At 37.6% G+C, this 245,269-nt stretch overlaps 4 protein-coding genes across 7 annotated transcripts; 1 reads left to right on the top strand and 3 right to left on the bottom strand.

Moving 5' to 3' along the window:
* Positions 1 to 3,860: 3,860 nt before the first annotated feature.
* Positions 3,861 to 152,015, top strand: FMN1 (formin 1). Its single transcript, XM_055813279.1, has 17 exons — positions 3,861 to 5,872; positions 7,879 to 7,996; positions 29,987 to 30,048; positions 51,975 to 52,735; positions 56,866 to 57,016; positions 67,887 to 67,974; positions 77,815 to 77,876; positions 78,631 to 78,719; positions 83,435 to 83,564; positions 85,023 to 85,169; positions 88,702 to 88,761; positions 90,922 to 91,042; positions 105,062 to 105,154; positions 124,800 to 124,851; positions 128,020 to 128,169; positions 141,172 to 141,256; positions 142,330 to 152,015. The coding sequence occupies exons 1-17, from the start codon at positions 4,481 to 4,483 to the stop codon at positions 142,372 to 142,374; spliced, it is 3,606 nt and encodes a 1,201-aa protein (XP_055669254.1). The 5' UTR covers positions 3,861 to 4,480; the 3' UTR covers positions 142,375 to 152,015.
* A 12,948-nt stretch (positions 152,016 to 164,963) lies between these two features.
* On the bottom strand, positions 164,964 to 175,633 carry GREM1 (gremlin 1, DAN family BMP antagonist). Its single transcript, XM_055795747.1, has 2 exons — positions 175,443 to 175,633; positions 164,964 to 168,698 (listed from the first exon to the last, which is right to left on the bottom strand). The coding sequence occupies exon 2, from the start codon at positions 168,695 to 168,697 to the stop codon at positions 168,143 to 168,145; it is 555 nt and encodes a 184-aa protein (XP_055651722.1). The 5' UTR covers position 168,698; positions 175,443 to 175,633; the 3' UTR covers positions 164,964 to 168,142.
* A 17,093-nt stretch (positions 175,634 to 192,726) lies between these two features.
* Positions 192,727 to 221,872, bottom strand: SCG5 (secretogranin V). Of its 3 annotated transcripts, XM_055795739.1 has the most exons (7): positions 221,745 to 221,842; positions 221,173 to 221,267; positions 220,238 to 220,470; positions 205,258 to 205,407; positions 202,214 to 202,326; positions 196,635 to 196,688; positions 192,727 to 192,918 (listed from the first exon to the last, which is right to left on the bottom strand). In XM_055795739.1, exons 3-7 carry the CDS (start codon positions 220,449 to 220,451, stop codon positions 192,823 to 192,825), a joined length of 627 nt encoding a protein of 208 aa, XP_055651714.1. In that variant the 5' UTR covers positions 220,452 to 220,470; positions 221,173 to 221,267; positions 221,745 to 221,842; the 3' UTR covers positions 192,727 to 192,822. The 3 variants fall into 3 exon arrangements, with proteins under 3 accessions (XP_055651714.1, XP_055651700.1, XP_005234663.1); XM_055795725.1 differs by lacking the exon at positions 221,173 to 221,267 and having other exon boundaries at positions 221,745 to 221,872; XM_005234606.4 differs by lacking the exon at positions 221,745 to 221,842 and having other exon boundaries at positions 221,173 to 221,433.
* Positions 221,873 to 224,397: 2,525 nt separating this feature from the next.
* Positions 224,398 to 237,848, bottom strand: ARHGAP11A (Rho GTPase activating protein 11A). 2 transcript variants are annotated; one of them, XM_055795709.1, is made up of 12 exons: positions 237,583 to 237,848; positions 235,043 to 235,113; positions 234,618 to 234,714; positions 233,798 to 234,048; positions 233,094 to 233,254; positions 232,848 to 232,994; positions 231,029 to 231,103; positions 230,192 to 230,359; positions 228,801 to 228,936; positions 228,371 to 228,479; positions 227,452 to 227,599; positions 224,398 to 227,053 (listed from the first exon to the last, which is right to left on the bottom strand). In XM_055795709.1, the coding sequence occupies exons 1-12, from the start codon at positions 237,712 to 237,714 to the stop codon at positions 225,468 to 225,470; spliced, it is 3,081 nt and encodes a 1,026-aa protein (XP_055651684.1). In that variant the 5' UTR covers positions 237,715 to 237,848; the 3' UTR covers positions 224,398 to 225,467. The 2 variants fall into 2 exon arrangements, with proteins under 2 accessions (XP_055651684.1, XP_055651692.1); XM_055795717.1 differs by lacking the exon at positions 231,029 to 231,103 and having other exon boundaries at positions 237,583 to 237,845.
* Between the last annotated feature and the right edge of the window lie 7,421 nt (positions 237,849 to 245,269).

The following is a 245,269-nucleotide window of genomic DNA, read 5'->3' as shown; positions in this document are numbered from 1 at the left end:
CAGCCCCCTACGCCAAATGTATCTGGTGTCCATGTCCACTCGTGCTGTTAACATCATGTAATGCTTCATTTTGATAAGAATTATCATGTCTATGTTTCTGTTGCTACATCTAAATTTAATTACTTACATTTAAAGGGATTATGTTGGTGATACCCAGATCCTCAAACCTCAGGAAAATTGCTCATGTAATGGTCCATAGTGAGGTAACAAGGCTGAGAATAATGATGAAAATCCAGGATTTACAGGTTTTCTTCCATCTTCTCTGCCTTTTCTATTTTAAAGCATTTAAAGAGTTAAAATACTAATTGTAAAATGAAATAAACAGCAGGAGAGAGAGACAGGAGGGCAGGAGAATGTTAAGATCATTATCAGTCAGTACAGTAAGTGCTGGGCTGGGGACAGAGCAGAGGGCAGGACTGTGTCAGCTGAGCTTCAGATCAGTTCAAACAGCCTGAGCCACAACTACAGCCCACTGCTTCACTGGCTCTTCTGAAGCCTGACACAATTTGTGCGTATTTGATTCTATGATTATTTTCAAGAATTTATGCAAAAAAATTCTTGGTTTGAGGCTCTTCATGTTGAAAAAACAGTAGAAAGTTTGTTTTCTATACAGTTTAGCCACTTGACTGTTTGGCAGAATGTGTCATCATGCACTGTTCATGTTTCTCTATTTTGCTGTTACAGTGATCTAAAAAGGCAATCTGAATAGATACGGGGCCAGGAAGCCTCAAGCCCAGTGGTATGATTGTGATAGAAATTAGATTACTTTATTCTGGCTTATTCTGCGTTTTCTTCAAAGCTAGTTTTAAAAGCTACTTCAGGGAAGCTCTTAGACACCTCAAGAATAGAACTAGAGTGAGTTGTAGGTGTGACTTCTGTCTGTGATGAAATGTAGGTCAGAAAGGGTGTGGATTATCCAATTGCTTTAAACTGTAAGGAATGATTGTGCTTTTGTATAATTAGTGCATTGACTGCCCTGAAAGTTGCTATGACAGGTTTTAGGGGCTTCTCTGAGTCACCAGAGAGCTGTCAGTTTTATTAAGTAAATAGACTTGTAACCTTATCGTAACTGATTTTTCTAGAGATTGTTTCTACAAGTTGTTTCTTCCCTCAGATGCAGTATTACAGCCTGTTCAGGGCGACTTTCCTTATGAGATAGATCCACCCAGCATTAAAACATCTCTGCCAACAAATTGCCTCCATGTCATTTGCGCATCACAACGTGGTGATCTCCTTCTTGTGTAGAAATATTAAGAGCACATATTGATGTATGTATTTTACCCAGAAACTCTCTATTGAGTAGGTACCAATCATTATCAGTTATCCAGTCTCTCAACAGGGGACTGTGCACTGGGATGATTATCAGACTGTGAGAGACAAGTCCTTACAAAAGTGCTATATGAGGCTGAGGGTTTACAGACTGCATGGTGAATTTAAAAGACTGGCTGGCTTCCAGATTTTGGTCATTTCTGCAGAGGTAGATATAGAGACAAGTTCCTTTGTTCATCCTAGTGCTCAAAAAGCCTGAAAGTATCGTCTCGCTTCCTAGAGTTTTTTACTCTAGAGGTATATATAAGACAGCATCAGTTTCTGCAGGCTTGTGAGATTACCTCTGGTTTTAGAAGGTATATTTCTGCTTCTGGAGTTTAGAAGGTATATTTCAACTCTGGGTTTTCTAGCATCTCAATACATGGCATAACTATGGCCTGACACTCAAAAGTGCCATCCTTCTCACTACTAATTTCTTCATTGTCTTGTAAGTTTTTTGGGGGATGTTGTTTAGATGTAAAATACAGTTTTCCTGCTTTTAAGTCCACTTATAAACTAAACTTTTCCTACATACTAATAAAATCTGAACTAGATAGCGGCTATTTTCAGTAACCTGCCTATGTACAGTATTCATAGGACTGTTACAGCTTGGTGACCCTGGATTATTACAGAGAAGTTTTATTCCAAGAGTGGGTTGTCATTGATATAAACAGATAAATAAATATTTTTACGTAAGTGTGTTTAGTTTAAAAGGTACCATGAAGTTGTTCATATAGGTATATTTTTTGTTACTGACCAACAAAACTGTTCTTGAAAAGTACGATTTAATATTTATCCATCAGAAGTTAACTAAACCCCAGATAAATACGTGCATAAACAAATAAGAAAAGCATAACTGTATAAATTATAAGGACAATGAACAATTAGTCCTGTGGTCAAACATGAAAACAGTTGTAAATTTAAATATAGAAAACTGATTCAGTGTGGTCAATTCAGTGTGGTCAATTCAGTGTGGTCACTTTGCCCCAGTTTTTTTGTCATAGAATGAAATTTAGAATTGCTGTAGGTTTGCCTTCAAGAAATCTTATCATAGTGGAAATCGCTAGTGCTAAGGTCGCTGCCTTCCACTTGGTTTATTAACACTGGGATTATAAGAGTGTGTTGGCCCAGGGAGTAATAAAGGCTCTGTATCGCTTTCCTTATTTAGAGCTTCCTTTTGTGATAATAATCTGTATTAAACCTAGAAAATCAGGGGACCTGTCAGTCGTTTCTGCCCTTAGCACCTGGTGATTAAGCATAGTGGACAAGCAAGACCGGAGTTTGCTACAGGAAACAGCAAGGCAGTAAGGCAGGAGACATTGCTCGATGTTAGATCACAGATAAAGATGGGAATGATTCCAGGTTCCAGTTCCCTTGTCTATGGGCATACATGCAGCCCTGTAATTCAAAAGGTGTCTGTAAACTTCATCTAAGCCCTTGGTATTGCAATCTGATTTTCAGGAAACTTTCTTCCTACAGTAGATACCAATGACTTCTGTTGTAGACTTCACAATCTTTTATGATGTACTGAAAAGGTAAACATATGCTTTTTGTACCCTACATTTTTAAAGGTTAAGCCGGAAGTTAAATGTGCTGGGATACTTTGTGCTGCTCGTTGTCGGTAATACCCAGCTTTTCAGTAATTTGACACATGGTGTGGTGTGCCGCGAATTCCCTGTGAAGGTCGGCTTTCCCCATGTATGCTTGTTTAAGATTACTCACCGCAGGTAAATGGCTGACTGTAGAATGACCCTCGAACTCAGGTGCAAAAAACCCCCAGTATCTTTGACTTTCAAAGGTACCAATGTGGAAATTTGACTAAACAAACTTCTTATAGGCCAGGCAATAAGAAGGATATAAATTCCTGCAGATGCACAGTCTCTATAGTTCCAAAAATAAGAAAAGGAATAAAAGTGAAGACTTTTGATAGGAACCTGACCTAAATAAATGTTGCTGACTTTCTGAATATCAAAGGTGCTTGAGTATTTTGTACTTCCTTTATATGTTACGAAAAAAACCAATCATCCCTGACAGCTTCTGTTAATACTGAGTCATACAGTCTTGAAGATTTTCTCCACGGGCTTTTGCCAGCATTAACTAAAACAAATCTTGCACATACAGCATTACCGTGGCAATACCTATTGATGATAATTATCAAAGGATACACTCAGCAGAGATTGTTCTGGTTTGAAACAACCCAGGCTTGGTGCAGCCCAGACGGCCAGCGGCGGGGTGTGTGTGTGGGGCGGGGGGGGTGTCCCGGTGGGGGGGGTCGCGGGGAGGGGGGGGTCTAGGGGGGGTCTCGGGGGGGAGGGGGGACGGGCTGCGCTCCCCAGCGCCGGCCGCGCCCGGGGGCTGCGGTAAGTACCTGGGCGCCGCCCGCAGGAGCAGTTGTGCGGGGTTAGGGCACTGGTAATGCGAAACCAGGCCTGTTGGGTTTTGTGCGTGGCCCCGCAGGCTGAAATCTGCATTCCAGATGAAACCTGCAGCAAATCGGAAGAGAGCCTCGTTACTTTTTTTCGCCGTTCCACCCCCCTCCACCAACTCTCAAGGGCGCTCACCCGAGTCGGCTCGGGCCGGCCGGGAGCTGGGGGCGCGTCCCAGGCTGCGGGCGGTGGCACGGGAAGCTTCGGATTCGTCACTTAGGGAGCTGATACGTTTTGGTGGTTATGGATTTAGAAACGGCCTTTACCGAAGTGGAAGGACTGTGCGGAAGGGCCCGTCGGGAACGCTGTGCCCAGCCCCGCGGCGCGCGGGGACGAGGAAGTGGCCCCGGCCCGGCGCCAGGGCCCCGTAGCCGCTGGGTCGCGGCCGCCCCGGCCCCGGCCGTTGCCCGAAGTTCCGACCGAGATTAGCGCGCGGGCAGATCGGCCGTGACAAACAGCGCTTTGTGCACCGGAGAAAGTTACCGGCGCTGCTGCCAACTTTTTCATTTCTTCACAATTTTTGACGGTGGGTGTTTTTGCTGCTCCCGAGGTAGTTCGGGGGCCGGGCGGCCCCGGGGCGGCGGGCGGGGCCGGGGAGCCAGGCTCGGGCTGGCCGCCGCGGCGGGGCAGGAGCGCTGCCTGCTGCGGGGCCGGGGCGCCTCCCGCCTGCCTGCTGCACGTAGTAACTACTCGTCCGGCGGTGAGTAGCGCTGCTGGAAGCAAACCTGTTGTGTACTTCACGCGACATGGAAGAAGGAAATGCAGTGCCTGATTGTAGTGAGCTTTCAGACCTGGAGAACGCAGCAGAAAGCGAACCTGATCTTTTCACTGCGTCTTCTGCGAAAACACTTCTGGGATTTACAACTGAACTTGAATCTACGGCTTCCAAAGAAGCAACAGGGCTTAAAACATTTCAACCTTTGCACACCAATATAAATACTCATGCTAACACCCGGCATGAGAGGAATGATAATGATTGTAATGACGACTCAGAAAATCAGCACGGCATGAATAGTACCAGTGGCCAAGCTGACCCAATGTCTGGCAGGGAAACTGACCTGGATCTGGCGTTAGCAGAACAAAACAAATTACTACTTCACCGTTTAAGGTTTGTACAGACTTCTTTGTCTGAATCTGACAATGATGACAAGGATGCTATTCTCGTGCAAGGCACTTTGGTTCATACAACAAGTGATACAGAGTCGGACACAGAGAGTAAGGACCTAGATGCCAATGAAAACAATACAAGGGAATCTGGGCTAAATAATGCTGCTTTGTCTGCTGAGGCTTTGGACAATAACAATCAAAGTAAGGAAGAGTCAGAATCAGAAGGGCACAGCAACAGTGATGACACTGTGGATACAGATGACATTGAGTTACACCCACCAATTTCCAAGCGGCTCCCCAAAAAGCTGGGTGGTTTTCTGGAGCACGACTCCAATGGAAAAGACAAAATCTTAATGGATGAGCAGTTCAGTGGCTTGCTTGCTACAGGGGAATGCCCTCAAGAACTTCCAGATGAAGAACAAAGACCTTCAACTGATAATGTATCGCTCCAAAAAACAACACTGGCTGAAAAGACTTTCCAGCTGCCTGCTTTCTTTAGTGGACTACGTGTGAGGAAAAAGGGACTAACCACAGAGGATGGGGAAACTGTTACAGAAATTAAACCGAGGGAGAATGATTTAGCTCTGCTTAAATTACGACAGCCTGTTAAGAAATCCAGCATTACGTCAGGTTTGACCACTAAAAAAAAATCAGCTGAACCTAAAGCAAGCCCTACTTTCCTGGAACAGCTCTCGCACTTGTTAAACATAGATGTCTCCAAGAATGAAGATAGAGCTGAGGACTCTGGTGACGGATCTGGGGAGACCGAGGACAGTGATGAAGCTCAAGAGAACAAGGCCTCCAGCAAAACAGAACCACGATTTTCCTCTGAGGAAATAAAATCAAGCCCTGCTGAATCTGCACTCGATGTCTTTAAAGCTTTATTCACACGGCCTCCCAAAAAAGAAACAACTGCAGATCCTTCAGAGCTGGAAGCCATAAAGCGCAAAATGAGAACTGAAAAAGAGTTCTTAAAAGCTGTATTTGAAAGGTCAAAATCAAAACCTGGGGATGGATCATCAGACAAATCTGTAGGTTGAATTACTTTTTATTCCTAATATCTGGAAATAGGTGGAGAAAAAATAATTTCTTGTTTAAATATTATTGGTGGGGACTTTAGGTCGAAATGTCAGCATTGTCCTCTTCTTTTGGCAATCTCCAGTTTGGATTCCCAACTGAAGAAATCGTGAGGCTAATTTGTCAAAATTCTTGATCATCTGCAGAATTCAGTGAGAACTGATGATGGTCACAGCCTTACTGTTACAAGTAAGAACTAAAAAATCAGTTTCTGATTTTAAAAGACCACTACAAAACAGTTGCCCATGTGTTACATATGGCTTTAAATCAGTTTGGCGGTGCAAATATTTACTGTTGTATTATTTAATAGTTTCTCAATCTCACTCTTTTCTTTCATTTAGTTTTTTATGTTTAAAAGTAAAATTTCATTTTACCCTTAGGAATAATTCAATGATAAAACTGATATATGAATTTATGGATTATTTTCATCTTGATTTGTCCAAGACATATAATTTAAAGTAATTTTTTCTCCTATTTATGTGTGTAAGTCTGGCTTTGGAAATATTGATAAGCATTTAACCTTATCCGAGTATACCTTAGTGATTCCAATTAGACAAGTTATGGATTAATTAACCATTTGCAAGGTTAATATTCTTAGGCATATGGAGATTTACTTAGTATATTTTTAAGAAATTAAAATCTACGCTGTTTTCATAGAACCATAATGACAAATGAACTCTAATTAAATGAGCAGCCCTTGGGTTGGGGAAACCCCAACCCGAAATTCTTACAGCTACGTCTACGGCAGATATAATCAGTCCGGAAGATTGTTCTTATGAAGGGGGAATTATCTGAATGATGAAATTTGCAAGACTAGACCCTAAACGTGAAGCTACTTAAGTTAATTTGCTGTGTCAGTTGTACTCTGTTTCGAATTCTTATTCTTACATAAAATTTAAACTTTTTAAAAAAGTCTTGACTGACACCTGGGCAGACCGATAATACCGGTTTGTAGCAAATTACCTGTGGGGAGGAGAGAAGAGATACTCGTTGGCCATGGCATGTATGACAATTGCAGTCTGCGTGTGCCCTTCCCATTCCTGGCTTGATTCTTCCTGGTTACACCATTCCCTGCGCTGTGCTGGCATAAGCATTTGTGTGGCTCACAGCAAACCTATCTGGGAAGCTGTCATCACAGCAGCGAGGGAGGAAGAAGCACACGGGTCAGCAGGAGTGGCTTTATAAATGTCTGCTTAACGTCCGGTCTAGTGCAAATGTGCATTTTCTCAGGGCAAAGGCAGAGTTAGAAGGTCTGGACTTTCCTTTTTCCTTGCTCATCTGGGCCATTTATGGGGCCACTTTCATATAGGGTTTTGCTGTTGCTGCAGTTCTGTCTATGCAGTTACTCGTAGTAGCAAGTTGTCAATCAGATTACAGAAATGTTAGAGATATAAAAAAAACCCAAAATGTAACCCTCTAAAAGAATGCTTGTTTAGTGGGTTTTTTTTCCCCACATTTAAAGGGTTATTTTAGCATTCCAGTTGACAGTGCAGTTCCATTAACAGCCACTTTGATGTGGCAGTATTATGTGGTGTGTGGACTGAGCAAGCTGCTGGAGGTGGGGCAGGAATTTCATAAACTAGCTCTGCTTCCACAAAATTATATTGTCAAATGATGTCTTCGGTGAATTGCACTAATGTTTACTTGTAAGAGGAGCACAGATGGGTCTTTGCACTCTGGAGAAAAGATACAGGGGAAAAAACCCTAGTGTTCTTGACCACTGTGGTTCACCAAAGGATAGACAGCTTTCCACGTTGATGTGAACAGTTTCTACAAATCATTGTTATGTTGCATGCATTATGTCATCTTCCTCCTCAAAATTATTTTTTTACACTGATTTCTTTCTATCCCTTTCAGCCAGCCAAGCAATGTCTCAATCAGTAGAATGAGGCATGGTAGTTGCTGTTTTGGAATCAGTTGATAATGCAGACTTTAATTTTTTCTTGCGTAATTTTAACAGCCTGACCTGAGTCCCTCAGAGCAAGATGACAAGACTCCAGGGAGACTCCAGACTGTCTGGCCACCACCAAAAGCAAAGCACGAAGAAGTAAAAGTAGGATTAAAGTACACAGAAGCAGGTAAAACAAAGAGGTGAAGCATTTGCAGAAATTAGTTTCTGACATTTTTAATCTTGTTTAATACAGAAATGGTGATAAGTCACAGTATTTTCTTTTCTGGAAAAATAGATCTTATATTTTGGATACCTGCTACCTGTTAAGCATCTGATTTTTAAATGTAAATGGCTAAGTCTGTGTGGAAGTCTAAATGTTTGCCTGTACAAATTCATGAGGAAAGGAGTGGTTTTTTGCTAAATTAGGTTATTCATTTCCAATGGGATTCTGTTCAAATGAGCAACAGAATAGTGAACAAATGGAAACCTGAATGCCTTTTCAATTGCCTTAGAACGCGGGGGGGGGGGGGGGGGGGGGGGGGGGCAGTGACCTGCTGGACTCTAGTCTGGCTGCAGATGTTCTTCAGGTGGTGTCCAGAATAAAAGTAACAAATACCGTTATTACAACTTGTGTATAAACAGAGGAATACTCATACCTGCTGAGATCACTTTTATAGGTAGCCATGTGTGGTGGAATTACAAACCAAGCTTTTATACTACCTTGCTGTGAGAAATTGTAGAGGGTAGTGCTGTACGGTTCTTTCAAACTCCAGTGGATATCTGTTTGGCTTTGTATATAAGAAAGGATAAATAGGCGGGTCTACTGCTTTGTATTGCTTAGTGTATTACTCCTTTCTCCTTCTTTCCTTAGTTTTCTCTGCCTTAATCTTTTTTTTTTTTTAAAGTGGGCATGATACTGGAAGTGTAAAAGCTGCTGGAGGATTCAGAAAACTTGGTTTTGACAGGAACAACATGTTTCCAGTACAGACAGAATTGAATTTACAGCGCATCTGATCAGTCTGAGGTGTGGAGTCTATTACTAGTTGACCAGGACAGGTATTCAGTTGTTGAAAGGGAGTGCTACAGGCTCTTTCTGTTACTCTTAGATTGTTATTATAGGCTATATGCTTGCAGTGTTTAATTTTACTCAAATAAATATTTTTTTTCCTTATGACTGTAATCATCTGTGACAAAAGCATATGCTGAAATAAAGGAAAGGAAACTGAATTAAAAAAGCTCCAGATTCTACTACTTGTGAAGAAATTAGGTCATGTTTTCCTGAAATGTCAATAAGAAGGACAGACTGGCTTAGAGCCCATGTAAATTGTTGCTCTTTTGTTACTGTGATATTTTGTGTGGCAGTGTCATCAACATGCTGATGGTTAGTTTACTAAGTCAAATTTTTATACGGACCAGATTCTGCAGTTCATTAGTCACTCCAGTGTCTGGCAGAGGGAGGGATTTGAATGAAAGCAAACTGCTGGTGATTCAGCTAGGATGAGACGGAAGCGGCGCTTTTAAAGGAAATAGGCAAAGGATGTACTTGCAACATATGTTGAGACTGCAGTAGAGTTGCAGGTGTGCCTCAGTGATTAGCAGGTTTGTGTTTCTTTCAGCTGGTCACGGATACCCAGAAAGCAGTTGTGGCAGCAATGACACTGTGAGCATTGTAAGTTGCCGGGGATGGATTAGTTACATCTGCTTTTCTGAGTACTGGGGTGACTGTTTTAAAGCACTATATACAGGAATGAAGTTATGCAGTCTTCTGCAAGTGAAGGAAGGTACCTTTCATGTGTAGTGCTAATAGAATTTTTAAAAATTCAATGCCGGTCTTATTGCTGGGGGGGCAGGTTTGTGGTTTTTTAAATGAACATGGAAGTGGCAATACAGCATTACTTCTAAACTCAGTATCTTGTTGCTGACAGTGATTGGTACCTTCAAAATGCATGTGTATACTGGCATTTGCCTTCGTGCCCCTTCCCATCCAAAATTCACTCCCAGCCACTTGTACCATAGGAACTTAGTGTCCACAAATTGGACTTCTTAAAATTATGATGTAGAACAGGTTAATGATCACCACTAGACTGACTGGTCTCAGCCTGAAACCCTATTTCTTACCCCAGTGTCTTGCCCTGACAGCTAAGTCAGGATGAATGAAAAATCCTTGATTTCAGAATAGAGTTCAAAAATTATGTGGTGGGGATGCCTGTGAGTCCAGTCTTCCTCAGTGATGTTCCTGAATAGGTGATTATCTGTAACATAAAAAATGCTGAAGTGATTATGTTAGTATTTTAATTTCTGTGATTGAGTTTTATCTACCAAAACAATAGGAAGCTATATACAAAACAATAATAACAGGCTGAATAATTAGGTAAATATCCATTTAGCAGAGCTTTATTTTAGGTTTAAACAAAATACATCTGTCACAAATTGGTTACATCTAAGGATAAATATGTGGACATGTCTTTGTACTTCTAACAGGGTAGAAGTATATGTATTTATTTTATGAAGTAGCATAGATATTTCTTTTCATTTGTCATGAGAAATCAGTATTTAAAGTAACACTGCAAATTTGGAAGTTGGATTACTGTAATCTTTCTTACAATTCTGCACCAAGTCTTTGATTTACTTCCTTCATTACTATGCACAATGGCAACTATGACAGGAAGGTAGGGATATTGAGGGAGAGGATTCCTGGCTTTTTGATCTTTTCTCACCTCCTTGCCATGTTTTTTCTCATTGTTCGTGTTGCTTAGTGGAAGCAAGAAATTCAGGCTTAATTTGGCCTACGCAGCAGACATCACAGTGACTCATAGCAGCTTGGAGGAGTAGCTAACTCCCTCCTGAGGCTTGTAGTCTGGCTTGATGTGTGGGAAACCAACTGCAAAGCAAATGGACATAACAAGGAACACGTGTGTGGGGCTGACTAGGCCTGTTAGGATATTAGAAGTGAAAGAAGTTAGTGAACAAGTATAACTCTGCAATGGGGTTTTTTTCATGCCTTTGATAATGTCTTGCATAGTCATAGTGTGGTCACCCCCAGCACCTGAATCTTGAGTTGTAAATTTTGAATTAAAAGGATGATATAAAATATGCCAAAATATCATACGTTTTCTTAATCCTTTAATTCTTCTGTTTCCATAGAGCAAGTGACTGTGTTGTCAACTAGTGCTCTATAATTAGCACAAGCTGCTTACACGGTTGTCTAGAGAAACTGGAACTTTTTGAAGTGTGTCAGTCTAAAGTCTGAAGTCCAGAAAGTCTGTAGTACATTACACAATTTATATCGTGGAAGACTAGAAAAAGGGTATATTAATTTATAGTTATAGATTTATTCCATGGAAATCTTTCCTGTGTAATCAAAGACATTTCTGTGCATATTTCTCTGGTCCTAAAGTTCTGTTCTGTTTTCATTATAAAGTTTTGTTTCCTGCATAGATCTTGGAGAGATTTCTCCCATTTTTTAAACATGAAATCTGATGGAAAGGTAGATGTGCCAGCTGTTACATATGGTGAAAGTATCTAACCAGCTAGAGGAGACAAATCCATGTCTGTACTGAGTGAACTCATCTGTGATACTAGATCACATAGAATCCACATATAATGAATGTCTCAGCTGCTGCATGTGACTAGATCAGCACCTGCAGCCTCTCATGTCCAAGAAGACATGAGAGTTTAAACATGCTTTTTGCTGCTCATAAACCTACTTACGTTTGAAGAACAGTTTCCACATTAAGGTGGTATACATACACAGATCCTGTGTTTCCTATTAAAAATTAATTTTTAGCCTTTAGGATTAAAGTAGTTCTCTTGTATTAAAACAGAGTTTAGTCTTTTGCTAAAGCAAAACAAATAAAAAAAGATATGAGAGAGAAGTATTTGAAATTCCTGCTAGAGAAAATAAAAAAAAAAAAAACAAAAAACAAAAAAACAAAACCAAAACCCAAGTTCTAACATAAATAAATTTAGGGCTTTTTTTCATTATATGTTTTCTTGGTAATTCAAATTTCTTATTCAACATGAAAAATCCTGTTCTCATATAGCCTGTCTATTCATCATCCTTAAATCTGCAGTGAGGTAATGCTGTCTCTATGGTGCCACAATTTCTATAACAACAGACTGTGATGCTGTAAGCACAATGTTCAGGGTAAATAAGAAAATCAGAAGGTGACTGAGAAAGCTCTTATTAGAGAGTGTCTATGTAAGTGGTGAATGAAACACAAAATAATGGCAGATATTTATTGCAAAGTCTCAAATATATTAAAGCCTTAGTCCCCTATCCTCTGCGTTCCCAGCAAGAAAATGGGTTTATGGTCATGATGTAAATGCAGAGAACAACCAGCTTATGTGAGAGAAAGAGAAGCATAATGGTCTGAACAAAGAGATGAGGGATAAGAACATGATTTCTTATCTTTCTTTAACATAAACTTCCTTTGTGGCCTTGAACAATTTGTGTTTGTCTCCAAAAAAAGACATAATGCTTCATGTTGTTAGTACCCTGAAGGAAGCTGTTGTAACAGTGGCTGCTAACAGTTGGTTTCATGTTAAAATAAAAAAGTTGACTTTTTTTTTTTCCCATAATTTCAATTCATTTGATTTCAATGTGGTATTTGGGGTTTAGTTCTGGGATTCTATTATAAATGTTATTGTAATGAATTAGATAAAGCAGGACTACAGCAAACAGGATATTGCTCACTGGTTGAAGGTAGTGTTTCTGTGATTTAATGGTCACTGATCAATTTAATTTGACCTCAGAGTTCAGGTGGGCTGCATGAAGGTTTTTTAAATTATTTTATTACGTATTTTGCAGCATGACAAGCATATTTGGCCATGTTATGTCAGCGTTTCATATTCTGACAAATACACTAGCTCATTATTGAGAAACTGAGTTTCTTACTACAAGCCAGATTGTTGTAACCATATTATATTCCTCTAGAGTAACAATGACATTTTCTCCCCTTACTTGTGGCAACTAAAGCTATAATTTTATGGATTTTTAAAGTATTGGACATAGTGCTGCTTGGAAATCTCTGCTTTCTCAGACAAATGGGTTGTGCATGTGCTGATCAATGCAGCAGCCACTTTTCCAGATATCTTGCAGCCCTGTCTGCTAAGATTTACTTTGAAAATATTAAAAAAAAACCCAAACAACAACAACTCAAACCAAGTAACAAACATTTCCTTTGCTTTTCTCTCCCCACCTCAGCTGATACTGTCATTCATACTGTGACTCTTGAGACAGGAGGAAAAAGATAAGCACATGTTAATGCTGAAAATTTGTTGTGATACTTGTGTTCTGTTTCCAGCCCTTCTGCTACCTCCTGGAATGACTTCAGGAAAGTTGTGAGACTTTTCCAAGCTTTAGTTTACCCATCCGTAAAATTGGAATAAGAATCCTGACGTATTTGTCAAGCGTATTTCAATTCCTTTTCTGTTTGTAGGCCATTAGCATTAGCTAGAGATGCAGAATGGAAAAGAATACTGACTTCCTAAACTTAAATCTGAAAAAAAAAAAAAAAATAGCATTTAGAGTATGGTAACTGTGCCTAAGGTCATGTCATAACATGTTCATGCCTTCCTATACACTGAGGATTATATTATTATAAAATAAGGGGGCAGAAGAGTTGTGCTCCACTTCTTGAAGAATCCCTGCTTTATTTCCATTGTCCATAACTCTATAGAAATGTAGTCATTTTAGGAGACCTATTGTTTTTTAGTTTGGATAAATCTGTTGCAGTAGATGCCTGAATGTTTTGCAGTATACAAAGCCATATCTGGATGCATGCATCTGTGTAGCCATAGATACCGCTGTGCTGAACAATTCACATACAGAACAGCTTTGGTCAACTCAAAGTAGAAACTTGATTTTTAAACTACATTTTTCCTAGTGAGAAGGTTAATCTATTATCCAAATATAATGAAGGCAAGTTCTGTGAATTATTTCTTTTACTGTAGTTTTTAGTTTGAAATATCGGCACCACTATGGGTCCTACCAAAGTGATGTTGCAGAGGCCCAAAACAGTCACAGGGTTTTGTGAGATGATTCTTGTTACATAGTTGAAACACAGTGAAAAGGCAATTGTGTACAGCACAAGAAGAATGATTTTGTATTTTATTTCCATGGTTCTATTTCAAAATACATAAGGCCCTTTATACTACAGGAGTGCTTCTGAGTTTCATTGAGTTCACTTTCCTGTTCTCCAGCCGCACTGTTCATGTGATGTGAAGTTCTGTTTGGCCCAGCATTTGAACATGAGATATTTAGATAATAGTCTAAATGAAACCCTGACACTTTCTGAAAATTTGCACCTAGATTTAGAACTGCTTTTTGTGTTTCTTTTTAGTTAAATTTGATATCATCTCTGCCAAGTTTGCCCCCTCTGCTACAGCACAGACACATACTCTTACCTGTAAAAAACCCAACCCTACTGATTGTACATTTCTTAGTTTTGTATAATCCAAGTTTTAAGTTTGTCAACAGTTCTATTGAGAATTGCTGAGAATATATTGGGGGAGGTGGTGTGCCTGTGCGTATGGATATGTAGTAAGCCAACACTCAACCACATATCCGCCCACTTTTGAATAATTGTGTGCTTAGACTGCATGTATAGTATACATGCATTCTCAACGTATGCTTACTATATATAGTATACGGTGATTGCGAAGGTGTTATAGATTTAGAATAAGTCCTTTGTATTTTAAATTTGTGCTAGATGAAGTAGGTAGTCTGTAACTCAACAAAGAAATTCTGTAATAAATTTCTTCCTCATGTTTGCTAAAAAGGTGTTATTTGTTTACCGTGTTGCGTTGGTGAATGTGATTCTGTAATAGATTGGCTTTGTAAGTCTGAAGTAGGACATTTATTGAGAAAGAAGTCATGTTTAATGTCCCCAGCAGCAGTACATCTAACATTGCCTGCCTGGGTGAGTGAAAATGACAAGCAAAACTATTCATTTCTGCTATCAGGTAAATGAACTGTAGCTGTAACCTCTCACAGCGAACGAACAATCAAGTAGGTAAGGTACTCAGGTGACTGCTTCTGAATAGTGCTTTATACTGCTTTGCAGTCGGAAAGAGTAAGAACTATTTTCTTCATTTCTGTATCAGACAATCAAGGGGTTGCTGTTTTTTCCTTCAGGAGGCTGCTTTTCTGTGGGCCTTGTTATGTTGCTCTCAGGGAATCCAATGAGTATTGTGATGTTATTTAATTTTCTGTAGTAAGTTAACTCATATCTTCGGTGTTATCTCAGACAGTATTTAGATACTGCACTGATGGCTTGTTTAGGACTGTTTATTTTCCACATGTCCTTGTCCATCTGTTTCCTTTCCTCACATCTTCCGTATTTTCATTGTACCAGAATCTTTAAGGTGCTAAAACTTTAGGCCTGGGGGATTTTTCCTTCCCTTAAAAGTCTTAAATAATAAAAATTAAGTTGCAGTGAAGGATGTCTCTTCATTTTGCAGACTGGGGAACTGACATCCTTATATGTATTGAATTACAGGGCTGTAAAAGAGTTCAGATTCCATGGGAAGTAAAGAAAGGAGGACAGATAGGAGTAGGTGGAATGGGGTGAGGGAAGGAGGATTATAATTATGTGTCGAAACCACATTCAGTATTGTTTTAGCAAATCCCCTATCCCTAAAAAAGAGGCAATTCTAAGAATTTCTTTAAGTACAATCAATTTTAACTTCCTAGTTCTGAAAGGATGCGTAAGTACAAAACTTGTTCAAATTGGTGTTCAGAAAGTTTGGGGAAGTCTGTCTGTCAACTTTTTATAAACCTAAGCTTTGGGCTTCAACTGACCAGTCATCGTGTAAAAAATGCAATTTTCCCTCTTAAAATGTTGCATTCATGTAGTGTTTCAAATAAATGTCTGTATTTCTCCCAGTATTACATCTGGTGTAATACCCATACAAGTGTGAAAATTATGCTTTGTAAGTACCATTCCAAGACTGAACAAACAACATATTTTGGAAGTTGTTCATGACTATGTTTATTGGAAGAAAAGCCTGAACATTTGCTGCTTTTTAGGACTGTAGCCTGGAAAAAGCCTGGAAGGTTGCATCAATGCTTCTGTAAAAATACATAAACAAATAATAGAAAAGGTGGAACTGTGGTGAATGCCTTCCCTTCTGACGCCTGGTGGTTAGAGGGGAAACTACACGGGGAAGTAATGGAGGAGGAACTATGTAGTAAAAGGGAATACTGAAAATTGTGGGAGCAAGGTTACTAGGGAGGGAGGAAAGATTAAGAAACCTTCACTATTCTGAAATTTAATGAAACGGCTCAATTAAAAGTTAATTATTTCCTCTATGCTACACGGTGTGGTACATCTCAAGAGAAGGAGATTGCACTCAAGTTTCCCAGCTTTTGTTCTTTAATTGCTTTTAAATCGTATTAACATTATTTCCACATACTGAGTTTAATATGTAAGATTTTTTTAAAAAAATGAATGTTCTGATCAGAAGTGACTATATAGTTCATTTATCTTCAAAGCTTCTACCTTCTACTTAAATTTTGAGATCATGGCAGAGAAGATTCCTAAATTGCTTATGTAAAGTTTGAGGAGTAACACATCTGTTTGAAATGCAAGTTATGGAGATTTCTGTGGGAAAGGTTTTCATATAAGATTTTATTTAGAATTATTCAAGTAGGTAATTTGTTTTATTATCAAAGAAGAAAAGGTAGTTTTTGCACAGTACAGTTTTGAACACAATTAGCATAATACTGAATAATATTTGAGTATGTATAGTTGCTTTTTGCAACAGTTTTGGAGAATCAAAGCTGCCATTTGAAACACTGTGACCCACCGTATCCAGTATTCCCAAAGTTGTAGGTTAAATTTTCGGGTCACCAGGTTTACCAGTGAGAGCTTATATCTTTTCTTTAAGAAATGGTGTTTGAACAGTGAAGCTTGCTCAGATTTGCAAAGATTTACATGAGGATGTATTGTGTATTGCTGCTCTGTATTCAGATTAATTTCTGTGTGATTATACAACTGGACATACATTAAGCATTTGCATAAATTACATAGGTTGGCCAAAACATCCAGATTTTATTTGATGTTTGGTTTTCTATGCATTGAAGAAAAACATGCATGCTATAGTGTGTATTTTCTTTGCAAAACAATGAAGCATGCCTTATACTTTACTAATAGTAATATCTTACATTTCTATTTCTACCACCCGGTAGCATATGTCATACATTGGCCACTGTCATTGCACAGTCTATAATTTTATTTTTTTTTTTTAAGTGCATGTTTTAGAAATAACTTAAAAAGCAAGCGAAGGAATTCTTGAAAGTGTTCCCATGCCAGACTTCTGTCTTCTAATTGGATTGTGTGGAATGAATCTGTCAGAGAAGGCTCAGCTTTCTCACCTGCATTACTTTCCTTGCCTTACCAAGCAACGCAAAAAGACAGTATGAGTGAGCACCACTGTTATTTTGAATTTAAAGTCTTAAGGCATGAATAAAATAAGCAATTTAATCATTCTACAGTGTGTGGTACACAATTCTGTGTATGTATTGAGCCAAGAGCTTTATAGAGATATTTGCAAGTTTGTTTTCATGTAAGTGTTATTATATGTGACCTATGGTTAACTAAGGAATGTCCGTGGGATTTTTTTACATGGTAGAAATTTAAATGCTTACTATTTGATTTTGATTTGATTCGATGGACAGTGCTAATATCTAGGAACACTTAAAAATTAAGCAATGCATAAACACTTGATAATTTTTTGCAAGACAAAATTACATAAATGGAAGCTGAAAACACCGATTAAGGTATATGTTTGCAGTAATGAATAAAAAGCAGGGTGTCTGGCAGACTCCCTGCTAGGATGTGTATTTAATGCGTGTAAAAACATAAATTCCCTGTGTGACGCTTAAATACAATCTTACTTATGCTTTTGTCTCTAGCTCACCTAAAGCTTTGCAAGGAGGGACCACCAGGTGGGTGGAACAGTTGTAATGTTGTCCGTCTGTGTCTAGTCTTTGGTCTCTTCTACTACTGTAAAGGCAGTATTTACCTTTCCCTGATGGAATAAAAATGGTAAGGGCAGAGCCTGCAGTACCTACCACTATTTAGCACTAAAAACTTGAAAAAGACTACAAAAGTTCTTTAATATAGATGAGGCACTGTTTCCAGAATTCAAGCCCGTGATACTTCGGTTTCAGTGGCCACCATCCCACTGAGTGGAACTTAGGTTGATTTCTTTGACTTTCAGATCCATCCCACAATGTAGAGTGTGAAATCTTGCAAAGATTTGAAATCTGATTGGAATAACGTCACAATTGAGAACTGGTGTATTTCCTTCTCTTCTCCTTCTTCTTCCCCCCTCCCCCCCATTTCTTTTGTCTGTGAGCAAACTCCAGGTGAATGTAACCCATTTTAGAGACAATCTAATACACCTAATAATTGTGCTTGTTATAATATGGTAGTGCTTGTTTTAAAAATCTTTGAAGCAAAGACTTCAGTATAGTGAAAATGCTTTCTGAGTTGGTGGGCTACGGTCCACCATCGTGAGGTGTATCTTACCTAAAACTGAGGAAACAGCTGAATTTAAGCAAAAAGACAAGGTGAATTGTATTAATAAATGATCAGAAATATTGTAGCAGCATACTTTTACTGATTTGGATAAATATTGCCTATTAAAAATGGGAACTGAAGCTTTTTGTACAAGAACTAAGTTTACCCTGTTTACTCATTTAGTACTAGTCAGTTTGAAAGGTTTAAAGGGATGATAGCTTTTTATTTTTCCCTAACCTTGGTGTATTTGGACACACCCTGGTCTTTATTTAAAACGAGCATTTTTAACACTGCCAAAGAAATACAATAAAATCCCACTGAAACTGTGTGAGGGCTAATTAGATACTAACTGATAACACCATTAGCAGTGAATCAGTAGGGATGTCTTTTGAAGGAAAAGGAGCTTTAATTGTGCTTTGAGAAAGGGAGTGAATGATATTAACCTGATTTATAGAAGTTTATTTCAGATATAGCCCCTGCTGTGTCTTTCTGCATTTTCTAGCTAAGCTTTCTATCTCACCAAGAGCAGGACACGCACAGCCCTAGCCATTGTTTGATTTCAAATGGAGTTTAAGGAACTTACATAGTACAAACTCTTGTGGCCTGGAAACTCCTTTTAAGCAGCTCTTTCCAATTATTGAATTATTATTGATTTTGTGATAACCAGCTGACGCTGAGCTGGAATTAATTTTATTTTAAAAGAGGATTTTCTGATAGTATTGTTCTTTTTTCTACAATGAGATGTCACTTCTGCAGTTGCTTGTTGAAGTAACTGACATAACTGAATAAGGCATGTTTCAATGCATTTATATTTTTCCATGAATGTGGAAATGAGAGAAAACAACATCTTTTGGAGGATCCTTCTGTGGCAACTGAGATTGCAGGGTTTTTTTTTAGTATTTTAGGTGAACACTAGTTTCATTCCGGTGTCATGAAGGTGGTGAACCTGTGTACTTTTTATAAAGGTGCTACTTCTGTTGATATTGAATTTATATAATCCATAACATAAAGTACTCTGAAATTTTGGTCTGCCTTTTTTTCTAAAATAAATATTTGAATAAAAGCTTCCTAAAGACATTCTCAAATTATGAAATACCAACTCTCTAGTGATTAAAACACCCTTTCTGAAGAGGAAGATGTTGTTTCTGAGTCTTGCTTTTAGTGTAATGTTTTGCCTCAGTATCTCTAGCCTGTCTTCTTTATTTCTTAAGTTACGAAACTTTCATTATACTGTGTATGGATGATCATTATTTGTTTATTCATTAAGCAGTTTCCTGCTTTTCAAGATTTTTTTGAAAAGTTCTCATGCTTTTCAAGCAATTACAGTATAGCAATCTGCTGAGTTTAAACTTTTATTAAAATCTTTTTTTGTAGTTGAGTTCGGAATACTAGTTGTTGTTGAATATTCAATCCTGATTATTTTACAAGACTTGAAAACAACCCTGATGACCAGGATAAACTCTTAATGTATTATATCACTGAAGAACAAGGTCCTTAATTCTACCATGAAACACCATTTAGATGATGATGCAAGTGGACACCATATTAGAAGAAATACCTCCAAAAGACTTTGAAGGCCTGTCCTATTCCCTTTGAGGTTTCATAATAGAAGTTCATTCACGCTTGTTACAGCTGCTGAATACTACTTAGGAAATAAAGACAGTGTTCAGATATTTGCATTAATCAAAGTAGCTTATTTTGGAATTTGTTAGAACTTTCCTGCAAATGATCTTAGGGTAGGGAAGTTATGTTGTCTATATAAATGGTCATTAAGTGGACTTCTGAAAAGTCTGGTCTGACACACTCATCTCTCCCTGACAATTCCTTAGCATTTCCCATTTCCCTCACTCAAAGCAGGCCTGACCTTACAAGAGTGGTGGTGGTGTGGAGGTCCTAGAAACACTTAGGTATTAAGAATTACAGGCCACTCATGGTTTACTGCTTGCTTGGAGACTGGGCAAACGAGCAACATACTATGTTTACTGATCCCATAAAAATCTCTTACTTTTTCCTTCCTTTCCAATGTAACGAACAGTGTAAAAACATCTTAGAATTGTTTGTGGAACAGAAAAAGAAAATCCTACCACTCATCTCTACCCTAAAAGCTGGGGTTCTGAGGTGAAGGAATTCTGGCCTACGCATCTTCTTGGACACACTAAACAATATTTACTGGTCATATAGATACGCAGTTCAGATTTTGAAGGTCTTCTGAATTTGTAACTAAAAAGACTAGGGGTGTAATTATTTGGGAATTCTGTGTGTTTTAAAGAAGCCAGCTCAAACTGAACCTTCCATTCAGTACCTATAACACCTTGATATCAAAGCTCAACTTTCTCTGTAGAAACCATAGACCCAGTCAGTCCCACAGAAGTTATGGGTCTATTGCCTGGAGATCATGTTGATCCTAGAAGGTGCAGATAAATGCTAAAGCTGAACAGTTGGGGCAGTAAATATGGATGGACTCATTCATATTCAGATAAAGGCCTAGTAATACTAGAATATGCTCCTATTTTAGATACTTGGGGTTTCTGAATCTTAATGGTTGATTTGAGCAGTCTGTGTTGCACATTTTATTTGCAAGATTAGCTTTGAGGGACAAATTTTAGAAAACACAGTGCTGTAAAAATCAGTCTAATATATTGACTATGTCTTCGTTTCAGATTATTCTGTATTAAGTTTAAAATCTGTGGTTATAAAATGCAAAAACTATTAAAAAGTATATAGTTTTTATATAACTTACATCAGGATAAGCAGCCTTTATTGCCTTACCTTTTTTCCCCATCTGTAAGTTTTTGAATCTGTCAACTTCTTGGGTTCCAGGTACTTCCTTTTTTGAACTGCTGCTCAAAAGAACACAAATAAAATCTTCTGCTGTCACACCTGTACACCCCTAACATCCTTTAATGTATTTTAGACTCTTTGCTCTGGCAGATGTGATGTATAAATGCTTGTAGGCATTTTTCTACTGTTTCACAATATGTGATACTCTGTTGTTTTCACACAATTAATGTCTGTGATTCTATAACAAGTTCAGTTTCTGCTGCCTTTAGAGTATTTTAAAGCCCTTTGTTGACCTCTTGTCCATCTTAATTATTCACTCTTTTTTAATTGTTTGGCTTTGCTGCTTCAGCTTTTCCATCATGCTTCCACAATAATTCTCTAATCTGTTTATATACTATGTTTGATGCAATTACAGGACAGGGTTGCTTCCTCCTTGCAGTGGGTATTCAGTTAAAACACAATCTCCTACCCTTTTTGCAACCCTTTACTTTGTTGTAGGTTTTTATTCCATGCTTTTAATTGAAGCATTTAAAATACTGTAGTACCTTATGATAAAGAAAATGTTATTGAAAAATCTTTGCTTTTAGATCTAGATTTCTTTTCCTGATACACTGATAGCTTTTTTTGTCAATGTTATCTTTATATGATCCATATTGCCAACATACTTTAAAACCATGAAGCAAAACTGGAAATTAGCTGAGGAAGAATGTTATCAGATTTGCACTGGTTCTGTCCTTGCAGTGTTCACTGCTAAAATATTTGTTTAAAATCAGATAAAACACTAATTATAATTCATTTTTCCTGCAGTTGTGTGTAGGCAGAACCAAATATAGTATAACTGGAAATAAAGTTATGATACTTTCTAATATTGACTATGAATGGCAGAACGGGATCATGACATTAGGCTAGGTGATCGCTCCAGAAATCATGGTGGGTTTTTTCCCAAGCACCTTCTGAAAATATACAATTGAACAAGGAAATTTCAAATGTATATGTTACTATCAAATAAGATTTAACAAGCTAATCATTAGGGAAAAAATAAGACAAAAAACCCCTCCTGTATTAAAATAAAAAACTAGATGAAAAACTAATGATATAACAAGGTCACACCCAGAATAAAAGAACAGTATATCTATATCCATAAATTGGTGAATTTATAGTCTGACATCAGAAAAAAACCTGAAAAGGTTATTAATGGAGTACAAAACTGCCACCCAGTGGAAGTTGCTAATTTTACATTTTCTCAATCTCCTTCAGATTTTCAAGAAATCAGAGATCTATTTTTGTGTCACTGGAACGAATAATACATTAACTTATGGAAATTATTCCCATTTTTTTGATCATAATTATATTTATCTACAGTAGAGAATAATGTTTCAAACAAACAATACAAAATAGGAAAATTATGATTTTACAAGAGCACAGTTTTACAGTGCACAGGGAATATTGGAATGCATATATGCAGATAGATTTTAAAAGGTCCTTGTCTTTCTTGTACTGGAGAGCCCAGCACTGAACACAGCACTCCAGGTGTTACCTTACCAGTGCTGGGTAGAGGGGAAGGATCACCTCCTTCAAGCTGCTGGCAAGACTCCTAACAACCCAGGATGCTGTTGGCCACCTTTGAGCCAGCAATTTGTCCTTGCAGCATATTCAGCTAGGTGTCCCCCAGGTCCTTTCCTGAAAAGCTGCTCTCCAGCCGGTTGGCCCCCAGCACGTACTTGTGCCTGGGGTTGTTCCTCCTCAGGTGCAGGACTTTGCACTTCCCCTTGTTGAACATGAAGTTCCTGTCAGCCCATTTCTCCAGCCTGTTGAGGTCCTTCTGGAGGGCAGCAACACTCCAGCCACTCCTCCCAGTTTCGTGTTGTCAGCAAGCTTGCTGCAGGTGCAGACGCTCTGCCACTCTGCACATATTCATTAATGAACTGGAAAAGTGAGACATGAGAAGGGGAAGCTTGCAGCTGATATGAAGTTTGTAAGAATAGTGAAGGTAAGACCTGAATGCAAATTTAGCATTCTCTCATCAGTATGCAAATTTTTTTCATGAGAATTAGGGGAAAAAAAAGATGAAAAAAAAGTAAAAAAAAATAAATATCTAAGATTGAGGGACTATGCAGTAAAATGGCAAAGGAAGTCCAAAATACAGAACTATTAAGAGGTATGCTTGAGGAAAAAAATTCCTAAATCCATACAGAGAATAATTAACTCTGATCTGATCATTACTCTTTGAAAATGAGACCTTGATGTTAAAGTAGGTCTTTGGAAATGTCAGTTCAGTGCTCATTAGTGATCAAAAAGCAGCTGAAGTTTTAGGAAGTAGGAAAGAAATAGAAGATAAAATCTTCTAGATCATCATAATGCCACTATATTAATGTCCACATTTTGATTTTCATGGGAAACTGTAGTTTTGTCAGCTCAGAGAGAGTACAGTACAACTGTAAAAGGTTCAGGGAAAGATGGCAACTCTGATCAATGGTATGGAACATGTTCCTTATGAGGAAAGCCTATGTAGTCTAATATTCTTTCAACTGAAGAAAAATCAGTCCAGGGGACATATGATGGAGATCTCTAAAATCATAAGAAACAGCAAACGGCTAAATGGTGAACAGTTGTGCACTGTTTCTTCCAGCACAGGGACTGCAGGCATCAAATCAACTTAACAGGTGCAGATTCAAAATAAACAAAAGGGTCTTTACCTCATGTGCAATTAATTCTTGTCTGCTTGCAGGAGCTTTAAAATCAGCAATGCACATTCATTGAAGAGAAATCCATTTGCAAATTATTAAATATGCAAACAGCTCTTGTTTAGAAAGTTCCTGAATTGCAAATCAGGTTGCTGGAAGAGTGTACTGGAAAAGTACTACTACCTTTTTGCCAGTTTTTAAGTTTTTTACATCACTTGTTTTTTAGCCACTCAGACAGGATACTAGGCAAAATAGACTTTTTGCTTGTCTCAATACAGATACAATTTTGTTTACTATGAAACTGAATGATTTTTATTTTCTGTGTTGTGGCAGTTCTCAGTTTACCTCTTCAGGGGCCTATAGAAATACTAAAAAAAAATAGCCTTTGACTTGTGCCCCCAAACCTTAGTAAAATGGGAATATATGACATGAGTAATCCCCAAATAAGATGTTTTTCCTTAATTAACTGTAATTCAGAGTATCTTCTGGAAACTGAATCTTTTCAGTTTTCAAAAATTTTTAGAATCATGAAATGATGGAATTGTTTAGTTGGAAAAGACCTTTAGGGTCATCAAGTCCAACTGTTAACCTATTACTGACAAGTCCATCACTAAGTACCACATCTACACATCTCTTAAACACATTGACTCAACCACTTCCCTGGGCAGCCTGTTCCAATGCTTGGCAACACTTTTGGTGAAGAAATTTTTCCTAATATCTACACTAAACCTTCCCTGGTGCAATTTGAGGCCATTTCTTCTCATTGCTTGTTACCTGGGAAAAGAGACCGACCCCCACCTCACTACCACCTCATTTCAGGTAGCTGTAGAGTGATAAGGTCTCCCCTCAGCCTCCTTTTCTTCAGGCTAAACAACCCCAGTTCCCTCAGCTGCTCCTCATAAGATGACTTCTCCAGACCCTTTACCAGCCTCACTGCCCTTTGCTGGACAGTGTCCAACACCTCAATGTCTCCTGCAGTGAGGGGTCCAAAACTATACCCAGGATTCAAGGTGCAGCCTCACCAGTGCCCAGTACAGGAGGACAATCACTGCTCTTGTCCTGCTGGCCACATTGTTTTCAATAAAAGCCAGGAAGCCAAAAAGACCACCTGGGCACACTGCTGGCTCATGTTCAGCTGGCTGTCAACTAGCACCCCCATTCCCTTTTCCACCAGCTAGCTTTCCAGCTACTCTTTCCAAGCATTTTTCCATCATTCTGCTGCTTTAATGGTCTACAATGAGCTTATCTTCCAAAACTAGATATTTTCCTTTACTTACGTAGCTGTTTTTTCCCCCTATTATGGATTAGTGCAGCTTCACTGTAAAATCTGATCGAATTAATTACCCCCAGGTACCTTCATTGGGTAAAAACTATTCCCCTCAAAAGGTCTGGCTAGAACTCAAAACGTGTAAAAGTGATTTGATCTAGATGACAGGCACCTCTTTGTGCTGTTTCTATGTGAAGAGAGGATCCTTGCAGTTTAATGTTGGCATAAGTTGCACGTTGGATACAAAATATGTATGGCAAGTCCTAGAGGATGAAAGTGCAGAAAAGTGATAGTGGTGGTGAAGGGAAGGTTCATTTTGTCATGATAATGAGGTCCAAGTAGAGTTTTGCTCTAGCTGATAAACCCATATGATTAGCAAGACTGCGTTAGATACCACTCTTATCTACCAAGTATGGCAAAACATGGGAGTAAATGGAAATTTAAGTTTCACAGTAAGGATTTTTTTTTTACAGTTACTGATTTATTTTTCCAACAACACCATAGAAAGGGAAAACTTGCACTGTCATGTCACTTTATCTCTTTAGGTTTTATCAAGGCCTCTATCCAGCTTCCCATTTACTTTGCCAACTTTCGTGTTACTTTAAAAAAAGTATTTCAATTAAACGTATTCCATTAAACTAGTATTTTAAAATACATTGCTGACTGCCAGCAGATGTAACAAATATTTGTATTTATTTAAGACTTTATAATGTATATCTGCTTTATCTCAGTGTCTTAGAAAAAACATCGAGTTTTATGAAAGCTTTAGCTGCAGTGGATTATAATTATTGACTGAAGAAAGCATCAAGTTGCCGAAGTAAAAGAGTATGCCCGAATGGGCAACAAATTCCATCATTTCTGAAATTTTTCTTGGGAGGGAGTCCTCTCAAAACAAAGGGAAAAGTAGTAAATTAGTAGTAGTAAATGCAAATTAAGAATTAGAGCTGGCTGGAGCTGAATCTATGCAGTGAGACTGTTTACTTTTTTTGCTTCTTTGCCTTGTGTAAAGGACTAACATTTTTAATTTTCTCAGTAATGAAATCCTAATTTGCTTGCGGTCATTTTTCAGGATAGGAGCATTTGCTATCTAATTTGTTTCTGATTTTTTTGTTTGTTTCAAAAGCCCTTCAGAGTAGTATCTGCATTAGGGTTAGCTAACTTATTCATGCTCTTCAGCCATCGTCTTCCCAGGCTGTTTGGAGACCAGGCAAGTACAACAGGATGTTCACACAGTCAGCCTTCTGCTATCCAGTGTAATGAAAGACTTAAAACCGCCAAAAAGACAGCCCCCGTGACATCGCATAAACTAGAGGATGTGCTGGCATGGAATACAGTCACCTTGTGACACAAGATCAGGTTGCATATATAAATTAGGGTGTAACGAAGAGGGAGCCAGGCACTTTTCAGTGGTGGCCAGTGACAGGACCAGTGTGAGCACACATTGAAATGCAGAAGGGTCCAGCTAAGTGTCAGGAAACACTTTCTCACTGCCAGGGTGACTGAGCACTGGCACAGGTTGCCCAGAGAGGACGAGGAGGAGGATGGAGATTTGAGGAAGCATCCAAAAGCTGCCTGGACATGGCCCTAAGTAACCAGCTGTGGCTGGGGTTGGACCAGATGACCTCCAGAGATCCCTCCCAACCTCAGCTGTTCTGTGGTTCTGTGATTAGGAGCTTTGTTTCCGGGTGGGTCTCAAAGGTCCTTAAGGTATTGCAGCCCTAAGAAGCTGGAGGTCATACAGTTCAATTGCAACCTTATATCTTAGCTGGTTCTGAGGACTATACACGTATGTTTGTGTGCCTTAATTAGTAAGGCTGGGTGAGTTACAGTGATTATGTGATAATCAGGATGGCTACACACAGAGCTGTATCAGGTTTCTTGAATTCTAGCATAGTTAATTTGTAACCTAGACAAATCACTCATTGATAGTTTAGGGTTTATAGTATTTCTGGTTTGTTTCTGTAGTCTAGGTGAATCTATTTTTAAGTTAAATGGAATTTAAGAACTCAGTAGTTTATAAAGCCTGACCTATATTTTGTTTGCAATACCAGTTCCTTCCATTAACATGTCATTATTGTTTACTTTGCTGTTGTGATTTTACCATTCTAAGCAGCATCCCAACATCACTGCATAATTAAACTTTATTATTCTGTTGCCAATGTGTTCAGAAACTGATTTTTGGAATTACATGGATGTGATTATTCTTTCTAGTCAAATTCTTCATTGTTTTAATGATTCAGATTACTGTATCTGTGTGCAGGGTATTTTCTTGGGATGTTAACTATCCATGTAGAATTATACTAAATTATTGTGACTTCACAAAAAACATGAAAGGAATGAACACGAGTTACTTTATATTATACAAAACTGTAATTGTGATGTGATTTATTTTTTTTTATTTTGCTTAAGAATTTAAAAGGTACTTTGCCAGGTATCAGCTTCTATCCAATAGATAAGTTTCTTCTAGTTAAAAAAGAAATATAATGGTAGGAAGAAGCTTATGCTGTAGAACATCAGTTTATTGTATAGTAGACAAAATATCAATTTATAATAAACTTGCTTTTATGCAGTAGCAGTGTTTTAAGTAAATAATTAGGTTTATTAGTTCTTAAAACCTAGTACTTTCTAAGCATATTCTTAAGGAATAAGTAAACCATAAAATTGTTACTCTCTATTTTACCTCTGCTTTAGAACAGAGATTAAACAAAGAATCTCTAAAACTTTGGAGCTTTCAGCTAGGAGAACTAATGAAAAATGTGCCAACTTAAATAACTTAAAAAGACGGTGTCTTGAAAAAAAATTTTAACTTATTATGTTGTGTTAGGTTTCATCCATGGGTGTTCTTTCATTATTCTCTGCACAAATTTTGCAACAGAAGGTTGGGAATGGGTAGACAAAGTGAAAAATTTGGCTTTGGTGCCAGTGCGTATGTGAACTATGTCAGCATATGAGAACTATGACTGTCTTACCCAAACCCCAAAGAATGTTAAGCATTGAATAATCCCACGTAGAAAGTAAATCTTTTGTTAAGGTAGATCTGTATCCTTCTTTTAGCCAAACTAAGAACTGATTGTTAGCAGCATTTTCAAAGCCTGTTGTTTGCTTCAGTTGTTGTGTGACCTTAAATAGCTAAACTTCAAGTCAAGATGTTCATAAAGTTCATGCCCTGCAAACAGCCAGTGCTTAACCAGCTGAGGTGACAGAAGGGTCACAATTTTTTCTGGGGACCTGAGGCAGCTGTTTTGTTAAGTCCTGTTTAGGTGAATGAGTAAGCAGAGCCTGTGTCCAGGGGGAATATCAACGAGTCAAAGGAATTAACAGCAGAAAATTTAAAAGTCCATAGAACAAACTGGTTGTGATTCCAGCAGAGCAGTCAGGCAATTTTCCTGTACTGGAATGGTCTAAGTAGAGGCCCATTAGACAGGAAGGAAGAGTTTAGGTAGATACTGTTACTAGTTGGAATCACCGGAGTTTTTTATTTGTGGCTTGTAAAGTATCAATCCCTTTTCCTTTGGATTTTGTATATCTGTTCAGCTGCTTGCGTATAGCTTCACCTGCTTTTGAAGAAAATAACATTGCATTAAAAGCTTCCATGTCATACAGACGTTTCAGGGTGATGACCAGGTTATTTTTCCTTTCCTCTTTCTTCCACGTGCTCTCAAGAGAAAAAAGAAAAAAAGAATTAAAAAAAAAAAGAAAAAAGCACCTAAGGACTGGAATATTTTACTGATCTGGTGCTTTGGTTCATGCTTTGGCGTTCTGGTGCTGTTTTATTGATTATACTGTTTCAGGGACCATAGAAATCCCTTAGTGTTAGAGAACATTGATAGTAAAATTTGAAGTCTTTAGACTATTTTCAGTCCTTGTTTAAATTAGGGTTTGATTCCTTCTTTTAGTCAAGGAAGCAGAAGCCAAACCAAGGAACTAAGTGCTTTTGGATGACTTTTGGTTTGGAAGCAGATAGAAGTGGGGCTTTGATGGTCTAGGAATGAATTCCTGTTGCTTGTTGAGGAGGGCTGTAGCTTCTGGGCCAATGTCTTACAGAAGACAGGATTCTCTTAAATCATTACACAGCTGTAATGAAAGGTCTTCTCTTTTTTCATCTGGCCAAATGTAGCCATGGTGTGGATTGAGAGAAACCATAGTATGAGACCCAGGTTTTTTGAGGTCTATTTGGTAAATCTATACCTTGACATTACAGCCATCACTAAACCTGCGTAATCGATGCCCAACCTCCTCATTTTTTCATTGCTATTTTAAATTTCTCTGGCTTTAAGTCTCATGCTTTCAATTTTGTTATACCTTTGGATTTTGTTGTGTTCCTGCTAAACAGCAGAACTATATAGTACCCTGTGAAGGTATTTAAACCCTGTAATTAATCTTTATCTGATAGAATTAAGACAAAGAATGAATTCTTTCTATTTCATCCTGGTGGGTACTTCTCCAGGTCTCCATTTATACTTGTGATTGCTCTTTTATCCAATTTGCCTATGTATAGTGATTGTATGTTTACAGTTCAGTTTAAATCGTTGCATTTAATGCATGGTTTTTTTAGAATTCAGGTGGGTGTGTGTGCATGTCATAACATCCTGTCAGCTCTACATTTATCTGCAAAACTGGTTTCCTTTTGTTATTTCAGTCTGATGTATCTTCCTTCTGTTTTCCCCTCTCAGCATGGAAGACCTCTTTGCTTTATCCTCTGCTCTCAGAAACATCACAGAAAACCTGATCATGTGGTCTTAGAAAATAATGCTAATTAGTGTGTTCAGATTTTCTTTTCCATTGCAATGTAAAAGGCGTTATTTGAGAGCCTACGTCTGTATCCTGGACCCATTGGTATTGTATGAAATATACTATGCTGAAGATGGCACGTTGTTTTCTGACTCTAATGGAATGTACTTTTTTTATTTTTACAGAGTACCAAGCTGCCATTTTGCATTTAAAGAGGGAACATAAAGAAGAAATTGAAACATTAAAGGTATACTTTTGTAATGTTCTTTCTTTCCCTGACTCTAGTGCGTTTTACAGATTAAAGAAGTGCAAGCATATACTTTCCATCAAATGTTAAGAATTTTTTTTCCTAAAAGTAGTTTTCCATTCACTGCCAACTCAGTTAAAATTAATCTAGTTAAAACCCATATACATGTAGTCATATATGATGGCAAAAAGCAGTTTTGCATGTTTCCTCTTTGTAGTTTTGCTTATTGTTGTACTTTTAAATTCTTCCCTTTAACTCAGCAGTGCAGTACTTTTAAATTTGCTTATTATATTAAGGCACTGGCTTTTAACTACTCACTCTTTCTCAGTGAAATATACTTCTATAGTTTTTCTGTAGCTTTTTACAGAAGTTTTCTGTAATTTTAAATGGAAAAATAAGTGTGGAAATTCCATTTGTGAGAGTGAAATTTTATATTGAACACTCTTTATTGATGTCTGGTTTTGTAAGTGTAAACTTGACCAACCGTCTAATCATCAAAATCAGAAATAACAAAGTTTAATATTAGAACTCACTTTCCCTTGGCATGATAGACTGCTAAGCACAGTGGAATATTACAAGGAAGTGTTTTTATCATGAAAGCAGGAACTTAAATGGTAGCATAACTTTTAATTTGTTGAGCAGTCCTAGTTTAAGGAAAAATTAACAGCATCTTCATTTTCTCACCAGTTGTGATACATTCTTAACCATAGCTGCACTGTGTTGTAATACAGATCCGTATGCTAAGTCTTTAGTATAAAAGTCATCAAGTACAAAATGTTCCGTATTTTCTTTGTCATCATTAAAGCAAATAGAATGGAAAAAACAAATCTACTAACAAAGGGATTCTGATAATCCAGTATATTAATACATTGCCCATGTGATTAGGCAGATCACGTACAGCAATCATCAGACTAGTACAAGTACAGTATTTGTATTACACAAGAGTATTTATGTATTTGTGTCTGCACAAATGCATGGACATAATGGACATAAAACCTATGTATTTGAAAAAACTTAGCGAGGTCTTTGAGTAGACGGGTTGGAATGATGTTAGCAGCTTGTGGAGTGGACAGGATGGGCAGAGTGTCTGGTGTGTGCAGCATCTCTTAAAATTCAGCACAGGGAAATGCAAGCTAGCACTAAATACAACAGTAATGTACATTACTCTTACGAAGAATAGCATAACTCTCCCACACAAGAACAGTAGATGGATGCAAGGGGGATCTATTAATATTGAGAGGGTATTTCAGAGAATACATAGTCTCAGTGAGAGAGAACAATGTGTGTGTGCATCTCTAGCAACCCTGGAAACAGTAGAGGCAGAGGACACACAGGTACTGGCAAGCATCCATGAAAAATCACGCATCTCTCCGATCTAATTTTTCATTAAAAGAATGTTCGTCTTGCACATTTTTTTCCCATAAGAGTACATCTGAGATTAATTTATTTGCTGCTCATAACTTTGAATAATAGAAACATTCTGTTTTAAATCAGCTTAGTGCTTTTGTATGGATTATTTGGGTTTTCCTCAAATATCATCACTTCTTAATGATTAGTTGTGTTTGTATGTTATCTTGTTTAGTTGTAAGGAAATTGTGAATTTGTTTATTTCCAGAAAAGTGACATTGTGATGTAACTTTCAGCATCATAAAATCTCACCATTTTATATATGTATGTAAATATAATGAGAATGAGCTAAAATGCAAATATTTGTTGTCCGTGATTAGTAGACTTTTGCACTCTTAGCAGCAATGTCCTAAAGATCATGTTTTCTTATATTGCATGCATTTGGTGATTATTTTCATGTTTGTTACTGTTTTATCTTACACCCTGTAGTTCCAAAGGCAAACCACAAAAGGTGATATGAATATTTTGTAGGCCTTTCAGGTAATGGCAGTGAAGTGTAATGTCTGCATCATGGTGATTCAGAAAAATAACACCTGTGTTTATTGTATGCAAGGCATAATTCACACAAGATTTTTGGCTTTCCATTTTGGAGTTAAGTCACTGGAGACCTTGCAGTTCCGTTTGTAAGACTGATGATTCCTGAGATATAATGTGATTTTTCATTTTGTGATACTGAAGGACATAAAAACTTACTATACCAAAGGCCAGTTGAAACAAGTATCCTGTCTGCAGCAGTGACCAGCAGTGGGTGCTTAGAAAACACGTAAATAGAGTGTAAGAGCGATGCCTTCTTCCTGTGTGGTGCTTTTTGTTTTGATCTGGGTTTTGTTGGTTTTTTTTTTTTTTTGCAAGTCTGAGTGTCTTCATTATCTCTTTCTTGTTGCTTCTACTACCACTGCCTCTGTGCCCCTTCCTTAACAGTGTGCTCCTTGATTTTTGGACCTCAGCCCAGCCTGGTATGGAGTATCAGGTTCATAAAAGATGCATAGTGACTAAATTACTGAGAAATGTTGCCTTAGTGTACCATTCCCAGCAATTAGTGTTTTAAGGGTTTCCTGAAACAGAGTCTGCACACAGGTTATGGTATACAGTACTGATGAATAAATTATAGTATCACATACTTCCGTGACTTCTGAATGCTACACCATCTGAGTAGTGTTCCCATTCTTTTTCTGTGTGTCCTTGGCGATTAGTTCCTTGTACTAGAATGTGACCCATCATAGATGAATGCTTTTTGTTTGTACAGTTGTTTTGGAGCTTTTTATTTCTCTGGAATGTGTAGAATGCCATGTGAAAATTTCTATATCATAGAATCATAAAATCATAGAATGGTTTCAGAGAAGGGACCTTAAAGATCATCTATATGGAATATAAAGAGCATCTAAATGGAATGCATTAGAGAAGGCCACACTTCGTATACTCTCTATCTTTCTTGTGGCTTTTCAGTATTTGAAGAAAGGGAAAGATATATTTTAAGATGTAAAAAAAATTAATTACTACATACTGCTGTATGTATGGAACTTTGTTATAAAATTCCATATTGGAAAATACAGAGGAGTAAAATTGTGTCATGATACAATTTTGCATCTTTTTTTTTTTTGCATTTTATTCTTTAAGGATATAACAGAAAAATATGGTGGTAGGTATCTTGACTATTGGAAATGCTTGGGTTAAATGTGATTTTGTACTATGCACTGAAGGCACCTACAGACAGAAATTTCTCTGAACCAGCTCTTTTTCAAACTGATCCAAATCCCATATCTTATATTTATGGAGAAGGTTGATCATCATATCTTCTCTGTAAAAGATTAGGAGATCCTTCTTGTTATTCCTAAGATGCCTAGAAAAATCTTAGGGAGCCCTTAAAGGTATGTGTAGGGGAAAGTTCTCAAAAAATTATTAAACTGTTCTCTGAAGGTGAAATAAAGTAAGTTATCCACAGTCTGTCCTTTGAAACTGGTATATCATGGCTTATAAGTGAGAGATTTTTTACTCTTTAGCAACAGAAAGTGTCCTATACTTGTGTACTTTTACTTTTGGAAGTTATTTTTTTCCTTGACTATGTGAATGAAATTCCTAATGGATTTTTATTCTTCAAGATTTGTTATTACTGTGTTCATTTCCTATAAACTTCATATGGAATACCCTGAGTACCACCAGAGCTTTACCCTTAACACCAGTTTAAAAGGGTTGGTGCTGATTCAGCAGCGAACAGTTGAAGTTGCAGCAGATGTAGCAGTCTTGAAGGATGTAAAGCAGTCACTGCGTAGGGAGGGTAAATGCTGGTATTTTGTGTTTTGATATTGCCAGCTTTATGCAATCACAGTAACTTGAAGCTTTGTTCTGTTTTTTGATGTCACTTGAAATTAATTCCAGTCATGTAGCATGCATATTAATTAAGATTACAACATCTATTACACCAACTATTGATAAATCTATACCATATTATATTGCATAACCATTAGAATAACTCATAACATCTCTTAATGTGCTCATTAACGTACATAATTCAACTGAATCATCCACATGAATATAATCTTTAGAAAGGATAATATAGTAGAGAAATACTTTTTTTTTACCCATTCACCTTTAGGGTACATTTACTAGTTGCTGCGTTCAAAGCATTTCTTGAATTTTGCACCTGTTATTTACCAACAATTGAATTACATATTTTTAAGACATTAAACTTGTTTCTATTCTCCGTTGAATTTTTTGCTTTCCCTGCTCCTACCACTAGATGTCAGCGAAGTCTTTCAGAATAAGTTCCCAAGGCCTGTCACAGCTCGGTGTGGGTGCAAATTTCATGGTTCCCTCTGAACTGTGAGAATGTGTGTGGTGGTGACATCCTGCCTACTATTTGTGGATTTGGCATAGTCTTAGTTTTAGGTCAGAAATTAGCTTGCACATCGTGGGAGTAGAATTGAAGTTGCTCAATAGATAAGTAATTGCTGTCATCACCGTAGTAGTAGTAGTATTTTCCCTATGTAACCAAGTCTACAGTATCTAATAACCAACTAAGTAGATGACAACGACTTAACATTGAATCAAAATATTGTAAATAGACTAGTGACTTCCAAAAGGAAGGAATTAACTTGAAGGGAATATTCTGATTGCAGTGCTTAATGGCTAATCCAACACACAGCTGCACAGGGGTGCAATATACTTTTTTTTTTTCTTCTTTTTTCTGTAAGTTCGTTTGACAAAATGAGTAAAAAAGTTAAGCTTTTACCTTAATTTCTCCTTCTTTCCTTTAACACAAGGGTACCAAATATTCCTACATCTTCAGTTACGTGGAAGTTTAATATTGCTTTTGGAAGATGGAATCAAAGTCCTAAGCTGTTCAATGACTCTACCCTATGCATGGATCTTTCTCTCTAATATGGGTTATTAGGCTTCCACCAACTCACTACATCTTTTCCCAAATTGAGAATAATAATGTCTTTAACCATTAATCACAGGTTTTTCTAATCATATTAATATATATTATATGATGCACATTATATAATATACTCTGTAAGAAATAATAACAGATTTTGGTAACAATAAAATATAAACTATGGATCGGTTGTAAATGACACAATAATTATTATATGATAAAATAATATTTCTACATCTCTCAAAGTATTTAATTGCAAATTATAGAAGGAAATACCTGCAGTTGCATCTAACACAGTTATGAACATATTATTGAAACTTAAGAAATAATAAGTGGTAATGCAGTTTGTATGATATTATTAAAGAACAGGCTGGCCTCATTTAGAGAAGAATGTATCATGGGGTGTTCATAGTGACCTTTGTGGTCTCCTTAGTAATGTTTGCACTTTTGCATTTTCATGAAGGTTTCAAGACCTGAAATGTAGAAGTGGGTAGAAAGTAATTTCCTTTTGACAGAAGAACTTGCTTAACTTTCGAAACAATTTTATATCATAAGCTGAGATTAAAGACCAGTGCCCCAAAGTGCCACAGAAAAAGGTTGAAAGATGTGGGAGAAAAAAGAACATGAAAGGGAAAGTCGGAATTGTCTGATAATTTCAAAATGATTCATTTTTATTTTGTACTAAGACCAGAAAGGCATATCAAAATTTTCTGAGTTACTGAGTGAATTAATAAAACTTTACCTATGTGATGACCTTTTCATTCTTTTACAAATCTGTGTTTACATCTCTCGTGCTTCACAAGTCCTTCCCTGGACCTTTGCCTTTTCACTTTCCTTCCATTCATTTTCCATCATGGTCAGTGTGCTTCCATTTATGAATGCATCCATTGCTCTTTAATTATAATGTGGATAGCAAAAGGTATGGCTTCTCTGTGCTACATTTTGAAATTTTTAATTTAACTGTGAGAGGCAATGGTGGATAGTGTTGAAAGCTGCTGTATGCCAGAATACTTATCAAAAAAACTCTTTTATAGAAGTGGGAGATTTCATTTCTGTTTTAACAATTCAAAATGCCTTTTATTTATGTGTAAAAGTGAAATTTCATTTCAGCTTCAGAAAGAACATTAGAAATTATATGCTTTAACACCAAATCAAAACATTTTTAAATATTTCAATTTGTCTAAATCTCCTCTTTTATAGATAGTCTGCTACAACAAAGTGGAGTTTTGTTTAACAGATTCAATTGACCTGTCTGCTTTTAGGTAGGGATCTTTATCATTCCATTCTGGAAAAAAGAAATTTTAATTTTTGTTTTCCTTCAGTTTTGTGTGTGTATATGTGAATTTTTGCATAGGATAGGGATTTCACAATTTGTCAGAAGTCTCAACGTTTTGAAAACTACTATTAAAATACGGGAGCTAATGACAAATAGTGTTGAAAGCTTTGATATGCCATAGTACTTAACAAAACAACATTTAAGAACTGGATAATATGCAGACTTCTGGTAATAAAATTTGTCTTCAGGATGCTGAGATTGTTTTTAACCTTTACAAGATGAAATGCATCTGTAAGGTGGCTAGCTGCTTTGGTGTTCTTCACTGGATTTTCACGTCCCAGCTTACACAAATAGAAGAAAATCTATGTCATGTATGCTTTTGTCTGGGGAAGTGGAATTGCAGCTCAAAGGAGCAGCCAAGGTCAGCAAGGGTTTATTAGTCAATCTTTCCTAATGAGCTGTTCAGGTTTTTCAGCATTTCCATGTGGTGTTACTGATGAAGGTCTCCCAGCTTGTGGTTAATTATTGATACAACTCTTGCCTAACTTGAAATGTTTCACTCTTTTGTGCTGAGCTGCTGAATTTATGGTTTCACCACTGTGTGTGTACTGTGTGTCTTTATAAATCTTCTTCTAGGATACTCTGTCCTATGAAGGAGTTCTCCCTGTTCAGCATGGAACGTCTCTGCAGTGCAAGACAGTGAAAATATAAAGATTATGAAAAGCATAGATACTATGAGAAAGAGACTGAAATCCTATGAAAATAGTATTAAACTATCAATTTCAGTCTCCTAAGATTCCCAGACAACAGGAGCAAGATTATCTTCTAAGTATGTATGTCCTGAAATAGAAAAATCCCAGCAGGAGAAAATCACCCTGTAATGAAAAATTTGCACGGCCAGTGCTAGAGAAGGTGGCAGAGCAGACTGGGGAATGATAGCAAAGGACATGAGAAATAAAACAATAACTTCCTACAGGGTGCATAGAAGCACATAAAAAAAGCTAGCAAGAAGTACTTGAATCTCTTTGGAACTACTTGTTGACAATTGCATCTTCATTCAAGAACGGAAGCTTGGAACAGTTCTCCATGGTATATGTAGATATTCCCCAGTTCGGTGCTTAATGAAGTTTTAAAAACTTGCACTGTATAATGCAACTCTATAATAAAAATCTTGATGAAATTTTAAGTATCTCTGCTATGCTCTGATACTTACATTGAACAAAATCTCCCCCCCCCCCTTCTTCTCCTCCATTGACTTCATATTTTCCATATTTTTGATGCAATGGGTGTTTTGCATCTTTATGTTCCTTTAATCATATGTTTATGTTGCGATCGTTTTCTTATTAGATAGCTTGAATATCCAGGAAGACTTCTCTTATTGTGTTGGTTTTTTCACTGCAACTTGCTATGTCTTATATTGCCACTCTATTATTTTCATCGATACAATTTCACTGTAGGAACTTGGATTGTTTAAACTTCATGTCAGCTGCAGAATGCTGTTAATTCCACATGTTGATCCAAGAATTCTCCTGTTTATTTAAGAAGTTACCACAGACTCAGGAGAATAAAGTAGAACACATACTGTGAACGTGATGACGTTTTATTTTGACAGATTTGGAAGACCCCTGTAACATAGGAAACAATTGTCAACAAGAGAAATGAAGTGAAATGTGATCATAGGAGTGTAAAACCCACTAAAAATTAAGTAGTAACAATGTTATCTTACCATTTTGATTTTGAAAACATGTACCCCATGCCTCATTGTCGAAATCACCTGCTTTTTGAAATTTACTACACCAGATTTTGTTTGAATTTAATAATTGTAAGCCATTTCTCTGAATGGAATATGCAATTTTATGTTGTTTAAAAATTCTGGCTCTAATATTCCTGGGTTTTAGAACAGGGTCAAATTTGGCAAGGATGGGCATTTTGCTGCTAAAGTGAAAACATGTTAAAACTTTTGGAAAAAAAAATCTTTCTCATATTTAGTAAGGACGTCAGATTTTAGCAGCTTCTGACTTTGCAAATCCAATCTCCATTGTGCTTATTGCATCTTCTGGTGCTCACCAAATTTTTAATACGCCTTTTCCACAAAGCTGCCAAAGATAACGAAGCCACCAAAGTCGTTATAACACTGTGGCAAAACTAAGTTACACTGATTGATGGGTGCCTCAAGTTACTGTTGGTTAGGTGGGGATCACCCTTCCAAGGATGCTTTGAAACTGAAAGCTAGGAGTCTGTCTCCTGACACCTGTTTTGATGATGAGGCAACGTGAAAGATCTGGAAGCATATACAGAGATATGAGAGGTGGAGCTTTAGGCAGAAAATGGTGACTAGAGATGCTAGGATGAGACTGACAAGCTGGAAGGGTAAAGAAGCTGCCTGGAAGTTAAGACAGAAAATCGTAGGTGATAGATAAGAGAATTGGATCTGGGCATTACGATAAAGCCTTTGCTTGTAAGTGGACAGTTTCTCCCAGAATATGTATCCTAGAATGAATGCAGTCTATTCAGTGTTTGCTTTTATTTTTGTTGGTCTGTGCGTAATACCCTCCCTTGTTTGTTAATCAAAATGTGATCTAAATATAGTTTCATTATGGACTTTCTGGTGTTACAAGTTTTGATTTTCAGGATGTTTCATGCTTATAAGTTGCATTTCACAATATGTATTCAGATAGACATGTATTATTATTTGTATTTTATGCACAGAGACACATTACAGTTCAATTTTAACTTACCTTGCAACTATACATTGGATCCCAGAATCTCAAGATAGTTGCTTAGAAAATAAGTTGTATCATTGGGTACCACTTGAGAAACACTGACCCAAGTGACTTGTGGCTCATCTTGCAGGGACTTTCAGTTTGAGCGAGTATAGAATCTGCTTTTCCAGGTCAACATTATCATGCCTGTACTGTAATATTGCTGTGCCTCTTCGTGAGGTTCCATTCTTTGTTCATTATATACTTTTCAACTTCAGCACACATAATGCAGAAGTCTTAAAAGCTTGCAGCTTTTTGATAATACAGTTTTCAATTATTGTCTGGAATAACTCCCATCGTGTTCACTGAATGAGATACTGGCTCTGTCAGAGAAGTTGTTTCTGCATAGCTGTGCTACATGGAAACATGGAAGGAGAGGGAGAAAATGAGGGTTGCTCTGGCAACCACGCTTGTCCGTAATGGGAACATCTAGAATAATGTGATGATGCATAATTAGCATGTAGGATACATTACTTCAAAGTAGATATGCCTTTTACACATTTACAGAGTAACTGTTGTAACTGATGTTATACTTCTGCTTATCCAGGTAGAATCTCAGAAGTACATAAGCTGTATCTTAGCTAAGAGTACTGGCACCTTTATCTGCTAAGTGTAGCGTAAACATCTCTCCAATGTTAAAAAAGACCAATTTCAAACACACTGTTGGGTTTTCTTGTAAATGTTACATAATTGGTGAATATTTAAAGACTGTCTTCTGGTTTTACCGCTAAAGTTTATGATAGTATCTGCAGAATTGGAAGCTTCATAGTTAAACTAAGATAGAAGTCATGAGAGATTAACCTTGAGTGTGTAGGATCTCATATACTTTTGTCTTGACAAGGATATCTGCAGCTTGAATTTCCTCGTTAATCATTGTAATTGAGGCGAGTATTGTACTGTCAACATGAAAAGATCTTTTCTATAATGAAGTTGTGAGGAAAGGAGATATATTTTTTTCTTATAGAAAGTGTGTAATTTAATGAAAACTGTTGTTTTCTGAATGTGAAGCTGAATGTGAAATGAACCTCTGCATTCATTTCCTTTGCTGTAGAGAAAGAGGTAGGCTGTTTCACCAAGCAATCCGTTTGTTTTGACTTATTGAGGTCCCTCTAACATGTGAGAAATGTGTTAATTGTAAGCATCAGAAAATTACACTTTTAGGTGACTAAGTTCCTGAAAGAAAAATTGAACCTCTGGTGTTACTTTGATATCTGGTGTCAAAAAGGCCCTAGAAAATTAATTTCCCTCCATAGCTAGGAACTCAATGGCTTGCTACACCTCAAAATCTTCTAGTTGTTTTCATTGCACATGTGAACTCTCTATATATTGGTGGAGAGGCTAGTCACCTCCTCAGTGTAGATATTCTTAGAATTTCTAGACAAAAAAATATGTTAATACACAATGAACATCTTCAATTTCTGAAAGTGTAGTTACTTTATTTTTTTGTCATAGCAAACTCATAGCACTATTTGGTTGAATATTTCCTTCTGAAAAGTAGTATTCGTTACTGCCCATTATCCTTCTATAGATCTCTAATTTTATCCTTGGTTACTGTTTTCTATGTGCTATACTTACACTGCTTTTTGCTTTGACTTTTTCTTCAACCAGATCGTTGGTTGTGATTGGAATGTGATATATATCATTACTTTCCTATGTAGTTACAAAGCTCTGTTATAATGGCTTAATCTTGGAGTCTGGTTGCCAAAGAAATTAGTTCTTTATACTGTGAAGCAATGTTGACAGTAAACGCTCCTTTCCTCTCCACCCCCTCCCCAAAAGAAAAGGAAGAAAAGAGAAGAAAAACAAGGTTGCATTACAATTCTGGCAACATCAGCCACACTAATAAAATCAAATTCAATGTTGTTTTACGACTTTGAATTTATGTGACTGCACAGGATCAAAGGATTTGTATCCCACTGGACTGCAAGGTCTATAGTTCATGGCAAAAAAACTCATCAAAAAGAACATTTTAGTAGTAAGGCTTTTCATTTTAATCAGCCACAGTAATAAAAAAGCTGTTAGGTGTCCAAAAACATTCTCCCAAGATCAGAGACAACTTGCTCTCTACTACAATCAGTTTTCTTATTGGATCCATACTGCCTCTGTAGTTTTTGTCACTGAAACTTCACCTTCCAACTGGTTTTCAACCATTTTTTGCACTATTTTCACATTTTACATGCCAAATCATTATATGTATCAGTAAAAGTAATGATTCATGTAATTTCCCTGGCAAATGAGAAAAACTTCTTTAAAGTAAATTGTCATCAAAACAAGTGATTAACTAAAATAGATTTTTGAATACAGGTCTATATTTTTATCTATTGCATTTTAAAATATTTGAATAGCAATAATATTTTTTTCTCCTTGGATATAATCTTTTGAACACTACCGCAAAGCATAGTTATTCGTATTTTTTGTATCAATACAGATGTAGTAACCTAGGCTGTCCTAAAACTAAGGTAGTAGCTGCAAGTGAGTAACAAATAGGGAAGTAACCATGTTTTTTGTGATAGGAAGGGCTGTTGGTATCTGCATGTTAATTGTTCATGGTCTTAGTTCAATGAAACTTTGAAATGAAATTTTAACGTGTAAGTGTGGTTTCATTCTTTAATTACCTTGGTCTCAGAGAAGTTGCGTGCAATGTATCATTTACATTTATTAATGTGTTGCATGCTGAATTGCCTCATTCCATTCTGTAGAATTTAAATCTTTAAGAGTTTAACAGTATGTAGAGGTATTACCAATGAAATCATCCAAGAAAATACCAGTTTTCCTTGAAATTTAAAGGTCGGTCTCAATTTAGCTGGCTACCCCTTTTTTAGAAAATATGTAAGATTTATCTTTCCTAGCATAAGCCAACATATTTAGGAAAAATCAACATATGGTCACTTTCTGCAAGAATGACTCCCTTTCTGCATGGCTTTACATGTATTGGATGTTACATGGCCTCTTGTAGCTGCTGTACACAATTAATTTGCAGAATTCTAGTGGGTGTGGTATTCCTTCTCACTGCTACCTGAGATACATGCAGACTTATATTGGGTTTGGTCATTTGGATACTTTTATGGTTTTATTCTTTTTAAAAACAAACATTCAAATGAACAGAAACTTTAGTATTACATCTAGTAACATTAATTTTATGTTATAAAACATATAAAATTTCATAAAATGCTACATTATCTACTGTTAATATTTCTCTGTTAATAACCTGAAATTTACCCCTTTAAGCACGTTATTAACAGTTGGCATTATTAAGTGATATTTAGTCTAGTTTTTTAGAGGTGCTATCATTTATCTCAAGGGATGACATTGTTTAACAAATGTGCCTGTGGCAGGAAGTTCATGAATCCAAGGCATGAATAGTTTTCTGCTCCTCATATATATCAGATTCAAGAAGGATTTAGATTCCAGTGGGATTTCTCTGTGGGCACAGAAATGCCACAGTAGAGTACATAGCTTCCCAGGTGCTAAAGTTGACATAATAGGATCCATAAATGTGGAGTATGCTGTGGAGTACAATGAACATTATCAGAGATGTTTTTCTATATAGTGAATTCATAACGTTTGCAGGATTTTGATGATTACCAAAAAATTTCAAGGACACACATCAAGGGGTTCTATCTGGGTGTTTGATTAGAAGTTATGGAGAAGGGCAAGGGATTTACCCTTAAGAAGAAGGTTCATCTGAGTAAAGTTTCACATAGAAAAGCAAGGACTGGAGATGAGCTGTTGTGAGCTATGTCTTGTATAACAAAGTTCTCCAAGCAAGTTAATTTGTGTACTGTAAAATGGTTGGATGGTAGTTATTAACAGGGAAAGGGCTGAGGGGAGCATATGTATATGTGCAGAAAACAAAACCTAGATGAATGTAATTTTACAGAAACATTTACAGAGCAGACACAAGGCAATTGGGATGAGGAAAGCAGACTTTAAGGCAACCTGGAAATCACTCTGTGAAGAGCATGGAAAAGAGAACAAAATATTAAGACAGAATGAAAGGTCCACAAACAGCTGGAAGAGGAAACAATGAAGTGTAGAAGAAACCAGGACTGCACGCAGTCCATAATGCCAGGGGTGGTTTGTACCTTGTATGAAATAGTCCCTTGAAATATGTGGTCCTGGTCAGCAAACAGCTACAGGGTCCTTGTGTGTAGATCTGTTTTGCATGGCTGTTCATACCCTTTCTACAGTGACAAAAATGGAGGTGTGTTTGTTACCTTAAACTTACAGGGTCAGTGAAAGCTTCCCACTCCCACTATATTCCATTGTCAGCAGACTTAGTAAGTTCCAGTTCAGGATTTTTTTTTTTGATTTTTTTTTTTTTTTTTTACTTACAGTATGTCTATTTTTAAAACTTATAGTATGTATATATTTTTTTAAAAAAACCAGCTATTTCTTATTTATTGTCTTTGTAGAGCCACTAGACTCAGTGTGCACAAACGCACTGGCCAAAAGCATGCGCGTCTTTTGCTGGACATTTGTTGTTGGAAACAGGCACACAGGCTTTGCAATTGGAAGGGTGGTAGCCTGGCTGTCAGTGATTCTGGGTCCTGGAAAATGGTAAAGGGGAGGAAGAGAAGACAGAAAGCATCTATAAAGAATCAAATTGCTGAAGAATGAAATTTAACTTATAAGAATCTTTTTACAGTGCTATAATAAAAGTGAAGGGTGACAATAAGCCTATAATGATTACAGTAATTTCAGTGACACATTTCCGATGTAGTATACAGTTGAATATGCATAGAAGGTGAAATAGGAAAAACAGAGAAAACCAGCAGTGGGAATTGCTAGGAAATTAGTTCAGGGAGGAAAGCAAAGGAGTAATACAGCTGGCATACTATATAGAGGGAGGAGAGCGAAGAGTAAGTATAGATGTTAATAAATGTTCCTTAATTTTGTATGCATAACTAAATCTATAGAAAATAAAGATTCAAAATGTGCTATAAATGCAAACTAATTCTGAAGTGTCATGAAGAACATGTTACTGGCTACATCAAGAATAGTTCTGACTGAAACTGGGACAATGAATTGGAAGGCTATTAGAAACACAAGCATACAAGAAAATGGAAGAATATGTTAATTTAAATACTATAAAAATGGCATGCTTGATTTGAGTGTTTCTGCAGTAGAGAGAGTAGATATTATGTTAATACCTTCAGTTTCTCATTGATTTTCAGTATTCTGAGAAGTGCAGATTGTTTGTTTTGAAGTATTTCTAACAAAGAATAATAAACTACCAGAAATAACAACAGATGGAGTTCAAAACATAATGAATTTCTCAAAATATTTTTCCTTAGGTTGCCTTTAAATACCTACTTGCATTGCCTGTATTACTTTCTCATGTATTTGTTCAGCTGTTTGTTTACCTCCTTGTTTTTTTGAAGCTGATCTTGGTTAGATTGTGTTTCATCCAGACAGGACAAGGAAAAGGAGAAGGAAGTAGTAGTAAAAATTCTTTACCATCTATTTTATTTGTACTCATCTAGATTGGTGGCATAGGAAGGATAAATTAATGAGTGAATTCAAAATTCCAGGTTAATGTCATTGCTTTTTACTTTCTGTTAGGTAATACACACAACTTGTGAAGTTGTACTGACCGTTCTTTTTTACATTAGTCAGACCTTCAGACAGTATAAATACAAGTCTTATAAAGGCTAGACATGTTAACTGTGTCAAGCTTTCTGTATTCTGTTATACTTTCTGTAACAACTCCCTTAAGCTCACAGAAGTACGCTTTTTATAATGAAACAGAGCTTTTAACAACCTCATTTGTTGTGTGAGTATGCATTGTTTAAATATAGTAATCCATCTGTTACATATGGCGATAAAATACTAAGTAAGTAAGGAAGAAGTTATGGAAGATGCATTCTGAGCCATTCTAAATGTGCAACTGATATACTAAAATACTTAAATATTAAAAGCCTTCATATAGGATATACAACTTGATCATCTAGGTTTCATTTTCATAAGTAAAGGGTTTTACTACTCTATTTGAAATAGTAAAGCTATTAAAGATCTGCTTTGGTTTTTGGATGTTTCATGATATTTCATATCTCAAAATTCAATTTAATTACAGTGCAACTTAGCTATTGGAAGAATAATATCTTATTTTTTTTAAATGTGTAATCAACTAGCTACGTGCTTGGTTCCTATTTGTAGCTTTTACTTAAGTGTAGTAACCTGAGATTGAGGACCTCTTTATATATGTCCTTGTAGAAATGATAATTGTTCAAAGAATCACAAATCAATCCTTACGAGTAATTGTAGGTGTTGTTAAATCAGAAGTTGTATCTCCTAACACATCATACATGATATATATTTTCACAGTAAATATTTAAATTATCAAACTTGAAGTGAATTAGTGCTTAAAATGTTATGTGAATTTTAAGCCGTCTGTGGTCCTATATGCAACTAACCATGCATGTGATATTTAGAAAAAAAAAACAACTGTATGTTGCAGCGTTACTGGATATGTTTTAATGATGTGCTGTGCTACTAATTGTTAAATAACTAAATATCCAAAAATAGATAGAAAAACAATGACCTGTATACCCCCTATTGTCAGATTTCCTCCTAAATATTTCTGCTACATTTACTCTATAGATTAGAAAGATAATTGGGCCCTGTATACATAGCCTATGCAAATGTTTAGAGTTCTGGGAATGTTTTATAATGGTCAATCATTTAGCTTACTTTTTTACTATGAGGTGTAAGAATAATTCTTACTTTGTGCTCTTGAAAATGGTGGTGTACCCTATGCAACTTACTATATATGTTAGAGAGGAGTTCTCATTTTTATTCAAACTGGCACAGGCTTAATACTTTTTTCATTGAGAAATCCTTTCTCAAATCTCATTTGTTGTTAAAATTTAAAACAAATGTATGTTTTTTCAAAGACGGAGGTTTAACAAAAAAGGACTTCTTTTTTTTTCTTGTCAACACAATACAAGAATAAAAAGTGAGCTCTTCCAAAAACTGAAGATGAAATTACTTAGAATGAACAAAACCAAGAAGTCAGAAGCTGTGAAAAATTTAGGTTTCCTCTCTTTTCTATGCACAGGACTTTGATGGCCAAAATACTGTTACAGGGGAGAAAAAAAAAAAAAAAGCTGTAACATCTATAATTTGTTTAAATTTTTTTTTCCTTTCTCCTTTTCTTTTAAACTCCTTAGATACTTTGTGTCGCCTTTGTTCACTTTTTTTTTTTTTTAATTTTCATGGCTTGGCATAAGTAACTAATTAGATGTAACAATCAGTATATGAAGTTAGAGAAAGGAATAAAATGGAGCTCACTTTCTACTATGTTGTTTTTCTAGGCTAATTAGACTAAAAACTATTAAAAGTGTGTGTTTCTCAGTTAAAAGAAGAGGTCTGTCTCTGACATACATAGAAGAGCTTTGTTCATTAAAGACGTGCCATTTTTACACAGTTGCTTTTCAGAGTAGAATTGCACTGTAAACGCTAGTGAAAAAATATTTTTGCATTAACAGTGAAGCATTAACTTGCTAGTTTCAAAGCAAAAGTTCTGCATATTTCTTGCTTTAGAGTGTTTTAGAGAACTTTTTTTATGTCTCACAGTTCTCAGAAGTTTTTAAAACATTTATAGTGCAAATAAGTCTTGACTAATAAGCTAACAACTAATTTTTACAGGTAGATTGCTGTAGAGATTTATGATTTCCTCATATTCATACATACAAATTGTTCTAGAAATTTCATATCAGAGAAATTCGAAGTGATGGTTAGAAAGTCTTTGTCCCTATAAAATCAAATTATATAATTCACTAACACAACAACTATACTTGTTCATTGCATTTCATTGACTATACAGACTGTAATTGACTGTATTAAATGAGACTGTAATCCTGTCAGAGCAGAGGGGAAAGCTGCCGCGTTGGTATTGAGATGTGTCTGTGTCCATCCACGTTGTTTTTTCAAAGACATTTAGACAACCTTTAGGTTACATTCTGAACGAGAGGAATTAGTCTTTTTCTTTTCTGATTAATTACATGTTTTACCATCTGAGACTGTGACGGTTAATGGAAGTGTGGTACCCTGATTCAATTTTGGGGCTTTTTCTTCATTTGACCATATGCTTCCTATGTTCCTGAGTGCCACGGGACCAAGGCTGAGCTGTCTGCATTATTTCAGAAAATATACCTTGCCTTTTTTCTCTGTGTTGTGTCAAGTCACCTAGCAGGCACAAAAAGGCAGTGTAGTCATATGGCAGAGGGCTGGGTGTAAGAGGGAAAAAGAGGAAGACATTGGAAAGCCATACCAAAAGCTTCTTGTTTTCCGGGTTACTGTGCATCAGTATTTGGGATATTTGCATAGTCATCTTTGTATCGTGGCAATATCATGCATTTTAGTAACAGGGGTGATTTTTCTTTCTTTCTTTCTTTCTTTTTTTTTTTTAATAAGTGTTTTTTATTTCACCCAGTAAGAGTAGTGTTTCAGTGTTTTTACAAAGCAGGTAGTACAGGTCTTCTAAGCTTACATATAAATATTTGTGTTTAAAGGAACTGAGAATCAGCTGGGATCATTTGCTCCTGTGAGGTGATTTTGCTCAAGGAATATGTCCTGTTCAAGGACTCAGCCCATTCCAGTGGCAGGTATCAGACAAACACTGAGAAATGAAAGAAACTATTTTCTGTTTACAGCTGTACTGGTGAGCTTGAATTGCAAATAGGCATGGACCTTATTTAGTCAGAATCAGAGGTGCAGAAACTCTGAAAAAAAAATACTTTTGGAAGCAAAAAAAGACTTCTCAAGGAGAGGGATAGACCAAACCATCTCTTCAGCCTCCTCAAAATGGATATTATGTGGAAGCAGAGAGCCTATAGGAGAATGGAAGAACATGTACATCAGCCAGGAAGGCTAGTTTTAGAAGTCAGAAAAGCATAGGCTTAAAAAGACAGTTGACAACACTCAAGCTGAATTACATCTTCCAAAGCAAATTTAAGGGTACAGTAGAAGTATTCTTCAGAAACGGAAACAACTAAGGAATCAAGGGGGGGGCATTATCCAGTAAAGGTGAGGTGGAGATACAAGGCAATGCAGATTGAACCTAGAAAATTAATATCAAATGAGCTGCCCCAGATTTCAATAGCAGTGATCATGAACACAGGGGTGGCATTTTTCTTAAACTGAATGTACAGATGGCTTTTTGTAGCTGGATCTTTTTTGCATGTGACGTTTCTATTTATATACTGTAATACAGAGTTGTTGACTTGCGATCAGTTTGTGATCTATGTCCTTCACAGGTCCTTTTCCCCTAGAGTTGCTGTACTACTGATGGGTCCGTTCAGTGGTTCTCTTTTTTGAATTGTAGCATGTATTTTCAGACCGCTTCCATATCTGATAAAGCTATTAAGGATTCTGAATTTCTGAATTCTTAACAGGCTCTCCAGCATACTAGCACAGCATTGTTTGAATATTTAATATTGACATTGAATGCAAGAAAGACTGTACCAAGCTAAGGCAGTTTTTCAGTAGCATATTGCTGTGTGGATTAGGCTTAAGATACTGAGGATATGCTTCCTAATTTATGATTGAAATCTGATTTCAGGCTTTTAGATATTTTAGATATTAAGGCTTTTAGAGTACATTTGTTTATATGCTTACATTTTCTTTTGAGCTGGCAATATGAAGAGGAAATAGCAGTAAGGTTTTGTTGAAGTGTACTTGTCTCTAATCTGGCATTTGTAAAAGTAATCTGGGGAAAATATACCCCTGCTTTCATGGAAACCTAGGCAGCCACAAGTATCCATGTGTTTGTTGTTTTTTTTGGTGGGTTTGGGGGTTTTTTTTGAGGGGGGGAGGGGCAGGGGGGAAGAATAGGTAACAAAAACTGGATAATGTCACTCACTGACTGGCAAGAGCCATTGCTGTAGTGAGAAGCCAGAAATCCCCTACATGCCAAGGCCTGAGGGCTTAATTCCTGAAAGAGTCGATTAATGCTGCAAGAACGCAAAAAGGTAAAGGGAGCAGAAAAATGTGTTCCCTCTGCTAGTTTGTTGGGTGTTAAATCTACATATGCAATCCCGATTTCTTATATGAATGTTGTTGAGAAACAGGCAACCAGGCTTCTAAACAAGTCAGCAGAGTTGCAAATGCATTTTTCAAGTGGAAAAAAAGCTTATATAGATATATAAATATAGTTATATAATCATATAATATATTTATTACATATTGTTATAGCTAAAACATGCTGATGAACATCTCCCAAATTGTTATTCATAATGTATTGCTTTCCTTTTACACAGTAATTTATACAGACATTTTACTCTAATAGGTTTCTAAGTCATCTAACCTTCTTCAGGAATAAATCATGTTAATTCACGCTGCATAAGGTGGCTTTCTAAGCTTTAGTTTCCAGCCTTCTTCCCGTATCTTCTGTCCCTCCAGCATTCTTCCCACACATTCCCTGCCTCGGACATCTTGTATCATGCTGAAATTTTTTGTCTCATTTTGCATAAAATAGCTCTGACCAAACTATTATATTCCGATGATGGCCTTTGGTCATTGTTCATCTTAACAGCAGTTCCCAGAGACTCTAGGAGCCTGGTGCATGATGTGCTATGAAAACAGACTCAGTATATTGCCAATATTGATAGTAATAATTGCTGACATGGTTCAGTAACAACATACTGACATACTGAATAATTTGAACTCTAGCTATCCAGCTGAATAATTTGAACAGTATCTGTTCAAATCCCTGTAGATCTGAATTTAGCTAGCCATCATAAATATTTTGGATCAGTGTTGACAGATGCCTGAAAATAAAACTGTAAGCTTAGAGAGATACATACTGTACTAAAAAAAGATTTGGTTCCCATTTAGTTGAAAACAGTGTTTTAACTTGAGATGTAAAGTGATTAAAAAACTTGTTTTATTACTTACTGCTCTTTTGTATTGCAGTCAGTGGGATAAGCTTGCATCTTATCCAATTAAACATCGTCTTTGCCATTGATGACATGTTCAACACAGGTTATTCCCAATGTGTCATTTTTGCTAAGCCTGCTTTCCTTTTATGTGCTTAGTAATTTTAGCTTTAATTCTTGTTTATATTCAAAATTTTATTAGTTTTATTAACAGAAAATAATTTTGAAAATGTGAAAAAGTAAAAAAGAAAACAAAGAACAAAACAATCACCTCAAATATAATCTTGAGTTTAAACCACCAATTTTTATATTGTAAATTAAGGACTGAAGATCTGTAGTTGAAAAGGTACATGGTGCTAACACCGTTGCTTTCATGCCCAGTTAAATGTAATAAGTAGTTCTGTTAAATACTGTGCTTGTTTTACAGTGTGTTTTTAAGGTGACTTCAGATTTACTGCTGGGAAAATCTTTAGCATTCAAAGTAAATTGTTCTATCAGGGAGTTTTTGATGTCCAGTAGGGGCAAAATACTATGATAAACAAAATAGCTAAATTCCCTAAGGCAAACTTACTTCATTACTTCATTTATGGATCAGTATGCAGAGTTTAAAAAGAAAGGTGGTTGCTCTGGAGCAATTCAGATGGCAGAAAATCTTGTGATAGTTGAACTGAACTAATAATTAGGCTGAGCAACAACAAACTTTGATAGAGTAACGGTAGGAAAATAAACTCTAAGTAAAAATCTTCTATTTGTTGTATGTATTAGTCCTAGTTCTTCTATAAAACCAATAGAAATTGGGTGGTTTCCTGTTCAAATCTCAGTTTATTTATCTTTGCAAGGCTTTAAACTTGATTTCCCACCTTCACTTGCAAGTTAAGAAAAGGAGCATTTTGTGTGCAATATTTTCAGATTGTTTACTTTGGACTTTATCTTAACAAATTGATTAGAACGCAAGCTGATCATACTGCTGTAAGGAATAACATGTATTGTTTTCATATCTATTCAAGCTTCTTTGCACAATATAAAATTACAGTATATTACACTACTGTATTTACCATACTAAGCTACACATGCATGACTTGGATGCATATTAATTAATGCCGTAAGCTATTAACTCTGACCTAATACTCAAGTTGTAATGATAGGTAGGGTGTGCTATGTTGCCACTTCTGACCAACACTGTGTACCAGCACTGTGTGGGAATATTTTAAGTGTAAATTGCTGTGCTTGCAGGAATTTGGGAAAATCACAGCTCATTAGCTGCTTCTGTTGAAATGTTGGCTTTCCTTCGTACAGAGATCCTGAAAGAATCATGGAAAATGCTCTTTCAGGAAGCATTGCCTTGCAAAGAAACAAGGTAACACTGGTCAGCTGCCTGATAGGATCATGGCGTGACAGAAAATAGCTTGTAGGGACTTGAATCATCTGGAATAGCAGTATTGGACTGGATTATTTAAAGGAGATATTTCAGTGTCAAATGTTTTGTATGTCTCTGATATATGGTAAGAAAAATGTTGGGGTTTTTTCCATAATTACATATATTCTTGAGAGATTGTTATTTCCTTCCACCTCAGTTAAAGCCTTTTGATTATCTTTGTTCTAAGATTTATTTTCCTGAATCGTAGTTTAAAATAGATCTGGTAGAAATGTCATTTTTATCTAATAGTAAAGATAAATTTGAAGAAGAATTTATGTGTACCTCTGTGAATTTAATTGATGACAACACTTTTAATAGATTGATAAAGTCTTTTAATTTGTCTATTTAATGTTTTAGCTGGGAGGAATCTCAGCTACTGTTGTGTTTAATCTATATTTTAGTTCCTAACGTATTAGCTATATACATGGCATATTTATGAAATGGAATAGTCAGTAAAATCATGTCATTAAGTACAACGCCATTCCAAAGAGGTACCTTTTTTCCATAATGAACTATTAATTATTGTGTTCAGCATTTAAAAAACAGTAAGTCTGCTTAAAGACAAGGTACAAATTAGAATGTGCTAAATTGATGTTCTGTATATTTACTCATGAAATATGTTTTCTTGAAACACATGCTGCTTACATGACTTTAAAGATTAGTAATTGTCCAGTTACATAATAGCTTACAATAAAGCCATTTAGAACTGGGAAAGTGAAGTATTTCTGTCCTTGTTTAAAGTTAAAACGTGAAAATAAACTCTTCAGAAAATATTTGCACTAAGGGATTTTTTGTTGTTGTTCTGCAGTCTCAGTTTGAACTCAGGGTATTCCATATTCGTGGAGAACATGCTGTATCAACTGCTCAGCTTGAGGAAACCATTGCACATCTGAAGAATGAACTTGATAATAAATTAAACAGGAGAAATGAAAAAGCAAAGGATATTGGTGTTTCTACTGAAGATAACCCACCAAAGACATACCGAAATGTATGTATACAGACTGACAGAGAAACTTTCATAAAGCCTAGTGAAGAAGAAAACAGAGCTGTCAAAAATAACCAAATAATACCCAAAAAGCTTAATATTTCTTCTTTGTCACATAGTATTTCTGCCCAAAGTGAAAATAAGGACAATTACAATGTGCAGTCTTCAGAAAGTGTCTTATGTTGTCAACCAAAACAAATGCTGCCTCCGCCACCACCACCTCCTCCTCCTCCCCTTCCTGAATCTTCACTACCGGGTGTAGTTCCTCCACCACCACCTTTGCCAATGGGTCTGACCTCACTGACACCTCAGTTTGGATCTGGTCCACCATTGCCACCTCCACTTTCTGAAGGCTGTAGGAATTTTCAAGCGCTACCACCACCACCGCCGCTTCCAGGGTTGGGACCTCCTGTTGCTCCTCCACTGCCTGGACCTGGGTTACCTCCACCCCCTCCACCTCCTGGGCCTGGGTTCTTTTTTAATAGCACTTTATCTTCAAACCAAGGTCCTCGAAAACCTGCCATTGAACCTAGTCGTCCTATGAAGCCTTTGTATTGGACACGGATACAATTACAAGGTAGCAGGTAAAATATATTTAATTGAACTTAGTGTTGTTATTCATAGACCGTGATACATGGGTATGTATACTATTTAAGACTTAATAACAAAAAGTTAATGGTCTAGGAAAATGAGTGTAGATGCATGGAATTTACAAGTTTTAAGAAAAAAATCTAAAAAAATCTAAAAAAGATCATAAGAAATTATTTTAAAATATTAAATATAAATTACAACTATATGCATTATAAATGAATATTATTTTGCATTATAACAAAAAGAAATGTTGTTGTTTTTTTCCCAAAAATCCAAGTACTCCATAGACAACTATAGCAACATGGTGGTTCCTAGGTGTAGCCCTAAAGAGTAAAAAGGTAGCCAAGAGATTAGAAAGATTTATTTTAAAAAAATCTCAATTAGAATTGAATTGTTAAAATTTGTTCAGGTGAGAATGTAGAGTTTCATTTTTGCTTTCCCGTCACTTCAGGTGATACCATCTTCAGAGTACTATGTTCTGTCATCCTCTGTGATTCCAGCTCTAGAAACAGTTAAACTGGAACCTAACCTCTCTGTATAATTCTGTCAGAGCAGGAAAAGTAAAGCATATATAAAAATATATGCAGCTTAGGAACCTGTAGCATGAAGCATCCGTTATGGAGGAGTTTCAGTACTGATAGAGACCTCTATGGTGTAATAAAATAAATATAAAAAAAACTTAAAATTACTAATCTTACTGTGATTTAGTGCTGGGATAAACCGCTAAATACACTTGAGAGAGGATATGCCATCCAGAGGGACCCTGACAGGCTTGAGGAGTGGGCCCTCATGTGGAGTGCAAATCTCATGAAGTTCAACAAGGCCAAGTGCCAGGTCAAGCACCTGAGTTGAGGCAGACTAAGGTATGAATGGATTTAGAGCAGCCCTGCAGAGAAGAACTCGGGGATACCTGTGGATGAAAAATTGAACATGAGCTGGCAAAGTGAGCTTGAAGACCAAAATGGCAAGCATATCTTGGCCTGCGCTAAAAGAAGCATGGCCAGCAGGTTGAGGGAGGTGATTCTGCCCTTCTACTCTGCTCTTGTGAGACCTCACTTGGAATACTGCATCCACTTCTGGGGCTCCCAGTACAAGACAGACATGGACTCGTAGAGTGGGTCCAGAGGAGGGCCATGAAAATGATCAGAGGGCTGGAGCACCTTTTCTATGAAGAAAGACTGAGAGTTGGGGTTATTCAGCTTGGAGAAGAGGAGGCTTAGGGGGAACACCTTATTGTGGCCTTTCAGCGTATAAAGGGGGCTTATCAGACAGATGGAGAAACATTTTATTGACGCCTGTAGTGAAAGGACAAAGGGCATTGGATTTAAACTGAAAGGAGGTAGCTTTAGATTGCGTATATGGAAGAAACTTTTCAAGCAAGGCTGGTGAGACACTGGAACACGTTACCCAGAGAAGCTGTGGATGGCTCATCATTGAAAGTCTTCAAGATCAGGTTGGATGGGATTTTGAGCAACCTGATCAAGTGAAAGATGTCCCTGCTTATGGGGGGGGGGGGGGGGGGGGGGGGCGGGCAGGACTAGATGATCTTCAAATGTCCCTTCTGACCCAAACCATTCTGTGGTTCTATGAAAGTAATCTAATAGTATATACCATTGTGAATCTAAAGTTACTGTTAAACATATTGTTTTATTGATTTGCTTGTAAGGGATCATTTTCTGAACAGGCATAAATAAACAATTTTTGGACAGCCTTTTTGAAATGATAACATGACTTTTGTTTATGCAATCCATTTATTCAGCTGGCTGAACGAAAGTACTCCCTTTTACACTTTCTGGGCCAGCTTGTAACTTACTGACACAGCAGTACGTGGTTTCAGTGCCGCTCAGCTACTCTTTTGGACTTTGGCTGATTCTAATTTTGCTTCAGCTGTTTATTAATATGAGAAAGTGTTTCTTCGGGATGCTTAAGCAACACAGACTATTTCTAGTTTAACGAAGTTCCTAGAATCATGAAATAAAATTCAGGTCCTGTGTTATCCAAGTAATGAAATGACATGATTATTCAGGTCTTAACATTCACATCATTATTATCCGTGTTCAGAATTATTTTAGCGTTAAGTACAGTTACAAAGATGCTGAGTTAATTTTAAAAATTGTAATAAATTACATTATATAAGTTGGACTTGATGATCTCAAAGGTCTTTTCCAACCTAAATGATTCTATGATTCTATATATATGACCTATAGCCATAACGTAATATAGTATACTATATATTGCACACTATATATTATATACTGTGACTATATTATATATATTATGAATTATATTAAAGATTATTATATATTAGTTATTATGTTATAATAAGACACTATAAATTAATATAAGTTATTTACAATTACAATTATTCTTAATCTTTAAGTTATTTTTAGGGTTATATTTAAACACTTAAATATCTGCATTTAAATGTATTTAGATAGGATTTTTATTTTAGAATCTTTTGTCTGAATTTATTTTGATGAAAAAAATATTTTGGTATTATAAAGTATTGTGAAAAATCTTTTATATAAAATGTTTGACAGGAACAAACAGTTAATGAAATCTCAGTTCTGTTCTTTCAAGTATTCAGAATTAAAGGCTTTGAAGTATTTCGAAGAAGGAAGTTTGAGCATTTTGGTTTTACTTTCCCAAAATTACTAGTGAAAAATTGTTTCATAGTGAATAAATAGTTGGTCTATAAATAAACGTTATTGTAATTATTCCTGTTGATTCACTGAAATCAAAATGTTTGTTCTGAAATACTGCTTGTTCCTTTTCCTGAATGCAAGACTAGGTCTAAGTCATAGCTTTCTGGTCACCAGCTGTAGTGGTCCAGCATTTTCATGGCATGCACTAGAACTGGAAATTTCTCTAAGGGTCTGCTGTTCAAATCAGCAGTTCTCCAGGACTTCAAAGTTCTTGTTACAGAGCCAGAAAGAATCCTTCATACTTCAGTGTGGCCAATACTATGGCTAATATCAGGGAGAGTGAAGCTGTGGAACTGTAAGCATGTCCTATGACACAGAATAGGCTACATCAGTGGATGCTAATGGAAAATTTAGAGTTCCTTAAACGTTCATGATAGCAGATGCACAGTTGAATATAAATTAGAAAAAAAACCCAAATTAAAAAAATAATAATTTTAGATCCACTTAAATTGTTAGGTATTGCATTTTATTGTATATTACATCTAATAAAAGTCTATTTAGTGACATTGGCCATTTGTATTTTATAGGGGGTTTCATCACTTTTTTTTTTTTTTAATTGGAAATAATTTCACTGCCTTTTAGTGACATCTGCTGGAAGGAGTGAGCCAACTTGTGATGAACAGACAAGAAGAGCCCTTAAAAGTCGTGTCCCACATACTTTGCTGAAGTACTGAAATATTGAAGCAAAGCTCTTCTAGGATTGCAGTGGTGTGTTAGTAGCACTACATAGTATTTTCCCCAAATCCAGATAAAACTAGAGCATCGTGTAAACAGGTTCCAAAGTGTTCCAAAACTAAATCTGGTCTTAGAAGACAAAAAACCCAAGGAAAGATAATCCACATTTAAAATTTACAGTTGGTTGAATGGAGCAGAATACTGGTTAGTCTCCCAAAATACAGGCCACATAATTACTTCCTGAGAACTGCAACAAAAAATATGAGCACACAACATCTGCAGCTAACATGAAGCGAATCAAGTACTATACAAATGACCCCAAATGTTCTTAAAATGTGTTTGAATCACTCTTCGTTGATATTTTTTATTTTTATAGGTCTAAATAAATTACAGGGCCTTTCTCAAAAAAGCTGCTGCTAAAATACTCCCTATCCTAGTTAAAGTGCCAGAAATCTCTCGAGATGTAGTATTGTAGTATTTGGTGGTTGTACAATACAGATAATGCATTTTGACAATCTAGCAGGCATGAACAGAAAATAGCTAAACTTTTGGTACAGCCTTCTGCGAAACATTTTGACTCCTTACAAGAGCAAGGTTTAGGGAAGTAATGCTGTTTGTATAGCAGCAGTGCATGTTGCTTTGAGTTTTAAATCCAATATGCATTTTCATCTATTATGACTTGGTCTGTTATGGTTTTTCATAAATGTTTATCGTAAATTTTATTGTTACCTTTCCCTTTATAGGAAAACTGCTATACCAACATTATGGGAATCACTAGAAGAACCTGATATACTTGATACTACTGAGTTTGAATATTTATTCTCCAAAGACACTGCTCAGGAAAAAAGAAAACCATTATCAGAGACTTATGAAAAAAAAACCAAGGCCAAAAAGGTATTTATTGTTTCTTTTTATTTGCTTTTTTTTTGTGTCACCACTTAGTTTTACATTATAAGATAACTCACTTTTTATTTATTTTTGAATGAACAGATAATGGATGGGTTTGTAAATCTGATTTTAAAGCAAAATAGATGGATTGCCGATTCAACTCTTGCTTGAGAATGCAGGTTTATTCTTTACCTTGGAAGATTTCTTGCCTTTGAAAATTAAAGTTCCGCATCCCAGTGAGGTAGAAAAAATACTGTGTAGAAGAACTGAATGAAAGTTCTAATGCGTATCTAAAAGTGCCAATATTTCAGGCCATGTCTGCTCTTGAACTGATTTATAATTAAAGACTGTCATTAAGTTACTATAGCAAACCTCTCTTCCATTAATACTCATTTTATTGGAAAAATAAAGCATAAAGCAAGGTAAGACTGTTAGACATTTTAAATACGGAATGCCAAAAAGCTTTTTTCAGTACAGCTAAAGAGCTGTGTCAGGAAAGGAGAGGACAATCATGTCTTTAATGGCCAAAAGTTAATGCAGTAGCTATGTCATTACCATAGTGCAGATATTGTCTGCCTCAGACATGATCCGTTACAGAGAGAGCTTGTACTTGTCAATTACTGTGCACAGGTAGGACAAAGAAATTAAATTAGTAGTATTTGTTGCTGGAAAAGTTCTAGGCTGGATAATAATGGATACTCTTTTCCTAAAACAATGTGGTTATATATTAGAAAGCCACTTAAATGTATACTATATCGTAAATCCCTTTAAACTTACCTGCTTGGAACCACAAGAGGGCACTTTGCATGTAAGCTGTGTTATCTACATGCAGTTTTATAATACATATAATGTGAACTATACCTATATAGATACATATCAGTGCAGTCAGATCTTTCAAAACAGCTTTGATCGTAAACTTCCTGTATTGTCTCTTAGCACAGTAGTTAATGAGAAGTGTAAATAAGGCTAGAGAATTTATAAAATTCAAACTCATGTGATGCAAAATGTTAAAAATGAAAAAGGGGTCCAGGATGGGGGCATGCTGGCTTTTGTAAATACACCCTAAAGAAATTATTAATTGTTATAGTCCTTCAAATGTTAGATTAAAGTTGGAGATTAATATCTCTGTGAAAAACATTTTGACATATTTTACTTGAGAAATGCTTCAAGTGCATATGGCATGCAGTACTCAGCTGTATCTGTAAATTTATTTCTGATGCCCTCTTTCTACAATTTATTTTTATGTTTCACTAATTTACTCTTTCAGAAATAATTATTTAATAGGAAGTATAGGTTTCTAAAGAACTTTGAAGGAGAATGTAACCAGTGTAACTTGAATGAAAAAATAATATGTGCAAATAGTTACCTTTGTATTTCAAAATCTCAGCAATTCAGTGAATGTACCTATTTCTCCAGGTGTATGACAGCAAACCAGGCAGAGAATTAGGCCACTATTCTGAAAGATGAAATTGCATTATTCTCTTTCCTTGCTGCTTTGTGCTACAGCAGCACAAGTAATCTCTCTTGACCCAAAATCAAATTGGATAATGGTTGTTCTGTACAATATAGGAAATAATGGTATAATAACAAGTACTATTTCTTGTGAGAAATGAATGTATGTTCTTACAAAGATATCTTCTTTATTTATACCATTGTTTGAATTAATTTGTTTTGTTATTAAATATAAATTTTTTTGTCTAGGGATATATTTACTGAAATTAATGAAATCAATAAAGTACCGTTAAAGTACTGTGGGAAAATACCAAAATAAATCCCCTAAGAGATAAATTAAGAGTCATATCTATTTCTATGTCTTTACTTTGGTAAAACTCATGGGATTTTGATCATGGTGTTACAAACCATAGGAACTGTAGCGCTTTCTGTGAAAATTTCAAAAATTTTTGGTCAACTATATTAAACTTTCCCTCATTTGGTCAATTTAAGAATTAAAGATTAATCAGCTTTTAGAATTCAAATGAAATTTGAATTTAACTGAATATAGAAACATTTTCTTATTGTATATCCTGTCTTTCCACCTTTCTCTAAAATGACTCATAGTAGCAGCTGAATATTTTTACAGACAGTTGGTCCTCTTAGATGATCCTGTGTTTTTCTTCATCTCTCTGAAAGCCCAGATGTCTGCAGGCTGGCTCAAATGGATCAGCCTTGGTGGGATGCAAGTGATACAGTGGTAGAGAGGCATTTTATTAAGTTACAGGAGGGTTTATTAGTAGATAGTAACAGAAAGCTCTTGCAGGTCAATGTAAAACTATCAGTTCTGCTGACTTCATTTGTGCTTTCTCATGCTTCTTCTTGGCACTCAACTTTTCATGCCTTTTTTCTATCAATTACAGCTATCTACTAGGGTTTTAACAATCTTTTTCTTTGCTTTAGTACAGAAATGTGTGCTTGGTCTGGTCTTAAGAATGCTGCAAGTGTCATGGTGTATGGAATTGTATAGTCTGGTTAAAGATGCTTTCTCCAAACTTTAAGAAACACATACAAATTTTATGAGGTTCATCTTATGTTTTTTAGCTGATGCTGTGTCATTTTGTATTTCTTTGTAAATTCCTTTCTCATGTTCTGTAGAAAAGCCTTCCAAGGCAAGATATAGGTACAGTGATAGAATCTGGAGTAGTAGTTTGTGTTTGGAATAGGTAAGCTATTTTATTTAATAATACATGTTAGTGCTGACTTACTGCATTAAATCTCTTCTCCTCTGCACAAACTTTATCCTATTTCTTACCATCTTACACAAACTAAGTTCACCCTTCTTAGTATTTAGAGAAATGACAGACCAATAGGTGGTGCAGGATTGCTTATTAAAACATGATTGCTTAATACTTTTCTCCTCGAATGAGAATCACATCAGTGCCTCACAATCAAGTTCCTTATGCAGCTGGAAGTAAGATTCTATCTTTCAAATAAGAGGGGAATTATTTCTTATTTAACTGGATCTTCTTTATGAAACGAAGGAGACTTTAACAATTAGTGGTCTGTTGAATTATGATTTCTTTACCATCTATTTACATTTCTTTTGCAGTTCCAAATAAAATAATGTTATTCAATTTATTCTCAGAATTTTTATTTTTGTGAAACTAGTCAGAATAGTCTGTATGCTTAGTCTGTGAAATGACTGCTGTGGAAAGCATCACATTAAGCCTCTAGAAATTTCATTTTGTTCTGTTCTTACCCATTTGTCCACATAGTAGATGCATTATGGCAACGCAAATTAAAATATTCACTGTATGCTGTCCTGTTGCTTACAGCTGATAGACGTCTACCATTTTCAGCCAGAAATATCTAAATCTTTTCATACATAAATGGAATGGATGGTCTGTTTTCCAGTACCATTTGGCAAGTTATGCTCAGAAGGGAAATTTCTGAGTATATATTTATTTTTTTATATATATATTTATACTCATATATATAATGTACTTACAATAGAATATGTCGATTATAAAATATTTGTAATATAGACTATGTTTATACTCATACATACACTCAGTGTTGTAAAAGGAGACTACACTGAGGATTCTGTGGACATCTATGCTGGGTGTGGCTAGCTTGGTATTTTCACTTACGAGCTTGATAATGAAATATTACTCTTCAGCCTAGTTGTGAGAGGCTCCAAATGTACTGGAGTAGACACTTTAGAAAGCTTTCATGTGTCAAGAGAGATGGTCTGAAAGACAGGGATAAACAAAAAGCTAGTACAGTTAACCACAAGGTTAATACAGTTAAGGATATTCAGCTATCTAAAAATAAGATGGGGTACAACTGGCTGACCTAGGTAATTGTTTAGCAGACAGGATATTGGGGTTATAACAACTCAGAAGAACATGAACTGACAAATTGTGGTACTACTAAAAAGGGAAAACAGAATTCTGATAGATCAATAGAAGTATTACTTGCAAGACAACCTACTCAACCATGTCACAGTTAAGAACTGCATCTAGATTTAGGCACTATAACCCGTCATTAAAAATGTTTACTAACTGCAAAGAGTCAAGAAGAGTGAGAATGATGAAAAGTGTAAAAGCAGTTTCTGAGAAAGAATTGAATTATTATGACTGTGTAGTCTAGGAAAGAGAAGGTTGATTGGGACACACAGTAAGTGTCAAGTGCATGCAGCTGCTGCAAATTAAAAATATGAAAAGCTTTCTAAGAGGAAGGATAACAAAGGAATCGAGAAAATTTTGTGTTGGAAAATTGTGTTTCTGTATTGGGAGATCTTTAAGAAAATTTGTTTTGTATAATACACATACAGTTGATGCTTCTTTGAAGTGCAGAAATGCTTTGGATGACATTTTGAGTACCTTTCCAACATGATGATTCTGTTACTTAAAAGGCATAAAGTCCACTTTCTGTCCGTTGTCCTATGGATGGAAACAGCTGGCTATCCCTTTTTTCCAGAGTGGAACCACTTTAATGATTCCCAAATGCGTTGCTTTCGTGCCTGTCATAAAATGGCTTATTAATTTACACTAGTTTCTGGAGGCTGTCATCCTGACGTGAGGATGAAATTAACAGAATTTAAAATGCGGTCATTGAGAAATAAGGTATCCTAACAGGTATGTGGGGGAAAAAAGGAAGGGAAGTTAACCTTCCAGCAACAATGGCAATACAACTTCTTAAAGGACTACATAGAGGGTGATTTTATTGATTTTTAGGCATATATTAACTTAGTTTGGAAAAATGTACTACATTCACTTGATAGTAATACAATGTAAAAATAATATAGTTTAAATGAAGGTCAGATGTACCTTTTTGGTACACTTATGTATTCTTGATGTTTGTTATGGTAGTGCTTATCTGGACTTAGAAACTGCAAAGTGTGTGGCTGCTCATGCTTCTTCAATCATGCACTCCTTTGGAAAATTAGCAGCTTTGGAGGAATCTCTTCTTTTTTCCAACTCTACAACCTCTGAAATATTTTAGGAAACCCTTACTCATCTGCACTTATCTGCTCTGCATATGTGCAATCTTGTAAATAAAAGTTCTACAGTATTATGTAGCTAATGACATTTTTTGGATGTGTTATCTATGAAATGGGAAAAAGACTATTGCTTGTATCCTGACTTTCCCAGAAACTGTAGATGGGTAAGCAATGTACAGGAGTGGGATTTATTTCCTAGAATAGTCCTGAAGTAGTTTAATTGCAGCAGCGAAGTTGAAGTTACTGGAGAAAAATAAGTTTATTTGCACTTGAATATGAATCAAATTTCTCTCTGGTTTTGCTTGATTCAGTTTAATCTAAATACATAAGTTACTGGTATGATGCAGCTCTGCGATATATATTGGATCTAAATGTATTTACACCAGGTGAGGTGTTGTGGTCTTTAATTAAGCTTTTTCAAATGTATATAGTTGGTCCCACTTTCAAAATTACTTAGAAGTTACAGCTTCTTAAAATCGAGAAGTGAAGGGGCTAGATCCACCAGGTTATTTTAGTACGTAATGTCAATTTAGGTATTGATTGTAATGGACATTTAGACTTTAAACGCCTTTGGAATATGACTCCTATTTTTAACTCCTACATTTGAAGTATCATTGATACGCTTGTGAACTGTTAATCTAGACTGTTTTCTTATGCTTAGATTTCAGTTGTAGCATTGTGGACATATGATTTCTGCACCTACTGTATTATCCACTAACATTCACGTTAAAGCATTTCTTTATGAATGTATGATTTATGTAAAAAAAATTTTTGAAATCATAAATGGACTTCAACTAAAAAATGTTCAACTGTAAGTAGATTCAGTACCGTACCGTAAGGGCCATAGCTATTTATGAAAACAACGAAAATTGAAAACAATTAGCATATTAAAACTCTTAACTTTTTTTTCTGGAAAAAAAAACAACCACCAAACCAACCAATGAAACAAACAAACAAAAAAAAAACCCCAACAAAATAAACCCTCACCATTGGTTGTTTTTGAAAGAACTCGGCTTTGAATAGATTTGAATATAATTTGAAGGATCTAACATCTTTCTCAGACCCTGAAAGTCTTCCATAGAAGTTTTCATGTCAGATGAAGGACTGAAGTTTTACATGCAAACAGTTTTGCTTTCATTTATTCTAAACTGTTAACATTTCTTGTCTGTACATATTCATGCAGATTTTATAGCTGGTAGGCACACGTAATATGTTTTCAAGCCATAAGTTCTCCCTTTCCTGTTAAATTTCAAGAACGAAAATTGTTCTTTTAGTACCAAGTAGAAGAAAGGCAGAATTAGGACGTATATTTTGGAATGAAATCAAAAACATGATTCATTATGTATTAAGCTATGATACCCTGTAATCCTGAAAAAGTTTAGAAAAGAACATTCCTTTGCTGGGATTTATTCTGTGTGCATTCTGTAGCTTATTGCTGGACTTGCACATATTTTGAAGTTGCATTAGTTTTTCCAATATATTTGAGCACTTGTTAGTAACTTACCCTCAAAAACTCAAGAAATTTCTATACTTTTTCAAGAAACAGGATAGTTGAATGTTTGTGATGCCACTCTGTCTTCATCTTGGAAAAAAAAAAAAGAGTAAATGTCAAGTAATTTGTGTCAGGTGTATGCTCCAAATGAAAGTCCATCAATCATTTTTGGCCCTTTAGTGCAATGATTATCATTTCAAAGACACAGGAGGACATTAAAGATAATGGCTTTTCTGTTGTCTATTATCTCTAACAGACTTCACATAATTATTAACATGTGTTCTCATTTAAGAAGAGTGTCAATATTTTGAGTGAATGGCATTTTTTTAACTGAAAGGGATATGTCTGTCAGCAAGTTTTTTGTCCATCTAACTAAATGAGGAATTACAATTAATGAATTTTGTGTTTCCGCAAGAAGGGCAGATTTTGCAAAAAATGTTGGAAGCTTTGCAGGGTTGAAACACAATGACTGTCTTCAGCTGTCTGCATAAGATAATAAACAGTGTTCAAACTTGAGTAGAAGTAGTAAAATGCTAGTGCGTGTTCTTCCGAGGCACTCTCACTTTCTTTTTATTTTTTGTGCTGTACTAGGAAGAATGAATATGGCATTTGCTTGTTTATCACAAAGCTCTGCAGTCATGTAGGATTTGGAAATATCTATAAAGGGTAAATATTTTGTGGCTTTGTCTTGTTTTTAGAGTTTGGATAGGAATAAAGATATTAACATAAGTTTCTTACCTCCTGCTTTATCCTGAGTAGTTGCCATTTGCTTGTCCTTTAGCAAAAGGCTACAAATAGTGGGGTTTTTTTCATCCGATAGAATTACATGCCTCCTAAAATATTTTTTAAATATTAAAAAAAATATCAGTCTATGGTTCATCCATGTTAAACAAAAAATAGTTCAACTTTTCTTTCCTTTGAGTAGAAATAGAAGAGATAATGTCTAGTGTTAAGCTTCTGAAATGTCATTGGTAACTTCTTGGGGTGTTTATGTGGAGTGGCTTCAGGGGCATCCACTACTGATGTCTTGTGCAGGATATTCTTCCTCTGTTTGAACAGGGTTTCAGCAGACTACTTATGGGTCCAGGCTGTCGACTTCACCATAAAAGTTAATGAGTGGGAATGGAGGGAAACACTGTGATATGCAGGACAGCTTTTTTAGCTTATGGTTTCTCTCAATAAATTTAAATATTATGGAAATAATCCATGGACCAGCAGGAGGAAGGATTTAGCTTTTAATCGCTAAAGTAAACTGAATCTGTTCAGATTTCAGCACCAGTAAGTGTCCTGGATGAAATGTAGACATTACAGTTAGACAAAACAGTGAAGTCTGTCATATAATATTTAGTGAAATATATTTCTGGCTACGTTAGAGAAACACCTTTTAATAGGAAGGGCAGAATAATTGATGGATGTACTCAAGATTCGGTATGTCTCCACTTTTAAATTGGATGATAAATATTTGAAAGATGTAGAAGGGGCACTTGTGTACAGCAAGTCAACTAACAACATTAAAAAATAGTCGGGGAACACCACATAGAGCAAATAAAGTTATGGATCAGTGAATTAAATGAATTGGCACCACCAGTCGCAGTTTTGTCAGTGAGCCAGGAGATGCTGCAATTACGATACGCTCACAGTCTGGAGGGGTGGCAGGCAGCTGGCCAGCCCTGGCAGCTGGCATAGCAATGTCAGCTGGCGGCACTGGGTTTTAGCTGCTTACCTGTCACTGCCAGCTACAAGCAAGTCTCAACACGCTGAGAGGCGATCAGCGATTTGTCTTTTAAAAGCATAGACTAAATAGTTCAGTGCAGTCTTTACAAACTTTCATTTTATTTGCCTTATGGTTTTTGTGACCTGGAAAAGTGCTGATTTTTTCGTGTCTCCTTTCATTCAACTCCTTTGGAATTCACACACATATTTAATTCCCTGACAGTGACTTCCCCAGAATAACCGTACTTTGGGGCAAAATATGTTCTCTGTTTTACTACTGATTATATGTTTTTGTTGCAAAATCTTTCAAGTTACACATTGGTTCTAAAAATCTACGACAAAAATCTTAGCATTACGACTTTGTTTTTGGAATAGTTTTATGCCCAATTTAAGCTATTCCATTGTCTTGTTGCTCTGTGTTTGCTCCCTAATGAATAAAATATTAGCCTTCAGTTACAGATTTCAGTTGGTTGAAGCTATTTCAGGTAGTCTGGGTCTAGTTTGATGCCTGGTAATTGTGACCATGTGTACATTTGTCTAGAATGCATGTGAACATACAGTTAGTTGGCCATTTTAAAACATGAATCTCTGTTTTAGCTGTTAAAATTATAGAGGGTCGTCTTTAATTTTTCTTTTCATTAATCTTTTAAGGAGGAAGTCTTGCTTAGCAATGGGAGCTAGTCTGGTCATATCTAGAGAATATATTAGCACTTAAAATTAGAATGATTTCAAATGTTATATTGTCTACAACGGCTATAGTCTGGAAAAGTTTTGCCTCAAACTAGGCATGTCTAATGGGGTTTATGACAACCTATGAATTTGCCCCTGAACAAGGTCAACTTGGAGGTCAGTGAATGCTATACAAATTGCATACTACTCAACCTGTAATTATCCCTGTAAGAAGTTAATGTGCTGCGGAGTTCAGCAAATTTCACGTAAAGCTTTAGAAATGACCAGGATAAACTGGGCAGTTATTTACATTTGCTCTAAAAAATCAAAGTCAACAGGATGTGATGCTTACAGAGTATTCATTTATGGTAACCTGGAGCCAAATCATCTTGTCTGCTTATGTAATCAGGAGATAAAGAGCCTGAATTCCTTCTCATTTAAAGAAACCACTTTCAGTAGTATTACTTTCTTACTTTTGAGCATACGTACTGTACATACAGGCTGAAAAAAACTCTCAGGATAGATTTCATTTCCAATTTTGGCAGAAAATATGCAACATCTACTTTAACATAAGTTTATTAAATGCTGAGTCCCTACAACCGGGACATAAAATGTGTCAGATCTTTTTTGAAGGCAGCTTGTATTCCAACTTGTTCATCTATTGTCCATTTTCAGTACTCTACAAGTAACAACTAACTTTGCATTTTCAGGTGAAAATGTCACTATCATTTCTCCTTTTCGTGTATTTTTCAACTTCAAATATCCTTGATATATAGATGAATGACTAAGTAGTTGCATGGTTAAATATTCCTAAATCCCATAAAACTTAGGTAAGAAACATTTGTATGAGTTAGTATAAATTTTGTCAGGTAACTGTCTCTAGTTTGAGCATCTCTTACAGATGAGATTGAGAATATTACAGGGATAAGGAATAACAATTACTTGAAGTTTTTAATAGTATTAAAAATCCAAATAATAATATCACCCATTTAAACATTGTTCAGATACTAGGAATATAAATGTAGGGGAAATTTAGCTAGTAGTTTTAATTTTACATATGAGTTGGTATTAGTAATAGTATTTTTTCATCAACACTATGAAGTAAGCCAGCTGCTTGGATCTGAATATTTCTTATTTTGAAGAACTTATGTCTGTATTGCATTTTGAGATGTGCTGCTGTCATATCTTCCTTATGACATAGATCAAAATCACAAATACAAACAGTCCAAACATTGTGGGAAGTTTGGATTTGACATTTCTAACATCTGAACTACGCTTCTATAGTTGTGATTGCTTACTTTTAGTTACTTAATCTACTTATTTATCCACATCAATATCACTAGACTCAACCAGCCAGAACAGCTTCCCCAAGGTTTTCTTCCTTCCCCCTTTTTCTTATACCCCACCTCGACATGACATCTTAAAAGATTGCAGTCTGAATGTCAGTATATTTTACCAACAAGTGTCTGTTACCCAAAATGTGAACAAAATCCTCAAATCCTTGTGAAGTGTCAAGAGTGTGGGAGAAGCACATTCAGACAAGAGTGAAAGAATCCATTCAGTAGCCCCTAGTGTTCCAGAAGTAGCTTTGACAGGGCATAATAAGACTATTCTCCAGTTCCTCTTGGTAGGAATTGATACTTTGTCAAAAGAGACTTAAATGTGTTCACACTGAAATATAAACTAGCAGACAAACTAAGGGACTTGTGATGTCCTCAGAGTGCCCTAAATAGTTCTGCCCTGATCACCTTAAGGAGAAGGGAAGAAATGTATGTTGCAGAATATTTGATGTGCCTTTTTTTGCTTCTTAATAGCATCCTACAAGTAAGAGGTGATGTTCTTTATTAGACCTGGTGAGAATTCAAGCTGATATTTATCAGCTATTTGTTAAGGTGCAGAGCACAGAGATAAGATGAAGGTCTTAATACTGCATGTAGTTTATAAAAATGTTTGATGTTTAGAGAGACGCTGAATTCAATTCACTAATTAGCTTGTCATTAATGTGAATTAATCCCTTGTAGAGTGGTTATTTGATCTCAGATGATTGTGTATCATCTTTCTAGATTATCAAATTGTTGGATGGAAAACGGTCTCAAACTGTAGGAATTCTAATATCCAGTTTGCACCTGGAGATGAAGGACATTCAACAAGGTAAGTGTATCTTACACTTAATCAATCATATTTTCATGGATGTTTTCTCATAGCCCCCTTCAGCCTTCAGATAATGTCTTAGATTACAGAATGTGCCTTGAATATAGTCATCTTTAAGATGCCAGAAGAATCATTCTTCCACTATATTCCAGTATATGTAAAAGTTTCACCTAAATAATCAGAAATCAGTTTAGGTACAACTCCTTCTGTACTGTTTCAGTGTATTATCACTTTCAGTACAGTGTTTTCTCAAAACCGCTTCATATTCCTCCCCTACAGTTCCCTCCTTCTTTTTTTTTAAGCAAGTCCTCCACTGAAAAAAAAATAAATGGAGAGCTTATATAGACGTCTTTTGAGCTTGGAACATGCAGTCAGTATTTGTTGAATGTTTAAATTTTGCTTCATTAGCAGTATAAAAAGCACATCCCAAACTGATACAGCTACCACTTAGCAATCACAAAGATGATCACTGGATGGCATTTTTCAAAGCATAAGGCTGCTCAGTGTATAAATTCCAGTACTGGTAGAAATTCTCTGAGTTTGCCAATACAACTGTAGAGAAATACAGATTTTTCTGGGGTAATTCAGATTCTGCTTATGTTCCGGATTTGAAAAGATATTGTTTAAGAATATTGTTTATTTCTTTTTCACATTAGAAAAAGGAAAATATTCACCATTTAAAACAACTGCTGGAAGAATTTAAGTTGATGTCTCCTTTTTGCTATTGTTTTCCATTCCATCACATGCAAATACTGGGTAGGGTGTTGAGATGCTGCTGGCATTGATTGTTATTAATTTCAGAAGAGCCTTTGAGCATCTAGCACTTTAAAAGCACAAGGGCTTACACATGTCTCTTGGGATGGAGGGAACAACGAGAAGAGGGAATAACTTTGTGCCTGCCAGTATTGTGTGAAAGGTATCAGAATGAGATGGAAAAAACTGCTGTTACTAAAAGTCTGAATAATTTGCTGGCAGAAATTGCAGCAGCGTAGGATAGGATAGCAGCTGTGTTAAAAGAACTGGGTAGTATTCTTAAGTATCTTCAGGGACGTTTTCATGACTTCTTATTTTCCTTGCCGTGATGTTCTACTAAAATAGAACATCTCTCTGTCTGTCTACCCATCTCTCTATCTATCAGTCATTTGCTGTACTTCTCTAGCTTTTGAAACCCTCTGGCCTGTTTATACCAAATTTAAGAGAAAAGAGTAAGTCAAACATTTAGGTATTTATACACTAGCATTTGAGCTTGAATGGGCTGTGCACTTTTGCATCAAATCTACCAGTTGTCCCTTTTGCAGGGTTTGCATTGCAGAGCAAGGCAGAGCAGTCTCAAAGTGCAGAAACATCCTTCAGAATTAAATGAGATGTGCTCTAGGAGTACGCCAGCAGTCTCCACCTATGGCAGGCTTTAAATTCCACAGGAACACATGAGAGAGAGTTAAAACTCCCTGAAACGTGTGTAGTGTGAACACTGGATCCTCAGTGCCAGCTGTTGCTGTCCACAAATCCATTTTTAAAGACTACACTATTTGCAGTTGTAGACAAAGCTAATGTAGTCCTACAAATTTAATGAAAATTTAAGGGTTGGTAGAAGAGAGACACCAAAACAAGTGGTGTCACTGAAGGGAAGTTTATAACTCATCACCCTCTCTATTCTGAGGTAGCAAATAGTTGGCCTGTCACCACATGCGTTGCTCAAGGCAGCAGTGGGGTGTGCTGCCTCTTGCTTACGGAAACAGCTAGGAGATACCAGTGGGATTTAGGAATACTGTTAGTGGAACTTTTAAAAAAAAATATATTAACAAAGCAGGATGAGTGACTGTAATCAAGGTCTATGTGCAAAGGCTATCTAGGGGAGGGGAAAAAAAACAGTTCATCAGATTCGGAGAAAACTTCTGTAGAGAGGACCTTTAGTAATACATACTACAATGAAGATACAAGTAGAATTATGCTTGTTTCTCTTCTAGTGTGTGTTTATCCCCTAGTATTTTGTTTAATTGAAACCTGTGTGCAGTCCTGCCTATCAGCAGACAAATTCTTTGAAGACTGCTGTAGTCAACGTACTAGATGAAAAGAGACCATAATAGGCTAAGTAGCTCATGACAACACCTAATCAAAAGCGCATAGGATCATTGGGTGATGAATGTCAAAAGTTCTTCTTTTTACACAGTGAAGTTACAAAGTTACCTGTAAGAAACATGAAAATTAAGCACTCATCCATTTTTCAAGCCAATTTCCATTGCATAATTCAGTATGTAAAAGACAGGGAAGAGAAAAGTTAACAGTCTTTGGAGCTTGCAACAGAGAATGAAGAAACTTGAAGCAAAATAAAGTTGAAATAATAAAAAAAAAGGCTATCTAATTTTATTTCAAGTTTTTCTGGCCAGGCTTGTTGAAAAGCAATGTACAAATGAATTCACTGTCTATGTATAGCGTACTGGTTACTCTGCCATAAGTAGCAGTTATGGAAATACATATAAACAAAAACTGTCCTCAGATGAACTTCCCTTTGCATCCAAATGCATGCAAAATTGTAAAGAAGACAAAGCAAGAGTTATCACAAGAAAAAATAAATCATCCTTCAAAATACTATGAGATTTCTGCATCTATAGGATTACTTTCTCAAAATAAAGAGCTTCATAACATATTCTGTAGATAGCTCAGCAGTGCAAAACAAGCAAGTGACCATATCTGGCACCCAGATGTTTCAGTTTACATTTGATAATGAGTCAGCTGCCACACTTCAGGAAGGGAATCTCCCACACATGTTTGTTTGAGAGAATGAAGTTCATCCTTCACAGATAAGTTTAAATTCTTGTTATATCTGAGTACAGTCTAGGAAGAAGACAATGTAAAATTTGAATAATTATTTTGGCTAATGTTGGCAGAGGGAGAGTTAACGTTGTCATGCTGCACCTGTCCTAAGAGTCAGATTTGTGATAGGTGAGCGAGGAGGAAATCCTTGGTGCTGTAATGTTCTGAGAACACTAACAAGTTTTATGGTGAATCTGGTACTGAAGAGAGTATTATAGTTTCTGATTAGACCACTATTAATAATACTCACTTCCTAAGCAGAAGAAGCAGCCAGAAAAACTGTCACAGTGTGTTATATAGGATCTTTATTTATATTTAAAAATCAAATAGCAATAATCAAATTGTACATAGGTTTGAGATTATGTTCAAAGCTGCCTCTCTGCATTTTTTTAAAGCCTTTATAAAGTAGAGATGAGGAATAGTGGAGATCAGCTGTTAGGTAAGGAACATGCTTTAACACTACACACTTAGAGAAGTAATCTCCATTTCTTCTCAGTGCACTTCTGTCTTACTTTTCCTATCATTTCTCAGCTGAAATATTACAGCTCCAGAGAAAAACTTGTGGCTCAAGACTACTTGTGTGGCTTTGCTGTTGAAATATTACAACTCTCCACAATGAGGTGTATCAGTTCTGTTTCTAGTGGGAAATGCTGATTATAACTATATGTGAAGACCCTCTGTGGGCAGTGGTCCCAGCTTTTTACAGGGCTACATTCCAGTCACTCAGGCAGTTCCCAATATAGTAGCTAGCAATAACAGTATACTGGAAAACACATAGTAATACTCTTTCCTGCACCATATGTCTTCCGTGCTGGCTTCCCATGAGCTACAGAGATCTTTGTTCAAGAGTAAACTGGCAAAACTATGGGGCAGCCCAGATGAAATACAGAAAAAGGGATGTAGATAAAATGTAGGTGCCTGTGCCCAAAAGAGTGAGTCTTCCAAATCCTTCCCTACCTCCATAGTATGTGCATTTTCTCACTTAAAATTGTGGGGCATCAGATGCTCTGCTGCTGAAACAGTTCACTGTATTAATACCCCAGTTTCCATCAGGACGTATTAACTAGATGGTCCCACATGCTGGTGGGTCCCAGTCTATGAGGCATGGTAGATCACACTAGCTGCACACTGTATAGCTTATTGCCCTCTTTATGTCAATAAAGTACCGTATTACTCCATGCAGAACAGCTGCAGGCTTTTCTAGTACATTTACCCTGGCAAGAGTTTTAATGCTGTAACGCTGCAATGCTGACAGAGCTTAGCCTATATGGCAAAGGGGAGAATTTAATGCTGATCCTTGGCATTGAGACTATTTCTAATGCTAATTTGGTGGGTTTTTTCTTTCCTAGATTTTAAGCAATTAAATATAATGTCTGAGACTCCATTTATTAAATCAGAGTAGCACTGGCCAACCCGTAATAGCACATACGGGGACCTGGTACGTTATGCATTTTGAACATTCTTGTGTTCACCAACAATGTAAATTATCTATGCAGAGGCACATTAAGCTTTGAAAATATTAGAGAAATGTATTTGATCACACTTAGACGGGGCTGAGTTAGAACGGATTTTGTTAAAAAGCCTAGGTCATGCTATCTGCTTTTGTAGATTCGCCGTCATTACTGGGGAGTTCTTTTGGTTGTTCCTCAAATGTGGAATATATTTTTATTATAATGTCACAATAATGATATTCTGATGGTGAGCAACGCAAATAACTATCATGCCGCTCTGCATCAGTTTTTTTGCATGACATTGTAGGAGCAGACCAACCAACTTTCTAGAAAGAACACAGTTATACTATTGTACGATGTCAGTCAACCAGTTGGAAAGTGCTTGCCCAGTCTTCTCCAACTTTGTGATATACCCTCCATTATCAGCACCTTGGAGTAAATGGAAAAATGTGAACAGCAGGTCAACTCACCCCAGACTGATGATCAGTCCAATAATCATTCTAATTCTGTATTATGTTTCTAATCATCCTGGGATTTCTGTGTGGTCTTCCTCTAATGAGAGGCCATAGAAGTTCTATAAATAGGTTGCATTCTCTTAGTGCAGGTTGTGGTTTATGGCACATCTAAACTTTAGAGAACATATCGTTGTTAACCAGGCACTTTCCTTAGCATCTGACAGATTAAGTTTTATATGTAGAAGGCAAACTATTCTAAAGCAACTCTAAGCTGCAGACCTTAGTGTGCTCAGAATTTCTGAATCCCAGTTTGGGTTTTAACCATATCATGCAGCACAAATAGTTTCACAGTTCCTTTCTCTGTTATAATTTGGAAATACTTCTGGATAAAGATAGATGCTTTGGAATATTTCTTACTTGCACTCTGTGAAAAGATGTTTATTGGGGTTTCAACTAAACTATTTTGCAGGATATATGTGTATATCGTAAAGGTTTAAAAACTGTCATTCCAAAGCTGTGTGACTTTTCCACCTACACAGACTCTTACATGTATGCATTCTATATATACTGTATGCTATGCATGAATTGTAGAGATAGCTGCATACCCATCTCAGAAGTTGGGAAACAATTTTCTTAAAAAAAATACTTTCTTTGTTCTGGAAAATTCACAACATATGTTTTTATGAATCTGTCTTGGGCATCCAGCCTGATGTGGGTAGGTTAACATTAGTGCCAGAGTCTTTTGCTCATGACTTCTTGCAGGAGTTGAGCGAGCTTAGTCTTCTAAACATACATTTTGCCTGTGGTGCTTATTTGTAATGTATTTTTTAATGGTTTTTATGTTGTGTGATAGTTAAATACTGGAGAAAACCTTTAAATAAGTTTACGTATCAATTTGTCAGAAGTAAACCAGAGTGATTTGGATAATTTAGGCAGTTTTGTCAAGTAGGGATTTGTATTTAACAATTGCTTCTAATTGACTAGATCGGTCACAATTTAATTTAAACTTCCCAGTGACGGGCTTCATGTTCCCATGAAATCAAGCCTTACTCAGCAGAATGTACTACATAAAACAATGAAGTACTTCCAGGTCAAATAAATGTACCTTTGGCAAGCTCTTTTTATTTAAATAACAAATTTCTGTTTTATCATTAGGGAGCAGTTAAGGTGATTTCTTCATATTTCATAGTTTAATTGTCACATTAAGTGGTTTGATACGCTGAGTATATGTAAGCTCTGTCAGCAGGACTTAAATCCTGATTTAACCAAAATGTGTTTAGTAGGAGGGAGGCTGTATATCAGTCAGCCTTAAGACTGTTGGTATTTAAGCTGGTCAAGACAAGAGAAATATCTTTTTCATATTTAACATCTAAGTTCTATAGTCATATGTAGACTGCACACAGTATGCTTTAAATTCTCAGCTTTTCTTTGGGTTGTTTGGGGTTTTTTTTGAAGTGATAAAACAGAAGATGTGAAAAATCTGTGCAGTAGGGAATCTGTTTTTTACAGTTAGATTAATTTTTAAAAAGTGAGTCTGTTAAAAACCTTTGGTACAAGTTTATATTCCAAGAAATCCTCTTACTATGTGAAATGTAGTTGGCAAGTATTTTTATGTGTGCCTGTTAGTTTGAATGCATGATGCTGATCTGTTTTTTGTCCTAGCTGACGGTTATTATATCCTAATGGGTGCAACCCTGCACTAATGATCCTTGTGTATATAAATTCTTCTTGTTGTGAGCAGACACCATAGGCCACATAAAAATGTTTGCCTCAATTTCCCTGCAAAAAAGGATCTCAGAAACCAGACTTGGCCAAGTAACAGATTTTTTTAAAGGTAGAGGAACCCAATAAAATTACCAGCTTTTCACAGCATGAGTCTACTTCCTTTCGACATATTGTGAGGTGTAGGTGAAATATTCTAACTGAACTGACAGTGTAAGGAAGACAGCTAACCAGAAAGCAAGATAAAAGTAAAAACCACCAATGATGGTTGATATTGTAATAGCTATTAATTGTTTTGGAGCCTCTTTTGTAGATTTATGATACTTCACCATTATTACTTACACTTATGTGAGTCTTAATATAGTAAGATTTAATGCAGTAAAGTGTCATGGTTAGATTCACTGTATCAGGAAGAGCATTTTGAAAAACATGTAGGTTCACTGTATCAGGAAGAGCATTTTGAAAAACATGCCAAGGTTTTATTCATTTTAATAACATTAATATACATACATTTAAAACGGCAGTTTGTTTTTCACAGAAAAATTAAGAAGCTTTAGTTCTTTGTAACTCTTAAGTGAAAAGGAAAATAATTAGTTTCTTTGATCTAGTGTAATGGGTTTTTTCAGCTGCCCCAATTCCATTTACACAACATACTGTGAAGGTATTGCACATGCTGTATTTTAAGAATATGAAGAATACTAAGACACCTGTGAATTTGGCGATTTCTTCCAGCTTTTCAAAATCAATGCTTCTTTTTTTCATGAAATGGACCGATCTTCATATTTTTACATGTTTTGGGTTTTTGTCTTCTGTACCAAATGTGTATGGCATTAAGTTTTATCAGTTTGAATCAAAAAAAGATATAAGGGCAAAGATAAATATATTAAATTACATGTAAAAGAGCCTGTGTGGATTTTGGCCGTACTTCTGGCTTTTTCAGAGTGTGTCTCTACATCCTAAGATGTCCAGCTATCATTGAATTGAGTAGTATGGCTGGATTTTTAACTGCAGCCTGTCTGCATGGACATTGCCAATGACAGCAGGACAGGTTGTATAACAACTAAATCAGAAAATATTTTCTTGGTACTTTTATACAATCATGTACTTGTCCGAAAGAGAAACTAATCCATGTTAATGTCTTCTAACACTGGTTATTATTTATTCTCTTAAAAATGTGTTCATTTATCAGATTGTATTTTATTAGTTTAAACTCGATTTTTTTTTCCTTTATCGTGTCACTTCAAAACAATGCTGACTACTTAGAGCTGGTGTTGAGTACAGAAACATGGATAAGGAAATAAAGCATTAAAATCCACTTTGTGATTTTGGAGCAGGTTTTGTGACGAATCTCTGCCTGATAATTAGTTAGATGTACAAATCTTGATATTCTTATTAAAGTGTTCTTTTTTGCAAACTGTTTCCTCTCATTGTAATAGTTCTGTATCTTTAAAAATGTACAATTATTTACATGTTTTACATTTCTATTACAACTTCAAATTACCTCAAATAAGTTGCTTTTCTAGACAACTCTGAAAAAAGATTTCTCCTTCTAAGCAGATTTTGGAATATTTCAAAATAGGATGAAAATGAAACCACAAAAGGAAGCTTTTTACCTCAATATGCATACTTTAAAATCTTAACAGTTATATCTATTGGACTGTAAAACCAATTTTCCAATAGATTTTCCAATCTCTTAGGTTCTTTTGAAATTTCATTGCGTAATACAGACTATAATGCAACTCATGGAACCATCTTGTAAGATCCACCAGATGATCTCATAGGTTCCATCCCTGATGATTTTTCCTTAAACAAAGATTTTTTTCAAGCTCTGTTGTTGGGGCTTTATATTTGGTTACACTCTTGAGCTTTTTATTTTTGTCCTACTGTAAAGATTAATAGTTGGAGAAACTGCTTTTTTTCACTGATACTGTCTTCTTCTGTATAATTCTTTACGTCTAACCAAGGTAATGTCAACAGATGGAATCATAATTGACAGGAAAAATGTTAAAGCTTTCTAGATGTCATTGGACCTTTTAATAAAATTAATTAGCTTGCCACAGAGAAAATTTACTAGCCTGCTGGTTAGTTTCACAATGTAAAATCATGGGGTAGGTGGAAGAGCAGGCGAAAGCTTATTACTTTTAAATAATTATTTAAAGATGTGTACCTTGCCCCTTTCAAACATGGATTGAGAATGCAGCAAGAGCTTTTACAATCTTCTAAATTCACAAGCAGTCAAGTTTCCTTTGAAGAAATATAATACAGTTGAAATCAAAAGTTATCAGGTATGAAGTAATGATGAGTCACTGATTATGTGGAAAATTGGTACAGACCTTAAGCTTGATTCTTTTGGGTTTAATGTTCCCAGTAACATTTTTGGGTTTAATGTTCCCAGTAACATTTAAACAGAAGTCAAGATTTCAGAAATTGTGCTCAGTCCTATTATGAATCTTGATGAAAAAGTAGTTTCAGAAAAATTAGGCATCCAAAGTTATTTATATTCCATTGTGCATCTCAGCTTATTGGAATTTAACGTTAGAGAGCAATTAGAGCGGGCTGTGGACCAATCCTATTTAGTTTTCAAAAGAAAAATACATTGCCTAAATTGTAATTGTAATTGCCTAAATTTTAACAGATTTGCAAATGTTGGAAACACCTAATGCCATATATTCCATATGTAGTAACATTTGGAACTAAGGTAGGAAACATTTTGAGACTTTTCATTTTTGGTAATGAGGCATAATTAATCATTGAAGAGTATACTTTAGGCGTCTCTGTGTGACGTTAAAAGTATTTACCTGGAAATTGTCATGTGAGTAGTCTTCTAGTGGATAAAGATAACTCAAACGTGAGTGCTCTGTGAAAATACCTTAAAAATCTATAGCACAGTCTTTTGTGCTTGCAAATTTGCAACTTGCAAATCTTACAAGTGTGTCTATCTGTCTACTTCCCAAGATTGCTAGCCCCAAGACAAGCAGATCTCCCTGATCTCCCATGCACATAGGGAGACCTGAACACCCTAGCTCTGAATTCCTTCCTATCCAGCCTTATGAACTACCATGAAATCTGTGCTGCTCATTGCCTTTTATCAATTGTCACATTCTCCTGCCTGGCCAGCTACGCAATCAGCTGGGTACCTGGCAGGTCATAGCTTTGTCTGCTGAATATAGTGAAGGGGAAAAGTAAAGCTCTGTTCTTCTGCATTTATAGTAAATTCTTGTGTGAGTGCTGTGACTTGAAGTCAGAACAAAAATAAGATGCTGACAATAAGAAAATACTAACTGTGTACAAATATGTCCTTTAGCTAGGTCAGCTCTCTTTAGTACATTTCTCAGGAAACAGAATTGAATTCTCAAGTATGTTTTTTAGCATCTAATTTGTGATTGTATTCTATACAGCTATCCTGTGTGTTGATGACTCCGTAGTAGATCTGGAGACACTGGAAGCACTATATGAAAACGTAAGTAGGCTGGGGCAAAGCTGTAGTTAATCACTGTAGTATTTCAGACACAGAATAAGTGAAGTTTTATTTTCTGTTGTCATTTTATACAAGAGACATTATATAGAAAAAGTCTTTAGGGAATGTAAATATAATAAAACAGGTAACAAAAAAATATCTTCTGACATGCTTATTTCTCTTACTGGCTTAAATGTCAGAAATTATAAATCAGTGGAGTGCCTTTGGAATCAGGTTAAAGTGTAACAAAAAGCATAACATCTAGCAGTGTTCTCTCCTGAACTACCTAAAAAATACTGTCCTTACTTAAGGCCTGGTTTGTGCTAACATGCTGAATTTTTCTCATTAAAGTTGTATGTGGCTGAAACAGTTAAGTAAGGCTAGTGCTTTGCTGTCATTACCCAAATTGTTCTGCAGCCTAAGTATGTAGCATTCATGAACTGTGTAACTCTGAAGTTGCATGAAAGAATACATTTACACTTGGCTGTAGAGATATCAGAGCTACCTCTCGGACCTAAACTGTGAAGGATCCTATATCAAGTTTTGCAGTGCTGTGTTCTACAAGGATGCTCTGCTTTGTGGCCATTGGCAGTAAATCGCACTGCAAGGTACTGAAGAAATTTATCCTGGATTTTTAAGCCTTAGTCTTTTGCATAGTCTAAATGTTTCTCAATAAAAAATATAATTGTTACTTGCAGACAAACAGGTAAATTTGTAATTTATTAATTTGTTATTAATTACTTCATAATTCACTTAGAGAGCACAACAGGATGAACTGGAGAAAATCAAGCAATATTATCAGACTTCAAAAGAAGAGGAACTGAAGCTTCTGGATAAACCAGAACAGTAAGATTATGTTTTTGTAATATTTTATCATTATATGGTATGGTCCTTTGCTGATATATTAAAGGTATCTTGAGACATAATTTTTGGTAGCTAATTTTTAGAGTTTCTGTGTATTTCAAGGGATGATGTAGGTTGCCTTTATCACATAACTTTTTTCAGGCATGACAGATTTTACTGCATCAACTTGGACCACCAGAACTGGTAAAATACATAGCCTTGAATCAATAAAAATTTCTGTTTCCATTCTCACATTTGTAAAACACTTACCCTTCCCTTGGAGCTTTTAGGGCTAAATTAATGTGACATAAAGCAGGGCCAGACTGATTTTGGTTGTTGATTATTTGAAAGAGCTGCACAGAGGCTTTTGGTGAGTCCTGTGACCTGCACACTCTGGTCATGCTGTTTGAAGCCCTACAAGGCTGATTCCACAGTTCATATCCTGCAACTGTTGTGGGCAGTGACAAATGTAAGGATTAAAAAGTGTTGCTCCTTCTGCTGCAGAAGAACCTTAGACCAATGTGAAAATCACAAGATCAGATTTCTTAGTCTGATCCTGAAATTCTGAAATTCATTTTAGTGTATACATTTGATTTCAGATTTTAGCCTACCAGTGGTGTTTGTCTTATGCTACTTTTCCCTTTGTACTTCCATCCTCTTCTAATCATAGCATAGTTTCCTGCCCTGAGGCCTCTCTGCCATCTTGCTTCCTTTTCAGTCTTCTCTATTTTTGTTTTTTTTTCTGCTCTCTTTCACGTAAGAAAGGGTATGGTGAGGGAGAGCTGAAACACCAGAGATAATATGTAATTGATTGATGTCAGAAGTATTAAATTTTTCTTGCCTTTTTTTTTTTTCCATTAAAATGTTATTGGTGAAGGGCAGAATTATTTTTTTTCTCTTTCTTCTAACACAAGGCAGCAAAATACTCATTTCTGACTGTCCACTAGGGAATAGGTTAGTGTTGGGAGATGAGACTATCATGCTTGTTCTTGATTAAGAGTGGCTATCATTCTTCAATAAGATTAAGAAGACAAATATCTGTAAAGTGTATATACTAGTCTGTTCTTGCATCCCATATCCATGGCTTTCATTGCATTGGCTTGGGGCATAAGAATACATTGTGAGTAGTTGATGTTTTCCAGAGCTTGAATCTTTGGCAATCTGCTTGCTGTATGTCTGAGTGAAATAAATATTAATGTGTTTTGTGTTCTGGGGAATATGAATCTTGTAGAGCCACTGGAGTTATGAAAGGTTGTCTGTTTTTGTAAATTATAATGGAGAGAGGTTGATCTAAATTAAACACGAAGTTGGATTCATGCTATCATTGTTCCATAATTATAAGTAAAGAACTGTGAATTAAGCAGTCACGCCTGATCATTCAGAGTGGAATAGTAGTGGCAAAGGCATAAGCTACTTTTTATCAATTATTACTCTTTGTGTTCTCTCTGCAAGTCTTAATTATCCTAATTTTTCCCTATTATTAAACCATATAGGTTAAGAAAACTAGCTTTTTAAAATGTTGCCTCTAGGGGGAAACAATTTGCTCATGATGCAGTTATGTAAATTTTATGGGACCTTCAAAATAACATACTTACTGAAAACTCAGTAGATCAGGTGCTGCTGGTTTTGTTGCCTGTCAGCCTCTAAGTCAACCTGAATGCAGAAGTGGAGATTTGCTGGTACTGTACCATGCATATTAATTCCATAAAAGGTTAAAGACAGAAAAGTACTAAATTTGTATGTGCAAATGAAAGTATTTGTTACAGGGCATAAGCCTTATGTATTTTCTTCAGTGGAGATCAGAACAAAAGTGCAAACCAAACCATTTGTCAAGTGGTTGCAGATACTAGCAGTAGGCATTCATATAATGAAATCACTGGCATGAATTCACTAAAGTCTAAAGGAAACCTTTGCCATCTTTAAAACCTTTAAAACCTTTTAAAACTTTTGCCAGACAAATAGAAGGCTTTAAGTGGTATCACTGATGCTCTCCTGCACATGTGATTTTGATTTAGCATGTTAAATTTGCTATTGCTGGCACAAACTGTAAGTATGACACCAACATGACAGTACTCCCCTAAATTATGCTTCATGATAATAGGTGTTAAAATGCTAATATTAATTAACATTATAAGGATTTATATGCACAATTGGCCACAATTTGGGGCTTTGCTAGCAGGATACAGGTGCTTTAGCTGGTCTCCAAGAAGACCCTTTTAGCTGGAATATAATCTCTGTGAAGCCCTCTCTACTGTGAAAGAAATACTAACGAAGGAAATAGTAGCAAAATATGGTACCAAGCCTTCCTGGTTTGTATGTAGTTTGAATTCAGGAAGTAGTAAGCTATTGATAATTGCTGTCCAAGTAATGCCATTTGCTTTTCTTTGAAGACTGCTTTCCTTTGACTCCAACTTAAATCTTGCTGGTTTACTCAGAAGGTTGCAGGATTGGATACACCTTTTTCCGCAAAAAATTATTTCTAAATTTTATATTCCTCAAGTGTGGGTAGAGGTGAAATGTTAAATAGTTTATCTCCACAGAACCAGCCTTCTTTGCCTATCTTCTAGAAGAATGTTCTGTTACGCTAACATGGTGATATGCCTTGAAAGTACTTTCAAGCCCTTTACTACAAAATTCTGGTATGATAAAGGAGTTCTCAAGTAAAAGCATTTTTTTTATTTACAGTTTCTGCAGGAGAGAAGTAAAATGGACCTCACAGAGATGAAATTTTCTATGTTTACTTTAGGCCATAAGAAGTGTAGTAGTGAGAAACCCATCAAAAAGCTATGTCACAGTCATGTCATTATTACTTTAAGTCAAAATCATACTTTTCTCAGACTAAAATTGCAAAAATGATGGAAGTAGGAATATTCTGTTGTCTGCATAAGTTTTGTCCACTTCAATTGGTGGTTTATCTTTGATAGCTACAGATTCATGTCATGACATTGTGTTTAGTAACTACATTTGTAGTCACTAAGAATCCTTTTTGTGACAGATTTCAGTTATAAATGTTCTGTCTGGATATCTACATTGAATACTTTGAATTAAAAAATTTGGAGAGACATTTTCTTTTTATGCTGATGCTTTTTTAACTCTCGCACAATTATACTGTATTACAATGACCAGCAGTGTAGGAGATAGTTCCCTTCTCAGAGAGCAAGAATATGTATTATTTGACTTTGTAAATTTAAACTTTTAAAACACATGTATGTTAGAACTGTAGTGAAGCGGTTTGGGATTTTCTTTCTTTTGTTTCTCTCACACAAAGTGCAAAGTATCCTCTTTTTTTCCTGGCAATACCATTCATTCCCAATAGGAAGCATTTTTATTAATACCAGCTTGGCATTTCTTTTTTTCCCACTGCTTAAGTGTAAGAGCCAAACTGGGCCTTCCCAATCTTTCTCTCACAATAAGTTTTTTTCATCAGGAAAGAAAGCAAAAGAAGGGAAAAAATGATATTCCAATTAAAATGTAGTATTTCACACCAGCCACAGGTGGATTTAGCTGATTTTTTAGACAGTCACTATGTATTCAGCAAAGCATTGCATGCATGAGAAATTTATAAAGCTAATTTGAAGATGCTGATATTTATTATGAAAAAAATAATTTGGATAAATCCGATGTATTGGCATTAAATAATTAAAATAAATTTAATAAGAATTCCAGCTAATAATGGTTCACAGAATTTCCCATAATTCAGTGAGGTAGAAATATCTTTATGGTGTTGCGTTAAGGGGGCTCTAAGGAATCTGTAGACAGGAGATTAGAAGAAGAATGTTTCTGAGTGATATTGGAGCAGAAGACAGCTTGTTTCTGGTTTTTAAGAAAGCATTTGTATCACTGAAATCCTAGACTCAAAATGCACAAAGCAAATTATGCAAACCCTGTTATTAGAAGAAATGTAAAAGCTTCTTGTATTATTCAGCCAAGCTCTTAAATTTTAAATTGAAGAAAAGCGAGGAATTACTCATGCCTTTGGGATGCTTTCATTTTGTGATATCCAAACTGGAGTTGTTGAATATGCTTCTATTTATTTTTATTTACCAAAGAGTTAAAGGAAGAAAGCTTTAATAGACTCATGAGGGAAGTGTATATACAAGGGCAGATAAAGAATTAGTAACTTTGCTGACCAGTGACTGAAGAGGGATATAATCTGCAAGTATTTTAGAACTAAATACATGGCTAGGTGCATTACCATAAACCATGCTGCTGTATAATTGGAAGTGTGATGCAAATTAGTAAAAGAAAACTGAGGCTAAACATCAGAAGAAATTTCTTGACAGACGTTTTATATTATGAAATAACCCTGTAGGAATATGTTGAGTTCTGTATTGCAGGGCACATTTTTAAGGGAAGCAAAAACACATGAGTGAAAACAGTAAATAGATAGTGTTTCTCTAGCTCTTGCCATTTCTTTTTCTTGCTTTTTTTTTTTTTAACCTATGGTCTAGGTTTATGATTCTTCTGTTTACTAGTATGCAGCTGTGATAGGGGGTTAATGGATTAATGTGATACCGATTAATGCCTTGCCTTTTTCTTGATACCAATACGATTTCTTAACACATTGAAAATAAAGAATATAACAATTATAGATTCTGTCAGATTTGATTAGAATAGGAAAGACTGCATGTATATTTCATGATACTACAGCTTTGATCCATTATGTATCCCACAGGTAAGAAATACAAAGATTCATTAATACTCTTTATTTTCCTCAGATTTTTATATGAGTTATCTCAGATCCCAAACTTCACAGAACGAGCTCAGTGTATTATCTTCCAGTCAGTTTTTTCTGAAGGGATAACATCAGTGCACCGGAAAGTTGACATCATAACTCGTGTTTCCAAGGTAAGTGATAATGAAAGCTAAATAAAAACATAAATTTATTTTAGAGTATTCATGCTTCTTTCTTTTGTGGGGTTTTTTTTGTTTGTTTTTGGTTTTTTGTTTGTTTGGTTTTTAACCATAAGTGATGAAAGATAAGCCTGGTTATTGGCTTTTCAAGAAAATAAATATATTTATTTTTTTAGCTGCTTTTTAAGAATGAAAAGAGGACGAAAGAGGGAAGGCAAGTTGTGCATCATGGCCTATGCTCTACATAGAAAATGTATTTTTATTTGAATGGCAGATTTTTATTACTTTGCACAGTAAGTAGAGTAATAATCTCCATAAAATAGAAATATCAGAGTAGCTTAGTACAGGGCCTTGCAAACTTACTTTTTTTGGCATATCATTGTTCATGCCATCAGCAATAGATGCCTATCATGTTCATTAACTTATTACTTTCCTCTGGTATCTGTACTAATACAGCAGATTTTTTAGTACCTGACAAAGCTTTACCTAAGACTTCTATATTATGAGTGACTAAAGACAAGTTTTTCTAAATTATAATAAATAAAACATGAAAAGTAGAATGAGGTGAGAATTAAAAGAGAAATTAAATAGTGACCTAAGGGTATTTAATTTTTTTTTCCAATTTGAAGATTAGCTTTTGATTAGCTTTACTGCCACAAAGTACCCGTACTCTACCCCTTGGATTTCTTTGCATGTTCTAACAACAAAAATAGTTACTTAATGTTTCCTTTCCAAAGGAAATCAGTTTTGTATAAGATAGGGAAAGTGGTATTTCCCTCTGTTTACTCATGAGGAGCTCACACTACAATTGATTTACCTAATGTGTAGTATAAGGCTACACAGTTAAGAATTAGGCCTGTGGCCTCAGATTCTTGATTGACAATATAGATATCTTTATATGTAAATTAAAATAATTTATTAATTCTCCACTGTTTCCAGATTTCTGTTTTGAGGCATAGTACTTTAGTCCTTAGCCCTGGTATATCTGTGTTAAGTATAGATCCAGAAATGTGAATTTCCAGAGTCCAGGACCAACGAGAAGCAGACTGAAGGTGACAGTCCCAGTTGAACTTAGTGGCAGCAAAACCCCCACATCTCCATTTGGCTGTGCATTATGCAAACTCATGATAATCGCCTCATCTGTAAGACTTTTAAAGCCTATTAAGAATGTTTAGTAATCTTCCATTAAACTTTTTTTCATGTACATAGTATATGATGCCACATAATTTGCTTCATATGGATTGAGTTAAACATAGTATCTTAGGCAGATGCAGTCTTAATAAATGCTTCTCCTAAATATTTGATTGTTGTACCAATTTCAGCTTCCTTTCCCTACAGGGGTAAAAACATACAAGAAACAAAAACCCTAGCAAAAATAGAATCTAAAAAAAAACTTTTTAGCTATCATAATTTTTGTGCAATAGAAGTTACAGACTAGTATCCATTTTCCAGGCTTTGCTGAACATGACAAGTGTAAAGGAAATTTTAGGTTTGATTCTGGCTTTTGGAAATTACATGAATGGCGGGAATAGGACACGAGGTCAAGCTGATGGATTTGGTTTGGAAATACTCCCCAAACTAAAGGATGTCAAAAGCAGGGTAAGTACTCATCTTTAATTAAAGATAATTTTTCTTAAGTGTTCTTTTTTTGTTCTATCATTTGTCAAAAATTAGTATTTTCTTCTTGCTATTAGCAAGGCACTTTGTACCATTTTCTTGCTTATTTTCTCCCAACTTTTCACCTCCTCCTATACACGTGCATATTTCCTTAATCTCCAATTTCTCATTCAGTACTACTAAATTAGTTGTCTTATGTGAGAACTTCTGTGTGTCTCTGCTAGAAGGGACTTAATTACAGTAGGGGACAGAGAAGTGAGAGAGCACGGATGAAGTCTTCTCCAGCAAATGTCCCCATTCTTTTTTCTTGCTCTTAACTTAAGGTAGTTCTGTGTGAGTAAAAACATTTTAAAAATCAGGTTTAGGACCAAAGTATCACTAACGGTTCAGTGTACCATATACACTAAGGAATTATATGTAATGGATATAAATATATAATATACAGGTTTTAATCCTCTTCAAAGAGGTTTGTCAGATCCAACAAGATATTTTCAGTCTTTTTGAATTGGCAGTGTAACGGATGTGAGGCATGAGTTATGAACAGCATGGACAAGAAAATGCTCATAGATGGCAGTAAATTATTTTGTCAAAAACTGAGAACCACTAGCACGTTTTTGGTTAGTCATGCTGGGATCAAAGTCAGGCTCAAACAAACTCTTGGCACCTTTTGAGATGAGGTTACTTTGTTCCTTATTTCAGTAGGGTGGAGGAGGAGGTGCTAAATAATGTAGGCAATGGAAACACCGCTCAGAGTTATTCTTTGCCAAAGAACATACCTAGACATCACATGGATATATGAAGCAGCAAGGAATAGGAGGTATTTTCTGCTGATGCTGGTACAGATTTGAAGGGTGAGAAAAAAAACTGCTCTTTCATGTTCTTCCTCTTTTCCTGCATGAAGTACTGTCTTGAACTAGAATGGTAGATTTAAAGCTTTTGTTCCTGTTTATGCTTCATGTATGTAGGGATGTGCTTGTGAGACAGGCAATGTCAGGGAAGCAGTATGTCTAGGGAGCTTTTTATTTTACTTGTGAATACCATCATTAATGAAATGTAAAAACATGTTTGTTGAATTGTTCAGTGAGCAACTCTATTAATAGACTTTTTCCGATGGATTTGAGTCCTTTGTCTCCTAAAGACATTAAGATGCTGGAGTGTGTCCAAAGAGCAACAAGGATAGTGGAGGGTCTAGAGAACAAGTTGTATGAGGAACAGCTGGGGGAACTGGGGTTGTCTAGCCTGGAGAAAAGGAGGCTCAGGGGGTACCTTGTCACTCTCTACAACTACCTGAAAGGAGGCTGTAGCGAGGGAGGTGTCAGTCTCTTCTCCCAAGGAACCAGTGTTAGGATGAGAGGAAACAGGCTCAGGTTGTGCCAGGGGAGGTTTAGATTGAATATTAAGAAAAATTCTTCACTGAAAGGGTGGCCAAGCATTGGAACAGGCTGCCTAGGGAGGTGGTTGAGTCACCATCCCTGGAGGTATTTAGAAGAGGTGTAGATGTGGTACTTAAGGACATGGTTTGGTGGTGGACTTGACAGTGTTAGGTTTACAGTCAGACTCTATGGTCTTAAAGGTCTTTCCCAACCTAAATGATTCTATGATTCTAGTTCTTACTTTCCTCTTCACTGCAATGAGTTCAGCTGTTCCCTATGACCACTTTTCTTCCAATCCTACTCTATGGACAAAGCACGGTACAAGCTGCAGCTAAACTAGAACTAGGCCAAGTTTCCCAGTACCCAGGTGTTCATTGGTTGGCCAGCTGCCATGGAGAAAAATGTAAACCAGCTCAGCTTTGCCTGACTTTTCTCAGCAGAAGCACTAATTTTAGCCTCACTCTTCTATCTAACCATAAACTTGTAAGAATGTAATAATCCCTGGAATAATTTGGCCAAATTTAGCCAGCACGTTCCAAAATAACAGGTTATGAAAAGGAGTGGCAGTTGCACAGTGTAATTGCATAAGACTTGTTCCTCAGCAAAACAAGCTAAAAAATTACATTATTTACAGTTTCCTGGTAGCCAAAATAAATATATTATTAGTTCAGACTAGTCTCCAAAATGCAGAAAAACTCAAAGGGACCAACTACTACAGGCAGACGTGGAACCCCAGAGATAATTGGTAGACTGTATCTGCAAGGAAGATGAATGCAGGGTCTTGTATTTTTGAACACTGAGGTATCCTTCCTGTGTCCCATTTTTCCGTTCTTGGGAATTGTCAGCAAGCACTATTACATCTAGGTAAGCTGTATTCCAGGAGCAAAGGTAAAGTGTCAATGTTAAATATCTCTTATTTCACATAAAAGTTATTTTTTGTTACATGAGCCTAGTATGTTACTTGGTATAGAGATATTTTTTTTAAATGTAGCTCACTACTTCAAAATCTGTGTTTTGTCATCTGCAAATGCTCTTTAAACCAAATTAATAGGTTTGATAATTTAACATGTAGAAAATAAAGTAACGGGTATATTTTATTCTAAAAGGGCAATCAAATGTTCATGAGTCACTTCAGGGGTTTTTTTTGTCACATGACCTGCCAGCAATGTCTTCTAAAACCATTATACCAGTAGAGTGGCTTTGTCTGCATGACAGCAGTGACTTGCTTAGTTAAGAATTTTGCTGGTATATGATCTTAATAAAATATAATGTGCTGCTAATACAAGCGAGGCAGCTCTGTACAGGAAGTCAGACATTGTTCACATACAAATATTAGTCCTGATACCTGTCAATATACAATATGAAAACACATCCAGAAAACCTTCAAAGACATTCCAGATCTAATTCCCTATGTTATGATTCTTTATGTTGTTAAACTATACCCTCTAATGTATAAGGCGCAGTTTTACACTTTTCCTTTAGTTTGTCTGGCCTATGCTAACCCAATAACATGTAACAACATAGAATGATGTTGTGTACAGTTGTATGGAGGACCGTGGAAATGGTGATTCCACAAAGAGTGTATTAAAATTCATATTTATAAGGCAAAAGGGCATGAAATACACTAATTGTTAGGTAAATGCTGTCTGGTTTTATATTTGGAGTCAAATATGAAAAATATCCATGCCTCTTTCAGATCTTCATTATAGATGAATTGAGACTAGAGGAATCAAGAAATTAATTCAATTCACCTTAATATATCTTAGGTGACTGTAATATTTAGTTAATGTTATAGTCAAGAATAATATTATTTCTTAATATTATTATTTAAATTAATATTGTTATTCAGTAATTCCTTGTATTACTAAAAAAATATACGGGGACAGCTTCTCCCAGTGCATGGTTTCTTACCTGGTATTTAGAACCAAAGGCAGCTCTAGGTCGTGTGGTGGTACATTCAAGCCTATGTTACAAAAGATTGATTTTTTTCATCAATAATACTAGGACTGAAGATATTGTGAGTCCTATTTCTCACAGCAATATGAAATAATAATACATTTATTTTGAAATAGAGTAAGTTTTCCGTCACCTGAAACAGTCTTAATCTCACACATTTTTAATAATGTGTTTATTTTTCCTAGGATAGTGGTATTAATCTCGTGGATTATGTCGTCATATATTACCTACGCCACTGTGATAAGGTAAAAGATTTATTTGCTGTATCAGCCTCTCCAAAAGTTAGTTTCTGTAAGAGCCTGACAAAGGGTTGGTATTAGCCTTTTAAAAATCTGAACACAGTAGCTTTGACAGAAAAATAAAATCCATTTCTTTTGCTCTCCTATAATAGTTGTGGACCTCAATAGGTCTGAAATTTGCTATAGGTTTTAAGATAAGGCTTTAGAAAATTTTACACATTAACAGTTGAACTAACCACTGCAGGCAGTTGCCTGCGACTGTTGGGGACTGGGCAGGTGGTCGTTCCGCTCCTGTTTTCTTACATCCTGGTTACTGTGGTGTTGTAAATCTTGTTCTGATGTGGTAATAATGGAAGACAGGAGCATGATTTCTCTCTCTCATGACAGAAAGCAAGGACAGGTTGGTATTTTAATATGGGTGAGTCAGTTGATGGGGATGAAGTTACTGTGGGAAGAGGTGTGGCTGCTGCTTTAAGTGAGTTACATTTATGAGGCTTTTTGATAGGTATCAGCAGTGCCCAGAGTTTTTGAGTGGAAAATTTGAATTATTGTCTTTCAAATGAAAATGTCACTTTTAATTGATTTAAAGTATGTAGTTGCTTATTTTTGAGATTAAGGAGATGGCTTTATCTAATCTTTGAATCTAAGACTAGTGTAATTTTTCATGGCCCTATGTTTGGTTGAATACAAATATTTTTTTCTTTTTCATTTTTGTCTTTTTCTTTTTAACTCTTACATAAGGATGTTGAACTGATGAGTTAGTAATCATAAGTATTTTTTCCAAGAGTAGGACTAAAGTAAGTGAAGACATTTCCCTGCCCATGGAAGGGGGGTTGGACTAGGTGATTTTTAAAGGTCCCTTTCCAATACAAGCAATTCAATGATTTAATGATCTCTGATGCTGGAGGGTCTGTGTGTCAAGAGCCTGTGGAACAGCTCCTGGGGCTGAGCTGCAGAGGATAAAAAGCAGTAGCAAATACATAGATCTGTGCTTGTATTCTTTTTCCTTTTTTTTTTTTTTTTTTTTTTAATGGGGGTGGGGGCTGGTGCTAGGGGGATGGGGAGGGCAGGGAAGTAAATAAAGTATTATTACTTTAACCTAAGTATCCGTCTTGTAAAAAGCCTTATAACGAAAGCAACTTTGTCTTACCTGTAGTGTGTCTCAATTCTCTGGGTATTGGCATATGTATTCTTCTCTCCTTTTTTAATACTGCTGAAGCTAATGCTTTCTGATTAATTTATTTAAATATTTAAATTTTTCTGCAAACTTTCTACTACACTGTAATTTTACTTCAGGGAGTTTTGTAAAACAAAACAGTTTATCTTCCTTGGGAGGAAATGGACACAGTACAAATGTCATCCATTGTACTTTTTTCCCCTGAATGTTCATATCTTTATAAAAATATTTTTTCCCTGCTCACAAAACAATTAGTTCTCTAACCTATGAGTTTTCCTTTATTATACATTGAATTTTGTGCACAGGTAATATTTTAAACTCACTAGGATATGGTTATGCACAGCGATGTCATATTAATACCATTTATATACTGGTTAAATTTTCACTGGAGGTACTGCTTTAAACATTGTAAGGGTTTTTTTGGTTGGTTTGGTTTACTTCTGATTTTTTTTTCTTACTATGCTAAAAATAAGGTACATACTTAGGAATTCCATACAGACATTAACCCATGTAATGTATTTAGCCACATAAACCTTCAACTGTGTATTTTTAATCAGTACAAAATACTTCAGGCAATATATAAATACTGTTTTCAATTTATTCTTACACAGCGTGTGTCATTTAATGAGTTAAGAGAGAATGAAATCACAAACTTTTGGCATGTTGTCTGTTTTTAAGAAATTTCTAATCCTTTATCTAAACCTTTATTGATATAAAATGAACTGAAATTTCTTGAGCTAAGTGTTGTTTTGTAATTTAAAGTGAGCACAGTTTGCTTAACAAAATCGAAAAGGAAGTTTCAACACTCAGAATGGTCAGGATTTCATCATGAATGATATATATGTTGTTTTAGCAAGAATGATTAAAAATATATTCTTTTTGCATTTCTATAGTAGCGTTTCATAGATGGCGTTTCAAAAAAAGTAATTTATATCACTGCAAATGCATTCAGCTTTCATAGTGGCCTGTTTGTTTGTTTGTTTGTTTAGGAAGCAGGAACAGACAAGAGTATTTTTCCTTTACCAGAACCACAGGATTTTTTCCAGGCCTCCCAAGTTAAGTTTGAAGACCTAATAAAAGACTTAAGGAAACTGAAGAGAGATCTAGAAGGTAACTGGGAACTTTCACATTTTTTCTGCTAACAACAAAGTGCCATTTAAAATGTGACCTTTATGAGGTTTTCTTATTGCTAATTAGGTTTATAGTGTTGATTCATTTAAGAGTTTTTACACTGTGGCACAAATTACTCACATAAATTAGAAAGAAAAAATCAAACTCATGACTTAATAAAAATGAAAGTAAAGATACTGAAAAGTAATTTTCCCTTTTACAATCAAGAGGTCCCTAAAGAAATTTTTCTGAAATTTTCTTTAGTTATGTGTGAATTTTCCTCTGGCTTCTCCAGAACTGTGTGTTTAACTGTAGATATCTGTTAGTTCCATAACATAAATACTTTCTTCAGTACTTGTCTAACAACAATTTAACAGCTACAAGAAAGAGTTGAATACTATTAATGTAGAAATAAAACACAGCTTGCCAAGGCACAGCAAAGGGAAATGGAAAGCTCCAGTTCAAAATATTTTCACCCTGGGACATAAAATAAACATTTTAAAATGTTTATTATAAAGAGGGGCTCGGAAACCCAACTCATCTATCAATCAAGGTACTGAGTGGAAATAAAGTAGGAAGGGTTGCTCTCTAAATATTCCAAGCAGTTTCATTTTTATTTTGTGCTTCATTTAACTTTCTAAAATAAGTCCAGCAAATGATGACTGAATATTTTAAGCCTGTCTTGTTTCTTAAGGAAAAGTTGCTACTTTTGCTGAAGCAGTTTGGTGTAGAAAATGGAGTTCAGGGAAAGAGTCTGCATAAAACCCTTTCTATAAAAACTTCTGTTTACATTTATATAGCTGCATCAAAATGGACGAGTTGTTTTAGAATCAGAGTTGGACAAGATGATTGTTTTAGATTTTTTTCAATATAAGGCAATGAAAACCATTGCAAAATAATTTATCCTTACAGTTAGAAATTGCTGGATTAGGTCACTGCCATCTTCAGGATAGTTTCAAAGGTTAACAGTGGTAGGAAAGTATCAGTTGTTGTTTGTTCGACCCGGGCATAAGTGAGTGCTCTATCTCCTCTCATCGCTTGGCCCTGTAAACCCCTTGCCCTGCCCTCTTTTGGGCTCATTTGTGCAGAAACTTGATCTGTGTTTGATCGTGTACTTTTTCGGCATGTAGTCCTGCTGTCATGCGTCTTGGGCTTGCAGGATCTGCATTGAGGCTGTGACATTCACATCATATTTGTTCTACATTGCAAAGGCACAGACAGCAAGCAGGAAAAGCTAAACACTTTAACTCTTAAAATAAAAACTTCAGCTTTCTTGTAATCACTGACTTCTAGTTTCTAAAACAAATTTTCTTGTTTATTTATAGGAAATCTGAAAAATCGTTATGTTGAGGTTTTTTTCATAATTCTTCTTTGTAAAGATGTATTTGAAACCCAGCCGAGCCAATTAACATATAAAGTTAATGACAGCAAAGATTTGAAACAAAGAAGGTTGTGGAAATGTTTTCCAGTGTTGGTACTTTATCACTCAGAAATATGCAGCAGAATTCTAACAAGCATTCCTGTGATTATTCTCTTATGTTTAAACAAAGAAATAATAACTCATATAAAAATATTGTATCTCTTTCAAACATTCCCTTTCAATTTTTTTTTCTTCAGATAATGCTGAAGTTTATTTTTAAATCAAAATTTTAATTGAAGAGGTTATAATTTTAACACGTACAACAAAGATTTGATGAGTCTCTGTAGTTTATTGTAGCCATTAAAAAGTTGTGGGTGCTGGCAGAATACCAGTGAAAGTCTAAAGCTGAAACAGATGTGAGTAGCAGAAACCAAGTCCAGAGAAGCGTCGGGCCCAGCTATCCAGACAGGCGCGGCCCTTCAGATGTAAATAATTTGAACAATATTAACTGGGGCTGCCAGTGTTATAGGGTACATTGGATTTATTTCACAGTTTGGTTGGCTAAGGTAGTCTTAAGCAGATTACCTTGGAAGTTGGATGAGACAAAGGTAATAAACCAAAGAGGGGGTTTCTTCTGTGTCATTAGGGAGCGAACTAATGTTTCTGTTAGTGATTTACTTTTTCTCTGAGATTTGTACAGAATAATTAAAAAAAAAAAAATTCACCTCTTGCACCCGAAATGGCAATTTTCATAGACACTTTTCATAATAGCTGTCATTAGTATTTAAAAAATTTTTTTACTAGTTTACCAAGGCATTAATTATCTTTCTGTCATGGTTATTAACATAGGAAAGATTGAGTTATCATGAATGGCATGTCTTAATGGTGTAAACCTCTGGTTTTAAATACCTAGACGCTGTGGAACCAAAAGTTCAAATCTAGATGGAGCACAAACCCTTTCATCCTTTTCAGATAAACAGATTGAGTTCCATACAACTTGGTATTTTGAAGTCTTTTAGATTAGACTTTGAAGGGACAGGCTAACTTCAGTCAAAAGGGATTAAGCTAAAGTTTTGCTCAAAAAATTCAAGCAAATTTCTGGACAACCTTAATTCAACAGTTTTTTAAAACATATTCCTGAACAAACTTTATAATAATGAGCATTCTTACATTAAAAATAATGCTTGCATTTAATATAGGCTTTTAAGGGAAAAGACATGCAAATGAGTGTAATATTAAATAGCTAGATAAAAATTTTAGAGTGAAAGCTGGTTCCACTTTGAAGTCACAGGAAAAAGAATTTTTTTTTTCTGTAAACTCATTTTTTCATTCCAGGTCTGTATAGCCTGTATATTTCCAAGGTTTTCAAATTCTACATAGTAGCATAAGCAGATACGTTGATTCATTTAACAAGTGTTAGCTTTCCAGTTAATATTTTTTTTAAAAAAAAAAAAAAAAGGGTTTGCTTTGCATCAGTATTTTAAGATTGTAAGATATCTTATTCCTTGTCTAGAGCAATGATTTCCACTTTTTCCTTTCCCTATGATGAAAAATGATCTCCTTTTTAGTCTGGACAATACCACTTGATTGCTGTTCTTGTGCAGTAAGTATATAACACTTGAAGTGTGTAATCATAAGATCTTTAGAAAGAAAGCCACTTTACCAAAGTATGATAGACTTGTATGAGTTTTACTGTGAACCTTTTATTCATCTCTCTCCAAAGTTGAACCATCTTAATTATTCAAAATCAGTTGCACTATAGATTGTTTCTGTACATACAAAATACACATTGTTCTTTATTGCAATACAAGAGCAAATTTGTGAAATTTTAAAATGCTGTTCCATTGGTCAAAAGAAAGCAATATTAGATTCATTGTATCATTTACTGTAATGTTCATTATAACTTTTTAGTATTCTTGACCTTAACAACTGAAAGAGCAAAGATATTTATTGAATGGTTAAAGATGGAAACCAAGGTAGGTCCACTCTGAATACTTTGAAGAGTCACACCTTTATTTCTCATAATAAATTACATTTCCTATGAGACTGTAATGTTCAAATTCCATTGAAAATCCAGATCCTTTTGCTTTCACCTTTTTCCATGGCTACCAGTAGAAATACTAGTTGCCATTTGCTTACTGGTATTTTTTCAGTACTGTATATGTTTTAAATTTTTACTAACTGAGTATGAGTGACTGTATATGTAAGTGTTTACACACACACGACTGAAAGGAAATAATTTAATCTAAAATAGAAACAAGACTTCATGGATCAGCTACCTGTAATAGTCAGCTGGATTTCAGTATTCCAGGAGACACGTTCTCAAACTGAGGGCCTCTTAACCTAGTTGTTGACAGATCTGTATCTCACATAAATGTTACCCCCAACTTTCCCACATTTAAGTAGTAGAACTTCATCAAAACTTTAGCTTATGGCAACCCCATCTTATAAAGTTGTGTAATCCTTATAAAAATATTTAAAGGGAAGCAGGTAAAAGCTATGTGTGAAAAGCTGAGCAATGACAATGTTACATTGGCTGTTTTCATACAGAAGCATTACAAGTATTTTAAAATCATACACAAATGCAGGCTGGTTGGTTGGAAGGAGCCTCTGGAGGTCCTGTGGTCCAAAGCCTTTGAGCAGGACTAATTTCATATTTAGATTGGGTTGTGCAGGGCCTTAGCCAGCTCAATTTTGAATCTAAGGATAGACATTCCAACACCTCTCTGGCCACCTGTTCCAGTGCTGAATCACTGTTTTTTCCTTATCCTGTGTGAGAATTTCCTGTGCTGCAACTGGTGACTATGGCTCCTTTTTCTTTAGATGTGCATTTCTGAGAAAAGTCTGGCTTCATTTTCTCTATAGCTATTCGCTATATAGTTGAAATGAAAAACTAGATCCCCAGTTAGCTTTCTCTTCACCAGGCTGAAAATGCCTGGCTTCCTCTGCCTCTTCTTCAAGTGTTTCATTTTATTTTCATTCTCAAATGGCATGACAATATGTATATTCTTTTTCAGATATGAATATGTTTGTGTGTCTGTGTGTGTATATATATATTCTTTTTCATAGAAACAGATCCAGTGCGCTGGATGTGACTAGCATGGTGTTGCCGTACCGATACCAGCATCATAGCTAATTAACCCTGTCTCTTTGCATTGCTGACTAGACCAGACATTGCTTTCATTGAGTGCCTCTTCAGGGAGCTCGGTACCATGTTATATTGCAAAGTGGATGTGTGTTACAAAATTTAGACAAGAATGGAAGAGATTTTAGAAATGATAAATGGGTGGCAATTGAAAAGCGTCACTCATTCGCTATTCTTGCAACCACTATCACTGTAAATAGAGACAAGGAGGAAGCTGCAAAAAGAAGAAATAATCGGTTCACGCTCATTTAAGACTAAAACTGTCTGATTTTCCAGATTTAAAATACTGAACAACATTTGTTTTTAACAAGGATTTTAAGGTAATATATTTACCAATAGGAAAATATACAACATCAGAAAAAGTTTAATCAATATTATTGATTAAAGAAGTTAATTTAAATTTCTTAAATGTGTGTTCCTATCAGAGTCCTCAAACGGAGTTAAAGGTTTTTGCAACAAAATGCCCACTAATTAACTGTAAACCATTTTTGTTACAGAGATTAATTGATGTTGTCAATTAATGGACTCATTTTCAGCTTTTGTTGGATTTCTATGTAAGCACAGATGGAGAACTTAATTGAATGTGTTATTATTTATACAGATGGAATTCTATGCTTAGTTCATATATAATACAGCCTTAGATAAAGTCTGTTATATGGAATAGAGTTTTAGCATAATCATGATACAATAATTATCAATAGGGCAACAATTGTGATGTTGAGAGGTTTTGACCGTTGTGTGATTTGCTTTGTAGACAGTAAGGCTACCGGATCACATCATGAAAATTTTAATCCTATCTGTTTGAGTGTTAACTTTCTAAATAATTTGTTGAATCAATAGATATTTCCCAGTAGAAGGTGATTGATTATTCATTACAGGAGCACAGTATTCAAAAAAGTATCAAAGGTCTTTTTCTAAAATATTTTCAATGAGTTGAAGCCTTAGTCTAATTTAAATGAAATGTTTTAAGTCAACTTGTAAGTAGGGTTTAGACATCTGAGTCACATTAAATGTTCTAGAAAAATTTTCCCAGCAGGAGCGGAGAAGTTGTATGATAACTTTCCAGGAACTAGTCACTTTAATTTTCTTCATATTAATTATACTTTTACATTTTAAAATTAAACTTAAAATTTTGGAAGTGCAAGCAAATAGAAATTTGAACTGTGTTGGAACATGAGGAGCCAAATAGGTGCATGTGTTATGTCTTTAGACATTAGCATAAATGGAGCCTGTTGTTTTGTACCTGGTGAGTATCGCTATATTTTTGCACTGTCCAGCATTTACGTGGTGTATTTTGAGGCAATGCAGAATGATGTAAGGAAAAGATCAAAGGACAGCTTCGTACAGGAAAAGTTATTTTGTTTAAAAGAGTTGACAAAATTATACTTTCTTCCTTCTCAGATTTTTCTGACTACTTTTTGAATAGTCTCTTGCCTCAGCAGGGTGAGATATATTTCAGTTTGTTTTGATTTGGCAAAGATACAACGCAGGCATTAAAAAAAACTTTTTGTATGTGCGCATTGGATCCTGTTTTACAATGAAACTTAACATTTTGCCAGTGTTCCACTGGTGATGTTCATATGCGGATACATTAAGTGGAAATTTTCCTAAGTACACCATTTCTTAAAATTCCATTAGATTTTCTAGTTTGTGATAATAGAGAATAATATGAAATGGCTTTAATAAGATTTAGAAATATAATAGAGGAAAGTAGAGTTTATCCCTGGGAGCAGATGTCTGCATGTGTACACAAAGGCGAGGGAGAAAGCTCTCTGTTGGTTAAACAATGGCATGCTGTTAATTTTTTCTTTTATTTTTTTTTCTTTGACTGAAGAATCCTAGGAAACTTCTTGTTAAAAATCGTTCTGCAAATGTTAAGATTCTCAAACAAATCTTGGAAATACCATAGTTATGAGTTTCTGTGCACTTTTCTCTGTGCCCTTCCATGTAAATAAATGTGTGCACGTGCTGAGCATTAGGTATATAACTATGTGTTATACATCTGGGAGCAGGTAGCATACGTCTGGGAACAGAAGGAATATTGCCCCTGTCAATGTGTGTGATGGATACTGAATGGTATTGAATGGTAATGCTAGCACTGGGAGGAACAGTGACTTCATATCTAGGGACCTCATCAGCTTTTGCTCTTTGAGGGAGTATGCAGTAAAAGGCAAGGCAGATTTCTGCTAGAATTGAGGCAGTCACATATTTACTGCCAATGATCAAACACTGAAAGTACATTAATTCAGACAGTGGGATACAAATTAGTGTAGTGAGGCTAATTAGCACTTCAAGAAGTGTTCCTGCTACTGTTTGTGCTGGTTTTGACTAGGGTAGAGTTAATTTATGAATTTGCATGATTTTAAATCCAAGCACCATGCTTTAGCTAAACCAAAGCCACAAACTCAGTAGAAGAATTCATTAGGTGGAACCTTATAATCTGTCTTGCACATAAAATCAGAGATCCAGCAGTACAGAGGGAAACAGGAGATCGCTTCTCTGGCCTCCACAATTTCAGCTTATAAACATAGTCTTTCAACCATTGCCCAGCAATTCTTTTCTATCTGACCCCTTGTTCAGTACGCTAAGTAACATGTTTGTGTGTTTGAAAGGTCTTTTTTTTCCCTAGCACTGTAAAAATCTTGGGTCATCCAATTAAAAATATTATTATTGCTGCTTAAAAATTTTTGCTTCCTCTAAATAAGCCAGACAAGACTCTTCAATTTCAAAATACTCATTTGTTTCTTCTGTTCACACAGAAGGTAAATGTTCGGGTTTCTCAGCAGGTTCTGCTAGCACACATTTCTGCACTCATGGCAGATCTTAATGATGTGCGGAGGTCTGTATATTTGGATCTTGATGCTAACCAAAACTTTCTACTCATAACATGTGCTGGAATCACTTAAGAGATCTTACAAAGACTTGACTAGAAAATTTTGAGGGTTTAGTCATATATTCATTTATATGTGCTGTTCAGTCCCTTGCAGTATGCTTATCCACTGAAGGGCGCGCTGAATGTAAACTACTATGTCAGAGAGAATACATTAACCAGAGACTCAGATATGTTGCTATGGTGTGAAAAATATTTAGTTTTACTAGCAATCTTTGTTCATTTTGTTAAATGTGTTCTTAGGAAACAATCTTAACAGAAAGGTTTTTAAATTATTTGTATAAAATGTTGATACCCTTTGACAAAACAAGGAGCAAAAAATTTTCTTTTAGATTAGTTGAAACTAATAGAGGCCTGACAGTTCCTCTGCGTGCCATCACATACTGGAAAAGTTCAAAACGAACTTAAAAGAAACAGGCAAAAACCCCTCACAAATCTTAAATCTGAAAGACAAAGCCAGAATACCTGATCAAACTTGGGAAAATTGTCAAGATGTCTGACTCCCCACTTCCGTTAAAACTCCATTAGAACAGGTGAGCTTTAGAGGGTGTTTTGTATGCCACCAATTCTATTATTTCACGTTACACAGCTTAGGACTTACTATGGAAATGTTTTTCTGTCTCATTTATATGTAAGAGCTTGAGCACCTAAACAGATACATGTTTCTCTGTGGTAGGAGGGAAATATATTTCAAACAGAGAAGGATCAGACTGTTTGAAGTTGCACTTATTGGTGTCTATCCTCTGAAATGTTTTTTTTAAGAAAAACAAAATACTAATGAGCGAATAATTGTACATAGAAGCACATTTCTTTTTCTAAATTAGCTGAAAACGTTACAGAACAGTAACTATGCAAGTGATTAGTAGGTTAGAATGTTGCAGTTAGTTTTATATGTGCTAGCGCTTCTTTTGCATTAAATTCTTGACCTTTATTTAAGACAATAAAAACAAAGCTGGAGAATAGAGTACCACCACAATTTGATCCTCTTCTACATTTTTCTGAGATACTTTTGTCTCAAAAAGCCTCCCACCCCATTTCGTGGCATTTCCCTCTCTACTTGATGCAAAGGCTTTTGTATGAGTCAACCCAGCTTTGTCTAGGGTTTTAGGGCTTGAACCTTTATTGTGTTGCTGTCATTGAAAAGATCCATTTACTTGCAAGGTTGTAATAAGCACAATAGCTGTAGATGGCACTGATATAATGAAGGTGGTAAAGGTACCTGCAGTAAATACGTAACTAAGTTGCATGTAATAACAAGAGAGTATAACCAAGTCCTGCAACAGTGTCTAACGGGGACACAGAAGCATCTCCTCTAACTTCTTAACTTGCCAAGTTGTTTGTGAGTAAGAAAATGTAATAAAGCAAAACCAAACTAACTAAATAATGAGGAACTTATGTAGCACTTGCTGAGTGATTTAAATTTATGCTTTTTATCTGAAGTTTATTAGATTTTATTGCGGTATATAGGCCCAAGGAGTGTAGCAGACTTCTGCACTGTAAAAAAAATGGATCCTCTCGTACAGAAATTTGTGGTTATTTAGTGCTACATTGAATTCATTTGTGGTATGGGTTCAAATCCTCTTTGAAACAGAAAAGATAAGGGTTCTAAAAAAACCTGCTCAAATAGTAACCCTCCTGTCAAAGCCTGCATTATAACAAGAAAATGAAATAGCAAGTTTGGCAGTGTAACCTGCCAGGCTGGGAGCAGGCGAGGGGTGGGGGCATGCTCAGCAGCTTGCACAGTGGCATAACTCATGGGGGATAGTGTCAGTGACAGGTTTATAGGAATTCATGGTGTTGATACTTGGTTTCACTGTCAGGATGATTCCTTTAAATGCTACTGGTGTGTTCTGGTGAGTAAATAGTTAGTAATTTACTGTTATCAACGTTAAACTATTTCTGGTTTTACATTTGCTTTAAAAATGGTGCTTAAAAAATTCCAAGTCCTGTCTGATTGACACTGAAATACCCTTTACGTGGAAGTTTGTTTATGGGCAGTGATTCTTTTGACAGATTTACAAGTGTCTGTGGAGTTTTAAAAGACTATTGCCCAATAGGCATTAAGTGAGAGACATTCTATTTTGTAAATATTTTCACTTATATTGGGGATTTTTAAAGAACTTTTGAGCCAAGTACTGCATTAAATCTGAAGACAGTGGCAAACTGATAATCAGCAGTTTCCAGCTTTGTTTTAATGTTTTGCTAATGGTTTCCATTTCTGTGGCCAAGATTTGCCGTCGGTGAAGCATGATGTACATCCAACAATTTCTAAGGGCTTTTCAAGTACTATTGCACACTTGCTTTTTCTTTTTTCTTTTTTCTTTTTTTTTTTTTTTGCAATAGCTCATTTAGAAATAAACAATGTTTGAAGTAGCTTATTACATTTAATTTCACTAATATAAAATGCATACCAAGAAAATGAACCAAAAGTTTATTACATTAATGGAGAATTTGCCTCTGTTTGAACTCGGTGATGCTGAAACAGGTTGTTTGTTTTCTCAAATTATTAATTTGGAATGAGATGGTGAGAGAAGAAGTGTGCATGTGCTGTCAGATTCCTCAGAACTTCAGAAAGATTTTTTTTCAGAAAGTTTTTCAGAATTTATTTCGAAGAAGGAATGCATAATAGGATGCTTTACCACAGAATCATTCTAATAAAAGCCTTGCTAAAATAATTTTCTTTTTTAAAAAAGAAAGGGTTTATATTGTAGTGAATATGAGAACAAAATATAAGAAAATCATGCAATGGTCCCTCACACGTGTTATATAGCATTTTTAGCAAAGATGATCAGGGCAACTGATGGAACGGGACTTCTCAGTTGTAATTTTTTATCTAATTTTTGGCATGACTTGATAACTTTATGGTTTTTTAAAGGAAAATTTTTCAGGTAAATTTCTGAGTAAACAAACAAACAAAAAAGAACTTACATAACAGGAAATTCAGTGAATGTTTGTTATCAGAAACCTCTATATTATGTTGTGCAGAACTGAGTCAGGTCATACAGTTGTATGATAGCCTTTCACCAGTATTACAAATTACAACTGCCATTTTAATCAAAACCTTTGATTTAGCCCTGTCATGAAAATCTTTCTCTTCTGTCATGTGTGTCTTTATTTGTATCTGATTTGTGATTCCTTTGAACAGACTTCCAGCATTCTTTGCTATATCTATCCCCAGGCAAATGTGGTGATGTTCCAGAGTTCTTCAGCCTAAAAGCTACATTTAGTTGGTGGTCCTAGCCTTCATTTTCTTATAGGTATTGGACAAGGAATCATTATTCTGCATAGGACTTGAAGGGAATACTGAGACTGGCGAGATTTCAGCAGGAATGCAAAATTTTTGACACTGCAGTTCAAGCTGAAGTTCATGACTGCCTTCTGCCAGTGACTCCATACCTATGTGATGTGTCTTATTTTTAACATTAGCAAGTAAATAAATTCAAGTTTTATTCAGATATTTCACTGCAGTTAACTTTAAATGGAATTAGTTAACCTCCAGTTGCCCAGATAATTTTTTGTTTGTTTGTAGACCAAAAGTAAAGGTTATTGAGTGAAGTATAACAAGTTAAAGGATTAAGCGCTGTAGGGCAAACATGTTGCTTTTGTGATTAACAGATTTTCACATCATAACCCTTGTCCTTGATTCCTTTAGCTCAAAGCTAAAACTTTCTCGGAGCTCTTCAGTCTAGTTTGACACTTACCTGAAAGAACTTCAGGAAGTAAGGGGATAGATTTTAGTTTTAGATAAATATCATCTGGATAAACATCATCAGCAGACAGAATCGTACAAAGGTCTCTTTTTAAGGCTTTCCAGAGTCTGCCAGCATTTATTTGACTTCTTTTGTCTATTTCAGTTTCATTGTTTCAAGATGACTTAAGCAATGCAAACTGCTGTCACATTTTACCTCATCTCATTTCAAACTTCTAGAGTTTTAATCAGGACCCTTGATTCACTTATTCTGTTCCTTCTACCTCATTTGCTCTTCTGTACCTGCCTTCTTGCTCTTCCTCTTCTCTCATGCCAAATGTTGATCTTCTTGTTAAGGATGTTAGGATTCTTCTTAAGAATTCACTATCCAAAACAGCTTTTTCTCTATACACTGGTACTTCTTGTCCATATTTTCCTGTAGCTTTTGTCATCTGATTAAGGTTAATGTTAGTCATCTTTATTAATAAAAAAGTCTATTAAATTTCTTTTTAATTTAGAAGCAATTCATTTTAATCTTGGTCATTTAAACATTTACATGGGACTTATGTGAGTAACCTTTCCAAATCTTGCGTTATTAAAGCTTGTAGGAAGCATCTAGGAAGATTTCAATACTCCAGACAGTGTATTAGCAACACTATATGTTTGGGAAAATGCCTTTCTAGAATATGTTAAGAGTATGTTTAGATACTACTGTAGCTACAACTCATCATATTATGATGCATATTCATAGAAATCTACATTTGTATGGATTTATAAAAATCTAGTTATATAAAATCATTATAAAATAATTATTGGCTTGCAATTGCTGCAACCTTAAATGATTGTAATAATCATGTGCATTCTATAGTCACTGTGTGCCAATTGCCTGAACATTATGTGTACTAACACTTTTGCGCTTTAGTCATTTTATACTTATCTAAAATAATTTCTAGGTATTGCCTTATATGATTTTCTGTAGATTTGTTTAAACACAATGAAAATGCACAAATCTGTAGCTTCTGCTTTGTTAAAACTTCCAGTCAGAAACTTGACAATACTGTCTCGGTTATTTTGTTAGATTTTTTCCCCTATACAATTGTAATATGTCTGTCTTCTTCGAAAATAAAGTGTTACAATTTGCTTGAATATCTGTAGAAATCTTCTAACTCTACAAACATAAATGTTAAGTATACATTCATTTCATTCAGTGTATCATAACAGTCATGGAAAGTTCAAATTTTTACTGGTGAAGAGGCATGTATCATGAAAAAATAATCTTTAAAAGTTGCATGAACTCCCTGATTGCTGATTTGTTTTGCTTTATTTAATTTATTAATGACACAGAACTGAGCAGCTTGTAAAAGACTTCTTTTCCCCATCTGGTACGTTCAAGTCAATGCTCCATTCTGCCTACTGTCTGGCATACAAATAAATATCCATTAACTTTTCTCTGAACAGTTTCAAAGGTCCATCTTATGCTACAGGTTGAAAGACTAGAGATTAAAGATAAACTTTATAGCGTAGCCTGGGTCATTTTACTTGAGCTCTGGAGCTCCACAATAATGTCATGGTCCACAACTTACATGAGTTGTGGAGGGATGCTAAATTAAAATAAACACTTAGATGGGAACAAGTATCTTTTCAGCATTTTTCTGTAACAACTGCCCAAAAATATTTCTGGTCTCAATTAATTGAAAAGCTGTCTTTTTTAGTAAGTCCTGGTGGTCCAAGGATATTTTAGGTACACTACTAGTCGTACAATAAATTGTATGCATCCCATTGACTTTTTTCATGGTGCTGCAAACTAACATGACATTTTAATTACAAATCCTCAACTTCTGTTTTCATGGTTGTGCATTAATTTTTGCTGCAATAAATTGAATTATATAGTGGTGGTAGCAATATGTAAAATATGGTTCATGCAGCCAAACTGTAACTCTCAGGTTTAACTCCAAATTAAATTTCCATCTAAATTTAGCTTCTTGGGAATGAAGAGTTATGGGAAAAATAAAAATCTTACAGTAGTTCATAAATTCAGTTGCTAAATGGAAGGCAATTGCATTTTGATTTCTAACAGTCTCAGTTCATCTTTAATGTGGAATGCTGGAATCTGTAAAGTTTACTAGAAGTTCTAGGAATGTCAAAATTCATTGGTAACTAACCAGGAGGTTTTAGAAAGTGACATGGCATCAGGTCTTAAAACAACAGATAGATTAAATAGTAAACAAATTGCAGTTAGATGTAAGTTAACTTTTTTACAGACTTCTACTATTCATATCACGGCCTGGAATTTGAATACCTAAGTAAAGCTGAATTCCTGCATCTGTGTTAGGAAACATGGTTGAGGATAGGATGCCTGGCACTGACTGACTGAAATCAGTCCAGATAGAAGGCATCCTCCACTCACCACAGAAACAAAGTTTAGTCTTTTAAATACCATCTAGAGCAGGGGGTCCTCAAACATTTTAACCAGGGGGCTGGCACGCAGATGAAGTGGCAGGCAGCCATCTGCGGCTGCTTGGTTTCCCCCCCCACCCCCCGGCGGGGGGGCGGTCTGTAAATACCGGGGGCCGGATTGAGGACCCTGGGGGGCTGTATCCGGCCCGCGGGCCGTAGTTTGAGGACCCCTGAGCTAGAGTTTGTGTGTGAGGCAGTCTGTGTTAGTGGCAAGTCTCAGCAAATACCTGGACTTTTAGGACAAAGTCATTACTAAAGACGAATTCCACTCTTTAAACACGTATAGAATTTTCTATTTGGTATGCTAGACTAGTGTGGTATTTTTTATTTTAACATAATTGCTGGATTCCTTAATGCTTATTTATTTCCATTTCCTTTAAAGTCTTGGTGACTAATTTAGGTGTAGCCTTCTACAGTGTTGATATCTACTTCTGGTAGGCAAATTATGTCACAAACTTTCTTTCAACTTCTTTTTGTAGCCTCTGAAAAGCAGATGAAGTTAGTTTGCAAAGAGTCTTCTGAAGAGCATCTCCAGCCCTTCAAGGAGAAATTAGAGGAATTCTTCCAGAAAGGTAATCACAGTTGAAAGAAAAAAATATTGCTAAATAATGTAGTGGTTTGAAGGTTGTGCATAACATAAGCTGCATTAAATATCTGTTGCCACTGAAAATATCTATCATCTGTTATGGATTATGTTCCTGATGTGCCTAATATATACTAAGAATATGAATAATATTTATGTAGATCTTGGACATCACTTGTCAAATATAATTAATCTCACTCAATTCCTATTTGTTATTTTCTGCTTTTTTCTTTATCATTTTTTATAATCAAAATGGAAAAGATATTCATCATAGACCAAATTTATCAGAGAGAATATAAACCCACAGGTTTATAAAAGACTAGAACGAAAAATACCCTTCTAGAGAAAGCCCACATATATACATGAAGTAATGGTATCTTTTGTCATAGTGTGGTCTTATGAAGTAACTAATTCAGATTTAAAGATTTTTGTCTTGTGTGCAACAGAAATAGGCATAAGGAAGTGATTTACCAGGACAGAGTACAGAGACAACAGGGGTGAGATCCAAGGTCCCATTTGATCGTCAGTTCAAGACAATGTAAACGCAGGTTTCTGTTGAAAAGACAGTTCTGCTCCCTCCTGTTTCCCAGATTATGTGTTCCCTGTTACCTGCTTCTGCCAGAAGCGTATCTCTGGAGCTGTGCAAAAATAAATGAGGGAATAGATTATTTCCCCACCCTCTGCCAAATTGTAGGAGTACAGACTACTTGGGTAATCAGAGTAGAGTGTTGCATTTCTGATGACTATATTAAGAACTGTTAAGAATTAAATATTACCAAAGAACTAGTATTTGTCACAGAAACTGTGAACAGTTTAACAATTTACTGTTTTGGTCACAAATCCAATACACAGTACCATACAAGCTGCTATGAAAAAACTCCACCCCAACTAAAAGCGGCAGCAGGAGTAGCAAATGCGTACCAGCACAGTCCCAAAAAATAAAGGCAACACAGTACCCTAGTTTCTCCTGCAGAGCTGAGCTACCTAATTTCTGATGAGTAGAATACGATAAAAATACCCAGTTGATCTTGGAAGAAGATCAGTTCTGCTTTAGAGAAATTGCAATTTAATTGCATGTTATCATTTCAAATAGAAAAACATATTCTTCCATATTTTTGACCTGTTTATGCCTATTGATGTTGAAATTGAGATATCTGTCAGCCTAACAGAAAATTTTGCCCTTATGTCTGTAAATAATGTATATATTTAAAAAAAAAAAAAAAGAGGATACATTTTTGCACAGTGTCCTGGGACAATGAGTTCTTCATATAAATTATTAAATTTATTGGACATTTTTTAGTGTTTCAGGCTTTTTGTATTCTAGAAGGAGAAAAAACACATGGATTACTTGTCCGCTTTTGCTCCTTTTGCTTTATAATATTATGTTTGATGGTATCTAGTTATACACATTTAATTTTTACTAATTTAACTTCTCATCTTTTGACACTTCTGTCCTCTACCTTTTTTTGAGATGTCAGTAGGTTGTCAGAGCCTACAATTATTAACCATATTTCTCTTTCAGTCACCTGATTTATTTGAATCTTTATAATTGGTGGGTGATACTTTCTGTGGCGTTAGAACGGAAATCTTACAAAATTCTACACTGAAGATCAAAGATTGGTAAAAATAACGCAGAAACCCATTTTGATTTATGGTGCTAGAATAAGCATTGAACAAATGTCAAACTCAGAGGTTCACTTTAGATAAGTGTCTGCAAACTCAGCTGCTTCTCTGAAATTAAGAGTTAACTGATAATACTGAGCACCCGTTAAGCATGTGCTTTCAGTTTTGTTTGTTTGAAAGAAGAGTTGTGGCTGGTTTAAGCAAACGTAAGAAAAATTTGTCTGTTATCTTTCTGCCAGCTCACAGCAAGTATCCAAAGCTGAGAGGCTTTTCTGAAACTTCTGGCTTGAAAATAGGGCTGGAACTCATAGAAATTCAGGTTTTTCTCACACAATTTCCCATCATTTCTAGTCAATGCTAAATTGGAAATACTGTAAGAAAAAAACCATACTGATTTGCTTAAACTGAACTGTTTACATTTCCTAATTACAATTAATTCCAATTAAAATCTAATACTTGCTCTGTTGTAGCAAAAAACACTGAGAGTGTTGTGGAGACTGACATTCTAAAATGCTAGAGGGGATAAACTGTACTTCTGCTGATGTCAGTGCTGTTTTGTGTAGCTGAATGTAATGTATCCTAGTGCCTTCAACAGGGAATTAGGTGCCAAAACCTTTAGGTTCTATTCCCAGTTTAGCTACTTGACATGTGATGCTAGAATAGTTGCTTAAGCTCTTTTTCTTATTTTTATTCTTTTTCGCTTTCGAAGAGAGCACTTCACTTTTCTGATACACAGAATGTTAAATAATGATTCTTGCTATTTTTGTAGTGAAAGATAATCTTTGTCAAGTACTTTGCGATTGCCACATGAAAGACATCATGTATAAACTGTGTTAATACTTCATTCACTGTATTTGATATTTCCATGCTTTTTTAAAAGGGTTTAGATCAATCTCAAGGTGGAAATAATCTTTGGTAGATTTAATTACATTATATGCCACAAACTATAGTAGTTTTATTGTAATATGGAGACCTAAGGATTACTATAAATTAATATATACCTACTGTATTTCCAGTGGAATTACTGTATGGGGTTTTTTTCAGAAATATGTTCATAACATTTTCCATTTAAATTTCCGTGATATTAAAAAATACTTTGAAATCATGAAATTATTGGTTGGTTTGGAATGCTCCTTAATTTATGAAATTCTCGCTTAGAATTGCTTTGAAGAAAACTCCTCTTTTAGTATGAAACTATCTCACACAAAAAAAATCAAAATACTTAGATGAATATGAGAAAGATGCAAAATACTCTATTTTGAAAAGGAGAAAAGAAAGTATTTTTTTGCTGCAGCTGTGAAGCTCACTGGAAGGGGTGCTGGCCAGTGGCCATTGGTGTTAGTTTTTCATAACATTTTTTATTCTCCTTGTGCATTCTTTCAAGAATAATACAAACCAGATAGTAAATGACAGAGTATGCAACTAGCCTACTAAAATTCATTTCTTATTTTGCCACTTGACTATTTCTTATTGTTTGTCCATTTTAATAAATACGGAAATGCATGACACAGATTCATGCAGGATCTTGCAAAATCTGGTCCCAAATTCCCCTTCATTGCTTCCAGGTCAGAAAGTATGTAAAAACTTTAAATCTGAGCCCAGTTTCCTCCCTCATATACTGGAATGTGCAAATCAAAAAGTCTGTATGCTCCATAGCAGATAGCATAGTAAGAGCATAGCTGCCTTTTCATCTCTAAGAATAAATCATCTTGATGATGAAGATTGTGCTATTAAAGAAATTCATTCAGTTTACAGCAGAGTCTGGGAAGCAAGTAGTCTGATGTCAAGACACAACGGTTTTTGAAAATCATTAATAGTGGAAAGCAACGTTATTTGGGAAAAGCCCATGATACAGTGAGGTGTCCAAGGTAACAAAGCAAAATGTAGAGGGAGGGATTTGTCAAATAGAGTAGATATGTTGAGAATAATCCAGATTAATCCCATAGTAAAAGAAATTGTCCTGTGTTTAGAATTCTCACCTAGCACTTGGTTAAGTCATTGCCTTGATATAACTGCTGTATGTCTTATACTACATAAAAGATTAACACTGTGCAGTCATGGGACTGTACAATAGAGAAAAAGTCCTAGACCAAGCTACTAAGCACAGCATTATGTCAGGAGGTAGTGCATTTTTCAGACAAGGTTGGCAACCACATGGAAAATGTCAGTAAATCTGATTTTTACTGCTGAGTGATTAATCATTTTTGCTGAGCTGCAGTAGCTACCTGGGCATGTGTCCAGTCTGTTGCCCTTTCTAATGTATTTCTGGTGCAGAACAGGAGCTTTGATCCACATTTCTTCATTTGCCTGTTGGAATGCACCATGGAGGATTATTGAGGTAGCCCAGTGGGAATGAAAATAAGAAAAAAATTCTATTAAGGCTGGGCCCCTTCACTTGGTAATTAACTACTTTCTGTATTATATTATTCGGGGGGGGGGGACACTATACCAAGAAACTAAGAAATGTCAGGATAAAATAACATCCAGGTGTACTGGCCAGAAACTGTGATCAAACTGCTGCACTCTCTAACATGAGAACGGAGGGGATAAACAAGGAGACTTGTGTGATTCTGTAACATACCTGGCTGCCTAAAAAAGCAGAGAGCAAGCTCCTGGCCTTTTCAAATGTGTGAAGCAATTTCACATGAATTGTTTGATCTGGATTACTGTAACTACATAGAGAATTATTGCTTCCTTTCTCATGCATGTCTGCATGCCTTCATGCTTCTCTATCAGTTCCACCTTTGATTTCCAGAAAAATGTTTTCTTCTGTTTAACAAATTCTCATTGAATACTGCGATTCTGTATTTTCTTACAAATTTGTTCAGCAGTAAGAAAATTAAATACTGATTCTTTATTGGGAATCACTGTTTTTTAGGTCACAGAGCTTAAAATGAAACCTTGTTGAATTTTATTTGACTTCTTTTAACCAAATAATTGAAACCATAAATCATTTAGGTCTTGATTCCACGCTAGCATCCAGGAAGATATTTTTATTACTGTTGGTTTTCATTCCTAATATACCTATTCAAATAATGTTATTAGCACATTACTTGTTACTATCTTAAATTTATATGCACCTAACTTTGTTTCTATTTTCTTTATTGACAGTACATAAAATACCATAATAGCTTTCATGTAAGAAATTTATGCCACTAACTTTTCTTTAACTCCACTGTAGTATACTTCAGCTGGCAGACTTTCCATTTCCTGTTGATTATTTTCTACTTGTTCCTGGGTATATAAGTATTCCATCTTAAATGTTGTTCTTGTGCTATGTGCTCATACTTGGTGATTTCTTCTCCTCATCTAGTAGCACCTGTTGTATTAACCCAGGGAAAATAACCTTCCTTTCTTAATTTATAGCCCTGTAGACATTTTGAGTATAGGAGGCTGACAGTATATCTTACATTACAGCAAAAAGAGTCTTTCCACTCAAAACTGTACTGCTTTTCAGTCAAAGCAGTCTATGAAGTATAAAGCAGAATGCTAATGTCATTTAGTAGTAGTGAATCAGATGTCAAGCATACTCCCAAGACACTATTATCAGCACCATTTTCACAATACAACAATACTTCTCTCTTACTGTCAACAGGACATACCTTTATAAATTTTAATACAGTCACAGATCAGGAAGAAATTTACACCAGCACTTATTGCCTTTAATACTTGGAGAATATTCTATTGGGGTTTTTTGAAACAGATACAGAGAATATGTTTTAAGTCTTTATTCATAGCAGTTCAGTAGAGCTTGCCTGTAATGACTTCCCAAAATACCAGAAACCCCTGAGAAATATTTAAAATTCTTGCTTCTCTACAATAAAAATATAGCTTTTCTCCACAAGAAGATATTAAGAGGAAAAAGAAAAATATTCTAAAACTGTATGTGAAACTAAGTCCCATACTTGTCTTCCCAGTAAGTACTTCTCTACCTTAATCTACATGTCAGATTATGGTACTTGTATTCCATTTTATTTGTAAAGCTCTTGAACATTTTATTGCTGAATAAGTAAAGCAAGAAAATCAAGAATAATTTTTAAGTGCATCAAATTTCACTACCAGCTGCCCTTTAAAAAATGGTGTGTAAACAACAGCAGGAGAGCAATAGCACTTACAAGGATCTTGCAGTTGTCCTGATTTTGTTACCTGCAATTATGAAGCTGCTTCTGTCGACCAAAAAACATCTCTCTGTAAAGATAACTGGTTCTACAAAGCACCAGACTTTCTTACAGATTCTGTGACTATCCAGTCTGCTTAACAAATACCGATTCTTCTTTTTCTGAATAAACTGTACAAATATGAAGACTTTTAACTTCAAAGCTTTATTTTCTGGTCTACTTATCATAACTTTTTTTTTTCCTCCCTTCATTTGTTTCTACTGAAATGTTTTATTATCTCTGCCACACATATGCAGTTCTCACATTAAACAGTGTGGGAGGATATTTATGTCCAGTGTCAAACATGAAAAATATGTCATACTTCCTTGCAGTGATAATGTTTGCTTAAAACTTTTTATCCTTCCCAGCAATGACATTACAGACCAGGGAAAGTTTGTGTTTAGATCTGGAACGCTGTTTTATATGCCAGCAGCAGAATTACTTTAATCTTTCAAACTGTTTGTGACAGTCATAACTGTTTTCATCACTCAAAGATTGTTGTATTTAAACAGATGAAGGAGTGATTTACATAAATTGGCATGAGTCTGCAAAGCACAGAACCTTGTTGCTGTGGTACTCTGAGATTCTGTAGTTAGACAATAGCCTAAGTCCATAAGACACCAAATAAGGTGTCCTAGAATGCGATTGCATCCATATGCCTCTAACTAATGCAATATTGACAGTGATCTGATTCCAAGAACAAGAATTTGCTCTGAAATGAATGTTTCCTCCTACACTACCAAAAGAATTACCAGCATCAAAGTCCTGAAAATTGATACTGATTAGAACTATGACTTTTTGGGAAACTTTCCATTTATTATTTTTGAAACATATATACATCAAATTACTGTAATCAGTTCCACTGTATTGTGACTTAATATAAAAAATTGGAGGGTTACACTCCATTAGAATGTGTAATATGAATGTAATTTAGAAGGGCTTGTAATTAAAAATACAATGTTCTCTCTTAGAAGACAAGGGTAGAATCTTATTAGAGACACCAGTTCCTTCCAGCTTCTTTTCAATTTGTGTTATACTGAATTTGCTGCTGCAAAGTCACTGGCAATGCATGATTGAGAAGGGTTTCCTATTAATAACAACTGAGTAAACATCTGATATATATAATAGTTATAAAATCTATACATAGAATTACTGATACCTTTAGTATAACCACTATCTGCTGTCTGGAGTCTAACAGTCTCTAAATTCTCATTGAAACCTTTATTTTCTGTTCCATTCCACTAGATTTCTTCCAGTGCCTATATCATAGCCTTATAGGAAAGCAGAACCATAGATTATATGTTTTGGTTTTTCACAGGGATCCTGTTAGGCTATTCTTTCAGTCCAGCTGCTTTCTTCTTTACTGTATCCTCATGAATTTCCTGCATGATTTCCTATTTGCCTACTTATCTTCTTGTGTCATTATTCTGTGTACTGCAGTCAACTGCACTAGCGGGCAGTTTATCTGGATCTGCTCTGCTGTTGGCATCCTTGTCTTACCCTATTTGTGCTGATATTTCGGGGTCAGTGAACTAATACAATTTAAATCCCTGTCAAAGCTTTCCTTGGCAAGAAATCAGGATGCTCACTGTTTGATTACTTTAAATGATATATCCTGTGTGCAAGTGGTTACATTACATGGAAGATACTACTGCAAGGAAAGAACAGAGTCAAGGATTGGAAAGGATTGGGTAGAAGAGATTAATGCACTTCATAAATAATGAAAGGCCCAAATGCATTTTTTATCAAAAGACTTTATACCTACCATTACAGTGGTCACTCTGACCTTATGTTTGTCCCCTGTACTCTGTAATTTCACACCACGCTCTTCAGATTAATCTTGGAAATATTCTTCACTGTTACCATAATACAAACTGATTATGACAATAATATGCTTAATCTGATAGGCATTTATGTAGAGTTTCTCTGCAGGCTTCCATAATTTTGGTATGTTCATAATTTTTAATTATATTTTGTACCCGTGCAAACAGATGAATATCCTCTTCTAATGCTTTCGAGCATGATTGATTAAAATACTAGATGCTGAAAATTTCAGCATGAAATTGGAGCAATCTGGATTGGGTTCTGCTATTGTTTTCCTTAAGCAATGATAACAGGTAAAACCTGTAGGCCAGGCAGGAAACAGCCATCAGAAGGAAGCTTCTTTCTAAGAAAAAAAAAGTTTGACACCCAGACTTGTCAAAGAGGACGTAGCAGGATCATTTGTTCTGAGAACAAAAAGAACAATCACAATGTTCATATAGCAATTCTCAGAAATTTGAAGCTAGTTAAAAGACAAATCACCAGCTTGCTACTAAGCTCTCAAAATTGGAGAATGACAGAGTAAAAATATATGGATGATACAGTGTTGTAAGATTACAGCTGTGATAAAGGACAGACTTGTAAACGTAAGGAAAGTCTGATTTCTGGTCATCAGTCAACCCCTCCTGCAACTTCTGTGATATCTGTGCCCCTAAATATGTCAGATGCCAGAGCAAGATATTTAAAAATGCACCTTTGGGCTGCGAAGAGTCCTTATAGTCCTGCTTAGTGAGCACCTTGACAGAGGTGGAGAAATCAGTAGGTTTATTTCTCTTTAGAGATTTATGTACAGAATTGATTGGAACAGTATTTCTTTCATGGCATGTAAATCAATTCAACTTCTTAGTGTCAGGATTTTTCAGCCATCAAAACTTTGTCCCAATTCAGCTATTTTCAAAGTGTATAAAAATATTTCTTAAACTACTTCTTTTCAGCTACTGTATAGCGTATTTTAGGATGTAATTATTTGTACAAAGCATGTGTACGAAGTCTTGCATCTTGAGAACGTCTTACAATCTGAAAATTCCCTCCACAAACTGTTGCCATCTTGGGAATGGCATGTGGTATCAGAAAGGGTCCTGGTGCCCTAGAACAGGCAGGGATACCTCACTAGGCACAACAGTGTAGCATCTGTGGCCAAGCAGAAAACTTTGAATATTAAAGAATATAATGCTAAAAAGAAAAGCTGCTCTATAAAATGTATTTTGTTTGATTCTCTGTAGAGTTATTGGTACATTTTTGTCAGTAGATGTTTGTAATGTGTTTCCTTACGTTGAGTTTTGCACAACGGGCAAAAGTTTGCACAAAGTTTTGCACATGATGACCCAGCATTGACTTAGAATTGAATGGGAGTTGGATAAGGCATATTTATGTTTAAGATTATTTAAGGTTTCCACATCAGGGACTCTTTCCTTCCATGTAGTTGGGCAGTTTCTAGGACAGAGAATCCCCAAGCTTAATTAGGAGCAATGACTCTGCATTTCTGTTTTAAATAATGGTAGGGGAACTTTGGCTTTCCTGCGTTTTAAATGACAGTCTTTTTTCATTTCAGTGTAATTTGATAGTGGTTTCGTTTTGATCTGAATAAAGTAAATTGCCTCAAGATTTAAAATTTCCTTTCAAATTTTAAAAAATAATGCCAAATATTTTATAACATTTCCAAAAATGCTGTAAAGCAAGTTGTCCTATTAAATATTTTATTTAAAGAATATTCTACCATTGTAGATGCAGGCGCATCACATTCTGAAGCATATTACTACTTTTACTCTGCATAGGATTTTTTAAGACTATTCAAGATTTACTTGTTCTAATGGAGAAAAAAATGGAGAGGAATTAAGCTCATTATGACTGGGTCATTAGAGCAGAATGAATTTAGATACAAATGGTATTGCTATGGTTTGGGTTAATTATCATTCTCAGAAATAGGTTTTGTGGTTTTTAATACATAAGATAAAATCAAAATGGTAGTCAAAACTTTCACTATGAGTATAATTATATTTAAATCTTCTACAAATAGGTCAGTTGGAATTGCCTCCGTTTTTTAGGATTTCATTTAAATTATCATTATCGTGTATTTCTATTCTTCTCTCTGCCTTTGGCATGGACCTGCTGTTGCTACTGAGTAAAAACCATTTCCAAAAGATAGGAGTTACCTCATAAACATAAATAAACCTCATAAAAAAAAAAAAAAGGTAATAATTAAGGCACAGAGGTACAGTGAGCAGAAAGTCTGCAGTCATGGCCTTGGCTGCTGCACTCACCTTCCCTGGTCCTGTTATGTAACAATCATACTCTTACATGAGGATAAATATAAACATGTAAAAATGTTTATATTCACTGTGGGGGAAAAAAATTATCTGGATACTCCCAGCACAGAGTTCAACAGAAAATAAGCAAGCTGTAAAAAACAATAGATTAGGTAGATACAGTAATAATTTTTGTTATTTTGCCTGTCTTAAATTAAGCTAAGATGAGACTTTTTTTTTTTTTTTTAATGCACTCATTTCTCTCATCATGGTAGTAACAGAGTGCTTTCTAGGAGTGAATTAAATGGCCTGACTAATGCGTCACACATGCTTTACTTTTCGCATCATCCTTTCCCCATAAGAATAGTAGGTTTTTAATTTAGAAATTGAGAGATGCTTTTTAAAAATACATTTTTCTCTGAGTTTATCACAAAGATGACAAGCTTAGAAAAAAATGTATGCCTTGTAATTGAATGCAGTTTGGTGTTTCTTATAAAACCATTGATTAAAAGAATCCTAATAAAATCCTTTTTAAAGATAACGTCCTGTATTTTATTTGTGGCAAGAAGGATAAATATTGCAGGTCCAAGTTTGCCTCTTGTTTACATTTTGTTTCAAATTACAGACCTCTCAAACTAGTAGCTAGATGATTTTTCCTGCATAAAGCCAAGTTGTAGAAGAACTTTTAAGTTAAAAACGAGAATTAAATACATTGGTAGTATGAAATCATTTGAGAAATATTTGTGGTTTTGTAGAGGAAATTGCTGCATTTTTGTTTGGGAAATTGTCATATTTATTTTTTTTAACAACCTTTTGTAACTGTGTGTAGAATGTATGTAGTCCAACAGAGGTGATTTTTCTATTGATGTGTTCTTTAATTAGAAGTTAAATATAACACACTGGCTTTTTCGTAAATACGTGATTTTTGAGCAATATAATTTTATTTTGTACTTGTTCCTTGTTTAATTCTGTCTATTTAAATTTCTTATTTCTCAAGCTGAATCTTAGGTTTTCATATTAAAAATGAATCTTTATGTAAACAGGAAGGTTGTGGTTAAAAATTCAGAGTTTTATTGAAAGAATTTTTCTCTCTTGTATAGGGCATACTTTTTTTTTTCTTAAACAAGACCATGCTAGGTGTTCTCCAAATTGAGTTTGATTCTGTTATGATGAAGACTAAAACATTGAACTTTAGAGGCCAAACTATATTCAGTTCAGTGATGTTAATAGATCATGCAGGTTCAGTGATGTTAATAGATAAATGTGGAGAAGTTTGCTGTATGCCTTGATATACTTCAACTGTAATTTTATAAGAAAATTTCAGATCAAGGACTGTTCCTCTGGCACATTTCACATCACTAAAATGCAGTTATGGATACTAAAAAAACAAAGTAGGCAAAAGCTACCTTAATATTTCACCTTACTTTTAAATGTGAAAATCTTATATCAATACTTATATTTAATTTTATTTTTATTTGATTTACACTTAAATATGGTTAGCTGTGTATTTGAGAATCAGTTTGGGCTTGAAATTCTCCTCCCCCATCCTGTCTATACAGGCGAACAATAAGGGGAAGGTGACTGTCATACTTCCAAGCAGCACATTTTTAGAAGGTCAGAATGATTAAATTCATTCTCAATAATGTAGTTCTTCTGTTCATGCTTTTTATTGACAGTCTTTGTTTCTTAAAGAACCTTCATTGCTTTTTTTATTTAAACAGAAACGTAGCAAAGAAACAGATGTGTCCCATATAAAATATGCAATAAATCTTGTCTCACAAATTCTTTGCTCTGAACTTTCTGACAGAAACTGTCAAATATCCACTTTAATTCTAGTATAAAATGTTCACTTTGTGTCATGGCGCCAACCACCATATGCTGGAATAAAGTCAGTAACCAGCAATAAAAAAAGGCAACATACACACCTTTGAAACAGTACAAGCAATCAACAGTGAGAAAGGTCTATATAAATCTATGGAGAATTAATCTCAGCTTTGCCACTATCCTGCTGTGCATTTACAATGAGACTTTGCTCCCGACCACCAGAAGTGGCTTACTTTGCAGGAGGAGTGTATCCTAATGAGGGGAAAACGTATGGAAAACAAAGCAGCAGCTTTTAAGCCCCCACCCCCATCCTTTGGATCACCTAGAAGAGCATGTCCTAGTGTGTTCAGACATGTGGGGCCACTACATGTCACGTATTGCTGTACTTGGGCTGATCATGTGAAACCAATCTTGAGTGAGCTCAATCAGCAGAAATGACTGTAGCTTCATAAATCATTGTTATCATTCCACAGGAGGAGGCAATACTATGGCTTTTGCCTCCTAAAAGTTTTCAGGCCACAAATTTCACAAGCTTTTCTGAAATTAGTGGAATTTAATTGTATTTGTATAATTATTCATTCTTTACCCACCAGATTAGCTGTTGGTTCACCATTGAATTGACTTTTTTTTTAATATATCTTAATGCTTTTGAGAAGACCTCCTGCTTCTTACTGGTTTTAATAATCATTCAACTATTTAAAAGTATTGTCCTTGGTATAAAAATGTGCTGATCCTTAAAATTTTTACTTCTGCTTACAAGAGGAGATTGTAGTTACAGATAATCTGGCTAGTTAGTTTTCCCAAACACAGAACAGATTAGCTTTAACCTTGTTCTGTTTGAAAGGATTAGAACTAATTTCTCATTTCCATAAACTGTTTAGATACATTTAGCATCTCAAAGATTAACCTTGGAATTAGACCACGACATTATAAGAGTTTATTGAAAAAAAAATTAGGATTAGAATATATTTCTATAGGGTTTAAGTACTAATAGGCTTTAAAAAATATTTATTCTCTGGAACCACAAGTGTGGGAGAATGAGACATTAATGGCTTGATTGCATTTTAACAGAATGCAGTTTCAAATAATTTCATTGGAATAAACTGAAAAAAGTAATTCTCATTCTTGTTTTTTAATTAATAATTCAAGAACACAGGCAAGTAAGACCAATGTTAGTGCTAATTTTAATGAAACAATTACTTTTTTGGGTAGAAGCTAACTGAAAAAGAAGCTTTAATTTAAGAATATACAATACAATAGAAAATACAATAGAAGCATCATACTAAGAAACATACATTTTAAGACATCCAAGACTTTGTGAAAATAAATATTTTTTTTTCTTCCTAGTTAGTTCTAACGTTCTGGTATAATTACCTTCAACACTTTGTGGCACGTTTATAGACAGCATTATCACTTTTAGAGGAAAACATAATTTCCTAGGTTTTTTATTACCTATGATAATAAACACTTTCTTGAATGTGTTGTTTGAGTGTGTTCTGCTGGTGTTGCATGCCTCTGTGTGTGTAGAAATGTCTACAAATTGTTATGATTTGGTAACATTAAAAAATCCTGAGTCTTTTACAATGTTTTAACTATTTCTGGATGGGAAATGTTGATTAAGTAGTCCTTGCCCAGCACCTAACATACAAGTTGGTAACTAATGTTCCAGATTACTTGTGGGGAAATTTGTTTGTTAAGCAGCTTTCCAAGACTCACAGAGACTCTTTGTATGATGGAAACATTTGTACATTCTCATCATTGGATGTGGGTTTCTTAGTTAAAAACAATTTTTGTACCACTGCAAAGGAAAATAAACTTGTAAGGACTGTTTCAGGGAAGCATGATTAAGGCCTCATGGCAGCAAGTGTTCTGAAGATTGTTTTGAAAAGAGTTAAGATGTCTATACCAGTATTTAAACCATCTAAAAAAAATTGCATAGCCAAATCCCATGTTAAAAATGTGGTATTTTCTAATTTAGAGAAGAGGTAAAGGAAACAAGGCTTATGTGATCATACTGCCTGCTGATTGTTCCCCTGCCAATAATTTTTAATGCGTTGGCCAATTTTGACTAAATGTGACAGTTAGAGATCCTAAGATATAAGCTCCTAAAATCTCAATAAAAATATGTGGCTAAATAGACAAGAGTGACCTTATTAGCCTTCCAGGGAGAGAAAGGCTGTATCATGAACTCAGCCCTTAACTGAACATTAACAAATCCATCTGGGAACTACCCCTAAAATACCGATCCGCAGCAGGCCAGGTTTCATTGATTCCATTGCTCCCAGACCTCCTTGCTTAACTGATACCGTAGAAGAAAGATCTCTTGGTGGGCACAGGATCATTTGTTTTGGGGACTTTTTGCATTCTAATATACTGGAATAGAAAACTACATTAGGCATATAATGAAATATTTACATGTAATTTCCAGGCTCTCTTGAATTCCATGAGCTCATAAAGCCTACCAATTAGAAGTTAGTAACTAGCTAAAGAAAGGTAATCAAGTAATACATATTAGAAGGGTTAGTTGCTAGGAATCTGTGCATAGAACACACGATTTTTTATTATTTCTGAAATATAACATTTTTATAAGATAAAAAAAATCTCTTGCATGAGAATGGTGGACTGTAGCCACATGAAATAATTTGCAGTCATATTAAATACGTATTTTTCACATTTGAAATTAAATACAATACAGTAAAAACCAAAATAAAATGGAAGATATTGTACACTCTATGTCTTCTCCTCTGCTATGAAGTCAGTTCTTAAGTAGTAAGAACCATTTTGTATAGAACTAACTTAAAAGTTGTATTTCTCAAAAGATAGACTTGTATTACAAATAACTCAATATAATATTGTAAAAATAGCACAGAATTCAGGGTTTATGTACAGCTCTAGAGAGACAGATTTTTCCTCAGTATGTCTCTTCCTAGAACGGGATACAATACACACCTCCTCTAGAATTTCTGAAACGTCGTAATTTGCTTCCTCTTTTCTTCACTTACTGAACTGTCTTTATCTTGATCTATAGGATTGTCTTACTTACAGGATGCTCTTCCTGTTCTCTCCCCCATCACACTGCGGGGGAAGGGGGACAAGTGAGCGAGTGGCTCTGTGGTGCACAGCTACTGGCCGGGGTCAACTGCCTCTGCCCAGGCTCTAAAAAGTTCAGAGTAATGTCATTAGGGGGTTTGTTCTGGTTTTGCATGTTTTATTTCAGTTTAGGTTTTTGGTTTGTTCGTTGGCTTTGTGGTTTGGTTTTAGGGTTTGTTTGTGTCTGTGTGTGTCTTATCATCGAGTCTGTCTTAATCTTAACTGGTTGGTTGGAAGATACGAGTCAGAAAAGACATATTTTTTTCCTTAGGGAAAAAAAATCAAATACCTTTTTTTAGGGTGGGTTTTTTTTCCTCTGCAGAAAAACTTATAATTTACTGGTCCCTAAAAGTTCATGAAGCATACATTTTTGAACCACATGAACTCAGCCTTGGAATATAAAACTAAGAGTTCTGATGTGTCCATCCTAACTGTTAGTTGTCTGAGAATTTGCATAATTTTGAAGATTGTCATTGCTCCAGAATGCTTAAAAAAGTTATTAAAAATTATGCATCAAACCTTTCATTTCTGAAAATAGTAAGATACTGAAAAATAAAAAAGCTGTAATGGGTACAACTAGATCAGTAGACTTGTGTGAATTATCTTTCTTACATGCATTCATATATTTAAGGTCAGAGAGAAATACCAGAAAATTCATCCAGTCAGACTCAGTAACTTAAAAATTTTCACTAGAGGGGAAGAAGTAACTTTGAGATTTTTGTGCAGTTGTCTGCCCGTTTTTCTTTGTCCTCCCTTCTTGGAGTAAGTAGTTTCATCATTCTGTGCTTGCCTCTGTTAGTTACTGAGCAACGTCCAGTCTGTGCCATTATGCAATATTTTCTGTCCTTTGTTCCTTGGGGAACTATTTCATAGTGGCCTGATCCATGAAGAGCTCTTGGTTCTGTTGTAACTGGAAGCTGCAATGCGTGTATTAGACTCATCTAAAAAATATGTATTTTCTGGTAATTTCTCATTCTCAGAGTAGTCTTTGGCATGCTGTTTCATCCTCAGCAAGTAGAATATATAGAAGCAATAAGCTGTGTATGTTGTTGTGTACCATTTCACTCTATTACTGTTTGACTCTTACAGTGAACTTAGGACTGTTAAAGGTTCATGCTTGCTTCCTTCTGCATTTCAGTAAAAGGAAGTCCCCAGAGATACCTCAGGTTCATAAGGCAAATTAATAAGATCATAGTCCATTTATTCTCTCATTTTTTGAGCTAGATACAGATAGCAAGATGAATAAGACTGATGGCTGGTCTTCAGAGTCTGTAGCTGTCTGTGTTACAGAAGACTGTTCTTACAGCAAACTGGAACTGCATGTTTTGTAAATACCTGCTTCCCTTTCCAAGATATCTTGTCTGTAGAAAAACACAGAAATTCTTAATTGATCCTAGCTTTCATATCTATATTCAAAGAAGATACATTTGTCTGCTTGTCATAAGACAGGATCTGATACTTTATTCAAGATATGGAGTAATCCAAACAGTACAGCATATTAAGAACTTGCATTTAAATATGAGACCAGACAGCAAACTTTACATTTGACAGTGCTCTGTCATTTTCAAAGCTGGTCAAGCGTAATGACTCCAAGACCAGTCAGAAGCATGTCTCCATACCAAATGCAGCTTATGGGAAATCTTTCTGAAGGACGTCTATGTAGTCTGTATACATGTAATGTAGAACCATCTATGGCCACATTATGGATCAGTTTGGTGCAGTAGGATTGAAACAGCAGATTGAAGCAGCAGTGGCTAATACCAGTGTGTTTACAGCAGAGATTTAAGCTCTGAGTTAGATTTCATCTGGGGTGAACATCTCTACCTCATGTTTTTCAAAGGTGTCTGAAGGCTCAAGCATTATTTTTGTCCTTTTGTCCCTATTAAGTGTTGGAGCATATTTGCTGGGGAGCTTCCTATTAGTTTCCTCCTAATGGAAATTACTTCACAAGCACCTAAAGTTATCTGCAAACCAAATCCATGCTCAATAAATGGGGACAGCGAGGAAATTCACTTCAAAAGCATCCTAATCAAAATGCTAATGCCAATAGTCACTGTATTTCAGTGTTCACTGCAGCCATGCTTTTCTCCAATACAAGAAATAGAGTGTGACATCAGGAGTCCGTTTCAAAACAAAATGTGCTACATGTAGTTAGACTGTAGAACACTTGCCACAGCAGTTTGTGGAAGCTAAAAAGTTTCTAAAAGTTTAAGCAGAGAATGGGCGAGTTCTTGGGAGAGAATCCACTGAGAAATCTGAAAATACATTGAAATTACATCCAGTGCAGGAGCTACAGAACCTCAGAGGCAGAGAGCACTCAGGGGAAGGATCGTGTCTTTGTCCTGATCCTTAGCTCTGAGCACCTGTTTCAGTGCCTGCCAGAGGCAGGCTGTTAAGCTGGATGAATCTCTGTGCCAGTTTGATGTGGCTTTTACTACATTCTTAACTGAAGCAAACTGAGGAAACTGAAATCAAGCGTGTGGTCTGAGGGTGAAAGAATCACATGATACCACTTCAGCAAAAAGGACATTCCATGCAAGCAAATGTGGTGTTGCCAGATAAATAAAAAGAAAGAAGTTCTTTCATTTATATAATTCATTTTCATTGCCTTCAGTAATTCCATGAATTAAGATGAGGATTGATATCTTGACTTATGGGGCTCTGAGGACCCTGCTGAGTAAAATACAATGTTTTGTGAAAACCTTTACTGACAGCATTGATAGTGTTAGTTATTGCAGGCTGTGGAGGGGGTGAAAGAGTAGGATATTACAAACTCTGAGTAGAAGATTACTTAGAAATTGTATGGAAAATTAGCAAATTGATCTGGTGTCTTGTCTTAACATTATGTAGTATTTGTGACTCCTGTTTACTTAGAATTTGTTGCATGGAATTGTTCATTTGTTTTCTTAACAAGTCTAAACGTCTAAATTTCAAATAAATGCTTTTAAATAGTTTCTTGATAGACATGCTTATAGTTTAAAATATGACAAATACTGTTTGTCATATAATACAATTATTTTCTTCCTTCCTCTTTTCCCTTACATTGGTACACAAACACACACAATGTTCTATTAATGTAAACTTTGTGCGTTCCCTCCTAGAAGTCACACCTCTTTTTCTACTTTCTATAACAAATTAAAAATTCTTTCCTCTGTCTTCCCTTATTCTGTTCTTACAAGGTTAGAAATCACTACATCAAGTCTTACCACCGAACTATAAACATCTAAGTGTGTTGTCCTTGTTAAATTATCGTGTTCTTGTTCACCTGCAGGGACGGACCTGAGGACATTCAGTTTCTGTGGTAGCTGTGAATGTAGCAATGTTGGGAAATTTTCCTTACTTCACAATTTTTCATCTCTTTAACAACCAGAAAAAAAATTATTAATGTAATCATAAAGCATACAATTTTATACACAGTTCAGCTTTTAACCATCTTTGGTTCTCTATATGTAGTTAATTTTGTATCATGATGAGCCATCAGAATTCCAGCCTATGTTTTCTGCTTTTAATAATATAAAACAGAAAAGCTGTGGAAATAATGAATTAAGTATAGTAGGTTAACTTTAGCTGAATTTCTCAGGAGCTTGAGAAGAACACAATAAATCAGAGATGCCCTACCTCTGTCAATTGCAGCTGTCTTGCCACCAAGGTTTGAGGTGGAGTATTTGATGGTACAGAATTAATTTTTTCCTTGCAAAGGGCACACAACATTGTTTCTGGCTTTTGCCATACTGAAATAATCTGAGTAGGTATCTCCCACACACTTGGCCAATATAGGTAAACATATGAGTTAAAATTGATTTGTTATGTTAACATTAAATGTTCTGAAGTAATCAGGTTGTTAAATTGTTTTAACTGTCTTAGTACAAACATGTGTGTCATTAGGCTTATAATAAAATGGAATCATTTAGGATCAATTTCTCAGTGGGCTGGTCTGTGAACTCAAGTTTGGAACAGTGTTTCAGGCATCCAATGCACTCCTATAGACCAAGCAGCAAAAAGATACAGTTCTTTATCTTTGTATAAAGTGCCTGAATTCTGTCTATAATAACATTTGCACTTACACGATTACTCTAGGGTGGAGTAGGAATAACTTTTCCACATAAATATTGTTTTACATATGTGGTATTCTGCACAGCTAAAGTTGCTCCACTGTATTAAGAAGCATAGGTCAAAATTTTGTGGAAAAAGCTAGTGCTTTTGCTTGAGTATCCAGCTCAGGAAACACTTTCAAAAGTAGCAAATGCCCATCCTTTGAAAATCAAATCCTTTTAAGTAGTTCATGTGAGCATTCTGTAACAGAGGGGCTCAGATTCACTAACCATATTTCAAACTCTTGGCTGCTTTTTCAAAAAAATCATGTACATACCATACATTTAAAACTTAGTACATATGTTTTCACTTTCCAGCTTCCTGAACAAAATGTGATAGCTATATGGAACAGTTGGTGTTAACTATGTTTGGTACCTGTTCAAATCCAATTGAACTTCCAATTATTTCTACTGCAAAAACAGGTTTAAATTTGTAAGTTCTGGTCTGCAACAATAAAGAAATGTACACAACTTAATGTTCTTTTTTATAATCTGAAAGTCAGGTTTAATTATTTGCTTTTTATTCAGCTTAATGTCTACCCCTCTATCTTATAGTAAGGATTTTAAATGACTTTTTAAACCCAGTACACTTTATTGGTACATTAGAATCATTCATTTAGGTACCAGACATAAATAAAAATTGAAAGTTAGCAAATGTTTATCACTTTTATTATCTTTAGCATGCAACCTATCGAATTTTGAATGTAAGAGATGTTTCATCTGTGGGATCCCTAAAATAGTAAGGCAGTAATTTATATCTTTGAAATGTTTTTAATTGGCAGCTAAAGAAGAACGTAAAAAAGAAGAGAGCAGTTTGGAAAATGCACAAAAATGGTAAGGGTTTTGCTAGTGTTTTCTAACAGTTTACTTTGGTCAAAGATGTTATTGATCTTAGGAATTACATTAAAAAGGAAAAAAGATCTGTACTTCAAAGTAGTAATATGCTTTCTGAAAAATTCTTATGTAGTCTTCCAGGAAAAAGTTCAGTTGATTTTTTTAGCCAAACAGTGTACTGTGTTTGAGGTTTTAACTACTGTCAACATTGAACTGAATCAAGAGTTGTACAGAATATTGTAATAACTGATTAACTACTTAGTGTAGTTAAAATGTGTTTCATCGTCACTGAACATTTTCAGCACTTAGGCTATTGAATGCAGTTTGCTACGAAACCAGTGACATCCTAATGTTTTTATTGCCTGAGTATCTGTGCCTTACTTAGGCCAAAGAAGGCAAAACAGGGAGAAAAGGGAGATAAATTGATTTATAGCTAGTAAAACATTTAATAAGTGGGTATTTCTGATAAACTTTGTTTAGCAAATTACAGTTTGGTGAGAGTGAAGGATCTGCATTTAACCTTGTTTGGTTTAACTGTGGAACTGCTATAAATCAGCTGGGGTTAATTAATCTTTAACATTTTTTTCAATATTTTTTCTTTGCGGTCACTAAAGGCAGATCTGTGGTAATTTGCATTTTTATGTTACTTTTCTGAGCCCCGAGTCACTCCACCTGACTGAGGCACCTAGGTTAGTCTTCCTAGACAGGAAAAGAGAGAGGGCCACCTTCCAAATGCGGTTCATGTCTTAGGTGAGCTGTTCCCATTCGCTTGCAGAAGGTGCCTGAATTAGCTGAACTGTTGGCTGACATCAGCTGGGGCTTCACCTCTCCATTTCATTTGTCAAGGGTGGCTGGCTGGCTTGTTTCCTCTCCACCTGGCTACAATCCTACCTCGTGTGGCCAGGGCTCTTTCATATTCTACCTGTTTTGTAGCCTTTCTGGAGCAGGGTAGACTCTCTGGGGTACGGGGGTACCCTTGCAGTTGACTTAAGGAATTAGTTGTGTGATGCAGAATTTGGGTTTTTCAATTGCTAACTAAACATTCAGTATTTTAAATTACTGCTAAAAAGATCTGTTACTTTTGAAAGTCAGAAAGCAGCCCAGGAAGGTAGATCAAGCTGGGTGAAAGCAAAACAGTGCTGCTGGGGGAAGGGCTGAGGCTGAAGCACAAAGAGGGGATGAGGAGTAAGTGTCAGGATGGAGGCAGAGCGAGTTTGCAGGAATTCAGAATCCTGAGGTGTGCAGAGACAACTGTTATCAGCTACAGCTGGGATGGAGAAGGCTCCTGTTAGGAAGAGAACACGATTTTACCAGGGCTGCTGTTACACGAAGCAAATCTGAGCAGAGAGTTTCTGGTCCTACTGTTCCTGGCTTAGCCTGGCTGTCCTCGTCAAGGGGTATGAGCAGCTGAGGAAGATTCGGCCCAAGCAAACGTAATGGAAATGACATTGCCCAATAAATGTAAACTGTTTTAACCACGTGATTATGACTAAGGTATATTGGTATTTTTAGGGGTTTAAATCCCAGAATGTTTTACACGAATATTTAAAGCTGTATTAGTTTTTAATTTTTTTATTTAATATTTTCTCCTTGTAGTGTCCCTGTAGGACCCTTCAACTCTGAGTATTATGTGCTTATTCATATTTACTTCATTGTGATTCCTTTACCATGGATCACCAATTAACTTGAAATAGTTACGTTTCATACAAAACCTATGTAAGAAATTTAAAAGCTTACAGTTATCATATATAAGGATTTAAAAATCTTTAATAACTCACCTTGAGCAATATGTGATACTCTTCAGCATGTCCTAAAAGCTGTATCCATCTTTAAAGTATCAAAAAAACCCCAGCGCATATTGGTTTGTGTGGCTAAAATCCAAACTTCTTTACTTTGTGAATCAGCTGGAGTACAATGTTCCTTTATTTTGGGGGGTAACCTCTGTATTTTTTGATGGTTACTTTATATTCTTCAAGCCTAGCTAGAAGCTTGAATCTCAATATAAGGCAAAAACCCCAGACCCTAACCTTGGCAATTCCATGTGAAGACTTGCAATGTAAACTATACAAGTGCAAGTATAAATTAAGACAGAAATATTTGCTGAAGCTGCATCTGTTGCTCAAGTAACATCTGTTGAATAGTTGGGGAGTCCTTGCAAGTCTTTAACATACCTCTTATTTATGTTATTTTCTGGATTTATACTTCCTGTCTTCTAGATTTAGGACCTATTGGCAACTGTAAAGAAGAATTTAACTTTTGCTTAAATAAGACCAGTATTCCAAGAAAAATGAGTTATTTTGAAATAAGTTGTTACCTTTCTTTTTAAATTATAGCATTCTTTTTAGTAAGTATCACCAAATCTTTCAGAATTGTTACATCTGCTTTGCAGAGAAAACTGATTCAACCTTTAGAAAACTGAATATAGTTTTATTTTATTTTGTTTAGATAAGTACCTAGTCATGTGAATCATTCCATTTTATCTATACAAAGCAATATTACAAAGGTTTAAAATGCACAATCAGTTAAAATGCAATCACAAATATCATCCGTAATAAAAGACTGCATTGAAAATAATCAGCTCTACAGGAATTCAGTAGCCACATTATAAAATGAAAAAATATTGGCAATGTATTTTCATAAAATAAATTATCGGCTTATTGACACATCTGGAAGATTATTTATTTTCAGTAAAAACTTTGCAAACTGACTATTGGCACTTTGTGTGGCTTTTTTGTTGCTACTCCCAATTCTCCCTGAGTACTTGAGATTATTTTTAAACAAGCCTGGAGATTTTTGATGACTACTCTTCCACAATCCTTCAATAAAGATAAAAAATATCTTCATGGAGTGTTGCAGAAAAAAAAATAAAATAAATAGATATAATATAGATTTCCTGAAAAGCAAGAAGTTAAGTTTTTCTTATTAAAATTGAATGCCCATGATTTGCTTGTGTGACATGTCTCTATGATGGCTTGTGCATCTAAGTTATCCTCCTGGGAATGAGGTAGGTGTTGGTTAGATATACTTGGCATGAATTGCTGCTATGATTTCCAAGGAGAAGTTATGGTAATTACCAGCCTTGACTACTGAATCTGGAACTAGCCCTCAGAGAAACTGTTTCCCCAGTGGGCTTATGTGTTGACAGTTATTTTCCCCCCTCCCTCATAGCTTTGAAGAAACAGTGGGATACTTTGGGATAAAGCCAAAGCCTGGCGAGAAGGAGATTACACCAAACTACGTTTTCACGGTGTGGTATGAATTCTGCAGTGACTTCAAGACCATTTGGAAACGAGAGAGCAAAAGCATTTCCAAGGAACGGTAAGGTTCTAATAAAGTCATTAATACCATTTTAGATGTCTGGGAAACTGTTCCTTCTCAAACCCAACAAATTATACTCCTATATTTCACAGGCGTCATTGTTTTCTTTCAGATCTAATGGACATCAAGGAAAGATTATTCCCTCAGGGTGCGTAGGAAAATTCACCAAAGGCATGCTGTCCCCACAAAAAGATAAACACATATAATCTGATAAATTACACTTTTGTAACCCCTTCCAATTACTAGCTAGTAAAATGAAAGGGGAGCTGTGCTAATTTGTAACAGATTGCTTCTCTGTGCATTTTCATGTTGAACTAGCCTAAATGAGGCGATATTGCTGTCGCAGACAGTACAGACAAATAAAAGTGAATGCTTTTCCAGTTAATATACTGCACTTGCATCAAAGGGAAGCCCCAGAGATTCAGGCCACACTTAGCACAGTGTCGAAGCCCCACACTGAATTTACAGCACTACTTCTGACTTTGGTGTCCTGCTGAGGACATCAAACTACTTGCCGCTAGATCTCACCGCAGTCTCCTGATTTTATTAGTTAGAGTAAAAAAAAAAAAAAAAAAAAAAAAAAGGAGAAAACCTTCAATTATTTTCTTGATTTTCTTAAAGAAGCTTATAATCTTTTACAAAGAAAAAACAGTTCCACTACAAGCACACCATGCTTACCATATCTCAATTCATTTACATAGACCCACAAAGTGATAATGCGGTCATGCTTTGGAAAAGAATGGATTAATCACTTTCAGCATGAAATATAAACCCAGGTGCTTATTCCAAACTGACACAGATTTAGAGAAAAATGTCTTTAAAAGTATCAGCAAAAGTAGTAAACTAATTTACAGTTACATTTCCCAATTTGCTCAAAATCAGTGGGGCTTTTAGGTTCAGTTCACGTAGATTTTTAAAGGACAAGAAATTATAAGTTCCTGGTTATCAACCTTATCAGCATTGTTTTACAGATGCTATACGTTTTACACACTTGAAAGTTGTTTTTTGTATTGTCTACGTAATGATTAGATGGATTTTGGAAGCTGACAACTGCAAACATTTACAAATAATCTTTTATTTCCTTGTGTCCAAATCAATATGCAAATTTGTTTTACATGTTAAAAACTGTAAAATAAACAGTCGCTAGCAGATTGCTATAATCATGATAAGGCTTTTCTCGGGAATATATTTTCTGCTGAATCATTACTTGTTTTTGTTCCAAAAGCAGGCAGAGGAATAGGAATTAACTACCAAAAAAAAAAAAAAAACCCAACCACCAGACCATACATCCATTCCATTTTATGTAATTAGCACCTTGCTGATGGCATACAATGATCCCTTCAAAGAAATTGATTTAAAATGCCTTGTAAATGTTTTAACACTACATAACTTCTTAACTTTCTTAACACAATATTCAAGAAATCTTTGTTTGTAAGTAAACTGCTAAATTCTGTGCTTTCTTACTGGGATGAGATAAGAATTTGTTAGGGTTTAATAATTATATAAATAAAATCTAAAAATAGAACCACAGTGCAAATATGTCATCAGCTTCTTTGATGGATACCTTTATTCCTATTCGTAAATGTAAACTAATGCTAGCAGGATGGAGACCACCAGTTGCTACAATACTTAAAAGTGCTGACACTTTCTGGATTATACAGACTGTTTTTCAGGGTTCACTTCAAGTTGTTTTTACAGTTTCATTAATCTAAAAAGGACAATACATTGTTCTTTACATTCAAAATTTAGATGATTCTTCAAGACAATGAGTTGATGAAATGATGATCCTTGTGTAATAAGTAAACTAGAATGACAGAAGAACTTTTTTCATCATCCTAAATTGTTTTGTAATGTGCTATTGAGAAGAAGTCATGAAATTGGTAGATTAGAATGATGGAAAAGCTATTTTCATCACCTGAAAATGTCCCATAAAGTCATGACCATTTAAGGTTTCTGTTTTACAAAGTCTGAGACTAACAGTTGATGAGCTGCTGTCCAAAAAAGTTTGCAAGCAAGCTAAGGGTCATTGTGCATATCGGTAACTAAAATCCTGAGTATGACAGGAATGGACAGCTGTCTTCCTTAACTGCCTAATTAATTGGATGCACTATTTGTTTTGCATTTTTAGAGATTGTAATTTAATTTAAAAAAATCTGTTTATCGCAAACCAATTATTTTGTTTTGAAGAAAATTTTAAAGAGGAAGAATTGGCAGTGTAAGTCAATTTTTTCAAACCTGGGTTCTTAAACTGAGGCATTGATATCTTTATGTGAAAACATTTACAATTGGATTACCCTTCAATGTTCAGGAGGAGCTGCAAAAACTCAGTGTAAAATGTGTCTGAATTAGGTAGTCACACAGATACCTAAAAATGGATTTCATTGTTTACATTTATATAGGAATGTTAATATTGAATTATAGTTTTTCTCTCAATTACTATAGCTCAGAAAAGTCAAAATTTAATTATAATATGCAGAAATATCATTATGCAAAGGTATAACAAAAAACATATTAGGTTAAAATTAACAGTAGTAAAAATAGGTCAAAAGATCTAAGATTCCAAAATTAAAGTTTATACTCAGAACTAATTTGTGTTGTATAACAAGATAACCTTAAAAGCTCAGAATTTCAGGAAAAAAAAGAATACTGCCTTGAACTAAATGACAGCCTCAGCTGCAAGAGCCTGTTTTGTCTAAAAACTACTTGGCTCCCAAATGTAACACAACTGTAGAAATCTAATTAGATTTCTATGAGACTTTTTCTTAAAGTAAAGGAAACACTTTGACTGAGCTGCCCTGCATTTAACCTACCGTGAAAACAAATTAGCTGCCTGCAAAATATAGTTGAATCATTGTCTCTTTCCTGGGCAAAATTTGCACAGCATTTAGGAATGCAAGACAGAGTTACAGATAGATAACGAGCCTAGATAGATTATGATTTGGTATGATGTGATGTGATATGATATGTTAAATAAATGACAAAATGAAGAAAATTTTCAAAACCATATTTCTGATAGGAATATGATGGCAGTTTTCTTTCAGACAGTAGGGTCAATACCAGAATGCAATTACAATAAAAATTGCTTTGACGATCACCTTTTCATCTCTGACAGTTTAATTTGAATGCACCATAATACTCACCAAATGTTGGAGACTTGTTTTTGTTTTGTTTTGCATCAAAACCTAGTTTTGTTGCTGACAGCTTTCTAATTTGCTGTGTCTGTGCATCCAGGTACATCAAATGCTTTTTTGCTTTCTTCTGTTTATAAAATTTGTAATGATAACTGAATTGAAGACTAAAACAAAGGTGAGGGGGTTTTGACAACAAGGCACTTACACCATGGTAGATTGCATATAATTCCACTCTCACTTCCTTTTCTTAGACTACTAATTTTATTTGTAATGGGCATGTCTATGAATTCAGAATCGAAACAAATATTGGTTTATAACAACTGAAATACATTATACATATATATGAATGCCTACCTCTAAGTCTACTAAAGCATTTAGGATCTGTAAAGTATATTTCAAGAGGATATCCTAGCCAAGTCTGAATATGGGGAAAAAGTAAAAATAGAAAAAATACTAATAGTTTTTAGTGAGTGTTTTCATCACAAACTGTGATTGTATGTTTTGCAAAAGAAATATGACAAGGATTATCATTATGTAATTATGGGTGTTACACTTTAAATATGAAATAATTAGATATGAAAGGAATTATTGCTGTTAATTCGACCCACTGCTTAAACCGCAAAGTTAAGATTGCTACAGCTGTTACTATACTGGATGAAGCCATCTCTTTCAGATTGAGCATACATACAAATTGTATAGGTCAAAATGTAGAAAAGAAAAAGAGAATCTAAGTGTGTTTCAATAGCTGGAGAAGATAATCATTATTTAGTGAACAGAACTGTGTACTTCATGTTAAAAATAGGGGGGAAAGTCCTATTTTTAATGGTACCTTTTATAATGCTTTCTTTGTTCTTGAATTTCATCTCTAGCCCAAAGCATGTTGATGGTTTCAGCTTCATCTTGTGAAAAAAACCACAGTGTTTTTTTTGCCACAAAGGCTGTAACAGCTTTCAAAAGCAGAAGCTTTGAATGTACCAGTGTAAATAGCTAATAGTAAAGATGAAAATGTCCTAACAAAATAAAAAGCACTCAGCAGTGCCCATGTGATTTTTGTTTATTATAGTAAATTAGAGTTGGCTATAGCTTTCTACCCAATTCTTCTATTTATTAAATACAGAATAAATTATATTCATTGCCCTCTATTTCTGCACAGGAAAAGTAAGTCTGGGGAGTCTTTGTAAGACCACATGGTCGTAAGAGATAACATGTAAATTGCAAAATCTCTCAGCAGTGCTGGCCAATACAATATATAATATTTTTAACCATTGATTAAGCTAATTATGACACTATCTTATACCTAACAAATGACTGACATTTGACAGAAACACTTGCCACAGAGGAGCTAGTGGATTATACTTTCATTTGCAATATCACAGTGAGCAATGAAGATAAATATGTTTTGGTTCAAGACATTGTATCTATTTTAGAAGACCAGATTAATTTTATAGTTTGATTTTAAAAATTCATTTATCTTTCATCTAATGTATGTCATGTATATGTAACTTAAGACAAGGAGAGTCCGTGAGGGTCTAGATTCACAGCCATTTTAATCAATTTGTACTATGGTAGAACACTCTGTCCTGAGCATTAGTCAACACTCCAAAATAGGACATCATCCAGGTACCAGATAATCTGTCTGTATGAAAAAAAACCCAGATGTTGTTTGTTTCACTTAGTATTAAACTAATGGTCTGTTAAGGCAAATTGACATCATAACGTAAATGAGTTTTCATGGAAGAGAAATAAGGAAAGAACAAGAAAATATTTCAGATATGATCATTAGGATCATTAGGTAACTTTATTGATTTATGCTGGAAGTTCCTTGTACACATAGTTGCAGCATCAGGAAAAGACAACATATTTGTGAGGAAATTTGATCAAAGGGTCCTACAGCATTGCCAGGCTGGAGGCTAATGGCTTGTTGTCATATAAAAGCTTTTGGAGTGAGTTGAAGTTAATTGTGCTTGAGTGAAGAAAGAGAATAAGGTGACATTCTACATTTCTACACTCCACATGCATTTTGAGTAGATTTTAGATGGCCAGTGTAGCCTTTATCTATACCAGAAAGGTTTGAAGTAGCTGGTACATGAATTAATGAAGAATTGTATCAGATTGTTGAGCAATGCAGACAGAGAAAAAGGGGAGGGTTTTTATAAGTTTCTGAGGTTAAGATGTAGCTATGGGACAAATTGAGGAGATAATTATAAATAACAGGCCTGTGCTGCAAATCAGAAATGGGCATTTTCCATAGAGCATACAACAGATCTGGCAAAGTGCTGCATCAAGGCTCTTGCTCTTGGAAAGAAAAAAAGTGTTTATTTTTAGGTGTTATTAGGAAAGTACTATACAGCAGAACAGAAAACATCACTGAATCATTATATGAATCTACAGTTATCCAGATGCGGTGGTTCTCCCTTTCTCTCCAGCAGGGTCTGGTAGAGCTAGGAGAGGTAAGAATGAGAACAATTGGGTACAGAACAGCTTCTGCATAAGGAACCATTTAAATAAAGGGGAATTCTTTGGCTTGGAAAGGACCCTACTGAAAAGGATACGGTAGGAATCTCTACAAGCCTGAAGAGTAAATGGGAAATAGTCATTACATACCTCATCTAATACAGCAGCTGAAGAGCATCAAATGAAGTCAGCAAGTGGCTGGTACAAGCCAAACACAGCAATGCCTCTTTACAGTAGCCATACTTAATCTGTTGAACGCTCTGCCACAAGATGTCACAGGTGCCAAAAGCTTCCATTGCTTCCAAATGGTGACAGTACAAATTCATATTAGCAAAATACATGAAGGCCTGTGATACATGAAGACAGCTTCCAGCTGCGAAAGTATTCTGGGGATTATCACTGTATGCTTTGGCCGTCCTTATACGCTCCTAGGTATCTGCTAGCAGCCATTTCAGGCATACTGAAGCATATTTTTAATCTGAATTTGTGTAGCCTTTTTCTTCCTATTTTTTCTTAAACACCAGCGTTCCTAAAGACATAAAAATAGGGGTTTTTTTCTTGTGACTACAGAGTTAAAATTTCTCACCCACTTTATAATCAAAACACTGTCAGTAGATCCAGAAAAAATACAAACATATCAAGCATATTAGCAATTTGAGGTTTGGAGACAAATTCCGCTGACAAAAACTTTTACTGTATTTGTACCACTTTAGTTAGCAGACATTTATTCTAAATGCAATTTCCAGAAGATTTAAGCCTGAAGGTTTGGTTAGGCTATTGTATTGTACAACACGGTAGTAGAAGTGGACAATGTTCAAACTTCGTAATTTGTTATCACAGAATCAGACTCACAGACTGGTCGGGGGTGGTAGGGGCCTCTGGAGAGCATCTAGTCCAAGCCCCTGCTAAAGCAGGGTCACCTACAGCAGGTTGCACAGAATCACATTCAGGCGGGTTTTAAATGTCCCCAGAGCAGGAGACCCCACAGCCTCTCTGAGCAGCTTGTCCCAGGGCTCTGTCATCCTCAAAGTAAAGTTATTCTCCTATTCAGATGGATATGGCTTCTAACTGTGAGGCTAACCAAGAACTCTGTAAAATCATCTGCCAGTCCAGGTAGTACATAGGCATCTGTTTTCTAAAATTTTGAGATTGAAATGTAGCCTGTTGTATTACGTGGTCTAACAGTGTTTTCAGGAAATGGTGCTGTTACTTAAGGATTAAGTAATTTCTGTATGGGCTGCATACAGAAATTATCATATGACTGAGAGCAGTAAGGCATGTAACACATGAAAGGAATTTGAGCTATGGGGATATTTCTTAATCTCTCAAAGGGAGTCATTAAGGATCTAGGCTGGGTATGTAGCGTAGCTCTAGGTTAAACAGTTGATATTGACTGTAACTACCTCTGCTTGTTCATCTCCACTCACATCTGAAAATTTGGGTTGCACAATTCCTATGCCAGCACAGTCTTATGGGAGAAGTTTGAACTTCAAGTCATGGAAAGCTCAGGTGGCACAGAATTGTCGTTCCAAGCTATTTTCATAACCCACAACTATCCACACAACCCATCAGCTGCACAGAAGGAGCTGCAGAAGCAAAGAGAATGGATTATTCCAGAATATCAAGAGGTTGAGAGAACCAGATAATTTGGTCTCTGTATTTGCACAGTAGCAGAGCCTGAACATATATGAGTAGCAACTGACTTGTTTAGAAGGGATTCTAAACTCACACCCTCTTTTGTCTGACTTGAATGGGAAGCAGGGGTGAAAATTATGAGTTTATCTGGTTAGTCCCTGGCTAGATAGTATCTTTTCCTGTAAGGAGAAAAAGTATTTTCCCAAGCTTATGAAGGAACCTTTTAATAAATACAGGCTTATGTTTAGATTTAGTTCCCCTAGTTACAAAATAAAAATAATAATTTTGAATAAAAATAATGTCTTTATTTTTCACTAATAACTTCGAATGTAAGAGTTGTGGCTTACATCCAATTTACAGGGGAAGACAACACCTGCCACATAAAGGCAGGAAAAAGCCAGCTGTATTCCTGTTGCTTATAGTAAAGATCCATATGCAATGTGAGAGTCATGAGTCTCCTATTTAAAAACACATTGTTCTGATAATTTCATTCAATTTTGTTTTCCATGTTGTGTGGTAATGTGCAATACTGCTCACTATTACAGCTGACACCACACTTTTATTCACTAAATAATTCACTAAAACTAAAACCCTCTTTTGCTCGCGCTGTTGAAGGAGAGTAACTTTTCCTTTGAACACACCTATGTTGCAGCTGGTCAGGTTTCAAGGTGTAACCAACCTGCAATCCCATTCCTTAATTTTTTGGCCTCATGTTATTGCTTGCTAAATTAGCACCTGCACGCCTTTTGTCTCTGTGTTTTGATCCACCTGTTCCACCGTCCTTTATGATCTCTTTGTCCTCTGCAGTGCTCTCTGTTCAAAAGTGTTCTTGTCACTATTTTTCTAGCGTGTTTTACCACACACTTCTATCCCCTCTTGCTTTTCTTTTTTAGATATACCTCTGCTGACTTTTCTATTCCCCTTTCTTTCTCCTTGATTTCACATCTACTAGATTCAGTCCCAATTTCTCTTCCATTAAATCTCTAAAACATAGCTAGACTAGTGTGCCCATCCATGCTATTTTATACTGATACAGGAAGAAAAAACCAAATCTTTTAACTGAGTCCATTCCTTTGCACATCTCCAAACTCCCCTTCATGGTCATGCCTCTCTAATGTCCAGTTCATGTGAGCTGCTTCCCTGTACATTAATTCACGTGACAAAACCTCAGAAGGGGTATAGAGTGGTTGATGGGATGCTTCGTTCATGTTGTTAAGCCTGCGCCTGTGAGTTGCAATTGTGGAGCTCTACGTCAGGGCTGGATTTCTGCCACTGTTTCTCCAGGATAAGGGTCCTGAGGAGATTCTTTTCAGAATACATATTAATTGAACTTCCCGAAACTGAACTTATCAGTCCCTATTATCTTTCCAGCTGGGAACTGGCGTTGTTTAGCCTGGAGAAAAGGAGGCTGAGGGGAGACCTTATCACTCTACAGCTGCCTGAAAGGGGGTTGTAGGCACGTGGGTGTTAGTCTCTTTTCCAAAGGAACCAGTGTTAGGATGAGAGGAAATGGCATCAAGTTGTCCCAGGGGAGGTTTAGGTTAGATATTGAGAAAAATTGTTCACTGCAAGGGTGGTCAAGCATTGGAACAGGCTGCCCAGGGAAGTGGTTGTCACCATCCCTGGAGGTGTTTAAAAGACACGTAGACTTCTGTTTGGTGTCTCGTGTAACACTTAAGGAATGAACAAGTTTACATAACAAGATGAAGTGAGTAAGTATTTTAAGCTCCTACTTTTTAAATCTTGCCCCCTAATCAGTGTCACTAAGACACTACTTACTCTAGCACATCTACAGTATATGTTTTAGCAATGTATTTCAAAGTCCTCTTCAGAGTTTTGTTGACCCACACAAGACTTCAGTGGATTTCCCATATTCCCTCAACTTATTTTCTATTCCACCTGGTTTCTGTAAGGTATAAATGTTAAAATTGGCCACCTTTGTTACCATTTAATAGAGTGCTGTTACTCACAAGGAAGAAGGGAGATTTAAGAGAATATTTATTTCCCGTGCATTTTGACATAGCTTTTGATTTTGATTTTGAACACATAATTGCCGAACAATTGATAGTTAAGCAAGTTTATACTTTTACAAAAAGTTAAACAATTTACATCTATATAAATTATCATAAACTACAAGTAATGCCTTAAACAACTTTATAATATGTTTGATAGTTTAAGTTAACTAAAAATAATAGGATGTTGTGTGGTATATGCAAATTGATTAATAACGTAGCATATGGGTCTAAGAAAAGATCAGAAAATTATTCGTTTAGTTCTGTCCTTTTGAATATACTTCGTAATTTTGTTCTTTCTGTACCTTATTCACGTCTAATTTTACTTCTAATATTTGGTATTTTAATGAAAACCTTTTCAAATTAAGTTATGCTATTATGTGGTTTATACAAATGAGAAATTATTTCTATTTGTGCTAAGGAAGGGTGGTAGAAAAAAATAGAGTGAACAGAGAACTCAACTAAGTTGAGTTAACTGAGTTTGTCTAGTCACTAGCTAATCATTCTTTGAGTATGTATTGTGTTTGTTTTTACTTACCATTTCAATTACAGACTTGGTCAAATGTTGTGCATACATTCAACTTTAGAACATACAATCATAGAATAGTTTGGGTTGGAATGGACCTTTAAAGGTCATCTGTTCCAACCTTGCAATGAGCAGGGACATCTTCACTAGATCAGGTTGCTCAGAACCCCATCCAGCCTGACCTTGAATGTTTCCAGGAATGGGGCATCTACCACCTCTCTGGGCAGCCTGTTCCAGTCATTGTAAAAAATTTCTTCCTTATATCTAGTCTGAATCTATCTTCTTTTAGTTTAAAACCATTACCCTTTGTCCTATCACAACAGGCCCTACTAAAATGTTGTCCCCTTCTTTCTTATAAGCCTCCCCTAAGTATTGGAGGACCGCAATACGGTCTTCCCTGGAGTCTTCTCCAGGCTGGACAACCCCAACTCTATCAGCCTGTCCCCACAGGAGAGGTGCTGCAGCCCTCTGATCATTTTTGTGGTTTCCTCTGGACTTGCTCCAACAGGTCCATGGCTTTCCTGTGCTGATGACTCCAGAGCTGGACATGAATAAAGAATATTGTGTGTGTTTGCAGCTTTTGATGGAAGGTTGTTATAGCTTTTAATGGACAGTTAAAGTTATGTGTTCATATCTAGGTTTTTTTTAGTGAGAGTAAAATAATGGAAATATGAGGATTAGACTTCTGCTGTTAGCCAATTTTATTATTTTGAATATGATAGCTTTCATACTCTTCCATTTTTCTCAATTTCAAGGATAGTGCTTCCAAACGCAATAGCCAGTTCTCGTATCCTGACCATGTTTAACAACTAATTATTTTTGTTTGTAAGGCACCTTTACAGCATGGGTGCTTTACTGATGTAATTATTGAGCTAACTGCTTTCTTAAAATTGAGCCATCTGATTTTTAAAAATCCCCAAGAATTACATTCCTTTTAAATTATGCACTTGATTTTCTGGTAATGTCTGCTAATCTCACCACTCATATGTTAGCAGAGTGATGATTTTTTTTCCCTAGGAGACCAAAGTGTGACATGTAATTAGTCTGTCATTTTTATGAGCCAAATATCACAATTCAAATAATGTTAGTGAGCTGGTTTATTTTTATTTTGTATTCCAAATTATGCATTCTATTTTTAAAAATCCAGGTTTCCTGGAAATTGTGCAAATATAGAATAAAATACACAGAACTAGGCCTAAACCAGTTATAGGCATAATTTTCTTTTTAAGTCTAAACATTTATAATCCCATAATTTACAATTATTTATATTTATAACTATTTATATATATATATATATATATTTACATGCCATGATTTTTAATAATAAAAACATTTTTCAAGTGTTTGGGAAATACTCCTAAGGCCAAAGAGAATGTGAGTGGGATGAAAATGTGCTCAAAATAGGGAAGAATTTAGAAGCTGATACCTTGGTGTGTTTCTGCTGAACCTGAATACCATCAGTTGAAATATATCATCATCTTTGCATGAACTTTGTAGCTGTGAGGAATAGCTTGCTGTCCAGTGCATGCTATCATCCATCATTAAGTATTAAAGTACTGATTAACAAAATTGTAAAAAGATAGAATAGTACGTTGCCTCTTAGTTTACCTGCAGAAATGTAGAATACTAATTAACTTTTTAAAAGACTTCAGATATATTTTAAAATGTACAGAATAATAATTCTATATTTATGTATTTGAGGGTGTACTTACACTTTCCATCAATGTTGTAGCTAAACTGTGTTGAAAATAAGTTCAGTTGAAAGTACTGTAACAGTTTCCTCCTGTTCTTAAGCACTGGAAAGTGAGACACCGCCAATAACTACCCAGTAGATGCTTCTAAAATACATAGCTCACGGAAGGAAGTTTAGTTTCCAAACTGAGCGTTGATAAACACAATAACGTGTTCTATATTTTTAAAAGAATCTATTTTGCTGATAGTGTTGAGTAAGGAAGTACACATCAGTAAGTGCAGCTATAATCCACTTTCCTTTTTGCTTTTCTTCCAAAATTCCTCAAAAATTGAGTGTGTCTAAAGTGGTTTGAACTGGACATAGTATTTTAAATACTTCTTGACTAGCCATAGCACTTATATCTGGCAGCTGAAAAAATTAAATAAGAGAACAAAATAGAATTTTTCAGTTCAAGAGTGCCAAGAAATGTGTTGTTTCTAGTAAAAGACTGATTTGGTGTGCATTAGTGAAAATTGGTTTGCTGAGTTCTCCTTGCTTGTAAAAATTCACTCGCAACTTCTTTCCCTCTGCATTTTTCATATAGTATTGTAAAGTAGGTGTTTATAGCATCAGCATTTTAAAGGCACTGATAGCTGGGCAGATCCTTTCTTAGGAGTGCCAAAAAAATTCTTTCCTTTTCATCGCTGTTTAGCACATAATTTCCCCTGCCCTTTCCTCTCTCTGGAAGAGGAGAGTCAAGTCCTTTTCATTATATTCTGTTTCTGATTTTTCTCCTGATTAAACTTCTTGATTGGGTTCTTTGTGTTGAACTCCTCCCTCAGAAACTGGGGTTCCCTATGCACAATCCTAAGAGCAAAAGGCAAGAAACAGGGGAATCAGATCTGTGTTCTTCTTTCTCCTTATCTCAATAGTGCTTTCAGTAGACTGGTCTGTAGCTGCAGACAAGACAGGTTTAACTACCCCTAGACAAGAACCCCTTCTAGTTTGCCTCTCCAGCTATTACCACATCAGTCAGGTTGGTCAGTCAATTCCATGTAAAGCAACAGGGAAAACATTAAGGAATAACTGGCAGGTGCTTTCATCTCAAGGTTTTCTGAGGAAATATCAAGTGTAGACTGGCAGATGGCCTAATAAAATAGCACGTTCTGTATATACAACAGAGTGAGCCAGCTAGCTTTTGTTTTTTTCAGAGGAGTATCTTCTTGCCTTGATACTGCAGCTTTTTTGGTGGGAAGAAGACACCGTAAAACCCTGATACTCCATAAAACCCAGATCCTGCAAGAGCAGAGAAATTGTTTGCCTGGTGACAATTTCAGTGAACAATACAGGCAGTCTGTCCTTTTGCTTTTGATTTTCTCTATATAAAATGTACTTTGATCTGCTTTTGATATTTTATTAAGTGTCTTTGAATAGTAATAGCAGTTTGTTGGGCTAATATGCCTAAAGAGTTAGTGGTGATGGTTCTCAAAGATAGAGTATATACCAAGCAGGATCAGAACATGTTTAATTTCTTTGAATTTAACAATGTATTTTCTGTGTATTTTGTTTCAGAATTAAAGTGGCTCAGCAATCAGTAAGCAAGTTAACAGCAGAGAAGAAAGTTGAAACAAAGAAAATCAATCCTACAGCTAGCCTGGTATGAGTATTTCTCAGTGTGACATTCAGAAGAGTTTCTGTGACACAGTTTTTGCTCAGAATGATGGTGGGTTTGTGCTGCTGTTGAAGGGTGACATAGTATATGCCTTGTTTGAATGTAGTGGAGCGATTTTCTTCCCAAGGAGAAATCTTTAATCTTGTGCCCTATGGTAGTCCAACAGTTAAGTTTAAAACTTTGTTTACTTGTACCTAAGCACTATTTTAGATAACAAAATGTGATAAGAGCTGCTTTTCTGGTTTCTTCCCCCTTCCACTGAAGTTTCTTGTATTTTCTTCCGTGCTCCATAGTGCATTGAGGCTTACTGCATATATATTTGTCCAACGGCTGAGTGTCGTTTTTTTCAAAACCTTGCAAAATCTTTTTTGCTCTGTGGAATAATGGTAAAAGGGATTAAATCCCCATTTTGTTCCTTGCTGTTTCCCAGGTATTGTGATAACAACACAAAAAGAGGACTAATAATTTACACTATAGATAAAACCTTTTTTGTCTGTGTGCAAGGCACGTAGGTTAGATCAGCATTTCTCAAACTGCAGGAAGCAAGAGACTAAGGAAGGAAGTGTACATGAAGGAATCAGTATATTATTTCCATTCCCAGCAGAGCATATCAGTTGCAGGACAGGCGGCAGAGGTATGAATGACTACACTTGCTTGGGAAGAGGTCTTTAAACAACATAGTTTAGCTAATGCTAAATTAGAGCCTTTAAGTCAGCAGAAACCATTCCAGGCAAGAGAAGGTATCAGATTCACATGAATTTGAAATGTATCTGGTTTTCTCTAGCTGTACTGGTCTTCACAGAGCTGCGTATTTTTAAAGATACACAGTATCTGGCAAGTGCATAGCTAAAGCAAGCTCAGTTTTTACACAGTAAGTAATGAACTGGTTTTGAGCCTTCCTTGAGGGCTCCAGACATGATTTTTTTTTTTTAAGAAAACTCTACTGTGACTTGTTTAGTACTTCTCAGTCTTCTAGACCAAATGCTTAGAGCAACTTGAGAGGAGATGGAAAATTATACACAAGAATGATAGTGAAACTCTTTCTTTTTCCTTAACAGAAAGAACGACTGCGTCAGAAGGAAGCCAATGTGACTACCAACTGAAAGAAGAAAAAACCGAAAATGATAGTGTGACTTTGTACCTTGCATGATGCTTTACTACAGACATGGCCCAGGGAGCACCTTATGTTAGATACTGAATTCTGCTTTGCTGATCTGTTCCAAGACAATCCACTAAAGACTTCTGAGTTCCTTCAGAGGGGTTTGTACATTTATTGGAGGGAATTCTAAGAAGGTTTTTACATGGGAAGTCAAAGTTATTTTCTGTAACTCTTCCTTACATTGCTTAAAATGCATCTGGTTGTTAATGGTTCTTCAGAGTACTCTGTGCGTAATGCATTAATATGGAAGAGCTAAAATGAGCATTTAGGATGCTGAGTTAAGTAATGACTAACAACCTGTAGGTTATTTACAGGGCTTTGTGTAGATGAGAGCAAATATGCTATTCAGCTCACAAAAGACTTACTACATCGTAATTTTTGTTACTCCAGCAGTAACTGAGGCAAAATTGACTGATTCTACATAATTTTATAGTGTCTAACTATTGGATGCATCTTTCTAAAACTGATTAAATGTAAGTATAGATTTATGCTGTATTTTACTATAAATATTTTTATAGAAGCTTCAGCTTATGCCATACATTGAAATGGAAACAGTATTTTGCACATGAAAATGAATAGCTTCTAATTCTTTAGTTTTGTGATTGATGGCATAACTGATTCATTATTTTTATGGTTTTAACCTAACATTTCCTAAATTTTGAGCTTCAAAAGAAAAATTATAAAAATGTATATTTTTATTTCAGTATATATTGAAAATATCAATTCCATGAAATGATGGTATTATTAGTCATTATTCATTGAACTGAAATACAATATGTTCCCATGAACTTAAACATTTGCCATTAAATCTCTGGCTTTCAATTCTATTGAAAGCTTTCTTTTAAGAGTGAATATCTCACTCTAAAATACATTATGCAATCTGCTCTTGTCCCCCTATATTTGTATGAAGAATGTCTAACTTACATATCTATATCAGTATCGATATAGGTATAGGTAGATATAAAATCTAATAAGTAAAACTTGAGGAAGAAATAAGAGAGTCTCACTGTCCTCCTGTAACATTATAACCATTGCCCGTAAAGTAGCAGAGCTTGAAAAAAAACTACAGAATACCCACCGTTACTTGAAGATTCTTGCTGCATTTTAGGGATTTAGATTCTGAGAAGAAGAGATCTTGAAGCAAAAGTTAATATAAGGTAAAACAGAAAAGTGATTTTTAAATACAAGTAGGTAACAGCCTATAAATAGGAACAACAAACAAGAAAATACGCTTCTGCTTGCTGTCTGTAAGAGAGAAATCCCCTTCTTTCTGCCAACGGTGTCTGAAGTTGGTTACAAAGAGAAATTAGGTGCAGGAAATTTAGAAATAATAGAAATTAGGTGAAGCAAAAAAGTAGGAAAAGGTAATAGGGGCAAGGTATTAGTGCTTCGCTTAGAAGCTGGAAAGAATATGTGAGACAGACATCCATACAGCAACTTAGATAGAGAAATTGCGATGAAACCTAAGGCAAGGTCACCCCTAGAAATGTACACTTATTAAGGAAAACAGTGGTTGTGGAGACCCCCATTCATGAATTTACTTGAAGATTTCATATATTGCAGGTTTCTTAAATGAATCTCTCTCTCATTCTCTCATAGATAAAAACAAGGGAATCAAGACTCCCTTGTATGTTTTAGTTTCTAGCTGCTGCAGATTCACTGAAGATGTGTAAGCATAATTCTTATGAAAACAGTCAGTAATATACCAGCAAAAATAATCTGATTTGTTGTTTGACTATTCCCATTGCAGAGAAGTAAATTCCAAAGATGTAAGTTTTCTGTCTTCCACCAAATAGGTAAAGTACATTTGTTTCCAATATTATTAGTGATGAACAAAAGGAGCAATAATGTTTATAAAAGCCAAAGAACAACAGCAAGCAGGGCAATTCTGATGAGTGTTTAAGCAAACAAGTGTTGAGTTTTGATATGATTTTCATGAAGATAGTGTATATTGCCATTTGACTTGATCAGGAGTTTTTCAATGAAATGTTTTACTTGAAATATTAGTCAACAAGAGTAGCACTGTTTGTGAAAAAGGATTAGTCTTGAAAATTCTCATTAGAAACCTATTATGGCAAAAAGTTTTTCCATTATTGAAATACCCTGTTTCAAATTTTCTAAATGTGAAGTTTTGAGTTTTCAGTTCAAGTTCACTTTTCATTTTCACATGATGAAAAATGTATATAAAAAGGGATTAAAATTAAAATTAATAATGTAAACCATTCCTTCATCAGATTTGTAATTCTTTTTTCAGATTATCAATTTGCCAAAGTTTTAAGAATTTGGGCTATTTTTTCAGAAGATTCAAAAACTTATATAGCACAAAGACATTGTTTCTTCCTCACTTTCAGTTGTAGTGATCTTCCTCTCAAGACAGAGATTCTGATTCCAGCTTCACCCGTGACTTAAATCCTCTACTACTAGTTAAACTATTTTTAAGTTTAAAAAAAAAAAAAAAATCACCCAGACTATTTGATTCACTCTCTTAATCAAGACTTTAAGACTCTTAGATGGATTTCACCAGCTAAATATCACACTTACACCCATAGTAATACCCAGAAGTGTCTTCAGACAGTAATTGAAGTGGCAGTTGTGCACCTGCTGACCTTCACTAAAATGTTACATTAACAGATACAACATATCTATGTAAGCTGTTCAGTTATGAAGTGTTTAGACACTACAGACCTAACAAGTGGGCATCAACCAGCATTCATCTTGGGGTCACCAAGTGTCAACAAAAATTATCTTTTAAGCTTGCGTTAACTTTGGTGCCTGACTTTACCCTGAGATTTCTAGTTTGGGGGGAAAAATAGGAGAAGAGAAAAGAAAAAAAATAAAAAGATGAAATGGAGAGAAGTCTCTGGTACATGTCTATATTGCTGTCAAGGAAGTAAAAGTAAAGATTGGACTAAATTAAGCCAAGCAGCAATAGCTAGACAGTTAAAACTTTCTGGGCTATATAATTTAAAATGCTTCTACGCCACACAGAAATCACTTCTGTGACCACAAAGTAGATGTGGCGTAAGAGGTTTTTTTCATGGCTTTCATTTTGTTTTCAACAATTTTATTGCCAAGCTTCTCGAAGTCTGTAAAGTAAAGCACTATTAAAATGTGTATTACTCAGTAGGTGCTTATTACCCAGGAAAATAATATACATTACTGATTTATAAATCAAATTATTAGGAAAAATTCAGTTTAGATTAGTAAATATCAATAATTTGTGAAGTGCTCTTTACCTTATTTATGTTACCACTTAATGATTTTAAAATGGAAGACCTTTTAGTGTCTTTGAGATATTTTGACAATATAAATTATATTTTCATTGTGTTTTTATTAATCTATGAAAACTACCCAGGTGTTTTGCCATGACTAACCCATGTAAATGTTTTATTATGTGTTTTATTATAGGATTGTAAATGTATGATTTAATATTATTCTTTCATATTTAACAGGAATTTTTTTGTAGCAAAATAGAAACTGTATGATATTCAGTTTCTGTACATATAGAAAATCAAAGTAGAATGGATGGAATATTCAGAAAGCAAAGAAAAAATAATTGAATATCTTAAGCGGTTCTAGGAAGGATAAAGTTTACACAGGATTTCAACCTTTCTGAATTACTGAGGATATTTCCTCCAACCAGATACAAACAGCCAGGTTATCTCTGACCAGTCTAATTTTTTACTACATGACACATGATAAAATATTTCATTTTCCATATGATGTACAGGGTACTTATTGCCCTTATTTTCCTGTTAATTGTTAACAATTTCTTTCTTAGCATATGAATATGGCACAGTGGAAGACTGTCTTTATTTATTTAGTAATACTATTTCTTCATTGCTTCAGGTCAATATCTTAAGAATGGATGCCTTAATCTTGTGTGGATGTGGAATTTCAGAAAGACCCAGACAAGTTAGAAATATTCATCTCATTACAGCATTGACATAGATTTGAAAATCTACCTCCTTAATATGTGTTTAGGCACCAGTCTAAGTTTATCACTTCAGAAAATCATATCCACCCAGGTTTTGCTCATTCTTGGCCTTGTCTAATCTTGTTCAATATTGTTATGGATCTCACTCCTTTCCCTTTTCCCTTTTCCTTTTTCAACACCTTTAGAATTTATCAATGCCAGTTAGTGAATTTCAGGATTTGCAGTCTGGAGAGTTCTCTTTGGCATTCTTCTTTTGAAGATAAGCCTATGTGTTTGCATATAAATGTAAAGAAAATAAAAAAGAAAGTTAAGAGGTAACTTGATTATATTCAGTAAGTTCTTCCAAAGAGAGAAAATACTAGGAACTAAATGATTCCTTGAGCCAGCATAAGAAAATATAATAAATACAGTATAAAAATTAGAACCAGATAAATTAAAATTAGCAATAAATTCCAAACTGTTAGTAATGAGGTTAGTTAACCACTGGAAGATGTTAGCAAAGATAGTTGTGGTTTCTTCATTTTCTGACACATTCAAGTCAGGATGGAACATCTTTCTGGAAGGTTTGTGTAGTCTAATGCAGCTTATTGGATTCAGTTCAGATGTACCTAAGTGGTGTCCTATATCCATTGGCTCACCAGTTCAAATAGTTCCTCTAGACAGAAAAATGTAAGAATGTCAAAAGACCTAATAAAGTATTTTTTTCTCAGCTCTATTGGAATATTCTTATCCAAGCTAAAAGAGCTCTTTGTTGTGGTTTTAAATTTAAAATATCACAAACAGTGTGGTGTAGAACAACATAATGCAGGAAACCATTGTCAAATTATAAACACTTGTATTACAAATGATTAAGTAATTAGTATCTGTCTGATGCATCTTGTGGTATTTAAAAGGTAGCAAATTTATATGCTGTGAAATTCAACATTGTTTTAGAGATTCCCAAGCTAGGTCTGAGAAAATTGGCATTTTAGATTGCACAATGTGAAGTCACAGAATCACAGAAATCCAAGTTCCTTAGTATTTGTCAAAGGTTTGAGCATATGCAAGGGAATTTCTCTTGGGTCCAGGTAATGTGATGCAAAATTTAAATAATGGTCTCTCCTTTTAGTGAAATATTAGATATGACCTGTTAATATTATTACCAAATATTTCCACTGCTTTTGATGTTTTGGTGTTTGAACCATAACAATTTTATGCAATTTTTTTAGAGATCTAAAGTTCAAAAGTTGTGCAAGCAAAATTGGTGTAACTTTTCAATAATAGTTGGGTTTGCAAATTTTTTTTTTCAAAATGCCTGCAAGAACTTTCCTTTCTTGGTTTGTTGGTTTGGGTTTTTTTACAATTATTTTCAATTCAAAAAATATTCTTAGAAACATTACTAAAATGGATGTTAGTTTTTTTCCACTTGAAAATGTACACCTAAACTCTATGTTTTCAGTAAATTTGGCAAGCTTCAACTGGCTTTAAATGACCTTAATGCGATACCTCATAGAATTCAAGCTTTAAATTAGGGCCTCTGTGTAAACTGTAAGCACTGGGTAAAAGAGAACATTTGTTTTAAGAAGCAATGAAGTGAAAAAGCTGAACTGATAACTTAAACCCAGAATGCACCACCTTCCTGGTAGTACGTTATCAAGTAGCGTTAAGTTTTCCCATAATGTAGAACAGCATTGTGTTTCCTGTGGTTTGTTTTTGCCAGTTGTCATCTTAGAGTAAATTAAAGGCACCAATTTTATTTTATTTTCGTTAGACATTTCTTGTTAATTTCATTTCATACTTTGTCACCTCAATTTTGTCTTCAACAGTCTTGAGGTAATACAAAGCTTTTTTATAGAGGCTAATAGTGCTTATATATGCAAGTAGTTTTATTTAGATAAGTATTCCTCTGGATCACACAGTAAAAAATACCTGTAGAGGACATTATGAGGTCATGGGACTGAATAAAATCTCTTTTAGAATCCTGTTATGAAAATTCTCCTGAAATATCCCAGTATGGGACATAGATTTCTTTTCTGTGGTAGGAGCAGCCTCAAAAGGTTTTGGAACTCTGGGAGCTTTTGGAGAATGGAGAATGAGGCTGTTGGCACAGCACCTTTGCTTTAGCCATCAATTCCTAAAAGTACAGATTCTCTGGAGTTACACTGCAGTTGAGTTGCCTGAGCCACCATTGCCCCAGGGACTCCTGGAAGGGAGACTGGAAAATACTGCCAACGGCCATACATTTTCAAAAGGGAAAGAGATCATCTTTATATTTCCAGATTAAAGTAAAAGCTGGTAGACTCTTCCAAAATAGCAGAAAATTTATATAGTTTTATGTATTCTTTAATTAGGTTCTACAGATTTCAGAGATTCTGCATTCATATGTGAACTTCATTCTGCGCCTGTGTTCTTGTATTTATTTAATATGAACAGAATCACTTATATATTCTTACTCTTTTATTGTGCTGCAACTACTAAAATGTTGACTACAAACACTGTTGAACGAGAGATCCATTAAGAGAGTCCCAACAGGCAGTTGAATTCCAGGCTTCCTGGTGCTGTCCTGCCAGGAACCTTCATGTTTTCCCAGAGGTAAGAAGAGTTTAGCTGCCGTGCCATCCGAGTTCTCAGGCTTTCCTAATCAGAAACTAGCAGTTGTAGCCTGGGGCCAAATAATGGGGCCAAATTCTGTCATCACTGATAACTATTGTCTTCACCACAATTAGAAGTTAACTGGGGCATAAAATAATCCTCAAGATGGCAGGTGGGGTGTTCTTGTGATACCTATTCAACTGTAATGTATCTGATAAGCTCCAGGTTCTAAAGAGTACTGACACAGTCTGAGATACATGCACTATATTGACTCTAACACACAGCATCCTCATAGGTTACGCTCAAGTGGCTTTAGAAAGGGGAGCTGTACTATCTGTTCACTGGTTAATCTTTTTCTGAATCTTCAACAACCTGATTTTTGTCAGTCTGTGAATTATGCATTCAAAAACTTTAAATGGTACATTTTCTCTCTGGCTTCTCCCAGAGGGACCGAGCTTGTAGTTCAGTATTTTTACTTTCTCATGTGGCATGCTGTAAATACATCCCATTGTAGCTGGGCAAATGCTCATCCTGAGCAGCTATCCACAGACAGTATGTTACAGAAACTGCAGAAACTGTGTAGAGATTAAAGAATACAGCACTATTTCCTACTGCTTGGAGCATCAATAGTCAGGAAATTAACATATATATATATATATATATATAGTATAGCACCTGGTGCTTATTTCTTAGTTGTAAAGTAGTTTAAGGAATATATTGCCATTAGCAGCTAATGACTATAACCTGGATAAAAGCCATGGTCATCGTCTTATAATTCTTGTTTCTTTCCTTTATTAGAATGGGTTTTTGTGGTGTGGGTATCTTCTAGATTTTAGGGGGGAAGATACCATTCTGTAACGAATCAAAATGAAACAAGGTCACAGTTCTAGTCTAGACTTCTTTCATATCTGACAGAAAGTTGAAGGAATAAAACTGATGTCTTTAAATTCCACATAAAAATGATACTTTTTTTCTGATTCTTTTTCATTCAGTTATTCATTTTGTGTTACAGTCCAGTGTGTTTCAGAAGGGCTGTGAAGAAATTAGAAGGTTCAGACATATGAATCTCACTCCTTAAAGTTTCCCTGTAGTGTTCAAATTTAGCAAACTGGCATGGGGAACTTCTCTATCACCGGTTTTCCTCAGCAATTCATATAATTCCCCACTCTCCTTCTTTTATTAAAAGTGGTCATGTAGTTACCAAACTGGCTGCTAAAGATCCAAGGAAAACTCAACTATCAGGTGCGGAGAGGTCAATTAACTTCTAAACCACAATAGAGACTTACATGGCTTTACTGCACGCGAGTTGAACCTTCACAATTCACCTAAGCTGAACACAACTCCCTTTCAAAGAGTTAGACAATCAATACAGTGCTTTCATGCATTTCTCTTATTTTATGTCAAGAAAACCTGTGTCTCTGAGTAGGAGGCAGAACTTGAGCATTTAGTTCCATAATCAACTTCTGCTCTATTCCAGACCAGAATTATGTGTGATATGGGAGATGTATCCGAGTGTTCTGGCATTATGTTTTATACATCTTTTCCATCACTTATCCAGAGGCCAAGTAAAAAGACTCAGTAATGTACCTAAAATGAAGATGTTGGTTAAAAGTGCCATTGAAATACAAAGTTCACTGTTTCTTTCTAGTGGATTTTCATTTGATTAAGTCCATCCTCATGTAACTTTCTATCAATGTGTTTGGGTTTGTTGGTTTTAATTAAAATATTATATTATATTAGATGATCAATTCAGCTTGTTTTGGGCAACCTTCTGTGGGGGCTGGAGCATTAGTCAAATAATCTGTGCATGCACAAACAGCTCCACTTACCACTACTGTAGCCTGAACAACACTGTTTCACCTGCATATAGCTCAGAAAAGGGAGAGACCTGAGAGGGAAATTTAATGGATTTTTAGGTGCCAAGTTCAGAAAAGCTACATCAAATGAAACGCGTTCTTGTCATATTGCACTGGTTTTGAAATATCAATGATACCTGTTGCAAAGGAAGAGAAAACTCATGTTCCATGTCAGATGGGATTGCATAAAGACATTATGGAGAGTTGGTAAATATACTTGTAGGAGCTCTCAGCAAAGTTCTGAATCCCCATCTGATGACTGACAATAGGTTGCCCAGGAGAAACAGATTTAAAAAAAAAAATATATGTATTTATTTTAATGACACTTTAATTTTTTGGGTATATCACCCTCAAAAAGAAAAGCTGCCCCTGTCATTGCACTCAGCTGTACAAGCTAAACTCTCTGTACAAGCTGAAAGCTTTGCCATATTCAGAAGTTATAGGAGGCAAAATCTGGGGAAGAATCAGAGCTGGCTTCTGGAAACTGTTTTTAGTAGGATTATAGTATGATTTTCAACTTTAATTATTTTGAAAATTTTTTTGGTTTCTTTTGCAATGATTTTGAGTTGAATACTTGCACTTCTGAATGTTGTTGTTGGTACTCTTCCCCCTCTTCTCTCCGTATGACTCAAAGCCATCAAAATACAGGTCTCTTTGGCAGGTTAACTTCTCTCTGAAGATGTAGCAAAAGGGCAAGTTCTCTCGCAATGTTATTAATGTTCTCTGTGTACCTAGCAAGCTTCACAGATGTAACAGGGTTTAAGTCTCTCATGTCCATATGGGATTTTCTTTAGTAAAATCATAGTTTTGCTTGCATGTTCACACATAAACTCAGCAGTCATATACTTGTTGTCATTTGAGTTGATCTCAACTTTGTATTTTTCATCCCACAAAATATACAGCAAAAATAATGGAATATTAGTACAGTTTAGGGTTTTTTTATTTTTCAGGAATCAAACTCTTTTGGGTAGTTCTTAACTAAATATGTTATAAACATCTTTTAAAAAAAAGCTAAATAGATTCAGGTGCTTCTCCTTTGCATTGCGATTATATGTGTGTGTGTGTTTCTACTATGTATCTGAAAGTTTAATTTTCTCAAAAAAAAAGATGTGCACATGATTAACTTTGTAAAAGTTATTGTAGTGGAATGGAGTATTTATTTTTAAACTAAATTCTTAAGGAACCCTTGACTGTAAATAAAAGACTGTATTTTCCTTCTCAGTATTTTTGTTCATTTTATCAATTGTATTTTTGTATGCAAAATATATTGTTGAGATACTGTAGGTTTCTCTGTTTGAATAATTCTAAGTCTAAATAACTTGCTATTGTTTACACTGCTTTACTGATCCAGTTAATATTCCAGGATCAGTGTGCTTGTTAAAAAGATACACAATATTTTGGGGATCTCCAAAGAATTCAAATATGTAGCTTACTGATATAAATTTTGTGAAGGTATTTTAATAAATGTTGGGAAGGGTTGCACACACGTCTGGGGATGTGGATTTCCTTTAGTTCTCATGCCACTTCTGACAACTTGTCACATTTCCAAATATATAATATTGAAAAGCTCTTTAATGCTTTTCAGTAACTCAGAGCACACTGCTCACAAAATTATATTAAAATAGTGTCTCAAAGGTATGTATCATTCATGTCTCCAGACACTAATATTTGAGATCCATTATCTAAAGGGAAAAAAGTATAAATTACAGTTTTATCTATATTTTACTGTTACTTGTATTTCTCTAGACTGTTAGCATAGGAAACCTTACTATAGATCATCAGAGATATGTTTTCCAGTTTCTCAACAGACAGAATAGAAAACAATTACAATTTAAGTATAAAATGATGCAGTAATTTCATCCAGCAGCTGACCATTGAGGGAGTACAGAAATCGGAAGCATCTTCACCAGGATGCTCAGCAATTCTCCAAAGACTGGTTATTTTAGCCAGTTTTGAGGGGTTTTTTTTTCGCAGCACACATCACACAAGTTTAAAATAGAAAAAATGTGATTTGGTTTTGGATGTTTCTGAGAATAGCTTACTGTGTTTGTTTGAAAATCATTATCCTTAGCCTATCAGAGGTTGGAGTGATCGTATCAACAGAGAGTAAGAGCAGAGATATGCTACGAAGGACCTTGAAAATCCTATCAAACTACTCGGGTTAAAAGACAGAGCCAGTGGAGATACTCAGCAGATCTACAGCAGCAGGGTCAAACCAATGGGTTTTGGTTTGAAAAGTTGCATTTCTCATCACAGAAGAGACTACCACACTGAGACTGGAGAAGACAAGAACCTGAGCAAGGATTTCAGCTGCATAAATGAATTTGAGAAGCCAGATTAGAAATAATCACCAAGGTGTAGACATTAACCAAATATGAAGAACTGTTTGCAATCGATTTTCTATAGAAGAGAAGGGGGGACACAGGTACTGGGAAGACCATGCTAGATGCTTACATACCACATGATGAGCATGTAAGAAATATCAATATAGGTACTGAACAGTTAAGTATGTGACGGGTTAGGTCATCCTAATTACAATTAGCTAAGCCAAAGCAATCCAAGTTAGAGACAGTTGCTGTCTTTTCTTCCTCTTACTATGTCTTGCCTAGTTTCTTGATCCTTTAAGACAATAAGATGGTGTACTGCTGAAGAGATGGATGTTATAAGCTTTTTTGCTTGGAATCCTGCTGACATGCCAAGATGTCAGATGACATTTTTTTCTTTATCCACATGAACAACTGATTTAGTGTTCATTAAAAACCTAAATTTGACCCTTGGGTCGGAAAGAAGTGTTGGAGTCCTGAAGTTCTTGAGCTGTCTTTGTGCTTCTTGGAACACAGGATTTTTTCAACAACTCCCAAGCTCTAGCCAAGGCGCAGTATTTGCCATAGTGCTGTGCCAGTTGTTCCGGGGGAGAAATGCCACATGCAGGGAAGCAAATACATCAGATAAAGTGAATTTATTTTCAAGAATAAACCTACATAATAAAAGTTGAACCAAAGATGAACAGAAATCCAAATTAGTGAGACCAATCCTAAAGTTCTAAAATAAATGCTACTTTTCTAAAAGTACAAAGCTCTCATCAGACATAAACCATGTTTTCTATGCTGTAGAATTCATTATTTAATTGTTAGTGTATTTCAGCTCTAGGGTTATTTAAAAGTGTTACTTCATAAGCACAAAGTTGATCTATGATAGATTGCTGTTAAGTACTAGAATACAAATTGCTTCTAATTAATAGATTAGATTCATACAATTCAATAATTTCAGAGATGCATTGTTTCATATCTGTAAATATTACAAGGGTTAAAGTTGGAGATAAAAGCAGGAAATACCAGTTAATATGCAGATACATTTATATGCATATGTTTAATGGGTTTAATATATATATTTATATTATATTATACACACATCTCTAATACAGGCTATGCTACTTATAAGGCAAAAGAAATTGATCCATTCATAGATCTAATATCTATATTTCAGTATTATATAATTAAATTTTCATACATCCATTAGTTCAGGAAAATATAGTTAGCACAAAATCAATATTAAAAGCTGGAATACTGTAGTTATTAAAATAATTTAAAAGCTAATGAGCTTATGACTAGCATTTGAGATGTGCTTGTCACAAAACTTTAATCAAAGCAGACAGGGGATTTCTATGTGTAACCTCTTTCATAAAGGCACATCCCAAGGTGCCTTGCAAAATAATTAAATTAACAATGCATATATTGATGAATACACTAGGTCAAACAAAGCAGTCCTTGGTCTTGAGAGTGCCACTACCATAAGTCAACAAAACAAGGGATTCCAGGTGCAAAAAATAGCATAAGCCACAAAGCCAGCCAAATAGAGTATCTGCCTTTCATTCCGTGCTGTCTTTTTAGGAAGGATGAAAAAATGTTCAAAAGAGTTTGCAAGCCTTGGTTTTGCCTTCTACATAATCATTGCATTTCGTTGTGTCTATTTGCTGTAGGGGTTTGGCATCTTACAATCTTTGACATTGACACATTCATGTATGTACCAAATGCCTTCTGTAAGATGGTAGATGAACAGGTGTATGGGCTTCAGAAGTTTCTGGCTTCCATATAGGCAATCTACTGTATTGGCTACTGCTGGAAGAAGTACTGCTCTTATACAGGTAATTCCCAGACACTTAAGAAAAGTTGGGGTTTTTTTAATTGGGGCTTACAGTACTGTTTTATCTATCCTTGACAAGAGAAACCGAAGCTCCACAGATCACAGCTGAAGACAGACTCAAAAGAAATGAGTGGTGATTTAACTTTTACAACTTATTCTTTCTGAGTGAAACTTGTTTAGGCATGCTGGGCCTTCATGAAAACCCTCTGCAGCTTCTGAAAAAGAATGTGAGGGGTGAGTGAGGAATAATTTTTTCAGTCACAGTGTGTTATAAGACTTCTTGCTTTTTTTTTCTTCTGCATTGTTTCCTCTTTGTAAATTTTTCTGTCCTCCTCTTTCTCCCTCCATTTAAGAAACCATTGCTAGTTTCATGTGCATTTATCCAGCTCCAACATTTGTTCATTGCTAATAATGAAATTTATTCAAACTGTAAATTCCAGGACTGCAATGATTAAGCCGTTTGAAATGGCTCCATTAATTGATCTCCAAATTTCTCAGCCAGATTATTGGTCATACTTGTAAGTATTTGTACTAATACTTACAAAAGTTTTATTTCAGACTCTTATTAGTTGCAGTCAGGCATAAAAACCTATCACACAATTCATAGCTAATCAAGATAGTGCCAATCAACCATTGAGAATTTTACAATTATGTAATTAGCTGAGCAGTAAAATTTTAAATCAACTTGTTATGAAAAGCTTGACCCCACAAATGGCCACATAAAGTGATCTCCAAAGGACCACATATGATAGTTCAGGGAAACATTTTTAAGTTTTGAAGTCTATATTTTTTATCTTTCCCTTCTCTTACTAACCTCAAAAAATGGCAACGATGATGTTTGAAAGTGCTCTTTGCCAATCTCACTTGCAGCATCTGTAGCAGTATGTTGGGCTGGTGACTGGTTATGAATCAGACAGAAGTGTGCTGTGCCCATTTTATTTTTTTTTAACCTTGAGCAACTTTGATTTCGACTGAAGTATTGATGAGGACTGACTGTGCTAGTTTTATATGTGATTCAGAGCAGTCGTAATGACCCTGTCTTTGAGACGCGTAAGGTACGATGCAAATGTCCCGAGGAGGCTGTGCCTTCATGATGTGGGATAATAGGGATTTAATTATAGATCACAAAATGCTTTCAGATGTTTGAGGTGTATGCATTACCAAAACTTTGTTACCCTTAGGGTCTGAAGTTCAGCAATTTTAAAGATTTGAAAGATTTTTAAAGATCTGAGAATTCGAAAGGAAAGCACAATGTGAGGTGTATTCTCTGACTACAGAAATTAGTTCTTAGAGGATGAATGAGAGACAAGAGTCGAAAGAAAGAGAGAGAGAAGGTGTTTCACCATGTGAATTTTGCTCTCTTTTTTCCTGATTTAAAATCATCATCAGAAGCCCTTATATAATGGTCTCCCCCACCCCCATCGGATGATGCATTCCAAAACTCCAAAATGACAATGTAGATCCAAGATGGGTTTCTGAGACTGCTTCATGCACCCACTTCTGAAGCTGCCATCTTTATTGCTTGCAGACAATAGCATATTTTTGAAATTTTCACAATACCACAAGAATATGTCTTCTTTCTACTTGTTGCTCTCTGGTGATACTGCCACAGAAAGCAAGTTACAGGACCGTACACCATGTCCTGACAACAAAAAGAATGCCTTGTGATTTTAAAATAAGTTTCTCACCTCTTTTAGTCTTAAGTGTCTTCTAGAATATCAAACCAAATCCATCTGCAAGCCTATTGTGAAACTATTACATTAATAAAAAATGTGAAGGGAAATCACAGTTTCCAGAAGCTGAGAGAAGAGTTAAGATTCTTACAAAGAGAATAACTTGCATATGAATCTAAAGATCCTATTCAAAGCCAGGCAAAAAATCTGGATATGTTCCAAAAGCGAGATTCAATATAAACTCACTGCACACTGTGATGTTAGCATGTCCTATCCTTTGAGCAGCACTGAACAGCTGAGAATCATTCACCTTACTTTAAACAGACATTTTCTGAGAGAAAAGGGGCAAAGGCGATACTAATTTTTAAGCGATGTGAGCACAAGAAATCTGATGCCCAACTGCCCTTTTTTGCTCCTGGGATTGTGTTGAGCCTATTCCCAAGGCATCCTTCTGAAAATATATCCTTTGGAAGAGGGAAAAAAATAAAAAGGCAAAACCCACCCTCTTGGACCCTACTGTTTAAGTTCCTTGTGTGAATCTTCTGGTTTGATTTAGGAATGTGCTGCTTGGTTCCCATGTGCGTTGTTGTTGTAGTATTTACTTAGGAAGGAAAAGTGAGCATACGGTTCACGCCTCAACCTTGTCAAGCTTCCCCCTTACCAGCTTGAACCGACACCATACAAATTCTGAAAGGAAAGGCCACAGCCAAAATTAATCATAAACATTAACCATAAAATATTACTCTTGACCCTACCAAGGGGCAGACCTCTAGGAATAACATCCTGCTCCTTAAGAAAATAACATCCCTCTCCGACTGAGAGGAGCAGACGGTCTCATCTATGCATGACAGCCGTGCTGACCTGTGCCTCAGGGAGCAACATCCGATTCCAGCTCAGAGGGTAATAAGCACTCCAGGCCTTACATTGCCGAGGTCCTTCCCCAAACACAGCCCTACATAGAAGCTTTGGCAGCTTGCACCATCTGCCTAAAACAAGTCCTGTCCAAGGCTGTGTGTAAGGTTAGGTTTTTATGCAAAGCCAAACAGACTGAGGCTGAAGCTGGAAAAAACGGAGCTGCCACCCCAGCTTCCAGCTTCTTTTGACCCGAATGAAAACTATGTATATATTTCACGTTGTTGTACCAACAATGAGCCCTGAGGAAAGGCTACAGTCTGTAGCTCCTTTGTAATGTTTCACGTGAATAGCCTCTACGCTTAGTTTATGCTTAGAGGCACAATCCAGAGTCTGGAGAACCTATTTCCACAGCTATCAGGCAGTACATTGTTCAGCAGCAAACTGAATTAATTAAGCCTCTGAAATCTTAAAAAACCAGAACCAAAACATATTGCCCAATAGTAATTTTATTTGGAAAAGAAATAATAGATCAAAGAACAACTTACCGTATTGCAGGTCACTGGAAATGAGACTTAGGTGCCTAAATCAAGCAAGACCTGCAACAACACCAAATGGAGCATTTCCTAAATATCTCAAAAAAATCTGGGCGTAGAGCAATAAACCAGATTGCTTCCCAGGAGATGTTAGTTGTACCAGCACTGCCAGTGAAACTGCAGCAGCAAGCTGCTGAGCTTGTGTCAAGGGTGCCCTGCAGGTGTATAGTGCACTCCTCCCTGAATTCATTCCTTTGCCAGCAAGGACAAGATGGAAATAGCACCAAACCCCACTTTGCAGGGGTTCCCCTCAGCATGAACCCCCTCCTCAGCGTCACCTCACCAGGTGATTCTGGTCTTTCTTTTCCCCATGTGTCAGCCCCAGGTGGAAGCCGAGCTGCGTTTGGGACAGGCGGGTTAAGTGGGAAGAGAACCAGGGTGTCATTCTTAAATGTCAGTGTGCTCAGCAACGATCTGATGTAATCGTTATAGAAGATTAAAAGAACATTTCCCTGATAACCCTTTTTTTTTTCCCTATGCTGGGACAGAAAGCAGGGTTTGTCTCACCCATTGAATGATGCTAATTAAATAAACCTCATGCTTTTGCAATTAAATTATTGCTGGTAACCATGTTCATGAGGTTAAAACTTATCTGGGATTTCTGTGCTACCCTGAAGTGCAGCTATGCCCCCAGCAAGTGAATGTGACAGATTTGATAGAGGTGGCAGAGGTTACTGCAGTGTAATCTGCTGGATAAATGCCTTGAGGTGAGTGAATATTTTCACAGAAATTGATCAGTACTTGACTTGTACTGGCATAGTCTATTCTTACCTAACAAATATAACTGTACTCGACCTAGACGGCTTATTTCTGACAACACAATACAAACTGAGTATGCTCCTCCTTTCACACTAACGCCAATACATCTCTCCTGTTATTAATAAGCTATTTATACACTTTCTGACAGCAGCCTAGACCTCATCTTTGAGAGCAGTACCTGACGCTCGTATTTCTTCCCTCTTGCCCTCTGTTTCTTTCCACCATCCATCACACTGACTCTTACTTCCTATCCTCTCCTGTGAAATAGACACTACCTTCTTTTTTCACCAACAGTAAAACAGATCAAGGTGGTTCCATGTGTTGGTAAAGATAAATGTCGAGGCTAAAATCTTTCCTTGTGTGGCTTCCATTAAATTTCATTGGGTAGCATTTGCACACCTTTTAACCACGAAGCACAAGGGCTAGTGTTGCAAAAGGTTTTTGGAGTCTCATAACACCATGCCTTTTTAGGAAACCAGTGCTTCTGCACACCTTTTAATTGAAATCAAATGGCATTTAAACCTCCCTATGTTTTGTGACTTGGTTGTCCTGTCTTTTCAATCAGACCTTTCTCTAATGGTACAGGTGGTATATTATGTCAAGGAGAGGATTGGCAAAACATGCCCTGGAATGATGCAAACAGTATTTCAATGTCAATGTGATAAATACAGTAGACTACATTAAAGATGTTTTAGCTCTGGAAATGTAGCAAAGATAAGGAAGAAAAGACACAAAGATGCATTTGAACTTAAGGCAATTCTCATTGGAAGAGTTTTTTGCTTTACCCAGCTCCTGTCTTGGGGTGAGGTCATGGGAATTCTTCTCACTAGTCATGGTTATGTGGCAGGAAGAGTATTTGTTACCATGTATCTGTGTATAACATTTTGTTCTCGGTAATGAACCGAAATATTTGGTTCTGAAGGAAGAATTTTTGTTTTGCTTTACAAAGGAGTTTCTTGCAAGGATTAAACTGGGTGGTGGGGGAGTAGGGAGGCGGCCGACTCCTGATAGCCCATGGACACTGCCAGTTTAAGAAGACCTGGCAGGGTGGCAGTTGTCTCAGCTGGCTGAGCAGTGGCAGTTTCATCAGCAAAGTTGCAAATGTCTTTCCGAGGAAAGCTGACTCCGACTTTTTTAACTTTCAGACTACTGGGCTGAGCAGAGTGAAAACAATTGTTGAGAGACATCATGCATGGATCTAAGGGACAGATGGCTGTGAACTATGCCAAAGAATTATGATAAGACATTCAGGCTGCATACCAGGATTTTTTTCTGTTTGTTTCTTTTTAATCGTTGATCTTGCTCTACTGTTCTCAGTTTCACTTGCTTTTCATTGTTTCTCAGTAACAGTGAATATATGAGATATTCTGCTAAAAACCTGAGGCCGCTTAATAAGCAGCCATAAGCTGAGTTCAACACACATTTGCAGAGCAATAGCCTCCTTGAATGTGAAGACTGAAACTGCAGGCAAGCTGGATGCCTCTTGGATGTTACGGTTTCTCAGAGGCTATCACTGGTGTCCGTTCAGTGGCAGCTCTCCTTTTAAGGCATATTCTGCACAAAAAGTATCCTAAAAGCAACTTAATGGTGAAATCGAAGATCTACGTATATTACACTCTCAATGCAAGGGAATGGATTAACTTAACTTTCAACTCCTGCTGCTTAATTTTGATTTAATATATTGTCTTGACTTTTAATAAGGTTATTGAAAGATAAAAGCATATAAGGAGCTGTGCCACAGATGCGACAGTCAGAACTTCATATGCAAAATAAAAAGAGACATTATAATAAAAAGAAAATTGAATGTTGCTTGTATAAAATCTGGCTTTGTTTTGATGCATAAAACAGCAAACACTGTTCCACACTGAGGTTTTCAAGAATGTCTTAAGTATACAACGCTTCTGATGCCACCCCGGTTGCCTATATATAGATCTGTCTTGTGTAAAGAATTTAAAAAGCATTAGAATGGAGAAATCAAAGAGACAATAAATTTTAAACCAATCTTATTGTCTGCAGCCTAAAGTGTTATTAAGATCAAAGTGGAGCAAACATCTGGCATTTGCCTTTCTGCAAAAATTAGATCAAATTACCTACCATAGGATTTAGATCCATTCAGTAAGTTCTTTCCATTGTACACATAGTTTTCTTCTCCTTTTTATTTGCTAGATCTAACTTAACGCCCAAATGCTAGCCTCTTCACTCATTTGGAGTTGAAATAAATTAACAACAAAAATACAAATCTATGTTCCTCATGAAAATCTGTTTCCTAAGGAGCATTCAAGGTCCTTCAGATCCTAAGGAGAGAGGTTCAGCTAGCCTTCAACTTTGCCATGAAGTGTAATTGTCTAGAAACAAACTTTACTGAGTACACACAACCGGGTGTGTGTGTGTCCCCAAAAAATAAGTTCTTCATGCCTAGTGTTGCAATTATTGTCATTGTTGGCTTTATTCTATACTAATCACTCATAAAGTGTGTTGTTAAGAAGCTTGGCACACTGGCCTAAACTTTTATGGGTAAACATATCAAATGTACATTTTTCAGATGTCTAAATATACTGATGCATTCCTAGGCTTTTGGTACCTTTGTTTAGAGAAATAAATACATGTATGTTACATCTATAGAGCATAATTTTTTAATTATCGGAATAAAAGAATACCCTAATACAGAACTGGGATTGACAATAAGTCTCTTTTCTTACCTACAGAAAAGACTGTGCCTTTATATCTCAAGAAACTAATTACAAAACATAGAGAATCAGTAAAGTTTAATTTAAAGGAAAAACAATATTAAGGTCTGCAAATTCGTCATTAAATAAATCAAACAAACTTAACAGTGCTCTGTAGTGGTGCCATGCAATAACTATAAAATTATGATGAATGAATTTGAGTGTTGCTGTCCCAGATGAGCTGTAACTGACACACATTAATTCTTTCCAATTGCTTTCTTGCCGGAATCCATACTGATATACTAGACAGAAGGATAAGATATAGCTCTCAATTATTCTAGAGAGAGATGGAGATGTTATTTTAACCTTTTTTCTTTTGATCTCTTGTAATATGAATTGGAATATGGCTGTTTCCATAAGGCATTCTTTAAAAAAGAAAGGCAAACATGGCGATTTCAAATTTTATTTGCAGAACTTTTACTGGGAGTCAATGTAACTCCTCCATTTGATTCATGCCCAAGCTATGTGATTTACATCTGTATCACAGCAAGTAGGAGTTATTGCTTATCACAACTTAGAAGTTTGGGGTTTTTTTAATGCAAACCCAAACGTTCTTCTTTTATGTCAGTATATAATTTGATCCTCATATCTTGCTCCTTGATCATTCAAAAAAGGCAGATCGTGAATTTTATTTTCAATATTTTTAGAAAATAATAAGAAAGGGAGAAAGTGACAGTTAAAATTTCTTCCCCCAGACCCATAAAAGCTAGAGGAGAAATTCAGGCAGCCAGAAGCCACACATTGTCAAAGGGCACCTTAAAGTCATCAGCTACATTCCCAGGCAGGCAGTGCAGACAGGCTTCAGATGTTTTTACGAAGCTGCATTACAAGGTAGCACCAAAAATCTGCACTGGGATTCGTTATGATACCTGTGCATTGCTGTGTATTTCTGGTTTCAGTCTCAGCTGATAAAAAAAGAAAAAAATAAAGCAAGGTGTCTGAATCTTATTACAGTTAATCTTTTTGATACCTTAAGGCCAAGATCTGATGATTATTAAAAATATGTACCAGTGATACTTCCAGTGTTTTGACTAAATCCAAATACAGATTTTTTTTCTCCCTGAAATTTTAAATTATGCAGCTCTTCCCTTCAGAAGCTGCTGTTTAGTGCAATCATCCAACCAAGCAGAATGACTCAGAAAAAAATTTTGGACCTTCTTCTGCTGATATTGACTGTTGTATTTCACTAATTAAGAAAGTGGTTTCTAAGGCAGGTTTGAGTTATTTGGAGCAAATAAGATGCATGCTTTTTAAAAAGCAAAGGCAGAGTGTGTAAGGGGATCATTGGGTTAAGCAAATCAGCATTCTTGTCTCAGTCTTCTACTAGTGTCTCAGTGCTTCTCCTTTAAGAAACCTTTTGGAACTAACAGTTTTAGGTTTATTCCTGTACACTGGATAGCACAAAGAAACATCAGTCCCCTACAGTACAGTTGTCTACTGCTCCTTTTTTTTTTTGTTTTGGTTTGGTTTTTTTTTGTCCTGTCCCGCCCCCCCCCCGCCCCCCCCCCCCCTCAGGAGAAGGTAAACTACAAGGTTAAACCACCGCCTCATTTTTGACGCAGTCCCTTTGGGACCCTTTTGGTGGGTCCCCTTTCCCAGCCAGGCACCGCCGCTGACAGGCAGCTGGAGCGGAGCCATGGCACTGTCTGTTCCATTGACCCATCCAAGGCGCACCATACCTACTGTGCGCATGTGTTGCTCAGATGTCTTAGCACATGCTCGGCAAATCTGACATGCTCTTGATGCCTCGGTCCTATAACGTGTGTGTGAATCAACTGCGCAGCACATGGGTGGCAGAGCACACAGAGAAACCCCAAACAGAAATCTAGCCTGCATCACTGGGGAGAGAGAAAAAAGAAGTCTTATCTCTGTGGCCCCGACCAAAAGCTGATTAAGGTGTGTGAATTCCCTCCCTGTTATCTTCTTTTGATCAGTGTAATTCTCTATAAAGTACACAGGACTTTGCAGTGAACGTATCTCCAGTTCAAAGCTGGTATGTAGGCCAAATGCAAATTATAATGAATGTCTGAGCTTCTTAGCATATAAATAGTAAGACCATGGTACTACAGAGTACTAGAAAGGTAAGCCCAGGAGTTTTTTCTTTCTGTTTTAAATATTCAAATGAAGATATATATGCACATCTTTTCAAGGAAATTTATTCCATCCAGCTGTGCCCATATCTCAGACCAGAAAAAGTCAACTGCCTTCTAAAGACAGTGATTTTAATGTTGTTAGCCTTTCAGTAGGTTTTAGAAGCACAAAAAAGCTAGAAGAGAAAGAAAACTAAACCAAAACAGCTTTAAAAGACCTCAAACAACCAGGGCTACTAGACTGTTCAGCTCCATTACTGTGCTGGACTTGATGACCTTAGAGATCTTTTCCATCCTAAACTGTTCTATGATTCTGTGAAGGAAAAACACACCAGATCTTACCAGCACCCAGCTTCTCAGGGCTGGAAGTGGGACACCTGACCCTTTTCTCTGGTTATCTGTGTGTGCCAGAGGAAAACACCACATGGTGGTCCCTCATACGACTGTATATCTGACGTGTGTCATTCAGTCCTTGGAACTAAGAGGTGTACATCTGGAAATTGCTGGGCTTCTGCCATTGCCGAGAGGTTTACGTGGATCAGAGGCTGTTCTCGGAGCGGCTCAGTGAGGTGGCGGTCCCTGGCCTAGCAGCTTTCTGCACCAAGGCCGGCAATGCCACCGCTGCTGCGGACAGCAGGGCTGTACAGGGGTCTGTAACGACTGACCCACTCCCTCACACATGGGACAAGGTGGCAGGTTGGAAAGGTAAAATTTACATCACCCCTTGCCTATCTCCCACTGGCAGGGAGGGAAGTCTGAGGGAACCCGTTCTCAACGTGGTTGCCATCCTTCCTCAACCCTGGCCATGCCCAAGTGCTGCCAGCAGGGTCAAATCCTCCTGTCCTCTTTTCTAATTATTTGTCACCTCCTCTGCCCCTATTTACAGCTTGTGACATGCTGTATTGTAAAGGTGTTCCTTACTCTTTTTTCCTAAAAGTGGGAGCGAACTGCCGACTAGACACAAAACTGAGAGAAGGTGTAAGGCAGGCACGCTGGCTCCAGCTTTAACTGTACAACAATTCAAGGCTGATTTATATTTTGAACTGTCACTATATGGTTTACAAGGGGAAAAGTGTGAGTAAAGATTGAGATTTTTCTTTCTATAAATTGTGGAAGGGTGAGGGGGAAGTGACAGATCTCATTTAAAAACCTTATTGAAGTAGCCGTGTTGAATGATGGTGCCATTGCTTGTCTCTGTGTCTCACTGTCATAATGTAAGCCCTTTTATAATTAGAAGAAACCACAGAAGTCAGAGTAAAGTACAACAGATCCAGAAAGAGCTGGAAACTTAAGGAAGAAATTAAAAAAAAATCCAACAATAGACATGGGCTGGAGAAAATATTTTATTTATTTGTTACTAGTAGTTAAAATGACGTACAAAATGCTGGGAAGAAGAAACTCCAATTCTATTCAGCTACAAAATAATTAAAACTTCATTTTAAACCAAGTTTTGCTTTGTGAGACCGAGCATGAAAATACTGCAGCCTTAGGTTATATAGTCTATTGTTTTTAGAATAAAGCAGACATTTAAATACATATTGTGGTTGATATTAAATATCTCGTATAATTGTAAGTTAGCAGAACTTTCTTACTCTCAGGCAATAACTAGCAATTCATAAAAGTTCTTTGTATAAAATTTACATATTGGGGGGGAATCTGCCTCAAGGGGAGTTCCATCATGATCTGTGCACAGGCTGGTTTGGAACATAAAGATTTGTAAAACTTTTATCAATTTTCCTTCAGAATGCTAGCCTAATCTCAAATAAAGCAGTCAGTAATGTCTGAAGCTTTGCTTAATGGCTAAGGGTTCAGGGACATAGCAGTCGCTGTAAAAAACAAAGGGAGTTTTGCTGTCAACTTCACATGAAGAAAAAAAAAATCATTCTTAAGGTGTTCCCATTTCTTGAGCAGAAACCCTAGCTAGTACAAAACTTTCAGCAATGGCTGAGATTGGCCCTTTCCCCTGCAAACCAACTCAAAAAAGTAATTTAAAGGAAAACAACCCCTGCCTATGACCAGTGAAAGTGTATTTGTATTAATAATAACATTAAATATCCTTATCTTTCTGTTTAACTATTCATGTTCCACACAGTGGAAATCTACCTCCTGTAATTCCAGATTTTAAAACTGGATTTTAAAATCCATGAAGAAATGTGTCAAACCTGCTGAGTCAGACTACACCAGATGAAACGCATTTTAATAATATCAACCAACGAGTTGCGATCTCTTAATCTTACAAATGCAGACCTCACAGCAGTGGATTTTACAGCAAAAATATATTAATTGCAGAGATGCAGGATATCACCAATAACTATGTGGTGCATTGTGCAACAGCTGGGGCATCTCCTATAATGAGGACACGCAGGATGCATCTGTGACATGCCACTCACTGTATATTTTTCTCTTTGGATGTGTTAGTAAGAGCACAATTGTCTTCCTCGGCGTTCAGTGGGCAGAAGTGCTGTCAAGATAATCACTTTGTGGCTGAGAGAGGCATCTGGTGTGAGAGAGAACAGTTACACCGAGAGCGGGTACTAGAGGGTATTGCTGCTGAATGGGGAAACTGAGTCCTGGACTATCCAAGCCTCATCATACAGTTAATGCAGACCTAACTCCCATTTCACTCACACCAGTGATGTCAGGGTTGCTTTCAGGCCCGGTACTGACTCTGGCACAGGAACACGCCTTTCCTTTGGCACACCCCCCCCCCCGAACAGGGCGGGCTGGGGTCCCGCAGGCACAGGCGGGAAGGTCCGGCAGCACCTGGTGAGCTCTTCAGCACCGGCACGAGCAGGCTGCACACCATGTGGTACAAGGTGCTGCCAGCCAGACAACATCCAGAACCCAGGAAAGCACGGGCTACACGCATGGAAGGGCTGCCTCCCACAGCCCAGGGTCCCCCTCCACAGACCAAATCCTTGGCAGGACCTCTCGTGCTCCTGCCAAACCCTACAGCCCTGACCAAGTTTAAGCTCCTAATCCTGAAGGCAGGATAACCTCACAGGTGAGATTCATTGACCTGCTGGAAGTAGCATGTCCCCTTTTATGTTTTTTCCCCCCAGATGAGAGGGGCAGTTAGCCCTTAATTTTCAGGAAATTCTCTTTACTTAGTCCAAATCCATTTTAAATGCAAGTCTGTGGTAAAAGATATAAAAAGAGGATTATTGCTGGCAAAGTTCTGCATCTCTTTTTCAACAAACTGCATGCCTGTGGCAAAGCTAAAATAACAATAACAATGCAATGTTTACTAGTCATGAATGTCGTGTCTTTTGTCTCTTGTGTGGTTATTGCATTTGCAGTCACATGATGCTTGTTTTAATTTTTGCTTTGCTCTTTATGTACTAAATTACTGCCATTCTGTACTTGATCTTGGTTAGCAAGATTTTTGTGCTGTGGTTATGTATGGTTTTTATGTATGTGTGTGAAAAAGAGGAAAGAGTTCAGATACACACAATGAAGTATGCATACTCATTGTATGTACATATAGATACCAATGACTATAAGGTACTGCATATACATATATATGTGGATATGAAGAATAACTGATAGCAGAAATACAAGACATGAAATGTTCTAGTGGCACAAGTATGGGTTTTGACTGACTGAGAGAGCCATTAGAATTCAGAAGTATATTTATAGCCTTGTATATAGTTTCTCTTTAATTTATGTAATATATGACTAGGTATATAAATTAAAGCAAAACGTAAACAGAAGACAGTATCTCTTCCTCTGTGTCTTCCTATTTATGTATCTTTCCTTTTTCTACTTCCTTTTGTACTCTCCATCTACGTACTTTAGCCTTTTGCTTTCTAACTCGCTGTAGCTCTGCTTTCCATCCACCTACAGTGGCTTTTCAGCACTCCCATGTCCCCGCATTTTTCTCCAGACATGGCTTTTGGATTGCAGTTATGGTTGGGTTTTTTTGACGAAGCATGTTACAAACTCTTGATACAGCTGCTATTTCAGTGATGGTTTTGCTATGCTTTAAACTGCTTTTTGCCTACTTCATATTTAAGAATACATTCATGCTTCCAAATATATTGTCCTCTCACTTTGATGTTTCTCTTAATACAGTAAAAGCTAATAGCATAGCAGGTGAACATTAGCAAAAGCCACAGCTCCAGTTTCCCAGCAAGCAGCAAAAATGTGAATATGCACTAGGAAACCTAATTCATGACTGCAGGTAAATAGAGTTTTTTCTTATTTCATACCTGTTAAATTTTTTTGTCGTAGTGAACATTCATATATTTGCTTGTACACTTCTGTTTTCTCCCTTGCACACAAACACACACATGCGTGGCCTTCCCTTACATCGATTTTTTTCTTGGGTGGCCGGGGGGGGGGGTGGGGGGGTGTTGGGGGGGTGGGGGGGGTGGTGCTTGTTTTAGGTAATTCACTAGGTTCCTTTCAGTTTTGTCCAGCCCCCAAGGTATGCTAGTTCATGCCACTCACTCTCATGCTGGCAATGGCTGCATACAGTCAGAGTGCAATCACTATGTTTGTCTCCGTTTAGTCCAAGTCAATAGATATACACCGGCATTCCTTAACCCGGGTGATCCTTTTCTTCTTTCTTGGGGGCTGAAGCTCAGGGCAATTGAGTGTAACAGTCATGGTGGTGAACTTCTTGGGCTTGCAGAAGGAACAAGACTGGAAGGAGCCTTCTTCTTTACGGACATGCCTGGGGATGTAGAAGGAATTGCACTGGCCGTAGCAGAACCTGTTGATAATGGTACGACTGTTGCAGCCTTCTTCGTGGATAGTTTGTTTGAGCGGTTGAGTTTTACACCAATCCCGCTTTAGGTATTTGCGCTCAGTGATGTGCAATGCCTCCTGACTAGACTCCAGCACCTCCTCAGCAGGCATTGAAGTGCCTTTTCCCCGTTCTCGATGCCTAGAGCCTGACTGCTGCTGTGTTTGCATTTGCTCTGAATCATTGGGCTGATCTTTGTCAGGAGGAGGGATAGCACCTTGAGATCCACGATTCCTCTTTCTCCCTTCTGCTGTTGGTAGCAGAAATCCCATCAGCAGACACACAGCACCAATGGCATACAGTGTGCGGACCATCCTATATGGAGAAAGTTGAGGGAATAAAGCACAGTTGTGGATTTCAAATCTCAACAGAAGCCAGGTATGCAGTAAACATTCAGTTCCATGAAACAAATGTGTGTGTGTGTGCACGCACACACTTACAAAAGATAAGCATTTAGCCTTTACCAGCTGGAAAGCCATTTCCAAATTAGCAGGTGATAAAAGCTTTCACATACAGTGACTGAAAATCAGAGGCTAAAGTAAGTCCAAACAGAATTTTATTTTGTGTAGCACACATCTTTTCCCAGCTCCTTTCCCCATGTATATTACCCTAGTTAAGAGTTCTTATTCCTTTCTTATAGCTTACTGACATTAGGAAGGTTGCTACTGACTTACACTTATGGAAGAACAGATTTTATGCTGCACAAGGATTTATACGATATAGCTACCTACAATACCAGAGCACTAAACATTTTGACTCAGGAGACGCAGTCTAGCTATGTGTTCCTTATTCAGATTCAGAAGCTCTGTACAGCTTCTTGCATAATATACATCCAGAATATAATGTGCATGCTATATCCACCTGTTATCTGAATTACAGCATCCCAAGCTCTGTCACACTGCACCTCTAAAGTGGTCCAACCCATCTCAATGTAATGATGCTTAAGGTAAGAGACGCAAAAGACAGGCAACTAACATAAAAGAATATTTAGGTATACATTAAAAGAGATGCGTCTGTAATTTCAAATTACACTTTCTTACACATTACTCTGAATCCTTGACAGAGGTTATACAAATGCAGTCACAGTGGTCAGAACTTTCCAGATCCCTGAATTTTATTCATTATATACAGCATGATATTGAAAGGACATATGAGGACAGCAGAGTTTCATATACGACATTAAGTATCATGTAGTTTGTGCACACACAAAAAAAATAACCACTTCAAGAAGTGCAGTAAGTGGAGACCATCAGGTTCTTCAGAACTGCATCCCTGCTCCAAACCTAATTCATAGTGTAGGAACAGCCTTTGCTGCCTCCCTTTTTCCACCATCTCTGCTGCTCCCCAAATCTCTGAGTTCTTTTGGCTGCTCAGTCAGATCAATACACCAACCAGCCAGGAAGAAACTCAGCTGTTACACTTTTCCCCCCTCCCTGAAGTACTGTGGTCTCCATGCTGTTCTGGAAAGCCAGTGATGTAGCAGTGGCAGCAAGACAGACAGATCAGCAACAAGGCTCTCAGGGGACCCTCCCTGTGGCAGCTTGGAAGAAGCCACCAGAAATGAGCAACTGCTTGCAAAAAAACTGTGAAACAAGATAACTGTGAAGAGGCACGCGCATTAAACACCTGAGGAAGCCAGCATCTTCTGCTTGTTTGAAGGGTTGCGGTTGTATCCCTTATTTGACTCATTTCATCAGTAAGGGACAAATTTGTGTTTCAACTGAAGAGTCCTGCTTGTGTTACTACCCAAGAAACATGTGAAACCAAGGGCACAATCCTGGACGGCTCAATCCTTCTGCCTGGGACCACACAGCTAGGAGGAAAGCAGCCAAACACCAACACTTGAAGGGCCACCTAGAGACTCAGCAGAGGCTCAGGGTAAGTACCACTTGCTATAAAAGATAACTGTTAATTTCTCAGTTACTAGGTCTTTTCAGTCACACAAAGGAAATAAAAGTTACGTTATGCTGTTCAAAAAGTGTTTCTCACCGAACAGACTGGGAAACAAATTACTGGAGTGGGAAAGTTCAGGGATTTGCTTTGCCGATCCAATGTTTTAAGGGTTTGTCTACAGATAGTTAGAACACCTAGAGTTTATAATATGCATGATAAATATATGCATTCGCTTTATTCATTTATGTTTATGTACCAGTATGTCTTATGTTTGGCAGAAGCTTCAGGCTTCAAGCAAGGGGTGTTAAGAATGACGCTATTGCCAACTCCAGTGCACAGCTTGGAAGGGCTGCTTTTAATATCTCAATGAAACATAGTACAGAACATGCAATTTTAATCACTTAAGGCTCTGACACAGAACAAACAAAAAAAGTTGGGAATTCTAATTGGAGACTACAGCAGCATAATTTCAGGTGTCAGCTTGGACATTTGCTGTTTTTTCCCCATTTCTATTCCAACCTGAATGTTATTTAAACATGTTTCTTTTAAAATTTTTTTTAAAATATCTTTTTTACAAGAGTTACAAACCACTGATTATTTCCTCAAGAGACCAGAATGACTTCTTCCAAAACTATTTCTATTTCTCCCGCAACTGTATACCCATGCTGTATTTAGACAGTACTTTAATATGCACTTTATTTACTCAACATGGTGCCAGAGCCTTAAAAGAAATTAAAAAAAAAAAGGGGGGGGGGGGAAAAAAAGTCATTGCATGCAATTGAAAATAAATTGATAGTTTATAAGCAGTGCCAGGAAACTTCAGGTGTTTGTTTAGTGTCCCATAACCGAGTTGAAGTTCCACCACCATATTCCTGGACTACTTTTATTTCTAAAATTGATGACCTCCACATTACTTCACCTTTTCTTTTTTTTTTCCCCTCCCAGAAATGTGCGATTGATGACACAGTAAGGTATAGTCATGTAAAAACGAGGTGTACTTTGGGATGGGAATTTGGGGAAAATTTGATGGTAATGTTTACTATTGTAAGGTCTGTGTCCCAGATTCATGCATCTTTGTTAAGTATGTGTTTAACCCTAAGGAAATGTAAGCACGTGTCTCAATATAATCCTAAACTGGGGGAGGAAAGGTAATTTTTCACTGAGTTTGTTTCCAGCCTTGAAAGTGGAAGCTATATTACATGCTCATAAAAGAAATTGTGATTCAAATGAAAATCAGCAACTCGGCAAAAACATTTTTACGGTCACTTCCAAAACACACGTCTAAAAGTAAAAGCAATCCAATCATTTAGGCATAAATACAATTTAAACACAGACCCACAGAAGAGGCTGTGTGAACTTCATGACCCCCGCAACAGCTCTAGCAGGACCTTCTTTTAATAGCAACTCATTAAACATTTATAAAAAAAATAAATTATCTTTAAAAAATGCAAAACACAAAGGAAAATTAAGCGGTATGGCTCAGTACAGAAGTTCTGCAGCCAAAACGCAGCCCGGGCGCTCTGCACCACCTCTGGTCTCAATGCAACACATCTGCTTATGAGAGCAGAGGACACCTCTGTTTGCTTACTTTAGGAACTAGGGTGGTTCATCCGTCTATGAATTACTCTTCATGAATGTTTCCTTAACAGGTGGGGGGAGGGGGGGGGGGGGGGGTATTACTGAAAAAAACCCAGAACACAAAAGAGTACAAGTAGCTAAATCAGTGTTACCATACCCAAGTTTTACCAAACAGAAATCTCTCCTGAAGTAAATGTGGTTTTCTTTGTCACAGGCATAACTCTGCAGAAGTAGTAACTCCAAAGCTTGGGTAGGAGCTGTGAGGAATCAGAGTCTAAAAGTTTAAATTCCAAATTTCTAAAAAATTTTCAGTAGTTGATATTGGCTCTTACACTGGCATAACCAGAAATCCTTTTGAGATCCCTTCAAGAATCCTTTGAACAGATTACTATAACAAAAATGGTCATCTCCCACTTACTTCGTTCAGATCTAGAGAGATCTGATGGAATTAATAATTTCTTTTTTAAAGTGATAAAATACTTCAAAAATCTGTTCTTTCCATATTTCATTGCTGAGTTCTTCTTTTCATCATCTGTAAGCTCTTAGTCCTAAAGCCAAGAGTTTTATTGCTGACTTCAAACAGGAGCAGAATTGGGCCCTAACATTCATATCACCTCATATGTGGTTTATCTAGAGCCCGGGATCTCATCATCTAAAACAGATTAGAAATCTTGTGGATTAACACTAGCAACCATTCACAGAGAACTGTAAATGCTTTCAGGTTTATTATTTCATACAATTAAGCTGTAATTTTTTCGTGTATATATTTTCTGCTATAAACTAAGGATCTCCACATGTCAGTTCATAAACAGAATTTCCCTATGTGTTCCCAGGCAGTCAGAAAGTTATTACTGAAATTTTCAGCACAAAGCAACTTGTTTAAAAGAACTGGATGGGATCCTGATTCTGTTGAAACATACAGCAGAATCCTCACAGACCTCAGCAGGCCCATAATTTCATCTGTGAACCATATTTACTAGGAAAATATTATGATGAGCCATGAACTCATGTGCTTCACAGAAAACATGAAAAATAATCTGATGAAGACCTACACAAAAAAATACATGCATTTGGTGGGCTTCAAATACCAGCCAAAGGAAGAGGCAAAACACAGCCTTTGACTACTGAGAAAACTGAAGTGGTTTATGTCCCAAAGGATCAGAATAATTTTATGCCTGGCTTATTATATATGAATTACAGAAACAGTCTTATGTAATGTTTTCATAGTCCATAGGTCTGTATTTTTAAATATACAAAAAGACATAGCAATGGCAGCTCCCAGAGAACCACAATTTTTTATTTTTTAATTTTTTTTCTGAGACGAAGACAGCAAAACTAACATCTCTGTGTGGTAGAATTTGGATACGGTTTACATTTCAGGTAATTTCTTTTTGCACGTCACGGAGATGGCTTTGAGACACATAATGACGGGGGGGAAAAAAAAAAAAACCAGGAAAAAAAAAACAACCCCGAACTTTTGACACTTGGAGAATTCCCCCTGTAAGAAAGCATTGGGCATCCTGCGGGACGACAGGGAAGCTGAACATCATGGTGGGCACGGCTGGTCCAAGCCCGAACTGGCCTTGCCCGGAGCCGCCCCTGCAGCCGGACAGCTCCGCAGCCCCGCACCCGGTTTGCCCCCGCAGCCCCCAGCCCACCCGCACGGCTCGGCTCTCGCGCGCAGCCGCGCACAGCGGGGAGCAGCGTCCGCGGGAGTAGCCGCGCACTGCTGCGCGACATCGCCGAGAGGAAAAAATAAATGGTGCAGCTCCGATTGGGGCTGAAACCTACAGAGGAGCGGAAAGCTGCGGGCACTGCCCCCGCTGTCACGCACAGCCCCGCCGCACGCCGGCGCGTTACCCCCAGGCTCTTCCGGCGCAGGGAGGCGCAGGGGGCTGGGGCGCTGGGGCGCAGGGCTGTCCCCGCCCGGAGCCACCGGGCCTGGCTCAGAGGCGGCGGTGGCTCGGACGTGACTGTCGCTGCGCCCAGGGCTCCGTGCGCATCTCACACAACGCGTGACCAAACCCCGCGTCGTTCCAGCGGGCAGCGCGAGGCAAAGGCGGGCTGGTGTGTCACAGCCCCCGTCTGCGCAAAAAGAGGTTTCCCCAGCGCTGGGTCTCGGCCCCGAAGAGAGAAACGGGCTTCACCCGCGATCCTGCCGCCGAGCGGAGCCACGGGCGGGACACCAGGAGCGCTCGGGGAGGGAAGCTGCGGCTCAGAGCAGCGGGCCGCGCAGCGCAGGCCGGCGGTATGCGGGGGTCCCGCACCGGCCAGCCCGGCCCCGCCCGGGCCAGGAGCTGCCGCCGCACCGCCCAGCCCGCCGAGGTGAGACGGGGCTGCGGCCGAGCGCGGCCTGGGCGCGCCGCGGGGATGGCCGGCGGCCGTCGGGGCGGAGAGGCCGCCGGCTTGGCTCGGCCGGGAGCGGCGCGGCCCGGCCCGGCTCCCCGCGGGCGCGGACGCTCCTCGCGGCGACTGGCGACACCGCCCGGGCCTCCCCTGCGGGGGGCGGCCGCCGTCTAGGCTTACCCCGCGGAAGACGAGCTCCCTAGAAGTGACTCCCGAGCGCCCGGGAGACAGCATTAAAACGGACGGGGCGAGCAAACAAGCGCCCTCCCGGAGGGAAGAGCCCGGCGCCAGGTCGCGCCCGGGGCCGAGAGGAGCGCGGACAGGCCGCGCCCGCGGGGTCGCCCCGCGCCGCCGCGCAGCGGGGGGGGTTGGGGGAGTCCGGCCGGGCCGCGGGGCGCCTGGGGGCTGGCGGCGCGGGGAGGGGCCGCGCTTGCCGACGGATGCACGGAGCCGTCGGGCCGGCAAAACGCCCCTGGCTCCGAATCAGGTGGGAGGGCAGAGCGGGGAGGCGGCGCAGGGGAAGGCGGAGGGGCGCCGGGCGCAGTGGTGGAGCCGCGGCCCGTCACCCCGAGGGAGCCCGAGGACGCGCGGCGCTGCCCCCGGGCGCGCTGCCGGTGCAGACCCTCGGCCCCGGCGGCACACACCGGGTGTCCCGGGCAGGACGGTGCCCGCCCCGGGGGGGGGGGGGCCGGAGGAGGCGCATGTTCGACGGGGGAGCAGAGGTTCGCAAAGGCGGGCCGGGGCAGAGCCGGGGCCTGAGTGGTCTCGTAAAGGGCAGCTCAGCGGGACGGGAGGGGACGGAGCCGGCACCTGGGGATCTGCCCCCGCCCCGCTCCGCGCAGAGGCCGGGCCGGGATTTTGCCGGGTGTCGGATGGGCGCCGAATCCAATTTGTCGGGAGTGATGCTGTAGGCGGAGATGAGAGGCAGAGCTAACGGTGGTTTTGCAGTCTCCGCGCTTGTCAGGGGAGAGAGATGTAACGGTGCCCTGATCCGCAGCGCTGCAGCGGAAATGTCGGTGTCCCCCTCGCTCCCGCCGACGGGAGGGACGCGTGTCACCCTCCGCAAAACCGAGGCGCCCCGGAGTTTTGCTAGACACCGATGAACGACTCCTCCCCTTCCCCCTCCCCGAAGGTAGGATAGAGCGATTAAAATTTTGCCTCCCACAGGGACCTGCCGAACTCGGCAGCTGCCGGACCCGTTTGCGCCCCTGTCGTGAGTGCGCGCAGCGCGGCCCGGCTCACCTGCGCGGCGGCGGCGGCGGCGGCTCCTGGCGGGACCCGGCTCGGCGGCGGCGGCTCCTCGGCGGGGCGCGGGGCTCGGCGGGGTGCTGCCCGGCGGGTCACTCGGCGGAGCGGGTGGCGTGGGAGCCCGGAGCTGCCCGGGAGGCCATAGAGAGTGAGTCTCGGATCCTGCCTACAAATTGCAGCAGCGCCGAGCTGTCTCCCATTTAAATGTCTGCCAGCTGAGATCTGCTCTCCAAGCCCCTCCAGATCATTGGACAAGCGCCTCCAAAGCCCGTGTTATCCGCCCCCTTTAACACTTCCATAAACTTCCACCAGGGAAAGCTTTCAGTCATCCAGATAAACACTCGACTACTTTCCTCTCTTAAGAGAATCGGTGCTAAAGGTCACCACCCCAAGGAATTGTTCCTGGAATGCACGGAAAATTCACATTTTCCATCCCCATTAAAGTACGACATTTAAGAAGAGTTAACCCCCCCGCCCCCCCTGCCCTTCCGTGCACGCTGCCCGGGGCCGCGGGCTGGGCTGCCGGGGCGCTCCGCTGCCCGAGGGCCGGCGGGCCAGCGCAGCCGCCGCGGGGAGCCCCTTCCCGGCCGGCCCCGGCCAGGAGGGCGGCAGTCACCTTCCCCGCCCTCCCCGTTACAAATTACCTTCGCTGAGATTTGCCTTCTGCAAATACGCCGGGAATTGGGCAGCTTTGGCAAAAAACAACCCCACCCTGTGTGTAAGTCGTGCGGGGGCGGGCAGGGGGGCATTAAACCGTGGCTTACGGTCCGCAGCTGCGCTCATAGCTCTTTAGGAATGAGATTTTTTTTAAATTAGTATTTATTTATTTATTTGTCTCTCAAGAGGCGGGACCCCTCGGGTGGCTTCTCCCCTGCTGTCACAGCGGCTCTCAGGGGGCTGCGGGCTCCTCAGGCATCCCGCGAAGGGCTGGGGCGGCGAAGGAGCGGCGCGCCCCGCTGGGCTGAGTGCGGGGGCGGCCGGGGCCGCCCGACCGTCGGGGCGGCTGCCGGGGCAGCGCCGCTCCGCACCCGCGGCCGCCCCGCAGGCTGCCGCGCCGGAGCCCCTGGGCGAGGGGGCCGCGATGCTCGGGGCGGCCCCCGCGGGGGTCCCAGGAGTCGCTCGGAATTAGGCAAAAACCAGCGGGGGCTGAGCGTCTCTGTGGAGCGAACCCTTCGCAGCCGTAAGCGGGGCGCCGCTCCGCGCGGGGGCTGCCCGAAGCTTACCCCGAGTCTGCAGCCAGCGTGGGGCCGGGGGCATCGAGGGGCCGCAGCCCGCCCCTCCCTCGGTGCCACCCGGCCGCCCCGACCTCCCGGCGCTCGCCTCCCACGGGCTCTTCACCGCGGAGGGCTGCAGCGCTACCGGCAGTCGCAGGGAGCGGGAGCAGGCTCTGCAGTAAGCGTTGACCTTTGGGCTTGCTAATTACACCGAGATGTTTGTCAGCTGCAGTGGGCATCACCCAGCACGAAGCACAGTGAAGCGCCCCGCACGGGACCCGGGCCGTGCAGGTGGTGCTGCCAGCACTGCCTTGTTTTCTCCTCACTGTCCGGTGTGAATTAGTGCCTGGGGACCAAACCAGCCCTGCACCTCGGTGGCCCAGCCCTGGCAGTCAGCACCCACTCTGGGCCTCAGGGAGGCCCACGTCTCATCTGAAAACCAGAGATTTTTATCGTCCCTGGTTTTGCAGATGGGCAAGAAGAATTAAAACGAAATCCCTGCTGCATTAGGGATGCCAGGGGCCATGCAGGATGCCAGGCTGCTGACTTTTCACAATCACTTGGCAGCAGCTTGCTCTTTGCTAAGGTCAAAGCACAGCTCCACTTGGTGCCGGTGACATAGGTGAGTGCTCAGCAAGGTAGTAAATTAGGCTGGTTGCTGTAATTCAAGCACACATTTAGCAATAACTTGTTAAAAAATAATCACTTCAATCACAGGGCAAGCAACTGTACTGTAGTGGTAGGTGGCAGCATGAGAGAGAAAATGTGTTGGTGCTCAGGGGCCACTGAAATTCGAATACAATGAAAAGGGGAAGGATTACTGGCAAAGAATCACAGCAAATGACATCTAGATGGATGGAAGGAGCGGCCTAGGGAATTTTTAGGATTTTTTGTTATTTTATTTTTAAAAGTGCTATTAAAATCAATAGTTTTTCATTAATTGGGGTCCTTCCTTTGTGAATCCAAAGAAAAAGTCACAATTCCCACCCATCAGTATGTTGACAGACTTTTATGTTCCTTTTTCTTAAATAGTTGTACTGATGTGTGAGGAGGGGGTCTGTTCACTTCTCTTCTGCTCTCTGTCTCTCTCTCCGATTACCTGCCCTAGAGCTGGGCTGGGGGGCTGGGCGCTGCCTCACGCGGCCCCTTCCCCAGGGCCATGGCCAGCCATCTCACTGGTGCTGGGGGAAGCGTTTTCTGTGGTGGCTCTGAGCGCCTTCCTGGTGGTGCCTGGTGCTGGCATTGGCACCGCATGCTCTTCCAGGCATTGCTGCAGGCAAGCTGCTGCTCTGCTGTATTTTTTTAGAATGTAGCTTACATGCCACTCTGGCACTGACTCTCCTAGATGATGATACTTTTGGGCATCTATTGCAGAGCAGGTATCTCCACTTAATGCCTTGCTGCGCTCTAGCCAGAGTGGCTAATCTGGAGTAGATCTCACTCTGACTTAAAGCAAACTAAGAAACCCTTTAGGAAGCATTTCCTGGTGTGGAAGGTATGTTCCCCTTTCAAGATCTGTCTTCATTTCTTGCAGTTGAATGTTTTGCACCATATTTTCCCATCTGTTTTCTTTCACTCACTTCAATTCACAGAGTGTTTCAAGTAGGCACTAGAATCTTGGGTGCAGCAAGACAATTTTTCAGATTTCTCTGGTGGTTGGAAAGTAGAATTATTCCTGCAAGCCTGTTCATTCAGAAAAATAAACTAGTCAGATACCAACAGGGTAAATAATTGTAGCTGTATCTGCTTCCTTGGACTGAATGAAGGTAGAAATAAATAAAAAAAAAGGTATATAAAAAAGGCTTGGCAAAAAGGAAGAAACATGTCTATTTTTATTTATTTGTGGGTGAGGGAGGTGGGGAAAAGATGTCTTTTTCCTCTTTGTTCTTTTAATATCAGGTATCCAGATGATTTCTAGCTTGGAAGTTTGTATTTCTTTTACTGCTGGATTCTTTAACAGGACGTTCCCCAAGTTTACTCCAAAGATTCAGCTGTGCTGGTCAGATTCCAACCAAAGACAAGGTTGTGCTATCTTCTGACTTAAAAAAAACCCTTCCTACTACTTGAAAAATACTCCCCTTCCTCCCACCTTACCCAGACTTGAAATTCTGTTGATGCTCACTAATGCTGCAAATTGTATATGGAATACTGATGGGGAAATTTTGTGTAATTTAGTATAAAAGAGGCCTATGGCAATCTGCACGTTTTTGTGGCATATAGGTTTGAGATGAAGAACTTCAGTGTCATGGGGCGGTAGTGGCATGTACTATGAACCTGGCTGGATTCAACTACCCACTCGCTATTGTGTTGTTCGGCTTTCTTATTTTGGGTTTGTTTTTTTTTTTAAATTTCCTCTCCCATTTCTTGCGGGTATTCACTGTGTGAGTTGTTCTTTGTTTTAGTGGAACAGTAAGAATTGTTTTAAGCTTAAAAGAAGTGCTGTACTTAATTCTTGCAGAGAAAGATATTATTGGGCTGAGCTCCTGTCTGCTACTGCTAACTTTGAGCGCTACTCAATATATCCTCACTGCCAGGACAGTTGGCGCCTCGTTAAAAGCCTTTGCAGAGAAGCCAAAGACTCACAGGGGCCAGATCCTCTTCTTGAGTAAATTGAAATAGCTTATAATAACTTCAGGGAGATGTAACTGATTTATGCCAGCTGAGAATCTGGCCCTAATATACTTAGAAACCCCACATCTCTCACTCCTGGACATGTTCCTCCAGATCAGAAGTAAGGCAAGCTGGCCAGGAGAGACAGGGCACATCTGAACTGCTTTACTTGGTATTTTGAACTGTTCTGCTAAGGAGAGAAAGGAGCTTGGTTTACAGGGCTATGAATCTGGCACTAATTTACAGAGGAAAAACTGAAAGGGTACATAAAATTCAGCCATTGATGACAAAATCTCTAATGTTTTCAGTGCTTTTTGTATGGCAGCAGCTTGAGATGTTGCCTTTCTGTTGGTAACATTCAAGAAGCGTAATGCCAAAGCACTTCATTAATGTATTTTAAAGCAGAAAATACGAATGTACACACCTACGTACCTACCTACCAGCGTGCCTCAACGTCTTGTTAATACAGAGGTACTGATGCTTTGTTGTGCTTTTTGCCTTTTAAAATTCTAGCGGTGCTCATGAAAAACTTGGGAAAATAAGGGAGTGAAGTGTTAAGAATTTGTCTCACCAATGCAACCGTAACTTTTCTTACTGAGTTTGTAACAAGGCTGGAAGCAAGTGCTGGCTTCACTGCAGTCTGCTGCTTGCCACCTGCCATCCTAGGGGGGATTTGAAGCTGTCCAGTGGAGCCGTGAGGCGATGAAGTTTGGCACGGTTGTTATCTGATGTGACAGAAGATGTGTGTGTTGCAGAGATGTCTGCTCTCAGAAGTGACTTTTGTAGGACATGCTCTTAGAAATGAGGGCTGTCTTCATGCTACGGGGATTGTTGAGCTTCAGGTGGTGCACACTGGTGATCGTCCTGACTTGATGGGCAAGATGGGCGGTGTCACAGAAGTAATCCACGACTTGGAGCATAAGCAAGATCATATGTAGTGTGTGTTGGATGGGCTGTGCGTGGAAATGATCCATTGCTACATTCTTGCCCAGATGTGGGAGCTTCTTTGCTTTACAGGGAAAAAACCCCCATGTTTTCTCACAGAAAAGAAGTGATACTCAAAGAATCCAGTTCCCTGTGGGTTTTAGATATATCCAAAACTAATGGACAAAAAGCCTTATGATAAATGAACAAGGAAAAGGATTTTTCACTTTTTATTTCAAACCTAAGTAAGTACACAGTAATAAATGTGATAAGATGAGGGAAAGAGATACTATGGGCTTTAGTTTCGAGATACTCTATTAATACACCAGTCCTAAGGTTCTTGTTCAGGTACTCCACAGCTTATTCTATTACAGATGATTGTATGGAAAAAAAAACCCACCCTCATTTAAATAGCACTGTACTTCATATCAAGCTGTATAAAGTAATACCAGAAAAGGCTGAGGTTAGTCTGAATTGAGTTAAATTTCTCATAAAATCTACTAGAAAATCAAGCTTAAGACTGTGCTTCACTTTACCAAAATTTGGTTTAATTAAAGAATATAAATATTTCTTTTATTTGAATTGTAGAATTAACGTCCACGTGGTGGAGGGTCCACCCCACAGACTGAAAAGGAAGATTTGGATAATGTAGTACATATTGAAAAGCAGTATTTTAGATTTAAGTTGACAGAATGTCAACATTTTAATATATAGATTTCCATTAGCTGAATGAGAGGAAATTATGTAAGGAAAAATGTTTATTTGGGGGTTCGGGGTGTTTTGGAAAATTGAATATATTTATTTTTTTAATTTAAAAATATTGCTTCATCTAGGAATAATTTGCGAACATTCAGAAACAGGACATTGGAAATCAAAAGAATAAATGTGTTTGAGATAAAAGCTTTAAGCATCTAATACTTTAAAAGACTGGGATCCCTCTCTGAAAAGTATGGGGTCCTGCTATGTCTGAAAAGCTTTCTTGTTTAGCATATATTACATGCAGAGTCAGGTTGTGGACTTGTAATGATCTCCACACCTAGGAGCCGTGGTCACCCACCAGCATTCCACTCTGCTATGTGCTGCAGATATAGAACAAAAAATATGTTTTCTGGCCTCAAAACACCTACACATATAATACAATCCATATGTGACTATTTTTCAAAAGTGATTTAGAGAAGCTTATTTTATAGGATGAAGTTTGCTGGACAAATACAAACTTTCATGCCAAATGAGGAAATATCATTTGTCAAGCTAACCTTTTTAAAACTCTTTTCACAATTTTTTTTGATGCATTCTATGCATTTGATGACTATAGAAGAATTTGCCAAGAAAACGAAAGCCACAGAATACCCATGAAAAATTCCGCTGCCCTCATGCATTTGCTTTTCTTTTTCTTCTGTCTCGTGAAGCTGTCGGAGGTGTTCGCTGACATGCTTTGCTTTCAGGGCAGCTCTGAAGCAATGTGATACAAGAAGTGACTCAGCTAAGCAAACTGAGTTTGTGTGAGTATAAGAAGCCCTTACAGTCTGAAGTCTTAACCGGGAATTATGAAAGGAGGCATCTTAGGGGCTCAGTGTGTTATTTGCTTACATATTTCACTCCAGGGATATGACAGCTGTGAAATACTGTTTCCAGTTATGCTGCAAAACTAAAATACTCCCTTCCCACACCTTACTGCTTCCCAACATCTTAGGCAGATTACATACACTTTTAAGGCATGTATAGATATGCTCCCTGGAAGAGGAGTGCTTTCTCCTCCTTGCACTGTGGGGGCTTCTGCACAGCACCTCTAGGGCGTACCATGGCAGCCTAGCAGGTCGGGTAGGTAGCTGGAAGCTAAGAAGTCTAGGCTTGTTTCCTGACTGCTTGTAGCAAAAGGAGTAAGAGAGGCAGGGTGACTATTTTATTATGAAAGGAGATGTGCAAGGCTTTTGTTTTGGTTTGTTTGGGGGTTTTTTATTCCATTGCCCTTTTTTCAAAATTGAAATCTTATCTGTTCTGTTTGTTTTTCCTGGCAATATCCAGGTGAAAATGGAATACCAGATTAAAAAAGTAGCTTTGCAGGAATGAAAGAGCTGAAGCCCTTTTTTTTTGCCTAGACAACAACTTATTTAGATTGTGCAGAACTTCTGTGTTTTGTATCTGAAATCCAGTGTCCCAAAAGCAGCTGCTGTGTTACAGGAAGGAAGTTGTACTGCTCCAGCACTGGTTAGTGCTCCTCAGAGTTCATACTAATGCAGGTGGGAAGAAACAGAACTCCTCCTCACTGCCATTTTTTATTTAGGTGGTCTCCATGTCAAGAAGAAGAGGTGTAAGAGCCATGAGTGCACCCCGTACACCCTCCTTCATCCTTTACCCTTTTCATTCCCACTGATTTTCTCTTGAGGCCATTTCCCCACCTATAAAACTGCCATAGGGAGCAGGCTGTTCAAAGGAGACAGAATAATTTTGGCCTAAATCCTTAAAGCTGGCTTGGTATCAGACTTCCCACAAAGTAAGTTATTTATAAGAGGAGGTGAGAGTTTGACTTAATCTGGGAAAATAAGTAATATTTTTTTTAATTTTCACCTGTTTTATGTCTGTGTGCTTGAATGCATCAGTTTTGAAATGTCTAAATGGTTTTAATGGGGAAGAAGGCCTTTCAATTTCTGTAATTCTCCCCAATAAAAAAAGAAAAAAAGGTGTTTCCAGTGAATACGCCAAGTTTTCACTGTTGTGGACAAAAAAAATCTAAAGGCAGACGAAGACGTGTTTGACCAGTTGTGGTTATCTAAAAGAACTGCTAAAATAAGGCTCCAATTTAGCAGTCTGTTCATTTGCATAGCATTTTAACTATATACAGAAATGCAAACAGACAGTTAAGTACTTTGGTAAGAGAGGTGGGCTCATACTTCAGTTTTTTGCTAAACTTTGATTCGGTCCGGAATCCTGCAGGGACTTGCCAGATGCTTGACTTTGTTTTCAGTGGGGCTGTTGGAGTGTATAAAATGAGGCACGCACAACAATCCAAGAGGCTTGAGTCAGGCGACCCTTTCTAAAAGACCCAAAAATAATTTATATATACATCTTTCCCCTGTTGAAGGGCATTCTAGTTGACGTGCATATTAGAATGCACGTAGAATAAACTCTACGAACTTAAGAATTAAAAGTACAATACAATAATAATAAAATACAAGAATAGTCTATTTTTTTATCTGTATGGTTACCAAAAATTTACTCTTTCAAAAATTGCCAAAGAAAATCACTTCTGGGAAACTACACAGGCAAGCCTAGGGCCAAATCTCTTGTCTTGATATTTCCAACTGCTCTGTTTTGCTTCTCCTGTTTCCTTGTCAAAAGTATCCTGTTTAGCCTGTTTGGCTAAGGGTAGTTGGATATTTATTCATTGATCTTTCCCTTTCTTACAGTATCTTGAATTCTAATTAGTGTTTCTCAAGTCCTTTTACTTTATTCTCCAAACATAGCTACAACAGACATCACCCTTTCCCTCGGCAGAGCTGTTCAGAGTCATGGGAGAGCTGTCATCGTATGTTCTGGGACTAACCACACTGCCCAGCAATTCTCCATTAGCCGCTTTCATTGACAGTTTGATAAAATAATCTTTTATATATATTTCCCACCCACCCACACAAATAACATGTAATTCAAAGTGCCTGGAAAAGTGTAAAATCACTTGATGTTAGGAGAGGTTCTGTAAATAGGTTCCGGAGCAATCCTCTAGGTGTTTGTAATTAATCAGGCACCAAACACTTGGAGCATTTGGATGCACTTTTAAAAACTCTAAAAATGTAAACAGTTTTCTTTTCCCTCCCCAGGAAGTCTTAATGCACTAAAGACATAAGCGAAGAAGTTAAATTGCAAGTGATCAAGTCAATTACACTTCAGATCAGGCTGTGGCAGGGCTTTTTGGTTCTCAACCAGATGGAACTAGACTCCTTGTAGAGGAGGTATTATTATTTCTTGTCAGGGTTTCAAAGTGAATTCACAGTAAAAAAATACCTATTTTTCCTCTTGATAAATATCATAGAGCACTTAGAGCAAAGAATCCTTGGGAGCTGGCATCACCAAAAGCTATCAGACAGATTAAAAAAAAAAAAAAATCATTGTAGCTATTTCTGACCAAGAAGAAATTAACAGGATATTTTCCTGCAATGTGAGGCAAAGAAGAAATTCTCCTTATTAACGTAGTAAATTCTTGGATTCAGAGTTTATGACTTCTTTTGGCTATGCCTCTCCTTCAGGCTGAATTTTTTACATTGAGACAGTTATTGTGATGTAAAAATGTACTAGCGACAAGTTACAGTGGTTTTACCTTGATATAATTAGTTGAGAGAAATCCAAACAAGGGCATGAGTTATCTGGAGGCAGAAGGCACTTTTTTATCCACCAGAGGCAGGACAATTTGTTTAGAAACCTCTGCACATTAAGGGGGAGGTGACTGCTATAACCAGGTGTTATACTATATTTATTTGTGTGTGTGTATATATATATATAAAACAATATATATATTTGTGTGTGTGTGTATATATATAAAAAACCAATATATATATATGTTTGTGTGTGTATATATATATATATATAAAAAAAACCCAAAACCTTCCTAGATATAGGAAAACTGCCATAACCAAATGTGACTTCTTTGTCTCTAATGTAAAGAAGTACTTTGTAAGACCAAGTACTTTGAGGTTTTAGTATCTCAAATCAAATTGTTTGTTTTATCTGGGGTCCAGATCCCTCTTGCTTTCCATATACTACCACCAGGTTCTCGAAAAGCCTTGAAAACCCCTTCAGTATTTGCCCCTGCATTTTTTAATAGGGAGAACTCCACCTGAAATCACCTTGAGAATTATTCCTGCTGGTGTGGAGACAAAGACTCTGTCTTGGCTTCAGTGCTGAAAATGCTTATAACGAGACATGTCTTGCTATAAGGAGATGCTGTGTTAGCAACACTGACAGCATCCCTCAGGATTGCTGGAGCTCTTGGTCAGCAAACTTACACATGACAATGACTGCAAGATCAAATTTGTCACTGTAGTGCTAATAGCGAAGTGCTAAGAAAGTGGGGGCTTTAAATGCTTCTTTTTCAACTGATGCAAAATGATCTAAAGGTATTCTTTACATTATTAGAAGAAAGAATGTACAGTCACATAAATGAATTGCTCATTTACGAGTCTTGCTAAATGCAACATACTTCCGATTATTTCGGTAGCAGCCAGATACATGTAATTTTCTTGAAAGAATAATACATTAACAATGAGTGAAAGGCAGCTTGCATTGTTTCAGGAATCAGAAAAGAAAAGGTTGTGGTGCCTGTCTGTTCACTGGGGATGTTCAAACCTGTGTCTCCTGCACCTCCAGAGGTGCAGCCACTCCGCCACGAGGCAGGAGCCTGACGGTGTGAGAGGACTCTGCACCTCCCCGCCGAGGCTGTGACAGCTCGGAACCGATTGCATCCACACACAGCCAAATCAAGCCATCTGCTAGGGAGGATGGGGGAGGGTGCTTGGATTGTTTTCGCCATGCTCTAAGTCTACTTTGTGTTTTGATCCAGTGCTGGCTAGCTACCCAGGCACTCCTTGAGGGCTAGCTAGAGCCCAGGTGTAACCCTGACATTCCTCATGTTCACCCTGCCCTACTAACCACTAGATGACAAATCTGTGTTTGTTCTCGATCCCCTTCGCTGGTGCCATTAGAGCCTTGATTCGTTTGCCATACCTCATCCAGACCCTTTTTTTTTTTTCTTTTTCTTTTTTTTTTTTATTTAAACCGTCTACTCCTGTGGTGCTATTTTGAGCAATGCCTGGTCCTGTAGGCATCTGTGAGGTCGGTCCTTTACCAGGCTCGTTCCCCCAGGGAATATAGGGGAGGAATTGGCAAGTTTGTGGATTCAGGTTGTGTTCAGGACTGAGATAGATACAGAGCCGTGCATTCACCAAGTTTCAAACAGTCCTAGGTGTGCACAGGAGTAGAAGTTTCGGTGCCTGAGGTATGTCATTGATAAGAAAATGTAGCTGTGCATAGAGTTGAGCTACCTAAGGATCACGCAAGGGAGGCAGGGTTTGAGGATCACGTGCTTGGACTTTGGTGTTTGTATTGCACACAAATCCAGCTGTGGGCACTGAAGCCATAGCGGAGCTGGTCCTCGACCTGTTCGCAACTGTTCGCCCATCTATTAATTGGAAATAAGTCCCAGCTTTGTAAACCGCCAGATTAAAAACCTGGTCCAGACATACAACAAAACAGACACGAAGCATTTTTAACAAGCAACCGGTATTTTAGGGGCAGACAATGAAGGCCTGATCTTCAAATACGTGGATAATGCTTGTCCTTTTAACAGCTCATAGGTTGCTTCCGGGAACATGAAAGCACAGCAGGAAATAGCTGATATAGTTAGAAATTACTAAACTACTAAAGCAGAAGATAACTGATAAAAAAACTTGCTTTTTTTAACTGTGTGCACACAATGTAACCTGTGCATGCGCAGACCCCTGAGGCACCCGAGTCCTAGGGTTGTTTGGGAATTCAACCCATAGCCAGGTCTGCGCATAAACTATGACAGCAGAACTTATCTGTTACAACAACATCTTTTTAAAAACTTACTTAAATCAGTTATGACTATTTTTTAAAGTGATAAATGGTTTATGCAGCATTAAAAATAAGTTTCTTACTTGGATTGCAGTAACACAGCTTTAAAGCCCATAAATCTTACAGCCATTGCACTGCCGATCGGAGTCACTTAAAGTTTTGCAATTGAGTTAGTCAGTGTTTGCAGCATTGTTAAAAAAAAATTAACCCATGGTGAATTATGACTGTTTCTCTGGATGACCTGACTTGTTCTTTCATGAATCTGTTTTCTCCATTTTGAAATATAAAATGCCACAGCGTGGTATTTTATTTCCCAATGTAGAAAGGTGTTCTATGTTAGGATGAGGAGTCAGGCCCACATTTCCCCATAGGGGCTATCCCACTTGAATTTCAGCCACTTTTAAAGGACTTTGGGGCATTCATATGTAGATAATGCACTGAGGAACTGCTAGGGTTATATTGTTTTGTTTCTCAGGATAAAGAATTAATTAAAAGAGGCTAAAACTCAATTCAGCATCAAAGCTGTATGCATGTTCTGTGGTCTACGAAAGTCATATGCCCAGACCTAAAACCCCCTATCATCTATAACGGAGATCTTTGGTGGCTCCCAGGAAAGTTAAACTGTCATATTGTGGTTAGGTTCAAAACAAATATCTGCAATAAAAGTAGTCAGTGTTTATACATTTAAAATCAGGGTTTAATGGTCTGTAAATGAGTGACACCGGTTAGGGAACGAGGGAGAGTTTGAGGCTAGTGGCAAATAGCACATTATTTTTCTTTGTGCTTTCTCCTTTGCCTCACTCAGTTTACAATGAAATTTAGCCACCAACTCCCACCACTGTTTTTCTTGGAGAGCACAGCAGGATGAAGAAACACAGTGATTAAATGTAAAAGACACCCATGCATTGCAATAGGAGCTGGATTCCACGTGTTTTGGTAACAAGAACCATAGGAAAAAATAAAAAGAGGTGACTCAGGTCTACCTAATCTTTGAAGTCTGAAGACATTCTCAATTCCTACCGTTTCTGATCCCTTCTCCACCTCTGCCCCACACAGAAAAATAGACCTTGTTAGTCAAACAGGAAATTTTTTTAAGCTCTTTTAGTTCCAATTGGAAATGCTGCTGTCATGACACTCACATCATTTAAAGTTTGTTATGCGCCCATGTGTTGCACACATGGCTAGCAGCTCTTCCAGCCGTCAGGATCCCTGTAATCACAGCAAAGCAGTTAGCATCATAAATAAAGCAAATACGAACTGGTACTACATACTTCCTTCTCATGGTGAATTAAGATGATGAACTGGAGTTCAATGCCATTCTTCACCTAACAGCAAAAGGCTTGAGCGTGGTAGACTTGGACATGCAGGTACTTGGAAAATGATTCCTTTGACCCTATTGTTGTCTCATATTTGAAAATCTTGTCTTGGGACCCTATCCTGTGCCAGTCAGCCGTATTTGTGATTCATGGGGCTCTTCATGATGGCAATTCCTCTTTCTTCATTTCCTTTTAGCTTTTATTTAGTTTGCATGTAAGTATCTTATTGTCAGTGGCTGCCCACTTTAAGGGAGCTTGTAATCTTTGCTCCTGGTTGGAGTCTGCCTTTGGCTCTAGGTACCACAAATAAGTAAACCTTTTAAGGGACACAGTCATTCTTTATTTAAAAAGAAGACTTCTTATTTGAGTTAATTCTTGAACATTATACTTATTTAAGAGCATTGAAGGTAATTGCATGACTTCAGACAAACCTAAATTTTTAAGTGTACATGTGGCAATGGATTTGATATGTTCTGGTTTTTTTGCATCTGTCTTTTCTTTAAGGCATACCAGATTGCCAATCTATTTGTATCAAGCACGGAAGAAATGTAAACCAATCTTAATTGTCAGCTCCAGTAGCCTGAAACCTTGGATTCAGGTGTTTCAAAATTGGAAGATAATGTCTTCTGATTCCCTGATAGCCTTGATAGCTTCTGACTTGCACGGACAGGTACCTCAAATCATACCTATAGTGTACTTGGCTAATATAACAGTGAACACACTCTTCTCCCACATGGGTCATGTGAAACTGTACTTTCCTTGTATATTGTAAGTTTTTCTGCGGTCATGGTAGCATCTTCTGAATCTGCCTGCCTTCCCCTTCTCTTTCCATAAATCTAAGTCTTACGACCTTGACTGAAAAGGTATCTTTGAACTCTCTATCCTAATGATCCAGCATTCCAGACTTGCATGTAAAAAAAGAAGCACTTGCGTAAAAATTATTTCACAGAAGAAGCATTACAGCATTATAGCTGAGGTTAGAATTGGTTTAGTGAGCTTACCAGCAAAAAGGCCAGAAGATTCCAAGTTTGTTTTGGGTTGGTGTTCTTGTAGGCTTCTCCCAACAAATTTAAGTGTTCAAAAAATAGTTATTGTACAGCATGAAAATGAAAATAAAGACTTTTCAACACTTGCACACAGCTACTGCTTAGAAGCCTGATTTGAGGGCATGGACTCAAGTCTCGTCTTCATCATCAAAAAAATACTTGCCTTCATCCCCAACTCCTTACATTTGGAAACAAAGGGCCTTGAGTGTTACTTTGCCCTTAACGAAGCCAAAAACTTAATTGACTTGGTAGTCATCTTTCTGCCTGTGTCCTTCATCAGTTTAACAGATGAAGATATGCTTCATCGTATTTTGATAAAATAAGCTTCAGATCAGCTTTACTTACAGTCCTGTAGGTGACTCTCAGGACTCTTGACATCAGGTTCCCAGAACTAGTTCCAGGTTTCTTTGGTTTGCTCGTGACTTGCTGAATAGATTAGCAGCATGGTTTTGTTAGGTGGATGCAAATGTGCCAATAAAAAGAAGCGTATCACTATTTCCCCTTCTAAATAATTCACTAAGCACTTTTATATTACTTTTTTCTGTGGGTTGACATCTTTATATTCTTTACTACCGAGCTTATTATATGACTGAATCATCTTTTTAAAAGTGTATGTTAGTGTATGCATGCGCATGCACACACAGATGGAATCCCAGAGGAAGTTTTGTATCGCAAATGAAATACTATAATCTGTTCGGTTACACAGGGCTTTTTTGAACTAGGGTCATAAATATTTCTTTACCAGACAAAACCAATGTTGCATGGCAATATACTTTATTCTGTATAGCTTCTTTTAAGCACATTGTGTCTCAGATACGTTAGAGGCAATTAACACACTTGCAGATTTTAAAATAATCTAAAAAGGTTTTAATATAATGAAAATTCTAAACAATAGCAATATACATGCTCCTTAATTCACATGCGTTGTAAATGTAAAAGGGTGACTACACCTGTAAGAGCTGAGCAGCTATTGACATTCTTCTAAATACTGTTTTGGTGGAATGAGCTCTTAGTGAGGGGGGCAGCTGGTATCTTTGTTCATCGATTCTGAAAGACCAGCACTGTGATGACTCTTCCTAGATATCCATGTTAGGACTGTTGTCGGAGCAGTAGGAGGGACAACTTTTTCTTGCTTGGCCTTTGGGGTTTTTTTTATATGGGCTACCAGTCCCAGTACAGAAAGGCAGCCCTACTATGGAATTGAAATTAGAATAATTAATGTCATTATTACAGCATAATAACTATATTTTATTAATATTTCACAGCAGTGCTTTTGAGTCTTCCTGGTGAAACACTCAAGCTGCCTGATGGACTCAGCAGATGGCTGCTCACCACCACGCGTTTGATTCCTTCCAGCAGACAGTTCCTGTAAGACACATCATGGTATTGTGCAGTGTAAAGGGGATTTTTTGCTTGCATTTAAAGACAAAACATCTCTAAATTGTGTAATTTTTCCTTTGCCTGCTCTGTCCAGATCCCTCTTCTGGTCAGTTTGCAGTGCCAGATTATTGTATCTCCACTCAGGGGGGGTAGTAACCTAACATGCCTCAAGAAATCAGATGTGGCATTTCTGATACCATTAAGCAAGCAATACTTCTTTGCCCATCCCTTTTTAAGCCCCCCATTTACTGTACACACCACTTTTTATTATGTGCTGGTTCTTACTAAGAGCTTAAAAAATGAAATAAATTGCCTTCGTGGTTGCTTCATTTTTGTGATTAAAATGGATTTTACTGGAGCTAGCAAGGACAGAATGTATCTCAGATGACTTTAAAAGCATCAATAAGACAGTTGAGAATCTGAAGAAACACCAGTTTCTGAGGAATGGAAATTAGCCTCTGACCAACTGGAAGCCTTGTGGCAGCACCAGCGGCTGGCAGTGGGGTTAGGTGGAACGAACAACCATTTCACATCCTCTGGGCTGCTGAGCATCAGTGGGTTCCGATCTCAGATTCATGCTGTGATATGCAGTTTTTCCTGCTTTTAGAGACAACCTCTCCAACTCTCAATACCCGTGTGAAGGCTAAGCAGGAGTGCAGATAAAAAGAGTAAGCTTAATAAGCAGAGAATAAGAGTTGTCTCACATGAACAGCTGGATCACTCCCATCCCATTCCAGGCGCCAGAAGTGAAAGAAGCTCTGCAATTCACACAAACTCAATTTCATGTCATGTGTGAGTATAAACCCCACTGCATTACACACTATTTAGTTTTCTCTTCCAGAATTTTTTTAAAGAGGAAACAGGATGAAAGACATGATAGTTCAGCCTAGAATGTTACCGAGTTTTGCAACCTAGGGATGAATGACGTGAGAGGACTGACTCTCTGCATACGTAATTTATTACAAATCACTAAGTGCTGGGATAGAACTAGCAAATGCCATACGCAGCAGTATTTGTGCCATGCTGTTAACTTTAATCTTACGTAGCTAGTAGCTAGAACCTTTAGTTTCTGCTTTTTCTAAGGGGTCATCGTTATTTTACTGTGTCTTTCTATAGGGCGGGGAAGGAAGCAACATTTTTCTCCCACAGATTTGAAGTTCAAAGCTGTAAGCTAATGCTGTTTTCTGGAATTCCAACAGCCCATGCACATAGCTTGAAATATTTCAGATGCACCCTGACAATTACAAAATTTTATGTAATTTCATATTCTCATCTTTCAGAAAGGGAGAACTCTGTTTTCTGGAATAAAAAGTTCTTCAGTCTCCTAGGGGACAAAAAGGCAATTTAAGCTTCCCAAAGCAACTTCAAGAGCAGTGACAGCTACCAGTGTTACTACAGAATCATAGTTTTTCAGATCATCAACTGTAATGACCTTCACATCCTGGATTTAGATTCAGAGGATGTTGACACAACCTTATTAACACAGACAAATGTCTCCATCTTCACTTACAACATCCCAGGGACACATAATTTAAGAACGTTATAATAATGCACAAATGCTGCTGTTACTAAAGCAAAGAGCAGCAGGGGAGATTTAATTTCCACACAACAGTACCGCTGATAAAGAAGAAAGATGTGCAAGTGTTCAGGAAAGCTGTGGACATGGAATGATTAAAACTAACAAAAAATATTCCAGTGGATAGAGTCAAAAAGCAGGTCTTTAATTTTAAAATTTGCACAGCAATAACAGAGACAAATAAGTCTCTGAAATATTTTGGAAAATATAATTTTGCAAACCTTTTAGATTGCTTAAATGTTTATTAAAATGGACTAAAAGCCAAAATTCTCTGGGTAAAATAAATACTTTGTCTTTGCTAAGTAACGGTATTTGTGAACAAAACATAAAACTGTAATTTTCATGTGTCAAACATAGTAACATTTAAGATTAAATGTTGGATTCAAACTGGCCATTTTTTTAACATCTTCCTATTTACAAGCTGCTCATTAAGACCATTTACTTTATATTAGCTATTAAAATGACTAACATTTTTAAAGTTTTCTCCATTACTAAAATAAAAACAACAGAAATGTCCTTTTACCATAACTTAACAAAAAGCAGAACCATATTTTTGTTATCTAGGAGAACATACTGTTTATAAATACAGATGTTTTTCATCTACAATTATATAAATAATAAACATGCTGTCATTCACAAGGATTTTAATAGATGATCATACATAAGCAATATTACGATCTAGCAGAGGATGGCATGAGTTTTCATCATTAATTTTTACTGTACTTATTCAGGACCCTTGTCTTCATCTGAGAACTGTGGAACAGACTTCTTTGCTACAACGTTGTCCAGTCGCTGTCCTTGCAGATACGGGTTCACACTCTGAAAAAGTTTTAAATTATTTATACCTACTAGAAACAGGGAAACATATAAAAGGTAACTAGAATAAGTATATATATTTATGATTTCTTATTTATCAAATATTTGCAGACTGAAGAAAAAAGAAAATGCTCCTAGGGAGTAAATCTACAAGTCAATCAGCGTTTTGTTTTCTAATATTTTTTTATGTGCAAGAGTTTAATCCAATCCACTAAAAAGAATACAAGTGAAGGAGGGCTATCGAGAATATAGGATAGTCTGAATTAAACACTTGTCTTTTTGCTCCACTCCTCCTTTCCTCAGTTCAACAAAGAGGCAGCAGCAGACCTAACTCCCTAATTTCTGAGGCAGGACAGAACTTGTCAGAGAAGTACAGACAGGTAAGCTTTAGCTTAAATCAGTAGGCTTTGATGGACCTTATGCTGTGAGACAAGTTAGGTATCACAATACCATTTTTGACCAAAGTCTCTTCTTCAGCCCAGCTCCTCTCCAGGAAACCCCTCCTTGCTTCCTCTCCTGATGCTGAGATAAAAAACTGCTGGCACAGAAGCAGAGCCAAGCAAGGTTTTGGCATAGGGAATGGTTCTCATACCACTGCCAGAACAAGGGAATGCTGGAGAGGAGATCTCTGGAGAGGGTTTAACTTCACTTTGCGCCATGCGAGCAGCACAAAGTGAGACTGAAGATGAACAGATCCTGTCTCAGAACTAGAGATCACAGTAATGCAGAAAGCCTATGCTTGAATTTTTCCTATACCAATGGAATAAACCCTATTTACTGTATTTGCAAGTATCAAGCAGTTAAGTGGAGCTTTGGAATTAACTTGAATATTTTTTACACCCACTTTCTGACCTGTTACGGTGTCAGTGTAAACAAAATTCAAATATATACTTTCTCCTTCACAGATATAGACAAAAGTTTTAGTGTGGCAGTTTCTTATGCCAATAAAAATTGTTTGCCTAAAGAACAAACTTTGGAGGAATGCAAATTTGCTGCTATCTCCTGATTCTTGTCAGGCTGGCTGTATCACAGAAATTAAGTTTTCTGGAGATATTTATGTCCTTCTTTCACCAAAATGTAGGAATTCAAAGCTACGCAAAAAAAACCCCAGCTTTTAAAACAGACTTGAAATACTTATTTTCACATAACTCAAGTATTTTTCAAATCTCTGGAAAAGATTTGGGGTTTGTCTGTCTTCAAGTTTAAGCCCTTGGGTTTCCCCAGATTTGTAGAGGCTATCATTAATATTTAATCATAGTACAGAGCAGCCCTTTTGCTTACTTCTGTTTTTTGAGTGCTTTGCTTGCTGCAAGTGAAACCATAAAAATATTAAGAACCAGAAATGAATGTGGAAAAATATTTGAAAATAAAACTAAACTATTTTAATGCTTTAAATTGTTAAAAATAAGACAAATGTAAATGATTTGTTTGTGTTTGTTTAAAGAAGTTCTGTTTAATGTTAATTTAGTGAAATTCAGCTGTTGCATAAACTTCTAGGAACTATTTGAAGATTCTTAGGAAGATTAATTGGTCTTTTTTTTGGAATGGTACTTGCTTGCTACTTTTTGAAATAAAGTAGAAGAGAATGAGAATACATAAAAATTTGAGTCCTTCTCAACTGACAAAAGAAAACACAAAATATAATGCAACATTTTTGGCTGATTTGACTGAAACATGTTTAATCCTATACAGCTGTGCTGAATTCAAAGTAATGCGGTTCCCGAGTACCTTTGTGCACAGCTCTGAGCCCACAGCAACATGACTCAGTGATTACAGATGCACTCCTGTCACGTTCAGCTTATTAGATTCTGGACAGGGCTTTGCTCATGCATAGAAATTTTAAAAAGGGGAGAACTGCTAGTTAAATTAGGCTTCCTTGTCCTGCACTGCAAATGCTGCAAAAGAATAACACAGTAGTAAATAGCAAATACACACCTTCGCTATGTAAACTGATTATATGCATATATGTTTATATGTGTGTTTATATACATATATATATAAAAATATATTAATATACACACATACTTAAAATGTAGTTTGGTAGACTCCAGTAAGTGCCTCTGTGACTGTAACATCATATAGACACCACACAGTTGCTATGCACACAGTTACGCAGGACTTGCTTTAAACTCAAATCGGGACATTCTGACCCAAAAGATGAATCTGTTGCCAGAAGCTGTCCTCCCTAAACACGCTGTCTGTGCAGAAGGGCATGGAGGAGTGGCAGGGACCGCAGAAGGCAGGAGGGGAATCCAGCGGGCTTTTCGGTTTCTGGAAAAATGCACTCGGCTGTTGACAGCTCTAGGTTACCCTTCTGCTCATAAAGTGAAAATCCTGAATTGTTCGTTAAAGGAATAGTAATCATTAGTCTTACTCTCAAAACAATAAAATAATTTAAATGATAATGAATTTATCATTAAGTGACATGTCTGTGCTAAGAAAAATAGATCCGCTGCAAACCAAAAAACTGAAGCTTCATCTCCAAAATTCTGAGCTACTGCTGGCCACGTGGCTGTCACATCTCTCCAGCCATCACTCCTTTTGTATCCAATTAAGTCAATCAGCACGTGGACAGAAAATTAATTTATTTTTTCTTTTTTTTTCCCTCCTGTATATATTACACTAATCCTATTTTAACATGTTGTTCTAGCTCTTAATAAATATTCCACATAACTATTTCCAGAGTAAATTCTACTTATTTTACAGTTAAAATCAAGTGTCTAACCTCTTTCCTCTTTTGCTAACAAACTCGAAAATCAAACATAAGTGGGGAGGCAGATACTAAGCTCAAGACAGATTATTAACTTATGGTTGAACAGTGTTTATTACCAGTGATGTGTGAATCCGTAAGAAATTAACTCACCTCCTCTGCTTCCAGCAAAGACTTCTGGTTTGAGAGTCAAGTAAATAAATAATCATCTTCACTTACGCGTCAGTTACTTTAAACGAAATGTACTTCACATTTTCAATATAAACTCTCCTGTCATATTTTGAAAATCTACTTTCTGACAGACAGCTAGACTTTTTCTTCTTCTAAAAAAATACACCAGCACCAAAGCTAAAGACTTTGAACTGCCAGAAAGTGATTTTCTGGTAAAAGAAAGGCTGACATGACTGAAAAAGAGAGAGGCAATAGTGAGATGGGCTATGCAGAGGTTCTCTGCGATATGTGGACTGCCTGCCTTGTTTCAGGGGCAGAAAAATGTTCATCTTTGCCTTTCAAGCAGGCGGGACACAGAGATAGGAGTGCAATCTGATGTAAATCTAAGTAAGTGAATCAAATTACATCAGCTAAAGAAACAGTTCTGTCATTTACACTCAAAAACATATTCACATGCATGGATAGTGGTAATTAATGTAACCAGTATTTTAGTAGGAAACTTTAAAATTGTGTTTTAAAGACATTTCAATAATTTTAAATGGGTTTATGCAAATAGGATCAATTTTAAAAGGCAGATAATATAAAGGGGTTTTTAATTAATGCTCTACATTGAAGTGCATCTTCTGAAAGAAACAGGCTATTTAGAGAAATATGTCTTGTACTCGGCGGAGAGTCCTGAAGCCTGCTGTAGTAGTTTATCACAGAGGTTCCCTGACTTGACACATTATCTAAGGTACAATGCAGATGTGTTAGACTAACTGTTCATTTCAACACTATGATTTTAATTCTTCTTAGCCCTCTAGATGATACACGGGCTATAAAGTATTTTGATAGTTACCCTCTTCCTTCTTTTTGGACCACCATTAATCTTCTCAAAGAGTAAATTCTTGCTCTGGAAGGGGAAAAAAATGCAGCCATCAAATTAATTATACTCTTCTTTTAAAATGTTATTTTTGCTGTTAAATATTAGCAAGGTTAAAGGGGTGTGTAGATTTACGGGAAGGATAAACCACAAACATGTATTTGGATATTCCTGCTAACATTTTGCAGTTCTTCATGAGCAGCCACAGTCTTATCAGCAATTAAAAAGCCAGTAATTTTCCACTATGTTGCACCATGTTATCATCCCTGTTCAGGCAATAAGCACTTCAAGTACATTGGTGTAATGATGTAGACTGGATGTTCCCCATCGTGTGATACATAGTATAAATAAATATATATTAAAAAAAAAGAGAAGGAAAAAAAGAAAAATGAGTGGAAGGGAGAGGAACAGAAACCCTGCCCCTGGTACATCTTTCTATATGTCTGAGGTGACACAAGAACAGGAGCAAAATATACTTGCTTTATGAGGGATTTTCTAATTCCTTTTAAAAACTGCAATCAGCGTCATTCCTGCTGTTTTGTTGTCTTTGCTTATTCCCTTCCAGATATCAACACTTCCCAGTGCAAAGTTCTGTTGAAAGGAGTTCAGCGCCAACTCTTCCTTTGTTTAAGTAGTGCCCTCAATAAAGTTTCTAAAAACCATTTGGTCTATAACATTTTTTTAATGGCGAACCTTTTAAAAACTGCCAAAAACATCTTGGCAGAAGAGAAAGTTATGATGATGAGAAAAGAAAAAAAAACCAACACAAAAAAAACCCTCTGACCATAGTTTACATAAGTGCATCCACATATTGTTGTATTTCATACAAGTAGTGAATTCTAATAAAGTCTGGAATAACACACACATGCTCAACACATTTTGTTTCAATTGTGTATTATGAAGAAAAACAAAACCAAACCCTAACCTGAAAATGGAAGGAGAGAAGAATTACATGTATAAAAAGCAGAACACTGTATAAACAAGGCCATTAATTCTGCTATAAACAACTGACCTAACATTGATTATATAAATAGAAAGTGTGATCCTAGTGCAAGACAAATTCACCAAACACTTCTACCCTCTCTGCAGCCTTGATATGAGAAAAAACAAACATTTTCAAGTGTTACACTGAAATCTGCCAAAATTGTCTGTTTTTCACTTCTCATGTTCATTAAACCCCAAATTCACAAGGCCTATCTCTTGCCCAACCTCAGTTATTTTGTGTGAGCTGTGCCAAAAAGGAACAGAGATGAAGTTGGCCAGGGGAGACATTCTTGGCTAGTCATTTATGCAAACTCACTTTGGGAAAACTTAAATTTAACATTTTAAAGAAACCCACAGATGCATAAATTACTCTCTTTAGGAAACAAAGCATCACCAAAGCCTCTATTGGTGAACTATTTGACCTTATACTTTTCATGACAGGAAAAATGGTATTTCTGAAATAAAAAGAATTTCACGACTACTGAAGCTAACATTTCTGTCACTCGGGAAAATTCCTCACAATTGAACTGTTCCTGCTCAGGAAGATCATATTTTATTTAGTTTGTTTGGGAATGTTTTAAGACTGTAACTACTACTTCAGCATTATGTGGAGTACAAAGCAAGTGACGTTATGGAGCATGAGCCAAGAGTGTTCTTGCATGGTAACAGCAATCCTGAAAATATGTTCTACTGTGTAAGGGCCTGAGCTCATCAGCCACCAAAATTTGCCCGTTAAGTGCTTACCATTCTCATCCCTCACCTAGGAGTTGTTAGGAATGAAGGCACAGAGTTTCTCCAATTAAAGATACACCCATATAGAGGTGTGCTGCACATAAATTGCGATTTCCCTCCCACTCCGGGAGCTTCCTTTGCACCCTCTCGGCTACCTGGATTAGGGTACTACAGGTTGGGATTTGGGTGGGAAAAACACAGAAGTTAGAATGCTTACAACCAACTAACTAATGCCAGAGAGATTTACCCTTAGACCTTTCAAGTCTTCACTAAAACTTCTTTAAGTCAGTAATAATCAGCAGCTCTGTAATCTGGACCTGCACAATTACTAAGCAAAACTGAAAAGGATATACATTAGCAAGGCTGCACCCTTTCACGGGAGGGCTTTTTTCCCCCAGTCAATTTACAGCCTTATCAGGACTACAAAGCATGACAATTTCTATTACACCAAGCATACTATACTAAATTAAACAATCTGCACTGTCTGAAATTGAAGAGGGGGACCAGACCTACCATAACCCATCCTAATAATCACCAGTGCCATTCCAGTAGTTAACAACATCAGCTGGTAAAGAAAGATTCGCTTCATGTGGCTCACTATAACTAGAGTTGGAATAAAATCAAATCAGAGTGACTAGTTTCAGATTTCCATTAAAATTAGGAAGGCAGAGATGGCGACTTCTTTAACAAACTTCAATTTCATCAAATACTTTTTTTACCCCTGCTTCCTATCCTTTCTTTGTACTGTCTTGGATCCACACACTACCTGATAAGCAAAACTGGCATTACTTCTACCCTTAGAGTGAAATGTTACCCATTGCCTCAGTAAAAGTAAGCGTTGCTGAAAAACATAGTTGCTTTTAATTTTCTATTTTTATTGATACTGGTGTCAGAAAACACAGCTGAACTTCCCTCCTCCTTTTAACCCCTACACATGGTAGTGGTTAACACTTTGGGTTTCAATAAATAACTTCTATGTAAGTGGTTTTCAGATTTGTATTGAAAATTGTATATTGTAAACCATCTTCTTGCAAGTCTTTCTGGATGCCAACAACACTTCTTCAGACCATCTAGAGTCAAGTTGCAAGATGTGGAAAAGGCAGACTGAAATGGAAAGTACCAGTCTCCTGCAAGGAAAAGTCCAAACTGACAGGGGAAAAAAAGCCCCCAGACATTTTAGAAACTACAGTTGCACACCAGGGTAGAAACTTCCGAAAGTCCCTCGTCTTACACTTCCACTGTCCCCTCTATGTTTTACACATATGAGGAGAAAGAGAGTCTTTGGGGCTGGGGAGTGGAGTATAAGCTGCTGGCATCTCACCCTATAAACAGGGTCTGTTCCCGAGATCTCCCACAGCTCAGTGTACTGATACAAGGAAGAGCTGTCCCAAAGACAGGAAAATTTTTCCTCTTTCTTCCCTCTCCTGTAACCCAGTATACATTTATCATAATTTATCTATTTGTATATTCATATGTATTAGCAGTATTTACACATAATATTGAGCATCTACATGGAATCACACACTTTGCTGTGTGAGACAGCTTCTAGACTTGTTCTACCCGTATAGAATGTGTCTGATACTCACAGGGTACTGCAGAGGCTCCACAGCTTTGCAAGCACGAGGATCTGCCACCAAACCAACCAACCAACCTGTTTCTTTCCCACTGTTCATGAACAAGCAGGTCTCTCTTTTTTTTTTTTTTTTTTTCCTGACCTGCTAATGCAATTTGGGTTTTACTGTGGTTACGCTGAGGAATGCATGCTGGCTCCCTGGAAGGACAAGTCAGTGGGAACTGTAACACCGCCTCAACTGCTCCATGGCAGGAAAAGGCAGGGGAGAAGCTCCCCCGAGAGCTGCAAGCACACGCCAGCTTGCGCGGGTCCAGGAGACACACTGGCTCCGAGGGCTTCAGACGGTGGTGACAGCCTAGCGTCTTCACAGCACGCAGGAGCCTGTGGAAACGCCGTCTGTAAATAGACAGCCGTTACAGCTCCTGGGGCATTTGGTCCTAGGCTCTTCCACGGGAGAAGCAGGAATGGGCTGCTGGCGGGCAGCGGGGATTTTGGCAGCTGGGGGCAGTGGCAGGATAAGGATGCACAGTCACCCACTGGGCAGTCCACAGTTGGCTGCGTTGGTCATTTACAACCTAATCCAGATGACAGCAAGTGACCTAAAAGAGCTGCTCTACTTTTATCTCTGCTTTACAAGATCTCAAATAGCTAATTTTTAGAGCGCTTTCCTGCCTTTATTTTTCCAGAGAGATAAAAATAACAAAACCAGCCATAAAATCAGATACTATTGTATTTATCTTTTTAATGTGTAGTAATAGACAATGAGGAGGCAATCGGAGCATTTCTCCTGGATCTCGGCAGAACATTTGCTCATGCACATTACCAGCTGTTTCATCTCTCATTAAAAAGATCTGGAGTTGGCTATGCTGCAGCTAGATATGATTACTGTTTAGTACCTAACAGTCTGTTTTAATCCATGTGTGAGCAGTTTTTTCCCCTGAATTAGTGGTGATGGATGGAGAAATGAAAAAAGGCCAGTATTCACTAATGATTACCTACCATTTGTTAAGTACGTATGTTGCTGATGACAATGCAGTATGTACACTTGATTCTGAAATATTGCTATAGGCCAAAGATTTACAGAAGTGCTTTTATAGACTTCAGAATGGTATTATGGGACTAAATTACTTATGAATAATAAGAAAACTAACAGCGTTATCTGGCATAAATAAGAAAGTTCACCATCTGGTGGTTTTAAAATTAAAACCTTTGATGGTAATTACTTAGAATGCAACAAGAGTTCCCAAAATTTGGATTTTTGGCATGACGCTCTCTAGAAATTTAGCACTCACATAAGTAATTAAGACTATAAATCTTACACTGGTTTGATTATGAACAATGAATCATTGTCTCACAATTACAGCAGGAGAAGAGGCTGCCAGACATGTCCATTTATCGATATATACTTACAGATCACTGGCTTAGGGCAATCTTAAGTAGTGTTAAAACAATGTAAAAGGAGATTTCATGATTTGCTCTAGAAGCATAAATTACGATCATTGTTATTGTTTTCCTGGCGCCTGAAGATGGATTTGGGATTGGACATTTAACTGATGTAATCTAAGATTAAGCAGCAGAGCTCTTTTTGGAGCCTCTAACTTGCAGAAATAGTCTAGCTGGAGTTACTAAAGTCCTTGTACACTCAGAGCAAGATTTTTGCCCGTAATGTAGCTCACTGTGTTTATTATATGCAACGTCTGAAACAGGTTTTCAACGTAATATAGTGCACAACCTGAACAGAGGAAGAAGTAGCATCAAGTCCTCCAAAATCCTTAAACCAGAGAGAATTCCTTCGAGCAAGCTATCTGTACCCAGATTTTTAAGGTATTTAGGCACTGCTGCACTCCATTTTTATTTTTTTTTTCAACATCTATATAGATGAGTAGTCACTGAACCTGGATAAACTTTCAGATTAGGGCCTTGTTACGTTTTGAACTGTCGTGCTAAGATCTGCACTAATATGTGGTTACATGTTCATTGTGGTTTGAAATGTGGTGTGTGCATTTATCAAGTGCGCACACAGTCGTCATGCTTTGGGACAGATAATAAGACAAGGATTTCTAATTTCTGTTTTTATGTGCTTTTTATCAATCACAGGCATTATTTCCATGTTTTCAAGAGCAATTTCACCTTTTTGAGAAGCTTCCCTTAGGGTGATAATTATTCTGGCAACAAGCACAACATTCTCCTTGTGGTTTCACAGTACCCCACACAGCAAATAGCCAGTTTCACGTGCAACAAAAATAAGCAAGAAGCATGTACTCACCCACTTGCCTGTGTTGGGATAGTCATGCTCTGGATCAAAAAGGTGTTGGTGCAGCTGGTATTCCCTGCTGAATTCTGCTGTGTCTGGGGTGTTTTCTAGACACCCATCATCAACTGCAAAAGTATGTCAGAAAGTCCTGAGTGCTTAGTAGCTTTTAAACACACAGTCAGTGCCACATTAATCAGCAAACTTCTTAAATGCAATTATGCCATTTAAAAAAAACCAAAAGACATTTAAAGAACTGGCTGACTGGAAAATATCAGGTATTTTTTTGTTTGAAAGGAGTGTGTCAGGATATATTTAAATTTAAAAAAAAAAACAAAACACAACTTAATGAAACTTCAAAACAGAATTATTTTCCAAGCTCTCCCCCTCTTTTTCGTTTTCCTTTTAGATTAGTGATTGAGCTTGGGTTTACATAGAACTGCATGTTATTCTGTTTCAGAAGGATCCTCTTTCATTTTTAAATGCCCCCAGGAAAGTGCAGAAGTTGTTTAGGCAATACTTTTGACGCTCATGGTAAAATGATGCTGTGAGCAAGGACAGGATTTCCTTCACTGAGTAGCTATTCATGGAACTCCATTTCTGGTTTGCTACTTTGTTCAAAATGGCTAAAAATCATTTACACATCAGATCTCATAAAAATGCAATGTGGCGGAAGTTTTATGCTGAAGACATTTCTGCAGATTGGTAACTAATCTGATGGGTCCTGATAGGTCCCGAAACATCATCTAATCACAATGGATGGTTTTGCAGACAGCGTCGTTATCAAGGATAATACCCTTTTAAAAAATCAGGTTATGGATTTTTTACCAAAATAAGACATCTTTACATTAAACAAAGATTCAGCAGCTTGAGGCCAGAGTAGCTCTTTCGATAGTCTGCTCCTGGAGCTCCCTCTGCTCTGTCAGCATGGGGAGCTTGCAAGTTCTTCTCAGACATACCCAAGGAGACCCTACCACCCTGGACGTGATGCTGGGCATCCAAACAGCCACAACACAGGCAACTCCAGAGGACACACCTGTAGACCCTCCCTCCTGTCCTTGTTTGATCATCATGTAAAAAGATTTGCAGATGGATTATATTTTTCCCTAACATGCAGGAAACAGTAAAGACTTGACTTTAAATGAGTAGATTCAGTGACCTGAAGAGGTTATTCTAAGTTGAAAAGATGCTGCTTTCTCGCTTTTCTCCTTCAAACGAGGGAAAAAATAAAGTTACCAATAAGGAACAGGGGAAAACTAACCATACTGGCTAACTCAGAAACCACTGAAGTTAACTACAAGCACTTAAAAATTATTTTAGTCTCAGCAGGGACCGGGTCATCTCAAGAGAGAAGCAGGTGACAACAGAAATGGGGTAGACCATCTCCAAATGTCTCTGCTTTTGGCAGAAAACACAAAAGGCAGCTGGGACACAGGAGTACCCTCTGCAACCGCTAATCCAGAAGTCTTCAAGCTCAAGTGCTCCAGGCTTATGTATTCCTGCTGTGGAATGTGCATATGTAGACAGTGACTGGAAAAATTGTTTTCCATTAAGCAAATCCAGAGACCTGATTGAGGAAGGCCTCTGGTAATTTGTATGCATAATACAGTCACCACTTGAATTTCCATTTAAGGCTCTGAAAAACATTTTACTTTAATCCTAGTAGATACTATCTTCACTCACAGCGTACCTACGACAAGAGCCATTTATCTGAGCGGGCAGCGCTTCCCAAAGAATTCCCCCTGTGTTCAGATCTGACTGTATTAGCTTAGCTAACAACTTCTATTTCACCTGAGAAAGAAAAATTGAAGAGATTTTCAAAGGCATTTCTCTGGATGCCAGGTTTTGAATGTATTAATCTAATCACTAACAGAAGTCTAATGGGGAAGCACAGAAGATAGGAAGTCTGTGTGTGTGAGAAAACCTAAATCCATGATTTGCAACCTGTCAGGCAACAGCTATATTGAACAAAATGGAAAATTAGAAATTATTTCAGAAGAGATGCAGGCATCAACACCAAATGAGCTATAATAGAAAACAGTAAGGGAGGACTATTTGAAATTTTGTCATATTCTTGAATGAAATGTAAAAACACTGTTTGCAAAACTTCTCATGACAAATATTTATTTTTTGATCAATTCTAAGCTAGTTAGAACATTTTTTAATAAGAATACAGACAACTGTTTTGCATTATCCAAATAACATAAAAGAAGACTAAACAGAAAAGATTTTTGAAAAGATCTCTTAGCTCACAAATGAAAAATGAGAGAAAAATAGAGTGCTCATTCCTAGTTCCAGCTCCCAAGGCAGCCAATGGGGGTTTTACTACTACTTTCAGTACTGGAAGCCATTCCTTGGCTCAAGTAACAGGAAAAAGATCAATTCTCTTGGGATACGTATACATCATCCGCACACAGCGCTGCTTTAGAGATCCCTCAGCACCAGTCATGTCCCCGTCCGTCCCCCCCCAGCTTGGTACACGGGCAGCCACGAGCCGAGGGGGGCACCCGCTGTCTGGGGGCTGCACCACTCCAGCTGCTCCGTGCCTCAGCCGGCGTGAGCCTGCATGCAGCGCGCTGGGGTACGTCCACATCGCTCTCCATTTCTTGGCACAGATGCACCCTCAGTGAGCTATAAAGCCACATGGATTGGAGCCAAGGTATCTTAAATATTGACTCATGGTCTGGGTTGGAGATCAGGGCAGACAGTTTCATTCCTCTTGGCACAATGAAAGTCTCTAAAATAAGGGTAAATCTCATCTGCACAGAATGATAACTTTTTTCAGGGGCCAGCCTAAAAATGAACTCCCTCAGGAACAAGAGGCTATCATAAATCTCACTGTCTTCTACTCCGAGGTCAGGATGATTTCTTCCACCTGACCTTCTCTAGCAGTCATACAGCAATACAGAAGGTACACATATTAAAAATAAAAAAGCTCATCTAAACCACCTGATTGCTCAACAGTTCTGCTCTTGGAGTACAGAATGGAAGAACACACCCGTTGCAGCACTGAAAGATGTACAGTGAAGACAGAGGTGCAAAGGCTACAGCAGAATTACCTGTTTTTCCAATCGGGCAGGGATTTGGAGGGTCAGGATATCCTTGATCTTCACTGAAATCCTTTGGCACGTTATCTCCTGTCAGCTCAGCCACGATGTTTGGGATATTGCCATAAGGACCCAAGTGCTGGAGACCCTCATGCGCACCACCTAGCAAAGACGATTTACACACACTGTCTATTTACAAGACTAAAAGTGTAAGTCCTTTTGTTGCTTCAAGTAATCCAGACTCAGATTTAAAAAAATATATAATTGCTATAGAGACAGATCCAAGTTTAGATTCCAAACATTTCCTTTAGGAACATAACCCTGTGACCTAAATCAGGTAACTTGGGTAATGAAAAAGGAAACAAAATCAGCCACTTATTATTAATCTCAGGGTTGTTTTTTTCCTTAACTATGTACATTATAGGTAAGAAAATGCAAAGAAAAAGAAACATGATACAGTAATGGAACTTAACACATTTACTGCACAATCGCCTTCAGTCACTGATACTATTACTGTTCATTGTAGCAACTAATAATTGAAGAAGATATGCCAAGACAGCATCATGGCAATAAGACAAAGTTAATGACACTATAGAAAGAAATAATACTATCTGCACAGCCCAGAAATACATTAATAAATCAAATCATGTGAGGGGACCCAAGATATAGAAAATTTTGTTGTATACAGCTAGGAAAATTATTTTAAAATCAAACCATTTATTAAATGCAAATTTGAGTTTCCTGCGGTAATGGTGAAAAGTGATGACGAGTCCATATTGTTGATGGGAATTCCTGTGCGTGTACACCTACACAGCAGTCATCAGAGTATGAAACATCACATTCAGTGACTTTTTACTTAATAGATCAGTTCTAGATGCAGGCTTTCATATTGCCCTGTGGGCTGGAGCACCACCACCACAGGGTTACAACAGCAGTGTGCAGCAGGTTTTATAACTCAGTGGCGGAGGACACCATGATGGGCTTCCTCTTCTTGGGCAAACGCACAGAGAAGTGGCGTGCCACAGCATCTCAGCTTGTGTGCCTTGCCTTTGACAAGTCGGGTCTTCTGCTAAAGGTTTGGGAATGAAGCTCAGGCCATTCTCTGTATGCCTCTCTACAAATATTTATCTGCTCCTGATCTTTTCTGCATCTGTTACTGGCCAAATGCATCTACAGGATAAAATCCTGCTGCTTGTGGAGTTTTGTAAATACTATTGTACAGCACACTTCTGAATTTCAGACAACTAAAATCTTAATTTCAAGCATGCTCTTTTTCACTGCCATAAGACAGCCACCACACACACTGCAGCAGCAGCTTATGTAGTTATTGAGTACCAAGATGGTTGTGCAACAGCAGAGCAATATTTTTTAAAAAAAACTATATAATAAGGGATAACAACATATAGTCAGTGTATGAATTCCACTTACAATGAATGAGAGGAAAAGGAATTTGAATGATTGGAAAATGCCGGTTAAAAAGCGAATGCAGATATGACTGTTCAGGTAAATAGCACCATATTATCACCAAATGGTCTTATTTTCCATTTCTATCATTTTCATAGATCCGAAAGATTGGAATAAAGCTTCTGAACATGAATGTTGCTCCAGAAGAATCATTCAAGTACTCCTGTCCCACCTTACAATAAATACTACCAGCCTAAATAATCTTTTATACAGCTAGGCATTGTAAGCTAACACAATCACTTTCAAAAATTACTAACATAAGACAGTCTTGACAAATTTTGTATACATTTCTACATTTAGAAGTGGTAGTTGAGTCAAATGTCTATATTTTGCAAATAATCAGTTGGAAGCTGGCATTATAGTACCAGAAACAAGTAGTCTATAAGCACAAATATTTCAATTTTATTTGCACAATGGACTAAAATCTAATCAACATGACAATTTCCTCTCTTAAGTACAAGTTTCTTATTCTGTAATACAATGTTGAAGGAAAATTTTACAGATACGTAACAAACATAAAAGTAGCCCTATAACAAAATTTGCATCTGGGCTATATGAGGTTTTCCCTTGCAGCTGAGCACGAAACCTGGTACTAAAACCAGAATAGTGTTATATACACTATTATACGTTTACAGTCCATAGCCAATGCAAGGACAATGCTTGTAAGAACTGTACAGATTCACAACAATGCTATGGTGATGAGGTTAAAAAACATGTAACATACATTTAATCTAATGTCACTTAATCTAACATCTAATGTATAGCATAAAATACTTCTTTTGTACTGATCTCCATCACATGAAGATTGATTGCATATATGTATTTAAAAGCATCAGGTTATGATGCTGCTGTAAACTACAGAACCATATAATCAATACGTGTTTGAACATCCTGTATACAGTGTGGTTCACTATGGAACAATCCATCAGATAGAAGCATATCTACGCCTGTACGTGGTGCAGACCACTTGGCACCAAAGCTCCATCCATAAAGAAAACAGAGGTACTTAGCAGGCTCCAGTGTGCTATATATACATGTAAGTTTAAACTGACTGCCAAGAATTCGCTTGACTGAGTACCATCTTTTTATATTAATATAAAGGGTTGTTTCCTTTAAGTATAAATGTCCAGGATCATTTAAGGGTTTTTCCTGTCTTTCCAAAATAGCTGGAGACAATAGCACCTGCTCTGGTGCCATAATTTAGCACACTTGAGTGATTTAATAATGTCAGCAAAGCTCATTCCTTATAAACTCTGATAAATAGTGCACTCAGTAAAGACTGCAATAATAAAAATGAAATGCTATGAATATACCAGATAGAGGTATTATGTACAGTAACTCACAAGCTGTGTTAGTTTTGTTATTGTAACGTTACTGATTTGAAGAAACTTATTAGGATTAAATAAACTGCAGCTACCAAGTCAGGATATTGATACAAACATATACAGTCAGCTACAAAAATAGCACAATATGGGTCTCCTGAACCTTGAGGTAGAGACGGAAAGAAAAAAAAAAGATGAGACTACTAAATATCAAGAAATTTTTTGTAATTTCCTAGCCAAGGGAAGCATGAGAAACACTGTTAAAAGTATTTGCAACTGGACTAGCAAAAATCCAGAAGAATAGTACAGAGAACACCTTTTTACTGAGAAAGGATGGACTACACAAATCTATGTTTTTCCCATCTCTCCTTATTTGTTGTATAAACTGGTGTTTGTGGGCCACATACTAGCAAAAAAACCCACCTCTAGAACAATCACCTCCTTTTCACATGCATAATTTCTGTGTAAGCATATAGTTATTTTACATCCCTACAGGATAAACAGAAATTTAGGTCTTTTGGACTGAGGTCAGTATTGTCATAAGTAAGCTTTGGATTTCATTTTAAAAGTACGCATATATGTAACCATCTTCTGGCACTGGTCTTGAACTGTTGCATGATGGAAAACAAAAATGGAACAATGCCTTTCACCCTTCCTATAATTCTGGAAAAGTCACTGAATCATTTAGGTTGGAAAAGACCTTTAAGAACACTAGATCTAACCATGAACCCAGCACTGCCAAGTCCATCACTAAACCATGTCCCTAAGCACTACATCTACGCCTTTTTTAAACACCTCCAGGGATGGTGATTCCACCACCTCCCTGGGCAGCCTGTTCCATTGCCTGACCACCTTTTCAGTGAAGAATTTTTTTCTATTATCCAAACTAAACTTGAAGCCATTTCCTCTTGTCCTGTTGCTTGTTATCTGGGAGAAGAGACTGACACCCAGCTGCCTATGGCCTCCTGTCAGGCAGTTGTAGAGAGCAGTAAGGTCCCCCCTGACCCTCCTCTCCAGGCTAAACAACCCTTAGTTGCTCCTCATCAGACTTGTACTCCAGACTCTTCACCAGCTCCGTTGCTTACCTCCAGACAAGCTCCAGCCCCTCAATGTCCCTCCTGAAGTGAGGGGCCCAAAGCTGAACCCAGGATTCGAGGCACGGCCTCACCAGTGCCCAGTACAGGGGGACGATCACTGCCCTGGTCCTGCTGGCCACACTGTTTTGGACACAAGCCAGGATGTTCTGGGCCTTCTGGGCCACCTGGGCACACTGCTGGCCCATGTTCATCCAGCTGTCAGCCAGCACCCCCAGGCCCTTTTCCCCCAGGCACTTTCCAGCCGCTCTGCCCCCAGCCCGTAGCGCTGTGTGGGGCTGCTGTGACCCACGTGCAGGACCCAGCACTGAGCCTTGTTGAACCTGGTACAACCAGCCCTCAGCCCATGGGTCCAGCCTGTCCTTTAATCATCTCAATTAGAGACACCTGGAATGACTAAAAATTTTAAGTACACACATTTTAGCTCATTTCTTTGTACGAGTAATAATATCTCTGCGGGAGGGGGAACAACACGATGACTCCATTCTTGGAGAAGGGAAAACAAAAAAAAAAAGGAAAGGACAACACAAAGAGCAACTAGTTTCTTGCCAGTATTGAATATTCCCCTGGTCAAACACATCCAATGGAAATGCTATTAGCCCACTGAAGTTCTAGTCACTGCTACCCAGCTATTGGCAGTGTAACGCACAACTGAAACAAATCTGCTCTCAGAAGCAATCTTCCACATCAACTACAAAGAGGCAACGCTACCCCATGGAAGATTCATTTCAAGAAAAGTCAGCGAGAATGGATTTTCAAAGGTATAAAATGATTGCAGATCATTTAAAGACAAAAAAAGGGACAAATTTGCTTTTCAGTCTCATTGGAACAGTTTCCCACATCACAGTGCAGGTAGGGTTACCCCACTTCCAGAAAAAGAGGCGGTTTGGCCAATCTTAGCAAGGAGATACAAAATAGAACTGAACATGAGTATCTGCTGTGAGTAAATAAATCCCAGATCCCAAATTAAAGTCCTTTATTTGAGAGTCATGCCAGATGCCCTAGCTTTCATATTTTTACTCTTAAACAACATGAAGCAGATTCTTAACATCATGAAGCAGATTCTTAAAGTGTCCCAGCCCTTCCCAGACACACAGAGGAATACTCCACCTAGGTAAGAATTGCACTACTTACCATCTTGGATCTGTACAAACTCCAAGCAAATATCAGTTGCAAGAGAAGCCTGGTACACCTTATCCCATTTGTGGAAAGATTCCCAAGGGAGTAATTACATATTACGCAGAGAAGCAACACCATCTTTGCTTTTTTGTAAAATCTTTCGTTAATCTAGACTATTAGTTTTTATCACTGGGAAAAATCCTCAAAATCATTTCCAGCGTGCCCTCTCTGATACAGACATAGCTCTTTTTCCTTTCACCATGACAGCTCTCCACACTATGCTGCACTTCCATCCCCAGTCATCTCGCCGTACCTACCTTTGCTCTGTCATTGTCATAATCAAAAGTGATGTCTCATCACTAATCAAAGGCAAGTTTGGCAGAATGCTTTCTGGTGTTCTTGTATCTTAAAATGGGACACCATCCACTAACTTCCTTTTTACTTTCCTTTATTATCTGCAAGACTCCTCACCATGTAATCCAATTAATTCAAACTGTCCGAAAAATCCAGAATGCAAACAATGCATTTTCATTTTGCTTGCCCCTTCTCCCAGATCACTAAAAGCTTCATAGTCCCAATGCCATTTCCCCCCATGCATCTACAGCTAGCTTCATCCTAGAGAGTCTTATCCTGGTTGCTGAGACTGGCTAGTACCAGGAGAAGAGCTTCTATTCCACAGAAGCTGCTAAATAAGAGAACAGAGAAGGAGAAGGAGCATAGGAGAACCACAAACAGAAAACCTGAAACCTAGCCAGCTTCCTTAACCATTCAAGAGCATACCTCAGGAACCCCAAGAAAACTACATCGATACATACTCAAGCATCCTATATTCCAGAGTCAACTTGTCTTCTCCTTTGACAGTGACCTACTTCATCCCACTGGGGATGGGACATTATATAAATCCTATAAATGTAAACGTGCCAATGAAAGACTGGAGCACTTTATTTACTGGCAGCGACACCAGCTGCATGAGGAGCCACGGTGCTCCACCAGTGTCAACACACTCATAGTAAAATACTCCTGTAATGCAAACCATGGAGGCACCAGAATTGTGCAGAATGGGACCATGTTTTCTGCCTACTGCTTCACTGAACTTCACAAAGTTTTGATGTTCCTTTCCCCGTTTGTATTCATTCAACTCCATTTTCCCCCTCAGATGGCTCAAAGTCCCATCTGGTCCTTCAACAGATGCATGCCCGTCTGACAGCTGCCACCAGGGCAGATTTTCTAACTCCGCAAATGACCTGGTGAACAATCCCAGCGTGGGGCCACAAGGCTCCCAAGTCTCTGCTTTGGTGAGCTGGTAAAACCTCACAAGTCCAACAGCAGAGGTCTTCCTATTCAAAACTTTTGCCAGCCATGGCCCGATTCAAGACAAGGTTTCTTCTACACTTGAATGAAAGTGCTGGCACATAATGAAGATGCAAGACAGCAGTGAGATGAAGAGCCTACCAGGTAAGACCAGGCCTGGTGCTGCTCTCTGGCACTGCAAGAGGGACTCGGGCCAGCTAACCTGATGTACTAAAGCATCTCCAGGGGAGAAACCAGCTGCTTCTTCCCTCATGTTCAGCAGCTGAGAACATTGCTCTTCTCATTCGTCCCTGCAGCAGTTGTGAGGGCACTGTTGAGAGCACGCACAAAGGAAAGCACGAAGAGCATAGCTCTGGAAACCTCTGGAGCATGCCAGAGATCCCATCTCCTGCACGCAACACCACAATCAAGAGAAGCAAGAATCTCTTTGTCTAGACTTCAAAAATATCTTTCCATAGAACCAAATAAATTAAAAAAGCTTTTCTTACTGCAGTTAATTTAAAATTCAGATGGGAGCAGGAGAAATGCACGTGATTTTGAGAACAATTACAAAAAGGTATAAAACCTAACTAATGTGGCCAAGGATTTATTTTATGCATGTGAAAGATAAGCAGGGGAAAAAAAATCTTTGAAAACAAGAGCTCATCATAATTTGGCTGATCTTCACTGACAGATTTTTAAATACTTATGGACCATATTCCATTGCTAGATAAAATTCTACAGTTTCATATTAAATTACTATATACCATCTGCCAACACTATAAAACAGAAGTACTACAAAGCACCAGAAATACAGAAGCTATCATATTCCCTCTCCTCCTCAGGTTTCTTACTTCTCTTATTGAATTACTCCCTTCTAATAACATGTAAAAAAAAAATAGTTGTAGTTATCAGTCCCATTCTAATTAATTACCTACCTTTAGGTACATAAGAATCAACTTAATTCTTGATCTCCACAGGCCTGCCACCCTTCTTCCCTGGAAGAGTCCCATCTCTAACTGCTTTCTCCTTTGGTGGCATCTTTTAAAGATGACTTTGTGAACAGCGGTAGTAGTCTATACCATGTAACAGTGGTGACTGGGAGGTCTTAAGAACCAGTCACTTTATCTTCTTGGTTCCTCAGAAGACAGAAGTGCCACCTGCACTCCCTCCCACAGCCACAAGACAACTGCTATATGCCCGCTGTTTCAAGAAAAGGTTCAAAGCCGCAAATCTAAATAGGTCCCATAGTCAGACCAACATGCAAATAACACAGATCTTAGAGAGAAACAGTGATTAATACACTTTTCTTCTTGTGTTCCCCAATGACTGACTTCTCTTGAGGAGCACACTCTTGAGAACTTTCCCCCCCTCTCCCCAGACACGCTGAGGAGACAGGGATGGTGCCTGCACACCTCCCACTGCACTGGGGCATCCAGGAAGGGCAGCTCCCGAAATTCCGAAGTCGCAGAGCCTACAGTGACAACACCCACAGCCTCGCTGGATCCTGCTGTTCCTTCTCAAGAGGGAAAGTTGTCAAACACATTGAGGTAATACGGTAGTACCTCCACATCGCAATGCAAACAACAACTTTGCTTTCTTATTATTCACTGCTTGTCATGGCTTATGAATTCATGTGGAAGCAAGGATAGTATGGGCCAAATTTTCAAACACTTGTCTTCATTAAAGAACAAATAAAGTCATACCACCTCATTATAGTCATTTTACATGACATTTCTTCACAGAACTATGCCGTATCACTTAGATACAGAAAATCTGCTGTAAACCACTGCTGTCATTTGGCAGTGTCATTACCTTTTAAGTTCAGAAATTAACATCCTAAATTGCCTCTCTTATGACATGCACCACTGCCTGATACTCAAGTTCTAGTTACGTTTGGCATTAAAATTTGGGGAATAAAATACAAAGAAAATGACAGGTATTTTTAGTCCGATCCCTACAAATCCAGATACCTACCATATTAATACATAAAAACCCCGTAGCTTTACCATTTTCATTTTATGTTACAAATTTGAGATGTCTATATTAAATTTTGAAATCTTAATTCCTGGGCTATTTCAGTAATTTGCAAAAAAAACCCACCCTGAAAGCAGAAACTAGTACAGTGATGCTGGGGTTTGATTTGGTTTGTTAAATGTCAGGCCCATAACACAGTGTTTGATTAAAGTCACGTGTGCTTCAGCAAAAGCAGTCCTAATGTGAATACAACTTCATGCCTTAACTGCAGCGGGACTTTCTCAATGGAACAGGTACAATAATCCCAGGTGATTGTGGGGTCTCTTTGCAGTAAATTGACACCACAGAGTGCCAGAATTGGCCGCGAGAGGTCTGCCCCCGCCCAGCAGCACACTGCCAGCCCAGGGACTCCTGCACTGCTGCCCCAGGATGCAGCCACAGAGGATGGAAACTAGAGCAGAGACACAGCCATCACATCGCCACATTTGCTGACCCCCAGATACCATACCCCAACGTGTCAATGGTTATTACTTCTAATCACCCAAGGAAGTCCAAATATATTCAGCTATAAGCATAGCACACACCAGCCCAAAAGCAAACGAGTGCAAAGGTCATTCCTGGTTTCACTGAGTGCGTTCAGAAGCAAAAGTTTTGGCAACTTTCTAATAAGAAGATCTCACTGTCCTTGTAGGAAACAAGTAGTAGTCTTGCAGGTATGTTACAAGCCAGACAGCAAGGTAATCCAGCACTGCCTGTCTTGGTTTTCTTATCAGGAAAATTTGAACAAAATAGACATCATTAATATGCATGAGTAACCTGCATAATTTTACAGACAGCAGGTTTCATGCAAAATGCTATTTGTACAGTCTGGTCTGACAAGTTATTAACTACCAGTTGTTGATAGAAATATTAGCATAATGTTCAAGACTTCTGAGTTTCATCATCTCAATCAGGAAAACAGTAAATACCTTTTTCCAAAACAATAACCAGGTATTTATTTCCTTTCAAAATAATAAAAAAAACCCCAGCCTTTTCTCAGTAGCTATAAGCAGTCTCTTGCAGGAGAGTCAAAAGCCTCCCAAAGAGGCATTGTATTTTCTTATTCCTACAAACGATCAGGATTTAAGAGACATCATTTAATGCTGTCACTGAGGCTGACAGCATTGCAATTTGAAAACTTCAGACTCTGGGCTGTCATGCCAGCACCTTTATCAACCATCATCTTTTCTGAAGTGTTTTTAAGAAATTAAAAAAACCCAACCAAATCAAACACAAACAAACCAACCACTCAAGAGGCTTTCTTTCGTATTGAATTGCACAGGAGGCAATGAAAATGTAAGGAGATTGTATTTGCAAAACGAAAAAAGGACTTCACACTTCCCATTACGAATTGCTATAAACGGCCCGAGCTGAGCTACTGGTGCCCCCGTGTGTTTAAGTAAGATTTTACTGTTCTCTGATGCGTGGTACAATAGTCCTGAAATCTGCATTATACACATATTGCCTTCCCCTCCCCCCAAAAAAAACTTAAATACTGGAACAAACCTATAAACATGCAAGGAAAGAAAAAAAAAACCAACCCAAATCCCACATGTGGTCTCTTACTTTGTAAATTCCCTGCCAGGCAGGAAAAATAACTTCTATGTTTTTGAAATGTTAAAGGTATTTATTTATTTTATTCTTTTGTTTTATATTAACATAGCTACAGCCTCCTTCTTGTCTAAAGAAAACCTGAACAAAACCCAGTTGTGTTTGTACAGTATTTTAGTGATAAACCTAAATAGTAACTACTGAGACACAGCCACTCATTAAAAATTCCTTTTGCTTTTATATGTTTTTTCCCCTCTTTTTGTAGCTACTGCTAAGTGACTCCAATATAGTTTTCCGAAATGATAAATTAACAAGGAGAGTGAATATTATTAGAGGAATTAAAGTAGTTAATATGGGTTTATTACTTTTAGGAATCGGGGTGGGGGGTGCAGAAAGAAAATCTATTAAGTGGTCAGCAAAAACCAGCTGCTCCTAAGATACTACCTTGGGTGTTAAAAACATCTTTGCTTGACACTCATCACGTAGGATCTGTTTGGCTTCTGCCTTGGTGACACGCCATGCACCATCTGCCAGCTGCGGTACACAAGTACAGGGAATCAGCCAGCAAATTCCCATTTTTGTGACGTATTTATCCTGTGAACTGCTTCCACGCCGCTAACGGAACCCTAGCATACTCACGCTGCCTCTGCACCTCCCTGCGGGCTTGGGGCAGGGAAGCCATCCCTCCAGGCAGCTCTGCCACTGAGAGAGAAAAGCCGCAGCTCCCACAGTCCTCTGGATCCCTGAGCTGTCCTTGGATTACACACAGCATGAACATCATTGTAATTTCTTGGTAGACTAAATTCTTTATCAGGCATTTTCCAGACTCCTATTTTAGCAGCTTGATCTGAGGTAACAGGTAAATTGACAAATGCAAAGGGAAAGTAAAGCAAAAAAATCAACCCATGCATTTATAGATTTCAACATAAGAAAAGGCATTAACTTCTTCGAATTAACAAACTATACTTTTTTTTCTGTCCACCAACAAGAAAACCATTGGGTCACTTAGGAAAGAGAAAACATGTTGCTAAATGTATTTTCTGAAGTGTCCGCCTTTTAGTTGTCTTTGGTACAGAGCAAGTTTATGAGTTCATGTACTACAGCCAAGGCAGCTTCATGCTGCTTTTTTTGGCCGGGTTGGGGGGGGGGAGCAGGTGGGGAGAGACCACGTATAGTTCCTTGCGACACATCCACCTTCTGGTTTTTAGCATTTTTAAGTCAAAATATGACAATTAACACCAGAAAAAATGTAGATAGCAGAGATGGAAAATGGGCATAATTAGGAAATCTACTTATGAACTAGCCTCAATAGTCTTTCAGTTACACATAACATTATTGAGATCTTAATTCAGCTGGAAAAGTTTATTATAATAATCACTCAAATTCGCAAACACTTCATTACAATCACACTGCTAGTATAAACTTGTCTATATTATGGCAGCCTAATTTTTTTTCCAAATTCCAAAACCACAGAAATTAATTTTTCCTGACAACACCTCATTTGCAAGTGTACACATATAATGGGTGAACACTTGGCCTTTTGAAAATCATGGGTACTTCTGCAATCCTGGCTCAGCTGAAGCTGATGGCATCCACAGCTATCAACACTGCTGCAGGTCTGCACCGCTAGGGCAGTTCTGACAAAAACATTTCGTTAAGACAGACAATTTTCTGCAGGAAAATATTAAAGTTACTAAGCTCCAATCGATAAAGCTTTTTCTGCTGAGATGCAGTATCTGGTCAGAATGAGAAACAGACGCACTCCAGAACCGTCAGGGGGTTGATGATGAAGATGGTGGCATGGGATGAACCAGGCTTTCAACTGTCTGCACTGGTCACTGCAACCTACAGTCTGAAAAATGGCTGGAAGTCAACACTCTGGCTGCTCAGAACTTCTCATAAATAATAAAAGTTCCATACCCAATTCTACCCTGTGCTATTGTCAGGTGAAATTTCCCAGCAAAAACAGTTCCTCAGGAGAGTACTTAGTGAATTACCACTTTGCTGTGATGGTATTTAGGATGAAAACCCTATTTTGCTGTGACATATTCTAATTATCATTAAACCTCTTTCTTCCTTTCCCCCTTAGTTTTCCCTTCTGTTATCTTGTAGATTCTTTTTAAGCACTGGCACACAAAATTGTTAGCCAGTGATAACAGTGTAGCTGTGTGGTGGAAAACCTATTGCTGAATCCTTCAGAATCTGAAACCTTGTACTGATGTACTCTAAATTAAACACATGCAGTTGGTTTTTCTATAGCTCAACCATAAATTACTTACAATCCACATGGATACCACTGGGAACACCAGTCACAAGTCCTCTCTCAATCCCTCTCAACAGTCCTGTCAGCCATCTGTACTACAGGCACTGGGTTTTTTGCTTAAACATCACAACCCACAACACCATTTCTTGTGCTGCTCGGTTCACCTCCTTGAGCATTGGCCAAGAAGTATCCGAGACACCAGCAAGCTGTAAGAGCTCACCACCACCAGAAACATTCTTCCAGAAAGTCCTGCAGGTCTGTTTAGCAGAGCAGAGACTGGAGCTTTCTCCTCTGAGGAAATTCTCTTTCTACTTCACGTGACAGAATTTCACAAAATATGTGTGTAAGAGCCAGCCTGCCCCCTCCCCCAAACCACAAAAAAAACCAAAAAAACACCAGTATGGAAAGGTCACAGTGTTTTTACTACACTGAGCATGACACTTCATCTGCCTGTAATGGGTCAAAGCCTCACGGGCCTCGTGCAAATGCCTCCTGTCCTCATTCCTCACCAGAGGACATGGTCCTTGCCTGAATCCAGTTTCTACTATGTTTTGTTCAGAAAACAGTTTGACTAGAGCCACTGGGAGGTCAGGAGTGTCAGTGTGTCAGTCCCCTGGCAATAAGCGAGTAGTGGGCAGACTGTGGGGAAAATGGTAAAACCTGCAGTTTTTCAGGCGGATGCCATCTGTGGAAGCATTATGTATGGAAACCTCTTACAGAATTAGATGGTTTTTAATAAATATCTTACTATGCCATTTTAGCAGTTCGGTTTCCAAAGTAGACATCTAATAGAAAATCAAACCCATTATGCAGGTTTTTTTCCCCAAATCACACACAAATAAATATCCAAAGAGGATAAAACAGAGCATTGTTAACTGATTAGTAATTCATATTTTAAATTCTGAAGTCTTTCAGAATGTAATAACTAAAATCATTGGTACAGCGTGAAATGCAAAATTTTTTGGATTAGCTATCCTGTAATTCATGGTCTATACTTAAAGATGAACTCATGGTGAAAATTTACTGAATTATCTGTACTTTTTTAAAAAGCAGTATGAGGAAAATATTGTGTAGAATGATGTCACACCATATTCATCTTGTAACTGGAACCAACACTTTCCAAACACTTAAATGTTTGACGTAAAGCTGTGATTTGCATGTCTATTTCTACACTGATTGACAGCATTCACCTCACAAGGCTTTTTTGCTTTTGAAGAAATTTCTCAGTAGGCTGTTAAAAATCTAGATAGACTTCAAAATACAGAAAAGTCCTCATCTGATCAAGAAGAGAATGTTAAATATGATAAATAAACTAGATTTATCACCTTTCAGTTTTACTCTCTTACATACACAGAAGGTATTTTTATTTCTAAAAAGGGAGGAAAAAAAAGAAGGGGAAGGGGGGCAGAATAAAATAATTAAAAAGAGGTTCGTCCAACCTGCTTTTTGTGGAAGACTGCATGGATGACTAGAAAACGAGTATTCTTCAAGTCTCACAAGCACCAGAAAGTTTTGACACTTAAAAGAACAGATCCTTAATCTGGTTTTGCTAACGCTGTAATTGGAAAGTAATGGCAAACAGCTGAAAAACTATTTGTCAGAGATCCAGATTTGCTTATCTTTTCTATAGTTTAAAAAAAAAAAAAGTCTGGGGGGAAAAAGGGAGGGAGGTGGAGAGTAAAATTACTCGCTTCTGCCAGTCTGTCCCAACTTCGTTACACACAGACACTCATGAAGGAGAAGAAAAGGGCACAGACCAAGTTTTACTCCTTAAAACTAATCTCTGCCATCTAAGTTTGCAGAAAAGCATATGTCCATCGAAGTTTCTTTAGAAAATACATAAACTTAGGCCTGCACTTATTTCATAGAAATGCCTATTCAGCTTTAATCCTCTCCTTAGCCTCCATTAAGGCAATTGTGTCTCTTTAGCTAGGACAGTCTTGATCTGAATGGAGACAAAATAAAGGGCACAGACTTATCAGCTGTGGAGATGTTCTATGCTGTGTCAAATCAGTTTAATTCTGAGAGAAGGGTTGAGAGTTTCTGCTCTGTTTTGATGCGCACACAAACTATAGTATTTGAAGTTGCACACCTTCAACCTTTTGCTGTAATCCCAAAACAAAAGCCAGTTTATTACAATTCTTGCAGCATTATCCTAATCCCCTAACATTTGAGCCAGATATTTCAGATTGTTTGCATAGTTCCGAGATTGATTCCAACGACCAGAAGCACTGGCCAAAAAACCACGAACCTGAGCCCAGAGTATTCATCACAGCGACACAGTATGGAGGTGCTACTTGTGGACACAGGGAGAGGAGCACCTGTGTCCTTGCACCTCTTGCAGCTGCAGCCCTGCGCGCTCCAGCACGGGTCCTGTCCCGCAGAGGGCTGCACAACATTCTGCAGCATGTAGGAAGAACCCCCTGTATAAGGTTTCTCCCTTTACCTCACATGACACCACAAACATTTGATCTCTTCTGGTCTGCAAATGTTTCTAAAAATCCATGAGATTTGGGCTCTACAGCTCACATTTGTTTCACATGAAACATGTATGCGATGTATTTATATGCACTATTGAGGAAGAATTTAGTAAACCCATTGTTCTGAGGTACTACAGACCAGGGACTTCTAAAACAACATGACTTTTTCCACAAAGCCTGTACATTAAAAAAACCCACTACTTCTTCTGCCAAAATCATTACATTAATGAAGGTAAAAAGATGAATGATGATATTAAAACAAAGATCAGGAAACAACATGGTGAAGTCATGATTTTAAACTCAGAATATTCTGCATCTACACGCAAAACAATGATTATTACCAAAGGATACTAATAAATAAATTAATCATAATTCAAAGTAGAAACTAGCTACCTTCAATGCTCTGTGGACCAACTAGATTCATAGCCTGGTGTGCTGGATATTCTACCCGCGGTCTGGCAATGCCCAGTTGCTCCATAACCCCATGGAGGAGTCTCTGTATATCTGCTTCAGACACCCTGTCCGGGGTCCTGGGGCTATGGCTAAAAGGTGAAGCCAACCCAAACACCAGCAGAAACATCATGTTACAAAGCAAAGCAGTTGTCATGGTGGAAGCCACTTTTATCCTGTGAAAAAGAAAGGAATTTGATTATAAATGACAGTGAGGAAAAAAGTCCAGTTAACACATGCTGGAAGTAACTCCTATCTTACTCCTGCACACCACAGGTTACTACTACGGCTTCTAGGGGCAGCTAGGAATCTAGCCAGCTGGAAACTAGGGGGCGGGAGGAAGGAGTGGGGCAAAGAGTGTGGATAGGTTCTTCTCCTATAACATAACATTAAGTAGCAAACTGCAGAAGTCAATTCTCTGATTTGCATTTGCCCATAACATTCATTAACGGTCACTGCAAACAAAATGGGTCCGCTGTTTCACTTAACGGCAATATCCCGCCCCCCCACCCCCCCGCCGCCATTTATTATGCTGTTTTATAGACCTCTGGGCTCAAGGCAAAGAAGTCTTAAGCCAGGAAACATGTTTTCCAAGCCCTGTTCTTATACTGCCTGAAAAATGAATCACCAGAAATTGCTGAACGTCCTGGACTGTATTTTATTTGTACATTAAGACAAGAGGCTCCCCACTTCACATGCACCATCTTCCCCACCTGAAGCAAGTAAGTTTAATGTGTTTCCTTAAATCTTTTTCACTAAATGGCTGCACAGTATGGTTTAGGGGCACACACATACACACACACACACAAAACAACCACCCCAAACCAACAAATAAAAAAGCCACCCAACCGGTATCAAACCAACCAAGCACCACTTACTGCCCTCTTTGAGAGGATGAATGTTAATCAGAATGCTTGTGCCTTAAAGCTCCTTCTCCCCTCACATCCGAGAATAATTACAATGCTTCCAATCCCTTGGGAAAACAAAAACAAACAAAAAAACCCACAAAACAAAAAACCAAACACAAAGCCCTCGAGTCCCTGTTGTCGCCCTTGCACACGCAGCCGCCCGGTTTCTCCACGCCAGACGTTCAAGGCCGCCCCCCCCCCAGCTCCGGCCGCCCCCCGCAAGGCACGTGCGTGCCCCTCCGCGTTCTTCAGCCATTTTTGCCTCCGCGCCGCAATCACCCCGGTCCCGCCGCCGGCCGGCTGCAGGGGGGCTGCAGGGGGGGCAGCCGCCTCCCGCTGCCTGCGGGGCACGCAAGCCCGCTTCCCACAGAATAGTCCCCCTTAACGTGCAGGCGAGCAGGGCTGCCCCCGCACCGCGCCCGTGGGAAGCCGGACCGTAACCCCTCGCCTCCCCCCGGGGCAGCCCAGGGGCGGCACGGAGCCCCCCAGCGCCGGGCCGGGCCGGGCCGGGCCGGGCCTCCCCCGCGCCGCGCCGCACTCACCTCCCGCTCCCGGCGCGGCTCTGCGGGTGCGGCCCTCCGCGCCCGCGCATCCTCCGTGCGCATCCGCCGTGCGCAGCCACGGCCCCGCGCCCCGCCCGCTGCCCGGGCACCTGCCACGGCTCCCTGCGCTGGGTGCCGGGGGGGAGGTGGGGGGTGCGGGGGGTGTGTGTGGCGTGGTGCGGGGAGGGGGGGGGATAGTCAGGATCTCCCTTTTCAGCTGAACACAACAGCTGAAAAACAAACGGAACGTCGTTGATGGATTAACGGTTACAGAAATATTAGGTATCCCTAGGATTGTGTCCGGCTTCCCACTGCAGTTTCTCTCCCCAGAATAACATCATCAATGATTTACTTACGGTATGATTGTGTTACCTAACTGCAGGTTTACAGTGTAACAACATGGCAACCATCTCCAAGTGCTCGGAGGTAAAGGTCTGCAGGTTAAGCAGATCTATCTACATCACCCGTAGCAGAGGTTAACAAAAAGACAACCATAAAAGGATCTTGCCAAATGAAGCCTGTCATTTAATAGTGCTTGGCAAAACGCTAATTTCTAAAGGCTGTTTTATGTAACACATCTTCACTGCTACTGAGGTGAACGTGACATGTTCCATTTTAGGAGAACTACCACCAGAAAAGCTCTTGAGATTATACCCCATAAACTACAACAGATCCCTGAGCTACGCTCTCACGTCTAGAGTAGTCCCTCATGTTTCTGGCCTCTAGTACATTTTACACATCTGTACCTTGCAGGATTAAGCAGTTGGGATCTCCATCGAGAATCTGGTGCTTCTAATCTTTCTCCAAAATACGATCGACTTTATGTAAACAGATGTGTGCCTAAATGTTCTGTAAAACCTCCACCAACAGCCTACAGCTTTCTTTGACCACCTTTCCTAGTGTTTAAGGGTTGGTTTGTCTGGCCTCTACCAAAATCTCCCTTTCTGATGATGAAGCCCACTGGTTCAAGAGCAATTTACAATGACGATCAAAAATATCCGTGACACATCGCCAAAGCTACATTAGAGTTCAAAACCTAGGTACACATTAACAGAAAAAATCTCAAGTCTTGCTCTTTCAAGGAGGAACTGATGTGACAGCTCACTATTACAGACGGAGTCAGATCCCTTTTTCTTCCTCATGACGTTGCCTTTATTGTCTTCTGCCCTATTTCCATCTCCCACCTCCTTGTACCAGCTGCAGCAGCTGGCACTTTGCTGAGCCTTGTTTACCTCAGTGAAATGATGCAAATCGTGGTGCTGTGGTGCCCACATCCAGCCATCTGCCAGCACCAGCTGAAGGCAGGGGGTAGGAGCATGTTGCTGAGCAGGGAGAAGCAGCTTCCTCTTCAGATGGCAGTGAACCATCACATTGGCTCCCTTATTTCATGGAACCAAGGCTTCCCATATTTAGCCACAACACCAAACAATCCTGTTAAGACCCTCTCCTGGCTGTGTCCCTAGTGCTAGATCTTGAATAACGTAGCAACAGTGAAGCAGCTCAGCTGGGCTGACCCAGGTGGGAGGTTTCCGCCAAATCACTGAGTGGAACTAGTTCAGTGGTCCTGGACTAGGAACCTGGACAACCTTAGGAGGCAGGCCTGCGCAAACCTCATGAAGTTCAACAACACCAAGTGCAAGGCCCTGCACATGAGTTTGGGCAATCCCAAGCACAAATAAAGGCTGGACAGAGAATGGGTTGAGAGCAACCCTGACAAGAAAGACTTGAGGGTGTTGGTTGATGAGAAGCTCAACAGGACCCGGTGATGTGCATTTGTAGCCCAGAAGGCCAACCAAATCCTGGGCTGCATCAAAAGAAGCATGGCCAGCAGGCCAAGGGAGGCAACTCTCCCATCTACGCTGCTTTTGCAAGACACCACCTGCAGCACTGTGTTCATTTCCAGAGCCCCCAACCCAAGGAGGACATGGACATGTTAGACCAACTCCAGAGGAGGACCATGAAAGGGAAGGATGATCAGAGGGCTGGAGGATCTCTCCTATGAAGACAGGCTGAGAGTTGGGATTGTTCAGCCTGGAGAAGAGAAGGCTCTGGGAAGACCTTAGAGCAGCCTTCCCGTACCTATAGGGGCCTACAAGAAAGCTGGAGAGGGACTTTTTACAAGGGCATGTAGTGACAGGACAAGGGCGAATGGCTTTAAACTGAAAGAGGGTAGATTTGGTATTAGGGAGAAATTCTTCACTAAGAGAGTGGTGAGGCACTGGACCAGGTTGCCCAGAGAAGCTGTGGGTGCCCCATCCCTGGAAGTGTTTCAAGGCCAGGCTGGATGGGGCCTTGAGCAACCTGGTCCAGTGGAAGGTGTTCCTGCCCATGGCAGGGGGGGTGGAAGTAGATGATCTTTAAAGGTCTTTTCCAAGCCAAACTGTTCTATAGGTGGAGAAGGAGGCAGGGAACAGAAAGCAAGCAGAACTACTTCTTTTGTTAACATATCATTCAAGAAAATCAGAAGCCTACTTCTGCTAAATTAGGTTGCACCTTGCCTTTTGCTAGTTATGAGCATCACCAACACTTACCTAAAATGAACAAAAAAGAGAGCCAGAATAGAATCTCTTCTGACTTAAGTATTTTCACACTTACTCATTTTGATGTGCATAGTCTGCACATAACAATCTAAATTTCTAAGAACAGGCTCAGAAAAAGAAGAAAACCAATGGTTTTATTAAAACCAAAAGTATCCAGTGCTTTCAGCTTTTACATTTTGCCAACAAGCAATTTGCACATACAGAAAGCTAATGAACAGTTTCAAGTGTTTACTCTTAAATAAATTTACAACTGATGACAAACAGTTTTAATTCCGAGAGATGTAAACATTTGCTTGTGCAAATCAACTTTTAAACATACTATGGCTTCTTACATGTCTCTTGCAACACTATCAACATCTAAAACCTGCTTCTGCACCACCTAGTTAACACTATGCTATTGCTTTAAAATAAGTTAAAACCTTCCTTACATATTAAGATAAAACAATTTACTGCTTACAACAAATTACTTGGTACCTATTGCAGAACACATTGCTGGATGAATTTTTAAGACTTTTCACTTCTTGAATGAACTGCGTATTTTATTTTCCATGTGTTCCAATAATTCTCCAGTGTACATATGTCAAAATTTACCTATTCAACAAGAAAAATATGCTCCCAACTTACTTCAACAGAAATAAAAAAAAATTGTCTCAGAAGTAGAGCTGGTGTAAGGTCCAATTTAAATACCAAAGTAGTGCTACAATACACTTAAAACTAACAAGTAAGTAAATTTAACTACCAGTACTCCACATCAACACATTTTCTTTCACAAATGTGAAAGAAAAAAACCAAACAAATTTCTTTCACAATTGTTTTAAGTGTCTGAGAATTTTTTTTAAAAAACTTGGTACTTAGTCCAAATACTGCAAAAATTTTGGGTGATTCAGCATGTTTTTAGAAGCTGAGATAACTAAATATGAGCTCTAACACAAACATTTGTAAAGACAGGGTTTTTTTTTGTTTTAGAAGTCAAATTAATTTGGGTGAACTGACTATCGTTTATAAGAGTTTCAGAGTAAATGAAGAAAACCAACATAAAACAAATTGTTATTCGTACAAGTCCATGACTCAGTTACAAAAATAAATCAAAAATACCAAATTAGAGCTAAAAAAATCATACAAATTTAGATTTTCCAAATATTAACCAAGTTACAATAAGCCCATTTAGCAATCATATTTAATCTTACAAGTCTACTGGTTTTGCAGCTGGTAGCAGTTTCACTTTAGATATTGGATTCTTTGGAGAGCCTCTATAACGAATTCTTTCTTTTCCCAGAGCATTTCTTGTGATTGTAGATTTTTCTAGGCCAGCCCCTAAAATATTTATGTTTGCATTAACTTTTAAACTGGATTTCACCATTTCATGATTGGTTAGATCTTCTAGAACAGATTTTGATGGATGAACAGTCACTTTCTGCTCATGAATTCCAGCGGTTCCGACAGAAGCATCAGGCTTGTCTGATGGACTTAACGGCCTGCAGCATGATTTGGATGTTATGTCTAGCTGCTTATGAGATACAGAAACTTGGTCATACATACTTTCACTCCTTAGCAGTAAAGCCACAGAATTATTCGAGGGCTTTTCTGTGCAGGAGAATAGTGCAGAATCATAGCTCAAAGATTTAACAAGTGATGAACCATCACTTGCTTTAAGCAGCTGAGATTTTACACACCGTCTGTTAGCCTCCAGTAAGGAATTCATTCTTTTTACAGACTGTCTAACAGGAGTACGTTGAAACTTAAGAGGTGGTTTAGTTTTGCTTGCAGAACAACTTGGATCATTTAATGAAAGCTTGTTGAACCACTGTATGTGGTCAGAAACCTTTCCATGGTCTGAAACAGTTGATGTTTTAGTTAAAGTTTCATGAGAATTTTCACTTTGCAAGTATTGGTTGCCACCTTCGTTTTGTGATTTAGGCAACTGCAAAATAGAAAGCTGTCCTGCCACAGAAAGTTTAGCCGCATCTTCTTCCAAATTACAGCATTTTACCATACAGTTTTCAGCTGTTTGTGAGTGTGTTAATTCTACTTCCTCTTTTCTTCCAAAGGAATCTAATTTGTTGAAGTCATCTGTTGATGAACCATTCTGAACAGTCAGCTTGTCTTCCCTGGCCAGTACTTCAGGCACATGAAGTTCAGTTACATTTTTTATATCTGGTTTTGAGACCTGAAGTTCAATCTCAATAGAAGTTTTGAAGTTTTTCTCTAAAACTTTAATTTCATCTTTTTTTGATTGCTGTTTATCAGTAGCGTAAGATTGATTACATTGGTACAGCAGCTCTCTGGATTTTGTATTTGCTAGATCTTCAGAAACTTCTTCAGCTAACAATTCTTTCTCTGGACTAAGCCCTGTGAGACACAGAGTTTCATTTAATGTTCTACCTGCTATGCCTGAGAAGGAAGATACCGTATCACCTATCAAATTGTGAAGATTACTTCCAGATGCAGAGAAGGCTTGCTTAACTTTCAGTAATGTTTCTGCAGTTGAATTATTTTCCTCTTCACAAAGCAAAAGTTCTAAGCTGTTGTCTTGTTTGCTTACAGTTGTGGATTTGAATTCATCTGTAACATTCGGTGGCTTTCCAAATACCAGAACAGACTCTGAAGAAGCTATTCCTGTTTCAGGATGTCCTGGCAGAATTCCCTCGTTCCTGCTGATCACCTGAGAATCTCTAACAGTAGGACTATTCCATGACATTCGGTGAACTACTTTATTGTGATACTTTGGTGTTAGCAAGTTTTCTTCTGACTTGCTCACTTTTTTTGAACCTTAAAATAAATACCACACAGTGTTTAGAAATAATGTCTTGCAATTTTCATGATCATTTAGGCAAAATTCTTGCTAAAAAAACCCTAATTATCAAAGCAGCACTGAATTTAAAGATGCCATTACTCCCTTAAGTTTCAGAGATGTGAGGAAAGGTTGTAATATTAAGAACTGAATTCACGTATCTCATCATGTGTAACTAACAGAATGACTAAAATACACTAGAAACACAAGCCTGTCCTAAATTTTTTTCCCCAGAAGTCACAAACAGTCAAGTAGCTTTTGTCCTACTAGCTAGGAGCACTTTTAATCTGATTGCTTTTATACCTTTATCCATAAAGTTACTTTTGCTTTACAAAAGCAAGTTTTCCCCATCTAATATATTCTGTTAGATACCTACCTTTCTTGCTGAGTTTTTCATTGACACATGGGCTGAAGAATACATCTCTATTTGCACATTCAGTTCTGCTTTCCAAACCTTGTTGACTTGCAAGACGCCTTCCAATATTTTCAGATCTATTACCAACCGTACATCCTGATACAACATTCTTGAACAAACAAAAGAGGTTACTTTCATTTAGACCTGTGATATGGAATCTCATTTACAAAGGAACCTCCAGGAAAAGGCTATGCAAATCAGCCATAGCAGCCTTTTCTTGACCATACATTATTTTCCCTTGATTCTCCGTAGATCTAGGTAGGGAACAACCCACCTGCAATAAGGTAGTTTAACCACACTGAACATAAGGCTTCTGTGCATAGACTTGGTAATATCAAAATTTCAGGAGCTGAGAGACCTACAGATCACAAGTGTCATGGGTTGACCCCAGCTGGCAGGTAAGCTCCCCTCCAGCTGCTTGCTCACTCCCCCCAAGTCCCCAGCAGGATGAAGGAGAAAATGGGAAAGGCAAAAGGAACAGGGAGGGGATGAGGACTGATGACATAAGAATCACCTGCAAGCCAAAGCAATCACTCATGACAAGTGGGCAGAGGCCCAGCCAGCCCCTGAACAGTGTCTACTTTATAAAAAGTCCTCCCAACACAGTTTTACTGGTGAGCATGCCATATAATGGCATGGAATAATTCCTTGGTCAATTCAGGTCAGCTGTCCCCTCCTCCAGCCTCTTGGCCCAATCTCAGCTGAACCCAGTACAAGCTGATCAGTTACTGTTATGAAAATAAACCTAGGGCTTCTTGTACTTGATAGCAGGTCCAGTTATGCTGTGATCCCTCTATAACCAAGGAAGTCCCTCCTGCGACTGAAAAGTGGTGCCCAAAACTTTGCACAGTAACAAGGAGACTGGAAGCAGAATACTTACCATTTCTCTGTTGCTTTTCCCCAAACCAAACTTCAAGCGTAATGATCTACGAACCATTTCTTTTCGGCTAATCTTTGGAGAAAAACAACCTGTCTTTCCTGATTCAGCCCTGGGAGAAAAGAGGGGAAGAAGTGCCACACAAAAAACTATTTAGGAGGGAAATGAGAACATACTGATATTCATGGTTACTTCTTCTATTGCCTTCTTGCCAAGCTTTTTTAATAGGCACAGGAGGCTACTATACCAGATCTTATTTTATTTTGAGCTCCATTTTTTCCACATTGGAAGATTACTATAAAAATACGGTATGTTTTGAACACCAAAAAAGGTGATTTTAAAAGACAGACTGAGATTTTACACATCGTTAGTCAAGGGGTCGAGACCTAAAGATAAATTGGAAAGGTAGTTTCTGAGAGTTAAGGCAAATTACCTGTGTAATTTTTTCCTTGTATGTCTTTTACTTCTTCTGTTCCCTGTACTAGACAGAAGATTTTCACCACCAGTTGAAGGAGACAGTGAAGTCTGTGATGACTCGAGAGACACACAAGGACTTGCTTCAAACTGAACTACAGGAACAACGTAACATTTACATGACCTTAAAACAGTCACATTTTTTCAGATGAAGAGTTCACAGTTAATTCAATAAAAAATAGTTTTTTAAACAGCACAGGTTTGTTTGCTCTTTTTGTGGAGTGCTGGCTTGAAATCACTTTGACTTCCACTTTTATTTAATAGTATATGAAGCTATTGCTTGTAGCACACATTGAAGTGGCTGGATTGCAATTAATTGCATGCTACCAGTATCACTACCTCAATTAAGTTTCCACACTGCTATCATCAGATCAGTTCTTCAGATTTCAGAACTTAAATAAGAAAAATTAGATTCAATCTTAATATTTTTAGCAGTGTGCTTTTTTACATACCTAGCCAGAACAGTTAAAACAACAATAAATGAAGAGCTGCTACTCTACTAAATTTTTTTATAAAATAGATGCATTACTACCGTCTTCAGAAAATGCCATTGCTTTGGTTTGCTTATCTGTAGAACAAGAATTTCATGGTGTGCATGAAATGATTTAAGAAAAAAAATCCATGAAGTTTTACACCACTCAGTTTTGAGGGGGAAAAAAAAAAATTGATCTTCAGGCAAAACAAACATAGCCAATCTAGAAATTTCTTTTTACTCTAACTTCAGTTGACAGCACATTAAGGAACCAAACAAAACTCAAGTAGGATTTCCAGAAGAGCCTGACAGTTGGAAGCACTAACAGAATGAAGTGGTATTAAAGTATTGTCAAACTACAGTAGAACTTTTTCTATAGAATTTTGAGATTATTTAGCATCTAGAATCCAATCACCTCTTGTTTTCTCAAGAAAGAGCCTTTATAATAGTAACAATTACATTTCACAGAGTTAAGACCAGTCATTCAAGTATTTAGGAGACTGAAGGAGGCTACAACTTTCAAAACATTGGAAGCACAGGTAGTTTTCATGGATTTGTGTGCTAAGACAGAAATGTGAGTATAACCTAGGTGATATAGAGGGTCTGAAAAAGATAAAAGGACATCAGGACTGCAGATTTGAGAGATTAATATAACAGAAAACAAGAAAATTTTGCCAATTTTGCCTTTGCTCAATCCATGTAACATTATCGTCACTGATGACCATAGAGTATTTACTAAGATGGGCAAGTAGTGCAAGACACACTGTTAAAGTGAAGATTATCAATGACTGTCTAACAAGAACAAAAGACTGCACATATAAATGAAAAGCCATAAATAACGACTTCAAGCAGCAGGGAAAAAAATGAAGGCACTGTACCTGAAGCTGGCGTTGAGCTGCTGTTAAAAATGGCGCTTGGTAACAACTCAAAAGCAAAACTATGCTTAAAAGATCGTCTTTTCTTGCTGGACAAGCCCTGAGAGCAATCAGTTGGAAGTTTACGCTTGGTACTTGGAGTAAGAACAATTGGAGTCATCGATGAAAGGACTGAAATTTAAAAAAAAAAAAACAAAAAAACAAAAAAAAACAACCAAACACAAATTTGAAATAAACAGCCTAAAAGGTCAAGAGTTTATTGGAATATAAACAGTAGTTTGGTTTTTTAAACTCCAAAAGAAAATTGTTGTAAAAGTTTAGCTAAAGTGCATGCATTTTGAACAGGCAAAGCAATTTGTACAGCTTAAGGTTTGTTTTCTTTATTTTGAGTACCAGAAAGGAAAATCCAAAACCACACATTAATAAAATACAGGTATTAGAAGAGAAAACAAAAGAGCTATAGTCATATTCTGGAGGTTTAAGAGACAGAATGAGATTAAAAGAATTTCAGTCCTGGAAATTCATTCCCAAGATGATAAAATGCTGCACCTACTGCACTGAAGCCTTAGTGTGCATTAGATAAAAAAGCACAAGTTCAGTTGTGTAATCCTAGAACCACACAGCCCACTGCTGCAGTGATCGTAGCTGCTCAAAGAACTAATGTAAATGCAGTATCTTCAGTAAATATGTAGCTATATTCAAAGTTTTAAACAATTTAAACATAGTCACGTTATCTTCAACTAAGTTTAGTTCTTCAGTTAAAAAAGTTTGTGGAATATAGTTGACAAATCCAGAAGATACTGCATGGGCTTTATGTAGTACAAATACACCAATACCTACCGCTTCTGTCTTGCTGAGGTGTAGTGGAGGGTGTTCTGTTAGATTTAAATTTATTCAATGCTCCACTAACAATATCTGAAATGCAAGACACACCGAGCAATCAAATTTAAAATATGAAGTTTGTCTTGCTCTATTTTCAACTCAAGTTTAACTTGGATTCTTTCACACAGAAATAAAACAATTGTTTAAACTGATTTGCTTTATGTAAAGAAAACTACCGTCCAACATAGTTTTTGTTGCTTCCACAACAGGTGAAAAGTTCTACTTTCCTTGAGGGAAAATAAAAAATAAAAAAAAAAATCATGCACAGACAACAGAAGTTTCTTGTAGAAAATTCTACTGGTCATTGTAAAATCATATGCCTTCTAATTTCTTGTAGCAAACCTAGAAGGCATCCATTGAAGTCTTTCTCACAGATTTTCTCACTTTACTGGAAGTCATCGCAAAGCTAAAAAGCTCTTAGAGCTTTGAAGTCAGGCCCGAACAGAAACATGAAATTTTTGGTCTTGCAAAGAAATAATGTACAACTTTTCTGTGAGCTATGTTTTTTTTGTTTGTTTGTTTTGGGGTACTGTGTACTGTTTTTTCTTAAATACAAAATTAAACCCAGAAGAATATATGCATGAAATTTTACTGGTTTTCCTGCTTTTAAATGTGTAAAATGGAAGTGTGTTTAAATGCTGTTGCAACCTACAGTTGTATTTCCATGTGCTCACAGCAAAGTTTAGCAAACTACACACCTGTGGTAATACTTTTATGGTGTTTGGTAGATCAGGCAGTTTTTTTAAAAAATATAAATCTTTGAAAATAGATGAAGTTTAGTAATACTATGTTTTACTACATCTGGAGAAAGAGTAGGAGCTGCCTACTACCAGAACCTATTCCTCAGAATTAACGAATTCTAGCTAACTACTTCTCAAAATTTTAACATTCCAAAACATTTATCACTTTACAAGCACAGGATGATCTCTATCCTTCAGAGTGGAAAAGCATATTACTCAAAAAAAAAACCCAACAAAAAAAACAAACCCAAAAAACCCATGCCTTGGCTGAAGATACACAACAATAAAACCTTAATTTAATTGCTGTCTGGTTTAATATTCCAGGTACATATGCTAAAGACATACGATAGTTTTATAGCAATCAGTGTTATAGTGGATTTGACTCAAGTCAAGCATATGTATTCCACGGTATTTCCTCAAAGAGAATGCAGAACAGAGAAGATACCATTTGATTATCTATACTTGGCAAAACAAAACAACCACAAACAAGAAAAACCAAACCCTACTGAATAGCTAAAATGCAGAAAGAAAAAAAAAAAGAGAAAACAAACCACGATATCAGAGCACACAGTCCAATTCAGAGTTACACTTCAAAACAAGTATTAGTGAATAATTCAAAACACACATGCTATTTATATCCTTGCTTTCTGATGACCTGATTTAAATTATGTACTACCTTTGAGTGTTGAAGTATAACTTCAAAACTAGCAAACAAAAACCAAACAAACAAAAAAAATCTTTATCAGCATTCTGCAACAGGATCTGAAGTTAACTCAACAAAAAGTGGAACATTAATCTGGCTTCACAAATCCAAACACATATATGGTATAGTCAACAGACACTAGAATAAACTCAGAGTAAATATACAATAAAGTGATGTGATTACTGAAGTCTTATACAGATTTTGCAAGTCAAATCCAACAAATTTCACTGGCATCTATTCTGCTTGTGGAAGAAAGAAGTGCTTAGGGTCAACATACTTGAAGTCTCAAAGTAATTCTATTTTAGTTGCTAAAACTTTCACACAATATACCTACCCCCAACACTTCGGTGCCTCCTCTTCTTAGATTCACCGAGAGATTCATTCTCACTGTCTTCGTGGCCCCACAGTGAGGGAGTAGACTGAAAGGCATCAACACCTAACATTGCAGGAATTTTTTCCAAGATAAAATCTGGTACTTGTCCTGAAATAGTTGACAAATATATATATTTTAGTTATTTAAAAAATTAAGAGAAAAACTGTATACCAGTATGTACATTTCAATAAACATTTATCATCTTACCAATTTCTGCTGCATGGTCAATAAATGTTTGCACAACAGCTGCTTGCAAGCGAATTTTTTTTTCTGTACTGGCAGACATCTTCTCATTTTCATTTGAGTGCAAGAGATTGGGAGCAAAAATCACTGCCAGATTACTGCTATCCATTCTGTTTTCATTGGATCTTAAAAAGAAAAGGTTTTTTGGTTGTTTGTTTTTGCTTTGTTTTGTTTGTTTTTGCACACATTATCAGGACATAAACAGTAGAGAGAGAAAACACCAAATAACACAAACATAGATGAAAAAAAATAAATACACAGTCATTCACCTGAGTCCTTACATACTAAGATTAATGCATAGACTTATGCACCTCAGGCTGTGTGACTATGCTACTGAAATCAAGAGGTGTTAGACCCCAGTCAGTTTTGAGGAATGCAAGGTATCAGTTAGATTATGTTAACTTTATCAGTCTCTCCTTTTGCTTTCCAAAGAATAAGGAATACAACTATGAAAGAATGGAATAAAGTCAAGTCTCCAGCAAAATAAAGTTTCATAAAGAAAACACTTTGGATTTATGAGAGAAGAGACCATGACTGAATTCTAGTGAATGACTGCAGATAAGAAAGTTTAAAGTCACAAACCACTCGCAGAAAGTTACAGCAGTTGCTGGAAAGGGAATTCCTTAAAGGAACTGGGAGCTGTTTAAAAGCACTGACTTTACACTGACCTTAGGGACACAGTTCTCAGAAAGTTGAAAAAGTATCTCAAAGCTTCAATTGTTCCATCAGCCATCAAACATGACAGCAACACAGTCGCAGTTTTCTTCTCATTTCCTAGCTGCTGAGCTTTGAAAAGCCCTTCCTGCAGGTGAGGTGGAAGGATGGGTTCTGGCAACTCTCTAAAGAACTGTTTAAGAAGCCCTGCAACATCACATGGCAGTGCAGCTGAGAGGCAGTTTTCACCTTGATCCAGTTTACTCTGAAATTGTTCATCAGAAACACAATTTGAAGTCTTCAACATACTGTCAGATTTCTAAGTTTAGGCATTAATGCTCTAGCCCATATCAGAAAAGTTACATCTTCCCCATTTTTAGTTTCAGCTTTGTCACATTTTACCCAACTACATTATCTACAAAGGCACTGATGATATTGTCAGACCACGTGCGTTAATTCATAGCTTTACACCATGTATGCATCCTTCTGGGAAAACACTGCTGAAGAAATATCCTCACAGCATCCAGTGTGCATAACTACTAACAAGTTTGTTCAGTCATGACTGTATTCTTGCCATCTGGAAAGCCAGAAAATTCCAGGGGGTGCAGGGGGTGGGTGGGAAATGAGGTTTGTCAGTTTCTGGACTAGATTGCCTCTCATTCCTAAAGTGAGTAGTGTTACCAGTCTACTTCAAATGTTAAAACTTGAATACTACTGAAAGAGTCCAAAACCTGAAACATGCAGATGATCAAGTGAAATGCAGCTTATTTAAAAAAAAAAAACCCAAACACTTCAAACAAAAAAACTCAAACCAACCAAGGCTTTAGAGAATACCTTTAAAGCTTTTAAACGAACAAGAGAGCCAGACTTTCTGAAGAGTCCCTCAGTGTGAACGTGTTCTTCCAAATATTCACAAGTATCAACAAGAAAGCTGAGGAAAAAGTAACATACTTCTGTCACTCAGAATAAAGCTTGTTTTTTTTCCCAGAAAAAAACATTTAAAGATAAATAGATAAAACTTAATACATAAGCTAGTTTTTCTCAATGAAAAGCAGCATAAAGAAATAAAACTTGATGATAGCTGTGGCTCAGAATTACCCATCTAACTCCTGCATCCTTCCCCTTCCCAAACTGAAACTATTCTCATATTCCCCATAAGCTTTAGCAGCTCTGGAATAAACATTTTGTTCCCTCTGACAAAAGTTCAATACTATAAAGAGAGCAAAGTAAGCATAAATCTAAATATAGTATTAATTTACCTTGGAATATAACCATATTCTGGCACAAGTGATTGCGGTAACGCATGAAAAGATACTCCAAAGATTTTACCCTAAAATACAAAATTAAATTAACGTTATTCAAAAGTTGATGGGATTAACTACGTATTCCACAGGGTACAAACAGAAGGGCAGTTGAAACAAAACCCCGAGGTTTTCAGATAAGAGGGATTGTCAGGAAAAACACTATCATCTCCTGATATCTGAGCCTATGCTGACTCTAGTTACAGGTAACGCCCTAGATTACTGTGAAAGAATAGAAAGGTTTTCCACACCATGTTTTGCACTTTTTATTTTACAAGGAGTCAGTTTTTCTATAAGGCCTCCAAATCAGTAAGGATATTAAACAGACTGTTCTGGAGTCTCACCTTGACAATCTCAAATTGACTAAATCCTATTTTATTTCAAATGTGTTTTGTTGATTTTTAAGAAACTTTCAAGTAATTTTTTCTGCATTTGAGGTACTCAAGATTGCTGTCCTAGGAAGGATTAAACTCAACAGAATACTCTAGAAAACTGTTCTGAACTCCTGTGTTTAGTATTTGTATTTAAAAACCTCTTACAACTCTACTGCCTTATAGCAAGGCATCAGAGTACCTGTTGCATTTCAGAAAACAAGCAATTTCCTCAGCCATTACTACTGATGCTCACCTACAGCATTTTTTTAAATTGTTTATCCAAGGTCACTACACAGTTGTTCCAGGTATAGAAAACCTGCATTTCAATGTAACAATTGTACTTTTATTGCTTTGCTCCACCTGTGCTATTTATATTTACAGAGCATGCAAGCCAGCCCCTCCCTCAATCAGAAGAGTGGGATCATGCCCAACCTACTATCAGGGATGAATGCAAACTCTTGGTCGTTTACACCTGAAATTCAAAGTGCTGACTATGTTGAGAAAATAGTTAATCAATAACTAACCCATTAGGCCACCCTGGGCCTATCTGTACTACAGAAAACAAGCATAACATGATAAGGAAAGAAGCATTTGTCATTGTATTCCAGGTTCCAAAAGGTACATAAAGAAAACCAACTCCAATAGATAATGTTTTTCTGTGTTTACAAGATCATGTAGTAGAGAATTCCAGTGGCTTGTAATTCAACATTTAAAATTAATAACTGATATCCTCCACTTTATTAGATCTTGTTTGAAATATCACAAGTTGTGATTAAAGTTCTTAAAGTTATGTCGGTTCCCATATAATAGAAATAGAATGCCTCTGGCAAAACAAACGTTCTTCTATTTTTCCTTTTCCTACATTGCCCAGTTGTTATTTAAATACACATTTTCTTCCTCATATAAAATTTAAGCACTACAGACAGCTACATAGACAGCTTTTATTACAACATACATGTTATTCACGGTTTCCATTACTCTCCCTTCAAACAGGGAAAAAAAGTACAACCATAACATTGATATCAACAAGGGGGAAGGAAACTAATTGAAATTTTACTGTTGCCCTCTCCCTTTCCAAACAACCCAACTCAAGCATGTGTTTTCACAACTTCTTTGGCCTTATGTTGAGCAAGGGTTAATGATGCTGCATTTTGTAATACCCTCTCAGCCTTACAGAAAGCTCATTCTGAGAACTATCAGGTCTGCCCTGTATCAGTTGTGTGGCAGTCTTATTTAGGACATGAGAGTGGTCCATGCTTTATAAATTACAATCTACCAGAAGATCGGTATTCTTAAATGGACTTCAGTGCTGTCTAAACTGGCATCTGTTCTGATATTTAAAACTAAAGTAGGAGTCCCGAGACAGAAAACACTTTTTTTTTCCTTCAGCAGATTCAAAGTAGTTATTTTACGGCAAGAGGGCGGATTTCATTCCGCAGAACACAGGCAAATCAAGGCCAGATCTGTCTGTACCAAAACACCTATAGTCACGTGTTATACTAAGAAACCAAGCAAATAAAGCCGTTCAAACAAAAAGTCTAAGTATCCAAACAAAATAAGAAGACATAAAGCTTCCAGAAGCTACACAGTAGCTACGTATTCCAAGAAATAATACAGTGACTAAGACTTACGATCCATAGTGAACGACATTAAGCACAGTAAAGCGTAAAAAGATGTAGCACAGACGAGAGGCGCCCGTGTGTGCTTGAGACCATCAGCGGCGTTACCGAGAGGGCCACGGCTCGCTCACCGCCCGGTCTGCCCCGCAGTCCGCGTCCTAACCGGGCAGGGAGAGCTCGGCATCGCCAGACCATTACCCTACCACACCTGACGATGGCCGGGGGCACTTGCTGAGGAAAGGGGAGAGGGAAGGAAAACGAGGAAGACTTTCCCCCTGCAGGGATGAAGCCGTTTCCCCACGGGAGGAGGTTATGCCCGGCCAGGGGCCAGCAGGAGCAACAGCATCTCTGCTGCCAGGCCCGGCGGCCGCAGCGGGGACAGAGAAGCCCCCAGGCCTGCGCGAGTTGCGGTCCGGCAGCAACAGCAGCCGCCGCGCTCGCCCACCCGCCGCGGCGGAGCGCCGGGCACCCTCCCTGACCGCCGCAGCGTCACCGCCCCGCTTACCTCCGCCACGGCTGCCGCTCCCGGCTGCTTGGCCGCTGCCAGACAGCTCCCACTCTTCACCTTAATCCCGTAAGAGGCCCGGAGCTCCTCCAGCACGGCCAGCCGCACCAGCCTTCGCCTCTGCTCCGCCATCCCAGCGCCCGCCACCTCCCCCGCCGCCCCTCAGACCCTGCTCTGCACCATTGCTGCTGCCACCTGGCCAGACCCCTGCTCCCACGCCGCCAGTTACCGCCTGGCTCAAACCCAGCGCCCTACCCCGCCCGCGCCGCTGATTGGCCCGCTCGCCGTTCGAAATGAGGCCCCCGCCGCCCAACGGCCGGCCGGGGCTGCCCGGCGCCGCCTGCTCGCCGCGCCGCCTGCGGGCAGCACGCTGGGTGCCTCGGGGGCCTCGCCGGCCTCGCCGCGGGGCGGGCAGCGGCCCCGGCAGCGGCCCCGGCAGCGCCAAGGGCTGGGGTGCACCGCGAGTCGCCGGAGCTGTCCGCGGCCCGGGGCCGGCGTAGCGCCGGGGCAGCCGGCAGGGGGGGTTCTCGCCCGCTGTGAGCCGCCACCTCTCCTTCCCCGCACCAGCAAGTTTCAGGGCAGTGCTGCCAAGCTTGGGGTTGGTTTGGTTGGTTGTTTACCTGAGAATAAATGCTTGCTTGTTTCTTTGGAAAGAAGTTTCGATTTAAAGAAGTAACCCGCCGCGGTTTTGTGAACTAAACAGAGGAATGGGGCACAGGCCGTCAGCCTTACCTGGTGGTAATGGCGGTGTGTGCTGGGGTGGGGAAAAAGTTAAGGCCCTTCGCATCTACCTCAGTCAGTGATGCTGCCTTCACCTGCCTTAGCTTTGGGCTGTGCGGGTCCGTCCAAGATGATACATCGTTTTCTGTGGACCAAATTTCCCAGTTTTAGTGGCCGTTAATCCATCAGCACCGAGTTGGGTGTACTCTGGGTTTGCTTACCTGCCCCGTGCTGTGCTCCAGACCTCCAGGAGGCTCCTTCGGGGCTTTGCACTATGCTGTTACAGGAAAAACTGTAATTTTTTTATTCTTCCAAAATTTCTGTTCCAAAGGTAACTCTTCAAGTGTTAACCACCACATTAATGAAACACAGGAAACAAGTGCTGTAGAAAAAATGAACTTTCCAGCCTTTCCCCTGTACATACGCTGGTACTAGTTCTAAAGTGAGTCTTACTTCACTGAGAGAAAGAGAAGGACACAAAGTTTAGACACAGAATGGTGATAACCATGTTGCGGTGCTCTGAACACCCATGAACACAAAAATTAGAGAATAAAACAAAAGGAGAATAGCTGAAGTTTTTTCAAAAGTCACCAAAATAAAAACAGAAAAAAAAACAACCCTAGAAAGTTGTGTGGAAGGAAGACCTAGCAGCAATAATAAATAGCAGATTAGACATGAATTTTCTTCAGTAAAACCCCAGGATTTCGATTATGGACATCAAAATCATGTCACTGAGCAAAAGTAATATTCCTCTAAAAGTAGCTTTAATGCAGCTGTACTGTAGGTTTTATTATCTGTCCTGGCATTGAAATTGCAGGAAAATGTGAAATTTCAAACCCTGAAGTATCACTGATGAGAAAATAAAGGAATAAAATGAATAGGTATCATAGAATTTAGTTTAAGCAATCTCTGTCCAACTTAGTTTTCTGTAGTAATGATGAATTACAGAAGAGGGAGCTGTGATCTGATAAATGTATTGAAACTTTTCGTGTCTAGGATTTTCCCTTCAGTAGTCACATAAGAAAAAACAGACGATGTAGTATGTGCTGTGTTTTTTTCCAAAAAAAGTGATGGAAGTAATCTTTACATGTTACAAAAGATATTTAAAGCCACAGTAGTGTCTTGTAATTTTGTCAAAACCATTTGTCAAATACTTTAATATCCTTTAGGTGACTATTTTAACATTTTTTTGTTTTATTTATAGTAGAGACTGGAGCAGGAAAATTACTTGGCAAATAAGAACTAGGCATCTAATTTTGGAAACAGTTGTAGCATCACATCTCAAATCTATTACGCTCTTTCAAAACTGAGTTAGAAAAAATAAACAGCTATTTGGCTACCTTTTTTTCCCCCACAGAATAGTCTTAAGAATTGACATCCCAAGCTTCTGGCATTTTAAATAATTCTAAGTTTCAGAGAGCTATCCTGTCCTGAATGAAGTAAAGGGCATAACTTTTGTCATCAGGAAGGCCAGGCTTACACTCCTTTTGCATCCAGCATGTAATACACAAATGTATTTATTTGTACACACACACACACAGATGCTCTTTTGCACTATCCCTATATAGGTATGACATTTAGGGAGAAAAAACCAACCATGAGCACCTCCATCTACCATGGCATTTTGTGAATTTTGGAAGCTATTACAGAAATGAGAGCTTTAAAAAACAAGTCAAATGTTTACCAACAGTCTCATTTCAGTAACCACTCAGAACAGTCAGTGGTCAAACCCACCAGAAACTCAGCCAGAGGAAGAAACAAGCTACTTCAACAAGCAGAGTAACATCACGAGGAATATGGAAAACAGACCTTACTCCAAAGTACCCCTCCCTGAACAAACTCAGAAGTTGTTGGGAAAGAGGGTAAGCATTCCTCGTTCTAGCAATGCAAGGGCTGGTTTTGCCTTACTTCTTCAACCAAACAAGCTGGAGACAGAAAGACCATAAGAATAGATCATAAAAAAGAAAGATCATGAGGGCACAAAGCCAGACCACTGGGAAAAGCAGCTGCATGAGGGATGTTTACCCATTGATGTCCTTAAAGTCTGACTAGTAGTGCAGTTTATTTTGAACATCCTTACTCATTCATGTCTGTTTCTGGCTTTCTCTCAGCAAGGAATTATTTACTCCAGTTGCCAGTTGTCATCTCTCTGTGCTGTTCAGCCTGCATTTATGTTAGTTATGTCCCTTTTCCATCTCCCACTCCCTCTGCTGCTTTGTCTTGTCTTCAATAAACAATTTTGCCCAGGGCTGAAAGTGATGTGGAGGATCAGTCTCATGCAATGTTATTCCTACTTGCAACCATTCAGAATTATGTCAGAAGCAAAACAATCTGGATACTCTGAATACCTTCAACATTTAAGGTTAAATATATTCCCTACCTCTGTGATAAGCTTGATGAAAACTAACTCCAGATCAAGAAAATGATATGCAAGAGGATTTAAAGTGTATTTGAAGTAAGAAAATAAGGTTAGAAAGTGTCTTCCAAACTGACATTCAACATTAATTTCCTCTGAACCATGGTTTGAGGACAGAATAATTTTCATTTGGATTATGAGTTTGGTTTCAATTTACCATCTTATCACTTCAGGTTTTTGAGGACACTATTGCAGAAAATTAGATACAACAATCTTAAAACCTTAGTATCAGTTGTATAAATTGTTAACTCTGTGTCTGAGCTTCCTCCCCATACAGATTTCTTGAGGACAGATTATCAAAGCTAACTCATTCAAGTCTGAATGTTCCACACTAAACACCATCAGTATTTTGTATGAAATATTCTAAAACGTGATTTTGTGAAAAGTAGAAATTGAATTTGTTTTTTACATTCACTAGTGCTGTAGTCAAATAAATTTGTCTAATGAAGTTTTAGGATAGCTCTCAGAGAACAGCAGTATACAATGTACCTTCCTTCATTTACTCTGCAAGACCACGTTTGAAGGAACAAAGGAATCACCATGTGAGGGAAAAGATACCTGCATCTCTAATTTATGTAGGTGAAACTTTGGAAAGGCCTAAAGATTTCATAGGCAGATTCTAACAAATGTAATGCTAGGATCTTCAATCAGTGACTAAACTGCCATACTTATTGCACTGAGGAAGCATTTTACCGATTGTTGTTTGGGCTGGATAATGTACTTCTGATACCTTCAAATACTAATTAGAATAAATCAATCGACTGAGCCGGCTTCAAGTTCACCATACCATCTGGAACTCTGCTAGAAAATAAAGAATCAGGAAATGACTGAAAGTAACAGGATTTGTTGAGTACATTGAGAAATGTGAAAAATTCCTTTTACCGCACTAAGAATGTCAATTTTTTTGATGCCACATACTATCTTGGAAATCAGCCTGTGAAATTTAGAGTGATTCTGACTTAAAGCAGTGTAGCTACTGATAATACCACACTGGTCAACTCAACTCAATGTTTGAGTTTGCAGACACTTTCTGTTGTAAGTGCTTGATGCTTGCAAGCATGGCTGAAGCTAAGAGTTTATACTTGACACTGTGCATGACATTTTGCACTTATAATACACTTCATTTTATCAACACTGGTAGGAAGACAGTTCTCTCTTGTCTGTTTTTCTCTCACTTTTAGTTCTTGTGCTTGAGTGGTTAAATGGTCTGAAATGGTCTGGCAATTTACCTGAGAAAGAATGATTTAACAGCTAGATGTGCAATCTTCACCCAATGTTTTAACCCTAAAGCACAGAATTTAAAATAAAAGGTGTTAAGATACTTCTAACAAGGAAAATGTTTTAAGATGTTCCTCAATGCAGAATGCTCTCTGGTAAAATCAAAACATTGATCTGTGCATCGTGCTGCAGGATGTACCTTTAAAATGAAAGCAGAGCTGAACAAGCCATCTAACAGACACAGACTTTCACATCTGCTGCTTAAACCACAGCTGACTTCATAGTTAAAATACAGATTGATATAACCATATCATACTTAGCATAGTTATAGACTTATATTTTATTGACATCATAGACTGGGACAGTTTAAGCAACATGTAAGCAAGGCTGATGGTCTTAAGCAACTGATGGTCTGCTCAAGATGGAAATAATAAATGAAGACTAACATTCACCTCAGCAGCTTGCAAATATTGCATTAGAAGTTAAAGATACAAGAAGCAATTGGTTTGCATCCTACCTTAGTAGTAACATGAAAAAGAACAGAGGTACCCAGAAAGAAAAGAGTAAAAATGGAAAGTTGCATTCTTCAGTTTAAATAAGGTTTATTCAATAAACCTGAAAGGTAAAAGGAGGCTAAAGCTAACACATTAGTTGATGTATATTTCCACCTTTAACATATGTGTGTGACAACTGGGAATCTGGAGGAGAACCCAAGTAGCTAAGTACATCCAAAAACCCAGGAAAGACTTCCCAGAATTCAAGCCACTATCCCGGAAAGCATGCTTTTGTTTAACAATACTAGAAAAGAAACTTAAAAGTTTTAGTAGTTCCATGAATAGTAGCCTACAGTAGCTGGAAAAAACAGTCAGTGCTTTGTTGATGTCCTAGGCAATATTGATAATTCAGGATAAGTAGCCTCTGGGTGAATAATCTTTTACACCCATTCAGTTTTCCTAGAGCGCTTCATTTCTCGGAGAAGATACTCAAAGCAGTCTTTCATTTCTATTCAGGATAGCAAGTCTATGTTTAGATTTTTACTTTCAAGATATACAAAGCAAAAGCAGTTTAGAATTCTGGTGTGATAGATTTATTTAATAATAACTTAAGGTAGTTTCTAACTTTTGTTTTGAATTGGGGTTTTGATTTGGGTTTGATTGTGGTTTGTTGGGTTGGGTTTTTTTGTTTCTTTGTTGTTTTGTTTTATTTTTTGGAGGTGGGGGTGGTGTAGATTTTATACCCAGTATTTTTATTTTAGGCTTGAAAAAGATCCTGCATACCTAAAGGCTTATCTGTTTTTTTGCCACCTATACCAGTTGGTGTTAAAAGAGCTATTATTTACAAACCTGACCTAAGAATATAGATAGAATAATGACAGTTACCCTGCCACTAGTGTAGAAAAATGCTTTTGTTTGTTCATATATTGCAGAGATACAAGCTTATTTGGAAATCTGGGTCTTAGCTGCTGCTGCACCTCTTCCCGCATCAGCAAAGATTGCAGACTTCCCCAGCAAGTTCTGAAGGCATCTCTTGCAAATCTGCTTGTTCTCTGAATTCAGGGACAGCAATAGCTTATTCAGTCTCAAGCAAGGTCTTCAGGGCAGAGCAAAATGATAATTATTTCTCTTTCAGAGAGAAAAAATAATAAAAAAGAAAAAGTGGAAGAAAGTTGCAGTACCATAGATTTGATGCTGCTATCAGACAACTCCCTCAAACCGTAACAGTTTCCTCTAACCAAGTTTGAATCAAGGATCTATAGTGGCACTTAGAAGCAAAAAAAATCTCTTCCTCTCACTTCTCACCCTCTATATTCTTTTAAAATTCTACTTAATATGAGCTCTTTTTTCAGCACATCCCTTTCATAAACTCCCTGATGGGTAAAGGAGAAACTGATTTTTTTCATCAACTGGCTCCTCTGAATATCTTGCGTATCCTACAGCTTAGAGATAATACTCAGGTAATAGGAATTTCAATTTCCTTTTCTCAACTCCATGTAAGTAGAGACTGCATTTAGAGGATTATTAAATGTTTCTGGTAGGACATTTTAATTTTGAAATAATAAATAGTTAAATTCATTAAAGGATTGGAAATTTTATATCCAAGGCAAAATCTAAGTTTTTAAAAATTCTCTGTGTCAAGGATACAGTTTATTTGGGCAACCACTATTTTAGAATACAATTGTGTGACACTGACCCAAGGTGTAAGGGAGGAAGATGCTAGGCTTTGTGAGGTTATCAATGGAGTCAAGACACTGAACAATAGTGTTGGTATCTGCTATGTGGAGAAATGATTTCCCAACCACTCTCAGGAACGAGTGATGGGTTGTGTATTTTTCTGCTCTTGTCTAAGACTTTCAAGTGTCTCACATCTCTTTTGTATGTAACCATAATACAAGAGATTTATCTTCCCGGTTCCTACTTCAGTTGGAAAGATATGGACGCATTGCCTAGTTAGCTTGAAAGGGCAGTACAGTTTTGCGGTGGGTGACCCTGGCTGGATGCCGGGTGCCCACGAAAGCCACTCTGTCACTCCCCTCCTCAACCAGACAGGGGAGAGAAAATATAACAAAAGGCTCGTGGGTTGAGGTAAGGACAGGGAGATCACTCTGTGATCACTGTCATGGGCAAAACAGGCTCAACTCAGGAAAATTAATTTAAATTATTACCAATCAAATAAGAGTAGGGTAATGAGAAATGAAACCAAATCTTGTAACACCTTCCCCCACTCTCCCTTCTTCGCAGGCTCAAAGTCAGGCCTGATTTTGTCTGTCTCCTCCCCCTGAGCGGTGCAGGCGGACAGGCAATGGGGGTTGTGGTCAGTTCATCACGTTGTCTCTGCCGCTCCTTCCTCCTCACACGCTTCCCCTGCTCCAGCGTGGGGTCCCCCCCACAGGAGAAAGTCCTCCATGAACTTCTCCAGGGTGAGTCCTTCCCACGGGCTACACTTCTTCACATACTGCGTCAGCATGGCTCCCTCCCACGGCTTGCAGCCCCTCAGGCCCAGGCTGCTCCCAGGGGGTCCCCAGCCCTGCCCGCAGCCCGGCCCCAGCCCGGGCTCCTCTCCCCGCGGGGCCACGGGCCCTGCCAGGAGCTGCCCCAGCGTGGGCTGCCCACGGGTCACAGCCTCCCTCGGGCACCCCCTGCCCCGGCGTGGGGCCCTCCGCGGGCTGCGGGGGGGTGTCTGCTCCCCCGGGGGCTCCGTGGGCTGGGGGCACAGCCTGCCGCACCGGGGGCTGCACCTCGGGCTGCCGGGGGGTCTCTGCTCCGGCGCCTGGAGCCCCCCGGCCTCCTCCTGCCCTGGGTGCCGGCTGGGCTGCTGCTCTCGCACAGTCTCACC

Source organism: Falco peregrinus, chromosome 1, assembly GCF_023634155.1.
Source record: "Falco peregrinus isolate bFalPer1 chromosome 1, bFalPer1.pri, whole genome shotgun sequence".
NCBI classification, from domain to species: domain Eukaryota; kingdom Metazoa; phylum Chordata; class Aves; order Falconiformes; family Falconidae; genus Falco; species Falco peregrinus.
This window is presented reverse-complemented; position numbering and strand designations above follow the sequence as displayed.

Excerpts from the sequence above, each read along its gene's own strand:
- ARHGAP11A (XM_055795709.1), bottom strand. The coding sequence starts at position 237,714 with ATGGCGGAGCAGAGGCGAAGGCTGGTGCGGCTGGCCGTGCTGGAGGAG. Across the intron at positions 232,995-233,093 it reads TGACCATGCAGCAGAAATTG|GACAAGTACCAGATTTTATC; the intron begins GTAAGATGATAA and ends CAACTATTTCAG. Across the intron at positions 230,360-231,028 it reads ACCTCAGCAAGACAGAAGCG|TCCTTTCATCGATGACTCCA; the intron begins GTAGGTATTGGT and ends TTTAAATTTCAG.
- GREM1 (XM_055795747.1), bottom strand. The coding sequence starts at position 168,697 with ATGGTCCGCACACTGTATGCCATTGGTGCTGTGTGTCTGCTGATGGGA.
- SCG5 (XM_055795725.1), bottom strand. The coding sequence starts at position 221,794 with ATGCGCGGGCGCGGAGGGCCGCACCCGCAGAGCCGCGCCGGGAGCGGG. Across the intron at positions 205,408-220,237 it reads TGGTCCACAGAGCATTGAAG|GTGGTGCGCATGAGGGTCTC; the intron begins GTAGCTAGTTTC and ends CGTCTTTGCTAG. Across the intron at positions 202,327-205,257 it reads CTGCCCGATTGGAAAAACAG|TTGATGATGGGTGTCTAGAA; the intron begins GTAATTCTGCTG and ends ATACTTTTGCAG.
- FMN1 (XM_055813279.1), top strand. The coding sequence starts at position 4,481 with ATGGAAGAAGGAAATGCAGTGCCTGATTGTAGTGAGCTTTCAGACCTG. Across the intron at positions 57,017-67,886 it reads AAAAAACCAAGGCCAAAAAG|ATTATCAAATTGTTGGATGG; the intron begins GTATTTATTGTT and ends TCATCTTTCTAG. Across the intron at positions 128,170-141,171 it reads AAAAGCATTTCCAAGGAACG|AATTAAAGTGGCTCAGCAAT; the intron begins GTAAGGTTCTAA and ends ATTTTGTTTCAG.